The sequence below is a fragment of the Phaenicophaeus curvirostris genome, chromosome 2 (assembly GCF_032191515.1).
Source record: "Phaenicophaeus curvirostris isolate KB17595 chromosome 2, BPBGC_Pcur_1.0, whole genome shotgun sequence".
Taxonomy (NCBI): domain Eukaryota; kingdom Metazoa; phylum Chordata; class Aves; order Cuculiformes; family Cuculidae; genus Phaenicophaeus; species Phaenicophaeus curvirostris.
This window is the reverse complement of record NC_091393.1, coordinates 36,386,480-36,674,837: the sequence shown is the minus strand read 5'-3', so window position 1 is coordinate 36,674,837 and position 288,358 is coordinate 36,386,480. Positions and strand designations below refer to the sequence as shown.

General features: G+C 40.8%; 4 protein-coding genes across 6 annotated transcripts; 3 read left to right on the top strand and 1 right to left on the bottom strand.

Annotated features, from left to right (window-relative positions):
• Positions 1 to 3,364: 3,364 nt before the first annotated feature.
• On the bottom strand, positions 3,365 to 21,727 carry AMD1 (adenosylmethionine decarboxylase 1). Its single transcript, XM_069851707.1, has 9 exons — positions 21,212 to 21,727; positions 11,329 to 11,415; positions 9,699 to 9,825; positions 9,107 to 9,209; positions 8,225 to 8,267; positions 7,983 to 8,127; positions 6,269 to 6,361; positions 6,039 to 6,194; positions 3,365 to 5,510 (listed from the first exon to the last, which is right to left on the bottom strand). The coding sequence occupies exons 1-9, from the start codon at positions 21,340 to 21,342 to the stop codon at positions 5,370 to 5,372; spliced, it is 1,026 nt and encodes a 341-aa protein (XP_069707808.1). The 5' UTR covers positions 21,343 to 21,727; the 3' UTR covers positions 3,365 to 5,369.
• A 29,457-nt stretch (positions 21,728 to 51,184) lies between these two features.
• On the top strand, positions 51,185 to 176,375 carry CDK19 (cyclin dependent kinase 19). Of its 2 annotated transcripts, XM_069851714.1 has the most exons (13): positions 51,185 to 51,483; positions 70,732 to 70,807; positions 99,084 to 99,194; positions 111,251 to 111,391; positions 141,218 to 141,275; positions 142,681 to 142,812; positions 157,218 to 157,361; positions 157,617 to 157,686; positions 158,871 to 158,943; positions 162,775 to 162,872; positions 164,380 to 164,458; positions 168,174 to 168,440; positions 172,103 to 176,375. In XM_069851714.1, exons 1-13 carry the CDS (start codon positions 51,356 to 51,358, stop codon positions 172,232 to 172,234), a joined length of 1,509 nt encoding a protein of 502 aa, XP_069707815.1. In that variant the 5' UTR covers positions 51,185 to 51,355; the 3' UTR covers positions 172,235 to 176,375. The 2 variants fall into 2 exon arrangements, with proteins under 2 accessions (XP_069707815.1, XP_069707816.1); XM_069851715.1 differs by lacking the exons at positions 51,185 to 51,483; positions 70,732 to 70,807 and adding an exon at positions 100,920 to 100,932 and having other exon boundaries at positions 99,086 to 99,194.
• Positions 176,376 to 212,315: 35,940 nt separating this feature from the next.
• On the top strand, positions 212,316 to 249,849 carry SLC22A16 (solute carrier family 22 member 16). 2 transcript variants are annotated; one of them, XM_069851708.1, is made up of 8 exons: positions 212,316 to 212,372; positions 233,643 to 234,119; positions 236,314 to 236,431; positions 238,441 to 238,990; positions 240,833 to 240,960; positions 241,324 to 241,433; positions 241,893 to 241,992; positions 247,044 to 249,849. In XM_069851708.1, exons 1-8 carry the CDS (start codon positions 212,323 to 212,325, stop codon positions 247,254 to 247,256), a joined length of 1,746 nt encoding a protein of 581 aa, XP_069707809.1. In that variant the 5' UTR covers positions 212,316 to 212,322; the 3' UTR covers positions 247,257 to 249,849. The 2 variants fall into 2 exon arrangements, with proteins under 2 accessions (XP_069707809.1, XP_069707810.1); XM_069851709.1 differs by lacking the exon at positions 212,316 to 212,372 and adding an exon at positions 228,102 to 228,230.
• Positions 249,850 to 256,362: 6,513 nt separating this feature from the next.
• On the top strand, positions 256,363 to 266,308 carry DDO (D-aspartate oxidase). Its single transcript, XM_069851716.1, has 5 exons — positions 256,363 to 256,376; positions 261,049 to 261,252; positions 261,450 to 261,558; positions 262,611 to 262,787; positions 265,332 to 266,308. Exons 2-5 carry the CDS (start codon positions 261,081 to 261,083, stop codon positions 265,897 to 265,899), a joined length of 1,026 nt encoding a protein of 341 aa, XP_069707817.1. The 5' UTR covers positions 256,363 to 256,376; positions 261,049 to 261,080; the 3' UTR covers positions 265,900 to 266,308.
• The last annotated feature ends 22,050 nt before the right edge of the window (positions 266,309 to 288,358 follow it).

Sequence of the window (288,358 nt, the reverse complement as noted above, 5' to 3'; positions counted from 1 at the left end):
GCTTGCTTCATGAAGCCCACACATACGTGTCTATAAGTTCTGATCATGGAATGAACTAATATTTCATTATCTGTCATAAAAAAAATACTTTGGCAGGACTAAGAATTAAACTGTTTCCTACCTCTGCATGCTTGTTGTCAAGAGCACAGGAAACTGAATAGCAACTCGAGAGAAGCAGTTATTTTCCTAATGTTTGGGTACTTTGCCCACACAGCTTCTGGAATTTGAATTTATGCCATTCTCCTGTGTCTTATTTTTATGAGCAGGCGTGTTTTATGAGCAGGCTACCAGCAGCTCACATAATTTGCAGTTTTTAACTAGTGATGTCTAAATTAAATACAGTAGACTGGATGACTGAGATCAAACGTTGTACCTACAGTGAAAGCTTCACTCTGGAAACAATTATTCAAGCAGCTGTAAACTGGAGGTAGCAGCATTCGTAACTCTTCAAGAGTGAGCCCACTTTTGGACCAGCACTACAGAGCTCATTCTGAGCAGCCTGGATGAAGCTATTTGCTTCTGATCAAATGGGTGCAAAAATTAGGAAGCATAAGCATGTGCCTGCCCATAGGGGTGGTCTGTCACGCACATGCCTTACAGCCTTGCATCAGAGTGAGCTTCTTAGAGCCCAGTAAAAAGATTCTGAACTAAATCATGCTACTTACAAGTTCATAGAATCATAGAACAGGTTGGGTTGGAAGGGACCTTAAAGATCATCCATTTCCAACCCCCCTGCCATGGGCAGGGACACCTCCCACCAGCCCAGGCTGCCCAAGGCCCCATCCAACCTGGCCTTGAACACCTCCAGGGATGGGGCAGCCACAGCTTCCCTGGGCAACCTGTGCCAGTGCCTCACCCCCCTCATTGTGAAGAAATTCCTCCTTATGTCTAGTAATGAATGGATACGAGTCACAGAACATGCTGCTCCCTGCTTAGCATGTCTGGAAGGGTCACTAAGGATCCACTTTGCCACCTTTTATCAAAGCTAACTGAAGTTTTCCTGCATTGAGCATCACAACCTCACACCAGCCCACTTTCTCATTCCAGACTCAAAAAGCAGTAATTCCTGTGCATGTCTCCAGACAGGCAAATGCCTTGCCTGTTATTTTGAAATCTTGAGACAATTTTAGAGCAACAGACTGAGTGGATCAACATAATCTAGTAAAAAGTATGTGGAGAAAATAACAGGAATGCTATGACATAATTTAAAAGTTAGGGATTAGGGTAAAGAATACACACTAGCAAAAATGTAGATTCATGTCTGGTTAATTCATGAATGAAATATGCCAAATCATTGTATCCTCAATGTGACTTTACATACTGTACACATACATTTAAAATTAATCGCAGTTGCCAGAGAGATGCAAAACTTGTACCAAGACCCAGCTTTCTGGCAGCTGCAGAAGCAAGATTCTCAGGACTGCTCTTTTTTAAATTTTTCTTCTTATTAAACGTAACAGAAGAAAATACAACAGTTAAATTGAAATTTGGCTAAACCTTGTTTCCAGCAGCAAGTGCTTTGTTGTGCGCATGAAGTATACTAACAGCAAATGTCAGAAGTGATTCTTACTGCAATCCAATGTCCCCAAAATAGCAGAGGGCTTACCAAACGGAATACCCCAGACTGGACCAACAGTAAAGCCACAGTATGAAATGAAACAGGATGAAGAAGTCCAAGTGTAACTTAACCTGAAGTTAAACACAACTGAAAATCATATAGAACTAGTTGTCAGGAAATGCCCACCCTAGCAGCTTTCCAATACCAGCCTTCTCTTCCAGCTGTAGGTACAATCACAGTGAAGATGCAGGTGATTCTCCGCATTCTTTCACACATGCATCATTTGCTTAGCTCCATGTAGCTGAGTCAGAGCAGCCCCTCAGTTGGTCATTAACTTTTCTACCGAATAGTCATTACTGTGATCGCACAGGAGCTCAGCAGGTCTGCCCTAAACTATACTCTTCTGTCTAGGCTTTAGCCACAGGCTCTGCTTTAACACTGCAGCCAACTGCAGATCACACATGATGTTGAAGCAGTTTCTTCCACCTCTAACGGCTCTGGCTGTACACCACACTTCTGGAGCACATCCTCAGCATTGTTTCCAAGCCTTGTGCCTTCAGGTGTTGGTGCCATTGCTTTTAGGACTATTGCTAGAGAAACCCCTTTACACCACCCCAGTTGGGAAGCTTCAACTTTCTCTGCCAACACGTAACCCTGCAGCACCAAAGCAGCAGCCAGTGCCACTTCCTAGAGTTATTCTGCCCTCAGATCCAAGCACTCGCACAGGTTTCATCTCTTCAGCATCAATATATTACAATAGATGCCTAGGACCCAAGCCTGGTGGCTTTTAATGCTTATTCAAGTGGCTTGATACCAATATTAGTGCCAGCAGCTCCATTACCTCAGCATCACATCTGAGGTAAATACTGTGGAGAGAACAAGTAATTTCACAGGAAACCTGCAAAATGAGCTAAACCAGAAAAATATGAAGATGAATCTTCAGTTTTTTGGAGGTCAGTCTAGGAAACATCTTCAGTGGTAGGTTACTGCTGACTTGTCATAGCCAGTACAGATTAGACAGGATATCTCTGGATAGTGCAAGCTAGAATGTCTTCCTTTTCGAGAAGAGTTAGTCTGGCATTTTCAACAGCATCGGGTACCTAAAATAACTAGAAGTCACTATTATAATATCCCAAGAGGTTGTAGCGACTAATAAAACCTGTATTCAGACATAAACAATTTAAAAATTTTAGGCCTTCCACGCTAACACAGGTTTTCCCTACTTAGGTGACAGGGGTACCAGCAGAGTCAGAGCTTTGCAGGTCTGGTTAAGCTGCAGCTGCTATTCCTGTCAGACTGATCACATGGAATCGAGAAGTTTATTACAATGGGTGCATCTGCTTAGCATTCACATTGCTAGCCACTAGTTTCTGGTCTAGTTTACTATCCAGATTTGGCACAGATGCCTTTATCTTGAGATAAACTTCACCTTGAGCTCTTGAAATCAGGCTAAGCTGAAGTACCATAAATATATGCAAGAGCAGAAGCAGGAGCTGCCTGCTTCAGAGGGATACTTGAAATATTTAATGCTGAAGTAAAAACACATAGGTTAGAGGAAGACAGCAAGCCTCAAATTTGTGTTCATTTAGACAAACATTTTTAGCCTCAAGAACAGGACATTTCCATTTGGCTTCCTTTGACACTGCCTCATTCTGAACCACCACGTCAACAGTCCAGGTGCATCGCCTGTAAGGGTAAAGCAAACCTACAATAATTTAGGAAAAGAAACAAGTCTGTTTCAAAGTTAAACCATGTGGCACCAAAAACCACGAAGAGCATGGACAGAAGTGCTGCATCATCACTATGAACAATTTAAGCGAACTTTTATTGAAGCATTAAGTTGTGGTACAGATATTTTTAAATGATCAAAGTCTAACACCACTGAAATTATAAACACCATACTCCCCCCATCCTGATCACCCATGATAGTTCAATAATCCATTCAACAGCTTTCATTTTTACAGCCGAGGCTTATGCTTCTATTTGTAAAATGTGTATTTCAGTATTACTTGAAAAGGGTTCTTCAGTCTGCTCAAAGGACCAAACAAATGTCAGGTCAGTTGGGACAAGGTTTACAAAAAAACCACCGATATACTGATATTGGTCCTCAATATTACAAAAAGCTTTAGTGCCATTTACAGCATGTAATTGATAACATTGGTAAAGAACATCAAAATATGCTTAAAATAAAAAAATTCAAAATGTTCCAACCACTTGATTTCTAACCAAGCAGACTTTAGTTTAGAAGCACTGAAAAAGTGCTTCATTTATAAATAAAGGAACAAAAAAAAGTCATTGCGTCAAACCAGAAAGAGTCAAAACATTGCAAGGACAAGAGGGGAAAAAAATGTCTCCGTTTGGTGGTTAACATGCTGGTCTCACAGCTGTTAGAATACCAGTATTTGCAAACATAGCTGAAAGCTTGCCAGCTCTTTAAAGCCTGGATTTTAGTCAATACCCATTAAAGTGACTTTGAATTACACACTTATTCATGCTCCATGAATAGCACTCCACTTCCATCCAGGTGTCCCAGACAGTTCTTGTTCTATGCCTTCACTTAACACTCTCAAGTCAACATTAGAGGAACCACCTTAGTAGTTAGGAGGAAAAAACAGATGAAGTCACAACACTCAAATACAACATAAGTCACATGCACAACAATGTCACAGGACTGTCACAAGATAAAGGCATTAGCTTTGCTTGGAACAACATGAACAAATGAAGTGACACTGGACCAGATTAGAAGCACTCTTTACAGTTAGAAGTGGTAGGTCACAAGTTTTACTGAGAATAATCCAAACCAATCAACACACCCAGCCTGGCAAATTCCACTCTTTCACCAGATCTACCTGCCAGCACTCAAGAGCACCAGCTTCTTAGTCTGACATAACTGGTGATTAGGAAACAAAACATCTCGTGCCAATATGAACTTGCACTCTGCAAAGCTGTTGCACAACTATGCCAGAGCGCTTGCATCCTGACTCAGCTCTTCCCCTATCAAGAGGTTCTTGGACCATCTTCACATTCTGCTGTTGTGCAGCAGAGCGACAGCTCGGGGATGCAGACAGATAACGGAGCATTTAAGGTAAGATCAATATTAACCTGCATTAGTACCTAGACCCAGGTTTCTCAAGGTGAAAGACCAATGCATTAGCCCAGTGCTACAGCAGAGCTGAGCAAATTCTTATAAGCTTGAGTAGAGCATGAAAAGTTAGTCTGATTTAAAAATAAATCAACCACCACCTGTAGTAGCAAAACAATTGGTAACAGTTGTAAATTTTCCAAACATGAAAGTGTTAATCAGGAATCAAGTTTCATTAGAAATCATAAAAGTTTGCCAAAAACTGTTTTAGACTGAAATCACAACATAGATGAAAAAAGAGTGATAATTTAACAAGATAACCAACTCCAGTGAGTAGGTTGAGGCTAAAGTCTAATGAGGACGAAAGCCTTGTCTGTGGGGAATTTTTGGTGATACCTGGAGAAAAACTATATTGTGTGTAATTCTACCTGAATCATTTTTACAGATGTTGTAAAGTTTCATACAGTAAGATTTTTCTACATGCACTTTGATTTCACAGAAAGAGTGGCATAGAGTACCTAAACACAGAAGAGAGCATTCATGCAAGATATCTAACTCCTTGATATAATAATGCATACAATTCAAAATGGTTATACTATGATTACACCTAGAGCTTTCCACAACTACAAGGTGGTGGGAGTAGAAAGCATGGCCCCCTGAATCATTAACTAGAAAGCAACCACCACCTTCTATACGGTATTTCTTTTTGCGTTTTTTCTTCATTCTTAATCAACTGTGCTGTTGCTGGCGATTCTTCGTGAAACTTGTAAAAACAAAATTATAATCACTGAATTGGGCAATCTGGTGATCAAGACGTTTAAACCCTTCAATCTTCTGGGCAGAAGAAAACACTGTACGACATTTAGAGCTCTGAAAAAACAAAGTGAAATTTACTTTAAACTTGGCATTTAAAGATGGACTAGTTTACACAACATGTATTGTGTGGTTCTTGTCATCCTGCTACCACCATGCTTCAAACTCATGCCTGACAGTGCCACGGGAAGTTTTGAAACCAAGCAGCAGTTCTGCCCCCTACACCTGGCACTGCTTTTTTGTGAATCCCCGGCTGGCAGCATCGCCCTGAGCAGCGCTTTTGCAACTGACAGCTGCAGCCATATCCAGAAAAATGCCAAAGCAAGAAATTGTGCCTATACAGAACAGTACCAGAAGCCATTAGAACAGAGATTGGACTGCCTTATCTTAGTACTTCTCAGGTTTTCTGGAGACTGAGATTTAGTACATGCCAAAGTGACACTGGAGAGGATTTTTACTTCCCAAAGAAACCACTATCCAGAGGTAAACTGGAAAGTACTAACACCCCAGCAAAAAAAAAATTCTACCCTTGCTTTGTCTCTATAAACATTTCAGGAGCTGACAAGGTAACACAAGAATACTCACCTGATTAACGAAGAGGGTTGTCACAAATTTTCCTGGCTTGAAAACCTCTACAACTTTTCTAATCAGGTCATCATAAGAGGTCTGACTTATGTTTGTTTCAAAACTAACGTAAGAAAACTCTGGTTCTGGAGTGATGTGAATAGTCCAGTAAGTTCCCTGAAAAGAGATGTTATTAGTGCCAAATAATTACTAGTTATTTTAATACTAATGATCAATAAGTATAAACTTACATCTGATTTCATCCCGTTCATTGAATACCCACAAGGATTGAACATTGTAGCATCAATAACAGAACCTGGTATCAGGTCACGAATTCCACTCATCTGAAAAGTCAAAATTGCAACACTCCATTTTATTATGCATCCTTGTTTAAGTTTAACTCAAAAGCAGAATAAATACCAGTTTAGGGACAGAACACCAGAATCCTCCCAATAACAAGTCAGTTTGCTAATCTGTACCACTGTAGACGTAACACTTTCGCATCCCATCAGTTACTAAAGTGACTGACTGCCATCTTGCAGGCAAGTTATCAGACACTTTGCATCTTACAGAACCAATCTGCACATCTCCAAGATAAAGAAGCAGCTTAGAATTCTAATACAGAACTGCTTCAGCAAGTAAAATGAAAACTGGAGCTTCTGTTCAACCAGTATGCACAAAGCAAAGAATGTTTACATTTACTCTGGGGTGAGATGAAAGCAGGTTAATATTCAAGGATCACTTCCTCCAAGTTCAGGAGCAATGCATCCCAACAAAGAGACAGGCAAAAATGCCAGTAAGTCTGCAAGGACAGACAAAAAGCACCTGGACAAACTTGAACATAAGAAGGAAGCCTACACGGGGTGGAAGCAAGGGCAGGTCACCTGCGAGGAGTACAGAGGAACTGCCCATTGCAGCCATGGATTGGGTTAGGAAAGCCAAAGCCCCGATACAACTGAATCTAGCCAGGACATCAAGGGCAACAAGAAAAGCTTCTATAGGTATGTCAGTGATAGAAGGAAACTAGGGAGAATGTGGACGCTCTCCAAAAGGAAACTGGAGACCTGGTTACCCAGGGTATGGAGAAGGCCGAGGTAACAACTTTTTTTGCCTCAGTCTTCACCAGCAAGGACTCAAGCCACACCACCCAAGCTGCAGAAGGCAAAGGCACAGACTGGGAGAGTGGGGAACTGTCCAACGTAAGAGAGGACCAGGTCTGAGACCATTGAACAATCCCCAAGGCACTCAAGTCCCTGGAACCTGACAAGGTGCATCCGTACATCCCGAGGGAACTGGCAGATGAGGTTGCTAAGACACTATCCATCATATTTGAGAAGTCACAGCAGTCTGGTGAAGCTACTGCTGACTGGAAAAGGGGAAACACTCAGATTTCCCACACAGTCCTTGAGCTACAGCCAAATCTCAATAGCAAATTCAGTATGAGAATCAAAACCCAAGATGGAAAACCAGATTGAGTCAAATGTACTTGTCAGAGACACTTCGTGTCACAGGACTTTCCTATTTGAAAAAGGGGTGACGAAACCATCAAGACCTATTTAGACTTTAAACCCAGACATACCCCTACTATGCAAATGGCTTCATGATTTGATTTTTAATACCTAGATTCCCTGGGCATTCATGATCACCACTCTAAGTCTTATTCTTTGTAATCTCCATCCTTCAGTGGAAGTTACTCAATTGTGGCTTTATTCCCATCACCCAAAACACTACAAATTACTCCTTTTGAATAGGTTGAAGCAGGGACTTTGAAAATGTGAAGTTTATATTTCCAAAAGCATTCCAGGGTTAAATCCATTTTACCTCCAAGCCCCTAACACATTAACCTGACATTTTCTATGAGACCTTCCCTACCAAAAAATAAACCCTGTATTCAACTCTAAGTGAAGAATTTTGTTGACCAATTTCCACCATTCCCAAACATGCTTAGTTTTCAAGCAAACGTACACGAGTGACATCATTTGCAGTAACACCATCTTTCATGTAGAACTGGTCCATAACTACTGGGTCAAGCTCACTCATCAGAATTTCCAGTGTCTGATCAGGCTGATTGGATATCCGACTCTCTGGGAAATCCAGGGTGTACAGGTACCTACGTAAAATACAAATCATGGATGTAATAAATACTAGCAGCACCAAGGGAGGTTCTACTGTAAGCCCCAAAGACTTCAAAATCTGTATATACATACCAGCAATCAGAATTCATACGCCCCATGCAATAAGCTGCTCCATCTGAGAAGACAAAAATTCTCCAGTTAATGTACCACAGCTGATCCTTTACAAAAAGATTACCTTCATTTCACATTTAAAAGTAGCAGAAGTCTTTCCACTGATACAGTTGGCAACTGCATCGAAGACGCAGGCTTTTAACTTTGGGACTGTAAAGCCAATAAACAGAAAACCAAGCTCCCTCAGAAGGTGGTTTGGACACCCCGGTTCAGAGCCTACTAGCAGAAAATTCAGATTAGAGATGTAGGTACACACCAGACAGCCTGGTACTCTTAAGCGTTTACTTAATGAGTTTGATTAGCATTTGTTTTCAAGTAACTTATCTAACTATTACAACTGTTCTTTCAAAACCCCATTCCTGCCAGCAGTTAAAATTCAAGGTTATTCTTTTACATTTCAGATTTTATAAAATGTTTGAACTCAATCTTTAGTGCAGTCACTTCTCTAAGAAAGGCTCATCGTTTTCTGCAGTGTATTCATTATATTCAATTACTATTTTACCTCTCTAAAGGGCTTTAAGGATTAGTGAGATGTGAATTCTGCAGTCTGACTTACTACACTCCATTTGGAAGCCTGAGGATGACCTCAGTTAAGAAGGTGCCAAGTTTCAAGCTTAGAATGATTTAAATTTTGATCTTGGCAAGTTGGAGTCAGATATTCAGAAAATAAGTATTTATAGCTTTTGGTATTTTTTCAGCCCAAGCTTACACTGGCTGCAGAACCACAAGCGCTACTGAATGAATGGCCTGGCAGCCTGTACTTCTTGTACTGCTTGTCACTTCTCATTTCACATCAATGCTTTTCACAAGCTGTGCAGCTCTGCTGAAGTTTCATACACTTACTTGGGAAAATTTCATTAAGAAACTCTACTTCTTCCTGGAAATTCCTATGTGGGTATTCCTGGTGGGAAGGCTTCATGAAATTCTTTCGTGAATAAAAGAAACTCTGAAAAATAAAGATGCATCTTAGATATTGACTATATCCACACTCCTTGAATCTAAAAGCCTAGAGAAATGCAAGCATTTATTATGAAGTTTCCATTGTCAAAAACACTGCTACCTGAACTTGCTCTTCAGAGGAATTAAACTAGGAAAAAAAACTTATTTGCAAGCTACAGGAGACAGCTTACTTGCAAATCTGTTTCCCACAAGACACTGGTGACTTCAGCACTGACAACATGGGCATGGGAGTCTTTCAGACTTAAGTAATCTTAACTCAGCACAATAGCATTTGCAAGTTAGCATCCTTTATGAGGCAAATCAAAGTCTAACTACTAAAGCAGAGCAAACAATCTTACATTACAATCTCCCTGTGATGGGAAGCATACATAAATGGCAAAGGGAATGTTGGAATATTTAATAACACCAGTGAATTTGAAATATTATTAAAAAGCTTTTTTGTTCTAAGGACGATGCAGCAGGTCTGGCACCTTACCTGAATTGAGTCAAACCCACTGTACTCCCTAGCAAGCTCCAACAGGGGAACCAGTGCTTGCAGTAAGAGGGTGGTACCACACGTCTTCAAAATGAAACGTCTCTTGGAGACAAACATGCTACTCTCACTGTAAAAAAAAAAAGTGTTAATATACTAAATGCTCTATATAAATCAAGCCACGAGAGAATAGTTAGATCTTGGTTCTTAACCCCAACCAAACACATGAAATGAACAGTCAGCAGACAGCACAGAAACCTGTTTGGGAAATGGATCAAACCAATAGGTTTTAGCTAACATTTGAAAATGGTTATGATTTCCCAAAACAAATACCTGCTGCACAGCTACCACATTGCAGGGAAAGAGGTACTAAATACTTTATATATCCTCAATCTAGCTGAGAAACACAAACATGCTGTGAAGTGGGTACACAGAGACATGCAATTTAATTTCTTAACCCAGACACAGAACAGGGTCAAATGTAACCTGACTTTCTCAGCTGAAATAAAGTCTATGAGAAAGTCAAAAGCGTTCTTTTCTGAAAAGAAATTCTGAAAAAACAATTTCATGAATTGTCTGGCTGCATCTCCTGCAACAGCCGATTACTGGCAAGTGGTAAATCAGCATCAGTCCACAAGAACGGGAAGTCTCAATGAGAGTATAGGCACACCTATACATTATACCTTACACATGAGAAAAATTAACTATACCTAAACTGTAAGCCAGATACTTAACTACAGTCCCACTGAACTGGAGATTAGAATTGATTCTATCACTAGTACACTTAAACACATATAACAAGTATCTTCTCACCAAGTAACTGGGCAATGGGAATAAGTCTAGCTTAAAGAACTAACTCAGTTTGGGATGCCATTTAGGAGCTCAAAGTAAAGGTTATATTTCATTAAGGACAGTTGTAAGTAGTTACATTCTTTTCAGAATTTTAAATACATGAAGCTTGTAGAAACAAGACTGCAGCCCAGTTTCTTTGACTAGCTTGCTCTTAACACAACCTTGCCCTCAAGGCAGTCTTTCAGAGCACAAAAGCTTTAGTTTTTGTAATCTGAAGTAAAACAGAGAATGTCAATACGTTTGCAAAGTCCATGTAGAAAAAGCATGGAAGTATTTTGCAAGATGAAAAACACATGGCAGAGTGCTGTCCTTGTAACTGCTGCACCACACCAATTCCAGAATTTCAGGAAAGCTGCGTTTTTAAAGATGTCCTTAGCTCAGCTGCAGGAGTTGTTCACTTGATTGTATTATTGGAAGTTAAAGTCTATCTACTGATAAGAGTTTTTGCTGATCTAGAAGTGACATTTACATGCACTCTTCTGCTGAAGTAATCCTAAACCTCTTAACTGGGGAGATCTATTTATCCCTGGACAAAACTCAACAATCAGGTGCAGAAACACCACAATCCTGTCCTTAATCCTTTCAGTTCAAGAAAAAATAAGCACCGGTACCTACAGAGACATTTCTGATACTGAAGCATGACAGTATTTCTATTAGCAGACCCCTGAAAGCTGTAGTTGTGAACTGCAGGATCCAAGACTGGATTCTCAGCCAAGCAGATACTTTATGACAGCTTTAACTTTTAACTTCTTGCAGACAAACAGAATAAGCAGTGCATTACCTGAGTACATAAGCTTCCTGCTTGTCAGTTTTTGTCACACTTATGATCAAACAATGCACATTCTCCAGAAGCTTGTCCCACTCAATCCTGTTAAGAAATCAGAGCACAAAAAACAGGTTAAGCAAACTGAATCTTTCTGGAAACCTTGGTAAAAAGTATAGCCTAAACAAGACTATAATGACAGTAAGGAAGGCAAAGACTTTTTATATAGGAACTGTCTATCACAATACAGGAATATCAAATTCTTGGCTCCCAATGTCTAAGTGCTTCTCAGGATCTGCTGCAGGAAGACAAACCAGCAACCCTGACATTCTAACTAGGCAAGTTGGGATAACCTTAAGGTCTGCATCCCACATATCAAGATAAAATTCATTGTGATAACTTAAGATGATATGGCTTTAGGTTGAATTTCCATGTACTTCAATCACAGTAGTCAGGGGCAAATACTAGAGTAATAAACCAGCAAGTTAACATTAATGTCTTATTTATCAGCTTAGAGTCAAGTCAATTTCACTGAAAACCAGCCCTAAAACCTAATACACCTCAATGACCTAAATTCCTCTTTGATCAATCAGGATCATAGAAATCCTTCTATCTCTAGAAAATATAAAGGACTTGCAGCAAATAGTTTGGAATACTACACTAAAGACAATCGACTCTACTTTCACATAGCACAAGCTGAAGCTGCAGTGCTAGATTTCAGTAAAGTGGTAGAAGTTTCATATTTCCATTTTTTACTTCCATTATGCATGCTACAAGAAATATTATTAATAAAATTTAAGAAAGTCAAGTGCTCAAATTAAGCCCCAAGACTTTCAAGTACTCACAAGTGGCAGACTTGCAGAAAACTACTTTGGGTGTCACTTCAATCTTGTGTCTATACCACATTAATGGAATTCAATATAGTCATATTTGCTATAAAACAGACAGGAAGAGATAGAGCCTCTCAAAGCTGCAAAATTACAAGACTGCCCTACCTCTTCCATCCATCCCTTCCCAAGGGATACTCCAACTGCAGGCTTGCACTGGCTCTTGTGCTCAGACCAGCCATGAACCAATTTACTAACCCAGCATAAGATAAAGCTGCCTATTAGCAGAGTTAAAACAACTCTCAGCAGCTGGAAGGGCAAAAGAATTGCCATTTTTATCATTAAGCAAGCTCCTAGCCTGGTTCTGTAGTTGTGCTTCAGGACAGAGCATTAGACCGTTATATCTATCAGCAGAGTTCCTGCAGAAGTCACCAATCTTTCCCCTTAGGAAACTGGTCAGTGAGAGAAGCTGAAGTTTTAGGTATATATACAGCAGTATCTAAAAGATCTCTGGATGTTCTTTGCTTCTCTAAACATCCAGCAAATAAATGCCTTAATGCCTCCCAAAACTGAATTCTGTTAACTTTACTACCAGTCCTTGAGGTTCTTCACTTTTAAAGAGCATATTGCACTAAACCGCTATAGTTCCAGAGGAGTTGACCAGAAAAATATACTTAAGACCCACTCCATAGCTTCAGTCTAATCTAAAAGGAGGCTATTAAAACTAAGTTTAAGAATCCAGTGCATCTTAAAATCCCTCCTAATTAAGTGCACATCTGAACAAGCTTATATAGTTTTAGTTTATATCACTGGCTACTTAAAATCAAAGTGAGGTATTCCCTACCATCCCACTTAGTGAACCTCAGTGAAATACTCTTCTGCAACTATAGACATGATAGCACAGACCACTCAAATCTGCATGTAAAATAACCAGCTTGGCTTTAACCCTTGAAGCCCCACTCATTTATTTGGCTCTACACTTCTGTCATTGTCTGGGTTTAGCTCTGTTCTCAAGTATATAAGAAAATAGAAGTGTCGGCTCACCTTTGGAAAAAATGCTAAATGCGAAGAGTCAATCAGTTTATTACATCTGTTTTTAAAATGCTTATAGACAATCACGCTATTTTGCCAAGACAACAGCTGAAGGATTAAGTTTTCTCTAGAATTTACAGTATGCCTGCATGAATTTGCCAGCCTTAGTATCTACCCTCTACCATCCTACTATACTCTTGCAGTAAACTGACCTAGGTAATGTGTTAATTTGGTTTGGTATGGTGGAATTAACTGTTCAAATCACTCTAGTGCCACCAGTGATATTTCATCTGACATTAAAGAAACACCCAGTGTCTGACACAGCATTTATGAAAGCTGAAGCAGAGTTCCTTTACACTGCCTGGTGTTGAGCTGCAGTAACCCCATTTGTATGTTACTACAAAAATTATTTTGTACTTGTCTGAGCATTAATGGATATGTTACTATCTTGGGCTTTGCAAGAACACACGTCTCAGCCTTCACAAGCTTCTTACCTGGCCAGAGAAGTCAAAATCTTAGCTCTACATAGACAAGTGAGAATTTTAAGTAAGTATCTTTAAATAACTATCACTGTACTGCAGTACCAGACATTTCAGGAAAATGGCTCATCTAACTTTCAATCAGGAATTAATAGAGGAAAGTGTAAAAATTTTGGTGCTCAAGTAGTCCAGCAACAAATGATCAGCACAGACTGCTAATAATACAGTGTGCACATTAAGTCTAAAGCCTGCCATGCAAATAAGTCCCTAATTATGCTTATTAGTGCTACAGCTGCTATTTAGGTACTATGGCCAAAACCTACAGTTGCACAAGACCTCTGCATATTAAAACTTTGCTCAATTCTTGACTATTCCACAACAAAACCCAAAGCTAGGCATACGCTAAATGTTCATGCCTTCAGCCTTTAGAGGAATAAAGGCTAAGTTAATAATTTGATCTGACTAGAGTAGCATTAAGGAAGAAAGCCTGGAAGCTGAGGAACAAGATGTCAGTCCAGATTCAGAAGTACCAATAAAATAAACAAAGAGCTGCAGCACCCAGAATTAGACCTGGCCATATTAGGGAGAAGTTTTGCAGAGGTTCTGGCCTGTACCTACATGCATTTTAAAGTTAAGCACAGAAAACTACAGAAAGACCACTAACATCCTGGATCTGATCTCAATGTAATCTATTTAAACAAGGTGACCTTAGTATTTGACATTTTCCATTGTTTAAAGCAGAGCTAATGAAGAACATCTGGGAATGCTTTGTACCAAGAAGACTGAGTTCACTAGAAGTCCAACTCACATTTCTTCCTTCTCTTTAAACTGCATAACTATTTGCTTGACTAGTAACACTTAAAATGCCCACCCCCACTTAAAAGTGAAGAAAAAAATCACCTTAAAAATAGTAATTCAATAGTTATCAGCATACATATTGCAGATAATTACATTTTTTTGTCAATTAAAAATTCTCAAAGTTAGTAACTAAAATACTTGAGAACATTACTTCTCATTTCATAACTGAGTGACCTTTTAACTGGGAAGCAAACCTTCCTACAGAAAAAGGGGAACCAAAGAAATTAAATGCTATCATGGGCTTCCGCTCTTCAAAATATCCTTTTCAATGGTGAGTATGTGGACTGCATTACTATTTCCTAAATTTCCCATAGCTAGACATCAGGACAATCCCAAACACTCTGGAATCTGCTTTCCCATACTCAAGTATGATGCATAAGAACCACTGGCAGCTACTTAATATCTGTAGCAGAACTATACCTATTGCAATTCCAAACTGAAAATGCATTTGAGACCAACTCCTCAGTAATATGTAGGCCTATTTTACCCACCTCATTCTAAAACCAAAAGATCCTGTTTCTGAAATTTCAATTAACTGCCACCTACTGAAAGTTAAAATAGTTTCTCCATTAAACAAGCACCATGCATCTTAAATAGCTGCACATGCTCAGGGAATACCAAATGAAAACAGAAAACATCTACTGTGAAAAATGATCCATGCTTGAATAGTACTTTTTCTATACTCTGGTAGCAGAACATGAAAAAAAAAATCATGCTTAGCAATCTACCATGTCCATGTTGCAACATTTAGAGCCTTATCAGTGCAGACTTGTTACCAGAGCACAAATAATTTCCATTCAAACTGCCACCCAGGTATGCCAGTCAAACAACCTCAGAAATACTGAGAAGTATTTCAATTTATTTTTAGGAAGTATGTGTGAGTGTGTAATGAAATCAATAGCCAAACGTACCACTCAAGTTTCAAACCATGTTTGCCCCTTTATTTCATATTTCTGGGAGATAAGTTATGAATCAAGATTCCCTTGCCAGATTATACCATGTTTTGAACTGCTAGTTATTGGCCTGTTCTGAGCCTTTACCTTCGGGGTAAACCAGGCTCTTATCACAGGAGTCAAGCATATCAGGCAGTAGCACAAAACTGCTGTTTCAAGCCAACTGGGAAGGGGATAACAGCAATTTAAAGAGATAAAGAACTACATCATGAATTTGTTCCTATCAGTAAATAACAGCCTCCATAGGCATGCCATCCAACCACCCCAGTAACAATACCTTGCTAACGCTGCCCAGACAGTGCCCAGAGTAAAAGTTGTTTTGCAGTAGGGCAAGAATTCTTCAGCAATAAATCCTATGACATTCTTAAAGCCAGATTAAGCTACATACATAGTCTTGAATACCTCTTTAGAACAACTCTGTAGCAATTAAACTAATAAGCATTTTAATCTTGTGCTTAATGGTAAGACTTGGTTTTAAAATCAAGCATTTAACCATAGAGCAACTTTTTATTCCCTCACCTGTTACCTATTATTTTTAGGATCCAATAGGTACATCAGCTCCCTCATTAGCAGGCAAATTCCTGTCAATACACCATGATCCAGAACAGCCAAACTTAATGTCTTGTCTAAACTGCCTATGCACAGGAGCTGTAGCCCAGCTGCAAGGAAGCTGGTTAAACATCAGCTTCAGCAGAGTTGCAACATTAGTTTTAAGCTTCCTGAAACAAGTGCAGACTAACTACACAAAAACCACAAGCTTTTTAAAGCACCTCCTAGCAGTCAGTTTATTTCTCTACCAACAGCTGCATGTGAGTTATATCCTATTAAAATTATAACTTCAGTTTATAAATTGCTGTTGAAGATTGATTATCTTGAGCTGCATTCACCCACTGAGTTTAGACACAAGGCACTAGCAACGCGATAATATTGCCTCAGTATCTGTGGAGCACACAAACCCCCACGCCCTCTGCATGGTCTGAACAGAGATATATGGAAAGACTGTCTGCATCTAGCTTATTTTAAGCTCTCCAGGGACATGCATTTGATCCCCAATTAAAAAAGGCACCTGAAGTGAAAGTTATATCCACATCAGAAGTGATTTCAAGCAGTACTCCTCACAAAATACTTCTTACATAGAAGGCCCTGAGCCAGCTACTAAAGAGAATGACACCAAGACACTCAGCAATGGCACAAAGATGGCCACAGACCATGCTTTAAAGGGTGCATGTTGCTCCTGTTGCAGACCTTTTGTTGTGGTTACAGCAGTGTACATGGAACAATGACTTCACCCTTTACATCCAGAGATATATGACTGGTATTCCCAAGTCTCTCATATCAAAGGACAAGTCATAAACGACACCGAAGATGTTTAAGGAAGTATTACTCCCAACAGGCACGTGAGGGCTTCAACAAGACTTAGAGGCAACATTCAGGGCATGTCTGAATGTAACTTCCTCCAGACAGAACATGTGCTGTAAGGCAGCGGTTATCTGCCATAAACCTCAAATCTTCCTGTTCTCCCAGATGAGCAAATAGATATTAGGGAACCCCTCTTGGGAGTATAGTTTACATCAATTGTGATGAAGGGAAGACTAAATTCTTACACAGAGTTCTCCAGTTTATCTTCTGCCTCCATGTAAAAAAGCTCAGCAAGTACACAGTAACAGAAGCCCTTATCCTGGCACAACCTTGCCTACCATGCCTTCTTCCCAGTCTCCCTGCAAAGCAGCTCTACACTGTTTCGTTCCAAAGCACTGCATGAATAGCAGCAGAAGTGCACTTGCAGCCCAGCCCCCTTGCACCTTCACTGGCTGCACTGCAGCAGTGAGTTGACCCAGGCTATAGGGTGCAGTACAAAGCAAGTATGCACAGGATTCTTATCAGACACTTGACTTGATTGGTGCTTAGCAGTTTTCATGTACCAAGTATGAGTCGTTCACTGTCATTCCATGCTGCTAATTACTCCACTGTCTCTTCTCCAGTTTCTTGTGTCCACATAATATAGACAAATATGAAGAACATTAAAGGTCCACAAACAAGCCCAATTTCAGAGTATTCTCAAGGGTTGAATACTTGAGACACGGACTCTTAATACCTGCTTCATTAAGCTGTAAAACTTCTGTACATTCAAGATCATGACAACCCCTGAGATGGCAAATGCATAGTTGCACATCATCTGAAGGAGTAAACAGCTTATTTTACTGTGGGGACAGCAAAGGCACTATTCTGTCACCACAGAAATCCACAGTTTGCAGCATGCTCACCATGTTTTCAGCAACATTTCCTTTTTTATACATAGTTTGGGGCTATTTTTAAAAAAATGCTTTACAAAGCATAGCAAGAACACACATTGATGTTAAAACATATTATTTAAAGACCACAAAACCAAAACTTCATTCAGCTTTTGAATATGGTAGGGTAGGCATCTTCAGATGCTTGCCACTATTTCGACCACAAGACCTTTTTTGCAGAACTGATTAGCAAATGAACACCCACCCCCAAATCTTAACAGCAAAGTAAAACCTGTGTTCAATACCTAGTTTAGTTGAGACCTTTACCAAATACAATAAAACAGGAAGCGTAGATCATATCTGAAATACTTCACATCTATCCAAGTGCTTCTCTAGAAAGCAGACTTGCCCATAGGAAGAAAAAAATGTGAAAGTGTTCTCAATTGCATCAGATCTTGAACTTTTTTTCAATGGTGACAGCTAGCAAAGACTTCAAAATATCTAATCCCTACAAGCACATGACAAATTCTAGCTTTGAACATTAGCTGAGTCATTCAGTAGATGAATGGCTCACATTTCACTACTAAGCAGGTATTGCAATACAAAAGGAGCTTGACTGGTTTGCAGCTTCAGTCTAACTTAGCTGTTCTACAGTTTCAGCTTTGATTTTGTTCTGTTCTGCATACACCACCTTATTCAACTGCCTTTGTAGAATTACCATAGCATAATATATTGTATTTGGAATTTTTACATTTGCATGTATCAACTATCAGTTGTTCCCACCAACTGATAGATGCAAACAATTCCAACAAATTTCTAAAAGAGGAAAGTTAAAACTTCATTTCATGGCAGCAACACTATCACTGATAACTACTCCCGGACAGAGGTTAACAGAAATTCAGACATGTCACAGCCTCCCACCAAAAAAAGCACACAGCTTCAATTAACATCTTGCATTAAGAGCCAATTAACACAAAGGTCTTCAAAGCTTGCTCACAGCTCTGAAACTGTGTTAAAGACCACATGGTCAACAGTTAACAGTTTGTACCTACTCTATTAAAACTTTACAGCCATATCTAAACCATACAAAGGAATGGTCACACTATCTGCCTCGCAATTACATTAAGTGCTCTTGAGCAGCTTTAAAAATTAATTTTATACTTTTGTAACTACAAGACTGAGCTGACGAACAGAACACTAGAAAGCAAGGACATGTGAAGAAGGAAAGCATTTGCAGAATATCACTTATGAACTAGATCTGTATATTCCAACACCAGCATATGAATGTGAAGTCAAATGGGTACTTCTGGAATCTTTCAGATTTAAAGTAAAAAACAACAGGAACCCTAAAATGCCTACATAACTCAGATCATCTGTATTTCAGCTAGGATTTGCGACAGTCTTCCAGAATTGCCTGGGCATGAACTATAGAAGTTGCTGCCTTGCAGTATCTGCCACTGTGCTAAATCTCAGAACCGTATAACTGCATCTGATGATTCCCATGTTACACACATGATTCAAAAAGGTCTGAACAGCTTCACGAGTCAGAGTTACACGAGCAAACTCCCTCATGACACCAACAGGTCAGAGCTAAACGCATATTCTGCACTGCTTATGTCATGGCAGAGAGGAAGCTCCCACAACCCACGAGCTAGCGGTGTGGGTATGCACACGCACGCACAACACAGGCTATTAATTATTTCAGGAGAGACAGTTATCTGCCCACTGGCAATTCAGATCTTTGGATAGCTAACTCTACCAATACACACACAGAGGGAATTCGTCGAGAAATACCAAAACAAAAGGAAAGGAGAAACAGCATGCGCTCAGGGCGCCTTCGAATGGAGAGGCCACCACCATTAACGCATTCCAAACGCTGGATACACCGTGACAAGCTTTCCGCCAAGATCAAAGAGCACCGGGTAACAGCGACGCAAAACAAGGAGAACCGAATACACTAAGAACACCGCATCCTTGAACCTGAAAAATCGAGTTTACCACACCGACAGCAAACACCTGACAGAAGTAAAGCCCACAGAGCAAACACACAGGGTAAAGACAAGCCTGCTTTTTCAACTCCGCCCGCCGAGGACACCTACACACCAAGCACGCCAGCGGATTGTTCTGGGCGCCTCAAGCTCGCCGCTCCCATCCCCTGACCCCTCAGGGAACGCGCCCCAGGTCCCCTCGTGCCCGTCCCGGTGCTCCCCTCCCCCCACAAGGCGGCGCGGGCGCCGGCACGTGCGCGGCGGGAGCCGGGCCCTTCCCGCCCCTCGGGCCGCGCTCATTGGCCTCGCGCGCCGCACCGGGAGCGCGGCCAGGCGGCTCACGTGGAAACCGCGGCTCCAGACACGCTTCGGGAGGAGCTGGGGGGGCGGGGGGGGGAACCCCCGCTCCCGATCGCGCCACAGGGACACACGGGAAGGGGACGGCGGGCACCGCCTCCCCGGCAGCGCGGGAGCCACCGATCCCACCCCCCCACACCCTTCCCCCCCCGCCGCTTTCTCCGAACGGGCAGGGATTTTCCGAGCCTTCCCTACCCCCGCGCCGCCGGGGCTGTCACCGAGGGATGGGGACCGGCTTCTCGCGAGCCACCCCGCGCCGACACCGCCCACACCGGCCATTCCCCGCGCCGGGAAGGGCAGCGCCCCCACCGCGGCCCTCCCACCCCCATCAAGCCCCCTCGCACGTTACATGGCAGCGACCCCATCACCTTCCTCCCCCCACAAAACCAAGAACCCCCCGCCACCACCCATTAAGGGCAGCGTCCACTATACCACTGCCCCCCCCCCAGTAGGGCAGCACGCCCCTCTACCGCCCCCCCACCGATTACGGGCAGCGACCCCACCGCCTCTCCCCCATTCGAATCCCCCTCCAACATCCATGTCCCCCCCTTAAGCCATTAAGGGCGGCGCACCCCATTCACGTCCACCTCACAGCCCATTAAAGGTAGCGCCCCCCCCTCCCCAGTCCCCCTTCCCTGCCTATTACGGGCAGCGCCCCCCTCATCCAAGCCCCTCCTCCCTTAAACCATTAGGGGCAGCGCACCCCATTCAAGTCCCCCCCACTGCCCATTACAGCCAGTGCCCTCCTATCCAAGCCCCCCCATTGCCTATTAAAGGCAGCCCCCCATCGCCCCTCACCCCATCCAAGCCCCCCCAGCAACCCTCTCCCCATCCAAGTCCCCCCATTGCCTATTAAAGGCAGCCCCCCAACGCCCTCCACCCCATCCAAGCCCCCCCACTGCCTATTAAAGGCAGCCCCCCATCGCCCTCCACCCCATCCAAGCCCCCCCACTGCCTATTAAAGGGAGACCACATAGCCCCCCACTCCATCCAAACCCCCCATTGCCTATTAAAGGCAGTCAGTCCCCCAACGCCCCCATCCCATCTAAGGCCCCCCCACTGCCTATTGGAGGCAGCCCCCCAGCAACCCCCTCCCCATCTAAGCCCCTCCGTTGCCTATCAAAGGCAGACCCCATGGCCTCCCCCCTCCATCCAAGCCCCCCCCCCGGCCCGGACCTGGGGATGGTGCGGAGGTCCCCGGAGCCCTTGTTCTGATGCGGCTCCTGCTGCGCGGGCTGCTGCCGGGCGAACCACACCTCCAACAGCTTCTCGGTCCCTTCGAAGAAGTGTGCACCGTTCTCCTTCATGGTGAGACAACTCGGCAACCAACAACCACAGAAATTAAACGGCAACCAAACTGCCGCCCCCGGCCGCCCGCTGCCGCCGCCGGGTCCCGCTCCCTCCGGGCGGGTTTCACCGTCTAGGTTGGTTGTTTGTTTCTTTTTTTTTTTTGTTATTTTTTGTATTTTACTTTTAGTAATATTAATTTAGAAAAAAAATAAGAAAAAAATTTTTTTTTTCTTTTTTTTTTTTAAACTAGCGATCCCCCGCCCCCGTTTGCGTGCGGCGTGAGCGTGGGTTACAGTCCGAGCGGGGGTGCGGGCGGGCGATGCGGTTCGGTTCCTTGTAGTCCGTGTGTTCCCCTGTTACAGAGAAGAGCGTAGGGCGAGCGCTAGCTAATGTCGCCGGCCATACTGTGCAACCGGGCTGGCGGCGCGCACGCAGCGCCTTTATCCCCGGCCGGCAGCCACTCAGGGCGCGCCGCGCCGCCATTGGCCTGCGCCCGCCCGGGCCCGCCCCCCGGCGCCTCCCATTGGCCCGCGCCCGCCGAGGCGCATGCCGGGCGCGCGGGCCCCGCCCGCCGAGGCCCCGCCCCGCCCCTCCCGCGGGCAGCGCGCGCGGCGGCGCGGCGGGGTTGGGGTTAGGGGGGGGGCAGTGACGGGGGAGCGGGGCCCAGAGAGCAAGGAGAAGCCGCCTGTGCCCGCCTGGGGCTGCCCGAGCGTGTCCAGGTCTGGAATCCCCGACTTAAGAAGGACATGGGGCTGTTGGAGCGGGCCCAGAGGGTGATCCGAGGGCTGGAGCGCCTCCCGCACGAGGACAGGCTGGGAGAGCTGGGGTTGTTCAAGCGTGGAGAAGAGAAGGCTCCGACGAGACCTTATAGTGACCTTCCAGTACCTGAAGGGGCTGCAGGAAAGCTGGGGAGGGGCTTTTACAAGGGCATGGAGTGATAGATCAAGAAGGAAGGGCTTTGTATTGGAAAGGGGAAGATTTAGATTAGACATTAGGAAGAAATTCTTCACTGTGAGGGCGGTGAGGCACTGGTTGCCCAGGGAAGCTGTGGCTGCCCCATCCCTGGAGGTGTTCCAAGGCCAGGCTGGATGGAGCTCTGAGCAGCCTGCTCAGTGGGAGGTGTCCCTGCCCATGGCAGGGGGCTAGAACTGCATGATCTTTAAGGTCCCTTTCAACCCAAACTGTTCTATGATACTTTACTCCGTCTGCACCTAGCGCTTCTTCCCCTCTGTGCTCTCCCAACGTGTATTACCAGCTAGTAAAGAGGAGGCTTAGCAGCCTTCAAAGCGCACTCCCCTCTTCCCTTCGAGGAGCTGTGCATGTGTGAGTGCAAAGTGACAAGTTTTTTGTGCCCGTCTGGGTGTGCATGTGGCAGCCGTGTGCGCCCCACCTGAGGGAAAGCCCCTGCTGGGAGAAATGGGTGCATCTGCTCATATAAAAAAAAATATATATATATGGATTTTGAACAAATTGTTGCAAACTAAACAGCTTTCTGGTTGTTCGAAACATTTCTTCATCAATATTATAATACCTTATAGTACAGTATTATCAATACTTCATACAACAAGGAAACCGTCACTACTGAACAAACGAAGAACAGAAAATACTCTCTGCCCCAAAGAGCTTACAATATAAAGCATGGGACAAGCAGCAGCAGATGGCTGAGGAGGGATGAATGAGTCCCTACTAGGAGACAGTGAGATAGTATCAGGCAACATAATAGGCGGTGGGCTCTGTCCACCAGCGAGGAGTGACTCATTGAGCCAGTGAGTCATTCCCAAGGCAGCTGGATGTGAATCATTCCCTAAGTGGCTAGTTGCTGTTGTATGCACCCTTAACAGAGCCTTGTAGCTGGCAGAGAAACGTGTTCTCCAGTGCTGTGGTTGCACTGGGGTTTTGTTAACTTAGTGTAAGTTGTTGCTGCCATAAAAAGCAGGTCTTCGGTCCTCAACTGTTTATTTCTTCCTGCGTTCTGCCTCCTTTATGCCACTACAAGCACTTCATGGCTTGTATGTGGTGGACTGCATCGGGTTTAATGTGAGCTACTTCATTTTAATCATGGTTAATAGTTTTTAATTGTGATCAGCTTTAACATGCATCAGTTGCCCAGGCCATTTCACGTCCCAGCTACATAAACACTGGTGTTGGTATAAATAAATTAAATAAATTTCTTGTTGGCATACACAAGAAATTATGGCTGGGGAGTGCAGGATCACTCATATCAATAGCCACAATTCATTATATTGGCTTGAAGTGCTTGAGAAACTACAGCTGAGGATTTGTGGACTCTGCCTAGTCATGTTCCCTAATTGATTTTAATACTAGCCACCTCATCCTTGTTTCTGGGTGCATAATACAAGCTCCTAGTCCTGTCTCATGTTAGTTTAACATTAGTCCCGGTTTTTCAGTCAGGTACTCAGTCCTGCTTTGTGATTGCAAGCAATCTCTGTGACATTGGTCCAGCCAGATGTGTCTTTTACTTGTCTTGGATCCTATCTTATATGGACTCTCTGATTTCCTCGTCTTTGACTGTAGTGTGGTCTCACCCCATGTCTCGGATCACTTGCATACAAACTCCAGCATCTCCAGAAGTCTGACTGTGCTGTTGTCCATCCCCTTCAACTAGTGCTTTCTCTGCCTTTTCCAATTCAGAACTTCCATCTCTTCTCATCTGCTACCATACACTACTCTGAGTGGGTCTAACCCACTAGCTGTGACTCTTGTTTCTTGGGTGTAAGGCACATCCATAAGAATATTCTTAGGATTCTGCAGAGGTGCACAAGATTAAAAAATATTAAGTCGATTCTTTTTCATTTCTAGGAAGCTGGTGTGCAGTACTTGTTTGGAAGATTAACCAGGGACAATACAGCCCGGTTTCACCAGCTGACATGAAGAGGGAAATGATCTCAATGCTGAGCAAGATGAAACAGTGAAAGAATTTGAAAACAAAGACAAGTACTCTGTCTGAAGTGATAGAAAAGTAGCAGGGTGACGTAGTATATTTAAAGCCAGAGAGTATGGGTATGAACACCTAAAGAGAGGTTTATATTAATGCTGAAGGCTGCAGGCCTTTCTTCATGAGAGACTGGATTGGTGAAAGATACATGTGAAACAGGTGAAAGAGAGAAAGGAGGGAAACAGTGAAAGCTCTTTTTTGAACTGGACTGACAACATGACTGACATGAACAAAGTATTGTCTGAGCGACAGGCTGAGGTTTCAGGAAGGACAGAAAGAGATTGTTGTGGATTAGAGGGAGGTTCTGTGAGTCATCATTGGAAAGATGGTCGCTGAATTCATGTTTACAACTGAGATTACCCAGAGATAGGGAGCAGAATAGGAGCTGAAGGACTAGTAGGTTTGAAAATGCCCATTCAAAGGGGTTGAACTAATTTAACTAGAGCCGTTTTTAAATTTGTCAACATTTGAATCTGGAGGAAGGAAGGCTTGGGAATACAGAAAGGCTCAGATATCATCATATGATATGATGATATCGTCATGTGTGAGACACAGGGCCGAAAATTGTTTATCATCTGGTTCCTTTGTAGTAATCTGCTGTTGCAACAGGCTGTAACTGGCCAGGTACATTACCCTGTGCACAGGAGGAAACTGTACGTAGGAAAAAACTGTTGTAACTGCCTCAACTCCGTTTTGAGTTTCTTTTGTGTTAGGTGTGTAACCAAGCCCGACAGTCAGAGCAGTTCAGAGTTCCTGTGTGCCAAAACAGAGGTTGGGGGCCGTCAGAAACAGGATGTGAGGCTGTATGGTGCCAAAGCTGCTCCCCGTTTTCATTGCTAAAACAGCTATGGAACATTGGGCTTGCAGAGTTATCATGAAGCAATTTTTGCTTTTACCCGTATTCTTGAATAGGGCAGGCTCGGTGTCAACAAATACTCAAGTCCAGAAAGAATGATGAGAAAATATCTAAGTTTTACTGTACAGAAGAGGCAATGATGAATTCTGTATTCTTATCTAATCTCTTTACACTTTCCCAGTAGCACAAAGGGACTGTAGAGTTCTTGAAACTTCTCCCTAGAGAATACTCCTTATGTAGACGTTTCCTCACTTTGAACAGCTATTTTGAGCTGCTCCAGTGATCCATAGGGGGCTGTGGCAGCAAAGTAATTTAAAGCTGCCAACTTACATGAGAGGCATTGCCAAGAAAAATGAAGATTCTAATATGGAATAAAGCCACCTTTAGCAGCCCTCTACCCAATGGGCAGCAAAGAGTCGCGCTTACTCTTTGTGAAGGAGAACATTTATTGTTAATATTTATGTAAAGGTTATGTTTTGCTAATTCTGTGCATCCCTGGTATGTGATGGTGAGAAGCGAAAACTGCAGTGTGCTGTGAGGACGAGCACTTTTGCTGTCTTCCTCAGTTGTTTTGATGGTTGCTACAAAAAGAACAGAGAAGCCAGTCACTAGAGAGCCACTGTAGGCACAGAGAATACATGGCTTTCAAGGCTTCCCCCCCCTTTTAAAAACAAAAATGCTAATATTGCCAACCTGGCCCTGCTACCCCATTCATGTTCTGATTTACTTGTCCCGCTTCTCAGACTTCTGCTTACGGTGAGGACAGCAAACACAGCCAACTTCACACTTGAAAGAGCCAGAAGTCACGGAACAGAGTTTCTCAGCAAATCTGGGCTGCTCTTTGGCATGATCGAAATTCTAAATTGTGTCATTATAATAACAACCAGCAACGATCTTTCAGTAACTCAAGCTATTTTTAGCTCAAAAATAGTGATTGCAAGCGCCTCATATGGTTATTTCCTACCGACTAAAGAAATTTATTGTCTACAACCAGCAAATAACCTTCAAATTAAGTGAGGAAAGTAAATACAAAGAATTATCCTGTGAAATCCTTTTCAGGATGCTATTATGGTTTCCTCTACAGTTGGTTCAGATTCAACTGATAAGTGTAAGTGTAGCACTGCCATGCAGTTTATTTCCTGACAAATGACAATTGCTGACAAAAAAATTAAAAGAGGAAGTTTTGACAAGTGAGTCTAGTAAAATTCTGCATAAGTTAAATCGTAATAGTAGAAGTAGCATACATTTAATACTCGGACAGTGTATTTTATGTCTTATTAAAAGCATGAAATTACTGAGGCTTCTCAAAGTTTAACTTACATATTCGAAAGCAAATATTTGGCAAATAGAACAGTCACTCAATTACATTTGGAAAAGATGGATGAAATAAAGAGGCTAGGAATTTCAGTTTGGGCCTAAATTTTCATTGCTAGTAGTTTATGTGTGTTCTGCAGGCCCGGATGTCACGGTGATGGGCTATAAAAACACCACTGCTGGTATTAGCCGCCTTTTTGGTGATAGGTGTGAAATTTGGTCCTCTCTGTTCACCTGGCGGTAGACCCACAAGCTCACCTGCCAGTTCCTTTCAGGAGTGGGGTGGAGAAGATGCGATGTCTTGAACAGGCTGCAATCATTTTCTTGAGTTCTGCTCCACCTTTGTTCTGAACAATGCTTTTCCACACACTTCTGCCATTATCTACACTGTTTGCTTCCATGATCAGTCATTGTGCATGTTAAAAAACAAGGCAAGGTATTCGTTTCAGATCAATAGTGAAGTGCAATTTATCTTTTGCCAAGATTATCTTCCATCTGTCTCCATTTCATAGCACTACAGTCCTTTCTTTATTGTCTTTTGTTTATGAGGAATCTTTTTCGTTGTTTGCTTTTCATATCTTTTTGGAAGCATAACTCAGCTTGACTTTTGGCAATTCTCACTTTGTCCTTCCTTTTCTTGATCTCTCAGATAACATTTCCTTTGTGCTTAATCCTCTTTGCCGTTTTGTAAATGTTTGGGCTTTTGCTTGTCATTATTTATTTAACTTGCTCTGATGCTGTTACTTTCCCCACTTTCTTGAGACAGAATCCACGTACTTTTATTATTTTCACATAATTATATTCTCTTCAATATTTGAATTTCTCAGTATATGACTTTACAAGTCTCCTTGTTTATCAAGGCTTGTCCTTTTGAAATTGAGATTATTATTTACTTTTGAATTAGAAGCTCTTATCATTTTTTCCCAAATCAATTTTGACCTAACGACATCGGTTTGTATCTGTTGTAGCCCTCTTCTGTCATTGGTGTCAACTCCTCTTCACTAGGCAATGACTCTCATGCCTACCCACTTTTTTCATATGCATTTGATTACTTAATATAATGCACTATGTGCAATAATGTATGTAATTCACAATGTAAGGATTAAAACATAAAAGTTATGTCTTCATCTGTGAAGATTACTTATAAATGCTTTTAGCTCAGTTGTAGTTGCTTTCTATTCGTACATAAATTAAATAGGTGATATAATTCAACTATATTCTAAAGTAGTTATATGTGATATTCCAAGAGGGACTGAATTACGATAGTTGGGTAGTCCTGCTTTTTTCTTTATGATATTATTTTTTCAGTTTTCTACAAACTTATGTCAGCCCCTACATTTGGTTAATTAAAAAGTAAATGCTGCTGCTTGAGGTGTTTTGAGTGTTTCTGAAAATGAAAAGACTTATTTCAACCTCCGTTATTCTGCACTGTGGCATCAGTTGTATCTTTCAAGCAATGTTGGTTTGCAGTCACTAACACAAAGCAAGAAAAGTAACATTTCTGATTGTAAAAACATCCAAGGTTCACTTAGAAAAAGAGGTAAACCCACGGCTTTCCTTTTGAACCCAGTCTTCCTGTGTCACCTGGAGACAAAGCTGTCAGTCAAAAAAAAATCTTCCGCAAGTGTAAGTGAAATTTATACTTTCTCCCCTTCTGCAGTATCCAAACATATATTGGTCATATTGGTCTTTTTAGTCCAGTCTAAAGGAAGTCAATATGCAAACAAAGGTCTTCCTCCTGCAAACATTTACCCATTACTTTTAAACTAAATCTGAAGTTTTTAGACATACACAAATCTGTGAAGCTATTCATATATAGAAGTATTAGCACGCATGATGGAATCAGAAAGGAAGATTCCTTTTAGCTTTTTTGTGAGGAAGAAAATGTAATTTAAAGTATTATCTACTGTAATCTGTCATCAGGATATAGAATAATCAGAATTGACCTTTGGAGAGGAGTTCCAGTGAGGAAAATGAATTGTACCCTTACTTCTTATTCCTGATTATTTTTGTCAAAACAGATTTTTTTTCTGCTTATTTTTACAATAGGAACTCGGATTGTATCTGCTCTACCCTTTCCCCTCCATCCACCCATGATGAGACAATAACAGAAACATCACAAAAAATAAGATATATTAGTTAAATTATTTCATCGCATTGGCACATCCTTTGTTTAAGTTTGTGTCTCATTTCCTTGATGTAGATTGTTAAGGGTTCATATCTGAGACCTCTGCGTTATCGTCTGATAAGCAGCTAAACCAAGAAAGGTGCAGTAGGCAAAGAGAAAGCAGTTAATTTATCTCATAAAAAAAATTGGAAAGATTTGTTATGCTTTAAGGGAAAGACAAAGATTCACTTTTTCAAATACACAAACCGGACTGTATAAAAAATTTTATTTGAAGGAGCCAGCCTCGGAAGGGTGGGATGCCTACCACAAGGAGGAGTTTTATTTATACAGAAGAAACAAAGATGCCCCCTTTTTTATGACCCCATCAATGAGGCCTATGGTCTCAGGGAGACAAGAATGCATAGGTATATGCAAAGTTCAGTTTAAAATTATTTTGTTTTCACTTAGTCTGTCTCGGAGGTAAAGCATGCTCGTTCCTTAATGACTTGATAAAAGAAAGCTCTTTATGCTCATCACTTCTGCAGACACATCTGATTGTGATTGATTTATAATCAAACTTCTGCAGGGAAAATGTCATATTTATCACAAAAGTAATGGGAAAATATTTATACGGCTTGTAATTGCTTACATTGTTTCTAATTGCTCATTTATATAAAGAAGGGATTTACATTGGTTATAGCATTATCAATTTTAATAAGCCTAAGCATAAAAAATCACCAGTTAGGTCTCAAACTAACGAGATTTGTTAAAAAACAATGAGAGTTCAGACATTAATAAATTGGGATTTGACCTCTGAGGCATTTGTTAATGTGTATATTCAAAGTTATAAAACTCTGAAACTGAAGCCAAAAGAAAACATGAGGCTATCACATGAATAAAAATACAAAGATTAAAATAAGACACTGAGCGGTACTGATACGATAAAAACAAAACGGCTCTTTATATGGCTTTATGCACACTGCTATATTTCATCCATATCAGGAAAAGCTTTCTTATAACAGTGAGGAGTAGATACTAGATTTAATGTATAATTGCCTGGTTTACAATTGAAATAATTTATTCTACTCTACGTGACAGGATCATTAAAGGCTCTCTGTAGTGGTGTCCCCTGTTGAAAAAGCTGCAGCTATGCTGGTGTCAGCTTGGTTTTTTTTAATTCAAAAATAAAACCTTTAAGCAAAGGTCGTGACTAATTTCTGAAAATTAGAATAGAGGGCATATTTTTGGATGAGACAAAAAAGTAATCCAGCTGTTTTGGAGACTGGAATGCCAAAGTTTTTACACAGAGTTGTACATAAGTGGAGGCGATCCTAACATCCAACAAGGTGCTGGCAAAAAATAGCAGTTTTTCAAGATGGCACTCTATTTTTTTACTATGGATCACTAATCCTCTATTAAACTAGAGTGTACTTTCTGCCCTTATTTTTCATAAATATTTCTTTAGTGGTTTACTACTACCCCTCCCTCTATGTTGCCAAAATACTAGCCAAGGTCTAAATTGTGCAGCTGTATTTGGTTACAGCTTTGAATTTTGTGCACCAGCTAGGCCAGCTGTGGTAGAAGACACACACACACACACACTGAACTCCCATACACCTGCTACTAATTGCGAGTGTGCGAGTCTTTGCCGTCTGATCAACAGAGTGTCTCCTACTAGTGATTTCATTCTGTCTGCAGCTACAGAATATATGCTGCCTGGTTATGAAAAAAGGCACAACTTAAGCAACCCAGTCAGTTTAATCATAATAATTAGATTATTTTTAACTTAGTACTTGCAATATTTAACATAACTTGATTGTATGCAACAAAAAATAAATCTCTTTTCTTTTTCTACCTACCATCTCTTTGATCTCTTTAATTCCTATTTCAGCAAGGTGCTCAAGGCTTTTCATTTGAAGGAATTTGTCTGATTTGGATATTCTATTTTCAGAATTGCTCCCAATGAGGAAACTTGTTCCATGTAGTAAGGGTGACCTACACAAATGATGGTAGGAGATAGTACTGATTTTCTTGAGTCGTAGTGACCCAACACAGTTGGGGTACAAGAAGTTAATAACTTCAAATTAGTTCTTCAAATTAGAAAGCATCACATACAAACATTACTTAAGATTTTTTTCTGTGATTTAAATCAAGAAGCTAATTCAGACAATCTCTTCAATCTCTGGTTTTATAGGGGAAATGGCAAGATTTAGACAGGTAATCCAAGAATTTATTGCGTAGAGTCATAGTATGGTTTGGGTTGGAAAGGACCTTAAAGATCATCTGGTTCCAACCCTTCTGCCATGGGCAGGGACACCTCCCACTAGATCAGGCTGCTCAGAGCCCCATCCAACCTGGCCTTGAACACCTCCAGGGATGGGGCAGCCACAGCTTCCCTGGGCAACCTGTGCCAGTGCCTCACCACTCTCACACTAAAAAATTTCTTCCTAAGGTCTAATCTGTATTTACCCCTTTTCAGCTTAAAACCATTCCCCTTCATCCTGTCACTGCACTCCCTGGTAAAGAGCCCCTCCCCAGCTTTCCTGCAGGCCTCCTCTAAGTATTGGGAGATCACTTTAAGGTCTCCTCGGAGCCTTCTCTTCTCCAGGCTGAACAACCCCAACTCTCTCAGCCTGTCCTCATACGGGGGGTGCAGCAGCCCTCTGATCATCTTCATGGCCCTCCTCTGGATTTGCTCTAACAGGTAAACGTCCTTCCTGTGCTGAGGACTCTTTATTATTTATTTATCTTTATTATTTATCTTTCTTTGTATCTAGATCTGTTTATGTTGGGAAAGTAACGTAATTCAGCATGCTAGTGCTATGTCATTTGACATGACTAATAGAGTGATGAATGGTTTACTGTTTTCTCAGTTCAATTTTCTAGCCTACAAAAAAAGGATATATTTTAGTTTGAGAAACTTTCCATATTGAATTTTACATAGAAAACTAGAAAATGTTCTTTATATAAACCCTCAGTAAGTTTCTTCCAGGTTTTGCCTGTTTCCTCTGCCTCAGATTATCTGCTCCAGGTCTCTACACCTTTCACTGTTGGTGTATTCGTCTCAACTGTGTCTGTGCATTTACACTGTAGAAAGTCTTACAATAGGTTTTTTAACATGCGTTAATAATTCCATGGCAAAAAGTTATGTGAAAAAGCTGATCAGTATTTTCCTTTGGTCAAAGAACTTTCAAGTCCTTTCTTTACTTTCCAAAACCATGTATTTGAGCTCTTAGTAAGGTGTTGTATGTATCATTGTTGCTATGAAATGTCTGAAATAATTGCAGACGGTACCGGAGAAATTAAATTAATCTCACTTAACTTTTGCATATGCAAGCAGATGTTAATAACTAAGATGTGTCACCCAGGGCTTCCCTTGGTGGTCAATGTAGAAGAACTGGTAAGTTTAGGGCATGAATCACCCAGCCTGTTTTAGACAAAGATTCATTAAAATTTCTAGGTACACCAAATGTTCTACTTGTTCTACTGGAAGAGAATAAGAAGAGCAGGCGTAAGTGAAACTATATGGCCAGTCTAGGAAGAGTAAGCAGAGAACCGAACTGTTTGTGCAGCAACAGCAACAGTTTTATTACACGTTTTCAGGCACACTACAAACTATGTTATAATAAATCATATTCTGCGGAAGAATTTATTAATATATTTTTTAACTGCCAAGAATATTGCATGATTGCTGCATGAAACAACCACATAGAAGCAGGCTTCAAAAGATTTCAGGCATTGAAAGATTGGTGCGACTTTACTAGAGAGAAAATATAAAGAAGTTTCTTAGAAAAAAATTAAAGAAATGAAGACCTCTGCTGAACATTGACCTGAGAGCATTTGTTTTCCATCTTTACACCATCAGCACTGGAATTCACATTATTGAACCTGAGATGTCTGCAGTACTGGTGTCTGCATCTGAGCTAGTTCTCTAGGCTTCAAGTCAATGCAGAGTAACTGACAATCCCAAGGTTAAAAGATATGACTGCACGAGAAAGTATGCTGTCAGCCTGCAAGGGCTGACACAGCGACAATCAGAATACATTTATACATAGCTGCTCAGCCTGACACACCCAAGTTGGTTGTACTGGGTGGAACCACACCGAAATGTGAGGAGGTATCCCTGTGCTAACTTGTACTGCTCTTCTGTGCAGATTTTTCCAGTGTCAAGAGACCAGAATCAGTTTCATACAATTCTCCATCGCACAGTGTTTTCTAAATTACAGTTCTTCTCTTAAGTTCATAGTTCACAATTTTCTTTCTGCCATCAGCATGAGATCTGCAAAAGGTAAGTTACCTTACATTTCTGGTTTGTGTCTGTCATATATGTGGAACTTAAGCAACTCCTTCTGAAATGGTGATTAGTGATGTGACAAGAGTAATGATATTTAGGAGAGTACGAAAAAAAAAATTAACAGTATGGAGTAAGGTTTCTGGGCCCAAAAAAACCACACCAGAAGGTGAAACTGTGTGTGTTGCAGACATTGGATGACTTAGCAGTGGATGAAGAAATTCAGAACAAAGCAAGCCACATAAATGAAATTGTATGCTGAAGAGGTAGTGGCCCTAGCCTTCATCAAAGAGACTCCAAAGTGAGAGCCACTCTGATGACAGATAAGCAAATAGCATTCCTGCTGCAGAAGTTAGCAACGCTAGCCTGTTTACCAGACAGTGGGCAATCAATTGGGCTGGAAAATCCGCAGAGAAAACAGTTGTCATGCAGGTCTGCCAGATCATCAAGCATCTCCTACTTTCTTGAGATTATGAATCAGGGTGGTGCCTGGGGAACAGAGGAATCTGAAGCGGGGGATGACGAGGTTGTGGTAGGGAAATAGGTTGGACGCATCCTGAGTCTGCATCCTCTGAATACAAATGGGCATATTTGTCCATGATGTAAACCTTGGCTGATCAAGGAAGATACGCAGTACTTTACAGGAAACATTTTTTTTTGACTGTTTTTTGTTGAAGTCTGGATACTGAAACTTAGCCTTTGCTGCCCAAATGCAGAAACCAAAAAGAAGCGATTCAACATTTGTTTCAGCAGATGCATGGTGAATTTGGGTGATTTTCTTAAAATTCACAAGTAACACATCCTATTATGCCTAGTCTGAGTGAAATAAGCAGGCTGTTGTAACCACTGCGTGCTTTTAGTTCATTTTTTATGAGTCCTGCTTTAAGCAATAGGGAAAGCATGGCAGTATGTTGGCAGGTTGAGTAGGCAAACATCGCATTAGTTACCATGGCATTGTTTGGTTAAGGGAAACGTTAGATCCCTGTAGAGTTGGGTTCTCCGGAGGGCTGTTTGCTGATAGTCAGTTTTCCCATTATTGACCTTAGAAACAACAATCAGTTTCAAATTAACTACATTCATTACTGAATTCTCCTTGGTTTGAGGTCAGAGTCCAGAGGCTGAGGGAGCGTTTGAGAATATCCAGGAATGCAAGAACACATTTTGGAAGCAAAGAGAACATACAGCACTGATGCAGGGTACTTCTGGAGGGTCCTTCTCTTACTGCCACACACATGGTCACAATGCATGCTTCTGGGAACGGATGCGCAGAACAAAAGGTCTTGCAAACCAAAATACTAATGTGGATACAATCTCTGCCTGGCTAGAGCATTCCCCCTGAGGTTCCCTCCACCCCCAGGAGCTCATCACTTCAGGCTCTGCTTTCCTCGCAAGAACTGCCAGGGGAGCGTGATGCCTGAGCAGCACCAAATTTCCTGCCATGAGTTAGGAAGGACAAGTAAAGGGCAAAGCAGAACAGGCTGCCTGGAGTTAGAGATGAGGTGCATGGATACATGGGGCACCTGGAAATCAGGAGGGAGCTGAGAGCCAGAACTGAGGGCCCTAAGGACTAGGCTGTTGTACAGGGACGTGTGCTTGAGCTTTACATGCAAGTCTTCTTACAGAAAGATTTGCTATTCAGTCATCATTGTCATAACAAAGCAAACCTGTTCTTATGCTAAGGAAAATGCTGGGTATTTTACTAATAGTAAAATTGCTTTTACTATTAGTACATGAGCACTCAGTGTAGTGGTAATATACTCTGTAGTTTTCCTTTCTCAGGGACAAAAGCTGAATTGGTACTATAGACAACTTCAGGGGAAGTTAATTTTGAAGTTTAAATATGCATATTGAAAGCAAACAAGCAAAAAATCAGGGATTGAGTATACATATGATCAGGAATTGATTAATATTCTGTTGGATTGTTAGATTATTGGGCTGAAGTTGTTAATGTACTGCTAAGGCAACTGTGTCTCTTCTTGTGCAGGCACTATGGTCCCTATCCAAGTAGTCAAAATTTTGCTGGTTTTCCTGGCTGGGTTGCCAAGACGGTAAAGAGGTCGGCAGAAGCTGGTGTTTGCAGGGCGGACTGGTAATTACAGCTCTGTGGCCATAGACATTTGAGAAATTCCAAAGAGAAATTTGAGCCTGAGGGAAGGCTTGTTTCTTTTGCTCCACAACTCCTAAATTTGCTTTCTAAAGAGCTGATTGATAACAGCTGCACCTATCTGTCTTCCCGTTTTTCTTGCATGTTTTTCAGCAACAGGATTTTTCGTATGATCTCCCCAGGATTTTCTCCCTCTACCGTGTACATTCCTGGTGAGCATTCTCTGTGGAATAAAGAGGCTCTAGAAGTCTTCTGTGCCTTGTTTAACCTGTTTTTCCCCTTAATCTGCATCAGTCCTTCAGCAATATGGAAGCTGGGTTTTTCTCGGACCCTCTGTGAAAGGAGAGATTGTTGGATTTGATTGGTAACAAGAAGGAATTTAGAAATTCTTGAGACTTCTCTCCCTGCAGGAGAGTCTGTCTCCTCCCAGACAGCTTGCTCTGGGTAACATCATTGCTGCAGGGAAGCTAAATTGCTAGGGTTTTCTGGTGACTCCTATGAAAGGGGGAACTTACAGAGGGGATCTTAAAATATGAGCACTGGAACAGTGTAGTCAATGTAACACTTAGTATGGAAAGCAGTGGTTATGACCACTATAACACCCGCTGCAATGACAAAGGCCAGCAGCTGCGGGTTCCCAGCCATACGTACTGGGAAGATCCAAGGCCATATCTTCACGGAGTGAAAATAAGAAAAGCATGGTAACCTAAGGAAATTATGTGGAAGCATCAAAAAGGATCTAGGAGGATAAAAAGTCCATTTTTCTATAAGCAAAATACATATTCTGAGGAAAATAGATTTTTTCCCTTATTTTAAAGCCAGAGAAAAGCAAGCTACCATTAAAAGGCTGTTCCTTTGTTATGTTAAGCCACAGAAGAAAAGAAAAGGCGGTTACTTCTAAGAGAAAAAAAGTCATGTTCAAGCATTGACACAAAGGAAAAAACATACCCTTTGGAGTAAAATGCAGTAGGACATCCTTGATCTTCTGTTCCCTATCCTTGCTGTACTTATCTTGACTCTTTGGGAATATCTCTCTGATCCCACCCTATTTCAAAGAATGCTTGGCTCTCCACACTGATTCCTGCCGTGCCTTAACACTCTGCTTGCTCCTCAGAAATGGGGGGGTTTGTTCCATTTCAAGTGTGAGTTGTTTGGGGGAATTACATTATTCAGGCAACATAATCCTGACCTTTTAAATCAGGGTGGCAGTGGAAATAAGGGAAAGTATGACAAAAGTTAACACTTTAATTGGGGTGGAGTATGTACATTTTCATTAGAGGTGGAAGAGAATAAATAAAAAGCAACTCAGCGCTATGGCATCATTATGGAGGTCGACCAGCAGACCATTCTCTCTGCAATCCCTTCTCATATACTTTTCATGACGATACATTAATTAAAGGCAAATAAATTTATGATCAATAGTCAGTCTCTCTGTATGTCATAGAAAAATAAATGGTAGGTCTTGCCAAGACCTGCTGTACCAGAGTAAAGAGAGGGACAATATATTCCTACACTTGAACAAGGCCTTTGGCTTCTAGAATTACATCCAGCTTTAACAGAAACTGCATCTATTAATGTGTTCTCTCGTAATACAACAGAATTACTTAAGCAGGATTGTTTATTCCTGAGCCTACCAAAAGCTCTTGGTGAGTCCAGTTTAGTCAGGTGTTAAATATGACTAACTGCAGTGGCTTTGGGTGTCTTAGCATTTTATTTCCAACACCTAGTTTCTTACAGTGTCACAATGCATGAGGCAATTTGAAGATAATACAGCTATTGATTATTTTTTTGAATGACACAAGTGCATTTAATGGAAAACACCAGTATAAAAAAAGCAAACCCACATATGATTATTGTCAGTATATAAAATAATGTAATAAACATAATACTGAAGTAGCATTCTTAGTATGAGACTAAAGGAATTAATTTTGCTGTGCAAATGCAACTGATAATAGGGGGACTACACAAAGACACAAACCATTCTATAAATATGTCTAAACACAGCTTAGGTGCTACATTGGTTAAAAAATTATTAGAGACAGCAATTTCCTTATTCTCTGGATTTCATGCTAAATTTCTAGAAGTCACAACTGGTTCCCATACAACACCTTAAGTCTGTCGGTTATGTGACAGACTCTTCCTGTCAAGCCCTACCTCCAACAGGACTTCGTTCCAGGAATAGCAAAGCTTGTGCACAAACGTGATGCTCTGAGCATGGGGTTTGCTTTGCTCTTCTAGGGCCTCTCACTCCCTGTACTGATTTAACACAGAATGTGAGACTTTATGGAAATGGCTACAAGGTATTTATGTCTGTCAGGTGTCGTGGTCAGGGCAATCCATGACACGTAGAACTTGTGGGCCAAAGGACCATCTTTATTGATTCTACAAGACTTTTTATACCCCTTCCCGAGCTGCGCGTCCATGCACGATTGGTTTAGCTAAAGACCGACGGTTCATAATTGGATGACTCCTTCTCAGTTGTAACTTCATAATTGGGTGATTCCACCTGGGGCCTGGCAGTTTCCTAATCTTGTTTACTCGGCTTTTCTTGGCGCCTTCCAGCTTCTCCAAGGATACACGGGCATCTATTCAAGGCCAATGTTTAAGTTCACACACTCTAACTCCTCAGACAAGACGAGGTTTCCCACAGTCAGGGACACACTTTGGACCAGCTGCTGAGCATTCCCACCTTTTCCACATAAATACAGTAGCAGATTGGCATCTCGCTGAGATGATGTGAAGGCTCAGGGTCTGTGGTGCCTGGTACAGCATAGCTGCACATTATTCCTTTCAAACTCAGGGCAGTGAGCAAAGCACCGTCAAATGTTTTGTGCCAGGAGCTGAGATCATCTGTTTTGAAAAAGAGGGACATACCACTCCCTTATTTTCTATCAACAAGGATGATGGTGCAAGGTGGCCTCTGCTACGCAAGAGAGTGCGGTGCCAACGGGATGTACTGCAGCCTACCCACCCAAAGTACCACATGGTCCAGTTGTTTTGAGCTGATGAATGGTATGTTTTGTCAAACCTTTTCCGAGACAGGGTGTATGTCTTTGTGTCTTGACTTCTCACAGGAAGCGCTAATTTTTTGCTTTAGGAGTAGTTTGTCTTCAGGGTCCTGCTTGTGGATTTCTGATTCCTGAGGTGGGAAGACATGTACAGTAATTCAAAAAGAAAAACAGAGAAGGGTGGTGGTAATCTCATTAACTCCAGCAGGATTAAATAACTATTATGGCTGTCAGTGTGAAGTCCCAGAATTTGCCTCTCCTCTGGGACACCCTTACACAATGTACCATCATTATCGGGGTATCAGCTCATGCCACCTCTTTTGGGTACCTGTCTGTCAAAATATTTTTAATCCAGTAAATGAACCTGGGCTAGAAAAAATAGATAGATTTATTTCTTAATGTACGATCTTTCTTATGTCTCATCTAAAACTTTTTTAAAGCTGTATCCAAATTATTCAAACACAGAAATTAAGCTTCTTGCCTTTATATGCTGGGCTTGCTATTTTTTTATATTAGCAGGCTTTTTATTTTTTTATGTTAATTACAGTGGATCTTTCAGAATTACTTAAGCTTCAAATCCTCTGACTAAGAAAGATATCTGTGTTTGCTCCTTTCATGCAGAAAATGTCCCACAGGATAAAATGATTGGATTTGGATTTGTTATAAGATTACAAAGCCGGAACCTCCTACCAGGATCAGAGCGCTGCAAAATATTTGCATTCCTACAACATGTAGAGTGCCTAGGTGGAGCTTTTGCCAAGTATTAAGCCACTTCTGAAGTCTCTAACTCAGATGCTGCCTTTGGGAAGACTGTTAGTTCTTGCTCTCTTAGGGACTTGGGTGGCTGACAGCCACAGCATGGGATTACTCGACCACCAAGCGGCCCCAGGCACAAGGTGCTCAAATATTCATTACCCTCCTACAAGTATTGTTTCTCCAGGTCTGTTGTGCATGTGTATAGCTTTACAACTCACTCCTGTCAGCAAGACAGTAAGTTCTGAGGACTTACTTAATGATTCAGGCGAACTGGAAGGGAAGAGCAGCCCCTTATGATAGTATGTAAACACCCAGAAGGCTTGGCGCTAAACTGCACTTGAAGGTTACACTTCACGCAATAATTCATCAGTTATAAAACTGATAACGTGTAATAAAGCACACCCACAAAGTGAATGTACGGATAGAAGAAGAATCAAAGCTAGTAAGCAGCCTTACTCCTGTTAATGCAATATTATGATTTGAAAAAATATGATAGTCATAAACAGATAAAAGTAGTATTAAGTCAATAAAGAGAAACTGCACACAAAAAAATGAACTTTTTTTAGTTAGTATTGCTTGAATTAAGTCCATATAGCTTCTATATGTAGGGAAGAGCTCCAGAAAGGGATTTTATGTGATTTGGCTTGCTGAAAGCTCTGCAGTGGTCACGACACAGCACTTAGATCTGCTTTTTATGCATGACCAGATTGAGCTGGGAAATCAAATTCCCCATATTATGGGGCTTTCCTCCATCTTTTATCTTTATTTTCAGTATGTCTTATATCAATGTGCAGAACTTCTGTTGCCTCCTTTCCCTGTGAATCTTTCCTATGTGCCCTGCTACAAGACTGGTACAAGCTATAATCATTGCATGTTGTTTGCTCATCAGTAATTTACCAAATTTACTCCTCTATTTTCAGTTCATCCAGAACTGGTATAACCACAAGATTGCTTTCAGGCACTAAGTTCTTCTTAAACATCTCTTTGACACCAGATGGCTTTTTCTACCATTTCAGCGACCTGACATACTTCCAATGAAATCTGAATTATTGACAGGCAGAAATAAATTAATCTGTAACGCTAGGGTTCAGCTCATGTCTCTCTTCTTTCCATCAAAGTCATATCAAGGTGAATTTGATGTTTGTTGTCTCCCCCTCAACTTTTAATGTGTCCTCAGAGGAGTAAGAATGACAAGTGGTATCAATACTTAAATGATACCAGGGAGAAGAAATTATACACAAGAAAGCATGCAATTTTATCAAACTTTAGAACAGGTATCGTATTACCTGCACTGTGCCAAACCCAGTTATTTTTGAATCTGAATTTAAGTCAAATGCAATCTAGGATGTTAGAAATGTGAAAAAAAGAATGCACTTAATAAAGGCAGAAAACATACTCATACATATACAGCATATGAATCTCACCTGTGCATGTTCAAGTAGATCTTTCATATGCAGGAAATCCTAAAGGCAGTGCAAATCTTTCATTCAGTAGGGTTATACAGTATAGGCCCATGCCCATGAATACTTTTTTTTTCCTTTTCTTTTCCTTTTAATTTAAAAATACCCACCCTTAGGTTCTGACAACAAACTATGATTTTATCTTTTTAGAAAACGGTGCCCAACTACTGGACCAGCGACACTTAACAAAGACTAACGTTCTGGCTCCTGAAATGCAATCCCAGTCTCTATTAATTTCTGTTTTAATAAACAAAAACTAGCTTTTCTGCTGTGAGAGATCTCCCTTGAATGTTGTAAAAGGTATGGAAACTCTCGAGACCAATATTTTGCACATTGCCCACACCTTCTTCCTCAAACATTATCCATGAACTACTGGGAATTGTACCTATTATATCATCAAATGGTATTTCCCTGTAAGCCTCAGGAAACAGGGCTTAGATGATATGCTGTTTGCCTACCAATCTTGTCAGACCTTCTCTAATTTTTGAACCCACAAGTTCATTTCATTACACTTGATGCAGAAATTGAAAACTTTAGGCTATGAAATTCCTCTAAGTTTCATGAAACATAACAGCTCAGTAAAGGAAAAGGGCACTTCCTTCAAATTATTACCATGACTGAAAGGCTGTTGCCCAAGATCAAAGGTTATTTAATATGTTTAGTTTGCTGGCAACCAGCAAACTCAAAAGCAGCCACATCCCCGTGGTTCTCACCAGCTGGGAGCTGGAAGGCAGGAGGAGGAAGGGAGCTGTGGACACTGGGGGAAGGGAAGATTGATGATGGGCGGGGAGCCTGAGCTATGGATGTCAGGAAAGGACCAAGAATGTGACACGGATCCAAAGAAGCCAGGACTTTGTTTTGGCGACTTCTTAAAAGCAAAATTTCATCTGTACCTGGGAATGACTTGAGACAAAAGCAACACATTAAACTTAAACAGACTGAAGTGAGCTCAGCACACAATATGGGTTTTTAGCGTAACCATGCAATGGTCACCATTTAAACAGATCTTCTTTATATTACCTTGTCTTATTTTCCATAAGCATCCAGTTCACTGCATACAGTATTCAGGGTTTCACTACTGAGAACAACTGGGTAATCTGATGCTAGTCTACTGCTATTGTTTCTGTTACCACTGATATCATAATTATTTCTATTTCCAGCACGCTTTCTTCTATAATAAGCATGCTAAAGTTACAGCTCCTTGTGTTTTGTTTTATACCAAAGAACCCCTTGCAAGTGAAGGACTCAACAAGTTATATGAAGAAAGTTTTGTTTCTAGCAACCATCATTTTGCAATAAAATAAGAGCTAATACTCCCAGTGTCCAAAGTTACCAATTAAATTCGAGGTATTCGAGGTAAGGATATCTAAATGTTATTGTTTCTACATTATAGGCACAAGAACTTAAACACATATAATGTAGTTTTTTCAATAGTAATGATGAGGTTTAGAACAGACTCTGAGATAAACATGGCTCCATTAAGTTACTATTGAAGCTCCATTTGATTTAAGGAATGTATGAATTTTACTCCTTAAAACTTAAGTCTCTTTACTCTGAAATATCATGTAAATATTAAATGTAAATATCCTGTAAATATCCTTTCCATGTTTTTTGCTTTCAGACAGTCCTGAAAATCTCATGCCCTTGTGGAATCCAAATTCCTACAAAACCTCAGAAGTCAGAGGGTAGTAGAGGAGCCTGTTTTGCCACAGGTTTATGCAATGGTAAGAAAACTTCAGTCAGAGGAAGATTTTGGTTTGGCTGTCGTGATATCAGACTGCGGTTGTGCAGAATCAAACAAACAACAGTTTCAGATTGAGGAAGATGAAAGACAAAAGCTCAAGTTCATGTGAGATCTCATCATGCTAAGGAGAGGGCAAAATTTGTAAAATGACATTACAGAGTGTTGGTAAGCATTCTGCTGGAGGGTAGTGCTGAGTTCAAGGTGACAGGGTAATTTTGGCTTCAGTGGCTCCAGTTTGCTTGCTTTTTCTGAGAGCTGGACATACAGAATGTGTAGGAACTTCCACACTTGCACTGCCTGCTATCTCTTATATGGTGCAGCACATGAGCTTCACGTGGTTTAAAAACTATAGATAACCTACATTAGAGGCTGGAAGTAGCAGCACATTTTGTTTGTTTGGTACATACAACAGAACTGTTATCAATTTGTTAATTCTTTTGTGATCCATACTGCCTTCCTGATGACACCAGTAGACGGAAAAGAGAAAATCAGCTGTGAATTCTGCCACCAAGTCCCAACAACAGGGATCTGGTAGTTTCTGCATAATGAATACAAGATGAGAGCCATAACAAAGTGATTAGCCTAGTAAGAAGCATCCCACTTTCTTCTCATTCTTGCCTCAGAACTTTTCTGTGGATGGTGGGTTGGCCCTGGCCAGCAGCTAAACACCTACCAGCTGCTCACTTACTCCTGCCAAAGTGGGATGGGGGAGAGAATGGAAAAGGTGAAAGTAGGAAAAATGCATGGGTTAATAGAAAGACAGTTTCATAAGTCAAGGAAAGAAAAAAAAAAAAAGAAAGGAAAATAAACAAAGGATGGAAAGGCATTCGCCACCTCCCACAAGCAGGCAGATGCCCAGCCAATCTGCAAGCAATGGCAACTTTGCAAAAATTCCCCCCCTCCAGTTTTATCGCTGAGCATGATGTTATACAGCGTGCAGTATCTCTTAGGGCAGCTCGTGTCAGCCTGCTTGCTGTGGCAGCAGAGTGAGAAACAGAGGAGGCCTTGATGCTGTCTGAGCACTGTGCAGCAATAGCTTAAACACTGGTGTGTTATCAACACTGTTTTGGTCACAAATCTAACACACAACACCATGTGGGCTGCTATGAAGAAAATTTATACTATCCCAACCAGACACAATATACTGTAAGAAGCTACAGGGAACCGAGGGAACTTTAAAGAAACATTAATATGGCAGTTGAAAGTACTTCAGCTTAGGTGCATTAATGTAATACTTTCGATGGCCTCAATTTTGCTGAATGTCTATGTGCAAAATTGGAGTAAGGATAATAGTAAGATAATGATAAGGTAAGAGGCCTTACTCAGCAGCGAGGGCATTCACATTCTGTAGTAAGAGCAGCTCGTGATCGTCTATGGACGCATCATCTTGGTACTTCTCTTGCACCAACTCTTGTTTCTAAATCTTCTGTGAGGCCAAAGTCACAGTCACCTTCGTCCTGATACTTCATCCTGACAGAAGTACTGTAGGGGTTCGACAATAAAATGTTTGAGGTCTGGTGGCAAGGGTTTAAAAATATTTCTGCTTCAACAGTAAGTCTGTATATGGCATTGACCATAGGTATTCATCCCAGGATATTCTTTTCTTGAGTTGCAGTGGCAAGATCATAGCATGAAATATAAAAAGATTTTGGTCAGTTCTTTTTGCACGCTGACTGAAATTTGCCTGACTGCAAATTCTTTATTGGTCAATGGACATAGCTAGTAAAGCTAACTGATAGGCTTAGTAATACTTTAATCCAGAAGTTTTCTTAAAGTTGGGAAAATATTCTGCCTTGCACCACAGACAGAAAACCTGGTTTCAAAAGAAATAAAGTCATGCAGGACACAGGAACTCCTGGTTCCTGCTCTCATTAGACTGTCTGGCTTTCCTTTAAAATTCAGAATTGCTCAACCTCTTCAGCATAGTGAGCCAGGAGCCGATGCTGTCATTTCCTATTTGGCTGTAAATACAGTTCTGGGATCTAGATAATTTAGGATTTTGCCACCGAGGCACAGATGGAGTTAGGAAATAATAAAATTAGAGTGGAAATAGGAAAACCAGAATTTCAGTAACATATCAAGACTCTCAGCATACAAGTTCTTTTTAGGTTTTCCTAAATCTGATTCCACCATAGTTTCACAAAGCTCAAAATTATTCACAGTCAGGGAGGATTCAGCTCTTGGATTGCTCATTTCTTTTGTCAGTGTATTTTCTCAGCTTCTAACAGTGTTATACTGAATTCCTGCACTGGATGTTTCCTCTGGACCATGGTACGTAATTACCACAAATGACACAGTATTAACTAAGTATGTCTTTTGGATGAATTTATTTTGTATCGCTTACCACTCCTCCCCTCCCCGATCCTTTATTTTCCCAGCTAACAAATCCAAATGTATTTAGCCTCTCCTCATAGGATCATAAGAATGGCTGTAGTAGATGAGACCAGAGGCCCATCTAGCACACAATGAAAGAGGATACAAAAGGGCAAGCAGACAGCAATAATCCTTTCTGTATGACTTCCCAGCTACCAGTAATCTGAGTCTTGCAGATTTATTAAGACAGAGGCAGTATTTAGTTTAATAGCTGTTAATGTATTTGTATCCGATAATTTTACCATTTCATATTTCTGAGTTTTGGTTATCCAAGCCTCAACATCACTGTAATCCTACTATATCGAGTGTGAGATGGGGTAACTAGAACAGAAAGCAATATGAAAGTAGTGCACCACAGTTATATACAGTACTATATTAGCATGTTTAATGCGTTGTTTTCTTAACCTTTTCCTAAAAAGGTTTACCTTTCTTGTCCTATTAATTACTTCTGGGCACTGAACTTCTGCTGACAGAACTACTCACAGTGACTTCAAAACATTTTCCTGACTGATGCTAGCTTTTAAAATTCAGCATCTTGTATGTTTTTACACACGCGTGCATTATGCTGCGCTTCGGAACACTGCTTTTCAACCACCACTCACACACTGTCCTACCAGCCTCCCGCACTACGTTTCAATCAGCTTAGGATCTGAATTATTAGATATTTTCTTCAAATGTCGTCATATCATTGCTTATGAAGTGTGAAGCTCAGCTTCAAGTATGACTCCTTGTGGGATAACCCTTCTGTTACAAAGACTCATGGTTTACTTCTGTCTTAGAATAATAGTCAGAAAAATAAGGCTGGGAAGAAAACCAAGAAATCTAATTTCTAGCTGCTCTCCTCATCATGCTACCTTACTTGCAAAATTTCTGACAGAGGTTTATCTAACCTTTTCTTAAAAATATCTAATGATTTTAATATTAGTCTAATGATTACTCAGTATTTCCAGATACTGTCATTATATAACTCTATCGCTCAAACGTTTTCCTATATGCAAACTTCACTTATTAGAACAGAAGTGTGTTATTGTCCTATGCCTCCTATCCAAAGATGATTTATTAAAGCCCTTTGGACATTTGCTGAGGAAAACACTTGTAATAGGACATCACAATCTATTTGGCTATGAGCAACACTAAAGTAACGTATGAAGTTCTATGTATATATAATTTATTTATGTTGTATAGACTTGTCATTAAATACTGTTCTATAGCCATAGTTTTCTTTAGGATGGATTCTGCCAGCATGGTACAAAACTTGTTATATCCTATGGAAAAAAGTTGAAAACGTAACAGTATAACTTGTTATGGTTCAGATCATCTATTTAGCACAGTCCTGTTTCTTCTGTGGGAATGGATTTAACTTCGGAAGGCTATCAGACAGTGCACTTTGGCTGTATTCGCCCTCATATGCTTCAATGATAATTAAAGAAATGTCTTTCCTTTTACATTACATGCTAGTGTCGTTCCCAATTCATGGGAAAAGTTCAGTAGCTTCTACAGGAAGTTTGAATTAGTTTAGGTTCCAAAAACTTTAATGACTAGCAAGGAAATACAGCAGGTGGAATATGGTGGTGCTGGAATGACGATGCCAGCAATGTGGGTAGACTAAAATCATGTATATCAACAAAGCCAAGGAAACTCAGTTACACTGCCTGTGCGGCTCCAAAGTATGAAATTTTGGGCTGCTATATTCAGAAATAGAATTATGCTTTCTCCATAATTATGGGCAACTTCTGAGTTTTTTAGAATTCAAAGCTTTCTCTAAATCTCTGCTTTGTAGGTATTGGCTGGCCCTTTAAACCAGCTGTCATGCTGATTCTCAAACATGAACACAGTGGCATTAGTATCCTCTGGGGTTTTTGGTTGGTTTTTTTTTTCTGACAAACTGAAGCAAGCCCACTATATGACATGCTGCTACCTAAATGAAATAAGCTCATGCATCTTGCTTCATGATTCATAGGGAATAAGTGGATATGCTGAGAAAGCTATACATATGGTTACAGTAGTTTATCAGTGATAAGGCTGAGTCGTAGTTGTGCAATGATGAACTGTGGCACACTGAGCAATGTGGAATTATTTCACTTTTACTTTCCTGTCTCCCACTGTTTTTTATGTGCCAAATGCTGAATACCCTTGTTTTTGTCAGGTAGCTCTTCAATCTTGCTAGTCTGTAAAGAGAAGGTAGGGAACAGCTTCTATGATTTCTTGAAGGTTCTCTTTTTCGCAGGAAAAAACATGATGAAAAAGCAGTACAGCTTATTTTGACATCAGGTTCTGGATTATACCCAAGAAAAGCAGCACAAGGTTTCTACTTCAGTATTATTTTGATTATTGTTACTATAAAAATGAATCAAAAAACCCCAGAGCTAGCCAAATAATTGTATCATGAGTGCAGAAGTCAGGACTCCCATCTTCTGTTTCTAGCACGTTCTCTAGATTTACTGCAAAATCTTGATAGAACACCTTAGTTATGTACTTTTAATTTCTAAACCTATAAAATGAGGCCAATACTTCTATTATAGGTGCTTAGAAGTTAATTAACATAAAAGATTCCAAAATTCAGTTTTACTGGGCATGTTAATGTATGAACTTACAGGCCGATGAAGACTTTCTAATCTACCCCTGTTAGAAATCCTCTGACATGCTGTCCCATTTCCATTCACACTCTCACACTAATACGTTTTAAAACCCCAAATATAGTTCTACATTTTTTTAATGGAACTATTAGTTTTTCTCTGCTTTGGTGGAGATGATAATACAGTTCATGTGAGACCTCTGTACATTCTGAATTTTCTTTGCTCTTATTCCTCAGACTTCTGAGATGCATCCTTTGACCCTTAAGTGAAGCAACATCAGCTTAAATGTGATTGACATAAGTAAACACTGTTTGTATATGTTTATTAATTCCCTACTCAGTATGGACTGGAAAAATGCTGTCTTGATCCCGAAGAACCCAAAATTTCCCAGTGGATTAACAAGTAAAAGCTTATAAAGAGAGTAAACTAAGAAGAGGTACAACTATTTCCAGATGTGGCCTAGAAAAAATTTAAAAAACCCCACCACCTATTTTTTGCTCTTACTAATACACAAAAACAAAACTGGAAGAGATTACCTACAATGGAAAACACAGCCAGAGAATGAAGTTAAGACAAGCTGGAATGAAAATAAAACTGTATTTTATGTGCAAGGCAATCTGCAAAGAAGAAAAATTGTCTCTGTGTGTCACTTTCTCCACATTGAAGTGTTAAAGACCAAATTCTTCCTTCTTACATTAGAAATTCATGTCTTATCTGCCTTGGAGAAGTCCTTAGGGAACTGGTGAGAGTATGAAATTCCTCAGCTTTCAGTCTTGCTTGAAACACCTTTCCTTTCCAACAGTCTGGGCATATTTAACTGCAGTGACTCGAGATTTGGAAGAAATGGCAATTCTAACCAGCACCTTCAGCTAAGGTGGCAGGCTGAAAAAAATCATGCTTGTAATCTGCAAGCCTGTCTTTTTTCTGTTTTCTTTGGTGGGGCTACTCAGACGTCTTTTTTGCATCAGCTCAATTAACAAATGGTAGGGCATTACATATTAAAAAAGTTACAGTCGTTTCTCTTTCAACCAGAAGTGGATAATACAATTAACAAGACACTTCTAAAGAACTTGAATGCTATTCAGTGTGTAATTACTAGTATCACGGCCATTTTACTAACATGGAAGAGCAATGGAAATGTCACAGTAGCATTCTGACTCTTTCTCTTGGCCCACTTACGGCTGTTCAAAGTTTGATCTCTGTTCTGTAAATGGCTGCCTGCTGCTGTTCCTCTAGGAAGCACCTGGAGAGGAGAGGCCAGGCAGCTGTTCTCCAGCAGGCCTGACAGCATGTGTCCACATAAATAATTTTCTCCATTTTTGTGAACTTGAAGTGGAATCCTGCCACGTGATTCAACCTCAAAAACAGACAAATGTGCCCATTTCCATCTTTTAAACATGAATCAATACAACTCTTGTATCAAATGAGAAAGTAGGACATAGGACACACTGGCCTCTAAACTGGCCTACACTTGGAGCTGCTTAGCTGCTTCTATGCTTTTAATGGCAACGTTAAGGATTCAGAAACTAGAAGCAAGGCCGTGCCATGAGAAGAGGAACCGGGGCACAGATAACATTCTGTGTTTCCCACAACCAGCTTTGTACCAGTCCAGCTTCCAATGGGGGAAATCACAAGGGGAATGAGAAGAGCATGACTTGTTTCGTCCTGCAAAATAAAGGCTCTGTGGGGATGAGATTGCTGTCTATAAATACTTCTGGCAGGGGATATACACAGGAGAGTGGCAAAGGCTACTTCAGGACAGGATCTGCACAGGAAGAAAAAAAGACATGGACTGGTCACAGGGAAATGTAGGTTTGAAATTTTAAAAAGGCTTCTAGCTGTTAGAGAGGTTTCTCCCGGTCAGCCTCCTAGTTGCAGCAGCAAGAGCCAAAACGTTCGCTGGCAAAACATGATCAGTTTACAGAAGAAAGGATAAAATGGCTGTTTGCAACACTAGGGAGCTGGGGACAGCTTAGGGCAGAGGGGAATTAAGCTGCCAGCCCAGCCAGGCCTCCGTAGTAGGGGGTACACTTGGCCCTCTCTCACTGCCACTGTGAATTATAGTAAAAGACAGTCTTGTCGTTACGTGGTGGAGTTGAAAGTCCAGAAAACAAAAGAGTTAGTGATGAAAATGGGTAGGAACAGCTTTTCTGGCCAAAGAGGGCAACAGAAACTACTGGTAGTGAGATAGTCCTTATCCCTAGTGACTTTAAGACTGGATGAATACATGGGGGTAGCATAACCTTCTACCGCTACATACTTGGCTTTTTGTGTTCCTTTCTTCTCAGTGTCAGCTTTGATTACTAGGTGACCAACGAACTAAACGCTTTGCAAGAATTAAGTGGTTAGCTCTAATTTTAGCAAATGTCTTCAACACTGTCACTGGAAGATCAGTGGTCCTCTCTCTCCTGTGTTTAGGAATTTGCCAGCTCACGATCAGGCCTTGTTCAGAAGGATCCATATTTGCAACTGCAGAGAAATCACTTAGCAGTCCTATGGAAAATATTACTTTGGGAAAGGAGCGAGGAAGTTTTCTGAGAATTTTGGTTATTAACTACCTGGCACAAGGGAAATTCTGAATCATCCACTGCCTTCTGGAAGAAATAATCACTTCAAAATGGTTACATCGCTTCTGCCATTACTTCAGAAACAAACTTCTGGTTAGGACCTCATGACTTAGCTATGCACGGGTAATCATACACAGAACCTTACCTTATGGTGCAGGGGACCCCTCCCTTTGCTTTGTCAGCAGCGACACTTTCTCATCAGCTTCTCTACCTGTCCCATTCAGTGTGTGGAAAAACGTTCCATTTAGGTCACTTAATGCTGGCAGGGCAGGTGATAAACCGAGATGGTTTCTGTACATGGGCAGCCTGTTTTTTTTTACTCTTTCCTTCTCTAATTTCATTCTATTTAACTCACTCACAGCTGGCTGTTATAAGCTGAGGTTGAGAACACAAGGCAGGGATTACTACCTGCTTGCGTGACAGGATATAACCTTGATATTTGCTTAGCTCTGCTCCGTGCTTCCATACTGCAAAGACCCTTGCAGAGGGTGATGTTTTTCACAAAGATATCCCGGAATGAGAGAAACCAAGACATAATTTTAAAAGGCCTAACTGTTGCTGTGATCTCAAAATACTTAGCATGAAATCCAAACCTGAATGTAGCATTGCGTTTGTCTAAAAATCTCTGGTTGAATCGGAAAGCCTCAGCAACAAGCCCGAGTTAGTGTTTGAACGCAAATGCTGCCAAGCGCCCCTGCAATCCTTGGAATGAAAAATGAGTTTATGTAGCACGGCTCTGGATAAATCTCGACGCTTCCTTGACAATCCCCGCTTCCAACACTGACCGTGGCCACGCGAAGGTGACACTGCGCGGGGAACCTCCAGCTTGTCCTTTCTCCTAAGCGATGAGAGGGAATGGCCTCAAGCTCCACCAGGGGAGGATAGATCGGATATTAGGAAAAATTCCTTCACCGAAAGGGTTATCAGGCACTGGCAGAGGCTGCCCAGGGGGGTGTTGAGTCCCCATCCCTGGAGGTGTCTGAAAGGCAGACAGATGAGGTGCTCAGGGATGTGGTTTAGTGGTGGGTAGGTGCACTTGGACTCGACCTCAAAGGTCTTGTCCAACCTAGGAATCCTATGATCCCTCCAGTTTCTACCTGTCCTCCCCCCTCCCGCCCCGCCACAACAGGGCTCGGCCGAGCTCTGCGGGTCGGCTCGAAGCCGGACGCGCCCCCACGAAGCTCTGATTGGCGAAGCCGGCCAATCAGAGCGCAGCTCCCGGCAGGGGCGGGGCCAAGGCAGCCAATCAGAGCGCAGCTCCCCGTAGGGGCGGGGCCAAGGCAGCCAATCAGAGCGCAGCTCCCCGTAGGGGCGGGGCCAAGCCGTGAGTGGCAGCTGGGGAGATAAACAAGTCGCCGCACGGTTCGGCAGTCCCTGGCGCGCTGCGAGGCGCGGCGGTAGCGGCCAGGCCCGCACGCCCCCCACCCACCCAGCGAGAGGCGCGAGGCCCGGCGGCGCTCGCCGCTTCCCGCCCCTGCCCCGCAATGTGAAGAGTCAGCAAGTTCCCAGCGGCTGCCGAAGCGCTCCGCGTCTCCGGGGAGCCGAGTGCGCAAGCGCCGCGTGGCCGCCGGGGCGCGGGGCATGCCGGGAGTCGTAGTTCCTGCCGCCGCCTCCTCCCGCCCGCAGCGCGCGGGCCGGCGCTCGGCCGCACTACGACTCCCGGCGTCCCCCGCGCCGCGCCGCGAGGAGCCCAGTTGAAGCGGGTGGCGGCGGAGCGCACCCCCTCCCCCTCCCCCCCGCCCCCCCCCCCCTCCGCCACCAAAAAGCCCCAAACCAAAACAAAAACAAACGAGCCCGTCGCCCCCTCCGCCCCGCCGAGCCCCGGAGATGGCGGCGCCGGGAGGGGGCTCCGCCGGCCGCGGGTGCTGATCCGGCCGCCGCGTCCCCTCGCCCGTCCCTCCCCGCCCATGGGCGAGACATGGACTACGAGTTCAAGTCGAAGCTGGCGGCCGAGCGCGAGCGGGTGGAGGACCTGTTCGAGTACGAGGGCTGCAAAGTGGGCAGAGGCACCTACGGGCACGTCTACAAGGCCCGCCGCAAGGACGGGTAAGGGCCGCGCCGCCGCCCCGCGCTCCCTCCCCTCCCCTGCCCCGCAAAGTTTCTGCCGGCGCGGTGCTGGGGGGGCCCGAGCATCCCCGGAGCCCCCGAGCCCGGCGGGGGGGGGCGCTGCTGCTGCCGCCTCCCCGCTGCTGCCCCTCACGCCGTCCCTCTGTGTCCCCCCGGCACCCCCTTGCTGCCCTCCCCCCTGCAGCCTCGCTGCGTCCCTCCCGCTGCCGCCCCCCTGCACCCCCTTGCTGCCCTCCCCGCGCTGTCCCGCTGCGCCCCCCGTGCTGCCCCCCCTCGCTGCCATCCCCCTGCACAAAGGGGTTTGTGCGGGAGAGGCGGGAGGGTGCGGGACGTCCCCCTTGCGCCCCCCCTTGCGGCCCCCCCCCCGTTCCCAGCGCGGGGGCCGCTGTGCCGCGGGGAGCGGGTTTTCCCACCGGGCTTTCACGTCATCGCTTTCATCTTTTGTGTGGCTGTGACATCCCGCCCCGAGAACTTGCAGGGGATTGGAAGGAGGAGGGGGTGGGGTGGGTGAGGAATAAACCGAGCGAGTTGGACGTGAACCCGGTCCGCCTCGGGTTCCCCCCGTGGGGCCGAAGGCGAGGGCCGCCCCGGGTGCCCTGGGCTGGGGAGGCTCCGTCCCCCGCTTCCACCTCTGCCCCCCAACACCTGTCTGGCTTCCAGAGATCCTTTATCCCTTGAGCCCCGGAGGACAGACAGCTGGCACCGTGGGGTGGGTGTCCCGTGGGTGGCACTGTCCCTGTCCCGTGGTTAAGGGAGCGCTAGGGATGCGTGGCTGGTGGGAAGGGGTCGGAGAAGAGCATCCTCGGGGCCTGGGGGAGGCTCTCCTGGCAGTGCGGGTTCCAAACGCAGCCTTTTTCTTTTAGAAGAGCCACAAACTGCTTTTTTTGGCGTGTGGCTAGCGTTTCTGGAAGGGTTCTAAGCATACTGTAAAGTTTGATGAAACGGGCTCGCGATTTGGAGGCGATACCTACCTAACAGAAAGCCAGAGACTAACAGCATTGTGTTACAGGCAGCTGAAACTTTGGAAAAGACTGAACATTTAAAAAATGGCCATTTTTTCCGTAAACTTCTGGAATTGGTTAATGGAATGTTGCTGCTTTAGATTAATGGAGACGTCCAGAGGTTTTTCTGTAAGGAGTAAATTGTCTTGAAAATTTAAACTCTGAGTTAAGAGGACGTGGTTTCAAAGTGATTAATAACTGAAAGATGGCACAGTAATTCAGGTGGAGGATTAAATGCTGGGAAGTGAGCTCCAGTTCTGATTAGCTTCTCTGCAACCTTAATACTAGAACATGGCAAACTTGAAAGGGAGATGTTAAAGCCTTTCTGAGTATTACAGCTGCCACTGAGCTCTTCTAACATTTGTAGGTTTAGTAGTTGTGGGTTTTTTTAAGTTTTAATTTATTTATATATTTATTATATATATGAGAGAAAGCGGTAGTAAAGACACCCAAATGCTGGTTAAACTCTTTTTTTGCTGTTCTTTGATATAGTAATCCTAAAATTACTCCTTGTAAGAACAGCATAAAAGAGGCAGAGCTTAGGGTTTACCATTTTATGAAAAAGAGATTTGTCTGTTTCTAATCTATCTGTTTTGTTTCCGACACAGGCAGTGGCAAGCCATTGCAAGTATTAGTCACGCTGCTAAGTGCCATAAAGGACATATCTTATAAATCTTTACAATAATAATAATATTATAAAGGCAAACGGGTAGTAAAGTGAAAGTAAACATGATTGAAAGATAGCTAATGTGACAGAGCCGTGAATAATCAAAGGGAGACCTTGACCTGCAAGAAAAGGAACTGGTAGAAGGAAGTGCAGAATTTCAGTAGGCAGTGAGATAGATTGAATGCAATGTAATAAGGCACAGATACAATTGTACTATATATAGTCAGAGGTCTCAGTTCCTGTGGTGTAACTTGAGTACCTTGGTTGAAAGTAAGATGTGAACAAGTTAAAAAAAAAAACCTAGAAAACAACTTAAATTGTTAAGATAAGTTCATTTCCTTACGAAAGTATTTAGCTAAGTATCTGTAGTGTGGCGGATATTTAGCATTAGTCCTTAATTTTAAGGGGTCCTTAATGTCAGAGAGAAACTTTTTTCAGTGCTGGCAACAGAAATCTGGCAGCGATGCAAATTTATAGTGTGCTGATCACTGGGGGATTTTGAGTTTCATGTAGAGGAATTCTTCTTTGGCTGATCATAGAGACTGTTTCAGTATTTCAAATTTACAAGGCATCTCTGTATAAAGGAAAAAGATTCTGGCTACTTCCTTCTTATAGTCATTTTACAGTCTCGTGAGGCTGAGGGCAATAAGAACCTTGTAGGCTCTCAGAGGAATTTCTGCAGAGCTATCGCTTCATATTTAAAAAATTTGGCATATAAACTTTATGAAATAGTAAAATGTGTTTAGACAGAACTTGGCAAGCTCTTCGATAAAATCCTTGTAAAAAAAGTGATTGCATTGCTTAGATCTCTGTGAATGGCTCGGGCATAAAAGCAGTTTTTTGACAAAGAAAGAGCTCAGTTTGGCTTTTTCAGTCTAGAGTGGGATATCTTCAGGGCACGTTTCTAGTGAGCTGATTGATTTCTATGGAAGTTAAAAGTTGGTTGGTTTCTTTTTTTTTTTAATAGGCAGTCAGGTTTGAACAATGTTGGTGTGACATTTGCACGTGCTACGTCAGCATGTTCTTAAAGGTGTTGAGCACCTGTAGCTTCCATTTCCTTCAGTTGTGTTGGTGAGCTCTGATGAGGGCCAGGGGTATTACCTCTGTCATGTGTTTAGCTGAACTAGGCACCTGGATTAAAAAGATTTGTGTTAATGTCTTTGTAGTCCAAAAGGGCTAGAAGATGGGCATCTTAATATAAACTGTCTAATGGCTTATTTTAGTGTACAGAGAAACTGGACCAGTGGCTTTTAGGGGGGAAGTCGTGATACAGGCCACGTGATTGCAATACGGTCTCTGATGTTATGTTTTAGCTCTTTATATAGCTGGAAAATCTGGGTTTTTTGTGTATGTATGTTTACTACCTCAAAGTCGTGTCAACTTTTGCTAATGTTTTTTTGGATGTTCATTCACATTTGTCCAGTAAAACAAAGAATGCAATTTTTCCTGTCACAGTTAGGAAAGCATGATTTCATTTCATGCTTTACCTCTCCTTGTTACGTTCCTTGTGCTTCATTGATTACAGTTTAATCCACGATGTTGTGCTTAGGCTTTTCACTTCATGTGTCTCCTTACCACATGGGAGGCTATTTTGAGAATGAAGCAGGCGTTGGAAACTGCTTGTTGTGGATGCCTGAATTATTTCTTTGGGAAAGATCGGTCCAGGCCACTACGAAGTATTCCTTCTCCTTCACCAGGCTGTCAGCTCACCTGCAGGAGGATGTTTGGCAGAGTCAGCAAGCTGGAGAGATACCGCTGTGGGTTAGTCGGGTGCGTGCAAGGAATAATGGGATGCGCAAGTCAAGTAGAAAATAGGCCACTCTGTTCTCTGTTCTGTAGCCGTGACAGCAGATGCAACACTTGTAAAAGCTGGAATCTTCATGGGAATAAAACCTTTGTAGTTATTGCTCCTTCTGCTTACCTTTAAGCAAACAATTGAGCTGGCTCCTTTCTCTCATGCTAGGGCTGTTATTTTTCTTTGACTCACTACCTTGTTCTAGGCTGTAGAGGTTATTAAAATAAAATCACAAACATTTTTTTTCTTTCTGAGTAACTATGTAGATAATATTTTTAATCTGTATGTTTTGAAACACCTTTTATAAAATAGGTATGTGCTTTTTAATCTTGTTGACGGAGGGAACAATGAATGTATGTAGCCATCACAGCAGAAGGGTCTGTAGTTTCGCTGCCTGCTCAATAGCAGCAGTGCCTCTGCAGACCCTCCTGCCTGTTATCCCTTGGCAAGTGTAAGAGGTTTGGCATTGCCTTGTGCTGTACAATGTATCAGCTGAGCGAAAGGTGTAGGTTTATATGTTAATATTGTTCTATACTTTTTTAAATAAAGTCAATAATTGTAACTTATGAGATTACTTTGTTGTTAATGTATCTGATTTATTGGAAGAAGAGAATTGGTATACAACAGGCTTCACCTTAGTTGCCCAGTATGGAATTCCCTTTTGGAAACTGGGCAACAGTGATAAAAGTCCAAAAGTATCATTGTAAAGTACAGGCCCAGGAGGAGGGGAGGCGGCAAGTGAAATCTCTGCCTTCTCCCCCATTTTTGGGTACTGTAAACTTGTAATTAAAGAGAGGTCTGTTTTCCTCCATGGATTGATACCAGTGTGCAGAAGCATTAATGTCAAGTTCTTAATGCAGATCTGAAGTGCTTACAGCATTTAAGTCCCTGTAAGAATTGACTGAAGGTTAAAGCATGGGAAGAGAAAGGAAGGGGAAGCACATAGCCAAGTCAAGCGTGTAATGTAACCTGGGAATGCTGGCTGTGGTCCTGCCCACGTAACATTTTGTTTGTTTTAGGCTTTTTTTTTATCTGATGAATCTTATTTCTTTGAAGCAGAAGAGAGAAAATATTGATTAAGAGAGGAAAAACCAGTGTTCTTTGAGGCATGGCTCTATTGGAAAAACAGGCTTTCTCCTGGGGCGGTTTGCTGTGGTTGGGGTTTTTGCTGACATAGTTATGCTGTTCAGAGGTTGCATCTGGTCACGCTATTGTTACTACTGTGGTGGTAGAAAACTTCTAAGTGTAGAAGAGGCAGAGGTAATCTGCTTATTCTCTAAAGTCAGTGTTCTTATCACAATAATTTGTGTAATGTTCTCCTCATGTTGTTATTCTGCAGAGCTTAAATTCCTGAATCATAGAATTGCTAGGTTGGAAAAGACCTTTGAGATCATCAAGCCCACCCACACCTGTCCAGTACTAAATCATATCTCTGAGCGCTTCATCTACCTGTCTTTTTTAAATACCTCCAGGGATGGGGACTCAACCACCTCCCTGGGCAGCCTGTTCTGGTGCTTGATAACTCTTTCAGTGAAGAAATTTTCCTGATGTCTAATCTGTCCCCCCTGGCAGCGCAACTTGAGGTCATTCCATGTTGTCCTATTGCCTGTCACTTGGGAGAATAGACCAGCATCTACCTTGCTACAACTTTCTTTCAGATAGCTGTAAACAGTGACAAGGTCAGCTAGCTCCCTCAGCTGTTCCTCATAACATTTGTTCTCCAGCCCCTTCACCAGCTTTGTTGCTCTTCTCTGGACTCACTCCAGAGCCTCAACATCCTTCTTGTGGTGAGGGGCCCAGAACTGAACACAGGATTCAAGGAGCGGTCTCACCAGCACTGAGTACAGGGGCACAATCACTGCCCTGGTCCTGCTTGCCATAGTGTTTCTGATACAAGCCAAGTTGCCATTGGCCTTCTTGGCCACCTGGGCATGCTGCTGGCTCATGTTCAGTCACTGTCAACCAACACCCCCAGGTCCTTCTCTTCCTGGCACCTTTCAGCCACTCTTCCCCAAGCCTGTAGTGCTGCACAGGGTTTTTGTGTCCCAAGGGCAGGACTCTGCACTTGGCCTTGTTAAACCTCATCCTGTTGGTCTGAGCCCATCAATCCAGCCTGGTCAGATCCCTTTGCAGAGCCTCTCTACTTCAGGCAGATGGACACTTCCTTCCAGCTTAGCGTCATCTGCGAACTTAAGGGTGCACTCAATCCCCTTGTCCAGCTCATTGATAAATATAGTGAACAGAACGGGATCCAGCACTGAGCCTGTGGCAACACCACTTGTGACGGGCCTCCAGATGGATTTAACTCCACTCTTTGGGCCTGGCCATCAAGACAGTTTTTAACCCAGCAGAGGATGTGCTAATCCAGGCCAGCGTTAGCCAGTTTCTCAAACAGAATCTTGTGAGAAATAGTGTTGGAGGCTTTAAAGTCCAAATACACTATATCCAAAGCCTTTCCCTCATCCATTAAGTGGGTAACCGTGTCATAGAAGGAGATTGCATTAGTTTGGCAGGACCTGCCTATTGTAAACCCATGTTGACTGGTCTTGATTATCTGGTTGTATTGTGTGTGCTGTGTAGTAGCACTCAGGATGACCTGTTCCATGACTTTTCCTGGTGCTGACGTGCCTGAAATTGTATTACACGAGTGCGTCAGGAGATGAAACTTGGACTCAAGTTGACTAAATGCTACAAATGAACAATGTTGGTGGTAAAAATCACAGGGGAATCAGTATATATGTACAGCATCTACATTTACTGTCAAGAGAAAGGCAAGTAATTTTTGTGGCAAGGATTATACTCTCTTGAATGTGAAACTGGAGTGTTACGTACCAATGCAAGTATGTACTTGTCTTTCAGAGACTGTAAGAATTTATTTGCATCTCGTAATTTCCTCTATTTGACATTGTCTCGAATGTAAGTAATTCAAGTTTTCAGCTGTAGTTGCTGTTTACTAATATAATCCTGTGACAGGGTAGGTCACAGAAACGTTGACCCAAGCTAGAAAGCAATGTATTTGATCCTGAACAGTTAATCTCAGCCAATGGATAGATGTGTTTTACTCCTCACTTAAGTATATTTTTTTTCTTGATGGAGCTTATTCTCTTGAGGAAGGTAGAAGGGCTGTTTATGCCTTGCTGTAATCTCTCAATAGCCAAGTAAACCTAAATACTAGGTTTTCCTGTGAATCCTGGAAACGCTTGTTACCACTGTATGGTATCATATGTTTGAGAAGGAGAAGCAGAACTAAACCAAACCTGTCTAATTAGTTGCTTGCAATGCATTCTCATAAAAAGCCCCGGTCTAGGAAGAGATGGTTAGTATTTCCTAACTGTGCTGTACTGAGAGCTGCTAGTGCCACTATACTGCTTCCTGCCCAAGAGATGCAAGTAGTGATGAGTAATTCTTAGCTTCACACAGGCTCTTGCATGTGGTCTCTCCCTTGGGTATTTTGTTCTTTCTTCCGTTACTGTCCCTGAAACCAAGTGCAGAAATGAGCTGTACAGCCCGTAGCCTTTCAGACAGCAAGTAACATTCAGCTGTTGCTTCAGTTGCTACTGTGTCAAGCACAAAGATGTGGTGGTGGTAGGAGCATGAGGAAAAAATGAGTGCAGTTGAGGAGAAGCAGAAGAGGTTATGTGCATCTGAGAACCACATGAAGATTCTTTTGCTGAGCTTGCAGAGGGAGACTCATGCATAAGTTAGCCCAGAGTAAACTGTGGAGGAAAGCCTCTCAAGATTTAGTGGTGTAACAAGTAGCTAGAATTAGTGTAATGTTCTAAGCAAATGTCCCTAGAGACTTGCTAGAAATATGAAATTTTCCTGTATATTTTGAAAATACCTACTGAAAGGGCAAGTTTGCCTTTTGTGTGGCCTTAATCAAGCTTGTGATTTGCACAGATTCCTTCTGACCCAAGTCTTTCTCTTCTACTTTTAGCTGCTGAGTTCTATGTTGTGAAATAAGATTTGATTTGCATATGCTCACTGCTACTTAACGTAGGGTTCAGGAGATGATGCAGTCCACATGTTCGATTGGGAAAGGGATTGTTAGGGATATGGCTGGCAGCTCTTATATTCTGCTTCCAAAGATATGTCTTTTCTTGAGCTTCTTTGCTGGCGTTCAAAAACTGAATTGAGCTACAATTTTTTCTTTTTTATTATTCTCTTTTACTGAAACAAAGTATTGGAACTTAAAGAAGATTTATTTGCTTCAATAACAGTGTGTTTTCCTGAAGGATTGCTGAAACTGGTGCAGGACAACTGGTTATAGAATAAATTGGCCAACTCAGCATGTGACTTTAGGAAATGAAGAACAATTTCTACTTGTATAGCAGATACAAAAACCTTTAATGTTTTGGCTTGGCTGACCAGTGTCAGATATCTAAATAATTTAGGTTTGTAAAAACCCTCCCAGTTCTGGGGATTTGGTTTCCATGGATGTTAGATTTGGTTTCCATAAGTTGGATGACTGACAGACAAAAATGCTAGTTGTGATGGTATTAGAAATTTTTGTGCCTCTTGTGCACTTCAGCTATCTCAACAGATGGAGGAAGAAAAAAATGCACAGAAACCTTTAAAATCAAAATTAGTTGTTACTAACAAAATCATATGGTAGTTCTAGAATCAACTGATACTTAACTTCTGTGTCTGAATTTCTTGTTAATATGTTCTTAGTCTCTTCTGAGGGAGCACAGTTCTTTGGTTTAGCAATATTTCTTTTTCTTGAGCGTTTATGGAATATTAGTGTATTTGGTAAGACTGAAAGGAATGTTGTAGAGGTAGTGTTAACCAGCCTTTGCAAAATTGGTGTTTATAAGTGTGCGTTATTTTTGCTTTGGTGGGGGTTGTTGGCTTTGTGTGTGTTTGGTGGTTTTATTGGAAAGCAGAACTGGCATTTCTTGTGAGAAAGAATGAAGGAGCCGAGATTACTGGAATAGTGGATCTCTGAAGGGCATTATTCACGTTTGCTGCTTTCTTTTCTGAGATTAGCAGCTTTTCAAGTTTTTTAAAGTATTTTCAGATGACGTTCATAGAATCACCAGGTTGGAAAAGACCCATCGGATCATCGAGTCCAACCATTCCTATCAATCACTAAACCATGTCCCTCAGCACCTCATCCACCCGTCTCTTAAACACCTCCCGGGAAGGTGACTCAACCACCTCCCTGGGTGTTACTGCATAACTGCTTGTTTCTCCCTCAGTTGTCATCTGTTTTCTATGAAATTCATGATCTTGAAAAATTTGAGGATCATTCTTCTTGCAGATGAAACCACACTGAGGTCAGGCTTTCCAGTAGGCAGAACAACAGCTACAGCTTCGTGTGCGTGCTGGGAGTGTTGAATTGCCGGCTTAAAGATAAGGGCATAGGTAGGAAGCAGGGACAGTCTCAGACAGTATGGGTTTAAATATGCATTTTCACGAACTGGGCCTCACGTACTGTAAGGTTATTTTGTTGGTCGTTCCCTGCTGACATAAGTAGCAATACTATTGATTTATTTTTATAGTCAAGTGAAATGTGATAGGCAATTGACTTGGAGGCAGAAGCTAGATCTGCTGGAATGGAAACTATATCTGGAGGTTTAGTAGGGCACTTGCTGTTTTGCAGCTATGTATCTGGTTTTCTCATGCATTAATTGCAGAAAGGGTCAATCCTTGTTATACAGGTAGAAGGTTTTCTATATCTGCTCTCTTTCCCTGTCTTTGCTTGAGTACTTGGAAGCATTCACACAGGTGATGCTGGGACTCTATGAAACCCCTTGACTCCTCCACACGTTTGGCTTGTCATGAGCTTGGAGTGCCTGAAGAACACTGATACAAAGGCCACTCATGCATAAAACTCTAACATGAGACTAGTCGTTTGACTCCTAAGTAGAATCTTTTGAGAGGTGCTTCTTATCTTATGGCTCATGAGTTCTGCAAATTCAAAGGTGTTCACAGAAAATTCTCACCTTTATTAATCCTACCATGGATCACCACAGATTCGTGCTAAGATTTAGCACCTTGCTTGTTCAAAAATGCCGTGTTTGTCACTTTTGCCTGTTAGAGTTATACTGCTGACAGTGAGTTTCAGCCTGTGTCTTTGTGCTTGTTCTTGTATGGGTTGTTGCCATGTTGTCAAGGGCATTGTGACTTCCAAGTTAGCTGCATGTTAATAGCTTTTGATTAAAACCAGTCATTGTACAGGATGACTAGTTGATCCTTTGCCCAGTTGTGTCATACTCCAAATAAGAAACAGGGGCAGACAAATTACCGCTTTTAATTTGACCTTCAGCTCATAACAACCAAAAGACTGTTATAAGTTGGATGCAATTTTTTCTGCTTTTACCGTGAGTTCAGTGGTCAGAAAAAAAAATGACTATGTAAGACTTTATCCAAGCAATGCTCTTAAGCTACAGAGAAAGCATGAGAAAAGCCTATTTTCGCTACGGGATGTGCAGTTTTAAGGTTCAAAGGAGACAGAATGTGACTTGGATTTCTTGGGAACAGATATATGATTGCTGACTAAAGACCGTCTGCATTGTTGGGAAGTAGCAACACTCCCTTAGTGGCTGGGACAAAGATAGCTGTAGTTTCATGAAATCCTAATTGCCTGATGAAGTGAGGGGAAAAATGTAGATGCTCCATTAGCAATAATGATTTTTTTTTTTCTCTGTTTCAGGTTGAGTGTAATCGGACACATTGGTGACTAGGTACAATTTTGTGCTGGTCCTTATTACCTTCTCATGAGGGTGTTTTGTCTTACTCAGCAACTTTCCATCTATAATCAATGTGCTCTGTGCAACAGATATCGCTGACAAATTTGGGCTTTCTAGATGCTGGCGAGGAAGCAGTTGTTTAATATGCTAGAAAAGGAGAACTAAACTGGAGGTTTTGGGCCGTTGTCCTTCTGATCTTACGCTGAATCAATATTTTTTTTGTCCTACTACAGGTCAACTTAATCTGTTATAATGCTTTAGAAAAAAACCTCCTTTTGGTGTTTCAAAGTGAGGTTCTTGCCAACGAGACTGAAAAGAAATATAGACTTCCTGATAGTTGGTGTTTTAATAGCAGTTTTCCACCTATCTAAGTTGCAGTATTTAGCTAGATTTAGCACTACAGAGAGAGACGTGAGACACATGAAGCTGGGCTGTCTAGTTACAGTTTGGTTTCACACAGTTGCTCTAGAACCTATATATATAGAATTACTGAAAAGCAGACATTTAATGTGCTTAACATTTATAGTTAGTCACAAACCTTGTAAGCGATTTTATGAAACAAGAGGCAGATTCTCTTGGGACAGTCTAAAAGACACTGTGTCTGTTGTCTTGGTAAATAATTTACAGATAAATAAAAGCTCTTTATTTTAGAGGTATTTTTCTCCTAGCTGCTGCTGTTCCTTACTTTAAAGTAACAAATCCTTGCCTACAGTAGCCTTCCTGGAAGGGAGTTATTTTCTAAATCTGTTCATTATCTGAACCAAGCCTGTCTGTGAAGAAATAAGATCAGGTACATCTCCATCCCCTGATTTAATATAGACACCACTGGAAGAAATCATCTGTAGCAGCAGAATAATTCTACAGCTTTCAAGGTTTCATGTGAACACTTCATTTTTTACCTTTAAAACAGGCTATCAAGTCTGCTTATGCCAATTTGTTTTAAAATAGTCCTATCGTATTCACGGTCCTATTCACGGTCCTCAGTCACTCAAGATATTTCTGACCCAGACTAATTTTAGCAGTGGCAACAGCCCTGTGACTGTTTGAGGTCTCTGTGAATCATCAGTAGATTTGGAGTGAGGGTGCTAGTGTCTGAAGCTGTGCTTTCTTCCCTGTCAAATACAATGTATTATTATTATTATAGTGTAAAGGCTGTATTTTAATAAGATTAAGGTTAATAAGATTTCCAATGGTCTGTTATTACAGAGATCTTAAAAATCTGTTTGCGGTTATGACTGTGAAGTAGTCTGAAACTGGTTAACAATTAGAAGTTCTTTATGCTACAAAGATTTGCTTTTAATTTTCTGAATTAGGGACTACCTGGGAAAAAAAGGAAAAGGATATGGTTAAGTTATGTGTAGTGGTGCTGGATTAGTTCCAGTCTCCTCATGTTGATATTAAGAGACCTCTACTCCTCACTCTAAAGGATTTTCTTTTTATAACACAGTCTTATAGGTGCTCAAATTCACTGTTTTTGTGTTTTAATCAGCTCTCATCTCCTATATAAAGAACACATCACCTATGATAAGTGATGATTGGGATTTTTTTTATGGATATTTAGTATCTTTTGAGACACTCCATGGAAGCACATGATAAAAGGGTGATTTGTTCGGTTGCAAGTAGCTTAGCATCACTTCAAGAATGTGCCTTGTTCTTTAACATGCACATTTCTTCCTGAGTTCATGCACTGGTTTACAGAAAAATAAACAAATAGAAGAGTAGCCATATCAACATCAGGTTTTAGAGGTGCATCTTGAGATATTATATAGATAATAGAACAAAATCTGGATGTAGTTCAATTTCTAATAGGGTACTGTGGTAACTGAGTATTCATAATCTGATAACAGTGGTGCTTTTAATATGACCTCTTTCATGTGTCTAGAACATGTCAGGTTTTCTAGCAGGCTAAGCTCTGTGTAAGCTCTGCTGCATGTTTTTCATGACAAAATGAAAACCAGATATTTTTTAAAATAGGCTAATTGTTGTAATTAGTTGCTCTATATTTCAATGTCTCTGCCAATTTATAAACATCTATAGTAGATGTAATTTTAGAATACTAATGTCAACAAACAAAAAAGTTCTCCTTTTTTTGCATGTTTTTTTAAACCAGCTAAAAATAGTTTTAAAAATTCACAGATTATGAATCCTGAATTAGTATTCTTTTGGGCATGCATTTATGCAAACACTTCACATTGGCAGGTCTATAAAATTATTGGAAAATGGAGTAGGAAACGGTGCTTAGTGCTCAGGAATTCAGTATTGTTGCATTTTGAGAAGGATAGCATAAAAAATGTTTGAATGTCTAAAATCTTTCTGCTGTGTCCATGGACTCCAGAGGGCTTTGGGTACAGACTTAAGTCTTTGAGGTAGCAGAAGATGAAGAGAACTGCTGCCTCCTCATGTTATTGTATGTATAAGAGGTGGCTGGCAGTGTCTGGGCTAATGAGCTGTGTAGCATCCAGACTTCTTTTTGGAAATTTAGATTATGAGGACTTTGTGAGACAAAAGATTAAGTACAGTATGGAATGTATTGTTTCCATTCCAAAAGGTGTTTTCCTTGTGCGCACCTGGGTCAGCCTTGGAGATTCTTTTTTCACTTGAGGTCTTTTTGTTTTGCATTGTAAAGACTGGCCTGTTTGGAGTGCGTTTGTTGCCTTTGTCCCCTTCCCCCTAGTTTACTTTTAGATCTTGTTCCAGACAAGATACAAACTCGGCTTTTAAAGATTGTATAGTCAGTCTGTTGGTGAGGTTGGCTTCCCACCCTGCCATGAAGAAGTAGTCCAGGCCCAGGTTTGAGTAGATGAGGTGATGTACGTGTCTGCTTTTTCCTTATGGAAAGTACTTTCCTGTGCCCTACATGTGAGCATCTCTGGTGGGAACCTTCTTGGTGTTGCAAACCAGCTTCCGAGTGATGCAGCAGCAGGCAGGTCAGCCGCGCAATACATAGATGTTCCTGAAATGGTGAACTTCTGACTGTAGCAGAATAAGATGAAAGTCTACTGTTTTCATCTGTTCCTTTCATGCCCAGGACCAGCCAAATGTAACTCAGGTATCTGTTGTGTTGAACTTGTTTGCCACCAGGATGAAGGAACAACCTGTAGCTGCTGTGAAGTTTATTTAGCTGAGTGACAGGCAGCTGCCCTTGAAGGTGAAGGCAGACAAACTTTTTCAAGGACTGGTGTGGTCATAGATTTATTTTAAATTTCTGCTGACTAGCCATACTGTTTCACATTTTGAGTTTCTTATGTAGCTCTTGAACTAATATATACACATTGAAATTCTGCATGTAAACTGTTCTCTACAAATAAATTAAGATCAACCTGCACATTCCCAGCTCCTGTCATTTGTGTCTGGTTGCCATATCAGATGAAAAGGAGCTGGCTGAGCTACTGACTGGGTAAGGCTTGATATAATTTGAGGAAAATGATAAAAGAAAATTACTTTCCTTGTCTGTTGAAAAACGTGTGTCCTGGTGACACCATGTGTGGATTTTTTGAATCTTGTAGTTCTTTTGGGTTAGTGGCTATTTCTATATGCATAAACAAACCACTAAATCATGAACTCACAGCTCCTTGGAAAGGATTAGGTCACTATTTCAGGTTAATTCTATCCACTTTTACTGGTACCATCACCTTTGTAAAGGACAATGGCCAGGTGCCATGTATAGAATTCAATCAGTGAGCAGCTTGTATAAGGTAACCAGTGCTGAATGTGATCAATTTAGTGGCTTTGCTGCCATTTTCCAGACACCACAAAGGGTTTTTCAGGTAACTTCTAGGTGTGCTTCAGTATCATGGTTTTACCTTATCCTGGGGGGAGGGGAAGGTTTGTAATGCTTGTTGGTGATCTGCTGAGTGATTAACTCTGTGCTGTGTGGCAGCAATTAAACAACAGGATTAGGGTGTAACATGGTATCTGTATGAATGTGTGTTTGGGGCAGTGCTGTGTCTGAAGGATTCTGAACTGTACAGTGTTCCCACGCTTCGTCATACAAAGATTTAAGTTTTTAAATTCCGTTACTGTTGCTTATGAGGATGAATTGTTTTCTATTAGGATTCTCTAGCCAGGTTTTGGAATGTTTTTATGGTGCACTTCATTTGTTTAAGAAAACTTGCACGTATTATTTATTTTTATTAATGATAATGTGCACTTAAATTAAGAAAGTTATCATTAGCCAGTGCGGTAATATTAATATCTGTATTAACTGATGATTTAGTTGCAGTTGTAGCTTCAGTGTGATTGTAGTCTTTCAAGCCAGTTCCTTCATGTGGATAATTAATTCTGAAGTTGGGATGTACGTTAAATTACCTGTGAATTCAAGAGAGAACATCTTTACAAGTTTAATAATTTGGGTAATAAGAGATAAAACAGTAGTTTGAACTATGCACTATTTTCAAATCCTCTTATTTTTTCTTATTGTCTTGGGCAAGTTGTTTCTAGTTGTCCATTTGCTTGTTTGTGAAGTAGTTTCATTTCTCACATGGTGGGAGCACCCTGAAGTACAATTGCAATAGTTGAGACAGGTTAACTCCTTTGAAATATTTTAATTATTCTAAGTCTCCTGAGCTGCAGCCTTCTAAAGTGGACTTGGTGCTTTTTCTTCTTTTCAAAGCATTTGAGAAGGGAAACTGAAAGAGTTACCCAGAAGAAATTGTAATCACATTTTACTTTTCTGCATTGAATACTGCATAAGCCTGCTGAGTAAAATCTTCTGGGGAAGAGGACAGAATTTTCCTTTGCACTGTACAAATTACAATGTTAACATTAACCTTAAGGATTGAAGAATGGGATACTTATTGTTAAGGGAGAAAAATTTAATCTTAAAACCAAGTTAAGCCTTTCACTGGCACAGATTTTTATAGTGGGGGTGTTCTCAGTTATTGCTGGACCCTTGTATTTGGATGCTACCTAGGGAAATCTGAAATACGGAGTCAGGAATCTTTCACAATGGGAGTATCTTATCAGCAGTTTCACTTTTTACAAAAGTTAATCCATCTTAAAATAGCATTAATGGTAATGCTTCTGGCACTACAAAAAAATGTTCATTTTAATCTTTAATCTGTTCATCTTAATTATTAAACCCTAGTTTTGGTTAAGGGAACTCGAAGTGTGGAGAAGCCTGATGGTAGTGTGATGCATTACCCGTTTTATCAGGCAAATTCTTCTGCTTCAGTTTTGAAAAGCTGTAATAAAAATTAAGTCGCAGCCTCTTCAAGAATATTTTTTTAGTTCTGTTTTAGTATATATATTTTTTTTGCGCAGTTTCAGTGAGCACATTGCAATTGTTAGCCTGGATTGACTGTTGAGTGGAACCTGCTTGATTAAACCTTGGTCTGTACTGCTTGCTCCTTGCCCTCAGACAAATGCCCCCAACAGCAGAAGCTTAGTTGGCCAGCTCACAAGCTGGTGTTTCTGTGGACCAGTAGAAAATGATTTCAAAGACCTTTGTTCTGCTTGGCTATCTCTAGCATTGGGTGCCTTCTGCCTCACACCAGGGCTGTGTAGTTTTTTGTTTGAGTTTGGTTTTTAAACTTAATCAAGCTTGCTTAGCTCTCTAGTGAGAAATGTACTGATGTAAGATCTGTCAGAGAAGGATTTATGAAAACTTCCCTGCTGTATAATTCTGTACATGTTCTTGAAATGTGTTCAAAGTTCACTAGAGTTTTTCTGTATATTCAGTGTGAAGTAGAAATACTTCCCCTTGCCTCAAGTGTTTTCTAAGCAAAAAGTCTTTAGGGAGTTGGACAGTATACTTACCTATCACACACACCATTTGACATTATTTATTGAATTCTTACAAATGGGGAAATAGCTTGTAGAGAACCTATTTTTTTTCCTTTGACCATTCAATAACATTTTATTATATATTTTATCAGATTGCATTGGCTGACTTTGAAATTTTAAATATATTTCTTTCCTTCTTTCTTAAACTATCTTGATGCCTATTGAATGGGAAATATTACTAGTTAAAATGCCAGTTAGTGGAGATCTTTTGGAAAGTGCTTTAGACAGCTGTTATGTTTGCATGAAAAGAAGAGTTAACATTGGAAAAGTATTCATATAGACTTTCATTTCTGCCAAAGCAAGTAAATCATATTTATGTATTTAAAGGAGGCTATGTTTATGATTCTGCAGCTGTCAGTGAAAAAAAAACATTCTCTGAGGTTTAGAATGTGGTATCCTTGGACTTCCTTATCCTTGGTATCCCTTTGTTAGGTATTTCATTAACCCTGTTTTAACCCGATGTTCACAAAACATCGAAGTCCATAGAAGTATGTTGCTTACAACTCAGTAAGATGCTGCCTTTTCCCACATGTTGCAATATCTTAAGTTGTTGGGTTGATAATATTTTTTTAAACATATTCGATCATTTCTTATCTATATCTTAAAATCCTATGTACAGTGCCTGGCTGTTAAGTGATGACTGACTCAGGCAGTCAGTGATGTTAAGCAATGCTGTTGAAGGTGACATGTGCCAAATGGTGTGCTTAGTCTTGGCAGTGACCTTCAGTCTGTGAAGGTCTGAGTAACTGAAAAAGATGCTTGTGTCTGTAGAACTAGCTCAACTGACTTAGAACTGTGTTATGGACTTAATCCTTTACATTCTACATAAATCTTCTACATAGGTAGCAAAACTGGAAGTATTTAAGGCCAGGCTGGATGAGGCTTTGAGCAGCCTGATCTAATGGGAGGTATCCCTACCTGTGGCAGGGGTTTGGAATTAGATGGTCTTTAAGGTCCCTTCCAACTCAAACCATTTTATGATTCTATGAGAGGGGATGGATATTTATGATTTGCTCTTAAAAATTTGGACTAATTAATGATATCAAAAGCAATTTCTGTGATGTAAGGCATGAGCTTATTACCTATGAAGTTAGGCGTTGCTTGGTTCTTGAGCCAAGTTCTTGTAAAAGACTAGTTTGTGAAACTATAAGGCTGCTCAGTGAGGAGCAAAGAAGTCATCTGAATTATCCTGTCAGTAAATCCTGATGAATCCTTCTGCTTAGGAAGCAGATGTGCCCCCTTCTGAAGTTACTCCTGAAAGTGTACTTGGTGAACAAGTGAGCTATTAATGCAACATTTGGCCTTATTTTAATAATGGTGGCTTTTTAGGCTTTCTTTTGCCCTTGAAAAGTTTTGGGTGTTTCCCTCTGCTGCCCCACCTCAAGTACAGGGCCATTAGTTGTATGTTTGAAATGCTGTGATATAAGGCTATTTCATTTTAATTAGCATAGAGGAATAACAGTTTTTTGGAAGAGGAGGGTTCCAATCTTCTTGTGTTTGTTTGTCAGGTGTGTTGGCTGTTCAAATTTGCATCTAAGTATCTGGTTGGGTGAATTTTTTTGGGGTAGTTGTATGGCGCATTGTAAGTTACTGTCCTTCCTGTTACTCCATGGAAAATCTGTGCAGATTAAGAATGTATTTCTCTCCCTGGAAGTTCCAAAATCATTTAGGTCACCTCAAAGTAACCCATTCCTTTAGTTCCATCTGCAAAACTATCTTCTGTTACTCCAAACCGATCTGGAGAAGGAGGCCCTTCGAGCCTGTAGCCTAACGTGCTTGGTCTTGCTTCCTTAGAGATTGATGTTGCACCAAATTGTGAACACACTGAGACACCCTCCTTGAAATAAAGCAGGTGGTTAATTCCAGCACAACTCACTTTATCTGTTTTTTAAATTTGGAGGTAATTTCTTTTCAAAGATTAACGAAGATTTCATGTAAGTGCTTGTTCAAGAAGGGAATAACAATAATTTCTAGGTTAAGGTGCAGCACCAGAACTCTGGTTTCCCATTGGAAACATCTGCTGAGAGACTCCTACTTCACTTTTGCAAAACTTATAGTGTATTGAGTTTTCATTTGTAGTTAGAATATGTCTAATATTTTTTGTTGTAGTTTTGCTTCAAAAAATATAGTGCAAAATAGAGAAGACAGAGGCTGAGCACAATGCTAACTATAGATATGCAATGTGGTTTTATTTACTACTGAAAATTACTGAGAAAAATGCTCACCTGTAGTTGCTAATACATGTAGGCAGTTATAATCACTGATCAATCTCATCCCCATATTCTTCCACTCAGCTACCTCTTACCCCATGAACATCAGAGGTGGGGGCTCTGGAATAGGGTGAGCAAGAGGCTGGAATTGGGCAGGACACAGGCCTGGAATTAAAAGCCACAGAGGATGAAACAAATTTGTTAGTTTTTCAGCACAGCGGTGAAATGATTTGGGACTGGAAGATGGAGAAACTGAAGTCTTCTAGAAATGCCATAGGGAATTTAGATAGGGACTTGTGGGTTGTTGAATTGCACTTCTCCAGAGTCACCAAGTACATCAACACTGTGGATATTGGTGCTTATCATCTGTCAATGACAGCTGAATCCTGCAAAACCTTACTGTAAGCAGTAAGCTGGTTTTGTTATATTGCAAGGTCTTTGAGACACTACTTTATTTTCTTCATCTGTAAGTCTTCCCTATAAATCACTTCAAACTGTCATTATCTAAAAGGATAGTGCTGTGTTTAGGCTGAACACTTTTGTGTTCTCTGGCTTTGTACTTCAGAGCAGACAGCTTTGTCGGCTCTGTAGGGGTCTGGCAAGAGCCAGTGCTTATTATGAGTGTAATTAGTTTAAAAAATAGTATTCAGAAGTAAAAATGGATTGACAGTGGCTTGTAAAATCAACTAAGAACCTTGCAGTTCCTAGTTATTTCTAGGACAGTTTACCAAGCATGGGGTATGATTGTGCAGCTTTTTCGTGGTAGAAGATAGTATCCTCCAATTTCAGGAAAAGCATCCTCCAAAGGTTTCTGTAGATGTATTTGCAGTTACCTGTGTGGTTTCAGAGAGAAATGGATACAGGTTAACAAAGTTTCTCTATGCAGGAGTTTGTTTGGAATTTTGAAAAGGAAACTGGCTTCTGAATCTGAGTGTAATTTATGTGTAAGAAGAGATTGGCTTTTCAGCTTCTTAATCAAGACAAAATTAAAATAAATTGTTACGCTTGTATTGATTGGTGGAATAAAAGTCAGAGCTAAAAATATTCCTTTCTTTTTTTTTTTTTTTGCATACAGAAAAGATGAAAAGGAGTATGCACTGAAGCAAATTGAAGGTACAGGGATATCCATGTCGGCCTGTAGAGAGATTGCAGTAAGTGTACATAAATGAAAGTACTTTTACCAATGTTATTGCTCAACAGATATTTTCTGTGAATTAAGTACCATAAAGATTATTTAAATGTTTTCCTTAACGTATGCAAGCATGAAAGTTATTCAGATTTGAGCTTTTCTTCACATGCTTTCTAAATAATATAGATGTTTTGTTGTTTTTTTGTTTTGTGTTTTTTTTTTTTTTAACTGGAAGGAAGTGTTCTTACTAGGTGATATGAATGCCTCTTTCTGGTATAATTTTATTGAGAAGGAAATATATGTGACCCTATTACTGAAGATTTATTTTAAAAAGAGGTGTTTTTAAAATGACTTCAAGGAAAAACTTTCTGAATGATTACAACTGCCATTACAAGTCCACTTGTTAAGAATGTATTTTATTTCAGACTAATGGTAGCTTGTTCTTCTTTAGTACCTGAGAAGTTTGTCCTCCTTATTACTTTTGTTTGGCTGAGTATACAGAGATTTTGTAGCAAAATAAAAATCAGCTTTAATACTATTTTCACATGTGCCTTTGGATGAAGAAATGGATTCAGAAATTGCACACTTTTGAACACAGTAATGCCCATCATTCCTTCAAAGTTGATAAGTTAGGTGTTTGTGTATGAAGATAGGCTTTGATCTTTACATTTATTTTATGACTGAAAGTGCGCATTACTGTCCAAATACTGGATAGCAAGTAAAATTTTGTCATGCAAGAATTTTTCATTGCAGAAGTGCCCTTGCTTTATTAAATGTTTACCTTGTTTTAATGCTGTCACTATGCTGAGGGCTTTTGAAGTGTGTGTTAGGATTGTGCCTAAAGCTTTTTATAATCTTTTAGCATTGCATTGAAATTAAACAATCGGGTATGCAATGCAATGTGAGGCATTAGAAACTCATGATATTCATGAACTGAACAAACCACTGTATTGTTTAGTGTAGCGCCCACAATAATTCTCTATGAAGACACTTGGCAGGTAAAATCCCTCTCCTTTTAAAGTGCTTGGTACTGTAAGGTCAAGGTCGTGCAGGGCTTTGAGAGGTGGCTACATTACTCTCAGTCACTTTACACAGAATCTACTGTATGACCTTTTTGATAATATTTCTGCCTTTGGAGGAAATAAGAAATCCTCTTTTAATGTCAGTACTCAGTTATATTCTTGTTACTGTAGAGTTGGTTTTGACAACATTGAGGGATTTTTGTTTATTTGCTTCTTTTCCTTTTGTCTGTTTTAAATTGAACAGCTATGGAGATGATGTGTGGAATAGTCCAAAGGAGTTTTTCCTGTTGTCATGATAGCACTGTGGTATGGAGCTGGTTCTTTCATACCTGGACACAACATTGTGAGGAAGCAGAGTGTCAAATTATTTTTTCCTCTGATGATGCACCATTTCAGTCTGGATTTTTTTTTATTTAATTTTTTTAAACTTTTTTTATTGATGAGCTTTGTGCAAAGCTCATTACGGCCTGGGAAATCTGACTAGTGTGTAAGTTTCTTAAATCCTCTCAATGGTCCTTCCTGTAATTCTTCCTTGAATGGTATTTCACTCTTCTCCACGCTTTCTCTTAAACTCTATAACCTGAGATAATGTAGAAAATCGCTGTTTGCCTTGGAGCAATTTCAGGTTATTCACATTTCTAATATTTGACTGTGGTAAAGGTGAAATATTTGAAAAAGCAAACTTTTTGTCAAACAGACATGAGCAGAATCAAGCTCGTTTTTCACAAAGAGAAGCAGACATAATTAATGCATTAATATTTAATCTTATATTTAAAGGTTTAGATAGGTAACAAAGAAGGTAATGTTTACTGATTAAATAAAGATAATTAGCCTGGAGAGAGGCCATGTTATAATGTTCTGGATAGTACTTTTGATATCTTTTAAACTCCTTTCCTGGAACACAAACCTCATCTATACTTCATGGAAGCTGAGATCATGGAAAAAGCACCAATGTACTTGATTCTGTGTGCATGTTCAGAGTATTTTAATAATTCTATAACCTGAAGATGCTTGACAGTGTCCTCAAGAAATGGATTGCTGAACTCCAAGGCACTCAGTTTTGCAGTCCAAGACCCATTTTGCATGTAGTATTGTCTAGACACTCAGAATAAGTACAACTGACAAGCATTCCTGAAGAGAAAAGGTGGACTACCCCTCTCTTCTGACGTTACAGATCAAGTAGGTCTGTCTTTGCTTGGGACTTTGAAAAATATGAAGCCAGACTCTGGTCAGTGGTGCCCACTGACAAGACAGAAGGCAATGGGTGCACATTGACATACAGGAAATTACATCTGAGTGCAAAAAGACACTTCTTTACTGGGAGGGTAACTGAGCCCTGGAACAGGTTACTCAGAGAGGTTGTGAAGTGTCTAGCTGTGGAAATACTTGGAGCATAACTGGATACAGTCATGGGCAGCCTGCTCTACCCGACTATGCTTGAACAGGGAGGTTGGGCTACATCTCAAGAGGTCTGTCACAGCCTGGACTGACAAGCCACATGCTCATGTCCAGGCCTGACTGGAGTGACGTGGATTCTTTTATCTGTATGGTCATCTGGGGGCCAACAAGGTCACTCCCAGGGTGAAAATTAAAAGCTATATTTATTCTGGCTCCGGCAAACATAAACAGACCAAAATACTTAAGTACACAGCTGGGACATAGGGTTGTGACTTCCCAAAGTTACAGAAAGGGCTCGTGCCTGCATTCAAGTGTCTATAGTCAATTGTAAGTCTCCACTTCCCATTTGGTTTCCTAACTGGCCAAACTGGGGAATTGTAAGGGGAGTGGGTTGGAATAACTATTCATAGCCCTTGCAGATCTTTAGTCACCATAGTGATTTCCTCTCTTGCTCCCAAGGGCGAGGGGTAGGGCTTTACATTCACTATTTTGGAAGGGGGGAGTAGGGGCACAGCCTTCAATAGCCTTATTGGGGCTGTCGGAGACCCAAACTTCTACTCCCTACCAATCAAATCTGTCCAGGCGCAACCTTTTAACAAATCCAGCTGCCCAGAATGTTTGTGGGAAATGTCCCCAGCACCATCATAGCCATAGTGGGGAAAAGTATCTCCTGGTAGCCAGCATTTTGCTCTGGCTGTAACTTGGGGTTTTGTGCCTCCGAACACATCAGTTACCCACTTTTATCAGGAACAATCCCATTCTGGGCAGCTGTATTGGTATTCAAAGCCAACATTTGAGCCCCTGTATCAGCCAGAAAGGTGGTTGGTGTTTTGAAGGGCCCAAGTTAAAAAGTAACCAATAGATCTCCTTGTTTGCTTTCAGTGAGCCTTCTAAGATAAACCCAGTGGCTGCCTTTTGGCTCAGCTAAAAGCTGCCCCTCCAGTTTTCCGACCACTGAGATTTGGTAGCTTTACCAGCCGGGGTAGAAGGAACAGTTGCCCTCACCTCTAAAGGGGTTGCAGGTGTTTCCTTCTCTCTAGAGGGGTTCCTGTCTAGTGGGTTCCACATTTCTATTAATAATTTCAGTTTTGGTAAGGACAAGCCATCCATCAATTCTCAAGGGACCCCCTTTCTCATACTGTCATACGACAATTGAGACTGCAAAACTTCCTCCACCACTTCTTTATCCCAGGGAATGTTTCTCCCTGCCCCAGCCTGCCAAACTGAAGCTTGTGACTTTTCCTCCATACCTATGTATCCCACCTGTCTACCGTAGTTCATTAATTCCTGGGTAATTTCTCCCCATGTAAGACCCGGGCCTGCCAAGGGCCCCTCTCTCATCGCAGCTTTTAATTGATCTTGGCTCTGCACCGCATAAAGCTTTAAGGAGTCTGGCAGGCCTCTGCTTAGGGGTGTCATCTTATCCGGGTTCACTAATGTTAGCATTGGGGAAGGCTAGCAAGGAACCAAATGACTTTCACTCATTAATTGTAAGCGAGCTGCCTTCTGTAGGCTTTCAGTGAGATGATTGATCCCAGGGGTAGGAATGACAATCACATCACCCTGTTCCAAAGGGTCAGTTCCTCCAACCCAGAGTGTTGCCCTCTGAGTCAAAGACCATGGCTCTCTGTCATCTTCCACCATCAAAATAATTCCTAGTCCCCAGAATCCATCAACTTCTTCCTCAGAGAGTCTAATCCTATCCCCTGCCGTCAGGCTAACGTGCCACATGTACTCTGTCTTGGTCTCCCTAGCCTACCTGCAGTACTTTCCTTGCAATTCAGCCAGTTCCTTGACAGTGTATGGGACTTCCTTTGTCACAACAGACGGTTCAGACTCCTCTCCCACATAAGTAAACTCTGTTTTAATCAGGGGTTGGAGCTTAGGGGCAGGATCAGGCAGTGAATCAGGTTTCACCACCCCCTTTTCCCAACAATAGGTGGTGGCTTCCCCTGCCAGATCAGCAGCCTGGTCTGCAAAACTGGAGAAGCCAGTTTCCCTGGAGCAACTGTAATCTCTGCCTCTTTTCACGTGCAAAAGAATCCTCTCAAAATCTCCTTTGACCTTTTCATATCAACCAGCACCTTTTGTGCTCTCAGCAGAGCTGCCCACACTGCTTCCAGCTCTCTCTCCAATGCCTCATTCACAGTTTTCAGTGTTTCCACTTCTCTCTCAATTTTAAGTGTCTCCAGCTTCCCTTTCTGAGTAGCCACCCACAGGGCTGCTGCCAGGACTCTAAGCATCTCCAACAATGCTGAAGACAATTGGGAGCAATAGAAGGAGGGCATATCCAAGGGAGCCATAATAACCATGTCAGCAATCACAATTTTGTTTCACCCTGTCGCCACTGCAAACAGACAAACCCTGCTCACTATTCCAGAAATTCCTGAGACCCATGAGTCACATGCTCATGTCCAGGCTTGATGGGGAGGGGGTTCATTTATCTGTGTGGCGATCCAGAGACCAACAAGGTCACTCCCAGGGCAAAAATCAAAAGCACTATTTATTCTGGCTCCAGCAAACATAAACAGACCAAAATACCGGGATGCACAGCCAAGACATGGGGTGCAACTTCCCAAAGTTATAGAAACGAATCCCAACCTGTTCAGATGACAATCTGATCCCTGAACACAGCCCAGGTCACTTGGATCTGATCCGGCACGCTGATCCCTGAACACAGCCCGGGTCACTTGGATCTGATCTGACACGTGCACCTTAAGGAAATGGGAAGGAGACGGAGAGAAAGAGAAGGAAAGCAATCGGCCACATTAATAGCAGCAGCAGTTCCATGTGGTCACAGCAGAAGCTTCTTCCAGGCTGTGTGGTCCAGGCTGGTCTTATTGAAGTGATGGTTGGGAGAGAGAGCATGGGAGTGAGAACTCTGCGTGGCTTCTTGCGAGTTCTTTTATAAGGCCTGTCCAATCCACCTTGAGCTCAGCCAAGCAAGGGAGAGTGGTGCTCACTCCTGCACAGTCTCTCCATTGAACCTGGCACAGATGAGACCCCCAGGCAATAACCCAAGCTCCATCCTTGGGGAGATCTGTTGCTGTACCCACTTGCATTCGTTGCTGAGGCCACAAAACAAACACACAAATGGGCAGTTTTTAGACAAAATGTTTGAGGCAAAGAAAAAAGCTAGCGGGCTTCACAAGGTCCCCTCCAAGTAGGAAGATTCTATGTTTCTCTAAAACAATCTTCTAGTATTTCTGTCCATTCAGATGTATTTCTAATAAGCAGATAAACATTTTGTACTAGTAAAATATTATTATATACTACTTCGCGGTGAAATACAATGAAGAAACATTAGTTTAATAAGTTCCGATATAAGATTCAAGTTCCTCTCATATCCCAACCTCCTCTTTTGAGGTTACAGAAATTAGGTATGTAAAAGTTCTTGGAAAATCTATGAGGGGTCCGAACTTTATTATCAAATTGATTTTTTGAGTCTGTCACCAAAACACACACTTAATCTAGAATTTATAACAGTTCCCTGGTATAACTTGCATGGCTTTTTCATTTGTCGTTATTTCTATTTAAAGAAGTTCAGTTTTCCTCTGAAAAACAGTCAACATTGTTAGTGTATTCTGGCTGTTCTTTTACTGAGGGAGTTCCGTGTAAATGTATTAAATGTAGTAGTAATAATATCCTGGAAACCAGTGTAATATTTGTTAACAGTCACTTGTACTACAGTGAATATTGTCTTGCTCTGAAAATGTTCTTAACTCAAAAGTGGGAAGTTTAAGTGTATCCTTCTATAAATATATATCTTATATCGATCTATATATACATCTTATCTCTCTCTCTATATATATATATCTTAACACCCACAGACAGCTCTAAGCTGAAAGAGGGCAGATTTAGATTAGGAAGACTGTTTTTTCCTGTGAGGGTGGTGAGGCTCTGGCACAGGTTTCCCAGGGAAGCTGTGGCTGCCCCAGCCCTGGAGGTGTTCAAGGCCACGTTGGATGAGGCTTTGAGCAGCTTGATCCAGTGGACATTGTCTCTGCCCATGGCATGGGGGTTGGAACAGGATTATCTTTAAGGTCGCTTTCAACCCAAATGATTGTATGATTCTGTGTTTCTGCGACAAAGGTTTCAGGTAAACCAGTAGCTTGAGTTAGGTCCTAGGAGGCTCTTTTGTCTGCTTCTGGTCCCTTCCAGCTTTTTCTCCCCATCCCCAACACTGAGAACTTCTCTTCCAAGTATAAATAACCATCTCTAGCCATCTTCTTTGTAAATAATGATCTTAATTCTAAATGCCATTGGATTTTTCTACATCAGAGTTGGGGGTTTTTTTAGTAGCTCAATAGCCTTTTTTCTATGGGGAAAAAATTTAGACTGGGCTGCTGCAGATTGTTTAAATGGGAGAAGCTAAAGCTGCAAAACAACAGCATTTCTGTCGTAGCTTTGCTTAAGAGTGCCCTGAGTTGCTGTAGTTTAGCCCAGTGTGAATGTTGGGTCTGGGAGAGGTAACCATTTTGGTTGCCACATCCTGTGCCTGTGTGCGCTAGTTATTAGTGGAGCTGCTTGAGGCTGTTCCTTCAGGGAGACCTTGAAACATTGCCAGCACGCTGTGGGACACTAGTGGGAACATCAGTTGTTCTTTGTGTTCATACTTGCATTTATGGGTACAAGCTAAAATAATTTAGACTGTTCAAATAAGCTTTCAGTAAGCCATTTAACGTTATAATTTAAGCGTGCACAAATTATTCTCAGGCCTTTTGCCTATTGAAGCAATGTACTTTACAAAGTGATAGAGGGTACAAGTACTTTGGCCTCCTCAGTTTCTGCGGGTGGGTAAGATTTTAGAAGTCTTACAGGTTAAATAACAGGTTTTTAACATTTTGTGTGTTCCTCAGCTCTCTTGAGCTAGGCTCCGTCCCACTGTATTTATGTTCTTTTCTGCCTCCTTGCTGTCCTTGGCCTTCCCTTGCAGCTCTTCTGGGGCTGTGCTTCCCTCCTCTCTGCTTTGGGGGTCTGTGGTGTGGTGCTATAGCTGAGCCAGGGAGATCCAGCCAGACTTGCTGTCTCTGTCTTGAAGCACTTTGTGCCTTTGCTCTGTGCTTCTCAGCAGTGCTGAGCATGGTGCATCTGTGTCCAAGGGGACAAGTAGTGCCTTGCTTGTAGAGATAGGAAAGTTTCTTTGCTTTTACCTCTCAAGTGCTGCATGTCACAAGCTGCTCTCAACTCCCTGGGTGGAAACTGCTTAGTCAAAGGAACTAGACGTGAAGGTGCTTAATTTGAGACTGTGGACCAGGCTGGCCTTACAACCTGTTTGACCTGTCTCTGCATCTCTTAGGAGCACAGAAAACATCAGCTGGACAGGAATAATTTCAGTCATAACAAAACACTGAAGAGTTGTAATGGCATTTGCTTTCCAAGTGCAGTCACACAGAATTTCCTGATAGGTGCAAGTCCTCTGCTTTGGCTCTATTGACCTTTTCATTGACCTTGACTGTCACAGCAACTTGCAGTACTTCATGCAGGAAAACAGGTTTCTAGCCTGGCTTTCTTTAAGGCAAGGCTAGGTAAAACAAGGCTTTAAAAAGTCCTGACTACATTTGCTGTAGGAGATTCCTTTTGAATGTCAGAACTTCTTTTCCCTTGCCAAGATGACATGAATGTGTAGAATATTTGGCAATGTAAAATAACCCCATAAATTCTCTACTACCTAATTAGAAAAGATTGTTAGATTTGTTTGTGGAAACTTTGAAACTCCACTCCCTCTTTCAATAGCTGGAGGCAGTGAAATAAGTATAAGTTTTAAAAAAAAGGTTTTTTTGAAGGGATTTTTATTAGAGAGTTAAGGCATGTGTTGGCTAGAAGTGTCTGTGCATCGTGATTTTATAAGCATGAATCAGCTGGAAGGAGAACTTTGGTTCAGCTACATGACAACTCATGTTTTGCATGCCATAGAGCTCTGTGTTGCATGGCGTAATCCTCCTATAATCTGTGAGATTTAAATAATTCTTGTGTAAGGGAGTACTTACATTCCTGCTTTGGTTATTCTTCAAAGGTGTTCTGTGGATGTTTTTTGTCTTTTTATTTTATTGCATCTGAAAGAAAATTAACTTTATTAAATGAAGTACACAGGTTGTAAATCTGTGGAATCAAAAAGAGAGATTTTTGTTTTAATCAATTAAGTTGATTTTTTCTTATTGGCCCATAAATTACTGTAATGTTTATGAAAATAAGTTTTGTGGCTTTTCTAGTAATTATAATGAAAGCAGAGCGTAGTCTAAAGCAGCTAGTCAGCTTCATTATCTAACTACTGCCACCTCTTTCAGCAATTTAACAACAAAAAAGAGTATTCAGAGCAGAAAGAAAAATGGAAACTCTTAGCACGCAATTGCTCTCAAACTCTAAAATTTGAAACTTTTTTTTCATGCAGAAGTTACTTTTCTTTTCTTTAAAGTGTGTCTCTGCTCAAAGCAGGAAAGCAATATCAACCAACCTGGGACAAGCACGTGAAAAAAGAAAAAGAAAGCCTTTACCCCATTCTAACACAATGTGAGGTGAAAAAGCTTGTCTACATATTTCGTACTTGACATCAGTTAGGATATAATCCAAATTCCCAATGCAACTGACTAGGGAAGATGGGTGCTTAGTGCTTTTCAGGCTCGGTTGTTTTCACTTCGAACTTGCTGTTCACTTCAGATCCTGAATATTCTCAGAAGACGCAAATGCAAAACCAACTGATGGTTCCTACAACGGAAATGAACAAAAAGCAAAGCCAAACTTCTGCAGGTTAAGCTGTGGGCAGCAACGCACTGAAAGCAAATAGCTGTTTTATCACTGAGATAAAGAAGAACAGATAATGCAGAACTTTCCTGCAGATAATGCAGAAAAGACATTTTAAAATACTTATTTGCCAAACTTAAATACTCCCTTGCAGGATTGCATATGTGTATGTGCACATGAACATACACTTACATGTCTTAAAGCTTCAACTGGAATCTTTTGTAGAATTTGGTTTTGTTGCTTTTTTTTTCTGAGTTTGTGTCATAAACTGTTCTTTCTCCTTTGGTTTCTCAATCTCACTTTCTCATTGCATATTTTCCATATATTCCTCCATTTGTGCTTTCCCTGTAGTCAAATGAAATTAGTTAATACATGTTTTCAGTTTATTCTGTGTGGAATTGTAAAATAGTTTGAATGTTATATTGATTTTAGACTGTGTCTGTCTCTAATTTGACATGACGTGACTGTTTTTGATGCCTCTGACTGAGAGGTGATGGCAGGGGTTTTTACATGATGGATTCTTCTTAATCTGGGGCTTCTGTCTTCAGATACTATAACTTGCCCACTTCATTCAGCAACAAGCTCGTATTTTCTTGTTCAGCCTCTCACAACTAATGTAGTAGCAGAAGCTGATCTTGCTACCCTCAATGCTCCTTGCAAGTGTCAAGTCAACGTCAGCTGAGGCTTTCCTGGCACCATCCCTATGTGCCTGGGCAGTGTTTCTAAACTCCTCCTATGTAGCCTGTCCTTGTTTCCACCCGGTTGTGTACTGCCCTTCTTGCACTGGAGTTCTGACAATCGGCTTAGCTAAGCTGGTGTCTTGGTACTTGTGTTACTAAGTCGATCTGCCAGCTTTCTTGAGCCCCCTTGCTTCTTCAGAGCTGCTTCTGATGGCAACCTACCAGTTTCTTCAATAAGCTAAAATCTCTTCTTCAGAGGCTCCAAGTGTGTATTCTGCTTCTTGCCTTCTTCAGTCCACTTGGGCTCTTGAACTGTTGATGGTTGCTACAGCCAAAGCTGTCTTTGATTGTTACATCTCCAACCAGTTCTTCATTGTTTGAGAACAGCTGTGTGCCAGCATTGTTGGCCCATCCAGTATGTGTATTAAGAAACTGTCCCTAATAAGCTCCAAAAATTACCTGGGTTCCTTGTGCTCTGTTGTGTTCCCCTTCCAGTAGATGTTAGGGAGGTTAAGGTCTCTCATAAAACCATATTTTGTGGTTCAGAAATTTCTTTGAGTTGTAGAGAAGTCTTAATCTGATTCTCCATCCTTATCAAATGGTTCTTTATGTACTCCCAACACAATGTTGTCCTTATTTGTCTCTCTGCTAGTCCTGACCTGAAAGCTGTCTGAAGCTTTTCTTTGCCCATTAAGTCTGTGAGGCAGAAAAAAAAGTTATTAGTAGTGTCTAAACTGGATAAATTAAAACAGAACAGAGGTGGCTGGACTGAGAATGAAACATCAGCGGAAGAATCTTTAGGACTTCACCAAATGTAAATAAAAGAGTTCATTTTTTCAGTACATCGTTTAGCATTGGTTTCACCCTTGTGTATAGTTAAGTAGATAGTGTTTTTAGTCTACAGTCGTATTTTACTCTGTAGGTTTTTCTAAGTTGTAGTCAGCTTTTTTATTGAAGGCAAAATGTCTCATTACTTTCTACTATGACTTTATTTACATCATTGAATTCCATCAAGTTTAACTGTGGTATTTTTCTTGTGAACATCTGTGTCTATTTCTGTGATAAGGTGAAAAACACCTCTGTTTAAATACAGCTTCCACTGTATCTTGCTGGGTTTTTTTCTTGTCTTTATGGTGACTTGATGCATTATTTTATGGGAATTTTGGGACATGGGGAGTTTTTCCTGTTTCCAAACTGAAGTTAGCAGTACAACAGACACTACATAGATAGCCTGAATGCCTTTAATTCTTTGATGCATCTTGTCCGCAGGTTTATAATGTGAGGTTGTTACTGTTGTAGGGTTTGCTTGGTTTGTATTTTGTTAAGAAAGATGCAAGTGTCATGGTTTTGTTCTCTGCTCTATTTGGCCATCTGACTCTATTTGGCAAAATGTTTCTGCCTTGTAGGAAGAGCATCACGTTCATCCTTTGTATCCCATTAGCCGTGTCAGGATGCTTTCTTAAACCTTTTTGTTTCCTATATGTAGCGCATGTACCAAATTGTGGGTATATGTATATGCTCAGTATACATCATCTTGAGCTTTCATATGCAGCCATGCAAGGATGCTGAAGTTAGGGTAGTCCTGGCAGTCTATGCTGATGGAAAAAGCCATCAGTTTTTTGCATATGCGAACAGCATATTGGAAGAAGCTATGAGTAGAATAAATTTGATTATGGACAGTTATGAAATATGAGATCTGCTGCCAGTTCTTGACATTTGAGGAAGCTTCTGCCTTTTCTTTCTGTGCTAATGAACTTATCCCATCCCATGGTCTCTGCAGAGCTTGTGTCTCAACTCTCATTGTTTCTCGATGTTTTAACTTGCTTATTAGATTACTCCAGTTTCTCTCTTACCTCAGTTGCCTTTTGTACTATTTTCCTTTTTTTCTTTTCTGTTTATCTCCAGATGCCTTTAATATTTGGAAGCAGCACGGTGGTTTCCTGTCCACTAGCTCTGTCTTGGAACCATTTTTGGTTTGACTTCTCTAAGCTTTTATTCTGAAAGAGTTTCTTATTACTGTGATTAATCTCTCTCTGACCTGACTCCAAAGTTTGTTCAGTATACCCATCTGCCTTACTGTCTTTGCACTTCAGACTAATAATTGTTACTTCTGGTTTGACATGTTGTTGTTCTTATATGAGGGATTTTGTTCTTGCCTAGGTTTTAACTAGTCTGTTTTATTTTTCTGAGGATGGTTGATCTTGCAGCTTTATATTCTACTAAGTATTTATTATACTTGTGGCCTAAAAATATTTCACTGCTACTATCTTGTCTTTTGTACTGTTCCACATCTGAAATTCACTGAACTTGCTTGAAGCCTTGTCGTCTAAATACAGAATTCTACTGTGATTTTAAGTGTTAATCCTTTTCAGCTATTTCCATTGTTCAGATTTTCAGACTGAGGCCAGATGGATTATTTAATTTTTTCTCTTCTTCTGGGCAACTTGGATACACAGACCATTTTCAATCTCTTGTTTTCTTTCTTCAATACCTCCAGAACCCATGTGTTTTGGGTTTTTTTTCCACACAGATGAGTCTGAAAAACAAATTTATATTCCTATCCCACTGGGATTATTTTAAATGTTATCTTTGTCCTGTGAAACACTGCTGTATAAGCTGCTGTTACAGAAGCCTTCCTTTAAGCGGTTCAATTTCTGTCTTATCCAAGTAAGTGGCCTTGAATTCCCCTCTAAAAGTGCAGAATCTGTGAAGTAAGTAAAAACCCCTATGCTTATCTTCTATTGTGAATTAGAGTAACCAGGAGTATTAAGTTTAATGCTCAAAATGCCACCTATTTGCTTATCAGATGTGCGTGTAATTATTTCTGTGTTGTTCTGCATACCAGTGGAAATAGGTGGAAATATAACTTGTCAGGGCATTCTCATAAAAGTATCTGTCATGTTTGCATTAGTAAAGTCCTAAAGCTTTCAGTTTTCTTGTGTGGTCTGTGGTGAACTGATTGTCAATATGTTGGTTGAATAGCCTTTGCTCCTTTTCTTTCTTGGCATTTTCTGGTTCTATTCACTTGTGCTATTGACTAATTTGAAATTTAAGTGCATACTCAGAGCATGATGCATAGAATCACAGAATGGTTTGGGTTGGAGGGGACCTTAAAAATCATCTAGTTACAACTCCTTTGCCATAGGCAGGGACACCTCCCACCAGACCAGGTTGTTCAAAGCCTTATCCAGCCTGGCCTTGAACACCTCCAGGGATGGGGTATCCACAGCTTCCCTGGGCAACCTGTTCCAGGGTCTCACCACTCTCACAGTAAAACATTTTTTCTTAATATTTAATCTAAATCTGCCCTCTTTCAGCTTAAGACCATTCCTCCTTGCTCTATAACGATTGAGAGTCCCTCCCTACCTTTCCTGCAGGCAGGATTCCTGTGGCTGCTATAGCATGTGCAAAAGCAAATGCATAAAAGCTATAGGGGTTGTTGTGTAGAAGTTTCCCCCCACAACAGGGAGAGCTACAGCATATGTGTTTGAAGATATACAGTGCTGTTCTTCTCCCAGCCAAGAAGTGAAGAAGGTGAAAGAGAATGGAAAGTAGTTTAGGGTGTTGTCAGAAGGAAGATGAAGTGAGATGAATTTACAGTGATAGTGGAGTGTTGGTGATTGTTTTGCAGCTTGTTTTGCCCCGGTAAGTTCTTCTTCCTTTGAGTGCTTAATCCTTAGGTTTCGCACATCACTTGTGCTTCCAGTGTTCACTGGTCCTCCCTCACATGCACAGAGGAAAAAAATCCATCCATGTAACTAAAGCACGCAGGGGAATTTGTCATCTGGTGCATGTCTTTGTTGTTAATACTTCATCAACATCTATAAAACCATTGCAAGCTTTCTAGGGCAACAAAAGGCATCTTCCAAAATTGAATCTCCTGCCACTGTCTTTAATTTGGCTGGAGGGCATGGGTGAGTGCTGGTATGGGATGACACCCTCCCCCATCTCCAATAATCCAGGGGCATGGCAAGGAAGTTGTTGACTGTTTCTGGACTGCATTCAAGGGGACTGAGCTGAGATTTCTAGTTTTGATAGGACTTGCTCTTGGGCTACTCTTAACCTGCATTGTTTGCAGCTTGGGAACGCGATAGTCACGTTGGTGGAAATTTGTTGAATTCAAGGCCTTGAAGTTACTGTTGCCTGGCCAGAGGACAGGAACACCGCTCTTACTTCTGCTTCACATTTTACACGTGAAAGTGGGCCTGAGTTTGTGATCTGATAAATACAGGCTTAATGTTAGGTCAAGGCATTTGGTTGCATTAATGGCAATAAGGGAGCGGTGGGGAGAATGAAGATGAGGTGTGACTTAGGTTGATATTGCCCTTTTATGGTGCGTGTTGCTCAGAAGGATTCTGTTGTCTAGGTAACAGGGTCTGTACTTCATTTCTTAAGCAAGATGGAACAGATGTTCTTGTGAGAAGCAACCAATTATCACCAGTGAGAATATTGACAGTATTTAAACTAATTACTCTGATTTTGCATACGGTACAATTCATGTGCTATGAATAGTAAAGAAAATTTAAAGGAAGGCATCTTCCTTGCATGGCTTTTCCTGAATGAGGTTTTAAAAAAATATTCATGTTTTATAAGATAACACTGATCAATGCATCTTTTCACGCTGCTGTTTATCATTGTATTTTCTTCAGTATTGATCAGTCTTTTTATTTGTTACTTGTAATGTTTCTATCCATTGTCCTGTTACTCCATCAAATCTGTGTCATATCACATTAATTTTGTTAATTTAAAATACCTAAAAATCCAAAGGCAGTGTGTAAAAAGATGCTCACACTGGAATAAGAGTCTGAGGGGCTTTTCTATGTCTTGTAAATCTGTTCTGAGGTTTGTTTGTTTTTTTTTGTGGCAAAATCCAGGCTCAGTGACTCAGATGGGGACTGTGCCATAAAAAGCTGGGGCAAAGGGAAGCCAAATAGACATGTATATACATGAAACCCCGCTGTATGCTATTCGGGTGGGGACATAGTGTGTGTGTGGTGGAATAAGCAGGTGGTGACAGTGACAGGAAAGGGAGGAGAGCTGAAAGGGACAATGTGGAACAAGGAGTACCCACACTCTCTCAATGCAACACTCGCCAGCGGTGTGCTTTGTTTTACACGAGGTTGTGTTGAAGTAACTCAGTGTATGAATTGAAGTATTTGTAGTGCTTATGGATATAGCTTTGTCTTCGTGGGAGATTATTGTCGTCTTTATAGTGCAGAGTATGCTCTTCTCTTTTAAAAGAGATTTGGGCCGTGTGTGTAAATATGCTTTTATACCTCTGAGATAAAACCTGATGCTGGCTATTAAGTAAGAAGAGGGGACATTAGGACAGGATTCTGAGGGCACTGTTTGTGGGTCCTCATCAAAGCTAATTATGTATTATGTATTTTAACAAAACATCTGGCCCCTTGCCTGAACTTTTCTGTACTTCTTGCCAGATATAAAAGGTCTATTTTATTTTTTTTTTAGGTAGGGCATTGCAAAAACATGTTTTCTGCATTAGCAGTTGCCGGATAAAGGAAGACTCCTTGACCTAGTCTCTTTTTATTGCCTCCTATAAAGGATGTGCTGTTTTGATTTTTAACAAACTGTGGAAGATGTCATAATGGATGGAAACAAAATGCGTGCTGCACTTCTTAGATTATTTGGCTTGGTTATCCTATTGTGTAGTGATGTTTATTGGGACAAAGTATCTTATTATATTCAGTTATTTCAATAACTATTGTAAAACATTTGCGGTCTGAATAGGAGAAAAATATATTGTTTGTAGGGTTTTTTAATCCTCTTTACCAGGCTACTTGCATGTAGTTTGTAATCTTTTGCTTGTCATCTTTCCTCTGACTGGTTCCTGGCTGTCTTTCTGTGAGCTCTTCTGTGTTCATTCTCTGTAATTTAATGCAGATGACGCATCTGGTTGCGTAGCTGTATGCGTTAGTCTGTGTTTGCCTCTTCAGGTAGGGGTAATACTACTTCAGTGTTAGTGTTCACTAGCAGAGCTGCTCTTTTATTGCCCTCTTCAAACTCTATTGTCTTAATTCCTGTTCTAAACCTTTTCTTTGTCTTATAGTTTCTTCTTTGTATACTGTCCTTCATATTCTGCTGCTTAGAGTACCTTACAGTATCTGGTGTGTAAGTACTTGTGACTTCTCATATCCTCTTGTTCCTGCTTGCTTTTCTTTTGTTGATACACTTTTTGATTCTCCTTGTGTTTCCCTATTTTATCGCAGGGTCTGTCAGCACCAATATTTACTGCTTTTGCTGCTTCTTCTGTAGGATGAAGTACTTATAATAAAATCTTAAAATCAACTTTTTCAGGTTTTTCATCTGCTTTCATGAGTTTTCTCTCCATTTTAATTATATTGGATATCGTAGTTTCAGGTTCTTTTCTCTTCTCTTGACATGCTGTTTGAGCCCTCGTCTTTTTCTGCCTTCACTTTTCATAGAAATCCAACTGATTTTATTCCTGAAGGTCATGCTGAAAAGATAAAAGAATTTGACAGGTTCTATATATTTTTCCACTTTCTGTCCTTGGAAATAGAAGCTTCTTTCTTATGAAGGTTCTTTTTCAATAGAAGCTTCTTTTTTCTGCTATGGTTCTGTTCCCTTATGTCTCATTTTGTCTTCTTTCCAACCTTCTGCTCACAACAGACTTTAGCCTGCCATCTTAAGAAACCTCAGTTTCATGGAAACTAATGCTTAAAAGAGGGTAAGAGGAAGGTGCGTTTGCCAGAGGGTTGGTGGAGCTCTGGACTTTGTGCCAAAGCAAGGAGGAATGTTTGCTGTGTTGGACACTTTTCTGTCTGTCTCTTCCCCCTTTACGTTTTCTTTATTTGCCCTTTGCTTTCCCCTCCACTGTGTTTTTTGTTCCCCTCAGTCTTGTTTGTTCTACTTAGTTCATTCCTTTTAGTACTTTGTCCCATTTCCCACTCATTGTCTCACCAACACTGATTCTTGTCATCCCCTGCTTTTTTTTTGTCCTTCCCTTCACTTCCCTTCACAGCCGTTTGTGCTGCTCACCACTGATTGTAGTTCATGTATCATTCTCCCTTGGTCTAGTCTCTTTTCTAGTGCTTCTCTCCAAGATCTTGTTAATCTCCTCATCGGTGATTCCAGCATCACCATTCCTCCTGCTCCTGGTTTTGCTGAGCAGAGCAGCTGGTAAGCTGCAGCCTGTGTCCCTCTCCTCCTGCTGGTTTCCTTCTCCCTGGGGTGGTTCTCTTGACCAGCAAGGTGGTTCTCTTGACTTCCTTCACCTTCTTCCTACCCTTCCTCTTTCCGAAGTGAGCTTCATGTCCCTTACTGCAGAAATCAGCCTTCTCCTCAGGGACTAAGCATGAGATGAATGGGAGAAACTCTCCTTTGTTTTAGTGCCAGAGCTGTCTCTGACACGCGTCATTTAACAGCTCTAAAGGTCTCTTAAGTCCGTTTTTATGGAGTATACACAAATGACATTTTTTGCCTTAGGGAAAGTTGAACAGCAGATGACAGTTTGATGATAGAAAATTACTTAACCTGTTTGGTGTCTTTGCTAACCTGTGCAGAAGTGCAAAATAACTCATAATATGGAGTAGCTTGTGTGATCAAATTATGTTTGCATCTGTTAGCATTGAGTTTCAATGCAGTGGAAATGGAAGAGAAAAAACCCACCTGTCTATTTACAGACAGCAGTGGGTTCTGAATGATCATTACTGGTACAAGTTGAGGGTAGAGAAAGAATCCTCGAATCACTAGTCTGCTGGAGACAGCTCTCAGTCTGGGGGCAGTCAGGCAAATTCAGAGTCCCTACAATAACTTGGAAGTGAATTACTGAAGTCAAGACCTCAGAACAAACCAGACTGTCAACTTCATAAATCCCTGATGCATTCAGATGTTGAGCGTCTATATATTATTCTGATTCCTTTCCACCTCAAAGGATACTGCAGCCCTGGAAAAGTAAAGTGAAGGGAAGCAAAAAAAGTTGGTGAACTACTTCTGTATGAACAGAGACAAAATAGACTGGGAATCTGTGGGTTGGAAGAAGGGAAGCTGAAGGAAGATGCAGGAGGTCTAAAATCACAGACCTATATAGAAATAGGGAATAACAATTAGGTTGTTATTATGCAGTGTTTATTGAAACAGAAGAAGTAGGGTAGCTGGAGGGAGATAGCCAATCCCTCCACAGTACAATTTAATTTTGCAACACAGCTCCCCATCTTGTAGAGACCAGGGATAGGACTAAGTTGAGGAGCGTGGAATGTGGTTGAGGGTGGTGGAGCAAATGCACAGCACCAGTCAAAGGCCTTGATTTATACTGGTTTTCCAGCCCCTCATCTTGTGCCTTGCTGGAAGGTGCCTACGTGTACCATGAAAGGCTTGTGCTGTCTATGTGCTGCTTCATGTTTTCTTTTCCTTAGCATTTGCCTCAGCAGGATAAGGAGACTTAAAGTGATTCTTGAGTCTGAAGCAAGTGCAGCAACTCTTTCTTCTTTGAATAGGATCCATCTATTACATGTTTTGTCCTCAGTGATGTTCTTGCAAATGGTTTATATGAACAGTCAGATGTTCATTAGGGCCCAGATTGGAAAATTTCAGCCCAAGCAATTAGTTCTGCAGAGTTAAGAGCTATGAACACGCAGGAGTCTTGGGGGTTCTCAGTAGTGGGTTATGGCATAATTGTGTAAGGAACTCAACTAACTTCTGAAACATGTATTTCTTTTTTTTTTTATTTATTTTTCTCCTGGTAGTCGAAAGTTCTTTTTCTAGGAGGAAGAAGCAGCACATGAATGAATTCTGTCATTTTGATTGGTGTCACTATTTGCATGCTAGTGTGTTCCAGTTGAGGGCAGGGGAAGAATCATTATTCTGCTGGAGACTGCACCGAGTTCCGAGTCAGTCAAAAAAGCAACTTCAAAGTCACTAGAATAACTTTTAAGTGAATTACTGAAGTCAAGCCTTGAGAACAAATGAGACTGTCAACCTCATAAATCCCCTGATGTATTCATATGTTGCTTGTCTGCATGCCATTCCGATCCCTTTCCAGTGTTACACTAGTTCTGCAGTTCTGTTGTAGCTCTTGAGAGTGACTTCCAGTTACTCATATCTACGAAGTATTGGGGACAGTATCTGCTCTCAGCTCTCGGGGAAAAAAGTCTTCATATGAGTCTTTTGGACATGTTCTTTTCAGGGCCACATGGCTTTTGCTGCCTTGGGCAAAAAGTCAGTCCAGCATTCATTTGCTTGCAGTAAAAGATACTTTAGAGAAAGGTTACATTCAGTGGAAGATTAAATGCAGAACGCCACATGCATAACCTCTCCTGGAGGAAAATATTAACCAGTTACTACTTTCTCCATCTTACTGTTGTTTCAAAACCTTTCTTACAAAACTGATGCTGTTCTGAGCCCTTATGTTGCTGTAAGAGCATATTTACCATATCTTGTTTATATTTTATCTCCTTGCTCACCAAATTTTGTGAATTATATTAAGCCACCTTTTGAGCATTTCTGAACTGTGTCAGTTCATACTGAAGGGAAATATTGGTTTTGCGGCATTCACTGCCTCATTGAAGAATTTGTCATATTTAATCCAAGACTAAGGCAATAGCAGGCTTTAGATTGCGAAGTGACTTTTTTTTATCCAGTTGCAGTCTGATCCTGAGAGTATGAGAGGAATCTTGTGGTAGGCGTTTAATGACTTGGGAGATCGCCAATGAACATCTTGTTTTAGCTTGCTTCACACATTAGATTTTTCTAATGTGTGGCTTAAAAGACTGCAGAAAATTTGGGTAAAAAGTGAAAACCTATGAGCAAAAGCAGAATGAATTTAACAGGCAATTGTTTTAATAAACATTAAGGATGTTCAAGCCTTCTACTTTCAGAGTGAAATGCTGAGTTGGTTATAGATAACTGTCAACAGACTAAATTACGTCTATAATTCTTGAGTAAAAGCTCTGAAAGAGTAATACTGTTAAATAAATCTTACCCTGAAACAGTACACAAGAAACCTGATTGTAAAGCTATGTGTAAAACATTAAAGAGACCCAAGTTAATGAAAGGAAGTTAAGCAGAAAATACTCACATTGTCTACTCAGGTCTGCAGGCATCTTTCTTACTCGGAGTGTGGTATTAGACTCAATTTATACTTGCAACTGTAGGCTTCTCTATTAGCTTGTTTAACTAAGGATAAGGCATTAGAAACAGATCAGTTGAAGTATATCAAACTTTAATGGATGCTGTCATTCAGAACTAAAGTGCCTTTAACTTGATTCTCATAAGGATCAGAGATTTAATGTGCTTAATATGTTTTGAGTTCATATCTCTGATTTTATTTAAGTTGCTATTTAAAGAAGAATTGAACTATAAATTATGTATCTAAACTCCTGCCTCCCACGCTGGAGTAAGTAGAATGAGTAGGATAATTGTTAGTTTTTCTTTTTCCTCTTTTTCTCTCTTTAACTGTAAGAAGGTATGAGCATGCATACAATTTATGCCACATGGTACTGTCATTGAAAACTTAGTATGATGTGCAAGACTATTTTATTCCTTCCTGAAAAACCTACTGTTTCTGTGATTAAGTGTCATGGAAATAGGACCTAAAAGAATTACATCCTTGCTGGAGGTTGCTGTTGTGTTGGTGAATCAAGCATCAGTGTTTGGTTCAGACTGGACCATAGGCACTTGGTTTAATTTCTTTTCTGTTTCTTAGAGCATTGGCTTTATGCTGATTGCAGGATAGCTGTCTTTTTACCGTTGTGGTGACTACGAAATGGAAAGAATCATGCCTGTGTTTCTGACTGTGTTTAGAAAAAAAAATTAAAACATACCAAAACTACTATTTTCTTGTGCTGGGAACCTCAAGAATTGAAATGCAGTTACTCTAGTTTCTATTCCTTTATTTTAGTTTAAATGTAATACTTACGCAAGTCTTTAGCCAAGCTTTTGTTTCAGAATAAGAATGTTGTTTGGCAATGCCAGACCATTTTCAGCTCCTGAAATGAAAATATTTATAGAATAAATATTTATAGAATAAATATTTTATTAATCCTTGTCATTGGAGGATAATGGGGCAGGTTTTTGTCGTCTTCCTGTCCTGATGTTTGACAGTTTACTGACTGGATTCTTTTCAGCGTATTTTACTACTTTATTTTTTTTAAATGTATTTTTAATCTTTCTCTTGTGGGAGTTTGGAGCCCTCACAGTTTGAGGGCTCTGTGCTTTAGAGAGATGGAAGTGTGAGGAAAGGAGAAGGTTGTCCAAGAACAGGGCTTGACCAGATCACTATAAAAGAATATATCCTCTCTGAAGCAGTGCTTAAGCTGCCACTTATACTTTTAGCTGCCTTCTTTATTTCTTTGGACAGTTTCAGGGTTTTTTTGTGTGTGTGTGTCCCCGTATTCATCGTTTTGTGAGACCTCTTTTACATGTGCCTACCACAGATAACTTGCAGCCAGAAGGCTGATAAATGAACCAATAATACCTGCTCAGATTGAAGCTGTTACTAGGTAAAGACTTTTTTTTTTTTTTTAAAAAAAAAAAATCAGTTACGCAGTAACTCTAGGTGTAATTTTTCCATTTAGAAAAGGGAATCCAAGCTGGAAAATCTCAAACTCAAGAATCAATTGGGTCACTCAACAAAGCTGAATTTAGAGTAGTTTGTGTAGTTTGCGGAGTTCCCTTCTTTTTCTTGTGTATCATAGTTAACAAAGAACTGTTCTTACAAGTCTAATAAAATTAATAGCTGCCTGTTTGGTTTGGGGTTTGTTTGTTGGTTCTTTATTCTTATTTTTAGAGGCCCGTATATACCTCCCTAAGGGAAAAGCTCCAGCATGAGCTCAGTATGGTAATAGGCATCAGAGGATCTGTGTGGAAAGGATAATGTTAGTAACATGCAGGAGAGGATCTAGTCTTGATTAATAACCTCTAAATAAGCTGAAATATTTAAAGAGTTTCTGAAGGAGTAAAATGATGATCTTTACATTCCTTTGAAAACCCCAGCTTCAATTTAAAACCAACTTTAGTGACCCTAAAGGCTTTGAATATATTCATCACAGAAGAAGGCGTCTTTTAAAATTCTGCAGCATGCAATTGCTTTTAAGAGCAATCAGGCTTGCGCTTTGGTCTTTCCTGTGACTTCTTGTGATCTACATCTCTGCCAGTTAAAGGTTTTGGCAATAACCTTGAAAGTGGTTAAATGCATTACAAGTGCATTTTCATCAAAGAAACTACCTAAATTGTTCCAGATCAGTAACTATGTAGATCAAAAGACTGATGTAAACTGCGTGAAAGATAGGGACACTTCTTAGGGTGAGATGGCCTTAGAATAAATTTCTGAAGATGATTATAGTTTTTGTCTTTGCTGACAGAGAAGTACATGTTCAATGCAAGATTTACTAGTGTGAGTAGCGAGAGCAGTGTTCTCCCGTTTTCTGTAATTTTGCTTAGGATTACTTTGCAGAGAGACAATTGGGTCTGTCCTCCCTTTGATTTTGTAGGTGGTAGCTAGAAAGCATTATTCATCCTGTGGTGAAAAAGTGTTTCTGTGTGAGAGTTATTTCTTTGATTAATATACTGTCTGATTTTCTGAGTGTGATAAAAGCCTTTATAATTGATCATGTTGTTTATGTTCTAAACAGTGTAACTCTCCTCCTGTCTCACAGAGGGTGCTGTTTTCTTTGGGGGGAAGTGGGGAAAGCAGAACTTTCTATACCTCAAAAGAGCAATAGGTTTCTAGTTGCTAGTCTACTTTACACAAAATTTAGTTTGCATTATATGGCGATAGACAATTTGTAGGCTGTTTAAAGAGTTTCAGTCAAATTGCTGTAGGAGCTGGCTGTTAATCAGTACGTTATCTTGTTTATCTGCTGGAGATGATCAATAAAATATCACCATACCCACCTTTCATCAAAGCTCCTATGAAAGTACATGCTGCCTAGACATTGTATCACTGAATCTAGTGCCTGACTATTTTATCATATTAATCAAGTAATTTTTTTTCCAGTGATGATCAAACTGCAGATGCGATACCGTTTTCCCTGCTATTGAAAAGCTGTTCTTGAACCTTCCTGTTCACAAGATGCTATCTTGCAGGGCAAATTTATCTGTTACCAGTTGTATCTGTTTGTTCTTGCACCATCATTGCCACTTAGCGCAATTATGTCTTTCATCTTTGGTGCTCTTGCCTTTGTATTTTAGTGTATATCAATCTTCCTTTCAGTATTTTATTTGTTACAATAATTGAGCGAGGTTTTTCTTTGCTGTTGAGGGACAGATTGTTTGCTCCTTTGATCACCCTTTGGCTCATTCAAGGTGAGTTCATCTGTTTGTGTGTGTGGAAAGGGGAGGTGTTTGTGCACAGGTAAAGAAAACGGCATGTACCATTTAAAAATATATTACAGAAGCCTTTTCTGTACTGATATCAATGCAAACCTTTCTCTCCTGTAAATACCTCAACTAGTATCAGATTCACTCTTTCAATTTCCTTTGTTGTTTCGTAGTAATCCAGTTCTACCTTTTTGTCACTTGCACCTTACGGTTTCTCAGTCTGTAATAGATATTCTTAGTTAGTTTCTAAGTGCATGAATTCAGATTTTTGTGCCATTAACAGAAATGGGATGATATGATCTGTTGTTTATTCAGTAACAGGATAAATGGTTGTAAAAGATGATCTATTATCCCACTCCTTTTCTTCATTGAGAATGCCTCCTTTACTTGATCAGATAATTTCATTACCACTCATGATTTTGATGTTAAGATGGGTTGTTTTAGTAATCACAATATCTGTTCTTCAGTAACTCTCCGAAGAGTTAATATATAGAACTACTTTACCTTGAAATATTTTCTGTTGGCCATTGCCTTTTTAGGTAGTTTCTTCCTCAAACTTCTTCCAATTGTCATCTTTCCCATTTGACAGTGTACCTAATGCTCTTATAAAGTTGAAATTTGAGCACAGGTCTTAAACCTGTGTAAAGAAAATTGGTTATCAGAGAAGAAAATCAGAGTAGCTTTTTTAAAACACATTTTTCATGTTCATTGTTTCATAATGTTTCGTTGCATGCTTTATATAAACAGGCTTGTAAGTGCCTTGTCTCCTTTCCATGTTCCCTTTCTAAATGTATGTGCTCTGTTTGTTGATTGTATGATGCCGCCTCTAAATTCTGCTTGTATCTGACTTGTGCTAATTTTCACTTCTTAAAAATGTGAGGCATTTCCATTATGTGTGCGGTTGATTTTTTTTTTTATCAGTATCTTATCTGTCATTGAAAACTGAGGTGAAATATTTTAGATCTTTATGTAAACAATATATAATATATATAAAAATTATATAATTATGTAATTACTTATATATTAAAGTATACATGCAAATATATTTAAACTTTATTTAAACTATATGATATATGACATTTACTTTTTATTCTCATGCTTGGGCACTCTCTTATGCTCCTTCTGTGGCTAGGCAAACTTTTCTATTTATTTTGACTTTCAGTGCAAAGTCTAATTCAGCTTGACTGATGACACTTTAAATTTCCAGCACTTCATGCTTCTATTTCCAATTCAGTTGCCAGCTTAAGTTTTTGTCAGGCATCAGAGACTTTCCCATCATGACCTCCACCCCTCCCCTACTGTAAGAGGCATTTGCTTGTGTGGGAAATGCTCAGTGTCCATCGTGAAAGAGCTTACTGTAGCTAAATCTTAGATCAATACTTGTCTTTGAAACAATTGTCTTAAATTTGCTGTCTCTTGATTTCCATAGCTGTCTAATTCTGCCTGATAGTCCTTTCTGATCACATCTTTCCAGTGCTGTTTGAATGACTTTCCTCATATCTGCTCTTTTTGTACGTGTGAGTAACATCATTTTGATCCCTGTGGTCACCCCCTCTTCTGCTGTAGTCCATCTATAGGTAAGATTATTTGTAGGCATAAATCTGACCAACACTTCTGTTGGTGGCTCATACTTGTCACTTGTACTTCCAGCTGTAGTTTCTAATCTCATCTAGTTGGCCTGTAGCATCGTTGCAAACCCAGTGTAACTAGAACAGAGCTCCTGTTCTTGGCTCTAGAGCCAGTGCTTCTTTGGTCTGGCTCCCACTGCTGAAGCACGGGCTGCTGTGGCTCTGGTAGTCTTGGTGGCCAGAATGCAACAAACCCTTTAAAATTGTTCTGGTCTGGATGTGTGCCACTTCTTTCCACTGGAAGCTTTTATTTTATTACACATGAAATGTCTTACAACTTCTTGTTACATTAAGGCTGTGGCTCAGTAGAAGAGGAAGGTATGCAAGTCTGCTATTTGCAAAAACTACAAAAGCACTTCCAAAATTACTATCCATGGTAATTGTGAAGCGGTTACTTAAGACAGATAAATGAGAATAACACAAAAATTGAATTGTCTTCCTCCTTGATTAACAGATTTGTTTATCTGTTGGGAGTACAGAATATGTAACACAAATGCTAATTTAAATATTCTTACTAAAAACTTATCAGGATTTTCTATGACACACCTTTTAGTTGGAAAAAGATAATTTGCCAAGTTTCCAGTCTAGGTTTTTTTATATTGGTTAGTGTCTAATGCAACTACAGAATCGGTTTAAGTCAAGGAATCAAGTCCTTAAGTGTAGAATCATAGAATGGTTTCGATTGGAAAAAAGATCACCTAGTTTCAACCCCATTCTCCTAGACCAGGTTGCTCAAAGCCTCATCCAATGTGGCCTTGAACACCTCCATGGCTGGGGCATCTGTGACTTTGGGGGGCAACCTGTTCAGTGCCTCACCGCCCTCACTTTAAAAAATGTCTTTCTAATATCTAATGTATATCTCCCTTCTTTCAGCTTTATATCTGTATAAATTGTGACTATCTTCATAAATATAACTATTAGATAAGATGTGTTGTGGTAAGCATGCGTGTCTTGGAACTGTTTTGCTTTTTAACTGCTCCTCTTTAGAGAAATAAATATATTGTGATTTATAAGGCTGCCTTAGCCCCTGTGGTTAAGGTGTTGGAAACATCTTGGCATCTTCTAGACTGCAACTTTCAAAGGAACCTTATTGCTTTTAACATGTTAATTTACAATATAGTTTAGAAAAATTGCTAGGTTTTCAGAGCAGAGCAGGTGTGAGAAGTAGGTGGGTAGGGAGTGCCTCTGGGTAAATAGACTGTGAGAGTTTGGTGGGAGTTCTTGCTGTCTATGGCTGCAACTATGAGCATCCAGTAGCTGAAAGATACAGCATCAGAGCTTTTTTGCAGGCACTGTTTGGCCTTGGAACGCTCTGTTCTTCAGCATCAGGTCAGATATGTTCTCTGTCAAAAACTCAAACCATGTAGTAGAAAACTAACATAATGATTTCTTCCTTATGTTTTCAAGTTTTTTTACAAAAATCAGTGTTTAAGATTCTACCAGTGACAGTTTGATGCATCATGAGAAAAATGCTAGGTTTGGATAAGGATGCTTGTTCTGTCATCAAAGTTGAATCAAAAGAGGAGCACAATACATTAGAAATGTTTTACTCACTGTAAACGTGTCTGTCATTGTTTTGGGTAACACATTTACCGCTTAAACATGGAAGTATCCTTTTTCATGACTTGCGTGAGGAGAGGTTTCAGTTTTCATTTGTTAGTCTTCTGATCCATGGTGACCACTGCCACATAGTTTCTCTATTCGAACTGGTGTGAGCAGTGGCAGGATGTACACATTCCTTTCTCATTTTCATATAGCACTTTTCAGTTAGTGCACAACATTTTGGGCATTTTTTCTCTTCTTATGTTCTACATAATATTTCATTGAACTTTGTTATTATGTGCTAGCATTTGCTATGGAGCTATCTTCTCTTTGGCTGTTTCTTACAGCAAAGTTTTACTTATTTTGCGAGAATACTTTATTTCATCTTTTAAAGAAAAAAAGAAACAAAATTCATTTCAGTTATTTTATATTGCTGTTGCTACCAACAGTGTCTTTTAGAAAAATCTAATAGCAATTGAAAAAAACAATGTGCCTACTATAATGTTGTTATTCTCCCCCTAGATTAACAGTTATCCTAAAATGAAAACAACTCCTTATTAAAAAAAAAAGAAAATAAAAAAGGCAGAGCATTGCATCAAATCCCTACTGGAAAACAGTTTTTAATATTGCTGAAGACAAGATGCACAGCAACGTCTCTTGATGCATGTGAAAACCAGACAATTTTAATATCTAGGGTTTTGTTAGCTTATAATTCCTGAAGTTTTTTCTATTTTTTAAGTGACAAAATGGTTTTTGCCATATTTTTAAGTGATATCTGGTCATGACTATTGATCAGTTCGTTAGGGAGGAATTTCTTTTTTTTGCAGCTAGAAATGCTTGGTGTTACAGGGAGAGAGAGACGAAAAGTAAACATTGCCTGCATGGCAGAAACAGCTTTTAAATAATTTTTTAGAAGATTTCTGGACTTGACAGATAGCTCTATAGCTAAAAGGTAATATAATTAAAATTAATCATTATCTTAATGTCCTTATTTCCCTTCCCCCTAAAATAAACATCTTGAGTCTTTTTCTGTAAGGTGAAAAAAGGGAAGATTCATTTCTCTCAAATCTGCCTTGAAACCTACTCCATTTACTATTTTGCCATTATAAATTGAATCTTGACGATTTATATACTGGAGTTGCCGATGCAAGCAATTTTCCTGTAAAACAGAAGAGATGAATCATTCTTGTGACTACAGTGTGGAGGGGGGGAAAAAGCCAATTCCTTGGAAATAATATTTTTGGGAGTATTGCTTCCCAGCTCCTCCTGAGGACTGATTTAATCTAGCAGAAGGGGGACTTCAGCAGTGGTGCTTGCTTTAATGTGCTGTCTAATTAGTTACAAGACCTATTTTTTTCAGGGCAAGCCGTAAGTAAGCTTGGGTTTTTCTCTGGATTACAGGACAATGGTTGAAATAACCATTCATATGGGTTTTGGTAAACTTCTCTGAAAACACCCATATGTTCTGAGAACAGCAGCTCCATGGACTTCCAGGAAAGCGAGGCAAGGATCCAATACTAAAGAGAATTATTGTTAATACAGTAATTATGTGGTGATCAAGAACTGTGTTGTCCACACAGAGAGCTTAGTCAGCTGCACAGGCTTCATTCTGGCACCCTTAAATCCCAGTGTTCACCTTTGATAAGAGAACAGTTGCGTTTGTGTGTAATCACATCCTTCAAGATAGAAGCTGAGGCTGAGTGCACTGAGTAGGTAGGATGGACAGCTGTGTGCTGAGTGTAGAACAGAGGGAAAGGTAGCTAGTGGTAGTCAGCTGTGCTTGCAGAGCAGTAACCATACCAGGGAGGCTGTGCAAATACTGATTTGACATTTCGAAGATAATGGGCTGAAGCAGAGGCATCTTTTCTTCTAAGGCCCGTTTTAGGATTACTTGTTTGCTGTTTGTGCTAAGACCTGTTTTTGTTTTTTTTTTGTTGTTTGCTTTTCTTAACAAGCACAGAAATAACAAGAGCTTCTCTGTTTCTTTGCAGCTTTTACGAGAGTTGAAGCACCCCAATGTGATTGCATTGCAGAAGGTTTTCCTTTCGCACAGTGACAGAAAGGTTTGGCTGCTCTTTGATTATGCTGAACATGATTTGTGGGTAAGCACGGATTTTCCTGAGTGTTTGACGTAGTCTAATACGAGCTTGTTCAAACTGAAGCGTGTGGTATAACTTCATGTAGTGCAGAGATGCATAAATATCTTGCTCTGTATTAAGGGTCTAACTGATATTGTGTTATTTATATAACTTAAAACCTGCAAAAGGCGACGTAGAATTTCCTAAAGTCAGATTTCATTTTGAAGCTAAAAGAATTTTCCTACCAGCTAAAATAGAATTTGCAAATCTTTTCTGTAGTTTCTTTCCTGCAGTTTTACACACACACACACACACAGAGAAAAGGGGAAAAAAAGACAGGGACTGCTTTACTGAGTCATCTCACTGGGGTGTAGTGGAACTGACCAACTTCCATCTAAGTCTAAACTGTAAATTTGTGGCAGTATGAGTGGAAAGAAAATAATAAGAAAAGTAAGCACTGCTAATTTGGCCTACTGGCGGACTATCACTACATGGAAATGGAGTAGAGAGTTAGATGTCTGGTTTTAAGTTTCCAGTAAAATATGTTATGATTTGATTTAATTTGTTGTAGAGGTGGTCACCTATGACATCATGGGTTGAAGTCAGATGCCAGTATTCAAGCTCTACACCTCTTGATTAGATGTGAGTTGCTTGGACCTAGACTTCTGTTTAAACCTGAAAGATTTCAAACACTTACTAAGAGCAATCAATGTGTTTATAATTCCTTTAAAAATACTGGCAAGTGATAATATTAATTCCAATATTACTTTTTAAGGCTTCAGTAATATACAATTTGCTATTACTAATGTTGGTGACAAATTGCTCATTTATTTTGTACTTAGCTCTTAAGAGCTGATGATACGTACTCGTAAATGACCAAAATTGTAATCTGGAAGGAAAGTAAACTTAGACCATGCAAAAAGATAATTCTAGCTCAGAATGAGTGAAGTCATGATATTTCATTCCCCTTCATATGCTTGAAAATAATGAATTTGATTTCTCTTACGGGGTAGCAGCTTTGTATTTTAGAAGTTTTCTTCCTCAGAGTACAGTGTACACCGAGAGTTCGTCTATTTCTTATGACTGATGACAATGATGAAAAGTGTTTTAGCTGCTGCCTTCCTAATGGACAGAATTTATTTGTGCATCAGTTGAGTTTACTCATATTATAACTACAATAAACATATTATATGGCTCTATCAAATGGCATGTTTAAAAACACCTGTTTTCTAACGTTTTCCATTTGAGTTTATTTTAGGCTTGTTTTTTACACTACATGGTGATCTTTGACGTGATATAACAGTTCTAGATAAAGAATCACTGCAGTCTGATGTTGTTATCACTTCTCACGTCTAGCTGGGTGTTGGTCCATGATCACAATGAAGTTAATTATTTTCTAATATTAGAGACTGAAATGTTTTTTACCCCAGTTATTTCATGTGAACTGGTCTCCCACTTCCTAACTTTTACTGTTACTGTTTTTTTTTTTTTCCTATGGGACATGCTACACAAATCATTTTCCCTTTTCTGTATAATTGCCCGTGTTTCCTTGCTTCTTAAGCCTTTGCCAGGAATTCTTTCCTTCTTTGCATAGTTAGCCATATTCAAGGCACTCTTGGTTCTGGCTTAACCTTCTCATTTCCTTTACTGTCAGCACTTCCCAAGCTTCACTCTTAATTCCCCTTTTGTCTCTTTTGCTCACTCCCAACTTTGTGTCTTTTTCCACGCTGCCTCCTACACATGGAACAGCCTCCCAATTAACGTACGTAATGATCCTTCACTATCCTCCTGCAAAAACTCCTGAAAATCCACTTATTTTGTAACACATTTCAGTAATAACAACCACTTGTCATTCTGTCTGTGTTGTGTTGTGCTTTGCATTTCCTATGCTTTACAGCTTGTGCCCTTTCAGCTCTTTGGGGTAGAAATCATAGTAGGGGACTGGCACATTTTGTTATTGCTTAGCACCGTGTGCTCCCCCAGCACTACATAAAACCAAAATAAGTCTGTTCATTGTGAGTATCAGTTCAGAAGGACTCGAGTTTTGGAATTGTAGATGTGCTGTCACTAGAGAGATGTAGATTCACAGAGACCATCAGTTTCAAATGTGGGTAGCTCAGACCTACTCCCTAAAATTTGTCTGTGTGTCTGTAAGTCCTTCTGTTCAAAACTGCCCAGCTTTAGTAACTCCTCTTGGCCTCACTGAGAAGCTCATCGCTTGCGAACGTCAGATTAATTAAAATCATTACGTTTTTCAGCTTTGGTACTAGAAAGAGTTGGCAAGAGATGAATGAACTATATTAGATAGTATCTTATTCTGGTAATATTGTAATACTGAAAAAAAATTGTCCCATTCTAATGAGGAAAAGTGATGGTGCCAGTTAAACTAATTAAAAAGTTCTTTCATGGTGAGCAAGAACTTTTTATTTCACTTTGCATTTAGTTCCCAAGGATCAGACTGCTCAAATCTGAAATTTGAGTATAAGTAGTGGCATACTTTATAATGTGTTATAGCATCTGCTGATAACATTACCAAGGGACGAAGAAAGCTGTGCTAATTTGAACTACTTTTGTCAGGTGTTGGTGAGGACTTATTATCTTGTCCTTGCTTACAAACATACTCACTGTTTAACTAAGCCTATCAAAGATTTTTCCTTCACCTCTCGTGTTGCATTATATAAAACAATGCAAAGCCATTCATGAGATTACAGTGAAGAATGTCTAAGAATATAGGAATTCTTCTAATTGATAACTCTTGTTTGCTTTAACTATCAAAATTCTTAGTGCAGTCCATTCATTATTTCCTTATGATTTTTCTTGGCTATTAGTCTCTGTCAGCTGATAAAGTTCTTAGGCTGTTGGATGGTACCACATGTTAATTTATAGTGTATTGTCTGCAGGGTTGTCAGCACTTACATATGCTCATGCTGTGAAGTAAATACGGGATTCCTTACCTTGTATGACAGTGTAAAAGGACCATCTGAAGCAAGGTTAAAATTATGTTTGTCAACACATGCCAATTATTATCTTGTACGTTATCAGCCACGTACTTTCTTAATTTTTGGTAACTCACTTCAGTCTCACGCCTTTATATACCAATTACGTGAAACTTTCAGCTTCAAATGTTCATAGCCACAGAACTAACCATCTCCTATTCCTTCTCTTGTGAGGGACATTTCTTTTTTCAATGTCTACTCATAAGGTCTTGGATGCTTCTAATCCAAACTTTATCCAGTTTTTCTGTCTTGATTAATTTATGTTGAGATTAAAAAAATGTTTTTCAGTTAACACTTAGGTGTGAGTTAATCTTAAATCCACGAGTGGAATTGATGCTATTTTTAAGTTAACTTTTCCGGCACACATTTGGGGCTTCGTAGTCCTACAAACTACGCATGGATGATATATGTATTTTTCTGCTGCGTTTGTTGTTGCCCTTTAAAAAAAAAAGAAAAAAAGGTTATTTAAAATGCATTATTTTTTTCTGTTTTATCACTAACTCATTTTTTTGTTGAAGGTTCATGTAGGTTCTTATTTTACCTTAATCTTAAGTTGGATACTCCTGTGCAGAACTTCCTGTGTAAAGCTCATGCACTTCGTCATTATTCAAATTTATACTAAATACATGATCATTACTTAACTGGACTTTTCTTAAAGTTTGATACAAATGAGATCTGCTCTGGAGGTGAATTCTTTGTTGTCAATGTAGTTACTTTTAGCCATGTGGAGAGGTTGTAGTACTTAGAGCTTTGTTTTTGTTCTCAGCTAGTCTCATATACTTCTACAGCATTTGCTTTTTAGTATTGGAAGTTTTTTCTATAGCACACGTTTTTTGCTTAAGTAGTGCACATAAGCAGTCTTTAATTCTATAGTCTCTAGCAAAATATGATTTTTAAAATCTAAGCAATGTTTTTGTAACTTTGTTCTGGATGGAGAGGATGTCTGCTTTTCTAGCTGTGGTACAGTTAATTCTCAGACTCGTTTAAAATATGTAACTTGAAAACTTTAAGATCACCTATTCTGGAAATCTATGTTGTAACTTGAAGCTTTCATTTTTTTTAATCTCATTCTGAAAAAGTGACATTTTTATCACAGTAAAATGTGCTGAGTGTGTTTTATAGCCTTAAAAAATGTTGGTTCTTAATAACTGATTAAATTATTAAATATGATTAGGTAATGTTGGATGTGATAATACATTCACTATCTAAGACCAGTTAAACTGTGATTTGGGTGAATGTTTCTCATTTATGATTAGGCTGTAGTGAGCGCTAACAACTGACTGCTTAGCAGCAATTACCACTGAGAAGCTTGGAGTAAAATTAATCTTGGAACTTTCTTTTATGATAATAGCAATATATGGACAGACTGGCTTTGTATTACATGTAAGAGTTATGTATATATATTCTGATTTTTTTAAAATGTAGGATAGAGATTATAAGCATAGTTGTGTGTACATAAAATATTCAAGTAAGGGAAAAAAGCCTACATGTGAGTTTCAAGCCACTAGCTGACTCTCTTGGTATATGCATAAATATACTTAATTTCAGCTAACATTTTGAATAATGGTTTTTATGCTAAATGAAATTGTGAGAGTGCAATAAACTTGCACACTTGTTTAATCACATAAATGTTTTCTAATAGGTCTGAGTTTTAAAGTTGTCTTGAAAACTGGTGCACTCAGTTGTAATTTTTCCACTAGGATTCAGTTTAGCTTTTAGTTGTAAGGATAATTCAGATACTAGTTAATTGCAAGCATATCTGTGAACATGAGAATACCTTTCAGTATATGAGGATTTGTTTTCTCTTGTAATTTTCTATAGTTATGTATGTTTTTGTTTTAATTCAGTCCCGCTCCATGAGGTGATTCATTCTTTCCTGTTGTGTACGTGTTTACCAAAACAGGATTCTGCTCCCTGGCAGAGATATTCAAACATAAGATTTATTGGGCAGAAGGGAATGGGCTGGTATTGGTTTTGATTGCTTTAAAGTTACAATTTTTATCATCACCCATTGTTATGGAAAGTCTTTGCGGCATGATTTATTGCTTCCAAATATAGCAGAAAAAGGGTCTTTTTGACGTTAAAGTTACAACTGAATTTCTTGCAGAGAGCAGCGCAGTTCCTTGTTCATCACTGCTCTGAGGATGTGCTTGTCACGGAACATGCTTTTTTCCCAAATTGGAGGGATTTGAGGGTAGTTGGTGGGTTAATTTCCTGTACAATGAATCATGAGAATTGGAGGAGTCAACAGGTAGGAAAAGATGTCAAAGACAGAGGCAAGGGTGCAAATGCATTAAGTATGTGAAGAGTTAATGTGAACAGAGTGGCATTTCAGATTTATACTGAAAGGGTTTCTGAATTCTGGTGGGTTTTTTTATCATCTTATTTTGATATATTTACGTCTGAAACATCTATAAGGCCTAGAAAGACCCCAGCAAAACCTAGGAAAATTATATTAACTCTCTGTCTGCTCTGTGCCTCAAAGCTTAGTAATTTAAAGCAAATTGGCATTAGCTTCTTTCACTGTTACTTAAAATGTCGACCACTTGTCACTTGGAAATAGATTTTTCATTAGGCACTTCACTTAATGATGTTCTAAAGAAGATACTTGATGGTGGCAGTGTACAGGCATCATTAGAAGGAGGCTGTTGAGGCGTAGTTTCTCCCCCCCTCCTCATTTTAAGGACTGTTATGTGTTGATTGCTCTAATGCTCCCCAAACTGGAAACTTAAATGATTGCTGTAGAAATACTTTTACCCACTTTTCTGTTATTTCACTTGTGATATACCCTTAACAAAAACTTTTTATTGTCTAAAACTTTGATGTCTGAAATGAGTCCTAAGTGTAGACGGGGTAGCTGGGTCAGTTTTGCTTCCTGTTTTTGTAAATAGTGCAAACAGTTCTTGTTTAGTTTTTATGCCACCTTTGTATTTTGATTTGTTCTTCCATAGCCTTTTCAGTGCTTTACATTTACACTCAACAATTTTTCTCACCTTTGTTTGGGTATTGATTGCTGAAGAGAGAAGATGGAAATAATTTTATGTTTAAAATGAAACTCGAAGCCCTATAATCTGCATCTTCTTCTTGACCTTGGCACAGATTTCGTGTGTATTGAAGCTTCCATCTCTGTAGTATTAAAATGTTATTTTTTTACTGGCACATTGATGTAATCCTGTTGTATTCCAAAGGTCGAATTAGGGATTTCATAGAAAGAAGAGGTTTTACTCAAGTGTGGGAGCAAACTATTTACTTCAGCAGAGAGAGCCATCTGTGTTGACTTGATTGCATTTCAGTTTGATAGAGATGCATGTAATTTTGAAACAAGCATTGCCTTAAGCAGTAGAACTCAATAAGTCAGATTTTCTAGGGAGTTGTCTTGAGGTCAATGTTTCATCTCATGTCTGTTAAGGTGGAAGCTCACACTGTAACTTCATTCAGTCAGACATGTGTGAAATCTCTCCTCTAGCTGGTTTCTTACTTCCATGTCAACTTTCCGGGTCTGACTTGTTTGTTTTAACCTCTGTCATATTGAACAGCAATTCTCAGAATGGGGAATGGGATGACACAAACACAGAGGGACTGTGTTTGCATCAGCTTGACCTCCTTGGAAGCAGGCTAAAATTAGGATATTTTTCTATGCTCATTTAACTGCTGGGTACATACTAGAGGTTTACATGGAACAAATGATATTAGTTTGGTCTATACTGGCATGCACTGTTTACTTCACTTGTGGTGGAGAACTTAGAAAATGTACATAGTTCCTCAGCAGTCAATTTTCAAACCAATTTCAACACGTTAGGTAACACAGGAGGCAGGCTAACTACTAGATCGTATGCTGTTTCATGATTTACCACTGTATTTTTTTGAATGCTCTGCTCTGTTTCACTTCTTTATTTATTATCGTTTTTATGGTCTTGGCTTTGCTAAAGCTAAAGTGGTCTTGCTGAAATAAGCCATTTCATCCGTTTCCCCCTCATTTTTGTTATGTATTTTGAAGTGGAAAATTGGGAATATACAGGTAGTAAATAAATCCAATAGTTCTAGAGGTTGCAAAAGGCAAATTATAGCAAGCCTCTGGAGGCGTAATTACTATTCTAGAATGTTGATTTATACTTTAATGTTGGTCAGTGAAGTATTAATTTCATTTAGAATATGGACTTAAATACACTGACAGAAAGCTGATGCCTTGTTTAAATCTAAAACAAAATATGTAAAAGCAATAGAATTTTTTTTATATTATGTTTATTTTCAAAAGGAAATGCCTAATTGGCCTCGCAGTGCTTTTCAGAATCCAGTCAGTGGCAGCATGTCTTTAAGATGTGGGAATCTGAAATTACAGTTGCACAGAAGGGGAGGGAGACGTGGCTACTTTTGCTGAATAGATTTGCCTGGAGTTTCATTTACCTCCTATGACAAGCATTCTTTTGTTTTGAAGCATCTTGGGTAGATCAGAAAGAGAGCTTGCTTCTACAGGGTTCTAATGAACTAGTTAAAATGAAATTATGGCTGGATTATGTTGGGTTTCTGTGACACACAACTGATAATTATGCACACTGACAATTAAGGGTTACCTAAATTTGTGCTGTGGCTGGGTGTTTTCCAGTAGTGGATGGATGGTCTCTCATAATAAGGGTATTTAGTTAGTTTTAGAAAGTGACAGTGAAAAAAGATGAGAACACTGAAGCTGTTTGGTCCTGGTCATAGTCTTGCTATAAACATTCCTTGATGACTTGACTGGATTCTGCAAATCCTCATGCTTTGTTGTTAATGGTTATCAATTAAGGGTAAGATTCATCAATGCACTTGAGCATACCTGAAAACTAGAAGCTGCAGTGTCCAAGAGTACCCGGTTACAAGAGAGAGCTGCAGAATGTCCTTTGTACTTGACAGGACTGAGTCTGTACTCCCAGCTAGTGGGACAATACTGATGCTGTGTTATTCTGCAGAAAGATTTATTGAATTGGAGAAAGAATGAGTGTGGTTTTGAATCCCAGTGGTCTGGGGACTGGGAAATGGAAGTCACCATTCCTCTAAGCCCTGTGAATTACCCATATCTGTGTTAGGTCTAAGATCATGGCTGTTACATGCTGACATTGAGGCTGCACTTAAAGGCTATTCAGGATCTCAGAAGCTAGTAGAGCACATCTCATTCCCTCGCATAATGCAGTAATGTATAAAGGACATCCTAGTCTGTGCTGACATCTGCACCCATTTCTACACCTGAGGTCTTAGATTTAAACTATTAAATCTTAAATGTTTTGTCACGGAAAGAGTACATCTCCTTGCCGTAGCTGAAAGTCAGCATTGTTGCTCGAGTTAAAAAAATTCCTGTAGCATACTTGTGCCGGTGTGGCATTTGCTTTGGAGCTTGCTGTATACCTGATCTACCCAATCTCTGAAACTTTTGTCAAGTTATGATGACTCGTTTATTTCTGTTTTGATGCTCGTATTTATTTTAATTTGAGGAATATTTTCCCCAAATAGTGGTAGAACCATATAATTATACTTCTTAAAATATGAAGAAATAAGAGAAGACTTGGTCTTGCTGCCTCTAGTAGATGACATTGTTTGGCAACAGCATCTATTTGCCCTTCTGTTCCTTAGGTGGACACTGCCATTAAAATTGCTGTTTAGTGTTGTTTGTGTGTGTTAGTCTTTCTTCATGTGGCTAGTTGCATACAAGAAGTGGGGTGACCTACATCTTACAGTGCTCTGAAGGGTAGGAATGTAGGACTTCGGATTCATTCCAATGGCATGGGGCAAATTCAGCTTTTCAGTTCCCTGTACTATTTGGCCCAGCAGTATGTTTTTAGTTTAATTTTTGTGCAGTTCTCTAAACTGATGTGGTGAAGTTTGCGACTTGATAAATGTAAAATCATGCAGAGAAATTTGGCAACAATAATTTTTCTTTGCTTTTGCAGGAAATGGAATTTTATGTAATGGTGACAGTGCTTGCTTAGAGCAAAGCTATCAGTTTTAGTTCCCTTCTGCAATTCAAGAACTCCTTCAAGAAAGGAGTGACTTTTTTAGCATCTCTGACTGGGACAAATCAACTTCAGAGCAAGAGGATTTAGGATGTGCTATTTCAAAGGCAGATAAAAGCAAGCTCTGCTGTCTTCCACAGTGTGAGCCAGCTTTGCTAAGTGTGGTGGTGAGCCTCAGCTGCTAAGTCTGGCTGGGTAAGTTAGCTGAGTGTTGGGCTGATTTAGTTGTGCTAGATCTGTTTTAGAGGTAACTTGCATATATAAAGCTCAGTCTCAGGGCAGATAATCTGCCTCAGAAGTTCACCTACGTGTTCCTGCGGAACAAGAGGAGAGGGATGCTGCTGCTTGGAGTTGCCACAGGAAAGCTTCCCCTCCTACACTTGCTGTAAGCTTTGTTTTGCCAATCTGCTGGATGGCCCTGGCATACTAGTAGCTCCTTGATTAATAAATAGTATATTGTTCCTGAACAGATTCTTCTGTTGCTTTATGCATCTACTCAATCGTTTAGTTTCTCACAGGACAAAACCTGTGGCAGGGATCCAATCCATTGGAAGGAACTTGGGAGCCATAGGGGAGGGCAGGGGCAGAAACCAGAGGGCAGCAGCCTGGTGCCATCATACTCCTTTCCTCGGGAGGTACCAGAGAGGCTATGGTAGGGCTAGAGGCAGCGCGCTCCTCCTCAATGCATCTGTCGTTTGTTGTGCTCCATTCTGACCCATGAGCACCTATTTCAGTTTCATTGTCTATATGCCATAATTATAAGAAATAATGTTTTGAGTGGTTATTAGTAAGTTTTTAAATGGGTCACTTCTAGTGACTGCTTACACCTTGAAAAAGGGCTGAGTTGGGTTTCTGAGTCTGTGTGTTATGACCTTTGCTCCTGTATTTTTTTTCATACTGTGTATTTAATGAAGATATTGATTCCATAGAATCATAGAATCATGAGGTTGCAAAAGACCTTAGAGATCATCAACACCAGCAATACCTGTCCCCTACTAAATCATATACCCAAGCACCTCATCTTTTAAACACCTTCCTGTGATGGTGATTCAGCCACCTCCCTGGGCAGCATCTACCACTGCCCAAAGACCCTTTCTGTAAAGAAATTTTTCCTAATGTCCACTCTAAACTTCCCCTGATAAAGTTTGATGCCATTCCATCTTGTCATATCGCTTGGGAGAAGAGCCCGGCACCCTCCTGTCTGAGACCTCCTTTCAAGTAGTTGTACAGAGCAATGAGGTCTCCCCTCAGTCTTCTCTTCTCCAGGCTAAACAACCCCAGCTCCCTCACCGCTCCTCGTAAGGTGGGGGGACTTGAGGGATTATGGTATCATTACTGCTTTATAAATCATATTGTAATTACACAGGAAGGTTATTATCTGGTACTGGAAGGTGGGGACTTCTGCGTCAAGTTTTGGCACAGAATCTTGTGAGATGACAAGATAAAACTTTTCTAGGGAAATGATCCTATGAGGTGCTCTGTTATAGTTTTCGGAATGATTGCACAATTAAAGGATCAGGCATTAAAAGCTTGGTCTGTTTACTATTCCTTATTCTTGTATTAAAAATTGATTTTCCTGTGGATTTCTTCTATACTGCTTTTTAATATCCATCCATCACTGTTGTATGTGTAGTAGTGAAGGCTCAGTGGGAGCGTTGCTGTTGGTAAGGAGTGTGCAGGCTCTTTTTCTGATTAATTTGGGTTTGTTTTATTGTTTTTTATTTCTCTTTAAACAAGTGTTGTCTATGCCTTTGCTAAGTACAGTTTGACAGTAGCTAAAGTACTAGTGACAGCCAGAGGTAGCATTTACTGTGAAGAAACATTAACCTGTTACCAATTTCATTGGGAACAGTAGGGGCAAACTTGGTAGGGGTGGCGGGAAAAGGAGCAGAGGTCTGATGAAAGCACAGCCATTGGCTACCTCTTTAATATGGGAAGGGGAGGATGTTCTTGAACTAGACAAATCCTCTTTAAAGAATTGGGTAATTGGTAGTCTTGTCACTCTACAGATTAACATTTTGAATTGCTTTCAGTAAAAATGCAAACTGCCTTTATTATTTGTCTTTCAAAAAGCACGTAATTGAGAACTGTTTTATTATTTGAGATGCTTCTTTGAATCGTTTTCCAAAAAAAGAGGATTTTTTGATCTGAATGAATGGATTTAATTGTTTGCTGAATGGTGATATATTAAGATTGGCTTTGTCCTTTGCCTAGCCCCACCTTGTCTGAGAACTGAAAAGGTAGAATGGCCTCATCCCACTTTTGTATGGGATAGCAAAACCAGGTGTAATCCATCATCTCCACATTGTTTTTACAGTAAATATTAATTAGTTTATGAATATTTCCTGATTTCTCAGCAATCTTTTCATGATCTTTTTCTCATTCCTTCAAGTGACTATTGCTGGGGTCCCTTTCTGCATTCCATGATTTCAAATGGCATTTGTGCCCTAGTGGGCTGGTTGACTTCTGTAGTCCAAGAGCCACTAGCCTGTCATCATCAATTAAGTATGCAGCCAAAATTTGGAAGCAAGAATATAACTATTTTTAGATGTTTGAACATGATTGCACCCTAATGTTGTGATGCAGGGTTTTTCTGAGTCATGTGTCCCCCCCTTAAACATTTATTTAGATACTTATTTAATCTCTCTACTGGGATTCTCATTTAGGGGGGGAACATTAAAGTAGTTGCAAACACTCTGTCCTGAGTATTTTTGGAGAGGAGAGGGGAAGGTGTGAAAGCACAGAGCGCAGATCTCTGTCCGGTAGATACTGGCTGGATGCTGGTTTGGAAGGTTCTGCTCTAGCAGCTGAGGATAAGAGGATCCCAAATCGGGAGGGAGGAGAATGTCCTTTTATTGGAGGTAAGTAGCCAGTCTTCAGATATTAACAAAAGACAGCTGTTTTTTAAGCCACTCAGAAAATAAAAACAATTTAAGAAAATTGTGAGCACATCATTATTACTTTTATTCGCAAACTTCAACAGACTTTGTATTTCATTCCATTATTTAGTGTTAATAGTGCAAAAAAACCAAACAACAACATTACAAACCCATTTCTACTTATCTAACATGCTTCATGTTTCTACTTGTTTTATTTTTAGCATATTATCAAGTTTCACCGTGCCTCAAAAGCAAATAAAAAGCCCATGCAGTTGCCAAGATCTATGGTTAAATCACTACTCTACCAGATCCTTGATGGAATCCATTACCTCCACGCAAACTGGGTGCTTCACAGAGATCTGGTAAGTGTTGCATATATTACCTGGTTACGAAAGTTTCACGTGCATCTTGTTGGGTAGGAGAAGAAAAGACCCTATTAGTAATCTTGCATATCGATCCGTACAGCTCTTCCTGTTATTGTTGCAGGAGACCAGTGGAACCTTTAAGCATGAAAACAAACTATGTTTTCACATTGTTTTTATCTGAGTCATCTGAGCTCAGACAATGTTGCTGGATCTGGTAAAAGGATTGCAGATATCAATATCCGAAAGCAGTGCATGAGCCAGCTGATACGTCTTCTAAGCTTGTGCATGACTGTGAAAAGACATTTAAGTAGTAAAGTGATTGATGCTCTTGTACATTGTTTGGCTTACATGCAAGTCGCCATAAAAGATAGTGAAAAAGTAATTTTTTCATGGAGTATTTCTTTTCCATGTGGGATTTTTTCAGACCGTGGGAAGAGAACTATGAAAGGGTTGTCGTCCTGAAATTTCTCATGACCTGAAGTGGCTCTTTTAACTTGACTGCAGATTATGAGGGCAGCCAGTTGCCTTGTCTTAGTTACCCTTTTCCCTGCTAATGTTTTCCACCACTCCTCATACTTCAGTGGAGTGCTACCAAGGGTTACAAAAAGAATACATAGCGATTGCTGGCACTTGCATTCTAACTAGAATTTTTGACATGAGACAAGCAACATGATGGTTGATATACCAAATCTGTTTGAATAGTTATGCTATTGTAACATCAGTAGTAGGTATGGTAGGAAATGTACTGTACTATGTGTATAAAGCCACTGCTACTATTTGGTTATTTTTCATAGCTGCCTCAGTATGTCAAAATAGGGATGCATGTTCAAAGACTTACTAATTAAGTTTGTGAAACACGGATTCTTCTTGAGCCTTTCATAGTAAATAGGGGCTTGGATTAATTTTTGGATGTAAAACAAATAGTTTATTCATACCTTCTAAGAAAACAAAGACCTGGAACAGAAGTCACAGACATCTTCTGAAATAAGATGTATTTAGTTTCTGTCATAATACCTAAAAACAGTGTCCAGATGTGGGGGGTTCAGGTTTTGGTACAGATAATTTTTTTTACCTTGTTCCTTGGTAGTTGTTTTCCATTTTTCCATTAATTTAAAGATGTTATTATATGGGGTGGGGATGCCTTTGGAATAGCAGCCATGAACGAAAACAAGAAGTAGACCCCTGATTTTCAGGCTGCAGTTATTACTTTCCTAAGGAGACAGCTGTTGCTTTGGCGGAATGCTGACATGTAATTAGATACAGCTTGAGAAGGAACACCTGAAAAGCCTCTATTCATGGAACTATAAAATATATATACACTGAAATGCCATACATGAACTTGATATCTTGATAGGAAATACAAGATGGTATCTAGGATAATACTAACAAATACTTTTTTTTTTTTTGTTTTTCTTGCCGGTGTTGCTATTTCCAGTCTGCAGCACCATTTTTTTTGCATGACTAGTGCTGCCACCTCACAGGTTTTATCTGTTGTTGATGAGTTACAGTAAAGCTGGTGCCTGTCTCCATCTTTTCTGTTGGAACTTTGGGAGATGATGGTTGGTGTTACAAAAAAGACAACTATTTTTCATGACTCTGTAATGGTAGTACTTGACTGATGTCAGCATAATTGAGAAGAGAGAAGAACAGACATTTGTGAAGTCTTAATGTGTTCTTGGTATGCAAATAAACTTAAGCTAATGATTTCTGGAATGCCTTAGTAAGAGAAAGGAAACCGTTTTAAAATTTGCTTCGGTGCACTGGTGGTTAAAAGGTGCATTCAGAATCTTTTGCCTTTCTAAAAATTATTGTGGATTTCTGAAGAATTGAGATATTTAAAATAGTCTTTTCCAACCTGAAGGATTATCTGACTCTGTTATTTTGTGTCTTGAACACAGTAAGAAAAAAACCTGATGTTATTCTGGATTTATCCTGTCTGCTCTTGAAATCAGGAGTTGATGTAATTGTTTAGTAACCGATTTCAATTCTCAGTTAACAAAAGTTTTTATGTATCTTTTATTTTTATTCATCTCCTCAGACTTGTAATCTTTGCATCTGAGAACAATACCTTGGGAACAATTTCACTGGGATCAGTTTCTTGCATAATATGTAAATACCAGCTCTTCAGTGTTCGTCTTAAGATGGGAAGCAGTTTGTCTGCTGTCTCTCTCTTATCTGTTTTAATTTATATCTACTGGAAAAATAATTTTCTATTTTATGTAAACGAAATTTTGCATCAAGACACCTTGTACTTTGCTGGTTTAATATAACTGTTATTACTATTTTTAGCATGCATTTGGATGTAGACCAAAGATGGTGACATCCATAAAAGTCATATTATGCTTATTTAATTGGGTTTTTTTGGTTTTGTTTTTAAATTAGATTCTTCAAGAGTATTTATCATAATATTAGTCACGTTCTCCTCAATCATGGAAATTACCTTTAGAATTTATTTAACAAATGTTGCAATGAAATAAAAGAAATATGAGGGTTTAGTTATTTGTGAGAGTACTTGCTTGGAGGTATTTGAACAACATTGTTTAAATCTTAATTAAGTACTGTCTAAAATCAAAGTTTTTAAAGAAGCTAGAATACCAGATGCGCTTAAAAAGCCCCTGTTTCTCAGTGGATCAGTATTTTTTTAGGTAACTTAGAATTGTTCCTCAGGTTTCTAAGATCAGCAGTACCCAGCAGAAGCTACTGGGGTAGAGTGTGAAATTGCACACTTGAAATGCGTGGCCTATCCTTGGGCTGAGCGGATGGGTAGTTCCTGCCACAAGGAGACAGTCTCGTTCCCCTCTTAGCTGTCGCTAGGCATTGCTGTCCATTTTAATGGCCTGGCAGGTGACATGCACCTCACTCATGGTGATCTCGTTCAGGGAGTTAAACTTGCAGAAAGTGCTCTTTCTTCTCCTGTGGAACTTGTTTTTTTGCAGGATTAGCGCCCTGAGGGATCAAAAAATGTGTAGACATGGTACTTCTGTAGTCTAGTAGGCACGATAGTGTTGGGCTGATGGTTGGGCTGCATGGTCTTGGATGTGTTTTCTAACTTTAATGATTCTGTGATCTCACTGGGTGCCTGCATGCCTGTGGCAGCTGGTGGAGAAGCAACGTAAAGCTGGAAATGGTGGCAGAAAACTGAACAGTTTATTCTGGCATCTTTCACCATTAGAACAGATTATTTTATTGTTAAAATACACCTCTTTAATTCTTAGATGAAAGTGGAAGTAGTTCTAAAAGATGGAATTAAATTGTAATTCTAAATCATTATAATCTGTCTACCTTTAATCTCCTCTGTTCCAAGAGTTATGTCAGCTTAAACTCTTCCAATACATATCCAAATTTAGGAAAGTGCCCTAACTGAGGCAAAGTAGAAAAACAAATACACTCGTGCTTGTACTTCTAGAAATATGAAAATAATTTACTTCAGTGTATCTTCTAATGTGTTGTAATATTTGTGTTATTTTGTTTCTGGTTTTAAAGTAGCTTAAAGGTACTGAGTGGCTTTCTAGGTAAATTTTTTTTGCTAAGCTGTGAATTTCAGTCAGTTAAAAAATATTCAGCAGTAACTTTCTTTACTGCAAGATTAAAACCAGTGCAGAATATGGATAGGAGCATTAGAATTATGATTTCTTTGAATAGCCTTGAGTCAGTTTATACACCTTGAAGTTTATGTAAATCTATAAAAATCCATACATTTGTTCTCTTGTCAAGCCATTTGGAGTGGCATGTTGTTGAGTAATTATTTTACCTTTTCAACATAACAGCAGTTCTGAAAGCCTCACGTGAGAGGAGGGAGGCTTTCATGACTCTGCTAGGTGCTGGGCATTTCATATTAAAGAAAGAACCTGTTGGTTCTAAGCTTTTGTTTTTTCAAGTGCTCTGTATACGCTGTGGGCTGTCCACTTGAAGGTGATACAAAACTGTGCTCTATACCTTGAGTCAATAGTGATTCCGAAGATGTAGCATGTGGAGTATGGTATTTCAGGGTATTATCTTTGTTCCATCCTCTCACAAAGGTGAATTATTTAGATTCTCCAGGAATGTTCAGCGAAGTCCTTTGCAGAGATGTCTGAAAACGGAGATCTTCCATAAACTGTTCACATGACGTGTACATGTTAGTAACAGAAAGGATTTTGGCACTTTTTCTTGTGCTAATAACCCTTCTGTAGTTGATGTTAGTTGCTTAACGACAAAAAAAAGCAGAGACCATTTCCTTTAGAACTTGATAAAAGCAATTTCTATTTGTAAAGGGATGTATTTTCCTGGAGGGAGGTATTATCTGTGAGATGTTTTTAAGTGCACAGAAACCACATTGAGGGAATTCATTTAAGATTCCACTTAATGTCCTTGAGCATTTCTTTAGTATTCTGCTTAGCATTAGTAAAACTCCTGGTTGAAAAATGAATTTTGGATATCAAACTTGCCGGAAAAATGAAGACAACCACCTCCCCACCCCCCTGATTGTGTTTAATGGTTGCTTTCAGCATTCTGAAATTGGAAGCCTCCTCATTGCAATAGCTGTATAAACTAACTTCTTAAAATGAGCCGAGTTCCTAAAATGTTTTTATTATGATTTTAAATACTTGTTGACTATGAATTTCTCAGTTTCACTGGTATTACCTCTCCACAGCTTTTGAATGTTTAAAGTGACTGCGTGTGTTGGTTTACAAATTAAGAAGACTAGTATATAGCTGAAGTCTCATAGAGAGAAGAGCAGGGATACAGGGGAAAAGGCACAACATTAGGTACATCATTGGTCTCACAATTTTGATTTACGTACAGAGGGTAGAGGTAATGTGTTCTGATGTCGCAAGAGATGCCCATGAGACTTAACATGGCAGAGGTTTCAACCAAATTACTCTTCACTTTTATAACTGATGTGTGTTTTTCTGTGTAGAAAAAGGTATACGTATCTAAAGTATGTGTGACAGAGGGTAGATTCTAGATTAGGTGGTTCCCTGGGCAGGTTTGGATGTATAACTTAGAGAATCACAGAATCACTAGGTTGGAAAAGACCCCCAGGATCACTGAATCCAACCATCCCTATCAACCACTAAACCATGCCCCTCAGCACCTCATCCACCTGTCTTTTAAACACCTCCTGGGATGGTGACTCAACCACCTCCCTGGGCAGCCTCTGCCAGTGCCCAATGACACTTTCTGTGGAAAATTTTTTTTCTGATGTCCAGCTTGAACCTCCCCTGGCAGAGTTTGAGGCCATTCCCTCTTGTCCTGTCCCCTGTCACCTGGGAGAAGAGGCCAGCTCCTTTCTCTCTACAGCCTCCTTTCAGGTAGTTGTAGAGAGCAATGAGGTCTCCCCTCAGCCTCCTCTTCTCCAGGCTAAACAACCCCAGCTCTCTCAGCCATTCCTCATAAGGCCTATTCTCCAGCCCCTTCACCAGCTTTGTTGCTCTTCTCTGGACTCGCTCCAGAGCCTCAACATCCTTCATGTGGTGAGGGGCCCAGAACTGAACACAGGATTTGAGATGCGGTCTCACCAGTGCCGAGTACAGAGGGAGAATAACCTCCCTGGACCTGCTGTCACGCCGTTTCTGATCCAAGCCAAGATGCCATTGGCCTTCTTGGTCACCTGGGCCACTGCTGGCTCATGTTCAGTCGCTGTCAACCAACACCCCCAGGTCTTTCTCCTCCAGGCAGCTTTCTAGACAGACTTCTCCTAGTCTGTAGCACTGCACAGGGTTGTTGTGCCCCAAGTGCAGGACCCAGCATTTGGCCTTGTTAAACCTCATGCTATTGGACTCTGCCCAGCGGTCCAGCCTGTTCAGATCCCTTTGGAGCCTCCCTACTCTCCAGCAGATCGACGCTTCCACCCAGCTTAGTGCCATCTGCAAACTTGCTAAGGGTGCACTCGATGCCTTCATCCAGGTCATTGATAAAGACATTGAACAGGGCTGGACCCAGCACTGAGCCCTGGGGAACCCCACTTGTCACTGGCCTCCAGCTGGATTTCACACCATTTCCCACCACTCTCTGGGCCCGGCCATCCAACCAGTTTTCCACCCAGGAGAGTGTGCGCCTCTCCAGGCCAGAGGCTGATGGTTTCCTAAGCAGAACGCAGTAAGTTAAAATGAGCACCTGAAATTTCTCAACATAAGAAATCTAAGTTTTACTGGTTTGAGTTGTGTTTTTTGAAGAATCTAATTACAGCTGTTTGAAATAATGGTTTTGCCAGTGGCAGAAAGCAGAGTGAGTCTGTTCCTCGGATCCTCCAGTTTACAGTTTACAATGTCAGTATAAATACACCTTCTTTGACATTTAAAGCAAATATGAACAGTGATTCCAAGGAAAGCGTACTTTTCCTACTTCTGCTGTGAAAGAGAAGGGCTGGTAATGTGGCAGGTTTCTGCAACTGAATGAATATATCATGAAGCAAATTTTGGATGTAGGGTCCTTCCATACACTGCAGGACAGCTTTTAGAGTGGCATTCAGTGAAGAAAGGTGGCTGTAGTGAACATCTAAGGATTGTTTTTGTCACAAGACAGAGAATGTTTCAGAGTTTTGAAGCTGATAGGTACATCAGCGGAGCAGAGATGGTGATTGAGTTTGTGGCTTATGTTACTAGGAGATAGTGGATAGAAGTGGAAAATAAGGAAGGAAAACAAGTAAAAGGAATCTCAGAGGGAAACTGAAGCAAAGATGGATTATTTTTTCTTCAGAAAACACAGCTAATGGAAAGAGCAAGAGCAGCCAACAGGTCTTCCTTCAGCTCTCTTTCAGCCGTCTCTTGTACACACCCTGCAACACTGTGCATCAGTTTTCCTCACTGGTAGCCAATGTTTGCTTTTCTCAGGGTTTTTGTGATCTCCCAGTTCATCATTCCATTCAGACCCAAATCTTACTTGAGCTGGCCTTTCTTTGACACTTCAGCTGCTAAGTAGGTTTGGCTGGTGATGCTTCCATGCTCATGTGTGGTTTTTGAAGTGTTACCCTTTCTCTCCAAATCAACCTTCTCACTCCAGTTTCACTAAGGCAGGGAGGGAGGAGGAATCTGACTATAGCAAAGACATTGCCACTGGTTTTCCATCTCCAGCTTTTTTATTACCATCCCCATGTCTCTTAAAGCAGGACAAGATTGCATATAGTCTCCGTAGTTTGCTTCACTATGTTGACTGTATTAGCAGAAGCTATTTTCATTGCATGCTCAAGCTAATCAGTTTTGTTTCTTCGTGGAGTGGATTATGGAGTGTGCATGTACTTCTGCCACCTGCAGAATTTATGGATTGCCAACCTTGTCATTTTTGGTGGAAGGTGAGAGCAGACAGCTGAGTTTTCATATAATTTTGACACTGCATATCTGTTTGTATGGTAAATGTGTATAGACAGCCTTTAGGATAATCATAGAATCATAGAATCACCAGGTTGGAAGAGACGCACCAGATCATTGAGTCCAACAGTTCCTATCAAACATCATATAATCAGACATGTGAGATCCCAGATTCAGCTTAACAGATCCCCCAAGTGTCTAGCTGCCTCAGTAACCGTAAAACCCGGTATCTTTCCAAAGTTAAATCTTTAGCAGAGCAAAGGATGCCTGTGTGGTGACTGATTACTCTGGCCATAATTACGCTCAAGGCAAGCTGTCTTCTCTGGTCCTCCAGCTCTGCATCTCTTGTGGAGTGTGTGATGAACAGTGCAGTAGTTAAAACCTCTCATGGTCTGGAAACCATAGCCACCTGAAGTCTGTGGGTTTTCTCCTGTCAGCAGTGAAGCAGAAAGGGAAGCCCAAACCGAGAGGACTAGACAGATGACTTTCTATGGGAATCAGCAACTTCTGTATCCCACAAAGGCAAAGCCTATTTAGAAATGGTTGAACTAATTAGTGTTTCATCTTCTAACTCTGATAATTTGTGATTGGAAAACAATTATCTATTTATTAATTTCTTCAGAATGAGTATTTTAAATGATCCATCGCAATGTTTGTATAGAATACTAACATTTTAGTAAGTTTTCAGTAATTCGATAATATTAAATTTAATAAAGATCCAACAGTTTTTAATTGACTGGTTGACTTTTAATTCAGGGATTAGTTAACAAAATAGTTGTTTTCTCGTAGTAATCCTCCTTTGGCCGATATGTAAAACTGCAGTCTCTTACCATGGACCTATACCTGGACTCTGCTCTAGATCTTTGCTGCCCTGTTACACAACTGACTTAACCTGTCTTTGCCTCCATTTCCCAACCTGTCAGCTATTTATAGGTTTAAGTTGTGGTTTATAGCATTGCATGCTATGCAGTCTTTGAGTGAAAGCATATGTGTGGTTTATGTAGTTAATTATTTTGTTGTTGTTGTTTGATGCTCTTCTTCAAATGATCTCGAAGTATTAGCAAAGATAAAGATTTAAAATAAATACTGTATGGTTTGAAGGCACCAGAAAATTTCATCACATTTTAAGTGGATACTCTGCTTTCATGTCAAAACCTTTGAGAAATGAGAAAAATCTCTTAGTGCTTATTATTACTAGTTTATAGTATTGAACTACTCCCTTCTGTTTCTCCCTGTGCCCTTCCAGGAAGATTTTTTTTCTAGGCCAATAAATAGTTAAGAAAATTGCCTAAAAAGTAGCAGAACTGAGGTAGGTTTTAAATGTCCCACTTGCATTTTGCTAAGCAAACAGAGTTGTGGGTTTGAAAGATAAAATGTAAAATGACAAGTGCAGGAAAATTCCCCCTCGCCAGCAATTCTAAAGAAGGATTTTTATGTGCTGATATCAAAAGTAAATTTAGATGTAGGTTCATATGTACTCTTTTGACAAGCAGCTGCTGCACAGGAATGCAGAACTGTTGCATCTTGCCTTCTGCCAGGAATTTTGCACTGACTTGAAAAACTTCTTGGCCCTATTCATCCATTCAGGCATGCACGCACCTCCTGTACATAAATAACAAGTCAACCTCTCTGCCAGTTTCTTTAAACTTCTTAAAACCACTGTAATTGTCATCCTCACCGTTCTATGTTGTCGTGTGTGTGAGAGTGTGCGTGCACACGCCTGTGAGAAGTCTGCACAAATGGGGATGGACATCTGCTCCCAGCTCATGGTTTTCTCTAGCTATGTATGGGTTTGGGCTTCTTAATCCTTTATTGTTCCATCTGCATGATCTCTTTGGGGTGAAAGGGACTTTCCACAGTGTCAAAGAACCTTATGAATGATCATACTCAGCTTGCAGATTTCCCAGAAGAAAGGGAATACAAGATAAACCTATATATTGAGAGAAGTTAGTCTTCATGATGACTTTAGAAAGTGATTCGAATTTATTAGCCAATAAGTTAATGCATTTTCCCTCTTTTATATCTGGTTAGAGAGAGGATACTTCTTTTATTTACCTCTGTAACAACAGTATGTGAGTGCTTATGAACATATCTATATGGATATATACTTCTAGATAGATATAAGAACCAGAAATTTTATGGACTGAATAGTGAACTGAGTTTTATCAGCATATGCTTTTCTCTTTCTTCTTTTTCTGTTAAATATTAGGTATATATTGAGGGGGCACATAATAAAAACTGGTGCATTTCTCATTACTTAAAACGTTGGTTTTCTTCTCTAGTCGTGAAAAATAATCTCCACGTGGTTTAGAAAGGTGCATGAAAATGTGCACAGAGTATTACCTCAGTTGAGTATATAGAAACAGCAGTTTTTCCAAGTGACTAATGCATACTTTCTGGTTTGTGGCAAGAGTATTAAGGAGATGTGTGTAGATTAATTTTTACTAATAAAAATAATTACAGTTGAAGAAAAATGTTTTACCTCAGGTTCTGAAACAAGCTTATGCCCATAAACCCCTGACTGGATATAAATTCAGATGAGTCAGAAGAAACAAAGGGATGGATTTAGTGTTCTCTTGGCTGTGTTTTGCTGCTAAAGTCAACAGATGACATACGGCTCCCGTGAGCTTCATATCTCTTCCTGAGGTGGAAAAAGGGCAAGAAGGAAACAGAAATATTAAAGTAATTTTTTTCTGAACAGGAAAAAAACCCAGAAGTAAAACTTCATCTTTTCTGATAGACCCAATGCAGATAGCATACACTGTGTGAATGTTTCTATTGAATACATGACATATTTGACTTACTGGTGCAGGTCACTGACAAGCTTACTGGAGTAAGCAAACTGGACTTTGCCTTCTAAATGAGAAAGGCAAAGTTGAAAAGTTGTTTTTAGAAGCTTTTCTTTTGTAAAAGACCTCACACTTTTTTTTTTTTCTGTTGGAAAAAGTGCCATTGGGATAATGGGATTGTCTACAAGTGCATCTATCAGATTATTTCTGTTTGGACTGATTGCCTCTTCTGAATAAGGCTCTGTAGGCTGGTACCGTGTTGTTGACATATTCCTATTTATAGTAATAGAAATTGATGAAGCTTAAAAGAAATACCTTAAAATCAATGGAGACAACTTATGTAATGACATATAATATTCAAGAAAAAAATGAAACCACTTCATGTTCTTAACATGGCTTGCCATCTTGTGCTTTCTCTTCATTTGCAGGCATGCTGTACTTATGACTGCTCCACTAAGATGTCGCAATAACATTGCAAATTGTTGTGCACCTATATTAAGCATCTTGGATCAGTGATCCAGGAAGCTGCCTTGACTGACAAAGGATGTTGGTTGATACCTCAGGTTTAAGTGTGCCTTGTCTAAGAAACTGTCTGTGCTGCGAAAAATGACTGAGCAGCTTATGTTTCACTGACAGCTTATCTCAGGGCCTCTTTGCCATCTCCAGCCTCCATCCTTACTGCTGTTTGGCTAATGTTTCGGAAATCATCAGCCTTACTCTAGGTTTAAGACCAAATGCCACAGTTATGTCAGTTAAAGAAAATGAAGGAAATACTTTATACAGTCGGCAGAGTGGCCATCTGTCTAAAGTGGTCTTCTCAGAACTTGGGCATCAGGTCTTCAAATTCATTTTTAGGGAGGGTTATGGTAGTCTTATACTTGGATTTTTTCTTTTTTTTTTTGATTTCACATTAAAAACAGCTTGGAATTACATTTTCAAGACAATAAACATAGGAACAAACCTTCAGTGAATCTAGGCTACTGGTAAAAGTGCTTTTAACAGTCTTTCACCTATTAATAGTGAAGCAGCAATGATTTCCAGTCAAGAAAGGCTGGTCATAGTGCAAATAGTCAGTTTTGAATGCGTAGGGTTCTCTGTATGCCAAACCTGTGTACTCGCAGGATTTTTTTTTTTTTAACTGTTCTTTTTCTTCTCTGCTATTTTCTTCCCCACTGGAAAATAAAGCCAATGTGAATACGAGACAGGCCTTTTGACAAATCTCATTCTGCTTTGTTCAGCGCCTCAGTGGCGGTAAAGCACAACTATTTGTTACCTTCTGATTTCTTTTCAGGGGCTTGTAGAAGCATTTCCCCAGAAGTTTAGTAACCTTCCTGTGCTACTTTGTAAAGTAGTAAAAAACAGTGTAGAATTTTTTTTTTATTTCTATTCAAGTGAGCCTTTGGCACCTGAAAACGATTTTATATTGGGATTATGATTTTGCATTATCAGACTACCTCTCCCTCCTACCCCCAAGCTAGACCCCTCTGTGATGCTTTGGTTCCTGCTGGTATGATAATCTTTGAATATAATTGTTGGTTTTGTCTCAGTTTACTTTATTTCTATTTAACAACTTCAGTTTTGTTTCTTTTGTTGAAGGGTTTTACCTTAAAAATCAAATAATAAAGATGAAGTAAGGTGGTACTAATGCTTGCTTATTCTGCTAGCTTAATTGTTGAGCCCAAATCCCCAAACTTAGCATGATAATATTCTATAGAGGTGATGTTCTCAAATGTAACTGATTTCTAAGAAAATAATTCTGTAGACAATATTTTGCATCCCTGAAATCCCTTATGGAATGGGAGATTTCAGCTCCTCAAGCCATTTTGTCTTACACTGTAATTGTTGGCAAGGAGTGGATTTTTCTCAAATCTGTCTTCTGTTCTACCTTTTTCTTTAATACATGGAATGTACTTGTATGTTTTTACTTTGATTTGCCTTTCATATAGTTGGTTTTGATGTAATAGTTGTGGATGATGGTTGTTAGAATTATGAATTAAGTGCAAACTCCAGTATGTTATGTTTTAATGAGCTGATATTAACTTCTAATGCTATAAAATTTTTTTGATGGCTGTTGAACTGTGGCTATGATTATCTGTTTACAGCTCAGCTGGAGTTAAATCTCTTAAATAGGATGTTAGGTTTTGCTTCTTGAAATACAGGATTTGAATTCCAATTGCAGCCCTAAAACTGACTGCTTAGTGAGTAAATATTAATTTGAACTCCTGATAGTTAAAACCAAGAGAACTTCAGACCCATTTGGTTTCTGGTTATCTGGGCAGTATAATAATTTTGCAGTATAGTCTTCCTAATTTTACTGTCAGCAAATACATGTGCTGTGGCTGCCTGACTGCTGCTCTCTGCTAGGATGCAGGATTTACTTGGAAGCTTATTTCTCTATACGTGTCATCTTGCACTGATGGGGAGCTGCTGTGCTTCTTTGGTGCCAGCTTCTGTAGCTGGATGGGAAGGACTGCAGTTGTAATGAACCTTTTAGGGGACCTAAAAGTCATCTTTTCTATGTAACATAAAAATACTTGAGTGTATATTGCAAGTGCTGTTAGGTTAAAACAAAAAAAATGTTAAACAAATTGAGCTGTTGTCTAGTTTATCTTATTTTCAAGCTGTTTCTCCTCCTGCAATGTGGAAGTTTTGATGTTTATTTTATCCCTGTCTGTAGGGATATATATCCCTTCTATAATCAGTAGGATACTGAAGTTCTGATCCCCACAGTTCTGTTCACTTACAACTTTACCTTTTGCTTCATTAGAAAAATACTAGATGCTAACTTCTCTTGCTCTTCAGGGTGAAGTACATAGGAACACTCTAAACATCTGCATTAACTGTTGAAATAGTTGAACTAAATTGTGTTAAACTTCTTTGCTCTTCTGAGTGGTCTGAAACCTGAGTTATGCTCGATTTGGCTGTGCCAGTGTGAGGTGGTATTGCCTTAGAATGCCCATCCCTCTGCTGCTCCAGAGACGATGCTGGGTACCAAGCAGTATGTGATGAGAGTGTGCTTCTCCGCGATGACTGTCCCAGCCTGCAGTCCCAGTGCAAATATTTTGCCTTTGACAAAGGTATGTTTTTTTCTGATGAGGTGCAAAAGTAGGATGGAGGGCTGTCTGCTCTCTGGGTGATTATCTGCAGTGGAGAGACAGCGTGGACTGCTAGAGGCAAAGGATGTTTTTCTTGGTGCACGTGACTTGGAACCTTTCTTCAGTATTTAGGTGGTTTTTATTTAATTTAGTTGAAAAACTTAAACTAAAGTGGAGGGTATGGCTACACAAACAAGTTACAGCAACACAGTCTAGGGTGTGGATTTACTCTGCAGTAGTTGCTCTGTAGTAACTGCTCACCTGCATGTTTTTATCCTCCAGAAAATGCGTAGTCCTTTGATATCTCACTCCTTAATGAGTGAGATAAAATTTCCTAACGTACCATCATTAAAACTGGACAGCTAATGCATTAATTTCCCAGTGCCTTACGTTGTTTCTGAGGATGATTTCATTAAAATGCTGGTAACTGGAATGTCCATATAATAATGACTTTGTGGTATTTTTTTATGACTAGTACCTATATGTTCAATTGATAAAAAAATTCAGCCTTTTGGGTACAGTCCTCCTACACAGTATGTCTAGTTTGTCTCTAGTATGCAAAAACCACTTCAGTCTTACAAAAAAATAGTGTTCAGAATTGTGTTAGTATCTCTTTTCATCTTGTTAGTATCACATTTCAGATTGTCAAATGAGTTTATAGCTTTGGGTTTTTTAATAGTAGGGACATAAGTCATTAAATCTGTATTTAAGCTATTATTGCCTCTAATAAAGTTTCCCTGGACTTTCACCCTGGTCATAAGTTTGTAACGTGACTGTTTTCAAAATGAGTGTTGTAACTATAGAGAAAAATTTCAGCTGAAGGGCGTAGCATATACAAAACATGGGACAGAGTACCAGGGAGTGCTCTGATGGGATGATATGTTGTGAAAGCTGGGGATTTTCTCAAAGGTATTTCATTGCACAGTAGGCTTTCAAAAGTCATAATCTGATTTTGAGAAACAGGAGTTAGGTGCCTGGGCTATTTATACAGCTTGATAAAAGAAAATAAGAATTCCCACAGGGAATTTATTTGTGTTTTAAACACTTAAAGCTTTGTGAACCTCCAAGGACTTACTGGCAACATCACCAGGGAGGTAAATCATAAACCTTGAGCACTAAAACCATAAATATTTTCCCTAGTAAATTGGGGTGCATTTGCTGTAGCGAGAAGAGTCATGTCTGTCTTTGAAACTGTACTATTAGTTTGGAGTTATTTAATCCAAAGAAAATTAAAAAATGAGGATAACTTGACCTGCTACACTTTAACATGCTCGTGTTTTTGACATGAATCACAGAGCATTTCTCAGGAATTGGAGGTATCACATAGCCGCTTCATGTCAATGCAAGTTGCCTTTCATTTTTAAAAAGGGCATAATTGTTGAATGGAAAAATATAATTAGTTCTGAACTATGTGAGATTTCATTTTTGGCACGTAGCTCCTTCTTCACCACTCTTATTCTCTCTTTTCTTTCTTGACACAAATCTTTCATTTGTTTCCAACTTCATGCTCCTCTGCCCACGTTCCCATATCTGTTGATCTGCCTTTTGACACCTCTTTAACATTAACATTACTCATACAACCTTGACTCAGCTTTGCCTTTCCTGAAATACTCATCTTCATCTTTACAACCTTAATTATTGCACATGCCTTTGGTCTTTGCAACTTTGAGCTCTGCAGCATCTGGGACAGGTAGAATGCTATGTTTCATACCTTGACTAACAGGGAAAAGCTCACTGTTTCCAGATGGAGTGACCCTCTTTTATTTTAATGTCTTGTTAGAAGTGCCATACTCATTCAGGAACTTCCTAGACTCATTAAAACCTAAGGTTCTCTAGATTCTGAAGTTGGTAAAGGTCCCTGCTGCTGGTGATTCTGCCTCAGAAATGATTTTGAGACTCGCTTTCTTAAGGCTTGTGACTCCTGAAACAGCATTTGTATGCTTCCCCACTCAAAACTACGTGTACAAATCTTCTGTCCCTATGCCTTCTAGCTTTTAACTGTCTGAAGTGGCTTTAAGGGTGAATAGTGTGATCATGATCATGTATGTTTGTATGTTGAATCCACTACAGTCAATAGTTCTCATGTCTTAGCTTATGTCTGATTCTTGTCAAGCATTTGGAGATTATTGGGAAAATCCTTTATGAAATAAAAGGAGATTTTTTTTCAGTTTGGGGTTCGGCAGGATGGTTTTTTTTAACAGCAGATCCCTTTTTGTCCTTACACTAAAAAAACCCCAACAAAACAAAAAAGCCCCACCAAGCAATAAAATTTATCCTTCCAGAAATGTTTGTATTATTTATATTACTGGAAGTATGTATTATTGACTAAGAGTTTTTTGGAGTTGTCAAGAAGGACCTGGGGGTGTTGCTTAGCAGCTGCCTGAATATGAGCCGGCAGTGTACCCAAGTGGCCAAAAAGGCCAGTGGCATCCTGGCCTTTATCAGAAAGATAAAGCAGCAGGGCCAGGGAAGTGATTCTGCCCTTGTACTCTGGGCTGGTGAGGCCACGCCTCAAATAGCGTGTTCAGTTTCGCACCCCTCAATACAAGAAGAACATTGAGGTCCTGGAGTGTGTCAAGAGAAGGGCAAGAAAGCTGGTGAATGGACTGGAGAACATGTCTTACAAGAAGCAGATGAGGGAACTGGGATTGTTTAGCCTGGAGAAAAGGAGGTTGAGGGGAGACCTTATTGCTGTCTACAGCTACCTGAAAGGAGGTTGTAGAGAGAAGGGACCTAGTCTCTTCTCCCAAGTGACAAGCGATAGGACCAGAGGAAATGGCTTCAAGTTGTGCCTGGGGAGGATAGGTCGGATATTAGGAAACATTTCTTCACCGGAAGGATTATCAGTCACTGGCAGCGGCTGCCCAAGGTGGTTGAGTCACCGTCACTGGAGGTATTTAGAAGACAGGTAGACGAGGCGCTCAGGGACACGGTTTAGTAGTGGACAGGTGCGGTTGGACTCAGTGATCTCAGAGGTCTTTTCCAGCCAAACGGTTTTATGAAATGGTTCAGCTGCAGACTTCAGTCCAGAATCTGCCTTGATTGGTGACTGGTTGATTGATTAAGCTTTTTATAGTTTGTGCTGAGTACTGGGTTTAGGCATTCTAAGCCATTAATTGTGTAATATCATGTAGAAGAACTACAGTACAGCAAGCTTCAGTTGGATATGTAAGAGAGGTCTTGATGCTTACTACGGAACTATTATAATTGCAAATAATATGCTTGGTTAAATTTTTCCAAGATTACTTAATGATTTTTTTTGTTTCATGCTGCCTATGTTGTTTGGAAAGACCCTAATCTTCAAAAGTGGTTAACAATTAGACTCCCACACCTTGTCCTAAGTTAGATACCTGAAATATTTAAGCACCACTTGTTTATATCCTGCCAGGAATTGCTTTTTCGGTTGCATTAATGAGGACAAGTAATACTAATACCTAAAGTATTTGTTCACGAAAGCATCTGTTAACATAATTTTCTTTTGATGCATTTTTATTAGGCAGTAAAATAAAAATGAAGTTACTAGCAATATACTATAGAAACTTTTACAATCTGAAATGCCATTTAAAGCAGTACGTTACACTAAATATTGTAAAACAAATATATTTAATGCACTTATTCCCCCCCAGAAACTCTTGTACACTTCTGAAGAAAGGAAATGACTTGCCTCTTGTGTAAATGATTCTGACGTTGCTTTCATTGCTTGTTCCAACATATATTTTTCTTCTGTTTTACATTCATAAATCAAGATGGTTTTAGAACATGTTACTATTTTACTAGGTACGATGCAGGTTTTAATAAATTGTAGTAATTTCTGTGAATGCTTCAAGTCGCTGTATCAAATACACTCAATACGAATGTTCTTCTTTATCTTACTTCGGTTACTTTAAATTTGTGGGCTGGAGAGCTACCATAAATATTATGGAATTCTTGGTGGAAAAATCAACACTTTCACAAAATGTCATTGCCTCAGTCTCATGTTGACTTTTGTAAACACAGTAAGAAATCGGGGCAGGCAGAAAAACTCATTAATATAGAGATATTTCTGCAGTGTTTTGTTACTGTTTAGTTACCCTATGTGTAGTCTCTAAACTGAGGAACCTCTTCATCTGAGAGTTGCAGGCCAGAGTATAAGCGCGTTAGGAATGGTTGGACTTGGTGATCTAAGAGGTCTTTTCCAACCCAGTGATTCTATGATTCTGTGATTCTTGAAGACAATTTTTATTGTGAGTGCAAGTGAAAAAACGTATGAAGTTGAAACTCCTTAGCTAGTCTACCTGCCTGTTGGCATACTTTTACCAGCACTATACTGTGGCAAGTAAAATGTAACTTGCTCCTTTTCATGAAGGAATGAATGTGCTTAGTGCTTACTACAAGATACCACATGATAAGAGTGTGCTCATGGCATTTACCTATACGTTAGCAGAGGAGCTGAGAACTGACACCTTCACTTAGCCTGATGAATTTATTCTTCTAGCTGCACAAATTTGAGGCTACTCAAAAATACCTGTAGAAAATACTAAAAACGTAACCAGGACTGTTTAACAGATGTACATATGAACCAGTTTTAAGTGGGATCTTGCACCTCGTTCATGCTGTTGACAAGTGCTAAGCCTACTACATTTGGTTGTTGAAGCAAGTGTAGGATGGGTCCATGTTTTTCTCGCTGGTACTGAAGTGCTGTGTGAGCTCTTTGTGGCCAGGGTTTTTTGGCTGAAGAATAGGATGCCTGAAGTCTTGTGAAATTTTTACCTTCAAACATTGTCCCTTTGCTAGTGAGATATTCATAGGTGGAAAGGAGGGACCAGTGTTCACAGCTCTATTCCAGCGTACTTTACCTCAGTATCTGCGGAATCTGAGTTTTGGAGGTGCTGATTTGAAATGAACAGCTGCAAATTATTCTGCAGAAAGACAGACACTTATGGATAAGGAAATGATGTTTTCCTGAGTGAAAAGCTGGAAGCGATTAGAAACAGTTATGGGTAAGGAAAAATGATTCTTGTGCCCATGACGGCAGGGTACGTTACAGTACTTGCTGCCTTGTCTTGGGCTGTGACTGCTGATATTAAAACACAAATTACAAATGCCATTCTACAAGGTGAAACTGCCTTATGTTAAAAACACCAACATTTAAAATAAATATTTATCAAGCTATGTAAATACCATGTGTCTTAGAAACCAAAATATTTCTCTTTTCGAAGAGGAAGAAACTGAACTGTATTGGACTGTACATCCAGCAGCTAAGTTACTGGGATAAGTGCTTGAGACTCTTGAAAGATATTTTGTGGTCTCTCTAACTTTTTAATTGCATATTAAATAGGAACTCTATAGGTCAGTCTTTGCTTGAAAGAATCTCTCTGGTTACCGTTCTCCAAATTCTCTCCCTCCCTGGCACCAAATGCCTGAAGCCTCTCTGTGCAGTTGCTGTTTCTTCCCTATACAACGTGCACTGCTCTGCATTCACTCCTGTGCCCTGTTACTGTACTGGCCTCACTGACTTGAGCTCTCTGGAGCAAGAGCCATTTGTTCAGTAATTTACCCATTCTGCCCTTTGTGTACAAGAAGGGTTGCATAAATGAACTTGAATAGGGTGGTTTTGTAGGCAGCGTTCATTCATGTTTGGAATTGCAGTATTCTAGATCCATAACTTTCAGTTTATGGTTGTTAACAAAAGTACATCCTGGATTCAAATGCCTTAGGTTTGTTCCTGCCTGGCCTGTTAGAAAATTATCTTGAATTGTTGGAAAATCTGTTTAAGCACGTATGACTTTTAATTTAGCTAATTGTCTTGATAAGAATTATCTTGATAAGAAAGTTTCAGATTGTTTTGAGATGCTGATAATTCTGAATTAGTGTTGATTTAAGCACGAGGTCTTCAATTCTTTAATCAAATCTAGACCTTCTTAAACCTTTGTTGTCAGACTGGGCTTATACAGCAGTGAAGACTGGAGCTTATGCTAAAGAGGGAGATTATAAATATTTGAATGCCAGCTGAACATTATGCTCCTCTCCTTAGCATTTACTGATGAAATGAGCAGAAAGGGAATGCAGTACTCTTCTAAATTTTGTGGAGAGTGCTTACATTAAAAATACTTGGTATTGAAAAACATTATAAAGTTATCATTAACCTATGCACATTCAGATGTTCTACTTAATATCTCTTAATCTCATTTATGTGTGGGAGTATCTTAAAGTGTCAGGTAAATTTCTTTCAGGCTTCCGAAAACAAGTAGAAATATTCTGAGTTTGTCTCTAAACATACTCTTTGGTGCCTCTGCTTAACTTTTTCTTCTACATGAGAATAGCCTAGAAAGGCTTAAGAGGATCATCGTATTGTGTTGTGTTTTTACTAACTTTATAATATTGAAGTCTAGTACTGAATACTAGTATGGTAATGTATCCAAAAATGTTTTGCTACTTTTCCTGTTAGATTCACCACCTCATAATATCTCATTAGTGCCTTTGGATCCAAAGAAACAAGCACAGCTCCAGCCATGACAGAGCAAATCAAACATAAGAGCAGGGACAGAGCACCCCAGCTCCTCAGGAGCCCTGCTTTAAGGGGCACAGTTGTGCAGCTGTGGACTGCATGATGCAGGACAGCTCTTGAGATGATGTAGGGATTCTGCTCTCCTTTAAAATCTTGTTAACGTTATGAACAATTGTGCTTCTAAGTAACAGTGGAAATATGATATTGAGCAATTGTGACCATGGTTGTGGTGTGCCCCGGAAGACCACACCTACTGGTTACTTTTAAAACTCCACATCTGCTTGTTCAGATGGAGATATCCCGAGACAATCTCCAAGTAGGAGAATCTGTATCATCCAACTTTATGATACAAGACTGGGTTTGGAATATAACCGTTGCTAAAGAACCTGGCCATTAGTGCTCAGCTTCTTAAAAATCTGAGCCTGAATGGACCTGAGGATCCCCCAGAAGTCGGGAGTAAGGGAAATAGCTTTGGTGTGAACTAACTGAGAGGTGGAGAGAGATTTTATCTGGGACCTAAGACGAGTGGAGTGATGATGATAAACTAGGGAAAGTGCTTCTGTTATGATGGATTTTAAAGACTGTTTTGTGCAACTTCGTTTGTAATGAATGTGTCAGCTGAGCAGTGGTCCTCTGTGCATTCACTCACTTTCATGTCAGTTGCTTTTTTCCACTGTAAGCCATGTGAGATTCTGCTGCCTCAACTGATGCATTAGTAAGTAGTCTAGAACATGGTAACTGGATGATGAGTCTGTGACCTTATGGTCCACTGGACTGTTAAGTCCCAATTAGTACCACTGTTGGCCTGAAAGCTTGTATTAGGGTGATAAAATTTCTTCCTAAAGACTGAACACTGATGGGCTGGACAAACCACGGTGAGAAAATAACACGTAAATTGTCCCTGCAAGTACTGAAAGCCAAGAGTTTGCTTCAAGAAGATACTCTGAGAAGGATTACAGAAAGATTAGGGTTACGCTGTAAATTATTTCCACATGAAAGAGGGGTTGATGTTATAGTATAACAGACACTGAAATCAATAGTATAAAATGATTTTTTCTAGTCTAAAGACTCAGCATGAAAGAAGTGGAGAGGAGCTAATGGGTCCTAATCTTCTTTTCCCTTGAGATTATAAACCTTGTGAAAGAGCATATATGATAAGTGTATAAATAATGTAGCTTAATGCTGCAAAATAATGCATGTATTAAACTGATGAGCTAATTGAACTATATGAAATATTATTAGACATGAACCTTAGATGGTTAAAATCCTGTAAAACTTAATGTATGTATCACTTTTCTAAATCATACCAAAAGTTTATACCCTAAAATAATAACAGAAAAGATGTATTTTGTCGTTCTGAATCCCTTAAGCTGTATTCCTGTGTCTGTGTGCAGAGAAAATGGGACTCTTAAGACCCACGCAACATGGAACGAACCTCTTTAGATAACAATGCTGCTTTTTTCTAGTTCCTTTCTTCCTTTGAAGTTTCAGTTGAAGGACTTTTAGTATTTCAGCCTAATTCTATCAGTCTAAGCTGTCCAAACAGGAGCTGCTTTGTAATAAAAATGGTTTACATTTATATCTGTTTTTTGCTAGAATATTATTTATTGCAGCCAGAAAAGCTTTGTTAGTTCTTTGAATGTACCAGACTTTCAGGGGAATATAAGTATTGGAGTTTTACTGCCAAAGATACTTCGTGGAAGGCAATTAACAAAATGTTTTATGACAGTGTCAGCAGTCTCAATTTCAGTCATTTGTCCTTTGATTGGATAGAGGCTTCATCCTCCTGTCTTAATAACCCCACTAAACCGAGAGGAGTAGTCAAAATATAGTGTAAAACAAATACCAGGATTTGGCAGTGATGGAATTTAGTGCTGCAACTGAAAGAATTACCAGATGTAGCAATTATGGTACCTAATTTTCATGCTGCTGTAACAGAAATAAAGTAATGCAAATGAGGACAGAGTTCCAACAACAGGAACAGGTGAGAATCTCAGTCTCATTTCCCCCTCTTCTGAAACTCTAGTCCCAAGGTTAGTACAGTTATAGGCTTTCTCAGGTTAGCGTTGTGTCAGACAAACTCTTAATGTTTGCCTCTTAAAAGGTGAAGAAAGTGGTAGTGTTTGTAATGTTTCTTCTCACTTTATTTGTCCTCGGGTAGTTATTCTGAGTAAAGATTGTGTGTGAATAATGTCTAATAAGGACTTGACAGCACAAATGATTAGGCTTGGCTTGACTTACAGTATTCTGGGGCATTCAGCATCTCCTGAAGCCCCAACAGAAGATGATTTTGACTGTACTTTTATGGAATGAAACGTGTTTCTCCATTTCCTCCTGTAATTTATTAAAAAGCAGAATGTTCTTCCAAATTATTTCTGCGTTCAGTCTCTTTTCTGTTCCCATGCACAATGGGCCTGCACATCTTCACTGCTAAGAAGTGGGGTAGTAGAGGTTGAGCAGTCTCTCCTGTGCTTTCCTTGGTGCCCCAAAAGAGCTCCGACAAGGTCTAAATACCAGGACCGGGATAATTGCTGAGTAATTGCTGGGATTTTGCTAGAGCGTGTACTGTAAAGTGTTGAAAATCCCAGGGACAATGTGAGTTCAGTGTATGATTTAAACATTTGCTTTATGACATTTTATTTTTCATTGATAATTTATGATCGTATTTTTCTCCTCATTTTCACTTCTACCTTCATTGTTCTTCTCAAGGTTGCGTGTAACATTTTAAGTTCAAATCTGCTATTGCAGCACTAGTACCAGCAGAATGCTTTGGATAATGTCGCATAGCAACATAAAATCTAAAAACATTTGTGTCAAATGTTGTGGCATTCTCCTAATGTGAGGGGTTTTTTATTCTTTTTTCACTTGAACTGCATTGTCATTGATTGGGGTGAAACCACTGGTACACTAGTGCATTGTGAAGATTGTTATAGAAGCAATGTTCGGCATCCAAAGTTGTCTGCAGTTTTCATTTTTGTCTTGCAGTAATTTAATGCTCTGTCAGCTATAAGAAACATGAAATAAATGGTGTGTGAAAGGAAGACTGTTTCATTCCTAAACTTTTAAATAGCCCAGAATTGTATTATCCTCTTGTGATTACTCTTATTTCATGTTTCCCTTGTGTTTGTAGTCCATTTTCTGGTGACATAACTGCAACTGTTATCCATTGATTATCCAGGGAGTAGAATTTGGTGAATAGTCTTTTTCTGTTTCAGCAATGATCAGGCACCTTAGGTTTATGAATTAAATGTCTTTTCTTGCAATTGCCTAAGCAACCATTACTTCAAATGGATTTTGAAGCAGAGCATTCTCATGAGGAACATGAATATTCTGGCCATTGCAGGGGCGTACCTGGGCAGGGCTGAGGGGAGTGAATGTAGAGAATTGATGTCAGTTGAGGTACATGCTTAATTGCCTCTTGAGAACATCCAGCCTGTGAAAAATGAAGTCAAACTAAGAATTGAATACTTTACCTGCCAATGATTCTATTATAATGAGGGTGGTTATATTTATATGAGCGTAACTTGCATAGAACATACTAGGTAGCTTGTCTATGTATGTTTATATGTGATTTGGTTAAAATTAAGGGAGGGAAATGGTAAAATAAATGTGTTAAGTGTTTTCCAGAGTCTTGACTTGTGGGCTGACTGTCTCAAATATGCGATTCCAGTGTCAAACACGTAGCTATGTAACTGTTTAGCTGGAGGTGCAGTAGGAGGATCAGCAGGATGCTGCCTTTGCAGTGTGGGCTTTAACTGCCTAATGAGAGGTTATAGAAAAAGTAGAATCATTTTAAGAGGTATGCAGAAGAAGGGACACAGGCACACATTTTCCCCAAGAGATACTTTGATTAGGTGATGGGAAACAATTTTTTGTCATGAGAGCGGTCAGACAGTGCAAGGGGTTGCCCACCAGGAAGGCTGAGGAACCTCTGTCCTTGGAGAATTGCAGCTCCCTTGCTTATGACACTTGGCAACCTGACGCAGCTTCAAAGTCAGCTCCTTCTTTGAAGGTGGCCCTGTTTTGAGCAGGGTGATGTCCCTGCTTTGAGTGCTCGATGACTTCCAGAAGTCCCATCCACCCCAAAGCATTGTGTGATTTTTACTGATCCTCTTAAAGAGTATCCATAGTCATGGGCTGGTTTAAATCAGTCTATAATAAAGCCTGCAGACTCGCATCTTTAGTGTTGTTGTAGGCTAAATAATCTTAAGTTTATTTCAGTTTATCTTTCTAATATGTGCAGCTCTATGGTTGCACTGTAGGCATAGTTCTAGTACTTTGGCTTTGCTTTTGCTTTCTATGCATAGAGTTTTATAAGAACACAAACATAAATAGATTTGATAGCAAGCTTTGATATGAAAACAATACATTTCCCCTCTCAACATGTAACTGCTACAGGCACAAAATGTTTTTAACCAAAATCTTTTATCTAAGGCATTTCTTCTGGGTGGTTTGTTCCCATTTCTAGCTATATACCATCAGTCCCAGGGCTTGAGGTAAATTCTGCACTTCTGATTGCTATTAGAATTTTTAGTATCTGGAATTAATGATTATTTTGACCATATAGGTTCATCAGCTCTGAAATATGTAAGTCCCTAACAAACTCCGACACTGTGGTTTATGATACAATATCCAGTTTTCATACCTCAGTATTATGCAAAATATTTTTTTTCCTCTCAAACAATGATGTACACTTTCATGTCTTTGAGTTCTGTGGATGTGTCACTCTTATTTTTATAAAAAGGAGTGGAGATAAAATAATTGTTACCACGTATGTATTATTATTATATTAATAAGTATGTTTATCTGTATTAGATTTAGTTTTCTACACACTACAAATACATTTGTAAATGTTGTTGTCACTGATGTTGTTCTGATGATAATCAAATGCATTTTTTAATTGAAAGATAACAGGCTGGTGACACTTGGCTGTAAAATTATGTGTCCACATTTGTTTGTGTTTTATTTTTCTATCGCACAATAACTTTTGGACTGATGTCTTTTTTTAAAAAAAATTAGCTATAAATGCCTCTATGCTGCTCTTTGCTTCCTGTGTTTCCATGTATTTACTTAATGTGTTTGCCACTAGGTTTTTCCTCCCTTCTAGAGCTAAAAAAATTTTGATTTTATTTGGATGATGTATTATTTCAAAGCATTTTGCATACTTTATCATTTTGCTGCCTTTTTGGATCACGTACTGTAGTGATCAGCTTTATATTTGTCTCTACTTAATTTGATATCTGTAGAAACATTATTGATTTGAACAAAATCGTAAGTATATTGGTGAGATTTGTTAGTGCTGTTGCTTTATGAGGGCAATAAATTTAAGAGTGAAAAAGCATTAGAAGAAAATTGCAAAAAATGTAATGAAATACGGGGATTTTTTTTCTTTTTTTTCTTTTTGTTTTTTTTTTGAGTTAAGGATAACAGTTGAAAAAAAATTCCCAGTATTGGAAGACTGTTGACCAAATGGTTTTCTAAAAAAGGAGAGGCAAGTAGCGATAACAAATCTTCTATAGGATTTTCTATATATGGAAGCAATGCAAATGGAAGAGGAAATGATTTGGAGGTTTGCAGTACATAACAAAATTATTTTAGAACTGTTTTTTTTTAATCTTGCATTAATTAGATTAATTGTTATCAAAAGCACTAGTACCAGTATATTGATCGGAAGACAAAGTCTGGGTTTGGATAGAGTTGACTTAAAGCAGGGAAGTGCCTGCATGTCATTGTGAGGAGAGCAAAAGCTTTGTTTGCAGGTTTCTGTGAACAGTCTGCAACTCCCTCTTAATCTTCAATTTAATGGTCTTTTGAGTAGTGCCTCAGGAGTGGAATACTCATCTCATTTAGGACCTGTGTCCTTTGTAGAGCAGTGTGCTAAAAGCCAAGACGGAGTCATTGTTACTTTCGGGTTTGGCATGTGATTTGAAATCTCATCTGTATGTTAACACTGTGCTGTTTGCAATTACTTTTTTTAAATAATTGAGACTTGAAAAGACCTCCTCACAAACCATTTTCTTTAATTGTAGGGGAGGGCTTTTATCTAATAGACTTGCAATATCATTTACAATAGAAGCCTCTTAGTTTCAGATTATTCTTTGTCCTGTGATACATTCCAAAAGGGAAACACATTTGTTTGGGTATAAACAATGAAGAATGGTGTATGGAAAGTGGTATGTCCCTATGGACATTTTCTCACAGGAATATAGTTCTGCACCAGATCTCTTAAGAATTGTCTCTTAAGAATTGTGAGGAGTTAACAACAATAACTACTAAAATGAAAGTATTGCCATGTATTGTTAGGCTGTTGTTCCTGTTTTGACCCGTTATGCTCTTTTAAAACCATAGATGGTTTCTTTTCCTTCAGCCTTTATTCTAATGTACTGTCTAAATATTTAAATAGTAAGCATATTGATTAAGATAACATTGATGTGCATATGAGTCCCATTCGTGATACTTCTATTATTTATGAAAACATACTTGTTAGCCAGACATTTTCATCTCTCCCACCAGGATCCATTAATTGCTTTATTCCCACTCTCCCACTGATTTAGAAAAGTAAATACATTATCCATGCTTATTACTTGTAAAAAAAAGCCCCTATTAAGTTATTGTTCTCTACATCCCTTTTTGTCGCTATTTCAGGTTTATGCTCCATCTGTTTGTTGTTTTGACCTTGCTCTTTACACAAATGTTTTTTAGACAGTCAAACCTTAACTACATTTCTCAGGAGGGATTTCTCTGTTCATTTTTTATATCTGATCTTAAATGTGAGACTCCTAACTCTTACTGTTTCTGTTGTTTCTATAGCAACTAGATAGGTGGAGATGCAGCAGCATCGCTTTGCTTCCCAGCTGGTGTTTTGTGTTCTCAGCAAGGGGAGAGTTTGAGGGAAACAGAGAGGGTGTTAATTGGGATATAACTGTCTCTGAAGTGTAGTTACCTCACCCTTTACTAAGGAGTTAATAATTTTAAGCAGGGCTTGTCAAACTTAATTGAATAAAATTCTGTCCTCTCAGAAGGACACATGATTTACTCTAAGTATGTGTTAGGGTTTAGTCTCTTAGCTGCTTGAACCTTTGTGTTTTCTTCTACCTGAAACTCCATTTTCTTCATCACGTGGACAGAGTAAGGTGCTTCTAACTTGCATGTGGCCAGAACATACATAGAATCATGGAATAGTTTGAGTTGGAAGGGACCTTAAAGATCATACAGTTCCAACTCCCCTGCCATGGGCAGGGACACCTCCTGCTGAACTTAGAAAGTTCTTATCTTTTTAGGAATTTGCTTGTGTGGGAAATAAGCAGAAAGTTTAGGTGTGTTCTCCTTCTCACTTAAGGAACAGGTTTGAATGAGGACTTGTCACCTCACAGGAGGCTGCCACGATACAAACTGTTACTGAGACAGCGGTCTGCAGGTCAGTGGGGATCCTGCAGGCATCAGGCTGCCATCTATGAAATGTCTGTTATCTCCATGTTGGGGCCTCAGGAGAAGCACTTGCTCAACTGTTTCACACTATTCCTTTCCTTTTCACTCTCTCCCCCTCCCACCCCCAGCAACTCTCTGAGAGATTCATAAGAGCCAATGGGTATGTAATCTGGTAAGTTTATAAATCAGCATACTTCTCTGCCCGCTGTCCAAGCACTGTTCTGATCCTTAGTGGATTAAATACTAATACAGATTTAACATCTCTTCTTAACGTTCTGGCTTAGCAGTACATAAATAGACAAGTTCCTTGCTTCCATATATTCTAACCTAGTGTATCCTCTGTATGTATAGGGCCACTAAGTTGTTTTGGGATTTGGGGTGTCTTTCTGAGGCTGAGGGAGCTAGGGCTGTTCAGCCTCAAGAAGAGGAGGCTCAAGGTGGATCTTACCAATGTATATACCCACCTGATGAGCGCGAGTGAAGGAAACCGACACAGACTCTTCTTGGTGCTATCCAGTGACAGGACAAGAGGCAATGGGTGTACACTGAATGAATGAAGAAACATTTTTTTGCTGCGAGTGTGCTCAAATACTGGAAGAGGTTTCATAGAGAGGCTGTGGAGTCTCCATCCCTGGAGATGTTGAATACCCAATTGGACTCAGGCCTGAGCAATCTGCTGTAGTTTACTCTGCTTTGAGCAGGGGGTTGGACTTGATCTCCAGGGCCCTTGCCAACCTGAACTATTCTGCGAATATTGTGTTTTATATCAGCAGAAAAAATAGTACTTTGCTGTATGAAGAAATTGCTGCTCCAAGAACCTTTTCGTGTTATAGGTAAAATATGAATCTTATGACATGTTTTGTTTTGAGAATCCTGTTGTATCTGCTTTGATTTTAAATGTCATCTAAGTACATCTAGTGTTCACGAGTTTATCACTTACAACATAATTCTTCTATAGAAATCAGCACAGTAACTAAATTTTAATCAGCTGTGTTCACTTAAATAAATGTGTTTTATCATGCTTCAAATGCAACCCTGAATGTGAAAGGTCTGTTGAAGTGTTCTTGATTTATACTCACCTCTCAATCAAGTTTGCAAGGCAGGATTTTAGGGAAGAATTCCAACAAGGAGTTTTTTCTCTCTTGGGATGATTTTGGCTATGTGATTTCTAACAGAGTAAAGGGTAGTGTGAACTTGCACGCTTCCCTTGCTTCCTGGTTTCTGAATATGCAGAGTGGGATTGTTCTGTTTTTCAGAATATTCAGTTCGGGATAATACATAAATGTAAACCCAGACTTTGACCAGTTGCCTTGAAGTGTTTCATTATCATTAAATATTAGCTAAGATCAAGCATAGTTTTTCTTTCCTAGATCTGCTGGTGAGCATTTTGTCAAGATCAATTAAAATAGCTATAGCATTCTTCAAGAAGGGATTGCATAATCACTTTTGAAAGGTTCCACAAATATGTCAGAAAATGAGAAGTTGGGGATGGTGTTGAGATTAAAAAAGGAGCAGTAAAAGAGGCAATGGCATTTGGAGCAGGGTTGGGAGATGAGGCTGTGGCTGGAGCCAGGGAAGAAGCAATGAGGGTGCTGTGGGAAGGGAGACCAGCTTCATGAGGGGAAGGAGAAAGAATAGGTCAGGTAGTGCTTTTTTATTGTGATTTTGAGCCAAGTTATAACAGTAACCTTAGTTTAAGTGTCTTATTTCAGAGTAATAATGGCAATTGTTAGGAACTGAGAAATTAGGTGAGATTCTGATGTTGGCTTTCTGGACATCACTTTCAGAATCCTGCTCGAGCAGACCTCTTCAGGCGTTAGAGATTTTGAATAGGATTAATGTTCAGAAAAACCTTCCAGAAATTCTGCTTTGTAGCTTTGTTATGCATCTCTTCATTCAAATCTCTTAATGATTTCAATCTTGTTTACTTCTTTGCAGCTGTTCACACAATAGGGGAAAAGCTTCCAAGGAATGACTGTTGATGTCTGAGGGAACCTAGATCCTAATTGCAGAACAATTGCTGTGATGTCATGTGCAGTTTTATATGGTGTTCACAAGTGGCTGGGTACAAACAACTGCAGATTGCACAAAGTGCCCATGAAGGTTTTGTTCTGCTTATAAAGCTGCTGTCTACACTGTCTAAACCTTGTGGATGTAGCTTTCTGTGTATACTCCTGTTTTAAGTGAATTCACATAGCATGAAATAAATTTACTTTGTTGAAAAAAACGCTTTTGCCAATGTGGCTTTTATCATTCATACAATAAAAACAAGTACAACTCTAAAAATGCGGTTATGTATGATGGTAACAAAAGCAACTCTCGTCTGTACATTTACATACCAAGATTTGGCATCATTTTCAGTAAGTTATGCTAGCAAAAGTAGTTCTTGCTGGATCATTGATGTGTAGCATAAATGTTAGGCTGGTATAAAATTTTTCTTTACAAGAATATCTCACTGATGAACATGATAATTCTGGTAAAAATGGAAATGCAAATTTAATTAAAGACTGCATTTCTTACTGTGAAATGTCAAAGTACTTTACTGTTTTTCTAATTGTGAAATTGTTGACTAAAGATAAAAGCTAAATGTCTGCTGAACATAAAGGTATGCTAATTTTAGACTTGTAAGGGTATTTAAAAATGTGTTAATTATAAAATAAGAGTTCGTATTTTCATTATTCTCAAAGATAATAATCAAAGGCTGGTCAACAGAATATTCTGCTTTTGTTTTCCAGAAACCAGCAAACATTCTGGTAATGGGTGAGGGTCCCGAAAGAGGAAGAGTCAAAATAGGTAAACATTTTGAGAAAATTTCATTCGACAGCTAAGGAATTATTTTAAAAAACATCTATCTTCAGTGTAAGATAGAAATAAATCTTTGTTAGTGAGTGTATGTCTGCATTTTAAATCTCATTGAGTGAGTTTACAAGCTTAAGAGATTCCAAACATATTATTAGACATTTATAAAACTTGCCAAGGATATGTGGTGAGATAAAAGCATCTGTAAGAAACAAGAAATTAGAACACATAGAACAGTGGCTATGGCCAGGGTTCTTTTGACTTCTACTATGATTAGTTAGCATAATATTGTTACTTAGAAATTGTATTTGTTATTAATTATTTTATATAAATAATATTCATGTCCATGTGTGTAGATCTCTAAAGATTTGCTATGCCAAAGCTGATTCAGCATCGATGTAACTGTGATGGTCTTTATCCAGAGTTCTGTTATCTGTTCTGATCATAAACCTTAGTCAAGTGGATATAAACTTCTTTTAATAAAGCATGTGACAATGATCAAGGAAGAAGTAATATACTGGAGCCTCTTCTATTTGTTGGCTTTTGCTGTATTTGAAAATGTTTAGCTAACCATTTTTTATTCACGTGCTTGTGTTAGTATAAGTAACTGCAAGAAAATTATATTTGGCATTTCATAACTTCAGAAGAGGAAAAATTTAGGTAAAGTTGCATAACAGGTTTCAGACCTGGATTAAAATGTGTGGTTTTGAATATGCACCTAAATTTATACTTCACCATCTAGCATTTCGTAATGTTACTTACAAGGTTGTTTCTAGACAGAATTTTTGAATTGTATAAAAGGAATGCTTACATTTAAAGTGCACCTCTATGACAGTGTATGCTCACTGATTTCATGAATTGCCAGTTAAACCTTTTTCCTGATTTTCTAGTTAATTCCTCCAAATCAAATAGGATGCATACTTTGAAGAATAGTGTTATGCTAACAATCTAGACTGCAGTCATTCTGGTTTTACACTTTTGGTAAATATATAGCAGTCACAAGAGCTCACAGTTTTGTGAATGTATATAAAAATAAAAGTAAAAAATGTACATTAGAGACCTACTACTACTGGCTTTAACTAGGTTTCTGTTACAGTTCTGTTTAAATAAACAGGCACCTGTGTTATGTGAGGTTTTAAATGATGAAAATGCTTAAGAATTCAAATGTCATCCTTCATAGTCTTATAAATTAAGTAAATGGGATTTAGATAAATTTGGCCCAGTATTGTTATGAGTAACTTGTTGCTGTCCTAGAAACTTTGATTTGTAAGTTTTAATGTTTTTGAGCTTTCGTTATAATAGCTTTTTGGCAATTTTATTAAATTCTGATCTATTTGCATTACAATTTTAAATGCTGGGTTTTTTCCCTCTTTCCTCCACCTTCTCCTTCCCCCTCCAGCCGATATGGGTTTTGCAAGATTATTCAACTCACCTTTGAAGCCATTGGCCGACCTGGATCCAGTTGTGGTGACATTCTGGTACAGAGCTCCAGAGCTGTTACTTGGAGCCAGACATTACACCAAGGCCATTGGTAAGTTAAGTTCTGTGTAAGAAAGAGATTAACCTTTAAGTTCTGTAAAGGAGGGTAGCCTTGCGGTAGATATTATGGTCAAGGGACCAGATAGTTTTTTTTCCCCTGAAATAGCAGCAGATTTCCTTAGAAGGTTAATCCGGATTGAAACTTCGAGGACTGTGTTTTTACTTTTCAATATGAGTTAAGGGTAATGTTAGACTTAAGGGTGTTACTTATTTTGGATTTTTTAAAATAAAAATACTCTTTGCATTGGTTTATATGATTTTCTGATATGGGCCCAGAAATCTTGTAAATCTTCAAAAGGCAAAGATCTACGGCTGCTAAAGTAGTGTAGTTCTAGGGTGCTTCATGCCCCTGTGAAGCATGTTGGTTGATAAGGAGAAGAATGGTCTTCTATGCTGTCTGTGGTTTGCAGATTGATTGTTCCTCTCCTATTTATTCTCCATGATGCTGTGGAGTTTGTTCACCTCCTCTTACAGTTCCTCTCACTGGTGACTCATTGCCCCAACCAGGGTCTCCCACGATGACACCAGTGTCACTCTGCAGTCTGAGTCCTGCGTGGCAGCACCCTCCCTCTGATGCTCTTTCTGCACATGGTTGTGGCACAGTCCCAGGTTGTCCAAAGCGGACTTCTTAGAGCCTGCTTCACTTCTCCCACTATGCAGAGCGGGATACTAACATTAGTCTGTTTGCTGCACATTGTGGTGGGTCAAAACAGTTACTAGAAGTGTTTAAAGACAATACTAACAGGATTACCTTTTTTTACAATTGTAAACTAGATGCTTAAACTGCCCTGACTGTGTTGATTTTGTGCAACATGGATGAGAGTGGGCCAGATTCCTGGGTGACCTGCATGTGTGGTAGTGGGAAGTTCCCTTAGCTGACTGTTCCCTGGTTTTGATAGATAGCATATTGTTTGCAGATTTAGGTGAGTGATATGTAGGATTATCTCAGGATATCTCTTTGGAGAATGAATTAGTACAATGCCATTGTTTTTTTTTAATTATGTCATAAATTACTTAGTTCTTGCCTTGAGGGTTCTGTAGTCTACAGACAAGGAGTCCCTGTGAAACTTCAGAGGGTGTTGCTGCTTCAGTGAGATCTGGTTTTGCTAGTAGTTTATTATATCTGAGGCTTTTATTTCCTGTATCAGACCCACACCAGTGAATCCCCAGGAGGGGCATGAACGGGTCATCTAGTATCTGGTGGGTAGTGCTGCGGGCACTCAAAACAGGGCAGCAAGGTAAAAACTGCAGAAATGAAAGCAAGGAAAACTGCAAAGTCAGGTTTGTAGGCTGACTGAAGGATCAGAGGAGCATGCAACTGAAGAGAAGAGAGTAAGAGGTACATGGAGGTGATCTGTGTGCAGCTTTAAGGCAAAGGGAAGAAGTGAGAAACAAAACGACAGTGTTGATGTTCATGCACTTTGAGTCCAGGCTTGTATTTTGCTTCTAGCATTATGTGCACTTAAAAAAAAGGCAATCATAATGAACTAAGCATGCTAGCGAGAACTTAACTTGAATGCTAATGTTTTTGGCAACTCTTAAAGTATGCTCTTAAATCTCTGTGCAAGAAGTAGGATTTTAACTTCACCTTATATTACATAATTCTCAGGAGCCCGAATATATCATGTTTAGTAATAACTCATAAATTACATAAGATTCTCACTTAACTGATGTTTACTTGGAAATAATCATTTAGAAGAAGGGTGATTAGATATAGCAATTTATGAAAAAGGAAATGACAGGCTGTTTGGTATAGCTGCTTATTTTCTGTAGGTACTTTTTTATAATACATAATTCTGTATAACTACTAAATATCAATAAAATCAGGCTAGAAGCAATGTCATGCCAGCTTTAGTCTATTCTCTTCTATTTTGTCATTGTGAAAAATACTTTTGTTTGAATTTACTAGGAATGCATTGTCATCAGTTCTCTACTGCAACACGTTGAATTTTGTCCAGTGGTTGCTACATGATTCAAATGTTTGCTTAGGTTTTTACTGGCTTAGTCTTGATTTTATTTTTTTAACTGTATTTTCTACATTATGTATGTAATAGTCTGTTCATTATCTTAGCTTCACATATAATGTTAATTAGCAGCAGTGTATTCATAGTATCCTGGATATGGTCTATTATAGTGTCCAATTTGGTTTTGTTCTTGTAATAAAGACTTTGAGTATGCTTGCTTGAATATAAATAGTTCTCATACGAGATCAAAGAATGAAATTGAAATCTAAGTTTTATCTTGATTTTTGTCTTTTTTTTCTGGACCTCATCTTAGTTACATTTTGTGGGTTCAACTTTGGGGAAAACGTGGACTAAACACAATCTGTCTGGAAAGATCGATGTATTACACAGAACAATATATAAGCATATTTTATTATTTTAGAGGTAGTTTTTCAGTGACGTTTTCTACTTTATTTAATTTGTCCCTTCATGCTAATGAAATATTCTACTTTTTATTCACTTGCAGAACAAATAGTAGTTCATCACGTGTAAAACATCATGATTTAAAGGGGTACAGGAGTCAGGAAAATACTGTTGCTGAAAAACAGAAATAGCTTTTGCTTTCTGCATGTTAAAAGTATAGTAAAAAGCCCATGTTAGAGTTTCATAGGAATAATATTTAGTTTCCTGAACTGTGAATGTTTATAATCTTAGCCCTACTTGTTAATAAAGTTTCCTATATAATCTGCTACTGTATTTACAAGCAACTAACTTACCAGATGAGTGCAAATTGGGAAAGTGGTGGTGTAGAAGCCAAAGGTCACTTTCTATTCTGTTACCACAATATAAATCTGTACTATATTTATTGTAGCCTGTGGAAGTTGGTCTGCGTTTCAAACACTATAATTTGAAAGCAGAATCTGTTCCCATGGTGTTCATCAGATCCTAGCACTCCAGCAAAGAAGCAAGACGTGAATAAAAGTAATGCGAACAAGCTTGAGGTGAAACCAAGTGACTGGGAAAATGTAAAATGCTTGTGATTATGGAAACCTTTATAAAATGACTGAATTTCTAGAAAGTCTCCAGCACAGCAGAAAATGCCTTTGTACTCCAAATACTTAAAAAACAAGGTTGAATTAAGTGGCACGGTACAGACCTCCTATCTTTGATAGGCAAGGACTTCTGCACTGTAATTTTAAGGAGAGTAAAGGAAATGAAAATGACTAAATGAAGGAAAAGGTAATCTGGCTTTCAGCTTGAGAGGAGACTTGAATCAGACTTTTTTTTTCCACTCTGGGAACATTGAAATAGGAAAGAATGTTTGAGTGTTTCAGGAAGCAAAGTAAGGAGTACCTTTTAAGAAAGCATGTGGCAGTCTCTACTATGATTCATTCTGGGGCACCTTGTAGCATAACTTGTAGCATAACTGAGACTTGTCTTTTATCAAGTTGCAGCTTGCATAGTTAGTGCTATCAAACAAAAACATGTTATCTTCTCTCTGTTTACCACTTGCCTTAATTACAGAAATAATATATTTAATAAATGGCATCAGGTGGCTTATAGAATTTTAGATGGTTTGGATTTTCTTGGCAAGGATTCTTTAGCACGATCGTATGAGGTCACAAGCAAGGCTAAAACACTGTCCTGCACCAAAACAAAGGATGAGATTTATTTATCGTGAAAAAATAAAGCTGAGAACCTGAGATCTCTCTATTGCATAGTTACCTTTCCTTATTTGTCTAGATTATCAGTCAACAGGAATGTCAGAAATGGCAACGTGGCAACTTCATTTACCAGCCCGAACAAGATGTAGGTATAGGCAATTTGTAATTTAAAGCTTGAGCAGTGCACTGTCACCCTCATTCTATTTCCGGACTAACATATGGTTGTGGAAGCTGGAAGCGTGTGAAAGGTATAAGCAGATATCCAAATTCCTTTGAAAGCAAATGCCACAGGAAAATATTAGGTGTATCAAAAGGAGTGAATTTATAATGAATGCTGAGATTCGTCAGAGTTTCAACAACTCCATTTGACTTTATACAGGAAAAAAAAGAGGTGGAAGTATCTGGGGTATATTATGGAGGATTTAGGATGGAAATATGTGCATATGTGTTCCATATTTCCTATGCAGTGAGTCCCACACATTCCGAGTGCATCAGATGGTCCTTACTGTGCACGCACAGATTGTTGGCAAGCTGGCTGGGCTGTGAGGCCTCTGGAAGTCTTGGACGGGTGCCTAAAGCTCTTCTGGTCTCTTGGTTTTTGAGAGCTGCGGGAAGGAGTTAAAATAGGACCGGTCTAGGAAATCTGGTAAACCAGATGTTACAAATGGGGCCAACCAGAAAACTGAGAAGTCCTTAGGAAAAATGCACAGAGGAGGTTCCCCAGATGAGGTCTGTGGTGCCATGGGGAGTGAGGGGACTGCTTTCAAACATCTATGTGAGAGAGAGTTAAGAGCAGATCTATAGTCGGGCAGCTTCCATTTGCTGCATAGGGATCCACATTCCTGATTGTTAGAAGTTTTTATTTGAGGGGAAGAGTTGTGGAAAAATTAGAAAAGTGAAGTGTGGAAGTTTGGAAAGTATTCACTTACGCACTCTGAAAATTAAAAATGAGGCTGCACCAGGAAGGGAGCCTTGTTCATGCCCTAGGCAGTGTTATACGACATGGGAAGTAATTGGATTCAGATGATGTTTTGTGGTAAACTTACTTGAGTATGTGGTAAACTTTCTTCATTTTCATTATCACAGTTGTTCTCTTGCTTTTTCTGAGAGGCAAAATATTTGTAATACCAAGGATTAATTGTTGCTCTCTTATCTAGTTATTGCAGGTGCTGGGTGATTTACTGCTGCTTTTTCCTCTTATTTGACAGGGATCTCTAAAACACTATACATATGTCTTTTTTAAGGAAAAAAAGCATTTGCTATGCTCCACAGTCACTTGAGAAATCTAAAGTTTTAGAAAGAATTATTAGGTCACTTCAATGCAATGTTTTAAAGCTGCATTCGTTAGTATTTTGGGAAACCTGAGATGCTGATAGCAGCTCAAGGACTGTCACCCACAGGATCATTGTACACTTCAACACATCAACTGTTTTGAGATCTACCATACCAGTTCCTGCCTTCTTCTAACTGCTCTATTGCTCTTGCTTCTCAAATATGCTGATTTCTATAAATTAGCCAGTAGAGCTGGTAGCCATTGTCAACTCTGAAGAGTCCGAGAGGTGCGTTGGAGTGTGTACTAGCTTAATAGTCAGGAAAATGAGAACAGTACAATGGGTCAGATCTGCCTCTGCTGTTGCAAAACCAGTGGAGGTTCTCTAATGTAGGATGGACTGTGAAGTTTTGTCTTACAATGGTAAATTGGGTCTCAGGAGACTTGGATTTAAATACTGACTCGGTCCCAAGTGTTGCATGTAGCTTACAGCATGTCATTTAATCTATCCTATGACTTGTTTCATTATTTATAAAGTGGGGATGTAACTTAATAGTATTGTCCTGAAGATAAAATCAGTTAATGATAGGAGAGAGCTACAGTACAAGTATGTTATGAATTATTTTTGTTCACTCAGTGAGTGGTTTAATCTGTCTGAGAACCTGGGGTGTCACTTAGCATCTGCGGTTCGCTTGAGAGATATGCACGTTCTGGACATTAAAAAAGAGAAGGTAAACAAATGCACTAATCTTCAATCACAGTTATAATCTGCTAATTGTCTTGATTTAGATTGCTCTGTAAATTAACCTGTAAACTTCCACTTGTGGTCACCTAGCATTTTTTTCATATGTTCTTGAGTCTTTCCTCTTGCAGAACATATGAAGGGAAGAACCAGCAGCTTCTGCCTTTTTATTCAGTGTTTTGGCAAATTTGCTATTGTGTGATGATCAGTATGACTTACTTGTACACAAGTTATTTTAAAAGAGGAAAAATAAAATAGCATAAAAATACTGAGAAGGCAAAATACACTCTACAGAAGCAGCTTTGTGATTAAAATCCACTTTGAACAAGAGGTACCTTAAAAAAATCTGTCTATGCTTAGCCCCATATGCATCAAAAAATGTCAGTGATTTGTGGGCCAAACCCCCCTCCCTGCTGCTAGTAGTCTGTTCCACATCGTTTTCCTTCTGTTTTTTTTTTTTTCCCCTCAGAGTATCAGTTCTGTGTCTTCCCAAACATTGACAACTTTAGAGCCTCTTACATGACCAGGCTTTTCCTTCTCTAGTAGCTCACTGATGTTGCCCTTGATCAGGAGGTGAGCTTTGCAGCAGTGGGGTTGATTCTGTAACCTCCTGAGCAACCTATGCTGTGAGGTCAGCTGAAAAAAAAGTTTAACTAAGATAGAAGTTCTTGCAATGTGTGTTGTACCCCAGAGCAAATAATGGATCCTGTTGTGGCAATGGAATATGAATGTCTACGTGAGAAAGCAAGACGCAGCATTTGGAGAAGGTTAGGAGGTGCATTTTGCCCACTCTCTCTTCTTACTCAATTCCACTCTGTACATATCAGTTGTGATATATTGTGACTCTTTGGCATATACTGCAAATACATTGTTCCTTTTATATATGAGCAGGAAAATGGTTTTGTGCAGAGTTGAGCTTGCATCTTAGATATATTTGATTTGGATTTATTTTTTTAAGACTTTCTTTACAAAGCAATGGACTAAAGGCTGATTTTATTTCCTTACATGAAACATGAGGTTGTCGTTTAAAGATCCAAACCGTGATCTGATATAAAACCTGTTTCCATACACACTTTAGCCTAGCTAGCTAGTGCAGTAATGAAGTCTTTTTATGTGCTGTATTTACTACCGTATCTAAAGTGTTCACTCACAAATGCTGGGTTTGGTTCGAAACAGGTACATCATAACCAGTAAACCTCATAACAAGGTGTATACTTGTGGTGCAGTGGAATTTTTTTTAGCTAATCCATGAGTCTGATCTTCAGGCAATTATTTCAGCAATATCAACTGATGCTTTCAACACTCCAGCACTGATTCAGTAGAATGACTTGTTCTCAGGACAGGTGGGATTGCTTCACAAGTAGGTTTCTTGGCAATAGCTATGGAACAGCAGAATTGCATTTCGCAGCAGTTTATTTCATTGCCTATCCAACAAATTTGCTTATAATTATGTAGGAGTTACTCTCAGTGCCTTATTAGGAGTATCTGTAAGGCTGAACCCCTTTGTAACAGAACTGTTAAGATATTGTAAAGCACTCTGTTTACAGGGACAAATAAACCTCTTTCTGCGAGGAGGCAAGATTTCTTCACGGGCATTCCTCTCTCTTGACTGAAATAAGGTAGGCATCAAAAGCTTTAATAACTCCCAGAGAAGACTGTCATAGCTTGTGAATTTGAAAAGGCCAGGAAAGTACTCCTCACACATGTTCCTTGTTGTAACTTAATCTACCACATAGCAGGCCTTTTGCTCAACTTATATTAGCTCTGAAGGTGTTGACATGTTGGACTTACTAAAAAGTTGTAATAGTTAATGACACAAGCCAAGTGAGAGCACACAACAGCTTATAAACTCTTCCCTCTTCATTTAGCATGGAGTTAACCTTCAGAGAGCTCCGTTGTGTACAGAAAAGCTTTTTTGGTAAAAATATTCTACATTTAAGTGAAAAAAAGTGTATTTCCCTTTCAGAGAATATGTACTGCTCACTACTCATTTGCTACAGTTCAGAAGAGCACAGAAAATGGGAACAATTATCTAAAATGCTGTGTTTGTACAGTATAGATTGTATGATACTGGACATGTCCCTACAGTGGTAGAATAAGACAGGGTGGGGAGTTGGGGAATGGATGAGTAGCGGCGAAGTTAATGAGAAAGGATCACAGTAAGTAATCAGGACTTCCTGGCTTCCCAATCCTATGATCAGGTGATGCCATTGGCCATTTTTTTTTTTTTCAATACGATAGAGTGAAAATGCGAAGCTGTGGATGTTCCCTGAAAAGCTTTGTAAATACTGGTTTACCAAATGGCAAAATATCTTGCCTGTTCTCAATTCTTTTATCATTACAGGAGGAAGTTGTAACAACTTCTATATTAGACCTGCCTAATACTTCGCATTATAAAAGAGACTCGTGACCTTTGCAATGAGAAGCCTGTGTACCTCCTTTGCTTGCTGCGGTTGTTTGATATTTGGTAGAGGAAAGTAGCCCAGAGGCTACAGAGATGGTTTTTTTGTGTCATTCATTACATTTGTTGTGCTTTTGATGAGTTGTCCCTGAAAGAACATTTTTCTTTTTACTTTTGTTTCTGTGAAAAGCTTTGGCAGCCTGTCAGAGTTACCCCTTCGACCTTCTGAAGTATAAGCACTGCTGTTGCTGGAATAAAAATAGCAAGACATGCTTTACTGCATCTTGGAGGTACTGTAGTTAGCGTAAAATAATAGACCTTCACTGTCTCTAGTGCATCTGAGGGCTTAGGATTAAGGGGAAAGCAAGGCTGTAACACATATTCCTTGCCAGAACTTGGCGTCTGTCCCAGTGACCTAATTCCATGCCCTGAAGCAGCATCTGAGGCTGGAGCCCACCCTACATTGTGGAAGAAGAACCAAGAGAAGAGAAGTAGAACCACCGCTCTGTTCTGCACTCATGCAGCCATTACTCCATGCTGTCTCTCAAGGATGTTAGCCTGCTTTACTTCTAGATAATGTCATTAATCTGTAGTTCTTACAGTTGTAGCCTTGGAGACATAACTGAAGACTTGAAGACTTGCTGATGAAAATGTGGTGTATAGGATTTTGGGAGGCGAGAAGGAGTATTTGAGAAGACAGGCATTGAAAATCCTTAGAAAAGCAGTGCAGTGTTGGTAAAAGTTTAATTCTTGGGCTACTAATGTTGGTAAAAGTTGAATTCTTGTGCTCTATGATACAATTGTGGATAAGATTTCATTTTCCCTGCCTTGAGGCTTCCTGTCTCCTTCAGTACATAGGCTGCACAAGGAAAATACAAGGTTTCATATAGAACTATAAATGTGGAATTTCAAGATTTTCAGATATGAAGTTCTGAAAATTAAAGATTTAAGTTCTTAACCAGTTCTTTATTAGCAGTCATATTTTTGCTGCAGGTGAGGACTACTAGGGCCTCTGGTGCTGTTGCTACTCCCCGTATTAAATCTATTGTACTTGTGTGGTGAAGCTTACCACGGTAATTTCAGTGTAATGTTGCAAGCTAAATAACGTGTCTAATGCACAGAAGTCGTCTGAAATCATATGATCCAGTATCTTCATTTAATTCTGGTATACTGAGGAACAGAAACTTAAGTGGTAAAATAAATATTTTGACAACCTGAAATAACTCTGTTGAGAGCGAATAAAGAAATCTGGACCCACTAAAGCCCTGTAGAAAAATACAGTTGATTTTGGTCAACTCAGAATTTCAGTCAAAGTGCTGCAAAATTTTTAAAGGGTAGTAATTGAAACTAAATAAGTTTTTAGTACAAGCATGAGAAAAGGACAGCTAAGTTTGAAAGGGTACCTTGGAGGCATACAGGTAAAAAAAAAGTGTGAGGATAGTAGATTTTATGACTAATTTGAATTAATATGGTTTTGTCTTTATAAGTTTTAAATTATCTTGACTCTACGTGATAATGCACTCTTGAAATAAAACATTGCTCTTAGATGCTCTTTGGCTGGCTGTGAGCATCCTTCAGATTACTGAGAAATATTCTTTCTGTCTGCAGAACATTCATCCTTGTGGCTTTACGGTGTAAGCTACTGTTCTTCAGTTAATTTCCATTGAGATGCTGTTTATTGAAGACTGGTAAACATTGTTTAACTTTCCAATGAGTGATAGCAAATTTCTGACCCTTAGCCCACTGGCACCGTTTTTCTGCTTCCACCGGAAAAGCCAGTCACATGTAAATGTTGGACCCCATTCCCAGTTCTTCATAGAAAGTGTCAAGTTTAAAAGACTGGTAACTACTTCTTCCTTGCCCTTTTCTTCTACTGACTAAAGTTTAAATGAAGCGTATAAAAATGGAGACCTTAATGTGTCAAAAGGAAGACATTTGCCTTATGTCTGTGTGTGATAGCAAAAGATATGTTTTAGTCACCTTATTAGACCAAAGAAATGAGAAATTCCCATTTTAAGTTGTATTATTATTTTATATCTAATTACTAGGTATTTAAATCCAGTGTAAAAATTAATAAACTCTTTGTTCCCAGGCCACTGTGTGTAAAGATTCCAGGAGAGTTTAGAATTTGCTGCTGTGCTCAGCTTAAGAAGCAAGATTTTCTTATAAACAGGTTATACCTTTTCATTAGATTTGTTGATATTTACTTGGAAAACTTCAGGTTGTTTGTGCAGCCACCTTTCAGGTTTCAAGTATGTTGGTGTATTTACTGCCCTTGCTTTGATTTGCATCAGGGGAAGTTTACATTTGCTATTAGGAAAAATTACTTCACAAAAAGGGTCGTCAAGCATTGGAACAGGCTGCCCAGGGAAATGGTTGAGTTTGTCATTCCTGGAGGTATTTAAGAGACACATAGATTTGGCACTTAGGGGCATGGTTTAGTGGTGCCCTTGGCAGCGTTAGGTTTATGGTTGGACTTTATGATCTTAAAAGACTTTTCTAACATAAACGATTCCATAATTTATGATTTGAAAGATTTGGTCAATCTTACACAAACATTGTAGCTCTTCATAGATGACGTGGATTGCCTTGTTTGGGCTAAGGCAGTGCTAACTACGTTTTGGCTACCCTACTTGTTGCTTTAGCCCTTGGTGGGTGTAGAGAAGCTGTGTTCTGTTGCCCCTCTGCTATTTGCTTCCTTTACCTGTGTTCAGGTGTGTCCTAGAGTTTAGACTTAGTGTTCAAACCAAAACAGAAAAAAGCAAGTTCGTTGAAGTACTGATGCTGGTAGACCAGACTCGCTCTTCATGAATTCCAGCGATCAGTTACAGCTAAATAGATGTTTTTCCATTCTTAACTTACTTTTGTTAACGTAATTTTATTAAATAATTAAATGAGACTAAGAGCTTGTTTATGTATTTTATTTCTTGGATATAATTAAGAGACAGAGTATTTCATCTTAGACTTTGCATTGTCTTCAGTGAAACATTGTACTTTGAATGCATGGGAAAAGGTGTTTGGGAATCAAGGCTATTGCTCAATTAATTGTCATATTGTCTTAAACTGTCATAATATTCTTAGAGTCAAAATGTTGGAACAAATACAGAAATTATATTATTGTATAATATATATATTATATATAAAATATATAAAAGGAAGGAGTACGTGAGCGTTTGTCTGTTTAATCAGCCCTATCATTGAAACAGCCATGTCTGCATCTTTTGTACTTGCTCCTTGGCTACGGCACTGAAGTAGAGCAGGATACGCAGGATTTTCTCAGCTTTAGTTACTGACCTATAAAGCTATTAGAGTCACAGGTTTTAGAACTGGAACATGGACAGACATACAAATATTCTAATAGTATGTGCAGCCAGGCATGTATATGGAAAGTCTTTTTAACAGTCACGAGTGGCCATCTTTAAAAGGCTATTTTTTCCTTTTATAAAATTTTCAAAAAAATGTAGAACTTGAGATACATTGTTACAGTGGAAGGACATTTCACTGGTGAATAGGTTTGAGTGGGACCTGAGCGAACTGTTCCTGGAGGAGTCTAGAGAAAGAACTATGCTATGAAGACCTTCTTTGCCACCCCTCTTTCCAGAACCGGGTAGCAAAACCGGCTTGGTTCAAAGTGAAGAAGGAAAAGGGAAGTCTGCGAGTTTGGAGGGCAAATTGAAAAAAAACAACTTGTGTGTCTCTACATGTACCAATCAAAAAAGCAAACAGTACAAACCTTTTATCATGTATTGTTCCTGGAAGCTAAGGATAGGAAAGAGAACCAGCCTTATAGGAATGGTTGTATTACTCTGGTATGCTTATTAGGATCCTCCAGAGACATCAGATGGGAAAACATTTAGTATCCGATGCAACCTTGTAGGACCTGTATGGCCCCATTTTCAGTGATTCTGGTTCACAGCAAGTTAAAATGGATACTATCTGTTGTTTGCCTCTTATTTTTGACAGTTACTTTTACACATAAATTTTATATATAATTAAATTGTTACGCAGCAGTATAAGAAGTTCCTGTTGTGTTAGAGGCACTGTAGCTGAAAAATACTGGGTTTGTGTTTTAAAATTTACATGCCTACTTCTGAGGGTTAGTACTTCTTATTTGGAATAGCTGTAATAATCATTAATCTTTTTTAGGGACCTAAAGGGTTGAACCCCAACATTATGAACAACTAGAGAACAGAAGGACTGATCAGAGCTAAAATCTTCTCATGCTTGACTTGTCCAATACTGCTATCCCACAGAAAACAAAACACTAGCTTGGGAGTTACAAATGTTTATTCAGATGTAACTTCCAGTTGGTACAATGTCTGTCTTTGAGTTCTCCAAGGGTTTAAAATGTGCTCACTGTATTACTCGTGGAGTCAGGAAGTGGGAATGGGTTGCCACAGTGGGTCTACTCTCACAAATTTCAGGTCGTGAAGCAGAAATAGGATTTTGAAGTTTGCTGTGTTACATCAGGGAGATTTCCCAGTTCAGTCTTGCTGTAAAGAAGAATACTAGATTTTTTTCTTTAAAAGGAAGAGGACAGTCTGGACAGAGCAGTAATGAGTGGAAGAATAAGCAGTGGCCCAGCCTCTCTCTCGCTGTGTGATGGGCATTTAGGACTGCAAAAAGCCATGAAAACCAGGAGGGCTACAACTTCATTCCAAAAGGATTTGCTATCTAGTGTGAAAATAACTGAACAGATACTGTTAAATGAAGATGTGTGTCTTCAAATAAGGAGTAATTTACATTCTGGAGTAGATAATTTATGCCTAGTACTGAGTATGGCATCATGATTAATATGCTGCATTAGCTGTTTGAACAGATACAATCTCAAGAGCTAAAGATCTTGTTTTCATGCACATAAGGCTAATAAGAAAATCAAAGAAAGCTAAGACTCTCAAAGTGATGTAATGCGTAGAGCAAGTTATACCCTGTCAAAACTGTAAAGTCTGAATTAAATGTTATCAGACTTTCCCATAAAGGAAGTAGGGGGAAAGGCTTAGCAATTGGGACACCCCAAGCTCCACGCCTGTAACATGATAGGAATGGAACTGACTTGTTAGGGCAAAGGGTGTGTGATGTCTCTCTCTTTTTTTTTTTTTATTCCCCACATAGAAAGTAGTGTCTTTTCCTTTCTTCAGGAAGCCACATGTTGCACAGGCAGCATGGGCCAACCTCCACCATAGACAGCAGGTGGGGTTTGGAGTCTCAGGTTAGTTGCAACAGACAAAACTTTTCTTGATGTTCTTTTTAGAACTCCAGTTAGGTAATTTTTTTTCTCTTAGACCTGTAAGTTAAGGGCTTTCTCTATCTATGCTATTAAATTCAATCAATTCCAAAAGGTTTCTCAGGGCCATCCAGTTTAACCTTAACTACTGATAAAGTCTCCTCACTCTTGTATTCAGCAATCTATGCTCGTTATTCATCTAATCTCAACATCTGTTGCCAGAGTTAAGTCTCAGAAGCTTATTTGTCATTGTAGTAAATCCATTTATTTTCTGCTAGAAACCTTCATCTCACTGGCAAATTTACACTGTCATTTTAAGATGCATAATAAAGCATTTGGGTCATACGGAACACCAGGATGGGTGGTGATATTCGTAACTATACATGTAATCTAGAAATTTCTTCTCCTGTAAATGAAACTTATCTTTTTGCCCACAATAGATAGAATTTTGAAAAGTGTATTAATGAGAAACTTACAAAATAGAGGGTTTTATTTTCTTTCATTAACATATTGGTATATCATACATTTGTTTTCTGTATGTACATGAGATGTAGATGAGAGAGTTCCCATATTGTTCCAGTGGGAGCCAGCTGTCAAGTAGGAATTTTAATATTTAGTTACATAGTCATTGTTCTACTCTTGATTAAAATTAAGATCTTGATTCTCTATTTTAACTACCTTGAACTTTTTTGCTAAATATGAGTCATTAGCCTTTTCCTTCTTAGTATTTATTTGCTTATCAGTCATCTGTTTGGAATTGGTTTGAAATATGTGATAGAACTTTCATTTCAATGTATCTTTATTGGGGATTTATGGATTGAGTTTGGTGGTCAGTGAATGCCCTTTAAGCTATTTCATCAGCAAATATTGTGTAGGTTTCTGCCATAACTGTGAATACATTAAGTGGTGGGCTCTCAGTGTACAACTTGAAACAGAACTTGGAGAGACTAATTTTGACTGAAAAAACCCTATATTCCTAGATTTTACCCTTTTTAATGTATTAATGCATTATTTTTAAAGTACTGTATGCAGTTACACTGTGAGGCATTTTATCTTTATGTGCTTTTACAATTTGTTGAGAAATTGTACAGAAGCAAAAACCAGAGTGATGAAGTACAGTAAATTTGCATTAATTATCCTCCTTCTTTCTTAGATATTTGGGCAATTGGCTGCATATTTGCTGAACTATTGACTTCAGAACCTATATTTCACTGTCGTCAGGAGGACATCAAAACAAGTAATCCTTTTCATCACGATCAGCTAGATCGCATTTTCAGTGTAATGGGATTCCCTGCAGGTAATTTATTTTCATTAAAATGTCAGACATTACACTATTGAGTTGCCTTTTTTTTTTCCTAAAGGAAATTACTAGTTGTTTGTATAGGTAAGAAGAAGCTGTCAGTTTGATGGATTTGGAAATGCTGAGAATTATGGAACAATAGCACTGACCAACAAACAAAGTCAAACAACTGCTATAGTTGTTTCTTCTCATTTATTACTTAACCTACACTTTCAGACTTGTAACTGCTTCTCGTTTTTCTCTCCACTAAAGATAAAGATTGGGAAGACATAAGGAAGATGCCAGAATATCCAACTCTTCAGAAAGATTTTAGGAGAACAACGTAAGTGTTGATAACAACAGTTCAGTGAATGTAGCAGGTAGACAGCAATTGGCTCCTGTCCTCTGACTTTTGAGGAGAGGGTTTTGGAGTGTGTGGGTTCTAACAGTGACAGCTTTCCTGCTTGAATTAGGTGTTTGCTTGTATGGTGTTCTCTCTCTCAGCTGCTTGTTAAAGACATCAGCTGAGTGGTTTCCTTATTTCTCTAGAAGGCGTCATCATAAATGCCATTTAATCTCTTCTAGGCACAGACAAATAAACTTGCTTAAACCCCATGTATTAGCTCTTGAAGATAACTTCATTCATTGTCTGTGAGAGAGAATAAGGAAGCACGTTCCTGGTCTGTTTGACCAGCTGATATGTAGAGATGGTGGAGCAGTGGACAGAAATTTCTATGAAAGATACCATGTTGAGAAGGTTGTGATGCAAAGCCTATATGGGATCAGAGAATTTTCCAGTTTTGGTGTTTCCTGGGGATTTGGCTAAATTAGTCAAATGGTAGTGATACATCAGAGGGTGTAAGGAGCAAAACAGTCTCTGTTGTGAGGCAGAGGACATGGATTCAGGAGTTCTGGATTCTGTTTCCAGCTCTGCTGTATATTCATTACACTGGCTTTAGGCAAGATATGAAGCTTATCTGTGCACAGAGCTTCTTTCTTTGGAAAATGGCTATAAATAACCTCTAGGCTTGTAGATTAAAGGCCAGGCACAGGTCATGCATATGTGGGGCATTTTTGAACTGTAAGGACTGTATGGTTTGCTGCTGGCTGGGGTCAGGGAGACAGAATGGTAAACTAACTGCTCTGCCAAATTGCAGCTGGAAACAACTTAATAGCTTAGCTGTTGCACTGTTGCAGACTGCTCTGCACTTTCTGTAGCAGAACTGCTTTAGAGAAGTAGAATATAAAATCAAGTTGAGTTTCTGTTGTATGCCTAGTCAAGAACTTATTCATACACTACAAATGTTGTGTGTTCTATGAAAATAATCTGTGCACAGTTGATACTACTTATATTAGTGAAAAGCATAGTTTGTGTGAAACTGCTAGAGAAATATCTGACATGTTTTGTGATAGCAGTTTTTCTTTAGTTAGTAAGGTTGGTAAATGTTTTTGTGATCGCTTGGTACAGTTCCATATTCTTAATGCTGTATTATTTCAGAAATTTTTTTGTTTAACTGTGTTTTTCAGATATGCCAATAGTAGCCTCATAAAATACATGGAGAAACACAAAGTCAAGCCTGACAGCAAAGTTTTTCTTTTGGTAGGTACAAGTTGAAAATCAGTGTGAAGATAGGAATTAAGTGCATTTCTAATGGTAATACCTGTGTCTGTTCTGCTATCTCATTCTAATAAACACAGATGTTAAAGCAAGCTATTTATCACTAAATAGCCATGTTTGAGCTGTGTTTTCTTCGTATGCGTTCACGCTGAGGGGGTGCTTTAACTGCTGGTGTTGAAGTTCTGAAGGTCTTATCTACTTAAGAACTGCAAGGCACTCATATACTCAGCCTTACCCTTAGGTCTGATGTGCAACTAGTGAGTATTATATAGACTAGATTCCGTGTTGTTTCAGAGAGCTAAAGAGCTCCCAAGAACTAAACAATTTTGTGAAGAAAGGGAAGAGGAAACGAGAACCTGTAATTTTTTTTCTTTTGTCTGATAGTAGTCCACTTCTGTTCTGTGGGTGATTCCAAACAATATCCCTGAACATATATTTGCGGGGCACCTAGTTTAGTCATTCATTATGGGTGAATGTAGGGTTGGTCTGTCTAATACAGCGTTTTTTCTGAATGCCTTTGTGATGATTTAGTGCTGTCTAAATTTAGGAATGAAGTTCAAAGTGACTTTGCTGATGCTGTGAAGAGGGAGTCTCTGTAATCAGGCTGTTAGTGCAGCCTGAGTTCTAGCGATCTCTTTTCATCCCCAGCTACAGATTTTCAACATAGCAGTGCACTCTCTAGGTCTTGGCAAAGATTTGCTCTTTGACTTGTTTGTTAGTAGCTGCTGGATGATCACACAAATAGCTATAAAGAGGGAATAGGTTGATCCTAAGTGAGTGGAAAGGAAGCATTCACATAAGAACTATGAGATTTCAAGAAAAAAAATGCGAAATTTCTTAAACTCGACTTACTGGGCACGCATTGAAGTCCTCTGAAGGAAGAGTCTAACTGAAAAGACGAAAATTGCAAGAGGCTTGATTATCTAGCACTTGAATTTCCCCATTTTCCTACTAAAGGTGGAAACCACCAGAAAGCCAGGTAGATAGGTAAAGAAACAAGTGTGTTGCTGTCAGCTTTTATGACTAATTCATCAAGGCTATGAACACTAAGTTGAGGGCCATCTTGTGTGGGTTGTCTACTTTTCCAGGGGAAAATCATAACCAGATCTCTAAAAACTAACCATATTTTGCCAACCTTAGTCAATTTTTTTCTCACTATTCACAATGAGGGATGAATAAGGGTGTTCTAATGATCAACCACAGAGGCAGAGGCTGGTCTCAAATAAGTCAGAGCTCCCACACGAATGGCCAGGAACATGGACAACCTTTTGATGCTTCATTGTTGCGCTGAGGAGGTCCATGTACCTGAATTGCCACAGCTGTGCTACAGCAGAGGCTCAGTACCTGCCTTATCTTGTGAAAGGAAGCAGATCTTGAAGGAAAGGTGTGCATAGCTCTCCCAAATCAAGAGGTGAGAAATATCTGCTAATGAGCTTGGAGGTATAGGTTTTCTGAAGCAGACTTCCTAAAACTCCTTGCTCATATCCAAGGTAGTTACGTTGTATTTTTGAGGTAACTTCCACCTTTGCAAGATGACCTCAGAAGACATCTGCTTTGTAACCTTCCTTGGTCAAGGCATTGTGCTACTACATACAGCAAGTGTGGCAAGTAGGGAAAATAGGCCATCAAGTAGACCTGTGCAAGATAGCAAATAACTGTTGACAAAGAAGAGGATAAGGTGCCAATCTGCTGATTGACATTGAAGGATAATATCTACCTGAAGGGCAAAAAGTTTTCCATCCAGGAAGAGGCATCTGTTCTTGTTGTCCTGGAAAAGTTACAAGCATAGTATTTACAGCTGTTGTCAGGCCCATAAAGCCTGACAGCAAGCAATCTTGAGAGCTGCTGAGAAGTATAAGAATGAAGTCCAGTCTCACAGGCTTTCTGTATTGTGTTAGCAGCTGCTACCCTGACAGCAAATTGTGTCCAGAGATTTTTATTCACTTTCTTAGAAGCAACAGAAGCTACAGAAAACCAGACTTTGTCAAAGAAAAATGGTTCACAGGAGCATTGCTGATAGGAAAAATATCTCACTTGGAGTGATGATGTGTGTAGTCTCACCTGGAATGGGCAAACTGATGATATCCTCAGGAGTGGAGGGGGATTGGGAAGGAATGAGCAGACCGTTAAAAGGTCGAAGATGTCTTTAGATCTGCTGCTGTGGTATGATAGCCTTATCTTTGAATGGCAAAAGAATACAGATCATGTTTGGAGGCTGATGTCCTGTACTTTTCTGTCAGTGGTGCCATCTGATACCAAAGACCAGGAGTGGCCCTGTACAGAACATGAGTGTTTGTCCCTGCAGTCACTGTGGAGGAACTGGGGAGAAGAAATTTGCATCACCTGTAATGGTGTCACAAGCCACTAGAACTAACAGAAATGTTATGCGTAGGGAGAAATGGTCAGTACCAAAACTGACCCGTATTCCCAAAAGTGCCCATATTCACTGCATCATGTGAGGTCACTGTGTAGACAACCAGCAGCACAGTAGAGGTTGAATTTGTTAAGATATGCAGGATATGGAGTTAAGTGTTTTCTGACAACACAAACAGCAGTAAATAAGTATGCCATGCAAACTCTCTAGATGTGTGCAGTGCAGGACCATCTTGAAGTGTATTTCTGGGCAAGCAGAAGGAAATCAATTTGGGAGCTAGTTTCCATTCAACTGATAGGTAGAGAGACAGCCCGAGTTTCTCTTTGTTTTGTTGTCAGTCTGTTGGGGTCCGTGGCACATAAAGTATAGGAGTAAGGAGAAGTGGGAAGAAAGTGGCAACAGTACAGAGAATTTGATAAGAACTCATCTACAAAGTAGGATTAACTATAACTATTGAGAAGAGAAATACAGAGAATTATTTTTATTTACGAGGATGAGTGCTTTTACTGAAGCTGTTATAGATATACCATGTGTATAGAATATAAAATTCTATAGCAGATTTTTGATTTATTGGAACAAAAAGCCCCAAACACTCATGTGAAAATCACATTCTCTTGCTGAATATCCAGGGAATTTTTGTTGGAGGCCTGGAAGATTGAGCTAAAATGCCTTTTGAGGAAGGAAACATGCGAGAGTAGGATACTGTATGTCATAAGTTAAGCATCCATATTTCCTACTGTTAGTTTATCAGAATGTAATAATAACCAGAAATGGTGTGTTATCCCTATAATTCCTGTTTTATACTACTAATATATTGTAATCCTCTTCTATTGCCTGCTGTAGTCAACAGGATTCTAGCTACTAAATTTATTTCTTCCTAGCAAGGAAGAAAGGTTACTAGGAAGGGTCTATTCCTCCTCTTTCTCATTTCAAGACCAGTTAGAGTGGGATTGATAGCTGTGTGAGTGGTGGAGTGCTCTGACTGTGAAATGTGCCAGTGTGAGAGAGGAGGATTTATGGTTTCTGTCCCTAAAGCGATATGGAGAGACCTGGTCATATTCAGTCTTTTCTGACACTTTTTTCCTGCTGTGCCAGCAGTATAGAATAGTATAAAAGCTATACATGTGCCACAACAAACCACCAATATTTAGAGATGCTTCATGTACCTGTAAAAGCTGAATTTAACGTTGCTGTGGCCTTAGCAATTAACATTGCCTGATACACTTAAATGTATTTCTTCTGTGAGGAGTGCTTCACAGCTGTAGTGCTTTAATGGATATGCATTCTTCTTGGGTTCTTTACTGAACCACCAGTGCTAACTTAGGTTTGTCTGGCCAAGCCACAAATAATTTAACAATCCACAATCCAAGACATATAAGTCATAGATTGAAAAATTAGTTTGATAAGCTTTTTTCTATTTTTAATGTTATGCTTTGCAGCTTCAGAAGCTTCTTACTATGGACCCTACAAAGAGAATTACCTCAGAGCAGGCTTTGCAGGACCCCTACTTTCAAGAGGATCCTCTGCCTACATCAGAGTATGTATTCCCTCATCTCTGCTTTTCGGGGGAGGGGGTGTGGTCTTCTTTCTCCTAAATGCTGATCCTGAAATGAGATGACAGCTGAAAACTTCACAGATATCTATGTATATCCACAAGTAGGAGTAGCTCAGGCATGCTCAGTAGAAGCTATCAGTGTAGTACTGAACTGTGTATCTGCTGGTGCCAGAACTGAGTGGTGGTGGACAATAACCCAGTACTGCCTAAGTGTTGTAATTCTGAACATACTACCGAAGTTCATGTGACAATATTATTGCGCGACTTAGAGAAGTTATCTGCACCCTCTCCTGTGCCTCACAGAATGCTGTTCTCCATTGCCTGGTTTCATTGTGCCTCTCTGACCTACAGTCCCTTCCCCGTGCCTGCTGGCACAGGGCAGCAGTATGAGGAGAGAAAAATTAAGAGAGCATTGGCTGCCTAAAATCCCACAGGCCCCTTGTTCTGAAGACTTGAAAGTACAGATTTTATATCTCTATATATATGTTATTGTCACAAAGAATTCAAATAATACATTCAATTCCTGCTGGCTTCTCTTTCCAGTTTTCAGAAGTGTGGTGGTTCATAGCATTATGATCTGTAGGAACTGGATGCAGGGAGTCTTCCACCTTTGCTTTCACTGCTTCGTCAGCTAGCAGGCAGCGCTAAAAGGAGGAAACAGCCACTGGAGTGAAAAAAGAGACTAGTTGAGACTAGCTATGTTGAGGTTTTTTTCTTTCTTTTAACTTTTCTGTTTGGATAAGCCAAACACTGCATAGTAGTAAGATTAAGAATTGTTTATATACTTAAAAAATCAGGTTGTGGTGATTGTGTTCTGAATGCTGGCACAGATATCTAAGAAATGCATACTGGTCAAGATCTACTAGTAATTTTCTATTTAGTGTTTATCTGATACTGTCCTATCTAGAGCTGTAGCTTCCCATTGAATACAGGATAATATTATGATAAAGTTTCTGCCATAAACATTAAGGAATTTTCCAGATCCCATTAGCCAGATGAATTTAAAAGCTATCTTTTTTTTCTCTAAACAAGACCTGAGAAGCTCTGCAGATATGATTGGCAAATATGTTTAAGCCCACTGTAAGCCTAAGTGGGCTCATAAGACATTAATATCTTTGGGCTGAGCCCTTTATTCTGTAAGCCATGCATGTTCCAACTAGGTGTTGTGGAACCTCTAACACTATGTTAATTCATTTTGCCATCTGGATCAACAAGTGGTTGTTCAGGCATTCAGACGTGTTCAACCATGCCATGATTTTACATGGTGGCTTCATGCCAACGGCAAAGAGATCTGATATGATGATCAGCACCTTGGTGCTGATATATGCTGCTATCATGGATGCTGACAGTGCCATTCACTTACAAAAACAGAGCTTGGGAAATGAAAGAAATTAAGTTGTTATATTCACTTGTTTTTAGTATAGCATTGAGTAAATGTCTGTCATATGTGTATATTTGTTGAGTGTTTACTGTTCTCAATGTGTTTCAGTGTATTTGCTGGCTGTCAGATTCCATATCCTAAAAGAGAATTCCTCAATGAAGATGAGCCTGAAGAGAAAGGGGATAAGGTATAAGAAACTCCTTATTGTTTTTTTTAAGTATGCAATAATAAAATGTCATCGTGCTGCCAAATGAAAACTAATGAAATGTGAAGAGTTTACTAGAAAAGTATTTTCCAGGCAAGGCTCTCTTAAAACTGTTTCTGAGACAAATTTAAACTATCAGATGACTTTAGGGCGTCTCAGGCAGTGTCAGCAACACAGTTTGCCCTGACTTCTAGGGAATGAGCTGGATGGGTTTTTCTGTCAGTAGGAGCCTGTTTTCAGTTGCCATCATTCCAAGAGAATCTTGCTACCTCCTCCTGCATCGCATGATGAAAATACATTGTGATCGCTTGAAAAGAATTGCATTTCCATTGTATGACTGGCATACATCCAGCCATTTGAAAGTAGATGCCTGTCAGGGTCTCAGATAGTGGCAGCCTGCTTCTGGCACTACATCAGAACAATTCATTCATCTGCATGCAGTTTCCTGATCATGTTTTAAAGGCTCTCAGACAAAGGAGTAATAAGGAGCATGAACTGTTCTGGTCGTGACAATCTGCTCCGAGTGCTCTTTCCCAGAAATCCATAGACATGGGCGAAAACTTGTTTGCGTGCATAGTAAATTCTGGTATATTTGAGACCTAATCTGATCTGCTTTGTTCATGTAGCTCAGCTATGCTACGTGACCACGGTGATTGTCCCATCATACTGGGAAGGCTGGACAATACAGCTATAGTGTATCAAACAGCTTCTCATTTTCACTTCAAAGTGTACAGTTAGACACCAACAGCTATGTATAGTTGGCAAAATGTGAAGAAAACAGATGTAAACTGTAATTATCTGAGGACTGTATATGAGAAGGACTGCTAGTCTTTTGGAGAAATCGTTTGACTACATGTCTTTTATTTTCAGATTTTATGTAATGTAAGAAACTAGCCGAGTTTAAAAGTATGCCTATCACAGTACATTTCAGACAGCAGATTTTGTTTTCAGATTTTTTTTTTTCAGATATTGTAGATTCTTCTGTACTTAGAACAAGTGGAAACATCCTGGATTTTTGTGTCCAGATAGTTTTTTTCAAAAAGAGGGAACAGACACTTAAGCAAAAATACAATGAAAGTATTGAAGTGGATTTGATTGTGATTTAGTTACTAGCTTTGTTTCAACTCTCACAGCTTCAAAATCAAGACCAAACCTTATGAATTAAAATTACTCTGGCTTTTGTTAGGTCAGTGTATTTAAGAGTAAATATCTCTCTCTTTTCTGGGAATGGTAGGGGGAAACAATGGTGTGTTGATATTCAAAACAGCCATTATATAAATGTCTTTGAGATTGCTGGGGACAGTCACGTAGTTCTGTGCACTCCAAATCACACTTTCTTCAGACTGTTTCAGTAATTTAAGTCACACATTACCCATTGAATGTGTTCTCACAGTGTATAATATACGAAGGTAAGGGATATTATCAAAGTTGGATCTGTGCTGTATTTTGCTTCGTTATGATGATGTTAAAAGTGAAAGGTTGGTTTCTTTTTCTTTAATGATAGTGTCAGTTTCTGGTTTGTTTTTAAAACTGTAAATATCTGTGTAGTCTTTTGGAAACCTAGAGAAGTTCTGTGTTTGTTTATTTGGAACTTACATCTGAATTGAATAAATTTTAATTGCTTAAGCTATATTTGTGCACTAAGATGGTGCAGTTCCACCTTAGCCAGAGTCTGACAGAGTAGATCTCAGCCTCTACCCAGACAGTAGCAGTGGTAGCTGCACAGAAGAACAAGCTCAGACTAGTCAGGTAAATTTTGTGTTAATACCCAAAGTGTGAAACATGGGACCTATGACAAACTGTTGTCTTTAATTGTGAGAGTTCCTGCAATATTTGTTTACACCTAAGAAAATTGCAGTTTTTCAGATCTCACAGCAGCAACAGCCTCACTTACACCCAGGCACGCCTATGACAATACAAAGTTTGGAGTTCTAGCACAAATACCACCGTAGTTATTCATGCTTGTTTTTACAATATAAGTGAAGCTCAAACCATTATGAAAAGATGAATAAAGATGAATTGCTTCTTAACTTTTTTTTTTACAAGCTACCTTGATTAACTTTAAAATTATTAAAGTTTAAATCTCCTGGGAAATAGAATCTGACTGAGATGGGATTTAAGGACTACAAGGAGGGGGATACATTATTGGTTTTGCTAAATGTAAAATGGAAATGCAAGCCACCTCTAAGTCCTTGAAGACACAAGGCTTCTTTGTAATCTTAAATGAATTCATCATTGCAAATTTCATCTGACTGTATCTTGGGAGATGGTTGTGATGAATGGCATAGATACAGATCTTTTATGTCGTTTATCTGAGGTAACTAAATGCCTTTTGGTGATTGGAGGCATCAAGAATAGTCTACTGGTGGCAACTGGTTGTCATGATTTCTAAGAAACTAATAAAATGAGATTTTTATAAAAGGCTTCTATGCTAAAGCTTTAATAGTTATATAAGCATATATCCTAGGGAAAAGAACTATCCTGCAATGTTCTGTACATTGTAGTGAGGGGAAGGTAGTAAGGCGTTTTAATTCAAGCCGTGACAATTGTAGTTTTTCTTCCATGGTGAACAAGTGACTTATCTCATATTTGGAGTGAAATTGCTTTTCTTTGCAATTCTCTTAAGTGCTTCAGTGCTCTGATGGAGAAACCATTGCTGGTGCTTGCAAGAAGATAGATGGGTGGTCTTTCTAACTGTGTAACCACAGAGGGCAGGGTTACACTGTGCTGTTTTTCAAACCTTCCCTCCCTTTCCTAATACTCTACTCAGTCGGTAGTCCTCTGAAGTCAGAAGAGTACAATGTCTTTTGCTCATATGTTCCTGTTCTTAACTTTTTTCTTCCTTTCGTGATGCTTTTTGTCTCTCTTCCTGCTAGGTTCCAGTGTCATTTTAACTGTCTGACTTCTCTTCCTTTGCTAGTCTTCTTCCTCCTCCTTTGTCTTTAACTTTTTGTCTCTGTTCAGTTTTCACTTTCCTGCTATATCAGTAAGATTTTCTGACCCTATACCTAGCACACCATGCCGGACCATATTCTCTGCGTATCACTCTTTGCAAGGTACTTAAAAATCACAGGAGACCAAAACCCATTTCTAGTTCTGCGACAGAATTTCCTTGTAACCTGAAAGAAATTACGTAATTTCTCTGGTCTCAACTTGTTTATCTTTCTGCCAGTAATGCTGCCACCCTCCTCTGGGCTCTTGTAATGTGTCATTTGGGAAAGTCTGAAAAGTGGATTTGATTCTAAGTGAACAAGGCTGTTGAAGCACTCTGGAATAATTTACCGTGGTTCACCACATCTGTTTCTGAGCACTAGAGAAATTTTGGGGGTTTTGATTCAGTTTGTTAGGTGATTACTGCTTTATAAATGGTTCCTTCCATCCTCCTCTCTGGGCAGTTGGCTAGCTGCAGGAGTTACTAGGCTGTCCTCGCAGTTTTAGTCTAGCTTGCTTTGTTAAAAAAACTGCAACAACCACAAAAAAAACCCCGAAAGTGAACAAATGGGATACCCCCATGAAGTCTACAAGAGCGTAATAAGGAATGTGTTTCTCCTGACACACAGCCTTGCTGCGTTATCCCATTGAGGAGGTGGGCCTGCTTCTTTCTCCTCAGGCACAGTGGTGCTAGGGTTGGTGACTCCATGAAGCTCACAAACTAGTTCAAAGCAAGTGACTGTTGTTGTGTCACTCCTTCCCCTAGAATCAGCAGCAGCAGAACCAACATCAGCAGCAAACAGCACCTCAGCAGCAGCCGCAGGCAGCGCCGCAGCAGCCGCAGCCGCAGCAGCAGAACAGCACCCAGACCAACGGGACGGCTGGAGGCGCTGGTGCGGGAGGAGGGGGCGCAGGCGCAGGACTCCAGCACAGCCAGGACTCCAGCCTCAACCAGGTGCCTCCAAACAAGAAACCACGGATAGGGCCTTCAGGCACTAACTCAGGCGGGCCTGTCATGCCTTCAGATTATCAGGTACCTCTTGAATTTTTTGCTGCTTATGAGACTATAGGGCTAAAATGTCATTTTCCCCTTCCCCACTGTAAAAATGAACAGGTTGTGTTTTAATGAATTTCTCTTGTCACATGAGCAGGCGTGCTCTAATACATTAGATAAAAATGGGGGGGGGTTAAAGGCTTAAAGTTAAAAGGTTCGGTTCTGTGGTTAGTAATTTTCAATAGAATAGCAGTAAAAGTAATATCTGCTGCACCCAGTAAAGCATTAAGGACTAATCCACTCCAGGAAAGAACTTAAATATATGCTTAACTTTATGTTTGAGTGTAATCTTACTGAAGCCAGTGGAACTAATTGATGCACATAAAAGTTGCTTTAGGTCAAGTTCAGGATATTCAGCTCTTGGCAATATTAAGTCCTGTGTGAGAAGCAGATCCTGAGACGATCTGGAGAAGCAGAAGCGAAGTTAGAACCAGACTCTCTCATTTCATTCCTGCTTCATTTTACCTCATACCATCAGAGGTATGGAACAGTTCTGTAGTTTTATTCTCATATCTTGCTAAGTCTGCTTCTAATGTTAAAGAAAAAAAATGCATGTTAGCCAAGCAGTGATGTTTTGGTTCAATAGTATGATTCATGCTGAAACAGGGCATGAAGACATGCATTGTTTCCAATGTAACCAAAGTTGAACAGATGTCATGTTTTCCAGTACAGTAGCATTAATAAGTGAAAGCAGTATCACTGTATTTTTTTTTGGATTTGCATACTTGTCTTTGCTTATTCAAATTACGTTTTCCAATGAAAAAGTTACTTAAACTAAATACAGAAAACATGGAACTTGCCAAGCTATTCAGTATTTGTGAGCTTATACATACTAGGACATTAAAGAGTTGAAAGCAGAATAAGAGATGGGTAGATCTTTTAAAAGATGTTAGGGATTCTCTCAGCATCTAACCTTCAAGAGGATCCCACCTCAGAGAATGATCTTTTCAAGCTAAAATTAAAAGAAGCAACTTTTAAGAAAACTCATCTGTGGAGTTGCCTTGGCTTAGCCCTCCAGAGCTTCTCCACATACAATTGATTTCTCAGTGCCAGACATTTTTCTCCCATTTCTATTTTACTTTTTAATTACAAATGATCATGAAGACATTGAGGGCAGTTTAAGGGTAAAGACAACTAGGTTTCTTTTTTTGACAAGTTCCAGGCAGGCTTGAGGTCTGGACAGATCACTGCAGCTGTCTGAGTACGCAGTATTTATGGCTGGCCTGTTTTGGTCTGTATTTTGAGGACTGGTGTGCTGTATTTCTCTTATCTGTTATAGAATCCTTCTACAGCTGTCTGAGTCGTTGGCAAACCTCCCCCCTACAAGTTGCTAGCAGTCTAAATCTCTTTTTTTTTCAGGTAGTTTGGCGGGTTTTTTACCCTCTATGTCTCTTTCCTTCTAAACTTTAACAGCACAGACATCAATATGATGATCTATATGTTTCCTTTATGTCACTTGCTAAGTCATATGGTCTGATTATCCATTTTTACACTAGCATTTGGCTGTTTGCCCTTAAATTCTAGCTAACTGTATTCTGTTCTAGAAAGGAATGTCTGCAATTTGTCTGAGTCTGACTTCGTTAAAAACAAATTCTGTGGAGCAAAAATTAGCATGGGCAATTCAATGCATTCTTGTAGCCTTATGGCATTAATTTTACTCTTATATCTTATTCAGAAGAAGGAATAAGTTTTGTTCTGCTTTGAGTTTCATTTAGCTTGTGATCTAAAGTCTCTGTAGAAACCTTTTGTTGTAGTTCAACAACTCTGAGACATGTTGCTTTCACAAATGACAGCGTGAATCCCTTGTTGAATTTTATCAAGCATTTCTTTGTGACTTTGGGCTTTTTGCTCAGTATCGTGAGCTGATGCTTTTTGTTCAGAATAGGTGCATATAAAATCATAGCATTTATCACATTTCTTTTACCTTTCTGTTAGAAATTGCAAAAACTTTCAGAATTTTGAGACGAATTCCAGATTTCAAACGTTCTGTTAACAATCTAACCACACAGGCCAAGCATCATCTGGTCATTAACAGCACACATGACGCTGGGAAACATCTCTTCCAAAGCCAGTGTGCTGTTATCTCCCAAAATGACCCTTAAAAACAAGTGAAGTTACTGCATACAACCATTAGCTAAATTGATACTGTATTTGAGATACAGAGGTTTGCAAGATTGGACTGTTATCTCTGTAACCTCCCTGTGCTTCAACATGAAAGCAACCTTCGTATTTCTACATTAGACAGAACACAGAAAAAGTGATGAGATATTTTTAGGGTATAGTATATAGTATATTTTACAATTTTTGTAAAATTAAAGGTGTAAAGCTATATACAGAAACAAAGGGCCAGGAGTATTTTACGCTGCCTGAATTTTAGGTTCCTGTTCTTCATCATCCAGCTGAAAAGTTGTTGGGAAGCTTTCACAGCTCCTGGGTTGCGATCAGGTGGTTAGATGAGATCACTGACTGAGATATCGCATGACTGAGAAGATTCTTGGTCTGTGGAGGATGTTGTATTTTTACAGGCCCACTGTCTCCATGGGATTTCTATTCAGAACTCAGACTTCTCCAGGGCTTTCCGTATCTCATAATCCTGATATTTAATCAGAATGCAGGTTCTTAGTGCTTTTCCTAGGTGATTGCTGTTGGCCACAGTCTTACTGATGACCCTTGGACATAGCCAGGTAGAACCATCAACTAGACAGTGAACAGAACTTTATTGAATGGCTGCCTGACCCTGCACTTGGCAGGAAAAAAAGCTATTTGCTGACTGCAAATAATTTTGGGATTTTTTTTGTAGACTCTCCTTTCTTGTGGTTTGGGATGGTTTATCTTGTTAGCAAGTCTATCCATTGAGCAGTACTTTTCTTGCAAAGTGATTTTGCAGCTTTTTTTTTTGCAGCTTTACATTATTGCAGGTCATTATTCATTCTGGACAGGCAATGGATTTGGTAATAAAAGGTCAGATTCAGGAGTCTGGAATTTGCAAATGAATTTGACATGCTAAGATTGGGCTTCAGTGAGCTAACATCCCAAACAGTGGAGGAGGTGAAAAAAATCTTCAGGAAAATGACTGTTAGCTTATTGCGCATACCCTTACCCATCTTTGAGTAGTTGTCCTTGCTTCCAGTAGATAAGGCAACAGATTGAGATACTCACCTAAAATTTTATTATTTTATCCTACTGGACAGTTTTTCATTTAGATAAATTGAGGCACAGTTGTGTTTTTCTCAGAAACAGAATAAATTTTCTTTGTAATGCTTCAAATTACTTAGCTTGAAAAGTCTGTTTGTGGACTTAGCAGTTTAGTGTTGCATTAATAACACAATAGTGGTAGGTGCAAGTTTAAGAAACGGCTAAATTTTGAAATGGAGTCTGTCTCTTGTGTCTTATATGTTTTTTCTTCGAAAACTGGATGCATATATGCTGTACTTCTAGGTGTCTGCCAGTGACTTTGTGGTTTTTGTGTGCTGTATTAAGGCTTATTAATTGTTTTATGGAACCTTAAACAGTAACAGTGTTTAGTCAGCTTCTCTGACAGTCACATTTTAATGAGCTTCAGAGAGGTTATAAGTTTCCTGAGCTGCATGGTCCTAGCAGGCTGATTTTCATTCCCCTGATCCCATTCTCTTTTCCTGCAGCACTCCAGCTCACGCCTGAGTTACCAAAGCAACATTCAGGGATCTTCTCAGTCCCAGAGTACAATGGGCTATTCCACATCATCTCAGCAGAGCTCCCAGTATCACCAATCTCATCAGTCTCACAGGTACTGAGAGAGCTAACAGACTGCACTCAGAAAGGAACAGACTAAAAGCCAGAGGACTCCAGCAATATGAAGCTCATAATGATGAGAAGAACCAAAAATACAAACTATGATGCAGAATTAAAATTCATGATGACAAAAGGAAAACTTCACTCACTCAAGACTTCAATTTTCCCTTCCCCTGTTCCCTTTATTGCCATAAAGGAGATTCTCGTGAAGTTTTCCTTTCTCCCTGCCCTTGCATGTGCTCCATTGTGGTTACTCTAATGAACCCTTCTGATCTGAATCCAGCACTTAACTTCTTTAACCTTTGGAATTTTGAAGGATTCCTGGTGCACCTTCCTTATGCTGTAGTGATTGCCATAAATCTGTCTTTACAATCTCTTTGATGGGATTTTAAAGTTTTAAAATCTTGGAACTCCCAGGCTTTCAAGCTTGTATATAGTTAGTTTTATACTAGGCAAACCAGTTTAGCTATACAGGTATATTGCACCTTTTTAAAGCACTATGTTATTTTCACAGGATATTACTGTTTTGCTCATGGATGTCAAGGACAGCAAAAATTTTACTGTTCCAGAGTATTTTACTATTCTGTTTTTATTAGTCTAGTTTTCAGGTGAGGTCTTAAAAATAAAAACTTTAAAAGATAAAATAAAATTTAAAAAAAGAAAAAGGAAAAAAGAAAAAAAACCACCCAAGTCTCTGCAGCAACAACTATGCTTCATGCTACTGGACTGAACGCCAAACAGAAGATTGCTGATATTTCTTAACTCATTCACATTGAATTCTTGAAATTGCAGTGATCTTGCTCTGAGTAGTTTTAAATTAAGCATTATTTTAAATGAAACCAGGACAGTCATCTAAAAAGGAGATGCTTTCAGGATCTGTTGGAACAGAAGAATGGAATGTCTTCCCAGGCTGGACACCAAAATAGTCAGGAAAATGTATTTACTGCCCTCAAGTCTCAGTAGGAATGTGGATGATGGGCTTGTTTTTCTGTTAAGCAGCTGAATAATGTATGTGAGAGTTCTATAAATTTAGCTTTCTTTCACATTCCTGAGTCAGTTTTCTAAATATAAACGTGACAGAAATACTATGACTTGCAAAAACAAATGCATTTAATCATTTTATGTTAGTACTAATAATTAAGAGAAATTATTGTGCAGTTTGAAAAGCATGTTGAAAAATGTCCCTTTTTCATGTTTATGATACATATTGTGTGTCCCTCACATTGTTGTGATTAACCCGGATTAGTTACACCAGATGAGCTTGATTGCACTGAAATGTTTCCTTTTCCCTAGAGCAAACGTGTTTTGATTGTGCCTAAGGACTGTAAGTGGATGGGTAGCTGGCAGAAAATCCCCAGTAAATAAGCAAGAGTTCAGAAGCATAATCAGATCATTGTCCAACTTCTGCAACCACAGTTATTTGGAGAGACACAACGTGTTATTTGGGACAGCTTCGTTTTTCCTTCAGCCTTCAGAAATAAGGCTCTTGTTGCAGAAAACCTGGAAAAATGCGTTTAGATAGCTACTAGCAAGGTAACATCAGCGAGCTTCTACAACTGGTGTCCAGGGAAGAGCGTGACATGAGAAGAGCTTGTATGTAAGTGGTTAATGTTACAGCCTTTTATACTGCAGTGTGTTCTCTTCTGTCCAGTGTCCATCCAAAAAAATTGTATATACCCATACACATTCACACTGGAGTTGTGATCAGACCTAGCAAGACGAGTAAACCTGTGTGCTCTGAGGAGAATGCTTTTCATCACAGCTTAGGCATGTACATGTTTTGACTGGATTTGATCTCCCAGTCCCTTTTAGTGCTCCCTTCCCCCTTAAACGTGTGTTGTTTTGATGCCTTTTGTGAGCAATTGGCTTGCCTTGGCTGTATCTACCATCATGTGGTTTTGACAACACCCAGCTTCTCTGGAAAAGCAACTAAAACCTACTTTTATCACCAAATGGGTAAGGAGGTGGTAAAAATTAAATGAAGCAATTTAAAGGGAAAAAAATTATTTCCGGGGAAAAAGAATCTCCTGAAGGATATTTTCGATATGTAACCATTGAAATGCTATATATTATACGGACCCCAGTAGCCTGTTTGAAAGAACAGATTTTATTTGCTCCTTTATTTTATTTCAGTGAGTCCGGGGTTACATTCTTTCTGTAGATGGAATGTCTCACCTCAGGTACCTTTGAGCTAACAGATATTTGGCCAATGCCATAGAGTAACACTTGTTTTATAATTTTGTGACTTGGATTTCACATTTCTGAAAATTAACATTTGGCAGAGTAATTTTTCTCCTCTCCTTTTCACCCTTCTATTTCCTTAAAATCCTTTTGCCTTTTCCATTATAGTTATCTAACCTTTCTTCCCCCTGCTGTGACCTGCAGCTGATCATCAAAATTCATACAATGTCGGGAGGCATGTTACCATATGGTTACTTAAGGTGGGCTATTGTGCCAATAAGGAAAACATCATGATGTAGATTAATCTGTATGTAGAGTGTGAAATTCCACAGCACTGTAAGGTGCTTTCATTGAATGAGCTTCCAGCTTCTAGAGCGACTGCCACGACCTTTCTCTAAGCTGAACTGGCGTTTCTGCCTTAGTTAGATCTGATCAGTGACCACATACCATCCCTCTCTGGCTTCTGTGCACGCACACAAAGCCCAGATGATTTCCCTGATTTCCTCTGTTGCCTTCAAACTCACAGCTGAGAGGAGAGTGGATAAAAGCAAGTGTTTGTTGCAAAATGTAGGCTGCGCACACTCTTCTGGTTCCTTTCTGGTGGTGAAATAATTTGCCATTATGCAGGAGCTTGAAGCGCGTTGCCGGGCGGGGTGGCAGTCATAGTAGAAGCAGCCTTGCTATCCAGGGGTCATCTCACGAGGTTCATAATGTTCCACTTACAGAAATGAATCATGCAGCGTGTCATGGGAAGCCAGGGCCACTTCATTTTTGGTTTTTTTTCCGCTGTGCAGTTTCATTAATAGTCTGTCTCTGCCCATAACCTTTCCACCCTCACCAAAGTGTTTCATGCCAGCATGGAGAGAGGCGGGTGACACCAGCAGAGTTTCTCCTTCCTCGTTCCCTGGTGGGGAGCCCAGGCCACCTAAGACAGCTTTGCCCATCATGGCTCAGGAGAAGCAAATGCTTAGGGAATGAATGGGATGAGCAGCCTGGTCCACGTTGGTGAAGTTTATGTAGCACAAACTGCACAATGAAGGAAAAATATAGGGAAAGCTGCGAGTCCTGCACTGTATCTGTGACACTGTATCTGGGGAGGGGGAGGGAGGAGCATTCGTAGCGGGAGTGGTGGTGGGAAGCTAGAAGTGTTCAAATCTGTATAATATTTTATATAAACATAATAAGCTTGGTTCCCCTTCATAATCTTCAGGAATGGTACTTTAACACCATTAAGCAAAGAATTGTTTTAGGATTAAATAAATGTATCGTACATAAGGCCATACGTAATCTTCTAAAAATGTCACCAGACAGGAGCGATATGTATTACTATATGAAAAAAAAAAAAGTCCTTAATGCACTGTTATCTCCTAAATATTTAGTAGTAAATTAATACTATTTAATTTTTTTAAAAATTTGTCTTGTGTAGACACTAAAAAGTATTACACAAAATGTGGACAGAGCATGTCCTTTTTAACAGCAATTTAAAGAACTTTTTATATATGTAAGGTAGTAACTTTTCAAATTGTTCTAGTTGTATTTTCCCATGTTTACTGTTTGTGGAAGTGTGCCTGTCTCTATTCAGTTTTTTTTTTTTCTAATGATTTCATGCACGCATCTTTTATTTTTGTAGTTTTAATTAGGAATTACTGAGTATGCGCCTCATGCTGCCACAAAACTTTGCAACTCTAGATCTGTGGTAGCCACATTCAGCAGTGCCTGTGTCAATGGGCTAGCAAAACCACAAAGCAAAATATTCATTTCTTATTCTAGAGTTGAGAGTTTACTGCTTTTAAGTTGTTCTGATGTCACTCTTGAAATGACTGTTAAAACTAAACTATGAGTTCCTCGCATTTATTTTATATTCTTGGTTGTAATGAAATGGAATTGACTTTGCTTCAGTGTGAATTTTTTTAATAAAATAATATACATTTGTAATAATAATAAAAAGTTCAAATTAAATAAGCGTGCTGAAAAGTTTTTCTAAACATTGGCTTTGGGCTACCAAGAGAGAAAATATAGCCCACAAAACTGCAGTTGTAATTATATTCAGGATGTTTATGATATCATACACCACACAAAACAAAGCTTGCAAAACCTCAGAGTTGAAATTACAGCTTTTAAAATGCCCACGAGGATATTCATGGTTATGTGTTTGTCAAAATGGAATGAAGCCTTATGGAAAACAGAATCGATGGAGTGGTTCTCTTTAGTTTCTGCTCTCTGCTTAGAAATATTCTGACATGATTCATTATTGTGTGACAATCTTAGTGTTCTAAAGCTAAATGCCCTCTTACTGCTTCCTCCTGCTGGACCTTGGAGGATTTCAGGTATTTCAGGCGACAACATGGAAAGCACGAGGAGACACGGCATATTTTATACTCTAATGCTTATGTGGATTTTCAAAGTGGGGTTTTGTGTCCTTTGCTAGTCTGTGTATTTGTGTTCCATCTATTGTTTCACAGGTGGATAGTTGACTTCTTTCAAAAAACCCATCTGCATGGGTAAGAATGGTTGGGATTTACTTGCACTATCTGTCATGTTAAGAAAGGAGCTTTGGTTTCTGATCTGCCTTTGGCCGAAAACGTTAGTCTGCATCTCTCGCACCTCATGGATATAGAGCTGTTTCTTCATCCTCAGTGCAACTGAACATCCCCAGCTCTTAACACCTGGTGGTTTTCTCCCTGCTTCTGCTGTTCTCTTTGTTGGTAAGTCAGCAGCTTTGACTGAATGTTCTCAAAACCTCCTATGTTTGCTCTGCACTGATCTTTGTTCTTCTGCAGCTTCTTCCACTGTTTTGCCTACCTGGTCATGCAGTTTACAGTCATCCAGGCTCATCATACTAACCTGAATTGTAGTGTCATCTCTTTTCCTGTCCTTGACAGCTAGGCAACTTATATTTCACAGCCGTTCAGAAAGCTACAGAGTAGGTTGGTTGTTAGTCTCTTGCTTTGACTTGTTGCTTCCTGCTTCACGTTACTGTCCTGGCTCTGCCGTCTCTATTGCATTAGATGTAAAGGTGCTCTCTTCACTTGCATGAAACTGCCACAGCCTGCTGTTACCCCACCCCTCTTACTCAAATCAAAAGTTATCTAAGTTATCTCCCAGTCTGATTATCCCACCTTGTCAACCTCTACACCCCCGTTTTAGATTTCCAAATAAGCATTTCTATGCTCTGTTTCCAGTTGGTCCTGAAGACCTGTTGCATAAATTTCTGAAAAATTCCCTCCTAGGTGTCTTTTGCATCCCTCATTAAAACCCTTTGGCCTTGATGTCTATAAGTTTAATATTTCAAGCTGCTGGTGAGCTATGAGTTGTAGCTATTGTGTTAATGAAAACTGTCGCAGTGTTTCATTACACCCTCCAGCCTATCTGGATCCATCTGTCATCTCTCTGTAAGCTCTAAGCTCCCTGAAACAGGGACGGTGGTTTTGTCTTCATACAGTAGCTTTGTGACTGATGCTTGCAGGCAGTCTGTAATGCAGCTAATAATCACTAGTATCATGAGTTTTTACTACTGGACAATATGCCATGGTAGTGTGAGGAGTAGTTTCCGAGTGTTTGAACACGAAAAAACATCATATTGGTGCCAAGTATCGATTTGATTTGGATTAATGTGGAACTTGAGCAAGCGTTGTTCTAATACCAAGCAAAAGTTAATGATGGTTTACCTATAATGTGGTTTTTTAACAGGTAGGTACTGCTTTTGTGCATTCCAGAGAACTTCATGCCCTTAAGATCACAGAAAACTAAGAAGCTTTGATTTATTTTGATATTCTTATAGTAATCTGGAAAAATATTATTGCATGATTACCACAATGGATTTTTTTATCAATTGCAAGAAATATTTATCAGAACAATAATTGCGGTAGATTAAAACCACCAACAAGGTTATGAAAGATGCATGTACAGTCATAGCTGAGCTGCTGCAATTGCTGTGGGAGTACCATGGGTGTTATGTAATAGAGATCCAAGATAATCTGGAGTAGGTGTTAAAAAAAATAATGATTATTATTATTATTTGAAGTCTGAAAGTTATGCCAACTTACCTAATAATTTTTGTATAATGTGCTTGCCTTAAATGCTGCTATAGGTTCAGTATTTCCAGCTTTGTATACTGGCCTGCTGTTAAGTGTATTGTGTGGACTGTAACAGGCCATTTCTGTGATTATTTTGTACCATGTTCAAGGTATTTTGAAGAGGATGGAGAGCTTGAGAGTGTGTAACTTTTATGTGTACATTGCATACATTGAACACATGGCTGAATGACATTTTCAGCAATACATTCCCTTAGATAAAACGTCTGTGGTGATGTTTAGTAAGAAGTTAATGTGAAATCTCCAAGTCCTTGCAGAAAGGAAACCTTTGCCCCACTCCATTGTCAGAATGGAGTTTTGCTTTGCTTACACCAGCAGTAAATACTATAAAGAAAATAGTAAAGGAGAAGCTCCATTATTTTTTAAATATGACTTTTTTAAATAAGGAACAAAAATTATCAGGTATTTGTTACCGAGTCTTGAGTGTGATGTAGCCAACAATAATGTATTTTATGCAAGCTCCATCCCAGCACACTAATTATGTATCAGGTAATAAAAAACCCAATAAGTGAAGTGCTGAAGAAATGAATTCTTCATAGCTATCAGCAGCGAAGTTTTAATCACCGTCCAGGTCCTGCCAAATGATGTATGGCTTCAAAGCCTGCATTTGAGCCTGCATTGGTAGGATGCTTCCCTATATCCACGAACAGGAATTCCTTGGGATGCTAGGAAAAAAAGTAAGTGGAAGTATGCAGCCTTTTGATTTTGTAACAAATTTATAATGCTATTAAGTTTAGGTGTCTGAAATTCTCCGGAGCATGATGAACTTCTACATACATTTAAATATATAATTTTAACTTTTATGTTCTTAAAAATACTTTTAGTTGTTACCTGGGCACCGTGGCAGAGCCCCGCTCTGCAGGGATGACCTCTGGCTTTGATTGCTTGACCTACTCAGGGGCACGGTTGTCAATTTGGAGTCTTGTAGACAATTTACACAGACGGACACTGAACTTTAGCCTGTAAGCTTAGGTCACACAGGTCTATGGAAAAGCAATCAGATTTTAAAGAAAACATACTTCCTTGGCTGAAAGGTGATCCAGAGAACTGCAAAACTGAGGGGTTAACCTCTTACCACAAAAGGCTTCTGTAGTCCTCCAGTGTGACAGGTAGTGCTATGAGATGATTGCAAATTGTCAGAATTGTATTATTATTGGTAGGCTGTACAGTACAGAAATGTCTCTTGGTGGTCTTGCCATTTACTAATACAATGTAGAATGAGTAGTTTGCAAAACTAGGATTTTCTGTTTTCTACTTATTTTAATTGTATGACTCTCTCTTGCAGTGGCACAGAAGAAAGGATAGTTTCTGATGGTTTGTTTTTGGTAGTAAAACTCAGAATGTGAACTTACTAACAAAGAATGAAAGCAGATCAGGCTTCTCCGTTGCTAGTGTCCTCCTTTCTTCTCAGCGGGGAGATGCAAGCAGGTAAGTCATGTTATGGCACCTAGTAACTGCAGTTCTTGGGGAACATTTGAGTTTGACAGAGAAATGTTTATCTCCCAAGTGCAGCATGTCAACTGTAGAAGGGTTCGCCTAGTGAAGTTGGCAGGAGTGAGTCACCTTTATGTAGTTCTTCACACACAGCAAGCAGACTGTCTCAATCATGTCAAGATGTTTATGGACTTTGGTCTTACCCACCCATAAATGCATTAATGTCTACATATTTATGGTTTCAAAATACTCCCTTTGGTAATGGAGCTTTTGTTTAAACATTTATAAGTTTTGTGTGGCTTGCAGTATCCCACAAGGACAGAAATAAATCCCTACCCATTTAGAAAAATCAAGGGGGACATCTACTAACATGACCTGGTGGGTATGTCCCAGTGGTGATTTTCAAGAGTTACTTCTACATTGTGCTGCTACTGGGTGAAAGCTTGAAGTCCCCTGTGAGTTTGAGACCGTTGGTTCTGGGAAGCAGGAATAAAGTTACTTCTGTTATCATCCAGAGCGATATTAGAGCTGTTTAAGTGTGTTTGAGTCATCTGACATTGTGACATGTATCACATTTGCGCAGGGGCCATATGCTTTCATCTCCGAGAACTCGGCCTCAGACATTTACATATATTTAGTCTGTGGAGAAATGCTTAACCACGGCTTGTTAGTGTAAATCTTATAAAATACTTGTCAGTGGATCGTGTGTGCAGGAGAACGCAAGAAATGACCTGCCAGCTAGATCAGAAGCAGGCACGTTCTTTCCCACCTAACATGCCAACCTCGTATATCAGTCGTAGTGCGTCATGCCTTTATTAGCAAACGGTGGTTGTGCTGTTCCAGGAATTTGTTATCACTGCTGCTTCTCGTGTGTTAGAGCTGAGGTAATCCATTTGTGTTCTACCTAACTCCTTGGTGATGTTTTGCCTGTGACTGTGGGAAGACCAGCGGTCACTGGTCTGTGGCTCTGGGTACTCTATGCACTGCCTTGTAAATGGAATCAAAGCAGCAGCATAGCAGTATCCTGCCTTGCCCTCGTCTGGTCTGAGATCCCAGCCCATGTGCCATGGCAAACTTGTGGAGAGGAGGGGGGAAGAGTGGGAAGGATCCCTGCTTCTGTGGGACCAGGGATGGTCCCTGAGTGTGCTGGATGTGGATGTCAAATCGAAACACACTTTTGCTTTTGGATTTCAGGACCTTGCCAGACAGGTGAACTCCAAGCAGTGTGCTCACTTAAATTATTAGGATCTGTCCTAGGTTTGTTTAGGTCAGCATGGCTAATAAAACCATATTGACATGGTTGAGGGCTGGAGAACAAGTCTTATGAGGAGCAGCTGAGAGAGCTGGGGTTGTTTAGCCTGGAGAAGAGGAGGCTGAGGGGAGACCTCATTGCTCTCTACAACTACTTGAAAGGAGGTCACAGAGAGGAGGGAGCTGGCCTCTTCTCCCAAGTGGCAGGGGACAGGACAAGAGGGAATGGCCTCAAGCTCCACCGCGGGAGGTTCAGGCTGGACATTAGGAAAAAAATTTTCACAGAAAGGGTCATTGGGCGCTGGCAGAGGCTGCCCAGGGAGGTGGTTGATTCACCTTCCCTGGTGGTGTTTAAGGGACAGGTGGATGAGGCGCTGAGGGGCATGGTTTAGTGTTTGATAGGAATGGTTGGACTCGATGATCCGGTGGTTCTTTTCCAACCTGGTGATTCTATGACATTGACAGTCATCTGTCACCTCTTAAACAGAAGAAGACCAGTCAAGTTTCCTGTGTCTCGTTCCTCTCATATCCAAATGTAGAGGTAAGAAATAATTCGTTTCCCAAAACTGCAGTGAGAAAACAGGATACCCTGTGTAGCCAGGATATCTATGCCTACTAAATATAACAGTGCTGAGCATTCAGAGCAGGTTTCAGGTTTACAGTATGTGCTGCAGCTTAGGATATTCAGGGCCAGACTTCCCAACCATGGCACATGGTTGGTTCCTTCACCTGGGTGCAGGACCAGCTCCCAGGCCCTCACCTGCTGACTGGGAATGCAGTTCCCTGACCCAGACCCACCTTCTCCCAGCCAGAACCATCCCTCATGTGCGAGGAGGGGATCTGTGCCATGGGAAATTTGTCAGCTTCTGCATGAACCGCAGCACCAAACGGATGTGATTTGCTACCGTGGGTGTTTGCAAATTCTTGAGTGAGTGTGAGCTCTGAGAGGGTCTGGAAGCAGTGGGGTCAGCACAGAGGTCCCCTTTGGGGTTGCAGCTGCAATGGTGAATGCAAGGGGTGGTGAATGCAATGCTCCGTCACAGGGCGGCTCCAGCTGGGAGGCCCACATGCAGAGATGTGATGGGAGATTACGCAGGCCCCGAGGAGCAATGGGGCACCTCACACAAGCTGTCAGCACACGATACAGGCAGTGGGCGTCTCAGGAAGGTGCCAGAAGCACCTGGGGTGAGCCAGTAAAAAGGAGCACTGCTGCTGTGCTGCAGTGTCTGGGAGAGAGAGGCTCAGATGCTGGGTTCTGCTTTCTTGGATGCTTTGCAAATACTGCAACACTTTGGAAAAACTTTCTGGATCTCCTGGAGCCTGATTGCGATTCCTGCCCTTGCAAATCAGAGCACAAGCAGCTGAAGGCGTAAAAAGATTGGAGTCAGAAGTGAGGTGCCAGCCAATGCAGTAACAGGCATGCTGCGCACTGCCTCTCCTCCCCACGCACACCACTCCTGCTGAGCAATTCCTCAGCTCCCAGTGGCCTCTGGGCAGGAGAGGCAGGGGTGGAAGGTGCCACGTGAGGACTAGCTCACTCCTGACTGTGAAATGGTGATGCACAGAGTTGCCACACTTGGCTCTATGGCTGTGTGCCCCCATGGAGTGGGCCTGTGGTACCCATCTTCTAACACGTTGTAGGCTCTGACATAGGCTCAGAGGGTCCAACAAGTCCTGTGTGTCAGTAAGGGTAGGACTTTCGGAAATTTCTTAAAGCATGTTGTCCTGTTTCTCTGCAGTGCTCCAGATCCAGAGCTCCTTTTGCTGTGTTTAAGGCCTGTCCCCAGGAAAGTCACACAACAACTGGCAGTTCATTGGGTTTAGATAGATTTCATAGAATCATAGAATCACTAGGTTGGAAAAGACCCACCGGATCATTGAGTCCAACCATTCGTATCAAACACTAAACCATGCCCCTCAGCGCCTCGTCCACCTGTCCCTTAAACACCACCAGGGAAGGTGACTCAACCACCTCCCTGAGCAGCCTCTGCCAGCGTCCAGTGACCCTTTCCGTGAAATATTTTTTTCCTAATGTCCAGCCTGAACCTCCCCTGGCAGAGCTTGAGGCCATTTGGGGGATGTCTGATCTCCTCTGATCATCTCTGCTTTGTTCTTACTTGCCAGGGCTGCTGTATGGTTTGGCTAAAAGCCCCTCTTCGTACCATGGCTTAGCTTTGCCAAGTCTGACTGATGTAGTCCTACACAAAGCTCCTCTTCTCCAGACCCTAGGCAGCCTGTACCTTGGGAATACTGTTTTATAGCTAATGGTAGATGCATTTAAAAGAAAGAGTATATTCAGATACCCCTTGGGTATCCTCTCCATTAGTGTTTAAGGCACGGGTGGACGAGGTGCTGAGGGATATGGTTTAGTGTTTGGTAGGAACGGTTGGACTCGGTGATCCGGTGGGTCTCTTCCAACCTGGTTATTCTGTGATTCTGTGATTCTGTGATATTCTGCTGCCAGTGCTGCCTGGTTTTTGGCTGTCTTGGGGAGCTCTCTGACAGCTCCGGTGTTTGTCCATCAGGACATCTGAAGTTACAGCACGTTTCAGCGTGCAGCCTGAACCCTCTTGGGATCATTGTCTTAAAATTTTTGTACATATTGCACTGTTGTGGATAGAAGTATTGTACACCAGGCAGAAGGCTACTGAGGAGGCTGGAAAGGCAAGCAAAACCTACAGGGGAGAGAGCCAGCCAGCTCAGTAGTATGGTGGACATCATCTGCTATGAAGCTGGACCTTCTGCTTGGAGAACACGAGTGGAGCTAAGGAAACACATATCATTGACCTACGAGTCAAACTGAAAGGACTGGTGGAAACTCGGATTCCTTGACCACAACAGGCAAAAGAGAGTCTGCAAATTACATGCTCGTGCAGGGCTCCTGGTGGCTTCTCTGAATTAGGCAAGGTGTGGTTCATGCAAGCTCATCCCCTGGGCCAGGAGCCTCATCCCACCAGAGGAGGGGAGGCAGCAGGGTCGTGGAATCAAAAAAGGGAGTCACATTGCAGGGCTGCAGGGTGACCTCCTGCCTCAAACAGCAAGGAGGGGCCTGGCTGGCCCTGGTGCTTTGCAGAGTGAGACCTTTAGTACCCCAACTGGCTTCGTCTTCTTGGCCTCCTCCCTCTGCAGCCCTGTCTGTCCTCCCCAAAGTCCCAGGTAGCAGCCTCTTTGGGGGAACACTGCCAGCAAAAGTCCTGCGCTGTCTCAAATGATTTTCCCACTCCAGAAAACAGCAAGAACCTTTCTGAGAAAGCCATTGAAAATGAATTAATTTTTTCCCTTTGCAGGTACTGGCAGAGAATTACCATGAGACTATTTAGGGAAAAGAAAAACAAACAAACAGAAATAACAAACAACCCTACCAGAGCCCATTAGAAGGACTGATGGCCTGGAGGGGAAAAGCAGAGGGAACGCAGTCAGGCCTCGGGGGTTACTCCTTTATATTTCATTTATGATCTGTTGATTTGTATCTGGCTGGGGTTTGAGTCCACATGATTCATACCCGGGTAGGCGGGAGTGGCTCCATTTTTTTCTTTTGAATCACACAGCATTTCTGTCACCAGAACATGCTTCAACAATCACGTGTGTGTGTGCGTGTGCTTGTGTGTGAGAAGCAGTAAGCCTGGTGGGAACAGACTGGGCAGAGTTTGTCTCAGTGTGAACCATGAGCAAGTGCCATTCACAGAATCACTAGGTTGGAAAAGACCTCCAGGATCATCGAGTCCAACCATTCCTATCAAACACTAAACCATGCCCCTCAGCACCTCATCCACCCATCCCTTAAACACCTCCAGGGAAGGTGACTCAACCACCTCCCTGGGCAGCCTCTGCCAGTGCCCAATGACCCTTTCTGTGAAAAATTTTTTCCTAATGTCCAGCCTAAACCTCCCCTGGTGGAGCTTGAGGCCATTCCCTCTTGTCCTGTCCCCTGTCACTTGGGAGAAGAGACCAGCACCCTCCTCTCTACAACCTCCTTTCAGGTAGTTGTAGAGAGCAATGAGGTCTCCCCTCAGCCTCCTCTTCTCCAGGCTAAACAACCCCAGCTCTCTCAGCCGTTCCTCATAAGGCCTGTTCTCCAGCCCCTTCACCAGCTTTGTTGCTCTTCTCTGGACTCGCTCCAGAGCCTCAACATCCTTCTTGTGGTGAGGGGCCCAGAACTGAACACAGGATTCGAGGAGCGGTCTCCCCAGTGCCGAGTCCAGAGGGAGAATAACCTCCCTGGACCTGCTGGTCACACCGTTTCTGATACAAGCCAAGATGCCATTGGCCTTCTTGGCCACCTGGGCACACTGCTGGCTCATGTTCAGTCACTGTCAACCAACACCCCCAGGTCCCTCTCCTCCAGGCAGCTTTCTAGACAGACTTCTCCTAGTCTGTAGCACTGCACAGGGTTGTTGTGACCCAAGTGCAGGACCCGGCATTTGGCCTTGTTAAACCTCATGCCATTGGTCTCAGCTCAGTGATTCAGTCTGTTCAGATCCCTTTGAAGACCCTTCTTACCCTCCAGCAGATTGACACTTTCACCCAGCTTAGTGCCCTTTGCAAACTTACTTAGGGTGCGTTTGGTCCCCTCATCCAGGTTGTTGATAAAGACATTGAACAGGAAATGTCTTCCACAGAAAGTTTTTCCCAGCTTCTGTTTTTCACATGAGGTTCTCCAGTGAGGGGTCAGGAGCCGCTTTTTGGCTCCTCCCATGGGCTCTTGGAGCATCAGCTTGCTTGTTCTCCTTGCTGTGTTAGGCTGAGCAGTGTGAGCCTTCAGCAGTCGCTGCTGTTGGGCATTAGCAGTGATGAGGTCATGATGAGCCTGTGGTTCGCATGCACTGTCCAGAGATGTACAGACTTAGAACTTCTTGCCCCAGATCTGAAGTCTGTGGGGCAGTGTCTGTTTGCTCCTTGGTGTTGATTCTGTCTTTGATAATGGGCCTTTTTTTTTCCTTAAATACAAAAAGAAAATTTAATATCAGAGGTTGAGCATAACAGATAACCCTGTGTGGGGTCAGAGGCAACAGATGTGGTATGTGTCCCGCTCTTTCTTTTTTCCATTATACATTTTAATGTATAAGTGTTTCTCTGGGTTAAATGACTGTTAGAGAGCTGAGTGTGGCTTTTTTCTCCATACTGCTCGTACTGAAGCAGAACATCTCCACGCACTCAGCTGAACCCTGGCTCTTCTTCACCCACTTCTTGAGGGCTGCAGACTCCCCAAGAAAGTTTCCGCACCTACACAGCCGAGTGGTTTGTGTCAGCCCCGCTCCTGGTGCGGGTGCAGATGTGGGCATGACTGGGGGAAGGGCTAGGAGGGCTGCGAGGAGACGCTTCTGCTGTTTGAACGGGATGGAGGAGCTCAGTAGCCAAGTGTGGCTGGCCAGGACCTCTGCCAGGGGTTGCCTGCCATCTGCTGGCAAATCCCGTGGGGCGGATGAAGCCCAGGAGGGCGCCGGGAAAGGAAAGTTGTTGTGGCTTAGTGGTACTGCTCTGGCCAGAGATGATACTATGTTTTTCTGGTAGGACTGTGGGCCGGGGGCCCAGCAGAGCGATGCTTCCAGCTGGTGAGACTGAAGGCTGTGTTAACTCCCAACCTGTTTCCATAACCCATTGCTCTGGCCGGGCTGTGCAGAGATGTGACCTCAGCGAAGCCAAGGCCTGGTCTGCCATTGCCTGGCATCCACATCCATCCTGACACCCCCATCTTGCCTCTGTGCCTCCGAGAAGGCCTGCAGTGCCAACCATCCCAGGGTCAGCCTGTCCTCTACAGAGTTCTGTAGCCGTGAGCTCTGCCGGATTCAGGGCTATGGTACATCCTTGCCAAAGCTTTTCCCCTGGGGCTGGAGGAGGACGAGATGAGGATGATCCCCCTGGGGAGTGCTGGTTGCAGGGCCAGCAGGGCAAAGCCACAAAGGGGAGCAGCCTTTGGGGCTAAGGCCCTCACTCGCCCGTGCTGGGACTAACGCCAGAGCCAAGGCTGATCCCCTGCAGGCTGGAAGGAGCTGCCGAACCATCCGGCTGGGGCAGGCGGAACAGCAGGGTCTGTCTGGGCAAGGGGGACGCAAACAGCTGGGCACTTTGGCATCTGGACGGGGCTGACATCAGTGAGTTCAGACTGGCTGGCTGGGAGTTCTGCGCCTCTGGGCAGCGGTGCCTGAATCTATCCACATACCACATTGCTCTTGTTGTCTGGGCCCAGCAAAGAAGATCTGTACGTGTACCGAGTGCAGGAAGAACGATGCTGTGATTTGCAGCAAGTGTCTTCCTCCCCCCGCATCTCTGCACTGTAGATAAACAGTGTGTTTCTTGAGCCTTGCTCATTGCATAGGGAACCTGTTTTCCAGATTACTGGGCATGTATTTTGGCTTCTTTGTGTCTAAGTTGCCTGATAACACTGCAGAGCAAAGGCACCCCAAGAGGCCAGCCTGCCAGGTCTGGCACCATTAGCAGCATCAGCAGGCACAGCAGATTTGCTTCCTGCTCCCCACCAGCAGCTGGGGCTTCGCTCCGGCAGTTGCCACATTGACCTCCACTGCTGCAGAAGCTCATCAGAGCATGATGCCCACAGAGAGGACACCAGGCAGTTTCCCAGATGGAACAGGGGCTTTGCGAGACGCAACCTGCAGGCACTGTTGGCTACGCTGTTGCCTCAATCTTGCTTCTCTGTGCTCAGGATTTCTTCTCCATCTGTGAAAAAATGGGCTCGAGTAAACCTCTCAGCACTGCTCACCAAGGCCATAGTTCTGATTTTTATTTCTCTGTTGCCTTCCTTTCTTTCCCGCTAGGACTGAACTAGACTGAGATTCGTGCCTGGGCAGTCTGGAGCGGTGCCAGTCCCTGGTTGTGAGCAGTGACAGTTGCATGGGGCAGAGATTTTGGTGAGTTTTTTTTAAAAGTTTGTGGCATTCCAACACATCTGTCCATGCAAAACCATACAGAGTGACTGCTCTGGCCTTTCTGTACATTTTGATCTATCTCTGAATTAAAGCTTTTTGTGGGTAGCTCAGAAATGAGGCTGGGAGTGGTTCAGGCACCAGGAGACAGGCATCCTTGGGAATCAACTCTGGCTGCTGCCACAGTGACTTCTTTAGCCCTGAAAGTTACTGGTGTAGGTACCTGATATCCTTTTTGCTACACCTTAACTTTGATTTTTTTTTTTTAATCCATTAATTGTCCCTGTTTGTTTGACTGTCCTGTCTCTCTCAGGTGTGCTAGCTATGCCTCTTTTGTAATAAACTTTTAAACACTTGCAAACAGGGTTGCATCCCTAACCTGAGGAGGAGATTGTTACCAGTCATGTAGCTTTCACATCTGGCAGAGGCAAACCCCACTGCAATTGCTTTGTAAAAGCACAGACACGCAGCTTTAATGTAAAGGCAGGTATTTGTAAGTGGGATGGGTACCCTGACTCAAACTCTGCCAGGGGAGGTTCAGGCTGAACATTAGGAAAATATTTTTCATGGAAAGGGTCATTGGGCGCTGGCAGAGGCTGCCCAGGGAGGTGGTTGAGTCACCTTCCCTGGAGGCATTTAAGGGACGGGTGGATGAGGTGCTGAGGGGCATCGTTTAGTGATTGATAGGAATGGTTGGACTCGATGATCCTGGAGGTCTTTTCCAACCTAGTGATTCTATTCTATGACTCTAGAGGGAAGGAAGACCCTGTCTAATGGAGTGGCCTGTACTACATATTTGTGTGACATTTGCTGTAAATCTGTAAAAACTGTCCTATCTTTCCCTCCAAGCTAGTTTCTGGCTCTGTTTCTGTATCCTCCAAGATTCAGAGCTGTTGAAACAGTTCTAAACATTAGGGGTATTGCACTAATTGAGATAATGCTGCCAATGTTGCTCAGTGGCAGAGGGATAATAGTTGCAGGCTCTAACAGAAACACCCGTGGGGTGAGATCCTGGTTTCATTTGCTCGTTCGCTGCCATGTTTGCATTTGTTACTGCCAAATTCTTTTGCTCCCTCTGCCATATAACTGAATGCTGGCTTACCTTAAAAATGCATCCTGTAACACTTCCCCTGCTTTACCAATTGCTAGATACGATGCAGCTGAGAGGAGAATTCAGGCATTTTCGGGAGAAACTTTGGCAGTGAAAAGGGAAGGTGATACTCTGGGGGCTGGCAACTCGCATGCAGCTCTCCAAGGAAACTCGGTGCAGGGGGAAAGGAATGACAACGCTTCTTTGCTGCTACATGCTTGCAGGGCTACAGCCTTTTACTCTGCTTTATCTGAGATACCTACTCACCTACCTACCATTAGCGTTAAAACCCATACCCTATTAACCACTATCATTAAAAATAGAGGATTTTCTCTCCTGTGCCAGTAGAGAGGGTGTCTCTGCCGGGGGAGCAGAGCCCCTGAGCTGTTTGGTGGCATAGCGAGGGCTCCCATCGACTCCAGCGGGTGCTGGCTCCTGGCCCAGGACAGTGATTGCTGCCAAGAGCCACGCTGCTGCCCACTATCCAAGCGAGAACCTGATACTGGGGCAAAACCTGAGACAGCTGCAGCAGTCACACAGCAGCGCACCATTTGGAGACTTAAACAAGAATGAGCTGTGCCTTAAATAACTTATTACAGCCAGCTAAATCATGCTTTGCAGAAGAAAACTATATCCTCTACCATATAGCCTCAAGCTGTCGCTGCATGGAGGCATTCTGAAGGCACAATAAGATCTTTAAAATGCATCGGACAAACCAGAATTGTTTTCTTATAGTGTCACAGTAATCCCAATTAGGCCTATAATGCATGAATGTGTGAGATATGTGGTTTCTTAAACAGGGGCTGTTTATGCAAGACCTGTCTGCTGGGAATACAGCCTCGATAGGAGAATGACATTTGCAAACAAATGAGCAGAGAGACACCAGCAAGTTCCCATCTTGAAGGGGAATTAGCATTTTAATATTCTGCGCAGAGCTTTGCTAGATGGCCAGGTCTCGTAGGTGCATTGTAATAATGACATCGATAATTAATAATAAATCTGATGCTGAAATGCCACTGAGCTGGGGCTGTCTGCGTCGCTGGCGTGCAGCGAGGACTAGAGCTGAGAACTGCTTTCGTGGCAGATACCTCCCTGAGAGTATTCTATAAATGGGCATAGGAGAAATTTGGATAAATTTGGCTAAATTTAAGGGAAAAGAGAAGTGGCTGGTAAGAGAGCTGAGCAGCATGGACATGAGGAGAAAACTTTGGTGCTGAGAGGAGGGAAGACAAAGGTATTGCAGGCCTACTCCTGCTCCTGTCGTGGTGCTGGGACACAACATCCTTCAGCAGTGCTGATCCAGGCTTTTCACCCCTTCCAAACAGCTGGTCCCCTCTGGGCAGAAACAGCAGGGATGGGGCTTGTGGCATGGGGAGTGGGATGGACAAAGGTCAGGGGCAGTGCAATGGAGTCCCTGCAGCTCACAGATGACAAATGACTCCATGGGACAAGGGGTAAGCCAGGAGGGATGGAGCCCAGGGAGGTGGTTGAGTCACCTTCCCTGGAGGTGTTTAAAAGATGGGTGGATGAGGTGCTGAGGGACATGGCTTAGTGATTGATAGGGATGGTTGGACTCGGTGATCCTGAAGGTCTTTCCCAACCTAGTGATTCTGTGAGCCCAACTCAGGAGACAGGTTTAAGGCATTGTCCAGCAGCAGGACGGACTGAGCCCCTGCTGACGGCAGGTTAGGGGCAGTATGAGGAGAAGGCAGGAGCCATGGCTGGCAAGGGAACCCCTGTGTGCCTGCAGGGACGTGGGCACAGCCAGACTGAGTGTGAGCGCCTTGTCTGGGGACAAACGTTTCTCTTCTGCAGTCTTTCACAGAGCTAGGAGGAGATACTGCTGCAGCTCTGCTCTCAATCGCGGCTCAACTTGTAAAGAAAGGGTGCAAAAATTATTAAAACCATGTGGAGCAGTTTTCGTGGGGAACAGTCCTCATGAGCAGCTCTTCCACGCCTGGGTCAAGACCACCTTAAGATACCAAAGATCTGAAGCCTGCCATGGCCATGCCCATCTTGTGACTGTGGGATCTGGGCTAACTGGGAGCGTTTATCCCATCAGATAGCTTGAGGGTTTAATTCCACGGGGAGCTGCTTGGAGAACACAGGAAGTGAAAGTTTTTCACAGCCAAGACACATTTCTCTAGCTGCAGTGAGGTGTTCCAAGCAGCGTCTGATGCTGTGGCAATTAATTAACAGTAGGCACAGCAGGTGCCTCTTTAGCTGGAAGCTGCAATTTCAGTGCAGGCATTTCTCCATAGCCTGCTTCTGATGTGATCTTTCTGTTAAATGTATCTGTTGCTCTCACTTTTTTTTTTGCTGGTTTGGTTTTTTTTTTTTTCAATTTTAATGACGCCTTTTACTGTTCTCACCAGAGCCATTCGCCAGCTGCCATGGGCAGCTATTCCCCGTGTGTGCAGCAGAGGCTCCAAGAAGGAATTCATTTCATAGAAGGTGAGAAACACACAGGCTGGGGCTGCTGACTGGCACCGCTACCTCACCAGGGCACTCACGGAGCCCTGACTGTCCTTTTCTCTCCCTCTTGGGCCTGGCCAGCACAATCTCAGCCTTACCACTCTGGGTGGGATTTTCTGGGAACTGATTGCACTTCGTTGTTTTATATCCTATTTCTGTATGTGTGTTTTGGAGGTCTTTCTCTGAGGTCTGCCTGGGTGGCTTTTGCCTCTTTTATGGGATTCTAAAATTATTGGCTGATGCTCATTCTCTTCGTTGGGTGAAATGTTTACAGCCTCTCGCTAAATCTGAACGGTTCCTCTCTAATTTGTGTTTCTGTCTTATTCAAACCCCGAGGAGAGGGAGATACTTTGAGTCTAAATTAGTTGTCTGGAAATTGCACTTTGAGGAAAAAAGCACACAGCTAACTGCTGCCGACTGTGCGGTAGGTAAAGCTGAAACCCAACTGATAGCTACATCCTGCAGCTGGGGCGATTGAACCAAGGCCACTTTCTTCTCAGTTGCCCATTTCACTGGGCTACGTGCACTGTTTATGTAAGAGGGAAAACTGATTTTAGGTCCCTGTTTTCATAATAAAGTTACAGGCTCATATTGCTGGTATCGATGTCCCATGCAAACTAGTGAATTGAGCCCAGCCTATTGTGTTTTGAGTTGTGCCCTGCACTTTCTATTGTGAGGTGTCCACAAGTGTGGCATCTGCTGTTGCCCTTTGTAAGCCACAAGCTGGACAAATCCCAAGTCATGAAATTCCTGCACAGGCTGGTGGCACCGAAGTCACAACCTGGAGCACCCGTGGGGTGGATCCAGGCAAAGCAAGGATGAGGTGAGGCTGTAAAGTAGCTTCTCCAGGCAGTGGGGATGTGAACATCTATGAAATGCACCAGCCAAAAAATGCCTCACGGCTGAATGGGTGAGAGTGTGTTAGCAATGGGTTTAGGACAGATAAAGTGATCACACATGTAACCCATGGACCTTCTGGGAGAGGAAGATCAGGCCTTTAATTGGAGTAATAACAGGGGAAGATCTGCTCTGTTCTGTATTTTTTCAGTCACTCCTAGCACGTCTGCAAGGTGGCTGGCCATGTGGCTTAGTGTTAAAATAGGGTTTTCTTATCCTGCCATCCTTTGCTTGTGCTTAGGACTACATCATTCATGACCACACAAGTCTTGCCCTGAAGTAAATGATATATCAATAAATCAGGAATGAGTAAAATGTTGCCACTGCAATTTCAGGCAGGATTTATCTACATCTGCTCTATTTTTATTCCTGATTAGATTATTTCTTGCACAAGCACAGCTCTGAAGGCAATTTGTAAGAGCTGGAAGTATGACAGAACATTTTCTGTAAAGGACTGTGTAGATCAGTGATTTAACATTGCTGTGCAGATTGGTAATTCATAGTTTTTCACTTGCTGCAGGAAAAGAAGTCTGTAAAATAAAGGGAGCTTTTCAGGAGAATGTGGTCACTAAACAGGCCTCCAGGACTGTGCTTCATTAGAGATGGTAAAGGATATTATTTGCATTCCCAGCAATAAATAAAATTTCTTCATCTCTCTGGTGCCCAGACTGTGCAGATTCCATGAGGAGCTCTGCCTTCAGGCCTCTTCTCATGTTCTCATTCAAACAGACACAAAGGATCACACCAGGAAGCAAGTGATACAGTTGAAGCTGAAGTTTTTGCAGCTCTGAAAATCTAGTCAGGATCCCTGAGTGAGGTTGGGGATATTAGCTAGACCTCCAAAATCGATGTCTGCACGAGCAGGATGTTGTCCGGAGCCAGACTTTTGGAATTACATACATATATTATTTTTCAGTCTCTTCTCAAACTGGCTGTCATGCTGCCTCCCTGGCTCTCCAGTGTACATATGAACCTCGGATGGAGATAAAGTATCACCATCTACTGGCGGCTGGAAGGATAATGGCAGAAAATTTTAGAAGGTAGTGAAATAAAAGAATTGGCTGTGCTTTTGCCAGGTACCTGCGTGAGATGCTGCAGAGCCCCCTGCTCCAAGGAAGTAGAAGGAAGCTCACAGGGCTGCTCTGGGCTGCCTCACCCTGATGGTCCCCCCTCCTGAAGCTTCCTTGGCTGCATTAGAACAGCTGAAGCCTGGCAGGGTATTTCTGACTCATCCTTGCTGCGGTTGCTCCTGACCTTTGGTCATGTGCGCAGGAAAGGGGGATGCTTGTGGCACTGTTTGCCCAGAACCTGCATGACGTGTTGGTTGATGCTTCGATGGGCTGGAGCAGTTGTGGCTTGGTTGCCTGGAAATGGGCAATGAAGGCTGTGTCCATGAACCATGCTACCCTGGGAAGTAGCCAGTCCTTCCCCGCAAGAGCTGGGCTCAGGTCTCTGGGCCACAAAGGGCTCTGGCCAGCTGGGAAAGTTCCAGGCTGTCACAGCCAGGTGTCAAGTGCAGAAAAGATCCTGTTTCTGCAATGCCCTTTGCAGCAAAGTGACCAGTGAACCCAGGGCAGGGGTGTGTGAAGATAGGAAAATGCTGTTTGCATCATATGTGTTGGTGGGTTGTTGAGATCAGACAGGGACACAACAAGCTGCAATGACCTGAAGGACAGGGAGGATGTGGGGCCATCTCCTGCATACAAGGAGAACATTCCACAGCCCATGACTTTGCTGCTGCTCTTGTCTAAATGGTGGGGGAAAGCACAGCCATGGCTTGGCTTGCACTCACCAGGAATGTCTGAGAGTGGGGAGGTGCGGGGTGGAACAGCCTGTGCACAGCCCTTAGCATGCGAAGGCACAGGTGAGAATGTCTAGAGACACTGATGGAGGGAACAGTGCTGGGGATGGGATCCTTTTGCTCAAGGGCTCCCATAGCTACTGAGTCATAGAATCATAGGATCACTAGGTTGGAAAGGACCCACTGGATCATTGAGTCCAACCATTCCCATCAATCACTAGGCCAAGTCCCATCCACCGAAGGCAGTGAGAGGCACTGGAGTACAGGCAGTGGCGCTGAGGTGGACCTGTGGCATGCAGGTGCTTTTGCTGAGCTGAGAGAGTGGAGCCCATGGGGTTGACCACCAGCGCTGGGCAATAGACCACATGCATCCCCCTGGGATAACTTCCTCAGAGGGCTGCAGAGAAGTCTTAGCCCACCTTCAGCCAGGCCTCACCAGCACCTGCAGGGTCTGGGGGAGGTGGAGCAGAGGAGCGAGGGAGGTGATGGAAGGTAACAGAGTCAAGGTATATCAGAAAGCAGCTGGGAAACTGACTGAGAGGAGAACAGCCAAGGACTTCACGGCAGTGGTGGGGGATCTCCTTCAGTAACAGTAGCTCTCATCCTGTCCCGCCAGGGTACTTTTGTGACTTGACCTTTTAATAAAACTTTGACTTCAGTTTACATGCAGAGCACATCAAGGTGGTTGGCACCCTTGAGATTACAGTTCAATGAAGCAACACATCCTTATTCCCTACACAGTCACGTCCCCTACTTGCTAGAGGGGTTTTGAAGCCCAGTCTGAGCTTTATGTTGCTGCAGCTGCCAGCATCCAGGTTTTAGTGTGGATGTAGCCTCTGCTGAAATAGCAGAACAGTAACAATTTGTGCAGGCATTTGTGCTAGTTGTCAGTAAAGGTGCACAGGAGATGTGTGTCTCCTTCCCAAGCTACTTGGACCTGTTGTGTTGAATACTCTTTAAGAGGAATTCCTAGTACCACCAACACTCGGCAGATGGATCATGTGGACTTCTAGGATAGATACCACCAGACTCTACTAAATCTTGACCTTGCCTCTGATTGCCAGTTAAAAGGGGAAGGGAACTAAGAGTTACCCCATCTTCAGATGTTTTATGCTTTTTCTTACTGAACATATTACGATTTCTTTTCATGTGCCATCATCTCCCCTCTGCTTGCAAAAGGCCATCAGAAAGCAAAATGAAATATGTCTGGGTTTCAAGAAATTACTGTTCAGAGTGAGCCTCTCTGTCCATCCATCACTGCCCATCCATCACTGCCCAAGCAGGTTTCTCACGCCAGGTTGCAAGTGCCCAGCAGCTGGTAGAGCAACTGCTGAGATAGCGAGTTGCACTGAGAGCCTCCTCTGACATTGTCACAGGGCATTTTAATAGTTTGGGGTTTTCCATCCAGCCACACAACTCCAATATATCAGATTTTCTATGAAAGGGACTGCGGTTTGGCTGTGAGGAAAGCAGCAAGTCTCAGTCCCTGGAAGTCGTGGGAGTGTGGGCTCCTGAGGAGTTGCAAATCCAGCAGCTTGTGTTGCTGGGTGCATGACTCCTTGTCAGGTGACGAGGGAATGGTGCTGAGGGGCTGCTTAGGGCGTGTGTGGGCTCCACTGGAACTTTGTCAAAGTCACAACCTTTACACCATTGTTACGACATTACTGAATTGGCAAATTCTAGTGAAATAAATATTTCAGCTGATTTTTCTCTACCCTCCTCTTGTGGGCAACATATGAAACAAAGGAAGAAGGTGCTAAATTTCAAATAAAAACCTGGTATTTTTTTAAAAAAGGTGAGCCTTACAAGTGCATGCTATGCATTGTGATACAGCATTAAGGATATGGGGGCTGCTGTAAATCTAGTTTCTTACAATTTTCTGACTCAGTGCTGTGAAAAAAGAAAGTAGTACTTTTTCATGTAACGGTTTAACATGCCAGTATATGTAACAAGACAAAAGCAAAGTGCTTTGGAGGCAGTGCAAGAGGACAACAGTGGAATGTAAGAAGCAATCATCTTTCTAGGACAGTAGAGAAGGAAATGTCAGGCATCGGGGACCATCCCCCAGGCTGGAAAGTGCAGCAAAACATTCCCTACCCCATGGCAAATGCAGCTGCGGCAGCCATTTGCCTCTCCCAGCAAGCAGAGGACAGAGATTTATTTTCTTAAGTCACTGCGGTTATAACCATTATGATTTTTGTTGTTCTTAGATTATTTTGCTTTCATTTATTTTTATTGGAGCCAAATGAAGACACTGAGAACTGTAAATGAGTAACGTCTGATCTCAAGGCTTGAGCTAAATTTCTTTAATAGATTTTCCCTATACCACCATGAGATTAAGGGAGAATTAGATTCAGCTTTGCAGTCCTTATATATCAAAAATCTCCCTCAATGTGCCAGTGACTGCACAGGGAATACTTATGTGACTTTTGAGATGTATACATAGATTGTTTGCTTTGTTATTTTTTTCCAGGACTAGCAGGACTGGTGTTTTTTCCAGTTTATTTCGGCTATCTCTTTAAAGAAAAAAAAAAGAAGAAATCTTTCAAGCACATCAGCAAATCAGGAATTATTTTGTGTGCTGTGGTTATCCTATGCTTCTCTGAAGAGTTCTACAAAATAAATAAGCTTCTAAGAAGGGCATTATGAAAATAGCCCATAACTGAAAAAAATGTTTTTTTAATATCAACATTTGTGCCTCATCCATATTTCACTGTTTTGCTGGCAACCACTGAAGGTGGATCAGAGGAAAAATATGTTCCAAAATATATTTTGCAGTGACTATTTTGGATTCAATTACCCATTTGATTGTGCCAAGCAGATCAACATTCAAAACACCTTATTCATAAAATTTTTCCTTGTTTACAAAAGCAAACTACAAGAACTATTTTTGGAGAGAGACACTTAAAAAATATTCCATGCCTACTAATCACGTGCACTACAAACTCAGTTGTTAGGGTTTTTCTTAATTGTCATTTCCAACCAGATAATTCTACTTTTTTGTACTGTTTTCAGAGAGCTGCTTGTTGAAATCAGATTGCCGGCAGTGCTGGGTCTGCCCTAGCATTTTTGGTTTTGTATTTCTGTCTCTAACAGCTGTTGGAACAGAATCCTCTTTGCCACTGGGGAGAAAGCTTGGGCTTTCCTTGGAAATTATGCTGTGTTTACTGTTACAAATCAAGGTGCTCTTTTACTGTGAGTTCCTGAGCATGAGATGTAGTCCTTGCAGCCTTTTTCTAGCCTCTGCAAAAAAATATTTGAGCTACCTTATCTAAGAAAGACTGGGTTTATATTTGGTTTTGTGCCAGAGTTGTCCCTTCTCTATTTCTTCTCCCTTCAGTGAGGAGTGAACATGGGGTGATTTTTTTGCAACATGTTTTTAAAATACCTCTCTCATTCTACAGCAAATTAGAGATATTTTGCTCAGTGACATTTGCGTCAATACACAGCGACCTCGTTTTACTGCTTATTGCCATGCAAACAGTACCGTGGCATCAAATAGGATCACTCACATGGGGACAGGTTGCAGGATCAAGCTCTTGATCTAAAATCCAGTGTGTTTTGAAGCTAATTCAAGAGAAAGCATTGATTTTACTATGTAAACTCTGTGGCTTTTGTATGAGTTGTGCAATGGTCATCTGCTTGCTTAGCTCTAGAGCTGCGCAATAGCATTGAAGCACTTGGTGCTTTACATCCACCCCAGAGCAGGGACCCTGAACTTCCTTGGGGTCCTTGGAATAAGCTGAGCCAAGAAATTCAAGACCCAGCAGCTCTGTCATGGAGGGCAGGACTTCGTTCCTGTTGTGCCTTTACCAAATACATAAATTCAAAAGGAATTTCGTGATAGGGGGACTATGGAAGCAGAATCGTGTAATAATGTTTAAATTTTGCAGTGAAGAAGAAACTAAAAATGTGAAACAAAAGCAGGATCATCTGTCACAGCTGGATAACTTGGAAATGACCAGCTGGAATTTTGCCATGGTTCTGAAAATGTTGTCTTTCAAGAAGCCAACTAAAGAGAGTTGCAGTCTAGAAGTTATTTTAATACAAAGTTTTTAACAACTCAGTATATATCTGTGAGGGAAGTGCCAGCAGTGTCCTGATGCCTCTGCTTTCTTTCCTGAGGAGGGACTCTATCAACACTTCTATGTCTGTCATGACCACTTGCTTAATGTTTAATTTGGAACCACGGTCCAGGGCTTTTAGCCAAAGTTTCTCATATTTATAAGTGAAAACCACCTTAAAATAGTATGACTTGCCTTGCAGGACTTTTTATTCCTAATTTGTTCTGTTTGTTTTTTTAAAAAATTTCAAAATGCAGAGAAGAATAACAGTCTGGAGAGCACTGTTAGGATGTCTTAGGGTACAAGAGCACATCTCATCTGAGATCCTAACACTGAGCTTGTCAACTCTGTGAGTGTCCTGCTGACAATGGGTTTGTCCATTGAGCTATGATGGCTGCTACTCTGACTTCTTATGTTTAACCAAAGTATTGTTTTCACTGCAAAGCACTGTCCCCAGCACAAGGACACTTGCAAGTCTTGTGAAAATTTCAGGCCCCAAGAACGTCTGGGGCATGTTGGAGACATAGAATCATAGAATCATGGAATAACCAGGTTGGAAGAGACCCACCGGATCATCGAGTTCAACCATTCCTATCAAACACTAAACCATGCCCCTCAGCACCTCGTCCACCCGTGCCTTATGCACCTCCAGGGAAGGTGAATCAACCACCTCCCTGGGCAGCCTCTGCCAGTGCCCAATGACCCTTTCTGTGAAGAATTTTTTCCTAATGTCCAGCCTAAACCTCCCCTGGTGGAGCTTGAGGCCATTCCCTCTTGTCCTGTCCCCTGTCACTTGGGAGAAGAGGCCAGCACCCTCCTCTCTACAACCTCCTTTCAGGTAGTTGTAGAGAGCAATGAGGTCTCCCCTCAGCCTCCTCTTCTCCAGGCTAAACAACCCCAGCTCTCTCAGCCGCTCCTCATAAGGCCTGTTCTCCAGCCCCTTCACCAGCTTTGTTGCTCTTCTCTGGACTCGCTCCAGAGCCTCAACATCCTTCTTGTGGTGAGGGGCCCAGAACTGAACACAGGATTCGAGGAGCGGTCTCCCCAGTGCCGAGTCCAGAGGGAGAATAACCTCCCTGGACCTGCTGGTCACACCGTTTCTGATCCAAGCCAAGATGCCACTGGCCTTCTTGGCCACCTGGGCACACCGCTGGCTCATGTTCAGTCGCCTGTCAACCGACACCCCCAGGTCCCTCTCCTCCAGGCAGCTTTCTAGACAGACTTCTCCTAGTCTCTAGCACTGCACAGGGTTGTTGTGCCCCAAGTGCAGGACCCGGCATTTGGCCTTGTTAAACCTCATCCCATTGGACTCTGCCCAGTAGTCCAGCCTGTTCAGATCCCTTTGCAGAGCCTCCCTACCCTCCAGCAGATTAACACTTCCACCCAGCTTAGTGTCGTCCGCAAATATGAAGCCACCCCACACAGCATGTGTAAAGGAATCCAGAAAAAGCCTCTTCAGTGAGCTAAGAACCCAGGCTTACCATGACATACAAGGTTCGCTAATGTTGATGCAACACTGTTTCTCCAAATACTGTAGTGCTTTTGGGAAAGCTACCCTAGAGTACCTTTCTGTCCAGTCAGTGGTTAAATCCAGATTTGAACTACAAATCACATTCTGGCAGAAGTATTTCAGGATTTCATCTGGTATTTAAATAAATTTGCATCTGCAAGAAGGTCTTCAGACATACTATAATCTTGCTACAGTAATTCCTATGTAAATATTTATCTACTTGAAACAGGAAAGCTGAAACAGCTGTAATATAATGAATAGGAATACATGTGAAAGCTCACTCATTTGGTTAACAGCAGCACCAGGGTTTATGGCTAGCCTGGTGTCAATGACTGCATTAGGTATGACTGTCCTCATAAATATGAGGCTCTGATTTGTTCTCAGCTGCACTATTATAATTCCAAACTATTTCCCTCCTAGCAGAGGAATTATTCCATATTACTGTACTCGTAAGTTCCATGTAAGTAATATTGATTTCATTATGTCAAGGAGCTAGGATTAAAAATTAGCCTCCTAATGGTTTAGTCTGTAATTATGTACTTGATTTCTGAAGTGGAATCCAGTTCCATACAGTATAATTATGAAGAGTAAGAAGATCTGAGTTATTTATTTTTTTAGATACATGGTAGAAACAGAGTTCACTTTACATTATTCACAGGGATGTGCCCAAGAAGTTAGAGACAGAGTCACTGTCTTCCTTACAGAGAGGAAAAATGGTGTTACCTAGTTTTAGCAAGAAAATGCATTACGAAACTGTTTCAGCACTCACTGCCTTTACAGTTACTTGTTATCTTCTTCACTGGAGCTGGGAAAATTGGTTAGCTCAGCCATCAAATAAGTTTCCTATCAGTTGCCCCCAGCGCTTCCTGTGAAGAGACTGCATTTGAAAAGATGGCTAAGAATTGCATACAGGCACATTAACCCTTTTTTTATACGGGGTAAATCAAATGCAAATATTGCATCTGTTATTTTGACAGATCCTTCAAATGCGTAAACAAATTCTGAAGAGGATTTCATTTCAAGCCATGTATGGGAATGTTGATTTTTAGTGGTCTGTAAAACACTATAAAGAAGTTGCAATTAATAATCCTGTTGGTGATTAAAATTGACTATACTTTCTCTCCTGATATTTTTTTCTGGCCAACTCATTTTCTAGTGCTTTGTTTAGATGCTATGAAAGTGAAGGAGTAAAGTGCCTTTCCAGCCACATCTCCTGATCTAGTTAGAGAAACCACACTCTGCAGAGGCTCTCAGTGCCTCTCTGACCCTACTTGAACAATTTGCTTTAATATCAACAGGGCACTGCTGAGTTCCTTTAATGAGGTCTCTTTTCCACTTCAAGTGAAAAAGCCTGTTTTAAACCTTTGACACCTTCCTTGAGTGCACAAATTGAATGACACCATTCCACCTATGTTGTAGTTTGAGAATCTGAGTCCTTCTGAGGATAACTGCAGGAACTGTTCAGTGTCTGCTCGGAGAAACAGATATGAACCAGGGAAGAGTGCCTACAGCTATCTTCAGGTATCCTGCTTGGCAGTCTTGCAGAAGATGGCATGGTTCTGCCACCGTGGACTACATCTTCATGGACTCATCCTTGACGTGGTGCCGGGACCAAGGCCCCGGTTTCCCACATCCCTGTGGTTGTCACTGGCACTTAGTTATCCTCAGGCTGGTTTTTCTCCTCTTGGAGGTGTTGCATGCTGTATAGGTGTTCTTCAGATTAGAGACTGGGATGCAAATCTGCTCTCTGTACCCTCACGGCTGTGCCAAAATCATTCACTCACTGACTTTTAGTCTAATGTTTGTATTAGACTCTTGGATACTTTATTGAAAACAGGGCTATGTGGAGATTTGTGTTTACAGCCATTGAGTCCCACAGTGAGCAGGCAGCTACTAGGCGAGGAATTTTTTTGGAGTTTCTGCTATCTAATAAGTATTTAAAAAAAAAAAAATCAGCTCTGCGCATTTCAGAAGCCGTGCTGAAGGCTGAGTCCAAAATACAGCCTGTTCCCCACCAGTCAGCAGTTCATGTGTCAATTCCCTTCTCATACAGGCTGTTCTCTTTCTCATGTACTCTAGCTGCTGAAATAGAATCCTTCAGGCAGGCTTGTGGAGACTGTGTTACCCAAGTCTGGAAATTCCCCCACCAGACCAGGGTGCAGAGCGGAGCGTGCCCCCAGCCGCAGCTCCTTCTTCCAGTGCATGAGGGTCCCTGCTAGGGAGCAGACAGACTTCAGGCCCAGAGGCACAACTAGCATCTGCCCCCAGTTGTCATCTCCCTAACTTCCAAATGCTCCATATCCTCCATCTGCTGTCAGAGCAGGCGTTGCACCAAGGGAGGCCAGAGCTGTGCCTCGAAGGGCTCCTTTAACCTTGGGTGGGTAGAGTGTGGTGCCCATGGGCTCAGGCAACCCTCCTGCCTGGGAGAAAGAGACTACGGCTGGTGCCATTTGTTATTGCAGTTATTTTCCTTGTGCATGGTAAAGAGAATAGGACTCCTCTGAAGAGCAGAACTCAAAGTTGAAATGATTGGCTTGCCTTTAATATAAAAAAAAAACTGGAAAGAAAAGTCCTTGAGGTCAGAGTTCCAATAATATATTTCATTTCTTTTGAACCCATCTATATTTTCAGCTGCATCAGTGTTCGATTGCAGGGATGTATTCTTATTTTAAAACTGCAATTTAATTATATGAATAAATACTTCCATAAACCTATTTTCAAATCTGATATTTTTTCTCCATATCCCCACTCATGTGTGATGAAAAATTGTAAATAATTGTTGCCTGTCCGTCTTCTATCTGCCATTTCTGATTTTATGGGCCTCTGTCATATCACAGCTCTTAGCTGGGGATCTATCCGAGAATTAGTTTATGTACTTTCCCATTCCATGGGAATTACTTTCTCCTCCCTTTTGGCTTTCATTCTTCCTCTGGTTCTAGTATGTCTATTTTAAGATTGAAGGACAAAAACTGCATGTGCAAGACAGAAGTGCCTCATGGATTGGCACAGGAGTAGGAAAACTTTTTATTTTGTTCATTCCAAATAACTCACAAAGTCTCTTATTGAGCACCTGGGCTCAGTACAGCTCTGCGTGAAGAAAGAAATGAGTAAGTTGCTCAAAAGCATATTGGGAAGCATATTCTCTCTGAAAGTGGTGCTGCCATATGGATGCTTTCCCTTAGCCAGTTAGTTGCCATCTTCCCTGATGTTTTATGGTTAGCCTAACTTTGTCTTAAAAGATCTGATACGGTTTATAGCTTAATCTGGAATTTTAGCAGGGCAAAACCTGGTATAACATGGGAAACTTATGCAGAATCTCAGAGGAACATTAGCTCTGCAGCAAGAGTGTGTGGGGCTGGAAAAGGGTGCAGGAGAGAGCTGCAACTTCACCCATTTCCACGGTGTAAGCTTTTGCTTGCCCTCATGCTCAAACATTGGCATCCTGAACTCAGACGCAGAAACTCTCCCTTTTACTATGACAGATGACACAAAATCCTCATATACCAGTTCAGTCTTCCATTTTTTCTTGATTTTCATTTTCAGATGAACTGATTTCACTGTGCATTTGCATAATGTGGAAATTATGTGGACACACAAAAGGGAAAGGAAAGAATAGGGCACTTCGCCAGGGAAGGGATGTAGCTTGTCAGAATAAGCTCTTGGGTAGCACATCCAAGCACATAATTGCCTCTTTAAGTCTCCTCTATCTTTTTCATGTGTGCTTGAAATCAATCATAATTTGATGTTTCTCAAATAAATGGAAGAAAACCCAACACATCATTATTTTACTTCTTTCTTTTCACAACACTCTAGGTCATTTTCTCCATCCGAATCAAAGAAGTGACAGAAGATGGGGAACCTGATTTTTCCCTTTACCCAAGTTTATGTCAGCAGTAACTGTTCTGGGATGATCTGCGTTTGTATTTAGGGGAATCTCAGAGAAGTGAGAGGTACAATAGGTACACAAAATCACTCCTTTGGTTTCCTGAGTTGCTGATATTACAGTTATCGAAATACTGAGTGGTTTGGTTTGGTTTTGCAATCAAGTGTTTAAGTTAAGCCTTGAGTGTTTTAATTATGTTCTTTGGAAAATTCAACTGCGTGTCCTGTGTTATTTGTTCTGAATAGGAGCACTATCTAGAACCTTAAGATAACTGTCTTGAGAGGACTGGAAGTCCTTCAGCATGTGCAGACTTAGTTCAGTCCCTCTCGAGTCAGCGAAGCAAATTTAAAACTAACGAGAGCAGTATTGTGAGTAATCACTGCTTTCTGCTTGAAATCTCACATAGGCCAGTGTGACAGGGTGTAGGAAGAATACTAAATAAACTGTTAATCCCAAAGGCTTGGCAAGAACTCACTGAGCATACCTGCCTCGCTGTGGTCTTCTTGCATATAGCAGGCATCAGCACATACAGTAAAAGATAAACTGGGTCAACTGGGAGAAAAGCAACTGAAAAAAAAAAAAAATCTGTGTAATCCAGGTCATTTCCACTGTAAGGTTTAAAAGCCAAGTGTATCAAAGGGAAAGCAAAGCAGCAGAAATGCTGTAAGTCTTTGTGGGCATGTCATGAAAGTTCACTTTGTACTTTCACACTAGCTTTTGTTCAAGAAGAATAGGACTCTACAAATCTTGAAGAATCACGTGTACCAATTTCAGAAGTGAAAAGGAGGTACAGCTTCAGCTAGCACTGTGTCAGACTAGTGGTGGTTGTTGATGAAGTAAAGAGAGACAATGAAAATGCATATTTTTTTTTTGAAGCAGGGTATGTGCTATAGAGTGTGAAATGCCATCTGTTGTGGGACTCTCTACACAAACATTGATAATACTGGTAGGGGAAACTAAAGAATTACAGTTAAGAGCATAATACCCCAATTTGCCAGCAAATTCTGCCAAAATGCACAGTTTTTCTTGCCTCTGCTATCTAGGAGTGGTGGTATGCCTGCAAGGAGAGACAAGACCATTGCTTAGTAGGACTTCTCCTGGGAGGTCCTTGCTGTAGTGTTTGCTGTCTCTGCTGTTTGGCTTTGGCGTTATCTTCATCTACTCCTGCTTCCTTTGCACTGCTTATGGAAAAAAAGCCACCCGGAGTATTGCTTGATCAGAGCTGCTGCTCCATACCTCTTAAGAAATGATGAGTGTAGAAATAGGACTTGGTACAAGTTTTTATATGAGGTTGTGTTTGGACAAGGCTGTAGAAATAGAGTTTGGATTTGCTTCCTACCCATGCATGGATTTCACCTGGCTCAGATTTGGAGTAATCTTTAAATGCTTTAAAATGTTTACATTTCCAATGTCAGCCTGAGATTAGATTCTGGGTGAAGGATGCTTGCACATGTCTTTGGACACTTAGCTAAACAAGTCTTTTTTTAGTTTGGCTCTTCATAGTCAAAATGCAATCAGTCCAGTGAATACAAACTTGCCTGTGGCATTTTGTATTCCAAATTGGTATGCAAGATGGGAATAATTCTATAATTGTATGTAGCAATAGCTTTTGAATCTGTTGGCAAAGTTACCTGAAATTTTTGCCTTCAAATGAGACTTTTTTATAAGATTACCTAACATTACCTGGCTGCATATCTGTGTATCGTCTACCTGATTTTTGCCAAATGCATAGAAAATACGCCTCTCATTTTTAGTATATTTCTTACAAGAAGGAATTATTTTTCTCAGAAATTTCAATTATGTTTCATTGCTCTTCACCGTATATTAAAGTTATGTTACATTTGGAAATAAGTAGCTCCTACTGACATACGTGTATAATTTCTGCTTTTCTGCTTTATTGGCCAAGGTGCTATTTTGCAAAATATGGTAGATGCAGAATGTATTCCAGATCCCTGAGGCGCTTGTACTTGGCATCCGTCTTGCTCTGAAATCTGTGCTGCCACTTCCTCATTGCTGAGACCAACGGGGAAGATCTTGGAGTCCAAAATACAGCGGTTTAAGACACTACTGGCACTCAGGTCCAACCCACCTTTCTGCCAACACAGACAGGGACAAATCTGTACCTCAGCCAGCCTGTTTCACAGACCATATATTTGCTGAGGCATCAAGCAGAGTGCCATGGAGCAGACAGCTGGTATTGGTGTCGTCTTCAGTCACTTCATCTAAATCTGTCAGGTCTCTCTTGACTGTGTCCTTGGTTATTAATGCTAAATAGCTCAAGCTAACATGATATGCTGCTGTTTTTTCTGCACTGTTAAGACAATGCTTGTCTGTGAGATTCGAAAGAAACTCCACTTTTCAGAGATAGCTCCATATATCAGCATGGCAGCAGTGAAAGGAATTCAATCTTTGCCAGCATGGTTTAACTAATCAGCTGCATCAAAAATTTAATCTCAGCATCTTTCTCTCTGAGTACAGTTATAAGCTAGAAGACACTACTTCCAGGTCTGATCACTTGCATAGTGAAGGCTCTAGACTTTAAACTTGTTTTATTACTCACTTATTTGATAAATCTCTCTCTTTGTGAGAATGCCTCCATACAAGAGAATATCTATCTATCTAAATATCCCTCTATCTATCTGTAAAAGCGATAAACATCTAATTTGACAATGTTTAGAAAATTTCAAGGGGTAGAGAATCCATCAGTTCCTTTGGCTGATGGTTTCAACAATTATCTATACTTTCTGCTATGGACCTTGGCTTGTATTATCTCTGTCTCTGCTAGCGTACAAGACCACTTGGTAATTGTATCTTTTCCTGCTTCATGTTCTAATGCAGCAAAAATTCTAGTAACTTCTTAATTTTAATTCTAACAAGACTGTAAAATCAAATTGTAAGCTCCCTTCCCCGTTCAATGCTTTTTCTTCCCAGTACCTATTATTTCTGTCCTCCTGTGTATAGAACATCAGAAGAAGTGCAAGCGAGCAAATCATAACTAGTACAAAATGAAGGATGTTCTAAATGATGCATAATCTAAAGATGCCTTGTCTGTTCCCCCGTTAAATACTGACTGGCAGAGGCCAATTTTGTAGCCCTGCTGACACGGCTGTTGCAATCATATGTGCTTCTGGTTTCGGAGGGCTCTGGGGAGTTCACAAGACCACGCTGTCACTCCTCTGGTCATGTGAATGGTGGGGAAACTGTACTGAAGACCTTGGAGCAGAGCAATATTGAGAGAATATTGCCCAGACTTTGCAACTGAGTCCTGTGTCCCCTGGCAGGCTTTCTGATGCTGCCTCCTGGCTCATATGTGATCCCAGATCTTACATGAAGAGAGGAAACATATTAAAAGAATGAGACTTGAAACAAAATTAAAGATTTGGGATTGTGAGTATACCTATGTTTAATTAGAGCTCTCTCTTCGGAGTTCCTCTTGAGAGTGAACTTTTGCTAAAAGGTATTTTTAAGATGTCTATTGGATTCCTGTGACTTTTATAAGGCATCCCTGAGGAACTCATAGACAGCATAGAGTTCAGCTTCTGCTTTCCTTCAAAGGCAAAGCCTACGTATATACACTGTGTGTGTTGTCCAAACCCCAAATAATATTCATGTAAATTCTCTTTGCATCTTGCTTATAGACCAAGGGACTTCTCTTACACCAGAGTTTAGATGGAGTAATGACTGGTACATTTGTTTTCCTGCACATTCAATGTGCTTTTCTGAATATCTGAATTGCTATTTTCATCATTCCAAAAGGCTGTTTATCCATATTGGGCCAGTAAAGGAAGTTTCCATAATGAAATACTCTGTTCATATGCATTCATCATGTGTATTGCTGGAATAACTCCAGACAAAGAGATACTGTGGAGGAAGAGCTCTTGAAAACAAGAAAGTAAAGTAGCCCACACTGAAGTATCATGGTTAGATGTACGCAGACGTCCACAGTATAGCTAGAAGACACTTGATAGGCTTCCAAAATCCTGTCTCAGCCTTTATTGGGCTTAATACAAATCCTGAATGAGTTCTCTGGAGGAGTCTATTGTGATTATTCTGGAGTCCTATACAGGGGACAGTGGAAGAAAAAAAATAGCAAAGCTGTAGTGAATTACTATGGACTGCTGCAATTGCCTTATGCCTGCCTGGCCTGCTCTTTGAGTAGCAGCAGGGAGGAAAAAAAGATATATTGAGCATATTTGTCTTGCACTGGCTGCTGACAAACCGCTCTCCCATTGGCCTTCCTATGTCTCTGGTTCTTGAAGAGAAAATGCTTGTACTGCCATGAGAAAAGAGGGAAGTACAGGGTTCCTTCATTGTTGTAGTTCAGAAGAATCCCAAAAGCTTCTGCATAGCTAAGTGCATGTGCTAACCCTGTTTTACTGCACTACTGACCATGTTTTATTGCACTACTGACCATGTTTTTAAGTCTGCTAAATGTATAATGGGATACAAGTTACTGCAATCTAATTGCAAACCCTCAAAACTAGCAAAGTAAAAATCATATAATGCTTATTTTACTTTCCAGCAGACAAAAGCAACATCTGCATTACTTCCCTACTTTTTGTAAAGAAAAGTTTTCTGTGAGCTTTTTTCAACACAAGCAGCTCAGTGGCTTACAGGCATTTATGCAAGTAAGACCCATTTAGTCTTACTCTCTAGATGCATTGATTGTGTTTTCGTTGATAAATACCTTTGCAATGGTCCTGCAGGTTTTCCCTGGAAAGGAGCAGAAATTAGTAACTTCAAAACAGGAGGTGAGACGATTACGATCAAGCTATGTCCTGGCTGATTTCAGTGAGATTTTTTTTTTCACTAATGTGATAAAAGCAGACATTGGAGACGATTCAGGGACGTACTCTAACTGTATCCTTGACTTGACTGCTGGTGGCAATAATTAGATCATCTGTGTTTCTTTCTTGATGCAGCTACAGTTCCTGCACTCCTTGTAATACTGCTCCTCAAGTTACAACTCTTGTCAAAAGGAGCGGGAAGCAGATGAGTCAGAAATGGTTTCCCTTTAAGAAATCATTACCTGTGTCCATGGAAAGGTGTTGGCAACACTACCAGTTATCTGCTGTCCTCATCACTTTAGTATTTAGGGTTCAGCTGTGCACACAGTCCTAGTGTGCACATACGAATATATGAGAACATATACAGAAACACATCACTGGCATGCTCCTCATATACCTCTCATATTCTGGTGACGCTGTCATTTGACTCACAAAAGGGGAGATGAGGAACAACCCTCACCAGTAGATGCCAGATCTTTTCCCAGCAGAATGACAAACTGAAGGAGATTGTTTTGTAAGCCTTCTCTTCTCCCTTTACAAGTCGTTAAGAGCACTTCTTCCTCAAGGACTGTGCAATATTGAGGTTCTGTTGAACAAAAACTTGCTTGCAAGTGCTAGAAATGGCGTTAAACCTGTAACTGAAGTTTTTTGTGATGAGCCGTTGCGTATTTCCCTTGTGGGTTTAAAAGATCAACACTTTAGACATCTGGAATACCCTAGAAAGCATTGCATGTTGTGAACACCCTCAATTATCCCATCTCCATGGTTTCTAAAGACATTATAGGAAAGGGATCATAACCTCCCTTCAGTTCCTTCTGCCAATAAAATCCCTAAAACATTGAAGTAAGTAGAGCTTGGACATAGATGGTCTCATCTTGACACATTTTAATCATATGTATCTTTTATTTCTTCTTATAGATGTTTCCTGTTTTTTCTGTAGTACAAGAGGTTATCACACAGGACAATCCTTTGGAAAGAGAGCTGTGTACTGCATGTGAACAGTAATTTGACTATTTCTAGGCAACTCCAGTGAAAAACAACTAAATGAGGAATAATTGTGAGTAAAAGCACAGTTATTACTTCATGTAGCATTGGTGCAACAGGCTGAAAGCATGTTGTGCGTCCTCTGAGGCTTGAAATAAACATGGCAAATCTGTAACCACCACATTTTCAAGAGATATTGCAGACATTACATGATTAAATTTTGGAAGCGCAGACATGGGGGAGTTAATGTTAGAAGAGAGTGCAAATTTCCTATCTTTACACTGATATGGGCAGCGAAGTTATGATATTATCCAAGTTGCAGGCACAGAGAGAAATATAGGCAAGAATGCCTGTAAACGATTCCACAAAGGGAAAACTATGGAGCTTTTCAGGTTTAAAAAATCGTGTATTTTCTGCACGAATTTACACCAAAAATAGATTTTCCCTATAACATGATGCTGTTGAAAACTAATGAATTTACTTGTTGTAGGAAGCAAGATATTAAAAACAGGCACATGAACCACAATGTAATATTTAGCTAAAATGTTTACTATCCATTTGTGTTTGGTTTTGCAAGTAACTATTTAACTAGGGTGGCTCCTCAGAGAAAGAAATGCTTTGTTAAAGTACCGTTGCCGCATTTGAGCACATACTATCTCAAACCTGAAAAACATTCTTCAGGAAACAACCAGCATGATTACATTTAATGCTGATATTTTTAGAGTAAAACCCAGTTCAAAAATTCTTACCAAAAGCAAACATATCTGTCCTTAGACATCCTAGTTTACATAGTATCTGCAACAAACTGTGGACTCAGAGTTAGAAGTGTCCTTTGTGGGTGCACAGAGACACATGGGGCACTTTGTCAAAGGTAGCCTTCAAAACTGTTGGGTGAGGTGAGGGGACTTAGAATGTGCTAGCTGTGAGGAGCAATCCTCTACCAAACTTCTTATTCAGATTCCTAGTTGTGCAATGTGGTATTTGCTTATTTTGCTGGTCACTCAGAGCCAAGGAGCCTGACAAACATCTGTGTTTTCCAGGTCTCTGCTGGAACAGATTGTCGCCCTGAAGCCCCAACATCTGCTCTGGGCAGAGGAACAGTTGCAGTGCTTGCTTGGTGCCAGAGTCTCTTAAAGACACATTTCTCTGTGAAATCATGGAGCCCAGCATCCTGAGTTGTAGCGTAAGTATTTGGGTCAAGTTTTGGAAAGGGAGGGTTGAATTCCAGTGATTAGGGGTTTACTTCTCTGCTTTTGCGGTGTTTCTTAAAGAACAGATTATGCATATGATAACACTGAATTGACTTGGGGTTTTTTTGTTTGTTTCCCCTCTCCCCAATCTTTTTTCAACAGAGCAGCCCAGAAAGAGCTCATGTAATATGTTAGAGATGTGTCTTTCATCACAGAATAATATAATAATTTTGGTTGGAAGGAGATTTAGGAGGTTATCCAGTCCATCTCCTCATTCACATCAGGGGCAACTTCGGTGTATCTGAGAAGGGGAGGAAAACCCTTAAATAAGACAGCTTCATCTGCAAGAGTTATTTCTGTATTTCATCTATTCCTCAGCCCAGAGCGACTGGGCTGCTAGAGCATACCTGTTCCAACAAACCCCATCACTAAGTTAATTACAAATGCTTCCTGTTGTAACTCGCTTTGCTAATCCTCAAACAAACTGATTATCTTGGCCTGCTCTGGGTAAGACAGAAAAATGGGTACAAATCTAATTGAGGCTTCATTACAAATTGGAGTACTAATGACCATCATGCGGAGATGGGACACGTTACATATTTTACCTTTATTAAATTACACTAATTTACATTGTGTGCTGGAACTTTGAAAACACACACGTGTGTAATTGCAAATCTATCCAAATTGCAGAGGGAATGATAAGGCTACCAAAAATGAGTCTTATTAGCATTCATATGGGGAAAAAATTGTTTATATCCTGCTTTAATTGAAACCAACCATATGGAACAGAATCATAGAATCTTAGAACAGTTTGGGTTGGAAGGGACCTTAAAGATCATCCAGTCCCACTAGACCAGGCTGCCCAAGGCCCCATCCAGCCTGGCCTTGAACACCTCCAGGGATGGGGCAGCCACAGCTTCCCTGGGCAACCTGTGCCAGGGCCTCACTGCTCTCGTGGTGAAAAAATTCTTCCTTGTCTAGTCTACATCTGCCCCTCTCCGGTTTATACCCATTGCCCCTGGTTCTGTCAGTCCAAGCTTTGTGAACAGTCCCTCCTCAGCTTTCTTGTAGCCCCTTCAGGTACTGGAAGGTGGCTATAAGGTCTCCTCAGAGCCTTCTCTTCTCCAGGCTGAACAAGCCCAACTCTCCCAGCCTGTCCTGGTACGGGAGGTGCTCCAGCCCTCGCATCATCTTTGTAGCCTCCTCTGGACTCGCTCCAACAGGGAAATACACAACGTACGCCTGAGCTATTAGGTCATTAATCACTGTCACAGGAAGATTTAACCACTAAATCGCCCCTTTTAATTTAATTTTAATGCTTAAAGGGGAAAACAGGGGGGCCGTGCTGCAGATGCTGCGCCAGGGGAGAGGCAGAGCGCCCCGTCCCTGCCGGGGAGGTGCCCCAGGGGGAGCCCCTGGCGACCCCACTGCCTGTCCCCCGGTCCCCGTCCCTGTCCCCCGCTCCCTGACCGCCGGTCCCCGCCCCAGGGAGGCTCTTTGGGGCGGGGCGGGACCGCCCGCTCCTCCCTTATCGCCGGGGCCGGCGGCGCGGCCAGTCCCGAGCCAGCATGGCCCCCGGCTCCGAGCGGATCTTCGACTCCCTGGGGCACTGCGGCAGGTAGCGGGGCGGAGGAAGGGGCACAGCGGCTAGGACGGGGACACGGGGACGGGGACAGGGACACGGGGACGGGGACATGAGGATGGGGACACGGAGACACTGGGACAGGGACTCGGGCACAAGGACAGGGACATGGGGACAGGGACCCGGGGCTGGGACACGGGGACAGGGACACAGGGACGCGGGGGACTGGGACAGGGACATGGGGCTGCGACAAGGACACGCAGACAGGGACACAGGCACATGGGCACAGGGGGCTGGGACAGGGACGCAAGGACAGGGACATGGGCACAGTGGGCTGGGACAGGGACACAGTGCTGCACAGGGACATGGGGACAGGGGGCTGGGACAGGGACACAGTGCTGCACAGGGACATGGGGACAGGGGGCTGGGACAGGGACACACACACCCCCCTCACAGGCACGCGGGGGCTGACACAGGGACGCGTCGCTGTACCTCAGATGGATGCACAGCATGGTGTGGATGAAGTGCTGAGAGACATGGGTTGGTGATTGATGGGGATGGTTGGACTCGATGATCCGGTGGGTCCTTTCCAACCTAGTGATTCTATGAGTCTATGAGTGTACGCCACAGGGAGTACACACACACACACACACACGCACATGCATGTGCGCACATGGCGGACACATCACAGAGCATGGCCCGGGCACACAGCACTGTGTACATCGCAGGGAGTGCACACACATATACACGTACACAAACACACTCACACAGGGGCTGACACAGGGACGCTTTGCTGTGCAGTGCACACACACAGAGCATCAGCTGCACCGTAGGCTACACACACATGAGCTGATGGATGTGCACTCTCTTTCTCACACACACACAGAAAACTGACACACGTGCACGCACTCACACACACACAGAGGAGCTGGCACACATATACTTGCACACACTGCACCCCCAGTGTGTAAACCCACCCTATAGACAGGCACTGACATGTGTACTGCCAGCACACATTCCCATATAACCACACACACTACGCATGCACGTGTACATATGCCGTGTTCACATACTCACCCACACTTCCCATTCACACACCCGTTGGCACCATGTGCATTCAGACACACTAGGCACGCACACACATGCGTGTACAGACACCCTTAGGCGCTTAACTTTCATGCATTAACTCTCATGTGTGCACACATGAGCTTGAGCGCGCACACACACACACATAGAGCCCCAGCTTCTGGACAGTCTGAGCACTTCAGGGGCGATAGGAGGGTACAAGCAGAATGTGTAGGAGTCTCCTGCGAAGCACAGATGGGCTGTTCCAGCGCAGGGGCACAGGCTTGTTGTGTGGAATAGATGGTGTGTTTTTATTGGTATTGGACTTGTTGCATGCGTTACATAGATATGGAGTATATACATATATTTATTGGCAAAGTGGTGTGCACTGTGGTGAGTGGTGTGATGCATTGTGGTGAGTTTTCTTCAACGTGGTTTGTAGTTACGATGTGTGTATATGCAGGACTGGGTTTGCTGGATGGGATACACAGATGTGGTATGGCTGTAGCTCTGGGTGCAGGGCTGGTGTGCGAGGCTGCTCATAGCAAGTAATGAGAGGAAATGTTTGGCGAGGAAATGAAATTTTAGAGGATACGAATTGCAAGACTAAAAGGTGCCCACCCGCACAGTGAGTTCTGTTGCGTGCTTTCATGATGCATTGATCAGTGTGGATTTTGTGGGTTCATAGCCCTCTGAGCGGATGACTGGGAAAAACTCGTGTCATGATTTGACTACAAGTTTAAGCTTTTGAATTGCAGTGCTGTACTTCTAGCTTAGTCACCAGTAGGTTAGCCTAACCTGCAGTGTTGTTCTCAACTCAGTTGGAGGGCAGACAAAAGCAGAATTTTGAACAAAGCCTCAGAGCTCCTTTTAGTAGTATAAGTGCATACCTGCACTTTACAGCAAAATAAGCTGTTAATATCATGTGCAAGCAGTAGTGGTGGGGTATCCATAGCCTCTGTAGGTGGTTAGGATGGAAAGACTTTGGTTAACTGAGACCGATGCTCAAATTACATGTTTGGCCAAGATGTGACTTACATGCATGTCTAGCTGAACAATATCTCATTCACATCAGTTCTGGGTCAGCAACAAAAATACCTTGTTCTGTGTCAACTAGGAGAGAAATCTTAGCAATCACTTTGTTTTGCCGTCATTCTTCTGCCTTGTGTGCTCTTTGTGGAAAGCAAGGACTTGACACTGATTACTGAATACTGACATAACACAAAAGTAGTTATTCCTAACTACCAAAATAGTTTTCCTACTTGAGGTCCTTTATTAATACTTTAGATAATGTTTTCACAACTACTGCTTGCATTAAAGGGAGAAAAAATCTACAGTGATAACCTCACATCTAGGGGCCAGAGGTGATGATGATGATTATTACTATTATCATTATTATTGTTGTTGTTGATAGAGTTCAATAAAGGTTTAGGACCTTTGAGATGAACTACAGACTACCAAAATTTACATAGTCATGTTAGGCTCACGGCTGTTCAAGATTTCAAAAACCACGTGATAAAAGTAAGTATACTGTTAGCTTGTGGTGAGTGCACCTCTTTAAAAATGTTGTAAAAAATTCTTTTTAGTCCCTTGATACTGCTAGATACATGATAAATGGTGGAGTTAGTTCTGATTAGTTTGTATTTATGGATCATCATGACACTGACAGATAATGGATCATTCCTTCAATTCAAGTAACTCTTATAAGTCAAATATAACCCATGCACCACATATTGATTCTGTAGATCTGCCACAGTCAGATTCTGAGCAATCCAAGCATGACTGTTAGCGTTTTGAGATTGGTTTGATTTTCCTAAACTGTGACGGATACAGTAAAGAATGGCCAGCTGTTTGTGTGTACATAAATATCCATGTGGAAAGAGTATGTATGCATTACATATATGTGTATGAATCTCCTTCAGAAGTCTCAGCGATGCTGTAATTCTTATGGGGATCTTGAGACATGCACAAACAACCATAAATATGTAATGGCTTCTGTTTCCTTTGCCATTAAAGGAAGACTTCATGCCCGATGCTGAATTTGGGCATGGGTAGCGTTTGTGGCCTATGAATTGAAGACGGTTGTTTTAAACATTGTTCTTGAGTTGGTCTCTGGAGCATGAGATCACTGCTCACAGAGATGGATAAAAAGCCCCTATTCCTGTCTGCATCATCTCTAATGACCTGCCAGGTCTTAAAGCTCCCAGTGTACCTGGATCGAGCTGCAACCTTCTCTTTTGCAGCAGTTCCTCCCAGACTATGTCCATGGGCTCTCCTTCTCTGTCCTCAGACCCATTCTGCCCAACCACTCCAACTGCAAAAACCCACTCAGGGGTCCTTCAGGTAAAGAGGATATAGTTAGCTGTTTGGTGTCACCAGCAGCCGCCTGTATGGGGAAAGTGGAGACATGATTAACGGGCATGCCCTAAGACCTGGCTGGCTGGCTCACACTGCCGACATATCTAGTTCCCAGGGTTTAAACTAAAGGTCTTTTCAACTTTAGGGACTTTGAGGTCCCAGCAGGACACAGAATTTACTTTTCTGTTTGCTGGTGAGAAACTGGCTCTGTATTTTGCAGCTCTGATCTACACGATGACAGAGTGCTGAACAGAGACACCATCTATTCAGGAATAGCTGTCTAGAGAGAAATCTGGTAAGGTACCTCTTATCGTAACTGTGAGTGAGAGCAAGGATTTGATTTCCCAGCTGGAATGTCTGGTAGCTGTGAGACGCAGCTTACGTGGTACACAGAGTTTTCCCTGTGATTTACAGTTTTCAAATCTTGGCTTATACTTTAGCCGAAAGCAGGTGGTGAAATTTGTCAGGGAGAAAGGGGAAGATTGGATGTCACTGACACTATTTCCAGACCCTGTAATGAAGTATTTCCAGAATCTTTTTAAAGGTTGCCTTTTCTTTTTAAGTATTCAGTCTTTTACAAAGTTCACTAAGTAGGCTGTCAAACGTTGATTTTATAAATAATGTATTTTACTAGCAGTTAGGCTGTCTAATAAATTAACAACTGCTCTTTTTCTATACTGAAATGTTTGTATATTTATTGAGTTTTTAACATCTTTATATTGTTGCCTTATATGAACCTGTTGCCTGGTCAGTGGAGTTGCTACAATTTTGGACTTTAGAGGTGGTCCCTATAAAGATGAGTAAGGGCTGCTGTTAGGAGAAGAGAAGCAGGACAGGCTGCCTGTTTGAATAGGATGCCCACCTTGAAGCCAGGTGTCAACATCCACAGTATCAACATTTTCTGTTAATTTCATTGGAACTTTTCTAGTGTTCATAAATAGATCACAGACTATACTTGGTTTGTAAAAAAACCTGCCTTGACTTTTGTAGAGATGCTTTCAATGGATTTCTACAGTGCAGACCCTGCTGGTCAGTGCCCTAGTAGCAATATTTGAACACTCAATGTTAATACCATTTCTCTTCTCCCTACTTTCTAGGGCTCTTGGTTCACCTCTGATTTCCTACACCAAGCCATCTATCTTCTTCTCACATCTCAGAACATTTCCAGGATGCTATTTTCATGCTGATGCTTTGTCCTCTCTCTTGTTTCATGGCTCACAGGTCTTGTTGTGATCATATTACACCTTCTGCAAATTGTGCTGCGTACACGATACTTCCAGGAATTCTTGCGTTTGTATCAAAAAAACAAAGAGCCCCAAGTATTGCAAAGAACACGCTGACCATTTCTTTTCACAAAAAGTAAATAAAAATTGTTTCAAGCAATCATTTTTCAAACTGAAATACTTTACAGATAACATGAAAGGTACTTCTCAATAAAATTACATTTTTCAAGTGGAGAAATGTACTTTTTGGACATGCAAAGAAATTTGTTTTCCTTTTCCAAGTTAGTATGGAGAAATCAGCAATCATATTCAGCATTTCCACAGATGATTAACTTTAACATAGAAAATGGAAACATTACAAGCTTTTTCTGAAATACTAATACATTTAGTGTTTAGTACATCCTACACAAAATTAATATTTGTAAACAATATAATGTGCATTTCTGTTTAAGCTTTGAGTGGTTTCCTGAAGATAAACAAAATCCTGTGGTCTAGAGATTGTTTTCAAAAAAACTTTTTATTCCTTGTATACTGGCTACTTCATACAGTGGAAAAGTTCATAGGAACCTGTCATTCAATTTTCAAAATGTATCAGTGGACAGCTGTTTGTGTTTACTGGAATGTGCTAGACAGAAGAATCTCAAATCTAAGTCTTCTTTTGGCTCCTAGTCAAGGGTAGTGTTTGACAGACATGCTTGAGAAATATTCTTCAGCCTTATAACTGTTCTATATTATAACATCTGAATCAGCCTGTGCTTATCTCAGACATTTCATAAAATACTTGGATTTGGATGCATTTCATTTCTCTTTTTTGGGGGAGAGGAGGTGGAGAGGTGAGGAGAAGCTGTCTGGATACTTTGCAAAGAGTACTTGATCCCTTTGGTTGAATGGCATCATAATAGCCTTGGAGAAGCAAGACAAGCCATGTGTTTTCACAGAGCAGAATCTAGCAGCTTAAATGAAGATCTTATTATCTATACTTGACTAGGCAAAAGTAAAAATAGTCTTAAGGCTCAGAACCAATGTTGGATGCTGGTGAGTGCTCTTGGATAATGGTGACAACATACTAGCAGTGAGTTCTGCAAAAGGTCTGTTCTAACAGTTTGCTGGAATTCAGATCATACTGGAAGCAGCCTAGCAGAGAATCTGCATAGGCAAAACTGTGCTCCATCAGAATGTGCAATAATGCTCTGCCTGTTTCTGAATTGAAGAAGTAGATTATAATAATAGAAGCCAATTAAAAAGTTGATAACAATAGTAGAAATATAACTGAATAAAAGCAGGATGAAATTGCACATATACTATTCATTACTTCTCAAAGGCTAAAACCTGCCATACAAGAAACACTCAGACTTAAAGATTGTAAATCAAATATAATTTGTAAACCAACTGCTGAGATTCAGACTTTACTCCTGAAATGCTGGCAAGCCCCTATGGTGGCTCCTAGACAGAATTATAGCAGAGACTTCGTTATGGCAGCATAAGGCAATTATCACACACATCAAGGAGATGACAAACCACTGTTTGATCCCAAAATATAATAGTATGAATGAAAATGAAATATATAAGGCTCTGTACAGTGCCTGTAGTACAATACCCTGGACTGAAATATCACTCGTATAAAAGTTATGTCAATAATTTTCTCATAATAGTCATGATTTTCAGCAGTACTAGAATATCTAGAATATCATGGCCTCAAACTCCACCAGGGGAGATTTAGGCTGGACATTAGGAAAAAATTTTTCACAGAAAGGGTCATTGGGCACTGTCAGAGGCTGCCCAGGGAGGTGGTTGAGTCACCTTCCCTGGAGGTGTTTAAGGCATTGGTGGATGAGGTGCTAAGGGGCATGGTTTAGTGTTTGATAGGAATGGTTGGACTTGATGATCCGATGGGTCTCTTCCAACCTGGTTATTCTATGATTCTATGATCTCAAAGTTGGAAGGAAATGTTTTATAAAAGGCCCTAAAAGCCATGGCACATGCCATTAAAATGCCTGTGCTACCGTGTTGAATGCACAACACGAAAGGAACTAAGGTATATGAGGTCCAACAGAAAAACTTCAAGACTCTGCCTCCTGTAACTCTATTTAACAAATTAAGAAAATCAACTATGATCATGTTCAAAACAATTCCCTTCTGAGCTGACACACAGCTGCATATGGTGCTGCCAACCTTCAAAGCAATTTCACGGATCATTTTCTGAGAGGCTGTTGAGGATCTCCATCTTTTTTGCTTTCACATCTTCTACTGACAAAAAAATGGGTTCCTTTGAGCACTGACTTGATCTTTGGGAAGAGGTAGATATTATCTAAAACTGCTTCACAGTCAAAGCATCGTGGGCTGGCTCATTGTATTCATGTTAACGCTTGGTTCAGTCTTGCACACCAACATTTTCTGACTGAGGGTAGGAACAATGCCTATATTTGAACATATGTCCAGTTGTACTGAGTGAATCATAGAATCATAGAATCACTAGGTTGGAAAAGACCTCTTAGATCATTGAGTCCAACCATTCCTATCTGCCCCTAAACCATGACCCTGAGCACCTCCAGGAAAGGTGACTCAACCACCTCCCTGGGCAGCCTGATCCAGTGCCCAATGACCCCTTCTGTGAAAAATTTTTTCCTGATGTCCAGTCTGAACCTCCCCTGGAGGAGCTTGAGGCCATTCCGCCTTGTCCTGTCCCCCGTCACTTGGGAGAAGAGGCCAGCACCCTCCTCTCTACAACCTCCTTTCAGGTAGTTGTAGAGAGCAGTAAGGTCACTCCTCAGTTTCCTCTTTTCTAGGCTAAACAACCCCAGCTCTCTCAGCCGCTCCTCATAAGACCTGTTCTCCAGCCCCTTCACCAGCTTCGTTGCTCTTCTCTGGACTCACTCCAGAGCCTCAAGATCCTTCTTGTGGTGAGGGGCCCCGAACTGAACACAGGATTTGAGGTGCAGTCTCACCAGTGCCGAGTCCAGAGGGAGAATAACCTCCCTGGACCTGCTGGTCACGCAGTTTCTGATCCAAGCCAAGATGCCATTGGCCGTGTGGAGCAATCAAGTTGAGCCTTGTCTCACTGCGACAGGTTGGAACAAGTTCTATGACCATCTTGTCTCTCCCCTCCCACTCTTGGTTCCTGAGCTATAGGAAGTCTCCATTTTTTTTGTTGGACCTTGTATACACAGCTGAAATTTTATTTGAGGTTACTTGAGGCATGAAGCTGTAGCAGCTGAGCAAGAACATGAAAATCTCAACTTTGCAGAAATAAACTAAAAATAGCAGGGCAGAGAAAATATAAACTGAAGTAGCTATGACTTGGTTGAAAGCCCAAGACTGGATAAAATGTGATGAAAAACTGTTCAAAAGAAAGATTTACAAATGCTAATAATGACAGTCGATTGTTCAGATTGTCTATATACTGGGAGAGAAATCTCAGCAGTCTTTGAGAAATACTGAAATTACCTAGAGAGCTAATGTATACCTTAATATTGATGCCATGAAAAAGCCAAACTCAGTAATCAATGCCAGTGTGATTATTAAGCTAGTATTCTTCGCTAAGAATTACTGGGTATACAGGGGATGATTCCACCTAATGTGTCCAACTGTTGAGGTTGGTTACATGACTTTTGCACTCATTAAACATACAAATTCATGTAGATTCTGGGAAATACTGCTTAAGCATACATATTCATATAGATTCTGGGAAATACTAGTTAAGCATACATATTCGTATAGGTTCTGGGAAATACTTGGGGGGAATATGTTACATATTCATTATTTTTCAAGAACTCATTATCATAGTTTATCACCCACTCTTATATGCACACCACAGTTTGTCTTTGTCTTCAGAAGCCTCTGATGGTCTTTATCTCTTTATCTTATCTCCTTCATCACCGTGTCATATTGTGAGCTCAGGTCTGTTCTTTGTTTCTGATGCAGAACTGTCCTTTTTCCTTTTAGCCAGCCCAGCTTCGGTGGCTTGGAGCATCAGTCAGAGAGAAATTTCTTTAAGATACACAATACTAGATTTGTTGCTTGTTTCATCTAGTAAACAAGCTAAGCTCCTGTTACAATCACATTCCTTCTAATTGCAAGCTAGCCAAGATTTGCTTAAGCTTAAGGTAATTCATTCCCTTAACATACTGATTTATTCCTTCCTTCAAGATCATACTTTGACAGCCAAACGATAATGCTCACCTCACTCAGAGCAGATGTTCTCTGAAAATCACATGCAATGGAAATGCGGTTTGAGGAAGCTAGAAGCACCATCTGTTGGATCACAGACTAAACCCTTTCCTCAAGAAAATATTTTCATTAAGAGATGAAATTGTGTTTTCTCTTACTATTACTTGGAACAGTGCACCTAGATTAGTCTGTGCTTCCTCATTGAGTAAAAAGGGAATCTGGAGAAGTAGTATAAATGTATACAGATTGCATATTGCATATTGTATCTAAGCATACAGTATACATTCTTTACTGTCAGCCTAAATGAACTAATTAAGGCTTCCCTAGAAGACTGGGATGACAAAAATGATTCTGGCAGGATGCTTTCTGTGTCACAGCATTAGTTTGTGTCTTACTCTCAAGAAAACATGAAGCAGATACTCAGATCCTTGCATTACTCTGCTGTATGTCAAACATCAGAAAAACTGTCATGTATGCAATGATGCTACTAGTACAGTGCTTGCTATGTTATTAGCTTTCCATCAGCAATCTTTGCTGTCAGTTCTGGGAAAGCCTGATTTAGGCCAGCTATTGAATTGATAGCATTAAGATCAGAGAAACGAGAGATCAAGCCTATTCTGAAAACACAGAAATCCCGAAGGTATGAAAAGTGAGGGAATAAAACCTGCAACTGACTTTCTGAGAAGGAAAAAGGAAGTTTAATGCAGTGATTTAGAACTTATGAAGCAGGAAAAAACTGCATTTTATTAGTCTTTACATTGCAGGCATAGATTTGTGTCCTTGATGAAAAATTAGAAAATATTACATATAGTAATACTAATATGGCCCATTTGCTATAAATAAATATTATCATATCTATCATGCAATATTTCATTTGGTGGATGTCTGTCTAATGCCAGAAAGTCAAATACAAAGGGTGAAAAATAAGCAATATTAAATAAACAGTAGCACATGCATTCTCTGACACAAAGCCACTGCATATATGGTGAAATTATACTAATGAGACCACATTTCATATAAATAACATATATTCATTGTTCATACTCCAAAGCAAATTATTGCTTACAATTTTTTCTCTGCATCTTTGGAACTAGTTTAGATCTGCAAAATTGGGAAATAACGTAAACTTGTTACACCTTCACCCTTCTGAGAGAGATAATCTGTATTTGTGTTAGTTCCAGGGAGAAAGCACCTGAGAGCTCATCTCATTTACACTTGTATTTTAGGTACTATGTGGCACTGTCATCCTTTGTAGATCAGTGTAACCAAAATCATTTCTGTCTCACCCATTGAGAATAGAGGTGTAAGTTGGTACAAAATTAGATTTCTGCAGAAGAATCCTGGTAGGTCTAAGCAGAATCCAGTTGCTTTATTGAATACTTGTGGAGAATGGGACCTGTATATTGCTTGCAAATATTTATGTAAGATTAGAAAACAGCATTATTCCAGTTCATTCCCTGGATGAGATATCACAAGAATCATAGAATAGTTTGGGTTGGAAGGGACCTTAAAGATCATCTAGTTCCAGCCCCCAAGAGAAAGACTTCAGGAAAGAACCTGGCCCTACTGTGGAAGAATAAGCAGGTAAAAGAGCAGTGCAGAATACATTTAATAAGAGGTCAGAGTACATTCTTAGCCTTGGAAGCAGTCAAATATGTAATTTGCATTTCTTTTATTTTAATTTACATTACTTTAAACTTTAACAGTTTAAAGAGAAAGGTAGTAGTCATTCTTTGAATGACAGGAAATAAAAAGGTTGTCAGCTTTCCATTAAGAAATTAAGAATAATATAGAATAACTTGGTCTGTTGGTCATGGAAGAGATAAATGACCAATAAAACTAATGAAAATATATTTTCTTTGGGAAGATCAATAATGCTGTTAAAATTTTTACTTGTCTTTTAGAGAGGTTGTAGAAAAGGTCTTGTCTATCTAATTAGAATTAAATGCAGTATGTCAAATATCCAAGTACTATTACATCAATTTTCAACATTTTGTACTATTTTATGTACTCTACAATGTGTAAATCTCTCAGAGGACAGAAAACAGGCATACTTTCATTGTCCTGTGAAGACTCAAGTTAGCAAAACCAATATCCAGCACTGAAACTGGAAGCAGCTACAAGGAAACAAAAATTGGACAGAAGTTCATGACCAGGCTGCTAATCAAAACAAACCAAACTGAAAAGCTCTCCAGTGAACATTAAAAATTTAATGAGGTCTTATTATGGGGCAGATTCCCATGACCATTTGGAGAGAAGGAGTTGAGGAATTCTAGGCAAAGAGTAAGCTACACATTTGCAGTGAAGAGGGACAGTCTGGAGGTAAGGTGAGCTAAGAACCTGCAAAAGAAGCTGAAAGTCCTCTTGTGCTCAGTGACCTTCTTTTATGTGGGTTTAGAGAACACCTGCCTTGCCTTGGAGAAGATAGCTTGTTGGGGATACTAATCTGATTGATTAGGAACACGGGTGGGACAGACTGGCTGACCTCACAAGAACCTCCAAGCAGCCCTTGCGAGAGCTGATGAACTATTGGTGGATCATCAGTGTAGAGCCCTGAAAAGAGAGGAAGAAGGGAGCTCTGTTTTACTCCAGTGTTCTGACTGAGCTTTAACAAAGCCTGTAGAAGATGCAACCTACTCCCTTACACAAAGAGAAAAGCTCTGTGTGGAGGATATTTGCCTTTTAAGTGTAGAACATAGTTGCTAAGTATGGATGTACATAAACAATTCATGCATAAACAAACCCAAGTTTCATAGAAGACAATACTTGGGCCATACGAGATTGTGCGCTACACTGAATCCCTTTCTTGAAGTTGTGGAACTGTAGATAGATACACAGCTGTAGAATTCCACACAGGTAGAATTGCAACTTGCTGTATGGTCTTAGGCAGCAAAGAATCTCTGGCTGAAATTCAGTTGCCTTTCCTAAAACCATGCCTTGTAAATGTTGACTTTGTCTCAAATTTTAGAAGATGTAGTATTATCTGACACTTAATTCCCTAAATATAACAACTTGTTGAGTGATTCTTCTTTTTTAGTGAAAATTTCCTAAAAAGCCAGTAAGACAAAGGTGTCTTCTTCAGCTCTTCTGTTTTGCTACTGATGAAGAGTTGATGTTGTGAAAGTCAAAAGAACATTCCAGGAGTTGCAAAGGGAGACAGAGAGAGTAAAATGACTCATTATTCAGGTAATACAATGCTTGATGTAGCTCACAGAAACAGACCAAATCATTCTACTCATGTACAAGGCTGCAAAATGTATGCTACAGGTAAAATTATTGTTTATTACCAAGGAAGAAAGAAACAATGAGGCAACCCAAAATTCCATTCCACTTCTGTCAAATATTTAGAGAAACAGTTTAAGCATAATTTGATCCACAAAAACTAATACTCATTATTTCTAGCTGAAAACTCAGAAGATATTATGGTATGCAACAATGATTACAAACATGCTAAAACAGTGATGGCCAGCATGCTTAAATTAATTACACAGATTTCTTACTTGTTTTAACTTTTCACATGAAAACTTTCAGAAACCTATAAGAATGATAAATTTTACAATCATTTTCCAAGCACAGAGGAATTAAATTTCCAATATAGAAATGTAAAGCCGTGTGTCGTAAGATTAATGATAAGTGTGGCGTGGCATGAAGAGAATTTTTGTAAAATTCAGACTGAAAATGTCTGCACCCAATTCTTCATAGGTGTTATTATGATTAGGAGATAAAAATAGGGTTCTTATAAAGCATAATTGAATTACGACAACAATAAGGCTTAATTATTATGCAGAATAATCTTTGAAGAATAGATGGCCAGTTGCTTCAAAATTGCTGTTTTTCACCACTGGGAAGTAGGTATTCAATCCAAGTGTTTGTACCTTCAGCTATCGCAGGTTTAGACTTTCATAATAGAAATATGCAAATAGATTAACAAGTAAGCAATGACATAATTCATATGAAAACCGATGAGTTTTATTTCAGGATTATAAACAGAAAAAAAACCTCAGATAAAATAGATACTCCATAGTTTGAATGAAGTCAGCGCAGTGTGTCATCAAGGTAAATGGCAGAAAACATCTGGTTTCCTAAATAGGGAAAGAAGAATGAGATGTAACAGTTTATATATTAAGTGCTGCCAATGTCTATAATTAGATGGAATCTCAATAAAAACATTTTAATTCTATTAGACACTTGACAGGTTATGATGTGAAATTATTTGTTTACATAAACTGGTAGAAACACTGCAGTGCAGAAAGGAATTAAATTTGGATTTGTCCCCATAAAAGAGACTGATGAAAAGAAAACAGTGTTACCAAAGATACTGGAATTGAGTTTTCTCCATGAGAAATAATGCTAGTAATATATCATGTAGACAGGGTGCATACTAATTTTCTAAATGGTAAATGTTTATGAACATGCTGTTTCTGGAATGGAAACATCCAAGTATAGAGCCTAAAGTGTTACTACTGTTCAAGTGTAACTACCCAGCTGTGTTTAACACTGATCCAAATAATTTCTAAAAGAAAACTAAGTAACTTCAAAACTGCATGGTCAGGTTATTTTTTTTAATTAGATTATCTGTTATATATCCTTGACACACATAAAGCAGAGAGGGCAAGTGAATAACTACAATGAAATGGACTGACTCCAGCTCTGCCACTGGAAGGTGTTGGAATTGCTGTTGCAGTCGGCAGTCCGTTCTTGCTTGCCTGCTCTGTTCCCATTGTAATTGATGCTCTGCTGGTAACTGCTGTAGCCCCACTTGGAGCCATCACCTCAAGCTCAAAACTGCTTTATTGGTACCAGTATGAGTGCATATGTACCAGAATTACAAAAATCTTATTTCGTAGTGATTTTGATAACCAAAAAAAGGGCTGACCAAAAGAAGGGTGGAAATTAATGTGCACCATTTACTGTTTGACCATTGTTTTCAGTGATAGTTTTAAATTTCCACCTTTTTTCCCTCCCTTTTATTACTTTATTTCTGCTCGTTACAAGGTAGATGCTATAAATATGTGAAGGAGAAAAACTGCACTTGCTCCTGACAGCAAGCAAATGACATGTTTGGTTGGCATTTGTTACACAGAAAGGTCTTGTAGATCTCTCTCTTCTCTAGAAAATCAATCTGTAAATGGATCCCTCCATGGCAGGTTACCTACCATTTGTCTTCCTTTCAGGTAGGGAGCCTAGAATATGGTGCAAGTACTGTGGTAACCTCTAATGTTGCCACATGGTTTCAAATCCATTGTTGACTTCTGCAGAATCCCTTCTAGTTTCCACATGCAGGAAAGCTAGTGGATATAGCCCCAGCAATTAAGCTACCAGTGATTCGTTCCCCCTCAACCAGGAGTACATAGAGGCAGGAGTGGGACATATGACTGCCTTGGTTGCTTGAGTCTGGACCCTTCGTGCCTAGTCCGGTTCCGCTATCAGCTGAATCACAAGGCTGGGGGTTGCATGGATGTGGCTGAGGTGCAAACACACTTTGCTTCTGGCTGGCTTTCCCCTGGGGGTGGTAACCCTTGGCAGAGGAGCACTGGAAATACCAGGACATCAGGATGGCTTTTTCTGCTACCCGTTTCTGTTCATAACTTAAAGCTGTGCTATGAAACAGATAAAACAGAGCAATATTTAACAACTGGCTTGTTTTGTCACACATGAGGACAGAAACTTAATGTGCCCAGTTTAGGTAGAAAAAATGAAAACCCGTTGCATTAATTGAAAAAAAACCCAAACATTTGAAAGCATGGCCCTTAATTCTGCAGAATGAATTATTGATTTTTGCACTAACATGGCTTTCTTCATCTAAGCTCTTATACCAAATGTACAGTAGTGACCAGCCAAACAAACTCCTGATGTCTACTGGCTTTCTTGTTCCTGTTGCATCTGTACTGTTGATCTGTTTAAGCTGGATATCCTACACAGCATCTTCTGCCTCTGAAAAGAAATTCTGGAAATAACCATCTTGCTGCTGCAGCCTGAGACCAAGTCTTAGAGTAGTTGAAACTGCCTTTGGGAGGAAAGTTTACTCTTCACACTGTTAGTCAAATAAGGCTGTGTCTCTTACATATTTAAGGCTGCTTGCAAATCTGCATCTCCGCACCACAGCAAAAATCCTGCTTCTGAGTCTTATTCAGCTCCTTTCCTCTCAAAAAATAAATGTCTAGGTGTATAACAGCTTTTTGGTTTAGAGTGGAAAGAATGTGTTTCTCACATAAAAAAAAAACAAAACCGGGATGGAATACAGAGGTCAAAGTGGTTACTGAGCACAAATTCCTTCAGAAATAGTAAGCATCTGGAAATTTCCCACTGAAGCCATCCTGTTTAGTGAATACTGCACAATAAAAACACAGTTTTCTGACTGAGCAATTAGCTAACAAGGTGGTTGACAAGGCAAACATTAAAATAGTTTTGATGAGATGTTTGGAATAGTACAAATCTTTTGCTGATGACAGGATGGCCTTGTGACTCTATCCTACACTGAAAGAATTTTTAAAGTTTTATATTAGCTTTTGGGGAGTATCTAGTATATCATCTTCACCTCTTTTTGGTGGACAGACAAGGAAACAAGTATTATCAGAAGCATATTTTATTTAATAAAAAACTAATCTCTAACAAATTTTGCCTCATCTATATATTGCAATAACTGACAATGGTAAAAGTACTCCAAGGCTGGGGGTTTATTCTCTAACATATATGCAGCAATGTCCTCTTCAGATATTTTTGCATGCCAGAGGTGCCACTGTTCAAACAGACTGGTGCAGATTGTTTTCATGGATGTGGTATGAATTGGATCAAGCAACTGATACGGCTTGTTTTGGGGTTTTTTAATCATCTATTTTGACTTTTTTTTTTCAAGTTGCGTCAGTTTTCTAGATAAAATTCATGGTCCACATAAAAAGTACCACCGCAACTGAAGGCAGAGTGCACTATGTCTCAAGGGATGAATAAACAGTGGGAAAGAAGAAGGGAGGAAATATCTTACAGTGACAGTGCCACGGAGTATGTTGTGTCATGAAAGTACACTGAGAGCACAAGTGAACTGAGATCTATTCATTACCTGTACGGAAGATCTTCAGTTCAGGTACTGAGTTTATGAAATTGCCAGTTGCTTTTCTTACTGGTGAGATCTTAAAACTTGTGTCGAAGAGCCAGAAAATGCAAAAGTCTTTCTTATGATAAGCTGTAAACTGAAAACAAGAAAAACTCGGGTGAAATTTCATGGAAATATTTTAAGGAAGACCAGAGCATGTTCATGTTGTGTCTTGCTCAAGCTTTTGTAGAGACAGTTTTATGCTCATTTGACTTCTGGCATTCATTAAACGTCTCTATACAGGAGCAGTAACCTACAAAGTCTTCTTGACTTCTATATTTGACACTTCTGGCAAGAGTGACAAAATGTACTTGCCAAATAATTATCTCCCATGGAAAGTCACTGAGAGATGGAAAAACACTGCAAGAGATCATCATACCTTTTAGGACAGGGATCATGGTCACAGACATTAAAAAATGCAAGAAGTGTGCTTTTTAAAAAGAAAAACATTCTGTAAAAAAGAGATATTGAATACTACTGCTTGCAACAATATCTCTTACATAATGGGATGCGTGTATTTGAAGATAATTGGCATATAAAATACCCTTGACCAAAACCTACTGGGTTTGAGATCAGTCTAGTAAAATAGATCACAGGCTCTGCTGAAAGAAGCCTTAATTTCTATTGGTGAATTTCAATAGTAGTTATTGCTACTGCAATGGGTTTTTTTTTAATATTTTGATGCATGAGCAGCAACATCTCTTAACTCAGTGAAATTTAACTTCTAACATGGAGTTTGATGAGTTTGCTCAAAAGTTTGTTGCATGTTTGCCTGACAGAAAAATTGATGCTTAGTAATAAAAGAGTTTCGTATCAATCTGGTGATCTTAAATTAAGAATTCGGGAAAAAAAGTTAATAATTTACAGTGGGCACCAAGGGCAGCATGGACTTTAACCTGTGTCTCGTGGCCAGTGAAGTGCATGACCTGTATACATTCTACTGTGACCCCCTGCCCTGGCACAGCCTGCCGTAAGGGCTGCTCCAGCTTGCCAAATGCAAGCAGCAGTGCTCCCTCAGCAGCTTCTACTCCCGCGAAGAGTAGAAGCTGCTCAGCTGTCATGTCACCATGGTCAAGAAGCAGCTTCAGGATTTTAAGATTGCACATGGCCACAGCCAGAGGGCTGAAATAAAACTCATGCCCCCAGATGTCCAAAGGGAGCGATCCCTGGATAGCAACAGAACAGGCAACAGCTTTATGTTCCTCCTTGCTCAGCACTGTCTGCTGCCCCAAGCTCTGCTAGAGCAAACCAGTGTCTACCATGAGGCTGGTCCTGTGTTTTTCACTGTCCCTTTTCAATCTTCAGCTGTTCTGGCAAGCATCTACAGTATTCTCCCATCCCACATATCATCCTCCTTATGTACTTTTCATGCTTTCTATAATATATGTTGTCACTAATGGCCTAATTAACTACTTTGGGTAACTATGCAAGTTAATGAGTCTCCTGACCTCTATGCAGTTGGTCTTTCTAGAAGTTGGTCTTTCATTGCTCTCTATAACTACCTGAAAGGAGGTTGTAGAGAGGAGGGTGCTGGCCTCTTCTCCCAAGTGACAGGGGACAGGACAAAAGGGAATGGCCTCAAGCTCCGCCAGGGGAGATTTAGGCTGGACATTAGGAAAAAATTCTTCACAGAAGGGGTCATTGGGCACTGGAACAGGCTGCCCAGGGAGGTGGTTGAGTCACCTTCCCTGGAGGTGTTTAAGGCACGGGTGGACGAGGTGCTGAGGGGCATGGTTTAGTGTTTGATAGGAACGGTTGGACGATGATCCGGTGGGTCTCTTCCAACCTGGTTATTCTATGATTCTATGATTCTATGAAAAGCCCTTCCTACCCACAGCTCATTAAGGCTGGACTTTTCAGTCTAGCATAAGTGGGGGTACTGTTATAATAACTGCTGTAGTCAGCAGTGAATTTTGTCTTCACAGCAGAAGAGGGCTTTCAGGTTCATTTTCTTGTGTGTGTGTTTTATATATGTATAAAAATACACCGAAAGAGGCTCAGCCAGCCCATAGTGGAATTTTCATGGAGAGAGTAGTAGGTAGTTTTTCCAGGCAGGGGAGCAGCCCATTAGTGTGGTGGCAGGGCTGTGGGACTCCTTCAGCCACTGATGCCGCCAAGCACTTTTCTCGTTTCACAGCAGGCCTTGTTCTTCCCTGTCCCTGTGTCCCCTGCCTGCTCCATGGCTTTTATTATTGAGCAGTTAAAGGTAAAAACTGCAGTGCAATTCATCCTGCAGGACTCTGCAATGACATCGCTATTTTGCTGTAAAAACATATTTTTCTGTTCTTAATTTAAGTCATAAACAGCACAAATAATGTCTATTAATATATATCTAGCATTCTGTTTGACTTCTTGTGTTTGCTTAGGTGCAGCTTAGGTGCTGCAAATTCGGTAAGAAAAATAATGATAATACGGACTGGTTTTCTTTGTTGGAACTAAGTTAGATTTTCATAACATTGAAAATGGAAGAATTTTTTTACAAGAATCAGTTATATCTAGTTCTAAGTCAAACCCTTTAAAGATGGGTAAAATATGGCATGACAGAGATTTCTTTACAATAAATCCTTTTTTTGCTTTTTTAATGTAGTGGAAACTGTTTTATAGGACAAAGGAAAATGAGGAAAGGGTAAGGGACTGTAATTTATATAGTTTTAGAAAGTAGCTAGAGGTGGATAACTGGTAATTCTGCACAACAAAGTGAAAAAAGACAAGGGAGATTTATTCGAGGTTGCAGAAGGATGTTTTATAAGCTGCTAATAGTCTTACACTGAAAAAGTGGACATAGAGATTAGATTTAATGAGAAATTTCCAACAGAAAGATTTGACAGTGGTGCAGTCTGTCTAAATGGTTATTTAAGTATGATCGCAAGATGCGTTCAGGAAGACATAAAGCTTTCAAGGGAGCAGTTAGTGCAGAGATTAGCTAGATCTGATCAAAATCGTAGCCCTGATGATGCTCTTGGCAACTGAGTTTTTACAAAATAATATAATGCATTGGTTCATGCCATCTTCTCAGTCCATGTCTTTAAAGTTGTTATTTTCTTTCAAGCCTCCCCAGCAAGAAAGGGAGTAAATATATTTTTCCTGCTCACTTTTACTGGGTAGAAGAGAAATTATGAACCTGATATTTCTTGTACTGTGAGAGGTAATTAGGAAACTCAAGATGAATGTATGGGAGTTTGAAATTATTTAATAATTCCTCCCCTTTCTGAGAAATAACAACTGGGCTATCTGACACTGCAATTTCCTGATGCATAATGACCCGTATTGCAAATACTGGGCATCCTGGTTCCAGGTATGCCATTTTTAATTAGCTAGTAGAAGACGTAACTGCATAGCTTCCAGGGATTAACATCTGCTGATTTGGTAGAGGTCTTCTAGTCCTGATCTCAGTCATTCCGCATGCTGCAACCATACCCTAAGTTGTTGAATTTGATCTTGCTCTGCTGTTTTCATAATGAGTTTGTGTCTTTTGATGGGAACTGTTAAAATGAAACTAGACAAGAGGAACTGAAAAATGTTGCTGACCATATTTGTCTGCATTAATAGGGGAACAAAGGTTACATTTAAGAAGAATCTTTTCTTCTTTTTTTTGTGTGATTCAAGATTATCCAAAGTGTTTCATAGCGGGTGTAGCCTTCCTTTGATTTATGACCATCTAGTTAGTCCTCAAGAAGCTGTTCTCTTGAGAGGGGGATGATAGGCTTAAGGACCACTGTGGCTGTGTTCATTTTCTCTTCATCAATATCTATCACAAGGTTTGTTGGGAAAGAGCAGCACAGCCTTTGTATGAGGACTGTTTTGCTGAGTCTTCAAGAGTAGTCAGCTTTTGAGCTGCCACAGAGGGTTTAGTAATTCAGCCTACTCTTCAGACTGCTGTGGAAAAGTCAATAGAGATGTTGTGAAGAGACAGGAGGATAAAAAGCGCTCCATCTGAACAGCAGTAATGCCACTGCAAAGACAGGGTAGACAATTGGGTTTACATTTACCAAGGAAAGAATAAGAATTGTGAGATAAAAGGCAGAGGATGAGGATGGTGAATGGAGTTAGGTTATACAAGAGAACTGTTTAATTGGAAAGGTGATAATAGAAATTATGGAAATAGATTATTTAAAACTCCCAGGCTAGGTACCTTCGCAACCTTTATTGTGGGAATTCAAGACCAGGTTAGATATGTTTCAGGGAGGAGTGATTTTGTGACAGCATTTGTTACAGTGTTTGGAATTGCTCTGACCTTTCCCAACAAACATTTCAAGGCAATTGGTTTTTTAGACATTATTTCCTATAATGCCAGCAGAGAGAGCCTCTGATAATTAAAAAAAAAAGAAAAAGCTGCTTTTTGTTTCATACTACAGAGGCCCAGCACATACTGTAGCAAAGATGTATATAGAAGCTCATTGAATGCTTCTTCAAATTAGTGCAATTTATTGGCCTTCAGGAAATACAATGTGGAGGAGCAACTAAAGCTATGTTGGTCTTTTTCTGAACAGGTGCTGTACTAATTATGTGCATAATTTTAACATTTAATTGAGGAAAAGACTCCTTATGCTTAGATATCAGTAACTGACTAGAATTTGCAGTCAGTAATACTAGAGTTCATTGCAAATCTTTTGAAATTCAGAATACATGTGCAATTTATATGCTAAGATTTACGTGCAATTTATATGCTAAGATTTACTTGCATCGCAAGCATGTTTTAAAAGCTGTTAAAATGCCAGAATTCTGGCTATGTGTAAAACATTCTTTTACCATGTTTGCTTTATGATATAATCTTTAATGCATAACTGCACACCCTCTTTTACCTAAAACGGAACCTAGTTTACAGTTTTTTTGGTATAAAACATTTCACATTGTTCACATACTATCTTCCTCTACATGTGTCTACATGTATTCTCTATTTGTCTTTTGGAGAGATGGAATACAGTTATATAGATACAATTAGGTGAAATGAAGGGTATAATGTGTTTTTTTTGTTTTATTTGATGTGCATATCTCTGTCCCTCAGAATCTGAGGCTGCAACTCTTTGGGTTTTCTAAGCATTCCAGTAATCTAAGGCCTTATTTTGAGGGGGTGTACTATACACAGAATTGGAAGGTGGCAGGTTGCTTTAAACTAATTGCTTAAGTTCAGAATTGTTTCTTTTTAAGTGGTTGACTTTATATACAGCTAAACTCACAACTGAGAACAGCATTTATTTCCTGACAACAGAGTACTTCTGCTGTGGATCTTTTCTCATCTTTGATCTTTCACAGGGCTTAGCTAATATTGAAGCAGCACTATATAATAGAACAGTAGACACTTAATGATGTCTCTATTTACTGACCCTGGCAAAATAATTATGTTGATTTTTTTTCATGTATAGAGGGCTTTTCTTCAGTAAACTTTTTTCTTTCCCTTTACAGATTTCAAGCATGTGTTTATTTTGCATCTGTCTTTCAAGCTATGTCATGTGGTATCCATTACTTAGCATCTGTGTTCATGGCTGTTACGCCTAAGTTTGTATGTGGGATCCCTGGAAATGTGAGTAGTGTTCTTTTCTACAACTCCTCTGAATCAAGCATAGAAGACATCTGGACACTATGGACATCAACAGAAAACTACATTGTAGTCCAGCTGGAAAATGGAGAAATTTGGGAACTTAACCAATGCAGCAGGTCCAAACGAGAAGTAAGTTTGGATCTGGCATATGAATACAAAGGCAACAAGTCCACCTTTTCTTGTTCTAATGGATATCTCTACGATGATACAAAGTGGAAGAGCACTGTTGTGACACAGTGGGATCTGGTCTGTGACCGAGAATGGCTTGCAAAATTGATCCAGCCTACATTCATGCTTGGAGTCTTGATTGGAGCAGTGATTTTTGGTGACATTGCTGACAGGTAAAGTGCCATCCTCTGGAAACTGTAGCTTCAGACTGCAGTAATTCCATGCATATCTACCTATTTTGGTGTTTTCTTTCAGTGTGTTGAAAGCACACTCTCCTGTCACATGGATGTTTTCTCAGATTTCGCACTGACATCCATCATCAGAGCTGGACTCAGAGTCAACAGTGAGATCCAGGATATATGTCTGTATCCTCCTACTTCTCTTGGTTTTCCCTCTCCTCCTGCTTCTCTTGGTTTTCCCTCTCAAGGCAAACATATATATTCCTACCTCAGAAGAATGCCTAGCCATGGCCCTCTACCCATATGAGAGTCAAATGCCTAAGCAATGTTGTCACAGAATCACTTGGTCGGAAAAGACCTTTGAGATCATTGAGTCCAACCGTACCTGTCCACTACGAAAATATATCCCTAAGCACTTCACCTACCCACCGTTTAAATACCTCCAGGGATGGTGACTCAACCACCTCCCTGGGCATTCCCTTTCGGTGAAGAAGTCATAAGACTTGTTCCCACAGTTAACCATATAGTAAGCTGGAAAATGTCACCAGGAGTAGTGTTTTCTGTTTTTCCTTCATTAGCACAGTTCTATGGTGTTACAGTTACAACATGGGAATGTAAAAGTAGAGATGTTTTTTTCTTAATTCAGCTTTTAGAACACATGGATTCAATCCTCACTCCTGATCCAAGTCTTTGTATAGCTGTATTTAACACAAAACCAAACTATAATGACAACATTTGTTCTGTGTTCCTTTCAATCATTCATAGCTTTATTAATTAATATTCAGACATGATTTATAAGTTTATGATCACATTGTTCTCATTTCCATTAATTCATGCCATGGACAGCCACTTAAGATAATACATTCTGAGTCACAATTTACAACTGTAGATTTTACCAGCTGAAAGTTATTATTTTCTGACATGTTCTGGCTGGTGGGAAATAAGTTTGTGGGTTCCTCCTGTTTCTAATTAGCAGAGTTCCCAACAGAAGAGCTCTGACAGCTGGGACTCACTGGGATTTCTTCTGGCAGGGATCAGAGAGCAAATGTGCATGACTCCAAGTCAGGGTTGGAGAAGGATAGATGGCACTGGAGAGAACTATGCCATGTGGCTGTTTGGACTACATCTCTTGTTTACAACATCAGTTTCCAGGGTTGATTCAATGTAGTACCAAATACAGAGGAAAAACAACAAATGAGCCCCCAGCCCTCGAAGTTCTCAAAACCTATGTCTAAATATGATACCCACATCTGTGAAAAGCTGTTCACAGTGGAGCAGAAATAAATGTCCGAGGTAATAGTATCACAGAAGAAAAATTATTCCACCCATTTTGTGTTACAGAACATTTGTAGACAAAATACAACAAATCCTCGACAGAGTGTTCTATGCCTACTGTGAATTTCTAGATTTTTTCCTCTCACTCTACTTGGTATATCTTCTCCCTGAGATATGAGAAGACAAACAAATAAAAATTCCTTTTTACTAAATGCCCTTCTTTCACAACGGAAATTACTGTGTTGTTGATGGGCAGCTGATATTTGGCATAGGGTTTTTTTTCCTGTTAGTATACTAGCTTATTGGATTTCCGTGTTTGTACGTGCATGTGTGCTGCCATGGGATCAGAAAATATAGAGGAGCTATGTTGTCATTTTTTTAGAGAATTCAACTTAAAGTAGCTGGACATATATTACGGAAGCCTTTCAGTACTATCCAAGTTGGTTTTTACTTTGGCAAGGGATAGCATGTGTTATTACAGCTGACTTCTTTTAGAAATTATTGACTAGGTAATACTTAATATAAAATATCAGAAAAAGCAAGTTTTACCTATGTCTTCAAAATTAAGACAGAGACACTGGCAGATTAGTTACTTAGAAATTAAACTTGAAACTGGAGGTGAGCATATGTAATGCCCATTTCTGCACGTTGCTTCCAGCCAAGAATAATGGAATGGAAGTTCCTTCCATAGGAGCTTTCTTTTTCTTGCATTAAATAGGTATTACGGAAAAATTGTTTTCTTTCTCACATGGTGAGGAAAATATAGGAAACTATTCTAGAGTTTCTGTGAGGAGTGAGAGCATTATGTATGGTATTTTCAGACTCACTTCCAGATAAGCGGCATCGAGTTGCAGGTCTACTTTAATAAAATGTTTGTGGTTATTCGTAATTTTATTACTGCTGTGATTTGCAGACTGGGAAGACGGCGTGTTATATGGTTCACAAGCGCTGGTCAGTTTGTATTTGGCATCGCAGTGGCCTTCACATTTGACTACTACAGTTTTGTGATTGTGCGCTTTCTCCTTGCTATGGTAAGAAAAGATGTTCACCCTGGCTTTTTTATGTGTCATTTCCTACCCCTTCTCAGGAAAACCTCCCTTTTGTTCTTATTTCCTCCTCTAATTCACTGTTCTAAAGCCCACTCTGTTGCACTTATTTCAGCAGAGCAGGGAGAGTCTGAATGTTCTTGGACCACTGCACTTTTCCTCTTTGAATTAATAGAAAGCATCTGTATGAAGCAGTGTTTGGTTCTTCCTCCATCCCAACCTCTGCTGGACTGGTAATTAAATACCGAGTGTGGGCAGCGAACTCTGGACTCTGCATTGCAGCTGCCATTGCTTTTCTCCTTATTGTTAGAACTGGAGTAGAGTTTTCTTAAAATAACAGATCTGTAATAAGTGTGATTTTTATCTCTACCATTTTGAGTGATGGAGGGGAGATGCACATTTTCTCTTCCATGCATCTCTTTGATTTTTTAGACTACCTCTGAAATACTAAATATATAGGTAGGCCTGTTTAATGCCTAGATGTTTATACTGTACTTAAGGGTATTCCAGTATATGTGTTAATGCATATCTATACAGATACTTATATATATATATGTATATGTATGATATATACCCAATACATAATATATAGTCAATAATTATATATCATAGAATGGTTTGGGTTGGAAGGGACCTTAAAGCACATCCAGTTCCAACCCCCCTGCTGTGGGCAGGGACGCCTCCCACTAGATCAGGCTGTCCAAGGCTCATCCAACCTGGCCTTGAACACCTCCAGGGATGGGGCAGCAACAGCTTCCCTGGGCAACCTGTGCCAGTGCCTCACCTCCCTCATCATGAATAATTTCTTCCTAATGTCTAATCTAAATCTTCCCCCTTCCAGTTTAAAGCCATTCCCCCTCATCCTAGCACTACAAGCCCTTGTAAAAAGTCCCTCCCCAGCTTTCTTGTAGTCAAGACAGGACCTTGCACTTGGAAATCCCTTTGCCTGAATAGGGTTTAAAAGAATTTCCTAGCAGGAAAAACTGCATGGGCATTTCAGCCTTGAAGACTGAAATCAACAGAAGTCCCTCTACTGACTCCCTTAGCTGATGACACCGGGACTGTGGTAGTTTAGAAAAGCAAAAAAATTTCTGACCAGTGGATGCTGTAGGTTTTAACTGGCCACTGGGACTGATTTGTGAGATGGAGGTCTAAAGCTCTGGCCCCATGCCAGTGAGATCAGTGCAGCTTTCCTAACTTGTCTGCTGGGTTCAGAATCAAAGTTTATTAACTGGAATGTTTTTAACCAGAAAAGTGATTGATCGAAACAATATACTGGAATATTTTATAGTCTAGATTTTCTAGCTGTGTTGTGAAATGTTTTGAGATGCCAAGGGTTTGACTGTTACTAAAGAAATAAAATATATATATATATTCACTTATATATATTCAATGAAGTAATACTGCAATGTAGAAAATGGTAGTAATTGCCTTCCATTAATATGGCTCGATAACTTATGAGAACCATATAAATGATATTATATTCCAACGTTGTGAAAATTTGATTTTATGAGATAATTTATAAGGTTGTGGAAGTTAATTCTCAGTAAATTTGCAGTTTATTAACAGCCTACTTAAAAGCCCAGGTCAAGATTTTCAGAACTGTCAGTTACTTCAGGGGATCAAGCATCCAGTTTGCAGTGTCATTAAGGGACCTGATTTTTGGAGCTGAAGGGCTTAGTGACATCAGCAAATTCTGATTTGGATCCCCACTACAGAGAAACATCCAAAATCACTTCACATTTTTAAATAGAGTGTCCAGGCAGTCTGAAGGTTTGAGGGAATTTATTCTCCAGCTGATTTGTTTTTAAAGTTGCCTTTTTATCTGTCAACGTGGGACATGCCAGTGTGGTGGCAATTAAGTGTATGCAAATGTGGGACACTGTTAGCTGTTTGTTTTTACTGTTAGCTGTTGCACAAGGAGAGTAGATACAAACATCTCTTTTTTTTTTTTTTTTTTTTTTGTCTCTTTTGTCTCTCTCCCACCCCCTCAGGTTTCAAGTGGTTATCTGGTTGTGGCATTTGTTTATGTGACTGAATTTGTTGGCATTAAAGCACGAACCTGGGCTTCTATGCATGTCCATGCTTTTTTTGCTATTGGAATTATGATTGTGGCACTCGTGGGATTTTTGGTTCGGACCTGGTGGGTCTATCAGATATTTCTCTCCATAGCAACTCTTCCCTTCGTCTTGTGCTGCTGGATGCTCCCAGAAACACCTTTTTGGCTCCTATCAGAAGAAAGATATGAAGAAGCACAAAAAGTAATTAATATAATGGCAAGATGGAATAAAGTAAGCTCTCCCTGCAAAGTTTCTGAACTGTGCTCTGTACAACAAGATGATCTTGTCACTGGCAGAATGGATGACAATGACACGTCCTCAACAAAGAAGCACAACATCTTAGACCTCTTTTGTAACTGGCACATTGCAAGAAGGACCATCACAGTCTGGCTCATCTGGTTTACTGGGAGCTTGGGGTACTACGTCTTCTCCCTCAGTTCTGTCAGTCTAGGAGGCAATGAATATTTAAATCTCTTTCTCATAGGTAAATGTTTTTGTACCTTATTCTGTTTATGGCAGAGCTAGAACATAACCATTAGAAATGTTTATAGATTTGACAGACCATTTTTTAGCTTTGTTCATTTAATGATGAACCTTGTTCAAAAGGTTTCTTAATAACTCTTCATAAAGTTGACTAACACGAGGACTACCACTCGCTCTGATTATCACTGTTTCTGGAAAAAAAAAATTAATGTTTGTTGGTGTATAAAATTCTTCTCTGTCTTTCACTGTGATGGGAAGCCGATATTCTGCTTGTCTCCTGTTTGCCTGCAAACCTATAGCAGTTCCACACAAACACCAAGGAAAGCAGACCAGCAACAGAATTCATACATATAGGCACAAACCAGGAAAACAAGAGGAAAATTATTTCCACTAATCATTTACAGTCATGATATATTGAGTCAGTCTGTGTAGAAAATAAATTAATAATTCATAGAAGCAAGAGTAATTTTAGTTTTCTCAAAAGTATATTTTTAATTTAGTTGTATTATTCTTTTAATTTTATTGGTCTCACTGTAATCTTTCTCTGGTATGTACGTTGTTTATAAAGAGATCTCAGTGCTTGATCCAAAGTTTGTTAAAAATCAGTGGAAAGATTCCCTTGGCTTCAGAAGACTAGACCAGTCACGCAGCTCTGAGCCAGCAAAGAATTAAATCATGCGCTTTGCTTTACGCGACTGAGTGCTCTCAGTAAAGTGAATGTGACTGTTCATGTACATAAGCATAGTGACGGGCTGGGGACATCACAAATTCAGTTTTGTGTTGTCACATATTACAGTGTATTGATAGGCTGACACATTCAAAAGTGGACACTCATATTGCACAGATAACTGTTACTGTGGTTTGCAGTGTGTAAATCACCATATTCACCTCTTCCAAAAGTATTTTAGCACACAAAGAGACTTAGAAGTTGTAACCTACTTTTACCAACACAAGCCCAAATGATTGTTTCCCAATATTATGTGTATTTACATACTATACGTGCTTAATAAAGGAATGCAGGATATTTGTTCAGGGCTGTATCTTATCTTCTTCCTTGATTTGACGTTGGATATAGTAGCATTCTTCATGGGCAAGCTGTTTTAAAACATGTCCAAACTAGCTCAGACTCGATATAATTTGTCTAGGGCCAAATCATGTTTAAGTAGGGTTTTTGAACAGTCCTAGCCAAACATCAGTTCCTTTAGAGCTGCAGAAGTTTTTCTCTGGAAAGAGGCATTAAGAACAGATGATCTGAGTAAGAGTCAGATACTGTAAGCAACTGCCCTCTTTTTAGTGCAGAAGAGAGAAAGCTGGAACCGTATTCTCTATTTGTGGAGCTGGCTCAGAGAAAAACAGACCTAGAGAGACATTGTTTGCCTTTTTCATTGGGGTGATCAGGGGCTGAAGCTGGCAAATCCTGAAAAGTGTGTTTGTGCGACACCGGCAGTTTTTCTTGTGAACACACTTAAACTGGTGGTGTGAAAAAAATCTGAGACAAAAGAGCAGCAGAGATGTCAGGCACCAGTGCCAGTATCACAAAAGCAGGATGGTGGCCTTGCTGTTTTCTGTAATTTTCCACCCCAAAGAGAAGTGAAACTGCTCTGTGCTGTGAAACCCGTATCCCTTGTCCTTCTCCAACCCTCACTACTGTGTTTTAGGTCAGGATTTTTACCTTCTGTTGCCATTTCTGTTGCAAAGTGAACTGGCCCAACACACTAGTCATCTCTGGATTTCACTTATTTATTACCTCCTAGATTAAATTAATCCTCATAAAGAGGAAGTTAGAGTTATAATATGAGTATGTGTAATCATGACTTAAAACGAAATAATTTCATACTGACAGGTGCTGTGGAGTTGCCTTGCTATATCATTGCTTGCATTGCGATGGACAAACTGGGAAGGAGAAACACACTCATTCCGTTCCTTATTTTAAGTGCATTGATCTGTGTTTTAATTATGTTCATACCTCAGGTTAGTCACGTACTGTTGAAAGTGCTATAGTAGAAACTGGTTTTAAAGACTGTCTGTGGATGCAGCTGCTCTTTTTAAATTATATAGTTGACTGTTTTAAAAATATGACTGCCAGTCTAAGATAGGGTTTTGTATTCTCAGTACAGGTTTCACAGTTTCATTGCTGGAGTCACATGTAAAATGTTCCAAGGGCTTCAGTGAACCAGGACTATTTAAAAGTTATACTTATTCAGACACTTTTTTTTAAAAAAGCAATAACTATTGCTTATTGTTTAAAGAAGGGTCACAACTTCTGGAGGATTTAAATTAAGTTTGGAAATATTATTTTCTGGTGATTTATTTGTTTGTGCTCTCTTTCAATAGGATTTCAATATATTAATTATCTTAGCAAATATGGCTGGAAAATTTTCAATAGGTGTGGCATTTGGCCTTATATATCTCTACACAGCTGAACTGTACCCAACAATTGTAAGGTAAGGCCTTTCACCAGTCATATATTTTTCATTATTTTGCTGTTATTTCCTTTTCTTTGGCATTAATGGCAGTCCTTCAGAAAGCTGGGATGGGATGAGTTCCTTTGCTCTTTCAGAGTTATCTGGTATTTGGCTGTACAACAAAATTTTATTTAGTTTTCCTTTCTGTGTGCATTGATTGGTTTCACTGAGGAACTAGAAGATTCAATACATTCATAAACATTATTTCTGCCTTTCTTAAAAGTCCTGGTTGTTAATCCTGTGATCTATGCTGAATGGTGATTGTATTTTTAATCTCAATTATTGAAGCAGCTTAATTTCACTACAATATAAATTTACGCTGTTGTAGCAATAGCTTTCTAATATAATTTCATGAAGACACAGAGCATCCAACTGATGTTTTAAGTGTCTGTGCATTTATCTGCCAGGATTCTTATTGAATCTTTTTCTTATGTGTAGATCACTTGCTGTTGGAAGTGGAAGCATGATGTGCCGTGTAGGAAGTGTGGTTGCTCCTTTCTGTGTATATCTAAGAAGTATTTGGATTTTCATGCCACTTGTAAGTATTTATTTCAGTGGTGGATGTTTCTGATTTTGAGAAGGTGCATGTGTCACTTGTTTTCTCAGGAACCAAAAGCTGAACCTTTATTTTGAAAAGGAAATTAAATGTACCATTCTCATTCTAAATATAAAGTCTCAAAGATTAGTTGCTTTATATTGTTAAAACTCTGCAATTAAGGCAATAGGGAGACTGAGTCACTGAAATCTTCTGAAATGTTTTTACGATGAAAGACATAAAAATACTTATGCTCTGAATCTGAGTTTAAAAGTGTTAAAAGAAAATCAAGAAAAACATACTTTTTCTGTCATGTAGCATTTAGGGAGTGTCTTAGTCCATACTTCTTTACTCTGCAGTCCTAACAGTTCTTGACCATGCTCCTGATTTATTCTTACCCATTTTTCAAAGGCATAGTTCTTGTAATTCTTGGAATTCACCATGGGTGGCTTTTTTTCCATTTCTTTCTATATGTTTTTTGGTTTCTATTTCTATTTTTCATGCTTTCCTTGGGAGATTGCATCTTTGGAATAGCCTTCCAAAATATCAAGAATGTATTTTGCTTGCTATACTTGGTCTTCACAGTTGTCCCAAAGCTCCCTTCGTGCATTTTTCATTTGCGAGAACTGAACAAAACAATTAATGGGATAGAAAAAGAGAAGCAAATGATATATATATGAGGTTCATGGTGACTTTGGCAAGAAACAGAACCTGGGATTCATTAAGCACATCGTATTTGTAGGTGAATCCAGATCTAATGCTACCATTACATTTGTCTTCTACCACCAGCTGCCTCAAGAACAAAGAAGTAGGACCATTCCTTCATAGACTTTGGGCATTTTATCTGTATTTTGTAGCCTTAGATCAATTTTTGACAAAATATTTAATGTATTTCACAGATGAGTGACACTTCATAACATTTCCATTATGAGACATTTACTGCTTAGGAATCTTGCAGCTATTCAATCTCTTTTTTTTTCTTCTGAAGGATAATTTTTGCCTATATTTGCAAAAACATGAAGGATTACAAAGTTTATATTAAGGCTTTAAGCAGAGAACTTGCTATTAACAATTTTAAAATGGTTTCAACTCTTTCAAAACCCTTTAGAATTCACTGTAACTACCACAGCAATGTTATATGTAGATTATACATGTCAGAAGGTGAAAGCATAACAGGATATGTCTTTAACCTACATCCTTACTCTAATTTTCTTTATTACCCTGGATTTCCCTGAAAAAAAATAGTACTGTGTCCTTCGGGTTTTGCGGCTATAAAATCTTCAATTATAAATGCTAGAAACTGGCTTCAGAGAATCCTTGGGAATTTGTTTCATTATTTAAATTAATTAATTTCATTTGTTTTGGATAAAAGTTAAGAGGATGAAGCATATCACAGATTAACTTATTCCCTCAAACTCCTAAAAAATGCCTTTCTTAATAATGGCCCAATACGAACCAAGATATCATCCCAGGAAAGGCAAAGAAACCTTTGCACAGCAGAGTGGTCATGGGAGAACATGCATTTTCTCTTGTCAATGTTTTGCTTTTACTGCCTGAGATAAGCTTTATCTGTGCAGAAGTGCTGCAGTTAAACTACAGATAGGGAATGCTCAAACATGCTGGAGAGCAGTTCAAATAGCAGTATAAACAGAGGAATTATTTCAGGTATGAACAACTCTCAGGGTACAAAAAGTATACAGAGTATTTGTAGAGTTGTGTAGTTGTTCACAGAGCATATATTTTCTTTATTAGCTCCTATTATAAAACATTGGTCAGTTTATTAAATAGGCTTGTCTTGAGTTGGCACTTAGCATGCCAAGTTTCAGGTAATGTAAGTGTTTTGGAATGAAAGCGAGATGAAGTGGATAACATTTGTAAGTAAACTGATATACATCATGTTGATCTATTGTATATACACCACACATTGTCAAGCAGTTACTACTGCTATTTGTTTGACAATCTGCCTGTCCCATACAGTTATGCCACCTGTGAGTAATGCAAGCATCTCATTTGAATGCTTATAAATCTTTAATAACTTGCCAAGTATGCTTTTCATGTGGCAACTTTCTAGAAATCTTTGTTAAAACAGTAAAGCAACTGTTCCACGTATAACCTGTTTCTGTTTCTCAGCTGTTAAGAATTATGTTACACTTGCCCTTTAACAGGCTTGATTTTTCTCTCAGATAAACCATAAATTATAAATTAAAATAAAGCCTCCACTGAGGTCAGTAAAGTTAAATGAGTGCAAATCCTAATAGTAGTGAATTTTCAGGACAAAATACAACCTTTTTTACTGAAGTAAGAATTTTGTAAATAAGATCACATTTTAGATTGGTTCAGAGCCATTACATGAAGCTATAAATATAAATAGCAAAATAGAATAAGCATCTGTTCTCAGAAGCAGTATTATTTTGTAGGGATATTTAATTCAAATTATCTTTTGCTTTCAACTGAATGTATTAAGACCTGGTCTTAGACCACTGTGAAATTAAAATTGTTGCTCCATGTAGGGAGGAAGACATGAAAAATGGTGATAAGTCTTTTTTTGAAGTTATCTATGGTAGCTGTTAGAAGCTGCTGGCTGTACTGAAGTGTGGGGAATACTTCTAGACTTTGACTGAACAGAAGTCAGAGTTCGAATTAAGACCCTGAAAAAGCAATTAATTTAAGCAGGTACTCCTGTCAAATTAACTTCAATGGTGCTTAAACAGACTTAAATAATTTGGACAATAGTACACTTCAATCCATAAGCATTTAACTCGTGGACTATATCAGAAGAACATTTCTGATGCTGAACTATATATGTAATAAAGTATCTAAATGCAAAATGTACACACTTGTTATGAGCAAGCAAACAGCTAAATTATGTCAGATGCCTCATGAAGAAGTTTGCCAAGATAGGAATGCAAAAGACTTGCTTGGACTAATTTTGAGTGACTTTGTCAGTAAGTGTGGTTGCTGCCCCTGAAGAGGCAGATAACATTTGAGAAGTCATTTCGTTAATATGCTGTGACTTAATTGTTTCATATTCTGTCATGACCTTTGTAGGGTCAGGGAGAAGGGAAACACACTGAATTAGTCAGTGTGCAGCAGCTTTGACATTGAAAAAAGAAAACTAACACGTGATGGAATAGACTTAAGAGAGCTGAGATGAAAAGGTGGTGTGTACGCTTACAGAATAGAGAGAGCTTGCAGAGGAATGAGATGTAGGTTCATGAGGAAGGAAAACATGAGAAGAATGCAAAGTGTCTAAAAGACTAACTGGAACAGAGAAGACACATATTCAAAGCACACAGTGTTGTTTTAACCTTGTTCTATTGGACATCAGTTGTGACCATGCTCTTATAAACTCCAAATATATGGGTATCCATAAGATTCAATATCCTTAACAGCCCTCAGTAACCTCAAACAGAAACTTATGACAGCTTAAAGGATGTGCATAAGAGAGGTTAACATGGAACAGCTGCCATGGGCTGCTATGGGTCAATTCATCCTGTCTTACCGTGGCAGAAAATCATATTTTAATAGTGGAGAAGAGTTTTGATATTCTGAGTTTAATATTTTGGAATATATTTTTAAATATCACCCATGCCACATATATACATGCCTGCAAGGATTTCCCTTAGTTTGTCACTCAGTGCCATTTCCTCTAGTCACTTGACTGCAAGGAATTTATTTTTTTAATTTCTTATGGTAAGAGCGTGACTATTTTATTTTTTACTGTAGTTTGTAGTATTGAACAGTATTTTGCTAGCCTCTATGCAAGTGCAAAAGAGGAGTATATGCAACAGTGTGAATTCTGCTTCTCAAAGGGTGCTTGAGTGGAGGGAGGAAAGCAGAGCAGCAAACTGCATTTGCATTAAAATAGCACCACTCTTGGAGAATTCAAATTTTAAAGCATCTTTCTGATGTAGGGTAGCGGGCCAGTTCTTGTCTCAAGCTCTATGCCTCAAATGGTCTCTCTCACACTTAGGAAGAAAGTATTAAAAAAGACAGAGCTGAGAATCAGCAACAGGGCAAGATAAGGATTATACAGTATCTAAGTGCACAGTCATAAAATGGAAAAACTCTGACATCAGGTACAATGTATCCTGTGGAAGCATTTCTATCGAGAGATTTGAGTCATTTATAATGTGGCTTTGGAAGAATGTCAGGATTTTAATGCTGTTCTGTACTTCAGAGAAGGAAAATGTGAATTGTTTTCACTGAACAAGGCACAGAAATGAAGGAAAAGGAAAGAAACTCCTGGAGACTGTGTGTGCTTCTGCAGCTCCCCACATAATCCTGCTCCTTGCACCACTCATGCCAAAGTTAAGCTGTTGTTACAGAGCTGTGTACACTGTGGACAAAACCAAGATGTGATCCCAGTGCAAATGTCAGCAGATGCCCACACCCCTAACACATCTCTGCTGCTGTAGTTTAGTAAAATATTCCTCTTGGGACCCAGATTCACTACCTGCTGAAGTGCTTTCCTGAGCAGGGATGTACACGATGTACACTTTTGTGGCTCCAGGCCAACAATCCATACTGAGAATTCTGATCTGGCAGTGTGCAGGAGGAAGAGGCATAATACACAATATTGTATAATATTCTATATTCTGTCTGTGTGCAGGAGGTACAGGGTGAATTGGTTCAGGAGCTGGAGTGCAAATTGAGATTACAGGTGGTAGTGAAATTGTAGCTTTATGAACATGGATGTAAAAATAAACATGTACAATCCTAGAATCAGTTTTAAAATGCATATCTGATTGATAGTAAAAATACTAAATGAAGATGTATGTATTCTGTTTTCTCAAACGGAATTATTCCTGCTTGCATGTATTGATCACTCATGGAACAAAACACTTAACTTGTTCTTCTTTATTTCTGCTGCATTATCTTTCATTTATGCCAGAAAAAGTTAGATCTTTTATACAGTCAATATTTAGGACATGATCTTTTCTTGACATTACAGTTCCTTGTGCTTTATTTTAAATGTACGTTCAAGCAAGATCAAAGATATGCATAACTTGAAAAGCATTTCTACCTTTACAGCTACTGTTTATTTCTTCTAGTTGCTTGTTGGAATCATGGCTCTTCTGAGTGGAATATTAACAATAATGCTTCCAGAAACACTGGGAAAACCATTGACTAATACTTTGGCGGAAGCTACAGAAATGGGAAGAAACAAGAAAAGCTGTTCAGGAAAGACTCCTCCAGCACACAGTGGTGCAGCTTTAGAAAAGATAGAGATGTTCGGTCAAGAAACAGTTGGCACCGAGAAATAAAGCAACAGCAAATGGCTGTTCCAAATTTTAATAATTATATAATTTCTAATATATTTTTATTCCAGGAATGTGACTCTTCCATGACATCTGTGCCTTTTAATTTGTATCTGGTCTTGCCTTTTCAACACAGCAAGTATATGAAACCTTTTTTTACATGACTGAGGTACTGCAGAAAATTTGCTAGGACTTCTAAATCCCTTGTCAGACTTACTCAGGCTTTAGAAAATCTATCTGACTTACTGGAACCAGTCAAAATGATTACTCTTAATGTTGCACGTATGTAAAAAATATACTAATACTTTCCTTCACATTTTCTGCATTAGATTTGTAAACCCACCATGAAGTGCCTCATCTGCTCTTGTCCTGTTGCAGCTGACGGTTACAGGCTTGAGACTTCAAAACATGATAAATTCAAATATTTCTAATTCAAGAGATAAGCCTTAACATTGCATCATTCTTGCAATAATTTCAGTGTCTAACTACTTTATTCTTTTTTGTCAAATTTTCTACTAGAAAAGGTGCCATTGATAACAAAGGAAACGATTCTGTTAAACAGCTTCTGACTGAAAAAATAATACTAAGTTTGCAAAGTGTGCAAACAGTTTGTATACTATTCATTCTGTTGAATGGCAAATATGTTTTCATTAGTGGTTTAGAAAAAATTGTTCACTGGATCTACTGCTGCCTTAGTAACTTCTTTTTAGTTTAGGTAAAACTAAAATGTCTCATGCCTTTGAAAGTCATATTCATTCCAGACCATTATTTCAGTGCTCCCCTTCTCACTTCCTTCAGCTCAGATCTAGCATTAGATTCTTCACAAATTTCAAGAGCTACACCAGCAGCTTTGCCAAATGCCTCCATCAAGACTTTCTCAGTTCTCAGTGGAGCAGAATAAGTGACAAAGGGGTCTTATACAGTCTCTTTGCAAAGAGATGGATATATCCTTTAATTAATGTTTAGTAGACATGGCATCTGCACACTAGTTTTCCCATAAATCTGTCTGCAGCTAATTTTTAATTTATACCACACAAGATCAGTTAGAAAAATGTGATTTAAAAGATGTTAACTTGGGGACACTGATCAACAGAAGAGTTACCAGTTACTCTAGTAGTTTTAATCAGAGTCTGTAAATGTCCTGCTCTTGTTACACAAGTGTGCATCAGCACTTACTTGCTGTGCAGTGATTGTGCCGTATGACTGTGGACCACAGAAAACAGATAGATAGAAACATATCATTCTAGCTGCTACTTTTATGGCTTCCTGTTCCACCTGCCCTTTTTGGTTTACCTCCAGACCTGGAGGGCTCTTCCTGACCTGAGGATCTGTATCCTCTTCACTTCCCTTCCCTTGATTTGAGGTGGGTGCACATGGAGCTTCTGTGTCTTGGGGTTCAGGCAGCCGTTTTTTGCCTGGGCTGCAGCAATCCTGTCATGCCTGGTTTGAAATCAGCTTTTTTCTCATCTTAGGCACCTACTCTGATGCTAGCTGGTACAATCTCATCAAAACAAGTCTTCCTTGTTTACTTCTTTCTCATGTACCCCAAAATAAGATATCTATATTGCTGTAGGTAAATATTCTATATGCTGTAAAGCTTGATCACATTTTTCAATTATACCGGTGCAGCCATATTAGTTTCAGTGATTTCTGAAGCCAGAATAAAGGTTTATATCCCCTTATAAAAGATTTTTTTTTTTTTCACTGCGCTACCCCAGAGTGATAAGTAGCATTTTAGTAGTTCTGGTATTAGGACAGAATCATATCGTATATGAGGGCTAACATGCTTTGAAGCAGCGAAACTCAGTAAGTTTAAGTTCGGGGAATTTCTGTTTGATAGTTACATGGGAAGTAGAAAGGGATCTTTATGCTCCCTTCAGTTTGATGAGTGTTCCAGTATTTGCAGCGAAAACCTCTGAAGAGAACTGCATAGAAGACTATGGCTTCTGTCCAGATGTATTAGTTCAGCAAAAGCATGTGCTTAAACTTACCCGTGTGAGTAATCCCATCATTATTCAGCCAATGACTTGGATCATATTTTGATGACAGAAGATAGGATTACTCATGCGCTGAGGCTTTTTGTTTTGCTCAGGAGCAGAGCTGGTATTCTTCCACTGCTTTCAGATCCCTTTCCACTTCCCAGAGCAGAACAACTCTCCTTATCTGCAAGATCTGCTGCCAAACTCTGCATGCCTTGCCTTAAACAAGGGATATAACCACGCGAAGAAAAAAAAATACAAGAAAATATCATGCAATACACTTAACAAGGAATTGAACTGGTACTGTCTGACACGGCAACCGCCCTCTGAGCACCCCTCTGCCCCCCCCAGCTCCAAGTAACTGCATTATTTTAGGGTTCTTTCACACTGATACTCCTTCTTTTATCAGTACAGGGTCCTATCTTAAACTCCTTAGTCTTGGGTGCTGGAGACAATACAGTCTATTTCTAATAAGGTACTAAAGAACAATTAAAATTACTTTTTCTACTTCCTTACCGGCCAAATAACTGATTTGGGGGTTGCCCTACTAAGAACAGTCAATGTATATTATGTGTTCCTTGGACTTGAGGGATTCAGGACTTGGTCATCTGTCATCAGTATACATACGGTAAATAAAAGAAAAAGAAAAAACTTAAATGTACAATGATAGTGAGCAACCCTTACAGGCTAAAATGTAATGATGATTCTAAAGTACAGTGTAGCTTAATGTCTTTTAAAGCCAGTTCCCTCTGTCACTGAAGTCAGCTGGTGTTCGGTGTTTGATTCAAGTAACACATGAATTTCCCCGAACTAATTGTATTACTTTTTTTATCTTGAAATACAAAGTTTATTGGTCTACAGGTACACCTTTTGTGATTTTATGCATGAATAGCTTAGAGGATACCTTGGGGTATTGTATTCTTTAACCTGAAGAAGAATATCACTGTAAAAAAGCATATGGCATGTGTCTGTACGTTTCCAGCATTTCTGTTTGCTTGTTTTTTCTATATGAACAAAAATATGTTTAACACTAGTCATACATTATAAATAGACAGGGTGAGTTGATTTATTTCTCTTAAATATTCCTAGATAATCTAAATCCTCTTGCAAGAGAGCACTGTCTTTAAGAACAAATGCTTCTGATCCTGGGGGGCATATTTTCCTCTTGCTGCTCATAAAAGCAATTCCTTTTCATAGTTTCTTATCTGAGTTCTTAAATTATGTTTGTATTTGTCATCCCTATCCTAGTGCAAATTTATTGTGCTAATCAATGTCTCTGAGTTACACAATAGTTTTATAAGATACTGGATCAGATTACTTATCTGTCTTAACTGGTGGTCACTATTGCATAATTACAAATGTTTTTGTCCTAAATTTGATATCATATTTTGTTAGACAGTCTTGCAGCTTGTTAAGGACATACTTTCTGAGTATAAATATAGCAATGAGAGCAATTATCATTAGTTTAATGATAACTGAGAAAAAAATAGTAAATATGTTGATATTTTGAATTTATATTTTAAAACAGATGTATTTCTACTTTAATAACTGACTTTAATGTCTTTGTGCAAGCAAATTTCTATAGTTTAAATATCTATGTAAAGAAAAAAGTTATTCTAACTATATGCGCTCTGTGTCAATGCTTTGTTTGGTACCCTGAATGTCTGAACAAGGGAGTGAATCCTGCCTGAAGGCTGAGGGCTTTTATGTAATGGTTCTGTGGAAACAGGAGATGGTCTGACATCCCAGCTCTGCCCAGAATATAGCATTCTCCTGTATATTTCACAGCTTATTTTTACCGACTTCTTATGTGCAGTCACTTAGGAAGCCTCCATGGCATTAGGCTCAGCAACATGCAAGGTCTGAGAGTGCCTTTTGCAAGGGCTTACAAGATGCAAGTCACTTGTGCCATAGAGGCGTGATGCTAGAAAGGTCATAAAAAGGAGGGTCTGAATTCACCCTGTATGCTTGTATAAACATACCTTTTATGATGCTTGTTTAAATCCCACAACAGATTCATAAGGGGCAAATTAAACTCAAAGATTACGAAGAGAGAGAGAGAGAGGAGTGCTGACAAAAGAATAAGGTTATTTTATCAGGAAAATTTCTAGTAAATGCAGTAGAGCATTGTTATATGTCTCATGAAGAAAGATTAGAGTACAGCTAAGTGCTGGTAACCTCGTAATTTTGTACAAGATGCTGTATCAGGTGTGCATTTTGGTAACATGAGGGACATCTGTACTCATGGGAAGGAGTTTGTATGCCTAGAATGTGTGGGTCTAGTACAATATATATTAATGGGGGGTTTAATGTATATTTAGTATCTAAAACTACGTGTGTGTATAAACACACATTATTTAATCTTTACCCCTTCATGTAATTTAATGAACTCCTATCACCAGCTCTCAGTTTGGTACATGCTCCCTTGTAGGAGCTGGGCTGGTGCTTTGGCATTCCATGGAGATCCCATGGTTCAGGCTGGCAGGTATCAGATGTGTGTCTTTTCCCTGTTTGTGTTTGCTGGTGTAAACCAAGGTTTGGGTAATGCGTTAAGTGGTGACTGTGATAAAATGTGCATTAAAAACGTGACATATTTTGTGCTTGCAGGAATGATTCCCTGTTGGTTTTAGTCATATAAGTGAGCTAGGAGCAGTAGTGCCTCAGACATATTCAGCAGTGACAAAAATAGCTGCAGATACTGTAGAATGGGTATGAATTGGTCAAAAAAGAGAGCAGTGATTATAAGAATGACAATATAACTTCTAACCTATTGCTGTTCAGTGAATGTGAAATCTAACTGTAGCTTCCTGATACAGGAGCTGGACTAGGCAGACAGAGCAAGGAAAATGAGAATTACAGCAATATGTTACAGTCCTATTCTTTGTGATTGTCCCCTTAACCCTTCTCAGAAACCTATTTATTTCCCACTTCCTTTAAATCTCTAATTAGTGCAAATTACTTAATTTTCCATGCTTGTTTCATGCTTTCTGATCAAGTTACATTCATCACTTAGCTTCATTGTTCACATTTTAATGGCTTTATACATTCTTGCCAGGTGGTTTAGGTTGCTTCCTGAAGGTAACCATACTGAATGGGTTTGTTACAGAAATGTTATACAAGAGATGAAAAACATTAAGACCAGCTCACCAAAAGTCTATTCAAATGTTTGTTTGATAAAGGTGACAGATTTGAATCATCTCTGATGCTGATTTCAAGAACACTCGAGTTCAGTCAGGCTGACAAAAATCAAGCCTAAAAAGTATATACCTCAAATGGGGATGTATTCTGTTCTTTTTAATAGGACTGATATATTAAAATTATTATTATATTAAAACAGAGATGTTTGTATACAAAACCAGCTCTTTTAAAGAAATTTCTATACCAGGTTTATGAATAATCAGAATGGGGAATATCTCATTTTGTAACTAGTTAGATCTTCTCTTTCTGCATTCATGTCTAACACACATAAAGGCTTGGATACTGCTCAGGTGTTTGAGCCAGATGAGAAGGATCCAGCCATGGAGTGCTCACAGGCATCTAGTTATTAACATTGCCTCATAATATTTTGTGGGGAGAAAAACTGACTTGCACAGGAATAAGAACAAAACAGCACCGAGGGGTGATCCTTGTGAAGATGCTCTCCAAGGCTTCGTTGCCAGTGATGACAATGAAAAGCAGTTTTGACTGAGGTGATCGGGAACACAGCAAAAGAACCAGGGACAAATAGGAAATCCCTGAGTAAGTATTTTCACAAAGCTTTTCAATAGGCAGTATTGCTGGTTTCTTCCTCATATTGACAGAATTTCCCCCAGAAGTAAGTAAATAACACAGGAAAACAATAAAATGAGAAGTAACATAACCTCTTTGCTGAAATATACCTTGCCATTGATGTTTGACTTGATATTTGAACTGGTTAAAGAAATGGAAGAGTGTGTCATTCATAAGAGCAGAACACTGATCTTATGAATATACATATTATACAATATACAATAGATACAATATAATATGAATATACAATATACATACATATATGAATATACAATATAAAATGAATATACAATATAAATTGTATAAAAGAGGTCATTTCTGCTTATTGTTCTTGCTCTTTTCAAGAAAGTACACAAAGCAAAGGGAATTCTAAGGTAAAGGAAAACACTTCTTGGGAACTGCTTGAGCCAGGTTGATGGTGTGCTGGAATGCCATTGCTGGTCATTGTTCAGAAACAAAGTAGATCAAGACTGTGTTTTTTGCCAGAAGCCTGGCACATGCTTCCCAAGTGATCAATTCATGACTTGCAGTAAGTCAAAGGATACAATAGCCACTGTCATGGAATTTGTCAGGAGCATTCTTGAAATACAAACAGGTGAATGTTGCACTTGAAATGCTATTTAGCTGATTCGTTAGTTCAAAATTACATACCTTGCACGATGCACAGAATAATATAGACACACAAACATCCAGGGAGTCTTCAGCAGCTGGGCTGTTATGCAAAGTCTCTTGTCCCTTGTACTTTTTCTCATCTTTCCTGAGATAGCACCAACATCTGTAGCAAAAAACTTCTCATATCTTGAAGGCCTCAACACAGAATGTGTTCTTAGTTTAATCGAGACTCTGGGAGTTAGCCCAAAGAGGGTCTATTTTAGTGAAGAGTAGAAGTAATGAAAAGCAATGGCAGCAATAAGGACTTGAAATTGCTTCCCCTGATAGATGCTTGCATGGATAAACAAACATTTGTGGTGGAAAGTCACACATCTAGATTACTTTGAAAGAGGTGACAAAGCTCTTTCTTCATCCTAAAATGTGGCAAAGCATAGTATGTTCACCCTTCCAAAATAATTTAACCCATAGAAATGTAAGAGTTTCTGAGTGAAAATATTCTGAGAGTTTGTATTGCAAACCAACATGCATTTCCTGATTCTCATTCTCAGAAAAAGACACACCGGGAATTCCCTGAAACATTCAGCCTTGCATAAACATCCATCACAGAAAATTACGGTCCAAATCATTCAAATCTGGCAAAGTTACAGGCAATGAGAAATAGAATCTCAAGAGGAGAAATAGCAAGTAATTTTCATCTTAATCACTTACTCACTGTGACCTCTGTTTATATTTGAAGGAGAGGTTTCCATATCTGAAAGGCTCCTCTCCAAAGCTATTACAGATATTCTTCAATGACTTAAAGTAGTGTATGTTTTTACAATCAATATACCAAGCCTATCAACAATTTCATTTCTAAACAACAAAACCTTCATTCCTTTGCTTCCTTCCCTGTCTAATTCAATACTGTGTTTTCACACCTTCTCAAAAAATTCAGAAAAATCCAGCCATACTATAATTTTGGCAGAATTATTCTTCGTTCCACTCACCATTAAAGGAAAAAAAAAAACATTAAGAATTATGCATCTAAAAAGGTTAGTGACTGTGTATGTCTGATATATCATGTCTTGCACTTAATAACACAGCTAAACTGGGAGGTGAGAACAGCTGATTGTGTGCTGTGCGCACTGTTGCTGTATGTGCAGTGTCCTTTGGATGGCTGCTGCATTTAAATGGCTATGAAGAAAAGGTGCCTGCTTGGAAGACTAACAGCAAAAGCTGGAGGGGAATGGACTATATACACTGCCCTGCTAAGGTTGTTTGTGGGGATAATGTTAGCCAAAATATTCTGCCAATCTGCCCCCAGACAAATGCCCTGGAGCTGAGAATCCCTGGTATATGATTTCATCCTAGTGATATTGCAGACAGGTTTGGTTTTGACAATCTTTCTGATGCAAAAAGGTTAATACAAACTGTCCTGCCTGGCTGTGCTTATCAGGCTTCTGCGGGTTAGCAGGGACTGGTTCCTCACTGACCTGTATGACTGCAATACCCTGGCCCACACAGCGTTATTGCCACCCTGACCTCTAGCACCATCGCTCGAACACCATGGCAATATTAAGGCAACTTCAGAAATATTCATAACCTAACTAATTCATAGAATCACCAGGATGGAAAAGACCTCTTCGATCATCAAGTCCAACCATTCCTATCAACCACTAAATTGTGTCCCCACGCACCTCATTCACCCATCTTTTAAACATCTCCAGGGAAGGTGACTCAACCACCTCCCTGGGCAGCCTCTGCCAGTGCCCAATGACCCTTTCTGTGAAAAATTTTTTCCTAATGTCCAGCCAGAACCTCCCCTGGCGGAGCTTGAGGCCATTCCCTCTTGTCCTGTCCCCTGTCACTTGGGAGAAGAGGCCAGCACCCTCCTCTCTACAACCTCCTTTCAGGTAGTTGTAGAGAGCAATGAGGTCTCCCCTCAGCCTCCTCTTCTCCAGGCTAAACAACCCCAGCTCTCTCAGCCGCTCCTCGTAAGACTTGTTCTCCAGCCCCTTCACCAGCTTCGTTGCTCTTCTCTGGACTCGCTCCAGAGCCTCAACATCCTTCTTGTGGTGAGGGGCCCAGAACTGAACACAGTACTCGAGGAGCGGTCTCACCAGTGCCGAGTCCAGAGGGAGAATAACCTCCCTGGACCTGCTGGTCACGTCGTTTCTGATACAAGCCAAGATGCCACTGGCCTTCTTGGCCACCTGGGCACACTGCTGGCTCATGTTCAGTCGCTGTCAACCAACACCCCCAGGTCCCTCTCCTCCAGGCAGCTTTCTAGACAGACTTCTCCTAGTCTGTAGCACTGCACAGGGTTGTTGTGCCCCAAGTGCAGGACCCGGCACTTGGCCTTGTTAAACCTCATGCCATTGGACTCTGCCCAGCGGTCCAGCCTGTTCAGATCCCTTTGCAGAGCCTCCCGACCCTCCAACAGATCGACACTTCCACCCAGCTTAGTGTCGTCCGCAAACTTGCTAAGGGTGCACTCGATGCCTTCATCCAGGTCATTGATGAAGACATTGAACAGGGCTGGACCCAGCACTGAGCCCTGGGGACACGACTTGTGCCTGGCCTCCAGCCGGAGCTCTCTCCATCTAGCTCCGCTCTCCTTTCGCTCGTCAGCGAGGGCACAGGGCGCCGCTCTCGGCCGGTGACCCGGGGCGGGGCGGGGGCAGCGCGGGGCCTGCCGGGCACAGGCGGCTCCTTCGCCGGCGGGGGTCGGGGAGGGCCCGGGGGCCGCCGCTCCGCCTGCAGCGCCCGGGGGGCTCCTCCTCGCCAGGTATCGCCTTCTCCCCCCGGCAGGTGTTGTTTTCGGTCCGTGCTTCCAGCCGAAGAGGGAGCTGTCGGACCCCGGCTGGAAGCCCCTCCGGCGCCCGCGGGGGTCGGGACGGGGCGGGGGGATCCCTGCCGTCCCTGCAGCTCCTTCTCCCTGCACAGGGAAACGAGGGGGGAGAAACAATCCCTGTCTCATCGGGAACAGGCAGCGCGGAGCTCTGGGGTCTGGAGAACAGCCCTGTCGGTGCTGCTGGGGGCGGTCACCCCTGCGGGCAGCTCAGGGGCTGGGAATAACTTGCCCTCCTTGAGGAGCTGTTTCCCACGCATCCAAAGGCTCGAAGCTGCCCGACAGAGACGCGACGGCCTCCCTGGGAGCCTCAGGGCTCTGTACGTGGCGGATTGTGGGAATGGCCTCAAGCTCCGCCGGGGGAAGTTCAGGCTGGACATCAGGAAAAAAAAAAATCATGGAAAGGGTCATTGGGCACTGGCAGAGGCTGCTCAGGGAGGTGGTTGAGTCACCTTCCCTGGAGGTGTTTAAGGGACGGGTGGATAACATGCTGAGGGGCATGGTTTAGTGGTTGATGGGAATGGTTGGACTCGATGATCCTGGGTTTTTTTTCCAATCTAGTGATTCTGTGCACCCAGCACAGGGGCTAAGGAGGTCCCCAGGAGCCTTGAATGCCCCTTCTTCAGTGAACAGATCGTCCTTGCCGTCCTCTTCTGGCAGGTCCCGAATGTACCTCTCACAACAGCCCAAAGGACAGAAGAGAACGAGCAAAGGAAGGATTCATTTGTTATAAGTGGCTAACCTCTTATATAATTGAATAATATGTATAGATTTTGTGATTTTAGAACTGGATTAACTTCAATAATAACTTTCAGCTAGCCTCTGCCTGTATACTTATGGTTGACTAAGGACTTTTAGTAAGGTTGTGGTTAGAAGGGGCTTAGAACAGGGCTTAGAAAGGGTTAGAAAGGGTCTGGAGAACATTCTTATGAGGAGCAGCTGAGGGAACTGAGGTTGTTTAGCCTGGAGAGGAGAAGGCTGAAGGGAGACCTCATTGGTCTCTACAACTACCTGAAGGGAGGTTGTAGAGAGGAGGGAGCTGGCCTCTTCTCCCAAGTGACAGGGGACGGGACCAGGGGAAATGGCCTCAAGTTCGGCCAGGGGAGGTTCAGGCTGGACATCAGAAAATTTTTTTTCACAGAAAGGGTCATTGGGCACTGGCAGAGGCTGCCCAGGGAGGTGGTTGATTCACCTTCCCTGGAGGTGTGTAATGGATGGGTGGATGAGGTGCTGAGGGTCATGGTTTAGTGTTTGATAGGAATGGTTGGACTCGATGATCCTGGGGTCTTTTCCAACCTAGTGATTCTGTGATAGAATGTGAAGGTGTTTGTGAACTGGAGAAGTGAGTAAATGAGAGTGATCTGCAAAATAGGAAGGGAGAAAGTGCTTCACATCAGGCACAGAATGGGACTGCAGGCAAGTGTGGATGAGGAGCCCCTTTGGGTGTCTAGAAAGGCTGGGGTCTTTGCTCCCCAGTACTACAGACTTCAGGTGATCAAAACAAAATGTTTCAGCACTTGGATATGTTGAGTGTACGTTTAAAAACACTGCACGGGACTTCAAATGTAACACGTTTTGGTTTTGTTCAGTTCCTGCCTGTTGATCCATTTTCTGGTCAACAGTTCAGTTGATCTTTATGAACCATTTGTTTGGGCATGTAGATGTGCTTAGTTTGGCGCCTCAGATGGGTTGCGACACAAGTGAAGAGCAGCCACGGCTCCGAGGAAGCACAGTTGTGGAGTTGGACTGTGAGAAAAGCAAGTGTAGGGCAAAGGGCTGTGCCTGTAACATAAAGCAATGCTACCTGTGCGCCTCTTCCAGCTGAAGGTTGCTGGTTTCCCAGGGTCTGTTAGGGGCTGAGAGGCAGCCTGGAGGGACCATAGGTCAAGAGGCAATGGCTGGGGCTGGCAGTGGGTGTGCATGTTCCTCTGTGTGTGTGTATGCACATGGATGTGCTGGGGTCCAGTATATCTATCCATGTTGATCACATTATCCACTGTTAGAATGATGTTAAGGCTGAAGGCTAGTGGCTCTCCGTGGTGATGCACAGCTACATGAGGCAAGAAAGAATAAAGACCCGATTCTGTCACATGATGCTGACAATGTCTACTCAGCTATGGGAGCTGGAAGATTAAGTGACATCACTAAACATTTCAGTATTTTTTTAAAATAATTTGTTCTGGCCTGGTAGGAGCAGGAGAGTGGCAGAGACACAAAGCCTACATCAGGCAGCCAGTGTCCTCTTTGCTGGAGAACTGCAACTCAGGGTGTCTCTGTCTTGTTTCTGTCCTTTCTTCTGACACTAAGACAAGAGAGATAAACAGTACCTGACACCCTTTCCCTCCTTCCTCAACAGTTGCTGTGACTGATTTGCCTTTTAAATGCTGATTTTTGCAAAATGCTCAGCACAAGCCAGTCTGAGAGGGTGCAAAGTGTCACCCCCGGCTGGCACTAAGCTGCATTGCCAGGTCATCTAAAAATAGTTTCTCCTCATGTGCCCTCCCAGCAAGGTGCAGAGCTCCCTGCTGAGGCAGGCTGGGCTGCCAGGGCAGAGCTGCAGGTGAATCTTGCGCTTGTAGAGGCGTCGGTGGCTCTGCAGGGCCTGAGCTGTGGTTGCTGATACAGGATTAGTAGCCTCCATTTGCACCCAGTTAATTTCTGGCACATTAGCACATTCAGGCTTGATGTACTTCTGGACCAAAGCAGTAAGTGCTAGAAAAGCAGCGTGTTGGATGGGTGCCTGTTGTGTTCTTCTGAGCCATATCTGCGGGCTCCAGCATCACTGGTCAATCCTTTCCACCCTCACTGGCTTTTGCAACACTGGAATCAGTTGATATCAAACTGTCTTGCCAGCAAAAATCCCATTTGAATTGGGAAGACTTGTGAAACCCGATCCTCCAGTGAGCTGCAGCTCCCATTTCTTCCTGGGCAGCAGGGGGATCAGTCAGGAAATTCAATCTCCATCACAGTCCAGGAGCTTCAGCGAATGAGAACAGTGAGAGACAACTGAGACTTCACCTTTGGCAGATGCATAATGTACCCAGCAGATAGGTTCCAGCAGGACTGCGGTCACCCATGGGCTGCTTGGGAGGCTCAATGGGTGTGCTGACAGCCACACGTGATTTCCACAGCTGCCAGAAGGTTTGTTAATAAAAATATGTTTAGAGACCTTTCTCAGAACCAATTTTCCTATCAAAAGTGATTTCAGCATTATTAGAAGGTCTCTATTTTCTTGTTACTCTTCTTCTCTTCTTTTCTGTTTTTTTTTGGTTTTGGTTTTTTTTTTGGATATTCTGGAGAGTATGGCAGGGAAGCACATGCTATCCATGCTCTGACTCTCCACAGGTGTTCCCAGTGTAGGTGTCTGAGGCAGCCTAGGGTGATGGTAGAGCTCAGGGATGTAGATCCTGTTCAAACTAGCATTTTTGCAAATTGGGTTTGTGGGTTGCAGTGATGCAGGCCAGCGGTTCTGGTTCAGGGTTCATCTTTACCCCGCATCCTCTTTCCCTGCTGTGTGGACACTTTTATAATCAGCTTGTGAAAGAAGATGTAATAATTAACAGGAAGAAACTTAAGCATCGCGTTGAGAGGAAGAAGACGGGTTCTAACAGCCCTCAGTTGCAATGGAGAAGGAATGCAGTGATGGGCAACAGTGTCTGCTCCTTTCTCCCTTCCTACATAGCAGAGACATCAAATTTTCAGTAGTAAAACCTAGGGTAGGTTAGAAGCTATGTGAAGAGTTATGAGCAAGGATCTTGTAAATAAACTGGAAAAGGTTCTCGGAAAGCAATTGGTGAGGCCAATCTACAGTCAGGAAAGAGCAAGTTCTGTAGGAAAAAGCAAGACTGCAAGGGAGCAAGACCAAAGATAGCTTCACTTCCCACACTTTTCCCTCTGAGGCATCATGGCCCTAACAATTTTTGGATCTGGGAGTGTAAACAGCTGGGCTGTACCCTGTGAAGCTATGATTTGTGTTTAATAGCTAAAATTTGCATTTTATAGGACAGAGATAAGCAGGTAACCCAGTCCTCAGGGTCAGAGAGGGAGCCATACACAGCAGGGGAACTAAGATGCATGGTAAGGAAAACATCTTCCACAGTGCACTGGACCCTTTGCTCTGTGTAACTGATTTGCCTCCTGTGCAATTTGCTTCTGCTGCCCAAGCAGTGACAGACATCATTCCCAGAGATGCTGATGTTAAAACAGCCTTTTGGCTTATGCTGCCCCACAGCTCCAAAGGCACTTTTGGCCCCCCCTCGATGGAAAACTTGACGGCTGCCTCACTCCTTGGGTTTTATTGAATAAAAACATTTGCTCCAGATGGCTACTCCATGAACACCAGTGCTGTGTGTACAGATTGCTTTCTTGCCCATTGCTCCTGTGCTGAGGATGGGGTAGTGGCTGTTGAAAAACTTTTCCAAAATTAGTTGTCCTCATACCAAAGGCTATGAGGATTCATTTTATTCCTCACCTCAGTCTTGATTCTTTGTGTTCAGTAATTAACCAGCTGCCACAGAGGGTTTATGTCACATCTTGTGTGGGTATTTCATAGCCTGACAAAGGTAGGGATATTGGTGACATGGGATATGTTATTTCCAAATACATGTAGGTGTCCGTTTCCTCTGCCTCTGCACCCTGGAGATGGCAGCACCCAAGGTTGCAGTGGTTGGTGCGGGAGTTATCGGCCTGTCCACAGCACTGTGCATCACAGAGACTTGCCCCAGCTGCTCCGTGACTGTCCTTTCAGACCAGTTCAGCCCCAACACAACAAGTGATGTTGCAGCTGGAATGCTCATCCCTCACACCTACCCAGGTATGTGCAACCCAGTGTGGTGTTGCCTGTGGCACCACATGCAGCTGTGTGCCCAGGTGTGCAGTGATGCACAGAGATTCAGGAAGAAATGTTCTGTGCCCTGCATTCTCTGTCTGTCCAAACTCCTCAACATTGGCTTGTATACTTCTGTTATTTGCATTATTTCTCCCTGCGTGTTTGGTTTTGTTTACGTGCAGGCACACCAATCCACGTGCAGAAGCAGTGGTTCAAAGAGACCTTCACTTACCTTTTTGAAATCAGCAACTCAGCTGAGGCATCAGAAGCTGGCATTCACCTGGTCTCTGGGTAAGAACAGCCCCTCAAAGCAGCCTTTGCTATGCTTGTGCTGTGTACTCTGTGGGGGAGCAGGCAGAGAGATTTTTCTTGCTGGAGTTCAGGTGTATTGCCTTCATGGAATAGCTGTTATGATGATATTCCTGAGAAAATTAATTCAGGCTTTTCAGATATGTTGTGTTTTCAAGCTGAATTTATGCATAGGTTTGTACAGAGAAACAACTCAAGTCTGGCCAGCTTCAAGTGTCATTTAATAACTGATGTTTTCCACACCATCATCCAACAGTTGCTTGCAGCAAGGATGGTCTTCATTGGGATGGGACTGCAGGATCCCCCAGCTTCAGCAGCTAGGGATGCAGTTCGGGGGCGTGTGTTGGAGGTGTTTTATGCTGCCTATTTCGTACGCAGAAATTAACCTCTTGGAAGGTTGAGGCCGGGCACTCTGTAGCTTTATGGGTGACCAAGTGACCCTACACAAAGGTCCAGCCAGGGTGGCCACATCCATGACAGGGACACTGTGTGAGGAGCCTTTGTACTTCTAAAGGTGGAAATACAGTAAGCTGGAAGAACTGTTTCCAGTTTCAATATCCCTGTGTGTCGCCTACAAGCCAGGCTGTGGCAGCTCCTCTGGCTCTTTGCCGAGGCAAGTATTGCAGCAGTAGGCAGCAATGTTTCCCTTTGCTGTTAATCTTGCAGAGCTGCACCGATGAGCAGGAACAGGTTCCTGAGTTTATGCTAAGATTGCTGTGACAATAACACGGAAAAGAACAAGTGATAGGATGAGAGGAAATGTCCTCAAGTGGTGCCAGGGGAGGTTTAGACAAAAAGGGTTGTTAAGCATTGGAACATGCTGCCCAGGGAAGTGGCTGAGTCACTATCCCCAGAGGTATTTAAAAGATGCAGAGATGTAGCACTTAGGGACATAATTTAGTGGTGGACTTAGCAGTTTATGATTGGACTTAATGATCTTAAAGTATCTTTTCCAAACTAAATGATTCTACTATTCTGTGATTCAAAGAGCAGTAGTAGCTAAGTTTTTCATCTTTTTCTCTGTGTCCTTTTAGGTGGCAGGTCTTTAAAAACACTCCCAAGGAAGAGTTACCTTTCTGGTCGGATGTTGTCCTGGGATTTCGACCAATGTCTGAAGCAGAACTCCAAAAGTTTCCACAGCACCGATGTGGTCAGGCCTTTACGACACTGAAATGTGACTGCCCACCTTACCTGCTGTGGCTGGAGAAAAGGTTGGTTTTGCTGCAGGCTGAGCATGCAGAGGGAAACCCAAACAGAGGGACTGAAGGGGAGCCAGGGACTCATTCAGTGCCTTATGTTTGAACAAAACTGGAAAGGGGCTGTTTCTCACAGGGGACAATGCAGCAGGGAAGGAGAATTAGGAATAAATGCCCTGTCTTTCCAAAATGTAGAATGTGGGAGGAGAACTAGGAATGAGTACCCAGTCTTTCAGAATGAGAAAGACCCCATCTGTGCAATGTCTACTTTCTACCTCTTGGCTGTAGAATGGAGCTTAGAATGGAAGCACCTCTGGGCGCAGGACTTACATAGCCACAGGGGCCACGCTTGGCCAGCCACACCTTGAAAGTATGTTGGGAACCTGCCATGTTCTAAGAAAACATGTGGGTGCTTCTTATTTGCCAAGCTGCCCAAGTATATCCCTCTTTTCTTGAGATGAATCCATCCCCTGGGAGAATACATATGTCTGGAAAGATGTCTTATGTGTGAAGACTTTGCGCTTAGGGATTAGTTGGACTGATTAATCTCAAATTTGATCAACAACTGGAGTAATTTCTTAATCCGAACAGGTGAAAAATGGTAAAAAAATGATAACAATGGTAACAATGGTAACAATTTTTTTGGAAGCGTTTGCTTGTGCAAGATGAGTGATGCACTCACTGAGGAGATGTGGCATTGGAATTCAGATTGACGTGAAAGTTAGAAAATTGGGAAATTTGCATATTACCAACTTTCCCAAAATACACAGATTTCAGAGAACCGTAGGAGAGTCAGGATGCAGAGCTAAGAAGTTCTGACATTGGTGCTGTTCATTTAATCCATTTAAGTATCCCTAAACTGAGCAAATAGTTGTCTCTACTTGCGAGAAAGTGATAGGCTGCAAGCTGATTTGAGGTTAAGTAAAGAGATATGTACTGACACTGTAGAACAAATTGCCAGCTCAGCTGGTTGCTTGGATGCCTTGCATCTCACTGCAAAATGCGGAAAAATGTTTCTTGTTCTAGCAGTCAGCCAGGCTGGGAGTACTCCAGTGGTACCAGTGCCACGTAAAGTCTGTGCGGCCTCCTTGGGGTACATGCTTTGTCATGTTTCATTGCCTAACTGAATTGGAAATTTCTGTTGAAGCACAGCTAAATTGTACAACACATTTACTATCTGCCACGTGATTTCTGCTCTTTCCTTATTCCTGCCTTAGCCTTCTTATTTCTCAAAGGATGGAGTGTAATAAGATGATCAAGCTCCTTTTCTTTCTCTTCTCTCTAGTGATGAGAAATGAGAGCATACTAAACATTTAACTAATTCTCAAACCCCTAGTGGCCTGAGCAGTATTTATAGATCATTTTCTTGGCGATCCACAAGGAAAACTGGTTTTGTGCACACCTTGCTGGTCCAAAAATGAACCTCAGGATTCTTTTCTTGCTTGCTTGCCTGAACTCAGGAGTTTTTGGCAGGTTTTTTTTTATCGGTATATTTTTTATGGCATGTTGGCAGAAGTCCCAGTGACAGCACTTACGAGCTCTCCCAGCAATTTGCCGAGCCAGAGCTGCTGCACGAGACCACATCTTCTTCCCAGCCAGCCTCACCATCCTGCTGCACCCAAACCCCAGTCCTCGGAGCACCAGCTGTGTCCTGGATCCTGAGCACACTCACTGCTTTGTGGGAAACCCCTGTCTTTATAGCAGGGTTAATCACTTTGCTGGTTGCCAGAGTATTGCAAAGGACAGGATTTCCTATTTAGTGCATTGTCATCACGGAGCTGTGTTAGAACCTTCACTAAAGACCCCCAGCAACTGGATCCAGCTGACATCATGCAGTGTCTCCATCTCACAGCAATGTTATATCACATGGATTGGCTTCAAGCTTCAAGAAAGTTCAGAGTGAAATTCAGCTTAAAATTGAGCTCAAAGACGAACTTCAAGAAGGGGTGAATTTTGCTGAAGAGCAGACAGGGATATATAGAGTGCTTTGAGCTGTCCTGGGTGACCCCGGCTGCTTCTGTAGAAGGGTATGGGTCCCCTAGGGGTTCTGTGCTACATCTGCCCAGCCTGTCGGTACATCTTGTGTACCTCAAGGCTTTGCATGTGGTGCTAAATGACGAAGTGGCTCCTGGCATCAGAGGGTTGAACTGGGAATGAACATGATGGTGTGTAACAGGCATTTTAAAAGGGCCATAGTATGATAGTGCTATGTTGGGGAATAGATTTGACAGTTTTCAGCTTTCTGAGCTGTTGAAGCTTGTTATGGTTATAGAAATGAATCCATGAGACCACGAGGATCTGACTGTCTGCCTAGGGTCTTATGCCAGGCCCTTCTCTAATGCTGTTCAACTTCCCGTGTCTTTTCCAGCCTAAACAAGCTGAAAAATGGCTTTGATCAGACAAATCACAAACAGAAACCCCATGGCACTTTCTTTACTTTTTGTCCCATCTGCTGTTTGGTATGTTGAAGGCAATCTATCTCATTTATTTAGTGTGCATAATAATTACATGAGGGTTTAGGGATTTCTTTTCTGCCTCACTTCTGGAGTCTTTTTGCAGGTTGAAAGCAACTGGCGTCCAGATGTACACCAGAAGAGTTGCGGACTTGTGGGATCTGCGCAGAGAATATAATGTTGTTGTCAACTGCTCGGGCATTGGAGCCCGCCAGCTGGTGGGGGACGAGAAGCTCTTCCCCATTAGGGGACAAGTACTTAAAGTTCATGCTCCTTGGGTGAAAAACTTCATCCGGGATGGGGATGGCTTAACTTACGTCTACCCAGGGATACACAGAGTAACCCTAGGGGGAACCAGGGAAAAGGATGTCTGGAGTCTCTCCCCTGATCCTGGCACTACCCAAGACATCTTTGACAGATGTTGCTCCCTTGAGCCCTCACTGCAGGAGGCTCAGGATATCAAGGTGAAGGTGGGCTTGAGGCCATCCAGGCAGCGTGTGAGACTGCAGAAAGAGGTCTTTAGCCAAGGAGGACTCAAGCTTCCAGTGGTCCATAACTATGGGCATGGGGCAGGTGGCTTTTCAGTGCACAGGGGCACAGCCAAAGAGGCTGCTTGTCTGGTCAGAGAGTGCATTGCTGCCCTGCAAGGCTCCTCATCGAGGGCCAAGCTTTGAATCCCAGAGGCTGCTTTGTGACAGCCTAGTCTTGCACCTCCCAGTAGCAGATTTGGACTTCTATTCCATTACTGTATAGAAGGAACCTAAGAAAACAGCTTGTGCCATTGCAGATGCTCAGTGGTATCTCACCTGGCTTTCAGCTGCAAGTTTATAAAGACATGACAAGTTGATCCAAGTATTGGCCCAGTTGTCCTTCTCCTCCATCTGACATCGTTTCTGCCTTAGGCATTTCTCCTAGCCTTAAGTTAAGGGGAAGGCAAGATATGTAAATATTTTTCACATAACAAGAATCAGATCACTGCAGTATAATATAAATTACATCAATTTAGCATTTCTTCATCTGCATCTAAAGGGTATCAGATGTGTTAGGTTCATGTTCAGTAAAAACTAGTTCTCTCCTCTCGTATCAAATCAAGTCTCCCTCCTCTTGTACCAAATCTAATCTTCTTCCTGCCATCTTGCTACCGAACATTACCATTTTCCATATGATCTACAAGAAAAAGAAAACCCTCCACAGTGCTGCATTACAGTGCTCCAGGTCAGCTCTTGTAAAAAGCAGTGTTAGATCACTGTCATGCACAGTGACCAGGCAAGCGTGATTTTAAGGCACGTCTATGACACTGATCACTGCATTTGCTCACATTACACCTCAGGGAATGTAACACAAAGTTTCTGCAAGAGGAAGTTGCCCCATATCAGCTACAGTTTTGTGTATCTTTCAACACTCTGGTTTGCAAATCTCTTTTTTTTTTAAACTCTGAGCCCCTCAGGTTTTGCTCTCAGGCAGACTTGATTTTTTTCCCCCCAGCTGCAGCATTGACATGGCCCATGTTCTACAGATGAGGATTTTGCAGGGTGAGAGGGAGTGACAGCATCTCTTCTCTACTTCACATCAGCACTGGATGCTTTCCTTGCATCAGTTGATATGAATAAACTGGTGACAAACCAACGAGGATCTTCACACCAGCTTCAGTTTCATAAGAGAGAGAAGAGCCATTTAAGACTAGATAAACACTCCAAAGACAAACTTGGCTGTAACTGGACTTGAGCAAGCTCCTCTGCCATAAGGAAGCTGAGCCACTGAAACCCAGACACTCACTCCATGGCAGAGGCTGAGCTGGGCTTTACATTCCCCTCTGTAGTTTAAGCCCTTTGGTATGGTTAAAGATTGCCATTCCTCAAAATCAGAGCTTACCATCGAAGTACGGGTTTGACTGTTAGTGATTAAACCACTTATTACATCTTAAATGGCTCATTCAAGAGCCTTAACATCCACTTTTGTCTAGTTTTTTTTGTCCTTACAGTTAGAAAGCAAATCAAAATTCTTCAAGAATTCACTTGACTAAAACTAACTGATAAATAAATTTCTAATAATGGAGCAAAAGTCACTTCTGTAGTGTTCTGTAGTGTTTCCTGTTGTAAGCAAGGGGCTTTTTTTCCTTGGGGATGGCCTGATGGGTCAAGAAAGATCACATTCAGGCACGGCTGCCAACTCCTGTTGGTCTCAGCGGGGATAAGCACAGTTAGCCTTCACAGGGGTCACCTGTCAAAAGAAACATCATCAAATTAAGTTATCAAATTAAGCTCCTGGGATTATCCTAAACTAGCCCTGCCTTCAGCAGTCTTGTGCTCTTCTCCTCAGCTCTGGAGGCTAATTTTGCACTCCCTTGTCCCGTAATTTGTCCTTTCCAGTGGTACAAGAGTGCAGAGCTGCAGCTTTTGGCAACAGTGTTGGTGTAGGGCCTGTCAAACTGTAGATGTGTCCTCAGCTAACACAGAACAGGAAAAAGACATGGAAAAATAATGAGAACGGGCTATTTTTTCTTAATCTTGATTTTAATCTTAAAAGCTAACAAACAATGTAGCTTATCCTGGAGCAAGAAATGCTGCTAATGCTAGTGGAGTGTCCATAGCCCCATAGGAAACCAAAGCTCTGGTTGTGCACTTGTGGTTTGCAAAGTGGGGAGGTTTCTTCTAATTTCCTTCTAAAGTTCAAGGTCAAGTTGGATGGCACTCTGAGCAACCTGATATAGTTTAATATGTGCCTATTGCAGGGTGGTTGGACTAGATGACCTTGAATGGTCCCTTCCAACCCAACTATTCTGTGATTCTCAGCCATGTGTTTTTCTTTGCTGTTATTCATGCTGAATTTCACCTGCCATTTCATGGCCCCGGCTCATGAGATTTTTTTTTTGCTGCTCCTTGCAGGCAGTTTGCATTGTACTACCTTGAATAAGCTGGTACCACCAGCATTCCATGCCACTTCACCATTTACCACCTGACTGATGGATATGTGGATAAGTACTGGCCCTGCCACAGATCTTTCTCAGATGTTACTGGTTACTTCTCTCTATTGTGAAAACCAGATGATTTATCCTTACCTTGTCTCTCTATCCTATAAGCAGTTGCTGAATCATGAGAGGACCTTCCCTCTTATCCTGTGCCAGATTAACTTCTTTATGAGTCTTGGCAACAGACATTCTAAAACGCTCTCTAGAAGCTGAGAAGATCATGCTGAGCAGATCACTGCAATCTGCAGCCTCACTGTGTCCTCTAAAGCTGTAAGAGAATGGTGAAGCACAGCTTCATAGCTCCTCACTGCAAACCTCTGCTGATTCTTCCCTCTTAGTCCATATCTGTCCCCGCAACTATTCTATTATCATGGCTTTTAGTGTTTATGCTGCAATGGGTGTCAGATGTAGTTTGCACTTCTCTTTGCACTTCTCTGCATCTCTCACAGTGTCATGTGCCATCCTCTTTTTTTTTTTTCTTTTCCCTGGTGTTTTAAGTAAAGGGCTATACACAAGCCTAAACAGCACAACAATTTCCCAGTAGTGTTCCTTAAAAACCCATGAGCAGAGTAACATCTGCTTCTCATGAATTTGTTACTACCCATTGCAGCTATTTGTTCTAAACCCTCCTCTAATGGCCCTTCAATCCCCTTTACAAATGGCTCTGCCATGGGAATTTCACTAAGCTTTTCTGTGCTTAACCCAGACACAAGTTACCAGTTTAGCTGTTGTGTTAGGGCTTGTTTCTCTCAAGCCTGATGACCACTGATTGTCTGCTCACCACTGATTGTCAGCTGACCACATATGCTGGTCACCTGTAAGACCTTCTGGTAGGCTTCTTGCTCCTGCTGCGGTAGAGGAAGTTTATTGTTTATTAGCAAGTTATTTCCTCAGAATCATTTTTAGTCTGCGTTTCTGTTTCTGCGTTTAATTTGACAGAGTTTATATCCTTTTTCTATTTCCTCATTTGGATGGGATCTGTTTTGGTTCTTTCCCTTGTAATTCTTATCGTGGTATTACAATGAGCCAGTAATGATCTTTCTTCTGGAAAGCTTCTGATATTTCAATAGCTTTATATAAGATTCAAGCATTTTAGTCTCATATGTTATTTTTAGACTTATAGCAAATAGAAACAAGCATACATTTAGCCTGATTGTTCCAGCTCCTATGCCCTGTTGAATGGGACTTTTTATTTGTCCAGTTGCACCTTGCCATTTCCTGTGTACTTATGGTTATAAATAAGTCAAAATGGCACCTTTAAGGACATGTCAACATGAACCCTGGTCCTCTAGGCCTGCTCGCTTCCCCCTAGTCTCTATCCTGTAATTCCTTTTTAAATATTACTCTTTCTCACAAAGGTTTTCTTCCCTACTAAGGTAAAGCCACAAAAAAGGCTGAGCATCGTACTCAGGAGCCTCAGATTTTTGTTCCAGAAACTTTCAGTTTGCCAAGACCATATCCTAATATTTTGGGAATAATTGCACATCCCTCCGTTATTTTTCTCCCTAGGCATGGAAATATCTAAATATTTTATAATATATCCATAGCTACATAGTGACACTGCCCTGTGCCAACTATACACCTATCCACAAGAGGGGGTCACAACATTTCACTGCCTACAAGCCAGCTTGCAGACAGTGTCTGGCTTTTAGGCAACTGAAGCCTGTTGAGATGAATCCTTTCTTGCTTCAGCTGCCCAGCCTTGAGTGCCAGTCTCTGGCAATGCATCTTTAGTCATCCCTGAGTTTCTGCTCCTTAGCTAAGCGCCTTGCCAGGAGCTTAAGCAAAGATGTGGCTTGTGTTAAGTCTCCAGCCGCATCTGAAGCTGTACCAGCAGCTGAGGAGTTTGCAAATTTCCATTTTGATCCTAAATCTATCTGTGCTGTTGTGTCGGGTCTGTAGTCTTCATCTGGATATGCAGAGCGAATGTCAGGGAAACACACGTGGGAAAGGGTTAGCAGTGGAAGGTCATTAAAACTCCATGACTTTCCATGCTGATGAAAGGCACCCTTAAAGAAAGACTTAGCTGTCACCTGTGCAAAGCATTTTATCCTCGTGCCTTTCCTCAAGCCCATGCATGTCTGGACAAAAAATTGACTGGACCATACTTAAGTATTTCCTTCTTATCTACACTTTCTGACCTACATTGAATAGTTACTCCTGGCAGACGGCAACCAAGCTGACATACTCACAGGGAATTTCAAAGGCGTAATTATGGAGCAGAAAGGGAACGATTAAATTTTGAGACATTTTTATTAATCCTTGTGATTGCAGACAGCAGATGGGCTGTATGATGGTTTTTACAGCTTGAGACAAAATAATACTTTTCTGCAACATGGAATTTTGTTGATTTTCTTTGCAGAAACAAAGCCATAAAGATATATTGTCTCAATGTAGACTTGTGCCTATATTTAAAACAGATTTGCCAAGCTTCTGAAAAAATACAGGAAAATTGGCATTTGCCATTCATTATAATGCAGTCGAATGCTATTTGAGATAAAAATCATTGAGAGATAAAAATCATTGAGAGATAAAAATCATTTGAGATAAAATTCATTGTGATATATTCAAATTCATTAGGAATAAATGTAGTAATTAGAGAAAAAAAATATGATCTAGACTGAAATTTGTGTTGTGTTCACAACTATCTTATATCGATGTGTGTGTTGTACGAGGTTTTATTCTATCCTGCTTTATTCCCTGTTTTCCACCAGAGGGTGATGTTGGATCAAGCAGTTCCTGAAAGAAACTCGCAAGCTCCATTTCAAAGAGGAGATGCAGTCCTGGGTGGAAATGTGGGTGCTTATAGGGCTGCCGCATAACTATAAGATTTGGGTGCTGCAGTAGAGATTAAGACATAATCGTGCATCAGTTAGGGCTGTAAAATGTAATTTAAAAAAAAATACATTGAGGAAATTGTAACGAGGGTACCAGCACACCAGAAGTTGTTGTTAATAAGTAATTATAATCCTAGACAAACCTGTTGCTGCTGCACTATGTCTCAAAGCTTTTCCCCATCAAAAGGCTGGAAGGAAAATCATTGTCTTGGGTAGCCAAGTGTCCTTGTTTCCTCATCATCTCCCAGCCCCTTGAGTTGTGACGGGGCCAGACCCTGTGTGGGGTGTCTCTACAGGGCTGCAACCTGTCCCGTGCATCAGCTGCCTAGCCTGGTTCCTGGCGAGCTCAGACACTGCTCTCAGGTGCTCAGGTATTAGAAACTGTCACTGATTTAAGACTGATCCAAAAATGGTCTATTATCTTTTGCGCAATTTTTTCCCCCACATCTTTTTTTCTCAATGAAGAAATCAAAGTTGCATATTTTGGAGAAGGAAAAGTGGACATGAGTCAAAACTCAGCCTTATAAGGAAAGGCTGGGGAGAAAAGAAAGAAAGGCTTCAGGAAGTGAACAAGTTCATAGAAATGGTATTTTCAAACGTAAAAGAAATTTCATGAGAATCTTTTCTGTGTTTTGCTTTTCCTCCATTGAGACTGTCTCACACCACTGACAGCAGCCAGCAGTAGCAGAGCACTGCCCCGTGTTGCTCTCCTCCACTCCTGTTGATGTCCACTACCTACCATGTATATTTCTCACACTGCAAGAGGTGTGCACCATGTGCATCACGTACTGCGCTCCTGTCACTGTCACCTCTGCTGCCTTTTTATTCAACTTCTGCAAACTCACAGTTGACCAGCTGACAACCAAGCCTCACATGGGCCTTTACTTTCATTTTATGAGCCAAACAAGAGAGAGGAGGTTTGCTTATTTTACATATCACTGGAGGCTTAAGCAACCAAGCTAGCTGCAGGTGTTTCTGAAGCACCTGGATGTGCACCTCCAGTCGGGATTTTGGCAAAAGTGAAGGTCTGGAAAAAAACCTTCCCTCAAGGAGTGCACTAGAGTCACAGAGAGAGCCTTGTACTTCCTTTTCACCTTGCCAAACAAGTGTAGGGTTGAGCTTCAAGGAGATAAAGCCTTTCCTCCCCATGTGCTGAGCAGCCTGGTGAGCTGACTGGTCTCGTGGATAGTGGGACAGCTGGTCTCCTTTGAGCATTCAGGGAAATGGATTTGGGCTTCTCATGTCCCATATCGCTAAGACAGTGACTACAAGAAGAGTAATCCCACTTCTAGGTGTGCTTTGAATGAAAAAGTTCCTTTTGATTTTTGAGGGAAAGAGGCTGAGGCACCTGAAGTCCAGGAAAAGAAACAACCTGCTTCTGCATAGAGGTAAAGTGTAAGTTAAAGATCTTGAGAACTACAGGCTACCTTGCTTCTGAAAATCCCTCTCTGAGCCTTGGTGGACAAGGTCCATACCTTTTATTCCATGTGGTGAGTATATCTGCACAGTGTCACCACTCCAGGAATAATCTTGGGGTGAACTGCCACAGAGCTATGCAGCAGGATAATTGCCTCCAACAGAAGGATAAATAGTTTTTTTCTGGCATTTAATGGGCCTCTTAAATGAACAGCAATAAACTCTATGCAGACAGATGTTTTCCCTCTTTTTTCCTTCTCTTGTACCTCATCCGTAATTATGCACTGAAATGTTCTTGTCTGGGTTGCTGAAAGCAATCTTATTGCTGTTTGTCTCTGCAGCTTAAGGCTGCGCTCTTTGGCAAAAAGATTGAGCGTAACTCCCTTAATTCCTAAAGGCTCCCGTTGCTGCACAGAAGTGATCATCATCTTTCCTTTGCGTTAAGCCTGAGGGAGGAACAAGAAGTTAGTGTAAAAACATGCTTCTTCCAGCGTCTGCTCTGTAGGTCCTGGCACTGAAGCCTTTCCCTGTCTGCGCCGGTCCCCCAGGGCTCCAGCCAGGAGGTTTCTGCACTCGTCTGTCTTCAGGCATTCACCCAGCTAGGCTCAGAGTAGTTGCTGCTTCTTTGCCTTGTGGGGGAGGTAAGGGTCCCCTCTCTATGATGCCTGTGTTACGCTGACCAGGCTGTGGGGAGTTGGCAAGGCAGCCTTTTCTCCATAGCCACTGGCTTTGCCTCCAGGTTTGTCACCAAGATGGTAGCAGGTACCATGCAAGCCCTACAAAAAGTCTTTGTGCTTTCAGGAACATAAACTTTACCTCCAGACACAGCAGAGAGAAATGACCTTTTCCCTAAAGAAATTCAAGGATGCCCCCTGCAGTAACCTACATACAAAGTCTTGGCTATGGAGGTTATTCCACTTTGAAATGATACCAATGCCTCTGCATCACTGATATTGCTCTACATGGCACTGATGGAAAACTGCCTTGAAAGGAGCCTGTGGGAAGAACAGATTTTATTCTCACCGTCTGGTCCTGGCTAGGCTGCTCAGCTGCACAGGAGCCTTGCTGCAGGCAAGGCCATTTCTCTCCTCCTCATTAAGATTTTGTTTAAGACATTTAATATGCAGCCAGTTGGAGGAAAGTATTGGCTGAACAAGTAATAATTCAGAAAAAGAAACCATTTTGTTACAGAGAAAGACAGTGGTACTGAATTTAGTGTCCTGCAAAGTTGGAACACTTCAGTCACGTGGCTGAAACCTTTGTTAAAGGTGGATGCATATTATTAAATTGGCCTGCATACTGAATGAAAGATATTTTTGCACATCTCCTATCCTACAAAAGCCACTTTTAATCCATCAGGTCCATTAAGGATGCTTCCAGCCACCCCCAGCCTTTGTTTATCCTGTTGCCTTCAATGACACATAAACTACAGACGCATGCCGGTATATCAAACAATATTGTCAGACAGAGAAAAAGTGCACAATGCATTAATTATGGGTCTTCATTTGTTTGTGAAACTGCTACCTAGAACAGGTTGCTGCTGTTCTTCTCCTTAGCAGCCCTGGCACTCTGGCTTGCATCTCTTCTCTCTTTGGAAAGCCCTCTTCCCAGTGCACTTGCAGGTGAAAGTCACTCTCTGTGATCAGATGCTAACATCTGCTTCTTTACTCCAGTGCTGTTGCCATCCCCTGTATAAATACTTTGGCATTTGTACTGTACTATGTAAACCCATTAAAAACATGTAATAAAAGGGCTTGTAAAACTTCTTAAAGCCATAATTACCACTCCAGCTGTGGTGTTTCGTAGAATTCTGAGCATTATAGATTAAATCTTTTGCCAAATTACATTTTTTAATGAAAGACATTCATCCTCAACCTTAGAAATGTAAAAATTAAAGTAAAATTGATTGCATCCAAAAAAAGGGGAAAAGCTGATCCCAGAGTAACACTAAGGTAATCTTTAAAACATATAGAAAATAGGCATTTGTAATAGAAACTCCAGGCATTCTTTAAGCAAAACTGGACAACTGTTTGGGACTACAGTATACATACGGGGAAAACAGACAGCAAACTAATATTGCAAAATCTTGGTGCAGTGGTACATGAACTGCACATAAGCTTTCACTGCTTAATTCCTGTAATCTAGAATGTCTTTTGTAAAACATGGTGATAGATGTTTTCAATTTTTATACCAGTATCTGCTCAATAAAATTGCCAGCCCTTAATTTAAAAAGCAGACAGAATTTTGCTTGTTAAGAATAATTAGACAATTTAGTAAAAGGCAGACCGTAAAATCACTGTTGTTCCTCCCTAGGAATGAAACACAGTTGCTGGGGGCAATAAAATCATAGAATCATTACGGTTGCAAAAGACCTCTAAGATCATCCAGTCCAACCGTCAGCCCAGCACCACTGTGCCTACTAAACCGTGTCATGAATTAACATGTCTACACATTTTTTAACATCTCTAGGGATGGTAACTCCACTACTCGCCTGGGCAGCCCGTTCCAGTGCTTGGCCACTCTTTCTGTAAAGAAATTTTTGCTAATATCCAGTCTTAACCTCCCCTGGTGCAACTTGAGACCATTTCCTCTTACCGCATCTCTTACTTGCACTCATAGATACCACAAGGATTAGGGCTAAATAAATAAAGGTAAGGCCCAGGGATAGCAGAGAGTTGCACAGCGTCATTAACTGCAGGATCCTGTCATTCCCCTTCTCATTACAGCTGCAGAAGTATGTGCATGGGTGCAGGTACGTATGTGTGTGAATGCACAAGTGTGACTTACAGGTAAATCTTGATCTATAATCCCCCCTCCAGGCCACTAATTATCAACTATCTCTTTCATCAAATTCGAAGCATGCAGCTAGGTGTTTGAAGATCTCCATAGCTGGAGGGAAAAGAGAGCTTCTGCCTGTGCCTTGTGCTGAGCTTCTGAACAGCAAGATCAATTTTGTCTTAAGCTGCCTAAATAGCCCACGAGCTTCAGGATAGCTAATGGGCGACTGCATGAACGTATTTTTCTTTAGCTGTTAACTTCAAACCTACCAGTGGTGAGCTGAGAAGTGATTTTAATGATCCACACAGCAGAGCTTTAGCCTTGACAGCTGTTCAGACACACATTTCTCAGCAGCGGTAAGTAGGTAATAGACCAGCATGGCAAATTTACTTCTTTGTTGCTAATATCTAAAAGATAACAGAAAGAGATTCTTTCAGTTTTCAATGGGATTTAAGGTATGGGAAGGAGTAAGGGCTGTACCTCTCTTGCAGAGCTGCTGGCTGCATGCAGGCTCCAGGGAGGTCTGTCACTTGGTGCATAGAGAAATACTTCGAGGATTTCTAGCTGCAGTTTTAAGCAGTGGAAGTCAGACCAGGCTTGCACTGAATCCATTATTGAGAAATCACTCAGGGAACTATAAACATTTCTTCCCACATTCCTTAGGGCTATGGCAGAGCCCTGGCCCGTAAACGCACAAGGCAATAAAACAGACCCGGACCAAAGCTCTGCACACTCTGGATCAGAGGCACATGCATCTCTTGCAGGTAAGAACACATCGTGCCTCTCTTCATGTAGCCACTTAAAAAATTACCTTGTGAAAGTTTCTACACAAAACCTCTCTGTTTCCATGTGCATGGACCGATACCACGGTTTTCAAAGCATCAGGCAGGAGTGTAGAAGGGAAGAGAAGGAAAAAAGTCTTCCTTTGCTCTGTCCTGTAGATTTTGGCAAGGGGCTCATACTAAATCCAACAGGGTTGTTAAGATGAGTTGAAAAGAACATTTTTTTATTTATTTACCCATTTTATAGGAGGAATGTTTGACTTGCATTAACAGCCCTTGGAGAATCCAAGGAATTCCCAGTAGAGCTTTTTCTGCTTGGGGTTTCATTTTGCACAGAGATCTGGGCAGGCATTTTGACTAACCAGAAGATAAACAGAAGCCTTGATAGTGGGTGGAGGCAGAAGATGGATGATGGTAGGCAAGATGTTTGAACTAAAAATGGCCATAAGAGAGATCAACATTAAGTAGCTGTTGCAAAGGAGAGACACTGCTACCAACAACAGCTCAGGCAAGATGTGATTTATAAGCAGCAAAAACAAGCACCGAAGCAATGAAATTCCATTGATGTCAAACTTTTTCCTTCCAGAGATGTGTTCTCACCATAGGCAAATTTGTAAATGTAGGAGGAATTTTACATTTTTAAAGACTTTTCCAGAAGAAGCAGAGGGAGCTGTAGAAATCTGGAGCACTAACATAAAAAGCAGATACAGTGGGACTGATGTCTGACTTTGGTTATCAGAGAATAATGTTCGTGGCTCTCAGTAGAAATTGTGTGCCCATATTCAGAGTCACTGTTTCAATTACTCCTGGCATTACATCGCAGTGCTTTGGATCTGGCATGATATATGACTCTTGGATCTGGCATGATATATGTTCCTCTCATACTATCTATCTTGCTTTGGGTACAACTAGGCAGGGGGAAGCTATTTACTGCCTGACACAAAGAGTGAGCATGTTTTGCAGAAGCTGTGAAACTCTGCAGAAGCTCCATTTCCCAGCAATCACTTTGAAAATGCCCATCCTCCAGCTGATCTGGAGCTGCATGCATTACACTGCAATTTTAATTTGCTTTTCTTCTTAAAAGGTACAGCTCAAATGCCAGCGTTTTTGCAGTAGATTCCTGGGGGAAGGAATTAATTTATAATTCACTTGTTAAAATGGAGAGGTGAGACTGTTTAAGGTACTATCTTAATTCCCATTGATTCTCGTGCTAATCCAGATAAGGTTTCTCTTTGTTCCTGAGATTTCCTGAGATCCTTCTCTACCGCTGTTCCCTATTTCTTTGTCTTTAGAAACCTTCTGTTTAAACAGGCAGACTTATATTCAAAAGAAAGGGGGGAAATCCAATCATTTGTTAAAATACAAAAGCAAAATGAAAACACTGAGTGAAAGTCATGAACTCTTCTTTATCGGGCTTACTCTTAGCATGCTCACAAATTGAGGTTGATAAGCTTTCTAAGGGAGGGAATATCTTGTACAAGACCAGAATTTACAGCTACAGCTCAGTGATGACAAGAAAGAGTGGCTGGTTTCAAGTATTTGAGCTTTCTGTTGAAGCTATTCAGTGAGAGAAGAACAGCAAATGAACCTATGACGCTAAAACCAAGACCGACTTTGTGATTTTTATTCTGCTCGGTTAGACCTCTTTTACTTGAATATGCATTGTTCAAGCTTTTGGAAAACATTGATTTCTCGAGGATTAAACTTCAAGAGAGATTTTCAGAATTTATTCAGGCACTTTATATTTTCTGAATCTTCACCTTTATCCTCTTGCCCTTAAGATTTTCTCCATAGCCATACAATCACAAACTTTCATTTTAATAGAACCTTCACACACCATTATTTATTGACTAGATGCTGGTAGTTTAAAACAATTTTGATGCTAAGAATTTTGTGATACAATGGTTTTGGCTAGCTGTATTGCAAATCTTGTGTCTTGTCACGTTTATTCCTGCATTTTGTGTATTTATCATATATCTAAGCCTCTCTTGAGGTGCTGAGGGGCATGGTTTAGTGTTTGATAGGAATGGTTGGACTCGATGATCCGGTGGGTCTTTTCCAACCTGGTGATTCCATGATTCTATGATTCCCTAAGCAGTGGCATTCCTTCTGTCCTCCCAATGAACAAAGAAAGTCATTTCACAAAGGAGAGCGAAGTGATGCCCAGGCAGCCCCATGCCTGCCCGAGCAACCTTCTGTTGATGAACTCCAGGTGATGCTCATGGATGGAACCGGGCACCTGTCTCTTAAGCTGATGTTAGTTGTAGTTGTTGCAGTCACAGTCTCCCTCTGCCCTTATAAATCTGTCCCTCCCTTGCACTAGCACCAGGGCTTGTCTGATTCACTCCTGAGCTGGCTAAGAGGAGGGGAGGAACAGAGGAAAAATGTGTGGTTGTCAGACAGGTAAGCTACCAGAGCCAATTGCAAGCACCAGCCCTAGGGAGTGACGAGGACCCCTGAACTGGGACAGGGGGAAAAGCGCCCTGATCTATCAGCACTGCATTTCCCCAGAGGCATAAACCACCCAGAGGCCGGCCCATGATACCCGTAGGCTGACCAAAAGACAGGATGCTACTAAAAAGGGTGTCCAGGTCTATTAGGAAACTGCTCCAAATAGAGTTTTTCTTGAGTTAGATTTAATCTAGGTCATCGCCCTGGTTTGGCTTAGCTTGGAAAAAGGAACCCCCCTCCTGCTACAGGAATGGCAGGAAGGACTGTCATCTACGCACTTTCAAGAGGAGCCTGCATTTGGGGTGGTTTAAAACAACCATGGAACTGCTTTAATGAAATTTAGATGAATAGTTACCTAAAAAAATACAACAGCCTTGTTTAAACGGCAGGGAACATCCACATGACCTGTGAGTGCAACTGTGCTTGGAGCTACGTTTGAAGTCCCAGTTCTGCAGACAGATCAGATCAGTGCTCCCTCCTTTACCTCCCTGGGTGCTGCTCCTCTGTCCTGCTGCCAGCAAGTCTGGTTGCTCGACTGCTGGCTTCCCCCAGCGCTCCTCTCTAACCTGCTCCCCTGGCAGCTGCCAGCTCTGGCTGTCCCAGGCTGTGAACAGGCAGGAGAGGTCGGAAAGGAGCTGTGCAGGCTGCGGAGAGGACAGCAGAAAGGAGGGAGAAGGGGATCAGAGCAGAAAGGAGGGAGAAGGGGATCACAGCAGAAAGCCTCTCCCTTGCCAGCAGACAAGGAAGAGGCACTGGAAGCACATTACTGCACGCAAGGGAGGAGACAAAACCTTCCTCTCCTGTTTGGTAAAAGAAATGGGGATTTGGTGTGTGCCTGTGTCCTGCACATTCCAACAGGGAACACATTTATTACTCTCCTGCCAACAACATGTCTCCCTACCTGTACTTCCTGCTCCAGAAAAATCCCATCAACCACTCATCATTCAGTGATGGTTTACGATTGTGGCTTAAGACCAAAGGTAGCCCATGCACTTCAGTAATTCTGTATAGCGTGGCCCCATTTCAGGACAAAAGGCACCATGTGCTCCTGTGCGGGTGAGCCGGACCGCCTGTCCGCACTGCCTTACTGGCCCTGCTCAGCTCATCCAGAGCGTTTCCCTCATTGGTGAAACTGAAGATGCGCTACAAAACTTGCAGCTGGTCCACGCTGACTGAGAAGAGAGGCTAGGACGTGAAGTATAGACTTACAGGAGTAATTTATTTATTCATGCATATAAGGTGTCCCAGACAAATAGGAGCACCCCAACGGCGGTTTCACACACGGTTCTCATACCCTTCAAATGTTTAGGTCCAACCCAATTTGACTGATCACTAACACCCACACTGCCGATTACTAATCCTAGTAGAACTTTGCAAAGCAACTCTATTATTTCCACTCGTCTGTTGATCCAGACATCCCTGGAGTCAGCCTTGCTAGAGTTACTTATCTGTGCTACCAGATGATGCTGGGAGAATTCCAAAGAGGTGTCAGAGGATGCTGGCATTAACTTGGCTGTCCAAGGGTATCCTTTATGGGCAGCTCCAACCTTCCAGGAAGCGAAGTCCCTACTTCCAGGGCCTTTAGTTTGTTTCACTTAACCCTGAATAACAGACAGACATACACTGACAGACAGACACAGGCAGACACACACAAACACAGACATGCAGACGCAGCCAAACAGACACAGCCACACACAGACACAAAGACAGGCAGACACAGAGACAGATACAGACACAGAGAAACACAGATAACATACATGCACAGACAGATACACAGACACCCAGACAGACACACAGACATACAGACAGGCACAGATAGACACAGACAGACACAGACACACAGACTGAGAGACACAGACAGACAGAGGCACACACAGACAGGCAGACACAGGCACAGACACACACAGACGAAGGCAGACAGACACCCAGACAGACACTAAGGCAGACACCCAGACAGACACCCAGACAGACCCAGACAGACACCCAGTCAGACACCCAGACAGACCCAGACAGACCCCTAGGCAGACACCCAGACAGACCCCCAGACAGACCCAGACAGACACACAGACACCCAGACAGACACCTGGGCAGACACCCAGGCAGACCCCCAGACAGACCCAGGGAGACCCCCAGACAGACACAGGGAGACACACAGGGAGACACAGACACAGACACCCAGACAGACCCAGACAGAACCCCAGACAGACAGACACAGAGACAGACACAGACAGGCAGAGGCACAGGCAGACAGATAGACAGACACGCACAGACAGACACCGACGCCCCCAGCCCCGCCGACAGCCCCCCAGCCCCGCCGGCACAGCCGCGCACACGCCCCCACCGCGCGGTCCGTCCCGTGGCGGTGCCGGCGGCCCCTCCTCTCCCCACCCCTCCCTCCTCCCCCGCCGGCGGGGCTCGGGGCTCGGGGCTCCGGGCTGGGTCGGAGGATGCCGCGCGGGCGGCCGGCGCTGCGGCTGTGCCTGCTGTCGGCCGCGCTGCTGCTGTGCCTGCGGGCGGTGCCGCGGCGGCCCCGCTGCCCCGACGAGCGGCCCCGGCCGGCCCCGGCCCCGGCCCCGGCCCCGACCCTCGGCGCGGAGCGGCCCCCGGGCAGGCGCCGGGTCACCTACGTGCGGAGCGGCCGCCGCCCCGCCTGCTGCCCCCCGGGCGCGCCCCGCCGCCAGGTACGGGCCGGGCGGGACACAGGGCGGCGCTGGCGCTCACCCGGGCGGGAGGGAGCGCGATCGGCGTCCCTCTTGGGCTCCTGTGCCCCTCGCTCTCTCTAAAAACACTGTTTGCCGTACCGGGACGGGCTCCGAGAGCTGGGGCTGTTCAGCCTGGAGAAGAGAAGGCTCTGAGGAGACCTTACAGGGACCGGCCAGCACCTGAAGGGGCTGCAGGAAAGCTGGGGAGGGGCTGCTTAGAAAGACTTGTAGTGACAGGACGAGGGGCAGTGGGGATAAACTGGAGAGGGGCAGATTTACACTAGACATAAGGAAGAATTTCTTCACTACGAGAGTGGCGAGGCACCGGCACAGGTTGCCCAGGGAAGCTGTGGCTGCCCCGTCCCTGGAGGTGTTCAAGGCCAGGTTGGATGGGGCTCTGAGCAGCCTGGTCAGTGGGAGGTGTCCCTGCCCATGGCAGGGGGGCTGGAACTAGTTGATCTTTAAGGTCTCTTCCAACCCAAAGGATGTTGAGGCTCTGGAGCGAGTCCAGAGAAGAGCGACGAAGCTGGTGAAGGGGCTGGAGAGCAGGTCTTATGAGGAGCGGCTGAGAGAGCTGGGGGTGTTTGGCCTGGAGAAGAGGAGGCTGAGGGGAGACCTCATTGCTCTCTACAACTACCTGAAAGGAGGTTGTAGAGAGGAGGGTGCTGGCCTCTTCTCCCAAGTGACAGGGGACAGGACAAGAGGGAATGGCCTCAAGCTCTGCCAGGGGAGGTTCAGGCTGGATGTCAGGAAAAAATTTTTCACAGAAAGGGTCATTGGGCACTGGCAGAGGCTGCCCAGGGAGGTGGTTGATTCACCTTCCCTGGAGGTGTTTAAGGCACAGGTGGATGAGGTGCTGAGGGGCATGGTTTAGTGTTTGATAGGAATGGTTGGACTCAATGGTACAGTGGGTCTCTTCCAACCTGGTGATTCTATGATTCTATTCTATGGTTATATGATTTGTGCTGAGCACATGTGTCTTCTTCTTTAATCCCCTCTGTTTGGAGGCTTTATCTAGAATGGGTAGATTAAGTGCTCAGGGATATGGTTTAGTAGTGGACAGGTACGATTGGACTCGGGTGATCCCATAGGTCTTTTCCAACCAAACAACTCTATGATTCTGTGAAATGTGGAGATTACAGTCTGGAAAGGTAACCTTGGTGTGGAGTCACCAGGCTTGCTCATCAGGCTGCAACGCTTGCTGCTGGGGAGCGAGCTTGGGAAAAGCCCTTGGTATTTTGCTGAAGGCTGTCAAGAAGTATTTCTAAGGCATGGTCTGTATGAGAACTAATGAGTTAGTTAATGAGTTGGTAAATGGACCTGTAATTAAGTTTGGATGTGGTAGTGATTGTAAGCCTTTTGCAGATCATAGAATCATAGAATGTCCTGAATTGGAAGGGGCACATAAGGATCATCATGTCCAACTCCTGTCCCTGTATAGGACAACCCTCAAATTCATACCATGAGTCCAAGAACATTGTCCAAATACTTCTTGACTATTATTAGGCTTGGCACCATTCCTGTTTCCCGGGGGAGCCTGTTCCAGTGTTCTACCACCCTCTGAGACGTGAGGACCATCATTAGTGTCTGGAGTTCAGCAAGAGCAAGGAGTGTCAGTACTAGCTGCGTGTGACCAGTAGTGGGATGCAGCCTTCTTCCACAGTCCCTGTGCTGTCTTTGTTTTTAGTTGATGCCATTCTCTCAGGAATCAGGAATTCAAATGTTTGTTTTGTGGAGTTTCCTTTACAGTCTCTTTCAGGGGGAGAAAAGCAAGTTTTCCAAGGCTAGGAAAGAATACTTTGTGGCCTGTTTTGAGGCTCTGCTGTCAGAATGCTTTTGTAATGATCTGTGTAGAGATGTACTTAAAGAAGCTGGAATGACCATGAAGAGGAGGAAATGGGATTTTCTTAGAGATAAACCCACCTCTCTGGTCAAATGCAGTAACTATTTCTGATGTTTACCTTCACAAGAATAAAACCAGAGTTACTTGTGGAATGGCTAAGCCTTTTACAGTCCTTAAACTGAAGCCTTATCTGTGTTTGCTCATTTTGGGGGCAACTGGGTACCCAAAATGGCAGACACATTGTGATATCCATCTGAATTATTTTACACTGTGGGCACGCAGGCAGTATAGAAGGCTTTAGCTCAGAGCAGGGTGGTCTTTGTATGTTCTTGTTTGGCCACTTTAAGCACAGCTGCTTTCTTGCACATCATCACTTGTGATCAGGGAGCCATCCTATACAAGGTGCAGGAAGAGAGTGCTGTGGTGTCTGTAGTGTGTGAATGTGTCACCATAAGTGTGTCTGATAGAGAGAAAATATATATACCAAAAGGAAAAGAAGCTCTATCAGTCATCTCTGCGTGTTAATTGTGTAACATAGGTTTAATTTTCATGGAAGTGTATTGTAGATGATAGGTGCCCCTCTTCTTGCTGTTAACTTGTTTGACACTGCTCCTTCTTGCCCTGCAGCTTTCTGCACGTACAGTAACTCAAGACTCACTTGATGAAGAGACCGCTTGCTAACATCCAAACCACCATCTGAGCAGGTGTCCTGTGATCACAGGGTCTCATTTGCATGTCTGCTTTGTTTTCCTTACCTATGCATCCCCAATAATTTATTGAGACCGCTTCTTGAATCCTGTGTTCAGTTCTGGGCCCCTCACCACAAGAAGAATGTTGAGGCTCTGGAACAAGTCCAGAGAAGAGCAACGAAGCTGACGAGGGGGCTGGAGAACAGGCCTTATGAGGAACAGCTGAGAGAGCTGAGGTTGTTTAGCCTGGAGAAGAGGAGGCTGAGGGGAGACCTCATTGCTCTCTACAACTACCTGAAAGGAGGTTGTAGAGAGGAGGGTGCTGGCCTCTTCTCCCAAGTGACAGGGCACAGGACAAGAGGGAATGGCCTCAAGCTCCGCCAGGGGAGATTTAGGCTGGACATTAGGAAAAAAATTTTCACAGAAAGGGTCATTAGGCACTGGAACAGGCTGCCCAGGGAGGTGGTTGAGTCACCTTCCCTGGAGGTGGTTAAGGCATGGGTGGATGAGGTGCTAAGGGGCATGGTTTAGTGTTTGATAGGAACGGTTGGACGATGATCCGGTGGGTCTCTTCCAACCTGGTTATTCTGTGATTGTATGATTCTATTTCTTATGTAAAGATCAGGTGGACAATGAACTACGGTATCATTTGAATTTTAGTTTCTGTTGTTTCACCTCATCTTCTATGGGGAGCTTTATGGAAAAGTAAAACTGCTAGTTTCTGCTCCTGGCTTCCTGAAAGGTTTGAAAGGAAAAATTAGATAATCTTTTACTTCCTTCACTGCTGCGGCCATGGCGAGGACAACATTGTCACTTATTTCTTCAGCAGAATGACTGTGTGGCATCCTGATGTGCTGTGATGCTGACACCGTGTTGAGGCATCTGGATGTCAGATTTTGGGATTTTTGTTGTCAGTGCCATGTTATGTAGTATTCTCCTGAAGCCTGGCTTCTGAGGGATTGTAATCATGGAAGAATTTCAACATTCAGAGGAGGAAAAAGATTGTAGTCATGTGGATTCAGGTAGTTTCTTGAAAACATGTTGTAAGCATGGCATCAAAAAACATGAGGCAAACCCTAATTCAATTTCATGATTTTTGAGGAGGAGCGGGTGCTCATTGTACCAAAGAACTGGCAGTGCCTTGCAGTGTTGGAGAGCTTGAGGCTCTGGGAAGCCCACAGTATGTTTTGGTGCGTCTCCAGGTGAAGCGTGTGAAACACTGCTGTGGTTTGTGGTGTTTGGCATGTTGCTGCTGAGGTGTCATTTGAATCCTGCTTATTAAATCAAGTGAAAAATAATAGTAAATATAATACAGGGTGGAGTTAGCAGGTTAAGTTTGAGAACATCAGGTGGCCTCCACGTTCAGCTGTGTGACTTAAGCATGTTGCTTCAGGCTAAGAAAACCTACCCCTTAAAGTGAAGACGAGGCTTTGGAAGACAGTGGGAGTGAAATTCTAGGAATTACTTGTTTTGAGAAGGAGTTGTTAAATGGAAATGGGGGAAGAGGGGAAGTGATGAGAAAATAAAGTAGAAGTGGTCTGAGTACTGACACTTTTTCTCATGGAAGTGGAGATCATGCATAGTACTTGAAAAATAATTATGGGTGATTTATTTTGGTTTTATATTTATTTTACTTTTCTTCATCAGGAAACATTGTATTTTACTTCAAACTGCTTTAAGACGGGATGGGGCCTTTTATCAGAAAGGGCTGTTAAATTGGTGGTTCATGGCTCCTACCAGCAGCTCTGGAGAAAGGCATGAACGTGCAGCCATGCCGGGGCAGTGTAGGTGCTGTCTGGGGTGTGGGATGGGTTCCCTGCTGTACCAGCTGGGGATTGCCTCTTGCTGGGGCTTTTATATGCTTTTGTGTCTCATAGCTGTCCTTAAACCATTGTTAGACCATTTCTGAAGCCTGCAGAGGTTTTCAGGTGTGTGTTTTTCCGCTGGTTCAGATTGTGGTGATGAAATATGTTGCAATATGTGAGCTAGCAGGATAGCAGTAATGAAAAATCAGCGAGGCCAAATTCAGCTCTGTTTTCCTAGTGCCACTTGGTTATAACTGCTCATGTTTGCATCACTGAATTAAGGCAGAAGGCTGTTGAGCAGAGTGTTTCCATAGTTGTAGTTGAATATCCTTCTTTGTGGCTGTATAAAAAAAATGGAAAAACAATCAGGGAAATTATTTTATGTCTACTCTGAATCACTGTAAGGTTTCCTGTAGCAGAGTTGTGTTATTTATTTCTCAAGCATAACTGCAGTCAAGCAACCAACAGCACCAAAAAGCAGGAAAAAAAAAAAGACCCAGACAGGGTGGGAAAGACAGGGACTCATCCATAATGGGCGCTTGCGTCTGCAGGAAGCTGCCTGTGGAGTTGTGAGCTTTTCCTGACTGCCAGTAAATCTCTGTCAGAGGAGAGAGTGACTGTGTGACAGATGGGAGGGTTTGACCATCAAGGTTAGAAGTGCCTGTTGGTGCCTTAAGGTGCATGCATAAAAATTGCTAACTGAAAGCAGCAGGGAATAAAGTACTTAGCTCTGTGACAGCTCTGGGAGCTGCCTGAGCTGCCCGTTGTGGTACCTTTGGGAGTTGTGTTGCTCCCAGCTAGTTTGCTTCCCGTGGAGTTTACCGAAGAGGAGATGCTACTGCTCTTACTGACAAATAACGAACAAGATTTGGCATTGAGAGCACGGGATGGTCATCTGAAGACCAGGAAGAGTTGCATGTTGTGCTGCAAATGTAAAGGAAATGGAAGTTTGTAATCCCATTTATATTTTGGTGGGAGTGCTTAAAACTGCGTTGTTGATAATCAAATGCTTAACTATGTTTATAAACTGTGATTCTAAGATCTAGTTGTGTTAAGCCCTGGTCTTGTAACATATGGAGCAGATAAAAACTCCAGCTACGTAGAAACACAAATATTGCCACATGTACCTGCCCTTGCAATAGGGATTAGTGAGGTCTGCACCCCACAGCACTGCAGACATGCGAGGTGAGGTTTAAAAATGTTATTGCATGGTGTAATGGTAAATATATATATATATTTCTTGCATTTGGAATTTGAAATAGCAGCAAATTCTTATCATTGTGATTGCAGTAACAAGGTTATGTTGGTTGTCATGCTCTGTAATGGGTAGGAGCCCTCTCCTAGAATTGTGTTAAGAAAAGCTGGAGTCCTTTGCCTTCTGGGCAGATTTGTTTCCATGGAGGAGGAGGGGAAAAAAAAATAGTTTTATATGGTTATACATGAAACAAAAAAAGATCTGTGTTAGTGCAGGCAAGTTCCTGCAGCTCTGCTTGCTCACATAGCAAGTGCTGTGACTCTCTACTAAAAAATGAGGTTCAGGGTCCTGCTTTCTGTGTGGGTGTAGCAGCGCTGTGCAGTGCAAGGCTCCTGGAAGGCAAGCTTGGAGAAGTGCTGAAGGCTGCTAGGCTGCAGCCACAGGTGTCTTCTGAAAGCATGCCTGCCTGGAGACAAGCAAATTACTAATTTTGGTTTGAGAATTGTGGTATCAGCGGGAAATCATTTCATCTGTTGTGGCTGACCAAGGATCAGGAGTTCCATGTGCTGGCAAAGTTAAGCTGATGTTATTTTGGAGTCTCTTTATATGTAGGAAAATAAAACTTTGCTTCAGTGATTAAAAGCTAAGAGTTAGATTTTGCTGCTGGGCCCGTTTGTATTTTGTTTGGGATTAAAAAATATTTTGAAATGTGAAGTATCATTGCCTAAACCAGAACACCCTTGTGAGACTGTTTTTATAGACATTTGTATTTTCATTCTTCGTAAATATAGACTAGTTGTCTTTCACTGTTTCTTGTTGGATTGCAAGTTTTCTTTAAATAAGAACTATTTCTCAGAGGTTACTGCTTCTCTGCAGTGATGATTGATAACAGTCTTTAATGTAACTGAAATCTGTAAAATATTTTGGAGTGATATCTCCAAAGTTGTGTGGAATAACTGTTTGGCAGTTGATAATATGGCAGGCTCAAAATAACCTCATGAAATTTAGCATTATATTATCGCTATGGTTTTACTGAAATCTTGCATTTGATTTTTGATTTAAAAGCTACTTACATTTATGCCAGTGATATGTAGAGCTTATGCAAAAAAAATCTTAATTTTTGAAATCTGGTAAACAAATGTGTCAGATGTTTTCATTGTCTATTGGTATGTATAGTGTTTTCAAGCTGACTTCACACCTTTAAAAATTTGGTAAACTTTGGGCACTACTTGAATGGGAAGTTACTCTGCCTCTCAGTGAGCAGGAGCCAAAATTCCTGGAGAAAACTTGATTATTCTGAAGTCAAACATAGCCGTCTGTTTTTCTGTATCCCAAGGTGTAATAGCTGGCCTGTTTTGAATTAGGACTTAACTTTTGTAGTAGTTTATTCATTATATGCGCCTGGAGCAATGTTTTAACATCACAGCAAAGTTCAACACGACAGAGATTTGGAAGCTGTGCAGCGGGTCACATCAGGCTGTGTTTAAATGAGCGGATTTGCCCAGGCTGAGCCAAACCAAGGGAGCTGCTGGGACAGCAGTGCGGGTCAGGGCAGCCTCATGGATCTCTGAGTGAAGTTAAACTCAGGGCTTATTCCAGTCACCTCACCTGGGTATCAGGTGTGACAAGCACTGTTTAAATGTTATGGCAAGGAGTAAATACTGTTC

Excerpts from the sequence above, each read along its gene's own strand:
- AMD1 (XM_069851707.1), bottom strand. The coding sequence starts at position 21,342 with ATGAAGGAGAACGGTGCACACTTCTTCGAAGGGACCGAGAAGCTGTTG. Across the intron at positions 9,210-9,698 it reads GTGGGTTTGACTCAATTCAG|AGTTTCTTTTATTCACGAAA; the intron begins GTAAGGTGCCAG and ends TTTATTTTTCAG. Across the intron at positions 6,362-7,982 it reads CTGCAAATGATGTCACTCGT|ATGAGTGGAATTCGTGACCT; the intron begins GTACGTTTGCTT and ends TTGACTTTTCAG.
- CDK19 (XM_069851714.1), top strand. The coding sequence starts at position 51,356 with ATGGACTACGAGTTCAAGTCGAAGCTGGCGGCCGAGCGCGAGCGGGTG. Across the intron at positions 141,276-142,680 it reads AAGAGGAAGAGTCAAAATAG|CCGATATGGGTTTTGCAAGA; the intron begins GTAAACATTTTG and ends TTCCCCCTCCAG. Across the intron at positions 164,459-168,173 it reads CTGAAGAGAAAGGGGATAAG|AATCAGCAGCAGCAGAACCA; the intron begins GTATAAGAAACT and ends TCCTTCCCCTAG.
- SLC22A16 (XM_069851708.1), top strand. The coding sequence starts at position 212,323 with ATGGCCCCCGGCTCCGAGCGGATCTTCGACTCCCTGGGGCACTGCGGC. Across the intron at positions 212,373-233,642 it reads TCCCTGGGGCACTGCGGCAG|ATTTCAAGCATGTGTTTATT; the intron begins GTAGCGGGGCGG and ends TTCCCTTTACAG. Across the intron at positions 241,434-241,892 it reads CTGTACCCAACAATTGTAAG|ATCACTTGCTGTTGGAAGTG; the intron begins GTAAGGCCTTTC and ends TCTTATGTGTAG.
- DDO (XM_069851716.1), top strand. The coding sequence starts at position 261,081 with ATGGCAGCACCCAAGGTTGCAGTGGTTGGTGCGGGAGTTATCGGCCTG. Across the intron at positions 261,253-261,449 it reads CATCCCTCACACCTACCCAG|GCACACCAATCCACGTGCAG; the intron begins GTATGTGCAACC and ends GTTTACGTGCAG. Across the intron at positions 262,788-265,331 it reads CTGCTGTGGCTGGAGAAAAG|GTTGAAAGCAACTGGCGTCC; the intron begins GTTGGTTTTGCT and ends GTCTTTTTGCAG.